Source organism: Phyllostomus discolor, chromosome 7 (genome assembly GCF_004126475.2).
Source record: "Phyllostomus discolor isolate MPI-MPIP mPhyDis1 chromosome 7, mPhyDis1.pri.v3, whole genome shotgun sequence".
In the NCBI taxonomy this organism is placed as follows: domain Eukaryota; kingdom Metazoa; phylum Chordata; class Mammalia; order Chiroptera; family Phyllostomidae; genus Phyllostomus; species Phyllostomus discolor.
Window position 1 is genome coordinate 27817218 of NC_040909.2, and position 265025 is coordinate 28082242.

Consider the following 265025-nt stretch of genomic DNA (forward strand, 5'->3'; position numbering starts at 1 on the left):
CTGAAAGTCCAGCGTTGGGTAGTTTGGGATATATTCGGGCTGCTAAGTCGAACAGGGGTGAGGGCTCCTCTGTTTCACCATGCTAGAGGTTTTCGGAGAGCTGGAGTTTTAGAAACGGTGTCCTAGGTAAGCGGGACTGGAGAAGTAATAGAGTCAGAGCCGCGAAGAGGGCGGCCCCGGCGGGCGAGGGCGGAGCGGGTGCCGCTGCGCTGACGGCCGCGGCAGACAGGGGGCGGCCGCGCCCACTTCCTCCGCTCCGCCTGGGCCGGAGAGAACCGCATCGGCGAACGGTGCCTCTCCAGTGTAGGCTGCGGCGGCTCCCGGACCGTGCTGGGCTGTGGCGAGACAGCTCCGGGCGAGCCTTCGGCGGTGGCAGCCGACGCCCCGAAGTGCGCAGCGCGGTTCGCGTTCCGGTTGCCTGCATGGACACCGCGTTGAAGCGGAGCCTCTCCGAGGAGCCGGCTGAGCTCCTGCCGTCGGCCCGGGACTTGGAGGAGGAGGAGGAGGAAGAAGAGGGGATGGAGCAAGAGCTGGAGGAGGAAGAAGAGGTGGACCCCCGGATCCAGGTAGGGCGCACGGGGGGCGCCCCGATCCCGGCTCCGCGAGGGCCGCCGCGGAGGTCGGCATCTACACTTAGACCCGCCTCACAGCCCCCAGTGCCTGCGGTCTGGAGGCAACAAGAGAGGGCTTGAATCCTCGGTTTCACCTGGTTCATGGGGAGACTGCAGTGCCCGCGTGGATGCGGCCTGACTGTATTGCGGGGGTGCCCCCGCAGACTTCGGGCAGGATCCTGGGGTCGCCGCAGCGTGCCCAGCGGTTCAGTGGATGTGCAACAAAGGGAAAAAGGGGGCGGGGGCGCCATGCGGGTATCGGGGGTACCCCGGTTAGGCTCCCGGGGCCGCGGGCATTGCACCGTCTCCTGGCCCTGGGAGGAGGGATCGGCCACCGGGTGGGCGTTGTCCGTCCTACAGCGTGGGCTGGCACCGGTGCCCTGGGTTCCGAGTATTCACCTGGCGCAGGTGCCCGGCCTGAGCCATCTTCCTCCTCTGATTCATTGTTATCAAACTGAAGGGTTTATTGTCACCACTGGCTCAACCCTGCACTTGGCCTCAGATGGTTTAAAACTCAGTATTTTCTTGTTATGAGGTTGGGTATGGACAGAAATCGGGAATAACTGACGCTCGAAGCTGACGCGGGGAGAAGGCGAGGGGATTGGCCTGGCTGTCCGTGCCTCCATTTCTAAGGGAGATGATTAAAAACCAATTTCCAAGCTGAGATCGAGTAGTGACAGCTTAACCTCTTCACCCTCCAAGCAAAAAGCACAGCAAATCCCTTTTCTAAGACCCATTTTTCTACCCTTTCCATAAATCGTTTTTTTAAAAATTACATATATATATATAGCTTTTAAGTATGTTTTGCCATTCCTGGAGCCCAAACTGGTTTTTTGGTGAGCAGATCAATTAAAAGCTCATTTAACTTAGCTGTTTCGAGTTAAATGAATTGTTTTGGCAGATTAGCAAGATAAAGATCAGGTGGGAAGTGTTTGCATCGGAAATTTTATTAAAATCATCAGTTTCAACTACTATTCTCTTGTTTTCTTGGTACAGGAATTCTGTTAACAAGATCCTTTGTTTGCAGAGTGAAATGAGTTAACTTCATGTTGGGTACTTTTCACAGCATTTCATTTTGTAAATGTTTATTTAAAGGTGGGTTTTTTAAAAAGCTGTTTTAAAAAATATCTACAGAGAATGAATAATTGGCAGTTGGAAAATAAAAGATTTTCATCTTTATAGAAAAATAACTCAACTACCAGTAAGTTAATACCAGAATTCTGCCCTTGAATTAAAACATTTCACTGGGTTTATACTTTTGGCTTGGCCTCTTTATTCTCTTTCATTGTCTTTTCTGCAAAGTTCTTGCTGTAAGGCAGAAGCTGTTGTTCTGATTCAGTCTCTAAACCATTTGTAACAGGTGCCTCTACCTGAAGGCACAAACCTGGAATAACTATTTGACCTTCTCAGAAAAGACAAATTCCTAGGACCTTTTGACATTTCAAATCAAAAAGCTTTGATTTGAGTTTTCAGAAATCTGGACATTCCTTTGCTCTTCCAGCCAAGGCTCTGCTGTTTTCCAGGAGAATTAATACCGGCTTGTCCCTCTGCCCTCAAATTGCTCTGGAGTGATTTTGCAGGTAATGGGGCTGAGTCATATGGAAACAAAAGACAATCCCTTAAATCTTTCTCTCCCCCTTTTTCTTCATTAGGGAGAATTGGAGAAGTTAAACCAATCCACAGATGACATCAACAGACGGGAGACTGAACTTGAGGTACAGAAAGCTGGGTCCCTGTCCCTGTGGAAGTGGTGTCAGCCCCACTGGCCCCAGAATGGTTAATTTTGCATTAGTAGCTGAAGGGTGATTGCTGGCGTCCGCTCCTCGAAGTTGAGCAACAGCCTGCTGACTGACAGAGTAGAGTGCACCGCCGAGCTCAGCTTGTGGGTGGAACACATGTGGATCCAATTTCACATGCTGGGTTTCATCATGGAGCTCCGAGGGGCCAGAACCGAGAGCTTCACACAAGTTAGTGGGCCTGTGGAAGAGCTGAAGAGCCGAGGGGAAAATGAGCTGAACTCTCTCTTGGAGGAGAATCAAGGCGCTCATAAAATCTGTTCAATGTTTTGGGGGCGCTTCCTTATATTGTACTTGGAAATGTATGTTTTCTCAGATCGAAACCTTTTTTTTTATTTCCCTGCTCTAATAATTCACCCCCTTCTACTTCCCTGCTCAGTTCTTTAATGTCTGCTTGTGTGTAGAATATAATTATCTTAATGGTAAGGAAAAGCTGTTTGGACTGGGGAAGGGCTTTCCTGCTGGGAGAGAGGAGAACTTGATTTGAATTTCATGAACATCTTCCAACCTGAGCGTAAACAGATTAGCGTTCTTTACAGCTACCAATTAGTCCCCATCCCTTTTCGGTGGTGGTTGGTTTTACCATCCATCAGCAGGTTTGAACAACCCCCTCGTGTATCTGAGAGGCTGTGAATGACTGGCTGACTGGCTGAGCCGAAGGAATGCAGGGAGCTGTTGGGAGGACCTGTTTGTGTGGCAGGGAAGGTCAGCGGGAAGGGCAGGAAACATCTGGTCCCCGAGAGTGAGGGTGCGGGAGACAGGAGTGTCATCTACCAGCCTTCCACGGGCAGCCCTGATTTCTGACTGCCTGCCATGCCGCGGCCCCAGAGGGACCGGATCTGGACGTGGGAGTGGGGCTGGCGAGCTTGTTTTCTGAGCTGTGTGTGAGGCCGGTAACCCCTCTGTTGCAATTCTAGTTATCTGTGAGCACTGGTTGCCCTTCTCCCCCAAGGGGAGTAAAACCTGAATGTTTATTTAAATTCCTTTTTCACTTGGGATGAATGGAGTCTTATTGTTGGGTAACTGAAATCTCTCAGCACCTTAGATTTGTAATACCTTAAACAACAACAGTAGCCCTGACATTTCTATAGGGGCTTACAAGGTGTTTTCCAAGATTTATCTCCTTCCATCCTGTCACAGCAACCTCAAGTCGGGCTGTCCTGCCCCCCCCCCCCCCCCCCCCCCGCCCACTGTGGCCACAGGTGGCTATTTGAATTTAATTAACTTAATTATAATTAAATAATATAAGAAAATTCAGTTCCTCAGTCACAGTAGCCACATTTTAAGAGCTCAATAGCTACTGTGTTGGACAGAGCAGAGAACACTTCCAGCATCATAGAAAGTTCTAGTGGATGGCACCAGCCTGGAGAGCAGGGAAGGTGAGGGCTGTCTCTTCAGGTGAGGACACCAGAGGCACAGAGTCCTCTCAGGTTAGTGACACTGCAGAGCCAGGTCATTTTCTGCGTCCCCTCCAGCTCTCCTATTCTACCATCCCAGGTATGAATGACAAGTTGGAAAATAGTGGTTTTTTATGCCCCCCTAAAGGGCCCATTGATTTACTCATTCAATGAATATTTGTATGCCAGCCACTGCTCTCTGGTAGTGCTTATTTAAGTAACCTTCTGAGGGTAAAGTTATTTTACCTGTTTTGTAGCCCTGATTTCCAAATCTTTTTTCTGAGCGCACTTCGATGTGTGCGTGTCACAGGAAGCACGGGCAGGTGTTTCCTCCCCTGCGCTGGGGTGCACTTGGCAGCAGCCAGGAGAGTTGGCCGGGCTGGCCTGTGTCGCTGGCTGACCTTTCCATGCTATTATTATTGTAAGTAAGATGGACTCAAATAGAGTGCAAGCTTGGTAGGCAATCAAAGCTTCCCTAGTATAGCCACAGTAAAAGGTAAAACGAAACAAGTGGAAATCATTTGAGTCTACTTCATTTCACCCCGAATGTTCGAGATAGTATAATTTCAACATGGAACAGATATCAAAAGTCCTTGAGATATTTTACGGATACTTTTATGTGAACTCTCCAAAATCTTGCACGTGGTTTACACAGCAATGACCAAGAGGCCTCTGGTGTGGGTGTGGGTGTGTGTCTGTGGCGGGCTGCTCTCTGTGAGCCAAGCCCTGGGCACCAACCTTGTGTCAGGGATCTTTGAGGTGAGGGGTGCTACTGCAGACACGCAGGTGAACGAGGTGAGTTTGCACTTTGGTTGGGGGTGCACAGAGGGGGCTGATAATTGCTGCTTGCAATAACTGCAGTGAGAGAGTGACCAGCATCTGAGCAGACACCTGCAGAGCGAGAGTCCATGTGCGGAGGAGCAGATGGCACGAGCGGCGGGCTTGTCCAGCGGGCAGGGTGCCAAAGCGTGTGGGAGAGGAAGCAGAGCGTTCGATACACGGTGGATCCTTGTTCATTATGGGAGGTGTTTTCTCTAAAGTGGCGGTCAGCGTGGAATTAGTGAGTCCTGAACCACGGCTCCCAGAGGGGAAATGTTGTGACCCGAGACCCTAACCTCGAGTTAGGGTCCTGTGAGCCACTGGTCACATTTTTGTCAACGGGTCAATACCTGACCTTGTTTCATGTGCGTTGCTGTGTAAAGACACCTTACTTAGTGTATGTTATTGATTCACTAATGTGGAACTCACGGGCAACAGCACAGAGACTCGTGCCTGAACAGAGCCTGTGTAACACACGTGTGAGTTCTCTGTAAGACCATCACGGCCTTCCTGGGCTCAGGCCCACCGGGCAGCGCTTCAGCACTGGGCTTGGAGGCCGTTTGAAACAGCAGAATCACCAAGGAAAGCACAAATGTGCAAAAGCCGATGGCACTTAATGGGCCATGTAAAGGGCACCTGTTTCCAGTACGAGCGCTGACACCAGAAGGCTGGGGACACGTACACTGGGCGGCTCCATTTTTCTGCCACTCCGCGTATGTCCACAGATGACTGTAGAAGCACCACAGGTATTGATTTGGGGTTATGAGTAAATTTTAGTACAGACTCGACAAATAATGAGGATTGACTGAAATCATGTCAAAGCCTCCAGAGGAGGGTCTCATGCGGGCCACATGCCTTTTTCCTTGACTTTTTTATTGAGATCTGGAAGGCCCAGCACCCCCTCCTGACTCTGTCTGACTCTGGTACAGCACACTGGTGTCCGGCTTTGTGATGGCTGCTATTTCGCTCACGGAATGTGGCTTGGTCATCTCTGGGCACCTGTAAGCCGAGGTGCAGGCCTGGGTTCACCTTGAGCTCCCCATCCTGCGTCTCGGTTCTTTAGACTGGCGATTACCAGGAGGCCTCTGGATGTCAGCCGCCTGCACCCAGTCAGCTGGACATTTGCCTCTTTCTGCAACCTCGCTTTGCCTCTGACCTTGTTTGAACAGCACCGTGCCCGCTTTGCGCTCTGATTGCTATCGAGAGGGCCAGCCTTTACAAGCTGTTGATAGGAGTAACCTTTTAACCAGAGAGGCCCAGAAATGACCAGAAATGTATTTCCTGGTTTAAAAATGTATTTTTTTAAACCAGGAAATACATTTTCTTTTAAATTAAGAAAGCAAAGGTGTTTTCTCACAGACACATCCTTGAGTGTTAAGGAGCACCTACTGTGCACTAGGGACAGCTTTAGGTGATGGGGAGAGAGCAGTGAAGAGCATGGGCAGGACGCGCCCCTTATGGAGAGGGAGGGAACGCAATGAACAGTGTGCCTGGCAGTCGAGACACGGTGAGATCTGCTAATGAGAACAAGTTGGGAGAACAAGTCAGGGAGTGGCCTTGGCAGGGTGGTATTTGGGGGAGAGGGGAGGGAGGAGGGTAGGAAAGACTTCCCTGAAAGAAGGTCTGCAGAGAGTGAGCCTCTGGGCCATGGGTGGGGGGAAGAGCATTCCAGTCAGAGGGAAGGGCCAGCGCTAAGCTGAAGATGTGGCCTGGCTGAGGACCACAGGAGGAGGAACCAGTGCAGGGTGGGGGACAGGGGTGAGTGATGGAGAGAAGAGGGGGAGAGATTCAGAGAGAGAAATGGGTCATTCTGATGAGGCCACCATGCAAGGCAGTATACTGATGTAGTTTTGCAATGCACATTTTATTGTGCTCTCTTTTTTTCACATGTTTGTTAAAACAAGATGCAGTACAGAGAATTTCAGAGTTTTGTTGTAATCCAGATTTGCAAAATTCCATGCCAATTATTTTAACCACAATGTATAGCGTTTTTGTTATTTCCCTTGCTTGCTCTGAAGGCGGGCTATTCTAGGGATACAAAATGGTCAGAGAGGAGGAGGAAGAGGAAGGACACAGCGTGGCTGGCCTAGTTACCCACATACAGCTTTTCTGGCTCCCAGCGATCAGAAGCCACCTTGTGCAGCCTGCCCTTCCCCAAGGAGGGAAAGCAGTTGTGAAGGTCCGTGCTCTGGCCCCACTGCTTGGGTGGGGCGGTTTCTGGGCAGACTTGTAGCGCAGTTGGAAGAAGCATTTGATTCTGCACATCTGTGTTCTTCAAACTTGCATAAAGCCCACACTCAGAATCTGCTCCCCCCCCCTTCAGAAACCAGCAAACATTATCTCTGAAAAGTAAATTTGAACTTGGAAACTCAGGAGTGGGAGAGGGGAGGTAGGGGCGAACTGGAAGCAGCCTGGCCTCTAAGGAATCATTAACACAAGTTAGGGGAAGAGAGAATTTCTTCCCTGAAAGGCTAGTGTTGTCACATCTTAGCACTTTGTCCTTGAAGACCGGTGAGTGTGGTGTGTGTGGTGTGAGTGAGTGGGTGTGCCCTGGGGGAAGGCCCTGTAGGACTTCAGTTGTGTTTTGAAAAAAGGACTAGAAAACATTTGACGTGATAAATGCATAAAAGAGACATGAGGAGTAACTGTTCCTGGAAATTGGCACCAAGTTCCTGGCCTGGTGGCAGGCCGCCCAGCCTGTGCCGGGAGGGGCCCTGCCCTCTTTGTCCTCAGGTGAGATCATCAAGTAAACACTGGCCTAGAAGCATTCATGTCACAAACACAGCGCGTCCTATGGGCTGAGCGGTCCCACAGCTAAACCTCAGACACAGCCCCTGCCCTGGAGGAGCGTGCCCACCCCTGGGTGCGAGCCTGTAGTTATGGACTGAGAGGGACATGCAGGGCCTTTCGGGGAGCCCGGGGTGGGCAGGGGAATAGAGGGCATCAGAGTTGAGGCTTGAGGACCCAAGCCATTTGAGGGGGTCTCAGCATACTGGTTGAGTAGCCCTGAAGCGGAGGAGGGAGAGAGCTGACAGTGGATGCCTGCAGCTCGGTCAGTGTGGGGGTGGCAGGGGAGCGGTGTTGCTAGGACTTCGGCCATGACTGGTGGTGAAGACCAGCACACTTGAGGTCTTTACCGGGTGCCTCTGGTGACCCAAGCTGGGCCTGCTGCTGAGGTCCCCACATCTCTGACTTGAAGTTCAGAGTCAGAAAGATAGGACTTCGGGCTTCCTGCTTCCACGCAGTGCCCTTCGCAGCACTGCTGGGATGTCGGGGGACAGCAACTTTTGACCCAGCAATTGTACTTGGAAGAATTTATCCTAAGGGCATACCTGGGCAAGGATAAAGGCCTGATTATGTTCACTGCAGCATTGTTTAAAAGTGTGGGGGATTATAAATCCGAATGACTTACCAGTAGGGGATTGGTTACATACATGAATACAATGTACATGCAGTGGTCGATAGAACCTGGGCCTTAAAATGACGACACAGCCTGTTGTGACTGTAGAAAGACATCGAAATGGGAAAAAGCAGATTCCAGAAGAGCGAGTCCTGTGGTGCTCTTCTTTAAACTATGTCCCTGTGCATAAAAACACCCGGGGAAGATTATACCCGGGAGGTGAGATGAGTGATACTGATTGTCTGTTTTTCTATATGTTTGGAATTATTTGCATAGAATTTGTACTACTCTGTAGTTAGGGGCGGGGAGACAAAACCCAAAGCCGTGGGGAAGGGGCGGGTGGAGGGTCTTGGCGTCGGGTGACGTAAGTTAGAATCTGAGGTCTGCTGACTTAGGGGGTGCTTGGCCCCCTGGAGCCTGAGTCTTGTCCTACATGAAAGGGGAGGTCGTGATTCTTGCCCAGTCCCTGGGTGGCCTGGAGGACAAGGGGAGATGCGGTGTGAAGGGGCGGGCTCCTGTGTGGGGGGCTGGCAGGGTGCGCCATAGGCTGGATGGGTGCCAGAGGCAGGAAAGGCACCGACGAGATGTCCACTGCCATCCGGCCACCACGACGTCTGGCGATGGCTCTGCTGTCCTTCAGGCCCAACCATGACTTTTTTTTTTTGGTCGGTGACAGGCACTGGGCAAGGGGCCAGAGCGAGGGCTCGTGCAGCCAGCGTCACGGGGGCACAGACTTGACGGTCACCGGAGCAACAGGGCCTTGGTCTGTGGCTGGTCTGCTGGGATGTAGAAATCGGTTTGTTTCCAGGGAGCCCTGCTTTCTTAGGTCTGTCTTCTCCGGGGACTTGCCTGGCACATAATAGGTGCTCAACAGAGATTTGCGTGGATGAATAATAATAACACCTTTCCCCTTCCTGGCTGTGTGACTGTGGGTCAATTACTCCATGTCTCCAGGCCTTGGGTTCTTCATCCCAATGGCAGTGCCTAATAAACTGTCAACCGTTATGGCCGTCACTGGGGCAGGGCGGTGAGGGCTGCAGTGCAGTGGGCGCTTGAGGAAGGGCTTTGTGTCCCCCCTGGAATGTCGTTCCTGCCTGTTTTTGTCTCCTGGCTGCTCTCCAGCAGTAGTGACCGCTGGTGGTGGTCATGAGTGCCTGCTGGGTACCAGGCCATCTTCCAAGCACTTTGCGTACAGAAACCCATCGAGTCTTTAGAACACCTTTATGAAATAAAGATTTATGATCCCCATTATGCTGATAACAACACTGGGGTGTAGAGTTCAAGTGTCTTGTTCTAGAGCCAGTTGCTCAACTTTAGCTCTTGGACATTGAGGGCTGGGTAATTCTTTGTTTTTTTTTTTGGGGGGGGGGGGGGTCCTGTCCCATGTAGCACAGGAGGTTTAGCAGCATCTGCTCATTAGATGCCAATGACAGCACCGCCCCTCCCTGGTCCTCATAGTCCAGCACGTCTTCAGATGTGTAGGTGTCCCTGGGATGCAACACTGCCCCTGGTTGTGAACCACCACTCTAGAGCAGCGCCAGCAAAGTGTGGTCCTTGCACCAGCAGCCTCAGCGTGACAGGACCTTGTTCAGGCCCCACCCAGACCTGCTGAATCAGAATCTCTGGGGCTGGGGGCCCAGAGGCTATCTTGCCTGCACCCCCTGTCCCCTGCACTTCCTAGCACCCTTACCCCTCTACTGTGTGTTCATCAGACTGTAGTCTGGTCCTTTGTTTACTTGTCTGATGCCCCCACAACGTGTGGCCCCTGGAGGGAGGGGCTGGGCCTCCCCATCTTTTTGCTCCCGGCATCTCATGCAGCATCTACACACAGGGGTACGATGGATGTCGGAATGAGTGGATGTTCATTTTTGCTTATTAGCATCAAGGGCCCTTGTGGACTCTTGGCACCGGCATGCAGAGTGTCCTGAAAAACAGACCCCTTTCCTTTGGTGTCAGTTCTGAAAGCGCCTTTGTCCCCAGGCTGTTGTTAGGCAGGGCCACCCTGGGCACCGTGGTGACATTCAGAAAGTACCACCTGTGTCCTTCCCCTCCCCAGAGCCCCCCACTTACAGAGGTCTTAGCTCGTGAAGGTCCAAGATTCTGCCCTGCTTGGAGAAGTTGGCATTTTAAGAGTGGCCTTTCACTTTAAAAAGGATGGCGTGTGAACGTGGACAAATCACTGTGACCTGTTCAGTGGAAGAAAGGTTGGGTAATAAAAGCACATGTAAGACTGTATGTGGAGTGTATATAAAACCAAAGAACGCATGCAGACAAGAGAAAAGTCTGAAACAGAGCGGGTCATAGTGGGAATACATGAATACACACTACGGACCGCTTGTCACCAAGGCAGGTGACGTAAATACAGAAACTGAAAGTAAGACTCTAGGAATTTACAAGAAAAATGACATTTCCAGGTGATCCAAGTGGCATTTCACTCTTCTAGTTTATTTTTTTTGTATTCCACAGACGCGTTGATTCTCAGTGGGCTGGGGTGGGGACAGGCCCCCGATGTCCATGTAGACTGAGAAGCGAGGCTCTAGAAAAATGCACCCTTGGATGTGACCAGTGGGTGCTGCCAGCTGCTAAGAATGCTAATGGTTCTTATTTTTCATTTCTTGACATTTTCTGAATTATTTACAGTGACCATATTTTATTATTTTTTCACAGGGAATGGGGGTGGAGAGAATGGAGCATTATTATAAAGAGATGTCTTTATGAGTCAAAAGCATGAATTTCTATGAAAGGAATTTTAGGAACTATGAAGGCTGATGGGAAAAAATGTTCAGATCGGTAGTCCCTGCCGTAACTGTAGATGAATCCTGGTGTTGGTGGGCTCCCTGCGTGAATAACCGATTGTTAAACTCTCGTTGTGGGGATTCACGGAGGGATGGGAAGTGCCTTCAAGGCCTTTTAGGATTGTCTGCCACCAAGAAACCCTCATTTATGAAATACAAAACATCACCAAGATGTAATAGTGCAAAGCATTTCAAGTATTAAGAGTATTTAGATACTCAAACTGAGCCACTGTGTGAGTTTGAGTATTTGCATCTTTTCTAAGTGGATAGACTTGTGGGCACATACCCGCAGGCCCTCTTGCCCAATCTCATTCACTCGTAGCCACATTAGCAAAATGTTGTTAGTATGGGCTGTTGACTAGAACATGGAAATTGCTCTCTAATATCTAATATCGACTCTGTTGCCTTAAAAAATCAGTGTGTCTCCCTTTAAGCTGTAAAGGCCAGTGAGAGAGCACACTGACTCTCCTGGCCTCTCAGCTGGGACCTGTCACGGGAACATGGGCGCTCGCTGTGGGGGCAGAGCAGCCTTTGGTGCAGTGACATGACTGTGCCCCTGGGTTTATCCCAGACGCCTTGCCTCCTACCGAGGTGTCCTCCGGCGTCCTCACATCAGACCGTGGTTGGCTGTGGGGCTGGTGGGTTTGCCGCTGACCTGGGGACGATCACATCTTCAAATTCCCCGGGCAGCAGAGAGCTGTGGGCCCTGTGGAATGGAGCCTTTTCCTGTTGAGCTGTTCTTCTTTTTCTTTTCTTTCTGAAAAATTTTATTGAGTTCATTGGGGTGACATTGGTTAATAAAATTATACAGCTTTCAGGTGTACACTTCTGTAATACGTCATCTGTACACCGTACTGTGTGTTCACTGCCCAAAGTCAAGTCTCCTTCCGTCACCGTTTATCCCCCTTTACCCTCTTCTACCTCCCCCCTCCCCCTTTGCCCCTGGTAATCACCATCCTATTGTCTGTGTCTGTGAGTTTTTTCTTTTCTCTTTTGCTTAATCCCTTCACCTTTTTCACCCAGCTCCCAGCCCCTGTCCCTTCTAAGAGCTGCCAGCCTGTCCTCTCTCTGAATCTGTTTCTATTTTGTTTGTTTATTTTGTTCATTGGGTTCCACATATCAGTGAAATCATATGGTACTTGTCTTTCTCTGACTGGCTTATTTCACTTAGCATAACACTGTCTAGGTCCATTCATTCTCCATGCTCTTGCAAAAGATAAGATTTCTTTCTTTCTTTTTTAACAGGCAAGTAGTATTCCATTGTGTAAATGTACCATAGCTTTTTTATCTACTCATCTACCAGTGGGCACTTAGTGCTGCTTGAGCTGTTATTTTTTTTCCTTCTGAGCATTTATTGTAGGGACCTTTAGTGTAGGGGTGTGTGTGTGTGTGTGTGTGTATATGTGTGTGTGTTGGTTGGCTGAATTAAACATCGGTGGAACCTCAGCCTTCAGCAGGCCTCCTGGTTATTTTTGCCCAGCTCCCCTCCTTGGGAGTTACTTAATCTGCCTATGGCCACATGGGTGTTTCAACAGTAAAGACTGTTGATTTTATGCAAAGCATCTTAACCAGGGGTCTCAGGATCCTTTGCAAAGCAGCTCTGAGAGAGCTCAGAGAAGCAGCCTCTTTCGTTTCCTTAAAGGAAGGTAGAAAAAAAATTCTGTTCTATTCTTGCCTGATTTTTCCTCTGCAGTGTTTTGCTGGATTATGTGAGAGGTATTATTTATGTTTGCTGGGACAGAAAGAAACTGCTGGCGGGGAGACAATGGGAGGAACATCCGCTGTTTATTGCAGCCACAGCCAAGCCCCCTCAGGACCAGCGCTGTCATTGTTTGTCATCAGACTCAGCCGGAGCGTGATGTGATGTGTGGGGTTTGCTTGTCTTCATCCACCCACCCTTCTGTTGCCAGCGTTGCAGAAGGGTTCAGCTTCATCCCAGTAGATCTGCAGTCTGCAGATCTGATGTTTTCTTTCTTCCCTGGGTTTTGATTTTTAGTGGAAGAAGAGATGGCATGGATGTTTTCCTTCCTCATTGTTCTAGTTACTATTTCTACTTAACAGATTGCACCAAGACTTTATAGCTTAAAACCACTGCTTCATTTTGTCTGTGATTTGTGGGGCAGGAATTTGGAGAGGGCTCAGCTGGGCGGTTCTTGCTCGAGGGGTCTCTGACAGGGTCAGGTGTTAGCCGGGGCTGCGGGCATCTGAAGCCTTGACTGGACGGGACGTCCGGGGAGACCCACATCTGCATCTGGCAGTGGGCGCTGGCTCTTGGCTGTGAGCTCAGCTGGAGTTGTCAACCCAAGGTCTTACCTCTGACCTTTCCAGCACGGCAGTCTCAGACACTCTGACCTCCTTACGGTGTCCAGCTTCCCCCGCAGTGAGCGTCTGAGATGACCAGGAAACATCTCAGCCTTTTCAGTCAGAGCCCTGAAAATCACATGGGAGCACCTCTGTCGTAGGCACTTGGTGTGAGCATCGAGCTCACCCAGATTCACGAGGAGGGGACACCGACTCCATCTCTCAATGGCAGTAATGCCAAAGAATTTTGAGCCACCTTGGAGAACTGCCACACTCACGGTGGTGATGTGGGCACAGTGACTCATTCTGAGGCCTGCAGGACATCCGTTTTCATTCACTTCATAAACCACCGCATTGCACAGTCCCTGCTCGGGTTGCTTTAATGGTTAACCAGCCTGCAAAGCAAGGACTTTGGTTAGTGCCTCCAGTGACCCTTAGACAAACCAACAACAGTAAAAGGATCATGTGATAGAAAATTCTTGCTGCTTTGCCCACTTCTTAAAAATGTTGTCTGAGAGAAAATGATGATACGGCTTCAACATGTTAGAAGTTAGTGAAACCTAGAGCTGAAAATATGGTACCCAGGCAGAGACTTTCTGGGTTCAGGGGGGAGGTTCTAAAGCTCTTTGGGCAGCTGCTTTCCCTGCCTGCCACTGGGTTTGCTGGCCTCTCCTCTGGGGAAATAGCACCTTGGTATTGCATGCATTTTCTGGAAACTGGATCTACTCTCCAGGTTGGAAATTGTTAAAGCAAACCAGACTTTAATGCTATGAAATGTGGGATAAAAAAAATAGGAAAGTGTGTTTTGGAGCGGATAGAGGCTTACACGACAAAGCATGTGATGGTAGAAAGCGTGGGCTTTGGAGTTCAGGAGAGCTGGAGTTGAATTCTCCCCTGAGTCAGCTGTGCAGTCTTAGCAAGGAGCTTAGCTTCTCTGGGTTTTAATTTCTTTCTCTGTGAAATGGGAAGGGCAATTAATACGTATCTTGCAGGGCCATTAAGGCTTAAATAAGGAGATGTTTGCAAATAAGGCAGAGTACCTAGCATTGACTGTTCAACAAATGTTGGTTCTTTTCCTGACTGCCCTTTATTGAATATGGCTTCTACATAAAATCACCACTATGTATTGGAAGTTTCTTACATGCTAAGCATTTTGCTAAGTTCTCCCAACAGCTGTTGAGGACAATGACAAGAAATGGAGGCACTGAAAGACTGAGTCACTTCTCTCAGGTCACATGACTGATGGGTGGGGAGCCAAAATTTGAATTCAGGATTCTGTGTCTGGAGCCCATGCCCTTAGGTAGTTTTGGGATGTGTGCCCCTTCTGAGGTCCCCTCTGAGGCTGGTGAGCTGGAAGAATGCTGGTCTAGGACTTGGGGGACCAGGTTTTCGATCTTTGGCCTGACACTCCCCAGGTATACATCCTTGGGAGAGGAGCCTCACCTCCTGAGGTTTCAGTTACCTGCTCTGTGGAATGGGAACATCTGCGCTAAGTGAGGGGTGAAGTCGTTTCCAGCCCTGATGCTGTGCGACTGAGATTTTGATTTTAATTTGGCCACATGCTGAATGAACTATGAATCACCCTCAGTCTTGATGACATGGAAAATGCAAAAGGTCTTTGGTCAATCTGTGCTGCAGTTGCTTAAAATTTTATTTTTAGTGAAGCAATGCTCGCACATAGGTTTTTGGGGGGAAACTTCGGAGCAGTTGTAATGAAAAAGGAAAGTTATCTGCCTAATTTCTTCCCATCCACAGTTTTACTCTGGGAAGCAGCCACTTTTAACATTTTTAGTTGTTCCTTCTGATCGTTTTCTTTCTTATCTCTAAACTGTTAGCAGTAGATTTTGACTTGGGCTCTTTTGCATCCTGTGTCCTCCTTTCTTTCCATTCTGCTTAGCTGCAGTCAGGAAGAAGGTTATCCCAAAGCCAGTGGAAACCAGACAGCTGGCTTGCCCGGAATGCTGTGGGCGGATGCATGCTTCCAACAGAGGCTGCACGAAATGATCTCCAGAGCTTTCCAAGGCTGGGTGGAACTCACCCCAGTGCCTTGGATTCGGAACCTTGTATTGAGTATAAAGTGGACTGTGGATTGCGTAACAGCCAGGGTGGGAGTTGAAACACTACCCCAGTAAATGTGCGAATCAATTGTAGAATCCATTGAAAATCTAGTGTTTAGGGATTTGGGGGAAAAAGAGGGTCTTGGAGTTGAGGAAGTATGTTATGCTTCTTGGTGTAAACATGGAAATTGTTTGCTGGTGGTTGAACTCAGTAAAAAGCCCTGGTTTCAGCAGTTTTCTTTACTCTTTCACAAAGAATCCCGTGGGTTTAAAACCATGTTTGGGCACGAATGAGAAAGCATTGGGTCCCCTCAGTCTTTCTAGCTGTGTGCGTGTGAGGGACTACGTAACTGTGCTCCTTCCTCAGGGCCTCTTAGGGCGGACCCTTGTGCCTGAAGGTTTGGCAGGGCTCATGGGCCTTTTCTTTGTGGTGCTTTGGACCTTTGTCTACTTAAAAAAAAATATTACATATAGCTATACATTGGTTAAATTCCATGCTGGTGGCTCATTTTTATGTAACATCAACGACAACCAAAAGAATTGAAAATGAGGCTTTTCCAATTTGACAGGCATTGTACAAAATAACTGGCTCATGTTACTCAAAAGCGTCAAGGCCACAAGAGACAAGCGGGACTGAAGACCTGCCCGCTCCAGGGATGATGAGAGAGGGACGGCGGCTGAATGGGAGGCGCAGATCCTGGGTTGGACGCCTGGGCAATTTTTCCCCCTTTATTGAAAAAGACATTAGTGGGAGAGTTGATCCTTCAAATAAAGTCATAGCTCAGATGGATAGCCTTGCATCCGTGTTAATGTTCCGGTTTTGATTCTTGTGCTCTGGTCGTGTAGGAGGAGGTCATCTTCGGGAAATGTGTGCCGAAGTGTTTCAGGGTAAGGGGGCATCATGCCTGCATCTTAACCCTCATTTTTCCCCCAAGTCTGAAATTATTTTTTTTAAGATTTTATTTATTTATTTTTAGATAGGGGAGGGAGAAAAAGAGAGAGAGAAACATCAATGTGCAGTTGCTGGGGGCCATGGCCTGCAACCCAGGCATGTGCCCTGACTGGGAATCGAACCTGCGATGCTTTGGTTTGCAGCCCGAGCTCAATCCACTGAGCTACGCCAGCCAGGGCAGTCTGAAATTATTTTAAATTAAAAAATTTGAAGTCTTTTTTCCATCCCCAGATCTGCCCACTGCCTTAACTTAGCCTCCAAATGGCAGTGCCTGCCCTTGGTTATGGAATCTTGACCTTGGCCATCGTGTCAGAGGAGGCGGTGCAGTCCAGCCTGGCTGGACAGCTGGGGTGAGCTGTGATGTTCTGGGGGCTGGGGCCGGGCACACACATGGATGTTTGGGCACAGTCTACAGTCGAATCAGCGTTCTAAACCAGAGAGCCCTTCTGCCTAGGAGGAACTCAGTTCTACTTAGGCCTACAAAAAAAAAAGTTCCAAGACCTTTGTTAACCTCAGAAGAGGGAGATTTACAGCAGGAAACACTGTCGACTGCCATCTTTTCCTGCTTTCCTTTTCCCTCTTGGAAGGAACCCCTTCTCAGGTCACAACAGAGACAGCAGGGTGGTGCTGTGAACAGAGAAAACAGGGTCTGGCCTGGGCACCAAGGCTGTCGAGCTGCGCAGGGCCGGCTCCTGGGTCGGCAGCTGGGATTGGAACCCCACCCCCACTGAAGCAGTTTAACTAAAAGGGGGTATTTTCTGAGAGGTTAAAGGAGGCTTTCATGGAACCCAAGGGAGGGAAGCATTGCTGGGCCTCAAGCATAGGGGGACCACACTTCCCAGGTACTGTGACAGTCTTGGTTTAAGCCTGTTGTCCCAGCATAAGTATTAATGGGGTCCATCTTTACTCTTGAAAGTGCTTTGGTTTGATCAATAAATTATACATGGCTGTGTAATTTCAGGATCAGAGTCAGAAACCCAGATAATCTCCCCTCCTCTGCCGCTTCCTGGTGTTCTCTCATTTGCTGGCTTCTCGCTCTCTGTCATCTCTGTCTCTGTCACTCGCTCCTCGGGGTTCCTCAGTTCTGTTAGGGTTCTGACAGAGTGTCTTGTATCAGAAACATGGCTGTGAGGTTCTGCCTGACATGTGGAGGACAGTCCCCACAGAAGGAAGGGGAGGAAGTGGTGTCTTTGGTGAACACCCCAAGGGGCCTCTGTTACTGGACTTGGGGCTTGTGGAAGAAAAACAGGAGTCGGAACGGAGGGGACGTGGGCACCTGGTCTCCAGCCATGATTCTGACTTCTCCTGACTTGAAGGGCCTGGTATTTTCTTCCCCCTTTTTTCTTTTCCATAAATATTTCCAGACCTTTGGGGTGGGTTGAACCAGGGTCTTCTGGCTGGGGGAAAGTTGCTGATGTGGCATCGGGCTTGCAGCGATCGGGCTTGGCGGGGTGCTCTGGGGGCTGGCTCCAGCTCCCCGGGGTCTGCTGTCCTGACCTCCCCCGCCTCTGCTTCCGCCTGGCGCTGCGCAGCTCTGGCTCGGCTCACGGGCCCTGGCTCCAACCTGGAACATTCTTTCCTGTTCTGCCTCCGCTGCAAAATTCCTGAAGGTGAAAATGCATCGGCCTGGCTCCCCTTTGCACAGGCAGGGAACGCCACGCAGTGGGAGTGGGGGCTGAGGGAGGGAAACCAGGCAGAGGCAAGGAGAGAAGGCAGCTGGAGGCCTCTTGGAGCAGTGAGCACCCTCAGTGTGGAGAAGCAAAGTGAAGTCCGGGGCCCGGGAGCGAGAACTGTGCGGTCTAACATGGCAACGACTAGCCACATGGGGCTATTTCAGTTTAATTTAAACAATTAAAGTTCAGTAGAAAATTTTGTTACTTGCCTTAGCCACATTTCAAGTTTTCATGTAACCACCGTGGCTGGCGGCCTCTGTATTGGACGACACAGGTAGAGAGCACCTGCATTCCTGCAGAGAGTTCTCGCACACCACGCCGAGGCACGCACTCCCGTTGCACCCAGCGCTATTGAGAGCGGTTTCTTTATCCGTTCTAGTAGCTACTGCGAGTGCTTCTAAAGAATAAATTGGATGGGTGAGAAGAAAACGTGATTTGTAGTAAACTTCAAAACATTTCAGGTTCTATAACAGGCCAGTAAGAATGTTTCCCCCAGCGGTGCCTTTCATCATATAATTCTAGAATGTTCCTCCATTAGGCTTTATGGTTCTAACTGGTTATTGTCCTGCTGCTGTCGTAATTTTTGCCTTATCCTAGTTTTCTGTGTGTCCTAGGTATTCTGCATTTTCCTTTAAATGGACTAACATTTTTACTTCAGTTTGAAAAGAATTCGTAACAGTAAGTGGAAAACCGTTAAAGGGAAATGCATTTTTAAGGCGAGAGTTTTATTGAGGGTATATGTGAATGGACGTGCCCAGCACATCATGGCACAGTTTAGTGCCCACCAGAGCAATGCTGTTGGTTTCCTGTGGATGTCTCTTTTTGCTCATCAAATTGTAGCCGTTCTCTCCTCTGTGGAAGGCTCTGAGACTGGACTGGCCAGCCACCCCCTTCATAAAAGGCAGATGAGCAAAGCAGGTGCCAAGAAGTGTGGGAAGTGCTATGAAGACGAGGTAGCACCACTGTGGGCTTCAAAGAAAGACCCGAGAAGGAACAGCTGCTTCCCTGCTGTTGTAAATATGTAGGTGTTCCTTGTCCGAGAAGGGGCGTTGCAGGGCAGGCCCTTGGGGTGGGTGGGGGGGCCCCGGTACAGCAGAGACGATGCTTTTTGGCCTTGGGTCCCCATTTCCACCCCCATCCTCACTGAGTATCTCCGAGAGCTTTTGCTTTTGTGGGTGATACCTATAATGTTTGCCACGTTAGAAATTAAAATGAAGAAGTTTTAAAGACTTATATTCATTAAAAAACACCTAAACCTATGACATGTTAACATAAATAATTTATCAAAATAACCATTTCCTCAAATGCAAAAAAAATCCATGACAAGAACGTCATTGTGATTTTTGCACGTTCTTCTCTCTGGCCGGATAGAAGAGCTGACTTTTCACGTTTGCCTCTGTGTTCCATCCCTTATAGATGTCCCGTATCGAGTGGTCTCTGGGAAACTCCACTGAACACTCACAGGAGAGGGAAGGTGGAAAAAAAGGCAAATAAGTCTAACTCAATTATGAAAACAGACTCCCAGAAAAGGTCTCAGGGACCACCCCCACTCCATGGTGCCCTGGACCACACTTTGAGAACCAGTGGGGAGGCGAAAGGCACATTGCACTAGGAGACTAAAGGTCCATGCTCTCACCCAAAGGCGAAGGCTGACATTTGCGTGTGGCTTCAGGCCAAGCAGCTCTCCTTCCCCAGGGCTCCAGCTCTCCGTGCAGACGGGAAGGGTCAGTCCTGCTGAGCCAGTCCTGCAGGTCGTTGCGAGGCTCAGGTTACGCCCATGAGATCTAGCCCCACCCACTGAAAGCGGTGTGTTTATAAATGGCATTACTCAGGATCTTTTGAAGTATGGTGTCATCTTTAATATGTAGGACAGTTATTTTTAAAAACTGGCATCCCGTCTTAATCTCACTTGGTTCTTGAGGACACTTGTGTGAAGTGGAAAGGCTGCCATTTTCTGCTTATGGGTGAGATAATTGAGGCTTCCGTGAGTGGGTTGGCCAGAAAGCAGGGACTCTGTCCTGTGTGTGGTGACACTTGGCACCCTGTATCCAAGGCGCACTAGTGTTGGCTAGCTCGGATTAGCTGGAGTTCTTATCTGACACGGGGCTATATTTGGTGACACACTGACACATTCATACAGGGAGGCTGTGCCGCCCTCAGCAGCTCTTGGCTTGGATACATCGCCCTCAGTCTGAGTCACCTAATAGATGTGACGAGGTTTTTAGATTTGAAGATCTGAGACCTCATTCAGACTGAGGGAACCCTTTGAGAGCTCTTCAAATGCTGATCTAAAACAAACAAACAAACAAACAAACCCCCCTCCCCCCACCAGTCAACAGCCCTGGAGAGTAAATGGCTTGTTTTTCTTAACTGGTGAGGTCTGCTGGTTCCCTGAGACGAGCAGACCTTCCGACTGCTCCCCGGAGCAGACCCTTCACCGGAGGGAAAACAGGTGGCTTCCTCCCATCCCTGGATGTTCCTAGGGGCAGCCTCCCCTCTGGGCTTGGGAGATGCGCTTGCCCATGATTGTGGGAGACACAGGGCCACGATCAAGCCTTTTCTCAGACTGGGGAATAAGGCAAAAAGCACAAGTTCAGTGGAGGCAAACTGACATTGAGACAGATTTAAAGAAAAGTTTTGTACAAGTTAGACTGAATTCAATCTCCCAGGCTCTGCTCCTTATAAACATGGCTTTATCGGCAGGGCAGAAGTTAACCGTGTTTAAGTACAGCGCTTTGCTCAGACCGTAGGCTGAGGCTCCCCTCCCTGTCTGTATGAATATGACTACCCTAAGGCCCATTTTTAAGTCTTTTCTTTTAAGGCTTAATTCGATTGCATGTGACAGAAACACAGTTTCAGCTAGCTCAAACATAACATGAAGCAGTGGTGACAGTCGCGCATGTGCGTGCTAGTTTGGCTCTGGGGAAGGTGGCGTGCAGGGTTACACTGTAAAGCATTATTAGGTCCAGAAGCTCAAAGTGTCTTTAGGACTTCCTGCCTCCTGCCCTCAGGCTCTCCCCTCATGGTGCCAGAGTGGTTGCCATCTGCTGCAGGCTTTTGTTCCAATCCACTCAGCCTTCTAAAGGTGGTGGGGGAAGTTTCTCTTTCTGACCATTACAGGAAAGTCCCAGAATGAAGTCTCCTTGGCACTGATGGATAATTGGTTCTAATGTCCTTTTTCAACAATCACCAAGGCTAGGAATATCCACCACTGATTGGCCAGGCCTGGGTCACATGACCACTCCTGGGACTAGGGAGAGGCCCGAGGAAATCAGGGCTGTTGTATTGGATAGGCAGGAAAGGCTTTGGTTTGTGGGTTCCCAAACTCCAGTATTTGTGGAGAATTGTTACTCAAGTAGCTCTGAGCCTGTATGGAATGGTAAAAGATCTGGGTCCGCTCTACCTCATCAGGGAGAAGCTGGCTTTGTGTTCAGCTTTTAACACATCTTGGATGAATAGTCTTGTTGGCGATTGGACATCAGCCAGTCATGCATCATCATCCCGGGCGACACAGCCTGTTCACAGAGGGAAACACTGGTCTCCAGTCAAGTCTCTTGGGTTCAATACCCTCTGATGGCAACACACTTGACCAGGCTGGTGGTCCCTGAATCTGCCCACGAGAATCATCTGAGGAGCCTAGTTCATACTTTGGTAAAACCCAGATCTGATCAGATCGTGCCTCTGCTGAAAAATCCACTGTAGGCCCTGGCTGGCATAGCTCAGTGGATTGAGTGCGGGCTGCGAACCAAAGCATCGCAGGTTCGATTCCCAGTCAGGGCACATGCCTGGGTTGCAGGCCATGGCCCCCAGCAACCTCACATTGATGTTTCTCTCTCTCTCTCTCTTTCTCCTTCCCTTCCCTCTCTAAAAATAAATAAATAAAATCTTAAAAAAATCCATTGTGGTATTTTGCCACAATAACAGACAACAACAACAACAAAAAAGGCAGACAAAGAACCCCACTAGTATTCCATCCTCCTACCCCAGCCCCATTTTCTTCTCCTTTAGAGGCAGTTCCAGAGATTAATATACTTTAGCTGATTATTTAGGTATTTACTTCTATGACTGTAAATAGTAGGCTTTGTGTGGCAACTTCTTGATTTTTCAGTTTCAGTTATTATCTGCCCACATGCCGCTGTGGAAGATGAGATTTCAGACTCTCTCCTCCCTCTGCCCCCTCCCACACACACTCCCCTTCCCATCCCCTTCCTCCCAGTGGAATTATCGTGTAGCCAGTACCCGGTGTTCACATGATTGCAGCTCTGTGTGCGCTGCTGGCAACGGGGCCACCTAGTGAAGTACGGCCACTTTTTGTGGTAGAATGGACTCTTCCGTCATTTCTGCCAAGGGTACATGGAAAATAAATGGAGACTTGCTTTAAAAAGCCTCCTCTGTTTCCCTGAGGTGCATGGGGTAGAGTTCAGGTGCTTTAATGGCACGCATGCCCTTCTTGCTTCAAACACCACCAAACCTCCCACCTGCCGTTCTTTGTTCACGTGTGTCCCTCCGCCGCTGTGGCCCCTGCTTCCCCACCTGGTAAAATCCCCCTTTCTTCAAGGTCTGACTTAGGTGACACTTTTGTGGGCAGTCTGCCCAGTTGTGTGTCTGTTGCATGTGGTGTATACTGAGGTCTTCGTGCTTATTTATTACTGCTCGAGTTTAAATCTTGGCTCTGCCATTTCTCAGCTGTGTGACTTTGGGCAAGTAACCCGCTTTCTCTGTGCCTCAGTTTCCCTCTTTGTAAAATGTGGGCAACAACAGTAGCACCTGCCTGACACGGTTGTGAGTGATTACACAAATCTATGAATTAGGCGTTTATAATCATGTCTGTCACTTAGTAAATTGTCCATCTGTGCTGTGTATCTCTCCATCTCACGAAGGCAGAATTGGTGGGTCATGTTCATTGGTGACCAGAATAGCTCTTGGCAAATCAGAAGTCTCCAGGAGCTGGCAGGGAACCTGAATGAGTGAAGTGGCCCTGGTGTGACTCAGGCCCAGGTGGGGACTGGAAAGGGCAGTCTCTCCTCAAGGGGGTGTCTTCTCCTCCACTTTCAGCCGGTGCTTGCCAGGTAGGAAGTGGGGCCCAGTGTTGCCAGATGACTTGATTTTGTTAATGAGAAATTTAAGAATCCACATTTTAAAGAAATATGGATTTTCCTGATGTTTGGTACCCAGCACACAGGCCAAAGGCCTGTAAGCCCAGAGTGATGGCGTGACCTGCGCTGGGTCCCACGCTGACTGCTCGGACTCTCAGTTTTCTCACTTGTGGTCTGGACGTGGGTAGCACTGCTGCTGATTCCCAGCAGGGCGGTGACAGCTAGGACTCAGTTAAGCATGTGAGTGCATTTGCAAAGCAGCTGCCTACACAGTGTAACCGGTCACTGGGTCTCTATGTCGGCCACCCCTGCCCCAGCAAGGCCCCCTTGGCGTTCTTTGTTAGGATCGTGGGTCTCTTTCACGCCGGGTAGAAATCATGTACATTTATGGAACACCTATTGCATGCCCAGGAACTGTTAGGTGTTTTACATCTATCTTCTCTTTTATTCCTTCTAACAGCTCTGTCTATGACATGGAAAGTAACTATTTTATTGGCAGTAAAAATGGTATGTAAAGAACTTAACTGATTAGGGCTGCACGGAAAGAGGTGGAGCCAGGATTGGATGCGTCTGATAAATATCCCAGGCATTAGGCAGCGTGCTGCCTCCCATGTACTGGACTGGTGTCAAGTATACCAGAGCCTCGGGCAGGGGGTGGCTTTGCTGACCCCTGGGCTGCCCTTGTGCATCGCCAGCACTTCCTCGGGGGCACAAGCCTCATCTTGTTCCCTGTCTTCAGAAAAGCTGTGGTGGGTGACTGCAGGCTTGGCCAGATGGGAGAAAGGCAGAGAAAATCATGATGATGACCCAGGATGGAGGGAAGGGACCAGGGCCTGTGTCTATGAGTGTCTGGTATGATAGGACTGAGGGGACTGAAATGGGAAGGGATCAGAGCTTCCTTTTTTTTTTTTTTTTTTAATTTTAATCATTGTGATCAGAGCTTCTTTACCTCCGTGAGCCACCCACTGGCCCAAGAGGCCCTACTCCTTGATGTTTAGAAATAATCCTCAGATGGTTACTTGCAGGGCAGGCACTTTGCTGCCAATGGAACCTCATGTAAAATTTTACCAGCAGAGTGGCTGTGTGGTTTTGGGACAGCCCCCTGGCTGGTGATCACGTGTCGTTCCTTCTCTGACTATCCATTTCCCCTTTCTCACACATGCACAGCCCCCCTCCCCCTTAAGGTGTGGCTGCCTCAGGCAGACTCCCAAGGGAAGAGGAGTAGAGAGGGTCTGTGAGATGCAGACCTGCCTGACCCTCCAGTATGCCCTGGACATGGTACTAAATTTCTTTACATTTTGTTTTCCTTTTTGTGATGTCCACAGGTCTGGTTTCTTGACTTTCACAATGTAATTAAGACTGGCATGGCCCACCAGCCTGTTCCTCCTTTTTAAACTCTCTTTCTCTTTTTTATATTCTCAACTGAGGGTAAGTTTATTGTTTTTAGAGACAGAGATGGGGGCGCTGTGGAGAGAGAGAGAAACATTGATCAGATGCTTCCCATGTGTGCCCTGACTGGGGATCACACCCTAAACCTAGGTACATGCCCTGACTGGGAATCGAACCCTCAACTTGTTGGTGTTTGGGGCAGTGCTCCAACCAGCTGGGCCACCTGGCAGACTGCTCCCTTCCAAACTCTTGTCTAGGCTCAGATTGATAGTGGCTACCCTTATCTCTTGCCATTCTCCACATTCTAGACTTTAGCTTCCTTTCCTCTCCTTGAAAATGCCATGTTCTCCCTCTCACCTCTGGCTGCTGGCTGTGCTGCCTGCTTGGGACTCAGTAGTTTTTCTCCCCCCTCCATCAGTGCCCATTCATACTTCAGGCTTCTGTGTAGATGTTCCCGCTCTGGAAGTTTTCCATGAATCTCCCAATTGACCACCATCTCACCTGGCCTAGGGAGGCTCTCGCCACTGGCACCTGCACCGTGACCATGCCTGCACGGACCTTTCTGGAATGGGCTGTGAATGCCTGACCTGCCCCCAGACTGGAAGTGCCCTGAAGGCAGGGGCCAAGCCCACAACCCGGCACAGGGTCTGGCATGTGGGAAATTTGCACCTAGTGTTTCGTGGTGACCATGCCCATGGTTGAGGACTTAATGCGGGTGTGGGGGTAGGGAATGGTGCCACTGTTATCGACTGGAGCTGCTGGGGCAGCCCAGTTGGACATCTTCCCTTGAGGGTCTGGGCAGAGCCTTTTACTCTAACCTGCACTGTCCAATAGAGTAGGCACGAGCCACTCATGACTTCAGCCTCACCAGCCAGTTTCAAGGGCTCAGTACCCACGTGTGGCTAGTGGCCGCCGTACGGGACAGGGCCAGTGCTAGAGCGCTTCCAGCGATGCAGGAGGAACCTCCACGTGGTTGGTACTGCTGCAGACACCGCCTGGTGCAGGTATTGACTGAGGCGCGTGTAGGTCGCGTGAAGTCCACCTTTGGTGTTTCTGGTTGGGTCAGACAGATTTCTGCAGACTCCTTCCTGAGCCTGAACTGTGTCTCCTCGCTGTCCCCTGGCTGCAGGATGCGCGTCAGAAGTTCCGCTCTGTTCTGGTGGAAGCCACGGTGAAACTGGACGAACTGGTGAAAAAGATCGGCAAAGCCGTGGAAGACTCGAAGCCCTACTGGGAGGCGCGGAGGGTGGCGAGGCAGGTAAGACGGAGCCCTGCAGGTGTCTCCCCACCTCTGCCCCCAGCCCTGCAGGTGTTTGGGTGCACCTTCTGACTTCTCTGTCTCCCCCAAGGTTAGAGTGCGAGGCCATGACTTTGTAAACCCCTGTGTTTGAAGCCGGCCTCTTATTACCCCTCCCCCACAGCCTGCCTTCATTCCAGCTCTTGGTACTATCACCGAGGGGGGGTGCTGGCATTTGGATGGCCCTGTGAGTGGGCGCCGTTTGCCGCTGGAGTTGGCGCCTGAATCCACTCTCCAGGCAGCTGGCACAGCTCAGGCGGATGAGAGGATGTATGCTGAACACCAGGCTCATTTCTCTGCCCCTCCTAATGATTGCCTGTCAGGCAGCAGGAGCACTCCGTCCCTTTCATTCTCCTCCCTAGTGTGGGAGGAATTAGCCCTTTGCTTCTCAAAACATTGGCTTTGTCTCCTAAGAGCCCAAATAGGCAACTTGAGGTCCCAAGACCAGAAAAAGGGCAGCAGAGCGGGGCTGCGGTCAGGCGAGTGCTGGGGTCGCGTGGAAGCCAGTTCTCATTTCGGAGTGGGTCTTCCTTGATGGCTGCTGCTGTGTGCCTGTGTCACCTCTCAGCGTCCATGGCCAGGCACGTGAAAGGGGAAGGAACGGGGCCCTGGCACTTACTGGTCCGAGCCTGCTGCTCCTTCCTCTCATCCCTTGTCTCTGTCAGTGAGCACAGTGATTATGACAATTACTGAATCCCTGGGCAAGCCACTGAGTCATCAGGTCTAATCAGATGACGCCCAGACCCTTGGGGGCCTGCGGCTGACTCACTGTCAACTGGCAGAGCTCAAGATGAACGTTGAGGGACTCCTGCCTGGCTTTGTGCCTGCAAACCCTCTTCTTAAACTCCTGCCTTTTTGCAGGTGGGGCAGGAAGAAGGGCAGAGAAGGCTCAGAGTGATCCCTGCCCCTCAGCCCCAAGGGACCTTGTTGGCCCATAGCCGAGGAACTGGGAAGATGCTCAAAGGTTGTGAGGTTGGGCTGGATGTCACCTTTCATTTCTGTGGATGGGAGCTGTCTGGGCTCGAGCCAGTTGGCCGAGTGTGTCTCTGCACCAGCGTCCTCTGACCTTCCTGCTAGTGAAGGGGTGGGGCCCACCGCCAGCTGCTGCCAAGTGGGGCTTCCTGTTTTTTTCCTCTGGCCTTACCCCACCCCCTTCCTTTCTGTATTTACAAACCCCTCTGACTGTGTAGACAGAACAGGGGTGGTCTCTGAGAGATGCCTTCAAAGCATCTCCTTCAAGTGTGTATCGTGAGAGCCTCCCGCATGCTTGTCCATGAAATGTGTACGGTCTCAGACCAGCCATGGCGCTCTCGTGGGGTCTTCCTTAGGACTTAATGGAGATTGTGTTTCACCTCAGAGTCCCTGCATGAGCTTAGGTTTTGGCTTCATTTAAAAAAAATTGTTGTAGGAAATACCAAAAATAGACAATAAGAAGAAAAGTCTCATACTTTCTGATTATGCTGTAGTGGTTTATTATGTCTGGAATGGCCATGTCCATCCTTCCAGAGGTTCAGTGGAACAGTGGAGATGTAACCAAGAGAAAACCTTCTTCTATAGCTTGGTTTTCCGTAGAGTTTACAAAGGTTTGTAGTTGTCTGGCCTGTGGAAATTCTGTCTGCCCCTCAAAATTTGCATTAACTTTATTGTTCCTGATGTCAACTCATTTTCCTACTAATGAGTTAAACCCGGGATTTTGAAAATCCGGTCCAGATTCTGTCCAGAGCGGGTGGAAGATGCCTGCCTTTTCTTTTCTGGGTGGAGGTGGGGGCAGGGAACTGGCTTTGATTTATTGGAGGGTTTTTTTCCTTGAGCCAGAGCTTGTTTTTAAGGTGGCTTTGACATATCTGCCAGCCCATCTGGCCTTCAGTGCTGGCGGGACCTTCCGATGAGGGGGTGGAGCCATGTGACTCCGGAAAGGGGAATGGTGGAGTGTTTGTTGTTTATTTTGCTGCCTGAGTTCTGTCTGGCCTAACAGTGGCCCTGGGCCTGTCATTTTGCCACTCCCAGTCCCTACCCTTGTAATGTTTTCTTTTTTAAGAAAATTGTGGTAAACTATGTGTAAAGTTTACCCTTTTTAAGTGTACAACTCAGCGGTATTAAGTGCATTCATACTGTTGTGTAACCCTCACCACCATCCATCTCCAGCATCTTTTCACCTTCCCAGATTGAAACTCCGTCCTCATTAAATGGTAACTTCCTCTTTCTCCTTCCCCTCAGCCCTTGGCCACCACCGTTCTACCCTGTCTCCGAGGTTGATGGCTCTGGGCTCCCCGTGCACGTGGGCTCATGCACCACTTGTCTTTTTGTGACTGGCTTATTGTACTTAGCATCACGTCTTCAAGGTTTAGCCATGTCATAGCATATGTTAGAATTTCACTCCTTTTTCAGGCTGAATAATATCCCACTGGATATATAGGCCACGTTTTATTCATTCATTCATCTTTAAATGGACTTTGGGGTAGCTCTGGTTATTTGTAAATGGTTGGATGTGCGAGAAGAGAGCAGAGAGCTTTGCAAACCTGGAGGGCAGCATGAATGCAAAATAATGAGGGTTATTCAGTGCTGAAAGCCACCTGTTCGGTGTGTGTGGGCCATGTGAGTTCATGTCCTCTACTTAACCTCCCTTGGGGAAGTGAGTGCTGGGGAAACATTGGAAACTTGTGGATGACAAATGGGGCAACCAGCAAAGCTTCACCTCTGGAGGCAGACTGCCTGTCTGTGAATTCTGATTCACCGCTTCATAGCTGTGGACCTCAGCAGGTCGCTTAATCTCTCTGCCTCAATTTCTTCACCTATAAAGGGGAGCTGTGTGTCAGTTCTAGCTTCTGCTGTGAAACAAACCACTCCAAACTTAGGGTCTTAGAGCACTTAGTTAGCTGATTCTTTTGCTGGGCAGTTTTCTTGATTTCAGGCATGGCTGAGCTCACGGACATATAGTCAGTTGGTGGGTTGGCTGGAGGCTGGCTGATCTTGGATGGTTTTACCCATCCAGCCTTGGCCGGTTGTCAGTGGAGGCGTTGGGGTTGTTAGCTGGACCACATGTGTGTCACCCCGCAGGCCAGCGTGGCTTCTTCACATGGTGTTGGGATTCCAGGAACCAAAAGGCAAGCTCTTTCCAGGACTCTGCTTGCATCACATTTGTCCTGTTGGTAGAGTAGGTCACACGGCCAGTCCAAACTCAAGAGGTGGGGAATAATAAGTTCCGCCCACAAAGTATTGTCGCCATTTTTACAACTTACCATGGAATTAAAGTAGTACATGTAAAGCATTTGGATCAAAGAAAAAGGATGTACGTTATGATTCCAGACGTGTTCCCTGTCAAATACTGTGTCTCCATGGTGAATCTGCTGTGTTAAGAGAAACAGCACAATAAAAACCTGAGAGTGGAAGAAACAGGCCTCTGCTGGCTGGGAGGGGAGTGGGAAGATGTAGAGCCTGTGAGGACAGAAAGGTGACCCCAGGCAGGTTGAGAGCAGATGGAGTTGCTTGTGAGTGTAAAATGTGCCAGAGGGTCAAAAAGGAGGAGGAGGAGGTCACTGACCACCCTTCTGACTGATCGAAGCATCCTAAGCCTGAACAGGTCATGCGGTGAGGGCCTCCAGTGGATGGGGAGGGCCATGCTTCCCATGACATGAAACAGGTCAAGTGCATCAGATGACCCCCCGAATTCTTATGTTAATCGTAGAGGAAGAGAGTGTTGCAACCTTCCTTCGCTGGGAAATTCTAGACGTTGGTTTTGTTTGCAGACGACCCTCCGTAAGCGGAGACATGACAGGGCCGGGTTCTGCGAAGGTGAGTTTTACTCTCTCGTTTAGGGTTTTTTCCCCCCTTTTGATTTATTTTCTTTTATTCAGCAAGTATTTACTGGGTTCCTACTAACAGTCAGTCACAGTTCTAGTCACTTGTCAAGAACCAGGACCAAGACCCTGATTCTGCGGAGGTGACGTTCCCCTCTTGCCAGTCTTACAAAAGTGCGTGGGGTGGGGTGTGTGGGCAAATGTAGAAGCTTTGTTACTGATCTGGATCGAAGGGTGGGTTTTTTTCTGCCTCACTGAGAAATGGAGCGAGACTGTGGGAGGGTTACAGTGCACTAGGGATGGGCAAACGCAAGTGCCTGTCGGCGCACTTCCTGAGCATCCCCCTCATTGTGGACGAAAGTGTGGTTTGTATCCTCCTGAGCGACATCTACAGCCGTAAGCAAGGCGGCTTTAGGGTCAATACAGTCCGTGGTCATTATTTGCGTCCACGGACTGTATTATTATAGTCTCTGAGGTCGTTGCAGCACGGAGCGAGAGAGGCGTGCCTCCGAGGCATTGCTCTGGAACAGAGAGGGTCAGGGTCCCGCGAGCCTCTGGTCGCATTTTCATCAACCCAGCCACACGTAACCTAGTTTTAGGTAGGTTTCTCTTTAAAGAACACCTTATTTAATATATATTATTTTTAAATAATTAATGATAAATCAGGAGCCAAGAAGGGTCAAACATTTTCCTGACCCTGGGTGATGTGCCCGTAAATTTCTTTGGCTTTTAGCCTCACACAATGATGTCCACTGCACTTGTGTAATTGGTCATGACCTCTCGGGCGTCGATGCCAAACGGAGTCCGCAGATTTAGCCACTTTTCCAGCATTTCATCATGCGCTGTAGACTTTATTTTAGCCTTTCCTGGAGCAGCCTCCAGTACGGATTTGTAAATTTCCTCTTGCTTTTCCTGGATGTACCGTGTTGTTGACTCATTAACATTGAATTCTCGGCCAACAGCACTGTGACTCACGCCTGAATGAAGTTTATCTAAAACTCGTGTTTTCTCTTTAAGGTACACCACTGCCTTCTGGGGCTTAGGAACACTAGCCAGCACTTCAGCACTCGGCTTGGGGGCCAATTTAAGTATCTGCTCACCAACAAAAAGCACACAGCTGTGGGCAGTGTGTGATAGGCGGAGGAAGGAGGCAGTGTCACCCGTGAGACCTCCGCTGGGAGCCTGCATGTTGAGTGCCTCAAAGATTTTGCGCTACTCTGTGTGGGCCCAGAAATGACCCTGAATGCACCATAAATACTGAGTTTGGGGTTACGAATAAATTTTAGCAAGTAGGCAAATTCGCAAATATGGAATCCAATCTGTGAGTAATGAGGACCGATGGTCCTCATCAAGTAAAGAGCCCAGCAGGGAGGCTCGTCTGTCTGAGAACTGGACCGTGTGGCGCAAGTGTAGACAGGCACAGGTGTGGACAGTGGAGGAAAAAGCCAGTGGAGTGAGGTCACTATGTCTGTATGTGTGTTGGGTGAGGGTGGTGGTGTAAAGCCTAGGGATGAGCAGCACGCCTGAGCCCCAAAGCACAGGCGAGCGCCTGGGTACGGAGGACAGGAGCGTGGAGATCTGAGGGAGAAGTTGCTGTGAGTGCAGCCCAGGGTGAAGAAGTCAGTTTCAGGCTGTGGAAGGGGAGCCTTGGGGGCCTGAGGGACTACACGGGAAGGCGCCATGTGGTGCAACACCACAGCAACTGACAGCCCCGGCCTGGCCTCGGGCCAGGTAGAGAAGCTGTGAGGCAGCCACAGTGGGCTCTGGCTTGGGGGCTCCTGTCATGTTTGCGAAGCTGGTGGGGCACTGATGACCAGTGTCATGTCCTTACATTAACAGTGGCACTGTCTTTTCAGATCTGTGCGTTAGGCACCGTGGGCATGGCTCTGGGTAGGGGATGTCATTTATCTTCCCCTTTTGTCCCCATACCGATGAGGAAACCAGTTGAGGAGTCCAGGGACCATTATATGGGCCTGTATGCAAACCCTTCCGGGGTGTGGGCTCATCTGAGAGAACAGGCAGACTTTGGCAGACTTAGTGGTTAGCCAGCTACCAAGAAGGACTCGTGGGGAACTCCAGGGTTTGTTTTATTTTTCATCTTCACCTGAAGATATACTTGTTGATTTTAGAGAGAGAGGAAGGGAGAGAGAAACATCTTTTGGGTGCCTCCCATATGTGCCCTGATGGGGGATTGAACCCTCAACCCAGGTGTGTGCCCTGGCTAGAGACTGAACCCACGGCCTTTTTGGATCAGGGGGGATGTTCCATTGAACTGAGACCCCAGCCAGGGGCCTCCCCAGGGTTTTCACCTGAGGAGCCTGAGCAGCCGGCAGGAAACTGAAAGAGGGCGGGGTCTAACTTTGGGAGGAGGTGGTGAGTTTGCTCTCTGAAAGTTAGAACAGTGATCGGGTGCCTGGGTGGGAAGTTCAGGGCAAGCTGGAGGTGAGGAGCTGGGAGTTGACAGTGCAGAGGTGACTGGTTGCTGGAAGAGAGTGTGTGGGGAGAGTGCATCGGAGATTAAGGATGGGGTGGGTAAGAGGAAAAGGAGAGTCATTTCAACGCTCTTTGTGTACCAGGCACTTGTCCAAGTGCTTTGCCTGCATGGGGCAAGTGCTTTTTCCCCCACCACCCAGCAGACGGGGAAACTGCAACTTAGAGAAGATGAGATGCTCAAGGGGCTCCCCACATCCTCATTTATTGAGGATCTACTCGGTGCATGGGCCTGTAGTAGTAGGTCCCTTACATATATTGTCTTATCTTGTCCTCACAACAGCGGGGCAAGGTGGCATTACTGTCATACAGAGGGGCTAATACCCGAGGCTCAGGGAGGTGAAGTAATGTGTCTGCATCACAGACCTTGTGAGGAGAGGGACAAAGGTTTGAACCTGCATCTGCCTGATTCTGGCTGCTGCCTGGTGCGTGGCACGTAGGAGGCATTTAGTGACTGTTGCAGAGCCTGAACTACACGCTGACACCTCTTAGGGGAAAAGGAGGAGAAATAGTTGACTTCTTGGCTAAAGGGGAATTTTGAGCTTGTTGGTGCAGTTAGCGCCCTGCCTTTTCTGCCCTGGGGTAACTGGGAGGCTCTTGTTCCAAGTACTTTGGGGCCCTTTGAAACCTCTTCCCGTCAGGAACCTCTGCCTTAGTTCTTCTGGATCAGCACGACGTCGTCATGCCTCCTTCCTTCCTGGTCACTTTGGTTTCTGCTGAGCCACTTTCCTGGCTGGGTGGCAGCTCTCACTGTGGGACTTGGGTCAGGAGGTTGGGTCAGTGACGTCCATCCCAGTGGCCCTGGTCATGTTCCCACTGGGTGGCCACAGGCCAGTTCTTGGGAACTGCGTCATCCTAGCTGCCCGTGGTAAGGGCAGACAGCTGAGTGACAGGGTACCTATCCCAAAGCAGAGTGCCTGGTGATTTACGGCAAGAAGGGAGAATGGACTGTTAACTCTCCCTTGCCCTCTGACCCAGGCTGTAGGCTCCTGGTGTAGGGTGGATATCGAGGATTCGGTCAGAAGGGCCATATCCCTTTGGGAATCACTGCACTTCCTCCCTGGCTGGCTCTGCCTGAGTCTTCTGACCGGGAGCCGGGAGCCTTGCTGCCCTTGAGGTTCCCTCCCACCCCGTGGTGGACCACTTGTCCCCTTCCTGGCTGGCAGGTGGCAGAAAGCCAGACACGGGGGACTGGCCACACACAGCTCAACACAGCCAGGCCGTATTGAGCTGGAGGTGCTACCCAGCATCACCTTGTCAGGTGGGAGCTTTATCAGGGACAACTCCCTGTTCTTTGTCTGCTTCACCTTTCCCTGAGGCTGGAGTGCTGCTTGGTGGGCGACACTCGAGATTCCTTGGTTATTGTTTTTAATCTCCCCTTCCTCCCACCTGTCCTCAGTAAATTTACTGCGTTGACCAAGATCACCCTTTTTTTCCTCCTGCCTTTGTAAACCATGGGCATTCCCAGGAAAGGTGTGGCAGGGTGACTGATTTCTCAGTTAAGAAAATCGGAGAGAGGATGTATTTTTGCTACCAGTTTTGTCAACACGGGTAGGTTTTTTATGTTGCTAGGCAGCACGTTTTGGTCCCTGGCCAAATGGTGGTGTTTCTCTTGAGCACTTATGGCTAATCTTTCCGTTCCCTTTCCTCACCTTGGGAATCCCCTCTGCCCACCCCACTTTCCTTCTCAACTCTCCCTTCCCCAGCCCTCCCCACGTAACTTTGTATCTTCCCTCTTCCCGTCTATGAAAATCAACCCTTAAGAACCTGATGGACTCGTTCATACTTGAGAGGTAGCTGACTGCTCAGAGATTTACGATCTCTCTGGATGTCCAAGTACTTATGCTTTAAAACCCTTCCCGTAGCTTGGGGTACTCTGTTTCCATCCTGGTGGGACCACTCATTTCCAGCTCCCGGTTTGTCCCATGATTGGAGCCCTGGTGCGTGTGAAGGAACCACGCCCACTGCACCGATGGGGCGATTCCTCAAGGTCCCGGCCATCGACAGTTTTCATTTCTGTGTGGCAGAACGTTCCTGTGGAGCTGCAGCCAGAGGTGGGGCCTGCACACAGAGTACAGACCACCCAGTCAAATCTGAATCTCAGTTTTATTTTTAGTATGGTGCTCTTTCATGCAATATTTGGGACATACTTAACTAAGAGAAAACATTGTTGTTTACCTGAAATTCAGAGTTAACTGGGAGTCCTCTGTATCTGCTAAATCTGGTAGCCCGACAAAGGCAGGAAGCTGTGGCGCTGAGCCATCAGCCAGATGGAGAAAGTAGGTTTGGAGTCAGCAGGCCCTTCTCGGGGGTCTCGAATTCATAGCCAGTGGAGCTGTGGATTCCGGCCCCCAGGTTGCCATTCTTGAGCCTGTAGCCTTGGGCAGGTCCAGGGGAATGCACATGTGGGGGTGTCCAGTAAGCAGAAGAGTACTTATTGTGCTCACACAGCTGTTCCAGGTACGCCTGCGCCTGGCTTTTGTGGGGAGCAATAGGGTTTCTCAGGCAAGTGGCTGAGTCAGAGTTCTTTCTGTTCCTCCTTCACCCTTCCTAGCTTGATTGCCGAGAGCTGGTCAGCTCCAGGGAGAGTTCAGGAGGGCTCCCTGGGAGGCCACGTCAATGGGGCCTCTTCTCAAGAACCTTCCAGAATGTGTGTTTCTCAACTGTTTTACCACTGACTTCTCCAGACGTTGCCTGGCATCTCCCTCCTTTCAGCCTTCTCCTCTGACCCCATTCTTGGGTGCCTTTCTCTGTTAATGAGATCGTTTGTTTGTTTGTTTGTTTATTCCTCTTTCCCTTTAAAACTTTCCCAGGCACCCGGGAACTTAACATTGAGGCCTCTTGGCTTCTGCATAGGCAACAGTGGGCTTTGTTTAGGAAACCATGCTTCGTACATTGCTCTTTGAAGAAGTGATTTAAATGGAAGGAGGAAAATGATACTACGGGCACATCAGTTTGTGCCCGGCCTCCAGAGCATCCCCCATCCCTTCGGCAGAGCCCTGCACCGCAGAGAAGGTGCTGGGCCTTTCATTATTTCTAACCACCATGGTGTATTGAAATCTTCTGAGATGGTCTGATACTTTGAATTTAAGGTTCTTAATCTCAGGCTCAGGCCAACTGAATGACGCTTCTCTTTGCATAGAGAATACTGGGAGGCCTGTTTTCACACTGACCTGGGCACTCGGGCTGGTGGTCGGAGGCATCTGTAGCGGGCGCTTTGAGAGCCGTCATTGGAAGGGAATATTGAGGTAGAAAGCATGGTGCTAGCTTATGTATGTTCCTTTTCTGTTTGCCCTGTCCCAACATCCAAGGCCCTAAGAAAATATACAAATGAAGTTTTACAGCCTGAAGTTCTGAAATTCATGTTGTCGGGTGCACAAAATAACGTCCTCATCTTGTATCAGCCAGGAATTGCATTTGATTACAAGTAACAGAGGACTGTACAACAGTGGTCTAAATACACCAAGGATTCCTTCTCTTATCTTTGGGGGGCAGGGTGGGGAAGACCCGAGTTAAGCAGTCTAGGTTGGCGCCGGGACTCCGTGGTCATCTAGGACCCAGAGGCCTGTTACTGCTCCATCCTGGTATTTGAGTCCCATCCTCAATGTTGTTGCAGGGTCCAGGGTAGCTCCAGGGGCTCCAGCCCTCATGTCTGTGTTTCAGGGAAAGAGGAAGGGGAAGGGACGGATACTCCTTCTATTTTAATGGGTCTATGTGGCATCTGTGTGGAAGTCCCTGCTTCTGTTTCATTGCCAGAGTCTGGTCACACAGTCATGGAGAACTTCGAGGGAGGCTTGGCTTGGCTTGTTTCCTTTTTCCTTCCCTTTCTCCTTCCCTCCCTTCCTTTTCTTTCCTTTTTTTTTCTTTCCTTTTTTTTTTTTGGTAGCCAGTGGGATTGTTTCTAAGGATAAAGGGGAGAGTGGATGTTGAGACTTAGCCACACCTGTAGTGGGGTTTGTCTGTCTTCTAGAGAGGCTCTGGGTTGGAAAGACGGGTGGGCATTGGTGCCCCACAGAGCAGGCATAGGGCTTCTTGGGGTAGAGAAACAGTAACCCCCAAATCTCTCTGCTGCATCACTTCCCTTTTTTCTGTGGGCCGTGGAAACTTCCTTTCCCACATACTGGGCTGGAGAACTATGAGCAAATGCTGGCTTCCCATGGTGTAAAGGTGTAAGTATGTGTGTGTTTCATCACAGAAGCCACTCCTACTTTCTCTTAACAAATGCTAATTAAATACTTATTTCCCACTGCCACTTTGGTGCAAACCTTCACGTCTTACCAGGATTATTGAAATAGCCTTTCAATTGGTACTCCTGTCTTCTAGGGCCCCCTCCATATCTCTCCCTGCTGCCTCCCAGCTGAGGCCTGTGAAAGTCATTCTTACTGGTAGTCTTGCTCAGAAACTGTAGTGCATGTTTTTATGGTCAACTTGGCTGGGCCACACTGCCCAGGTATGTGGTCAAACATTATTCCGAATGTTTCTGTGAGAGCGTTTACTGGGTGAGATTCACCTTTGGTGGATTCGTGTAAAGCAGATTGCCCCCCACAGTGTGGGTGGGCCTCATCCAGTCAGTTGAAGGCCAGAATAGACTGAAAGACTGACCTCCCCTGTGTAAGAGGGGATTCTGCCCTACACAGCCTTTGGACTTGAACTGTAGCATTAACCTTCTCTAGGTCTCCAGTCTGCTGACCTCCGTCCACCTCCTGCAGATTTTAGACTTGTCAACCTCAATAGTCACATGAGCTGATTTCTTAAGATAAATCTATTGGTTCTGTTTCTCTGGAGAACCCTAACCGACACAGCACTTGTTCTGTCTCCGGTGTCAAGTGCAGTCTAACTAACCAGCCCCTCTCATTCTTTGGCATCCGCACTTCTCCGTGTGGCGCCCTGGTACGCGCCCTCCCCCCTGTCCCCACCACGCTCAGCATTGCTGGGTACATCTTGCTCCTGCACTCTCTTCTGAGTACACCATGGGATGTTCTGCATCACTGAATATTCTGTTCTCTTCGTGAGGTTTCCCTCCCCAGACTGACTAGCTCTGTGATGTTCAGAACTGTAGCCGTCAGTCACGTGTGGCTGCTGGAATATAAATGGACACAGTCAAATAAAACTAAAAGTTCCGTTCTTCAGTATCACCAGCCACATTTCAAAGGCTCGGTAGTCATGTGTGGCTGATTTTGGGACAGCACACACGGAGAACATTTTTCTCATTGCCCAAAGTTTTGTTGGACCACACTCCTTAGCCACTACCCTTGGCCTGATTAAAATGAAGACGGAGGTTAGCGTAACTTCTACTACAGACTCTCTCTGCCGTCCCCCTCCCTCGCTAAGCTTTGCTTCGGTTTTGCTTTGAAAATTTGATGGAAATTATGGACATCATCCTCTGAAAACACACACATATGCATAGGGGTGCATAAATTATAATCACGATTTCAAGTTATTCATCAACTCCCCTTAAAGGTCACCCAGGTCCTGTGGGTTAATAGCCACAAGCTAACACTACATAATGCTCGCTTCTGTAACAGCTGGCACTTCTGTTCTGCTTACTGCAGGCCTGTTTTAAGCACTTGACCTGTGCTTACTCCTCAAAGCAACCCCATGAGATAGCGCCTATTATTCTCTTCATTTTGAAGTAAAATAAAGTGCTTAGGTCACCCGGTTACTGAGTGACCTGGCCAGCATTTGACCCAGACAGCCCAAGTCCATGTTCTGTCCTCTGCATCTGGGGCTGAGGAGCCCTGCGTGGAATCTGAGCTCCTCGATGGCAGAAATCACATCTTCTCCTTTGCCAGCCTTCACATGCATGGTGTGCGGTACAAGTGCAACAAATGCTTGAGGAAAGGAGGAAGGCTTGGAATTGAGAGAGTTATGGATAGGTTTACAGTGTAATTGTCTCAGCCCTGGGATGTTTGGATTCTTCCACGTGGCTCTCTTATCCTTCTCCTTTCTTAGTTCTACTGGCTGCCATTTGTTCCTGACGCCTTAGAGCGGGGAGAGGCCTGAGTTCTCAGCCCTCCTTTGCTTGGCAGTGCCAGGTGGGAAGAAGGGGATTCGCTGAGAGCCCTGGCTCCCATGGACAGCCCTCGCCAGGACCACTAGAGCCAACTTTGCCTCTCCAGGCTGGGGACCCAGCTGCTGCCCGGGCCTTGTCACGTGACCATCCCTGTCTTTTCCAGAGATGCCTTGGTGGCTTGAAGTGGCACCGGCCCCCGTGGTTAGAGGGGCCCTGGATGTGTGTGTTCTTGGCCCTGTTGCTCTTAGGCCAGAGTCTGCTGGCTTCAGCCTTGTCGACATGTTTGCACTTGCCTTGTCCTGGGGCCCTGAGCTTGTTTGTATACAGTGCCAGGCCGGGAGGCATACTGTGCTGACTCTATTTCTATGGAGTCTTCATTTTCCTCTGTGTCCCCCTGACTTTGAATTTTTTTTAGAGATCTTGCAGGTGATAGTTAAAATTAAGCCAAGCCATGTTCACCTTGAAGCTAAAGATGGTTCACAGGGAGGGTGGTTGGCATCTCAGTGAATCAGTTGTTCCTTCGGCTGTGTGTAAGTGTGCCACGTGATGAATTATGGGAATGGGGCGGCCAGGACCCTGGCTGAGGACGGGCTTGGGGTAACGTGTTTCCAGATGCAGATTCCTCACTATCCTAGTGGTGGAGGCATGCAGGTGTACAAAATGTGGTCAGTACCTTCAAGGAGTTTGCAATCTTGTGGAGAAGACCAAGTGGACAAAAAATAATTCAAGAGACATGTCATCAGTATGTCTCTATGTTGGGCAATTTTCAAAGTGTTTTCCACATGCACTATCTCACAATATGGCAGATTGCCGAAATAAGCACCTGGTCCTGTGAGTTCAGAAAGGATACGTTTTTACCCGGGAGTGAATTTCCCAAAGGCCCCCCGGGACCTAGGTTATGTATTGCTCAGCTTGGAGGAGGTGAGGGAGTGTGGAAGGGGGATTATCCAGATCTGGAAAGAATGGCGTTCACACCCCACGATCTAGTGTAATAAAATTGGATCATTATTCAGGTGAGTTTTCACATCATATAAATAGGCATTTCCAAGGACAAATGCACCCAGAGAGACATTTATCTGACTCTGTGAGCCACAGAAAAAAATTAATGAGGTACATTAAAATAATTGACCATGGGGAGTTGTTTGTGGCTTATCATTTGTACTCTAGCTGTATCTTAATTAAACACCCATTTCTTTGGCACCTGCAGCATACCTACTGGCCACTAGGAGAGGTTTTGGGAATTAAAATCTCAGTAGCACGGTCCCTGCTCTTATAAGGCTCCCAAGGTCTCTAGGAGTGATGCTGCTTTGAAAAGATCATAGAGGCCTGGCCAGGTGCTCAGTTGGTTGCAGCATCATCCTGTACGCCAAAAAGTTTGCAGGTTCAATCCCCGGTCAGGGCGCATACCTAGGTTGTGTGTTCAATCCCACGTCAGGGTTCGTACAGAAGGCAACCAACCAATGTTTTTTTCTCTCTCTCTCTCTCCCTTCCCCACCCCCTCCTCCTCCCCTTTCCTCTCTCCCTCCTTCGCTCCCTCCCTCTCCCTTCTTCTTTGTCTAACATCAATAAACATATCCTCACGTAAGGATTAAAAAGGAAGAGATTATGGAAACTCCCTGCACTACACAGAAAGGAGAGGCTATGGGTACTGGACCTTTCTTGCTGTAGCACTGACTCGGAGGGTCCTGGGCCTGGGGGACTGACCCCTGTGTCTTTTGTCATCTGGCACCTGTGGGTGGCCCTGTTGGCCCTACTGTTCCTTCTCCTCCTTGGTCTCTCTTCACGCCCCTTTGTGGGTCTCTCCCGGGCTCCCAGGCCACAGGTAGAAAGCCTTGAGAACTCTTTCCCCAGCCACCCCGTCCATGTAGCAGAACGAGGTAGCGTAACTGCATTCTGTCTGTGTCGGCTGTGTCCTGTGCTGCTGGTAACGGTAGCCTCTCTGGAGTGCCGCCGAGCAGCTGTGCGAGGTGCTGGCTGGTAGAGACGGGTCCCAGCCACTCTGAGGAAGCTCTCCGATGGAGAAGCTCCTTCTGTGGACCCCAGCCTGGCAGGGCCATTGACAGATACTCCCTGCCATCATTTCTCCTGACTATTTCTTGTCACAGAGGCATGAGGAATGTTAATGACTTTGAACCTACTTGTTTTAATCACGGACACCAGCAGAGCCCAGGATTAGCTCGTGCAAGTTTGGCACGAGGCACGTCCCACTGAGCAGGCGGGTGGTGAGGACAAATGGGTGCTCTGGCTGCCCCCTTTGACACTGGGTGTCCTCTTCACCCTAGACGAGCTTCTTAGTGCTCTGAGTGGGATTTGGAGTTGCGGTCATCACTGTTTGGGCGGTGCTGGCTGGCTTGTGGCCCAACTACCTGTAGGCTATCCATTAGTCCCCGTTTGTCAGCAGAGCATGATCAGGGCCTTTCTTAGCAAAATGGTGTATAGGAGCCAGGGATAGAGAAGGCAACCAAGTGCCTGGGAGAGCGGCTTTGCGGGGTGATGCGTATTTATCTGTGTGTCAGTCCTCATGGGTGAGAAGGTATGAACGGCAGCTCCTGCCTTCAAGGAGCTTTCATTCTGCAAACTCTCTGGTGCTCGACTGCAGTTGGGCAGTGGAAACACTGGGAAATGTGTCGGTGCAAGTTCAGAAAGGGGGAAGTCTGTAAGTCCTAGAAGAACAGGAGTGTTCATGCCAAAGGAGAGTCTGAGGGGTGATGAGTACTTATTTCTTGGCCTATGAGGTGTCATAAGAAAGAAGGTGTGATTGTTCAACCAACGAATCCAGCATGCTGTGTAGAAAAAGGAATTCATAGAATTCGGGGTATTTGAGATGGGCTTACAAGGCTGAGGAGGAGTTCGCCGGGGGAGAGGAGGGAGAAGCATGTGAGTTGCTGGCAGAGGGAATGGTGTGTGCAAGGGTGAGGAATGTTGAAGGGGTGGTAAGTGGTTGGGCCTCACCGGGTGGGTGGGAAGTGCGAGCCTGGGCTGCAGCTGTTTTGTTGGGGGCAGGGGAAGTGTTAGGTAGAGGAGTGACATCAGAACTGTGCCTTAGATTACCAGGTATCCCAAATGCAATCGTGTGAAGCTGAATTATGCCACGTGGAGTTTAAATTGGCCACATGAGTTTGGAAGCTGAGAGACCAGTTAGAAAGCTTTTCAAATAGTCCAGGTCAGAACCGATGCTGGAAAATCTGCTGAGGTTTCCATACAGGTGGGTGGTGTGGACAGGCTGGGCCGGGCCTGTCAAGCCATTGAACGCTGTGCAGGGAGAACGTCTTGGCCAGAGGTCTTGGCATAGTGGGTGTGTGGATGGTGCTGTGGAGAGCACTGATAGGGCTGAGGGTGCCCAGGGAGGGGGGGTGCAGGCGTGTTCCGTGGCTCTCACCAGGGGCTAGAGACTTAGTCCTTAAGTGTCGCCTTTGGAGAAGTGGTAGATCATAATACAGGGCCCTGTGCTGCTGCGTTTCCTCTCCAGATCACTGGAGCCGAGGGGTCTGGGTTTGAGTTGCAGTCCCCTTTCCTTCGAGCCTTGTGCCCTTGTACTGCCTTCTCAACCTCAGTGTCTTTGGGTGTCCAGTGGGTACAGCTGGACTTGCCAGCAGGGCTGTAGGCCGGATTCCATAGATGAATGTTGGTGCCCAGTAGGAATCCAACAAACGCCCCTGCCCCAGTTCCCTTGCACCCCCTCCCTTCCTCAGGGCAGGAGCAGTGGGGTCCAGGAGGGGCAGGGCGCACCCTGGTGCCTGCAGTTCGGTTTGCTCCCTCCTGGAAAGTGCTCTGTGGTGATAACAATGTGCTTTGTCATTGTACGCAGGTGTATGTTTTCTCTTTGTCTCCGTTAGAGACCAGGAACGATCTGAGGGCTTTGAATCACCATGGAGGAGACAGAGGTCACAGAGAACTTGTGGACAGCTGCAGGGGCCTGGCCACAAACAGGGTGTTGGGGCCAGTGTTGGACCCCCACATTTTGGATGCGTCTCGTTTAAAGATGGCATGTGGACAAGGTGGGCTTTGGGGGCAGGGGGCCCGGGCAGGCTTGTGAGCGTGTCTCTTGCCCAGCTGACCTTTGACTGTTTATTTCCCCTTTACTTCCTCTCAAGGGCAAGACCACAGGTTTCAGTTTTGTTTTGATTTATTTATTTAGTTAGTTAAAATTTTGCCTTTATAGAGGGCCACCTATGACAACTATCTCTGGTCTCCATCTTGTCGTGAGTCGCATTTTCTTGAGAGTTTGGGGGTTCTGTGGCAGGTAACTAGCAAGAGCGATAACATAAACAAAAGGTGTTTGTTTACCACTTTTTATGGGGAATGTTTCTAGGACACACAAAGGCACAGAGAGTAATCAGCGAGCCCATCACCAGCGTCAGCCATTGTTAACAACCTGCCAATCATGTTTTATCTAAACTATCCCAGCCCTCCCTCCCTGCCCTGGCCCTATTTTTTGTTAAAGCTATTCCCTAATGTCATATCACTTCACCCATAAATACTTAAGTATTTATCTCTAACTGATAAGAACCTTTAAAAGGTCACATTTTCACAAATAACAAAATTACTAGTTCTTTTAATATCCTCTAGTAACCAGCCTTTTCCCCAATTTCTCCAGCTGTGTAAGAAAAATGTATTTTCTTAGGATTGGTTTAAAGCATTTGATCGGAAACAGCTGTTCTGTTTTGAGTTGCTAAGTAGTGCAGCCCTCCCCTCCTCCCTCCTATTGTGCAGTTGCTCGGCCCAGTGACACAGTTTAAGGAAACAGCTATGGGGTGGACAAATAGGGAAGGGACAGCTGATTAAGAAGTGCATCAAGAAGGAATTTTGTCAGCTTTCATTATGGGAGATCTGCAGACATATCCAACAATAAAGATGATAGTGAAAGCAATCATCTTTGTGGATGGGCCGTTTGCACACGCTGAAGCCGGACCCTGCCTTGCAGGATGGGGCCTTGTAAGACCTGCTGTAATGTCTGCCTTCCAGCTGGAGCCGAGGCTCCCTGGGGGTTGACAGAGGCCTTGGCATTCCAATCTGAGGGGTCCAGTGACTGAGTCAAGGGTGCAGATCTGAGTCAGTGGTCATTGTTGGTGCCAGGAATACACCCGGTTCCTCAGGTGCAGTGCACTGCCTCCCAGTGGCCAGTTGTCCCAGTCAGTTGATGCCCGCTCTGTGCAGGGCACCGGACGGCCTTTTCTGTTGGCTCCGTGGTGTGTGAAGAGCTGGGGTCCCTGAAGGGGGCCTGTTTGTCCATGTGGTCCTGCTGGGGCCATCTCTCTGGAAATGTTGGCAGCTCTGCTCACAATCCCCAGGTGGCCACAGAGCCAGGACCAGGGTGAGGGCCCACCCAGGCACCTGGCTCCAACCCTGGAGAGGAGAAAGAGAAGTGGGCAGTGAGAGCAGGGGGTCCCAGCTTTGCCGGGGGCATCGCATGCCTTCAGGTCCTTGACTGCCCGGCTGAGGCTGGGAGGAGGGAGACGCTATTTCCAGCTCTGGCATCCCAGTTTTTTTGTACGCCCACCTCTCTGCTCCCATGTTCCATCCTTCCTGTGGGAAACCAGCAGCTACTCATTAGCTGCGAGGCTGTCAGGAGGCGGAATCACAGAGCACATGGATTCTTCCCACTCTCTTCCCTGCCCTTGCATAAAGTGCCCTTCTCTGTTCCCTAAACTGTCAGGTTATGATGGGGCCACCTCTCGTGACCGAGGTCTGCGTTGTGTACCTCAGGGAAGGACTAAATGGCTTCCCCGATTGGGGGGTGTGTGTGTTTCTGACCTTGAGACCGGGAGACGCTGACTTCCTGCATCCTGGGAGTGACAGTGTGGGGCGGTGGAGGAGAGGGGGATCAATGTGAATGGGCTTGCAGAGGGGAAGGTGCAGCTCTGCTGAGTTGAGATGGAGTACCTACGTGGCGGGTGTCGGGGGGACAGAGAGATGAGGGGTCCGCCGCTGAGGGGGATGTGTGGCCGGCAGGGCATAAGGGAAAGTGGCTTGGGTTGAGGTTGGTGGATACCCAGGCTTGTCCCTTTAGTGGGCTGTTTGGCTTGTTAGGATCTAGAATTTTCATCTACAAAATAAGATGCCTGATTTACATTGCTTGCATCTCCTTGAGCCCAAATACTCTGTGATTTGATTCTGTGGGACTTGACCTTGGCTGCCGCTGTCCCTGCCTCAGGCGTCTGCCTTAAGCCTGGCGCCAGGCGCTTACCAGTGTGTCTTCGCAGCCCGTGGATTGCCGCTCGGAGCCCAGCCAGCCTGAGTGTGAGAGCGGGAGGGAGCCCACGGAGGAATGTGGATGCTGCCCTTCCGGCCTGGGCAGGCGGGAGAAGGCTGGGCGTCTGCTGTGTCCCTGCAGCAACAGAAAGGATTAGGCTTGGGTGGCCCATGGGATGTGCTGCTCCCAGAAACACCCCGGTGTGTGCCTGTCAGGCTGCATAAGCCTCCAGTAATTGTGAAGGGTGTAGCAGTGTGGGAAGGGGTCAGGGGCGGTAGCTGGTTTACTAACCTTGCTGAGCAGCCCTCTGTGCCCTGGGGAAGTGCTAGGCCCAGGACCACCTCTCACCAGCACCTTTTGGCTGAATGAGGAGATTCTGTAGGGAGACAAATGGTACCAACCATGGCAGAGGGACAAGTGCCATGGCGTAGAATGGGAAGCCCTTTGGTGTGGTGGGAAGTGCATGCTTGTGTCCAAAGGTGAGTTGTAGGCGGGCGGCTGGCACAGAGGAGCAGCAGAGGTGGGCTTGATCCTGGAGGAACTGCCCCCTGCAGTGCCCAGTTGAAGCCCTTGAGTCACTCACCCCTGGTTAGGCTGAAGCCCTGGATGACTAGGGGGACTGGGGATCATCCTGCCAGAAACCAGGTCACACACCCTGTTGGGTAGCCACACCCAAGGCCTCACTACACGGTACTTTCCAGGTTCCTTTACTGTGGGCTCTTAAATGTAGGGCTATGTATTACTACAAGGCAGGAACGGTGATGCTATTCTGATGCACACAGAGATTGCGGATAACAGCAGAGACCTTTCAGCAGCCTTCACTTTAGTGCCGGTGCAATACCTAGGTCAGTCGTGTCCCATAGAGCTTTCCATGGTTTTGGGTGTTTTATATCTGCCTGGTATGGGAGCCACCAGCCACGTGTGGCTGTGGAGCACTTGAAATGTTGAACACGTTCTGGTGTGACTGAGAAACTGAATGTTAACTTATTTAATTCTAATTAATTTAAATGTGAGTCTCACTGGATAGCTAGTGGCCACTGTATACAATGGTGCAGTCCTAGAGAATCATAAGAAGGTAATGGCAAATGATCATAGTTTTTTCTCTTTTTTACTTTTTAGTAGAAAACGTTTAAAATGTATATAAAACAGAGAGGATGTATAATGGAGCCCCACACCCCCCTTGTCCAGCCTCCGCACTCACCAACCCTGAGCAAGTCTTAGCAAGCCCCGCCCCCCACCTCCGCTCTATCTGTATTCTTTGGAAGCAGATAATAGCTTTTTAATTTTTGTTTTTAAACAGCTCATCATCAACCCCAGGACAGAGCAAAACTGTTTGACCTTGACCTTGTTTTTTTTCTTTCCCTAATCCCTGGAGGCTCTTTTGACATTATAATGCATTAAGGAACTTGGTGGCCTGTCAACTAAAACAACCCGAGTCCCTGGTTTGTATCTGTTAGAACTGCTCCGAGTTTTCTCATATTTCTCTAAGGAGGATGACACGCCATGGATCTTCTATTTAATATTTTATATCATTTAGTATGTCTTATGTTATACAGTTTAATATTAACTGGTGATGGCTCGAACTGTGCACGGGCACATTTGGGACTGACTAAAAATTGATGTCCCATCTGCTCAACAGTTTTCAGATCTGCGAAAAATCGATCCAGGAAAATTGAGTTTAATAGAAATGATTTAAAAAAAAAAAAACAACGCCATGGCACAAGCTCTAATTAGTAAAGTTTGATGTGGACAAAACTGTTTAATGGCCCAAACTGATTTGGGATAGAAAAGAACTGATCCTCATGAAAGCAATTTTGACTAATTAAAACGGAAGAACAATGAGGAACCCTGGACATGAAGCATGACCAAGGAGCCGAATGGGCTTGGTGGAACCCTCTCTAGGAAATGCTTCTGATTGAAATACTTGTATCGCAAACATCCTCAGGGCAAACAGCCAGCCAATACGTCTCTGCGGCCCCCCTTCCGTTAACCTCACTTCGCCATCTGAAGGGGGCGTGGAAGAAGCAGTCTGCAGTATGGAATGTCTCGGGCTACGTGGCAACTGCTGATCCCGAAGGTTGCTCTGAACACAGGCAGAAAATGGAGCTGGACTAAAACTGGGAACAGCTGCCCTGGGTGGTGTTCACTTTGATGTTCACCCTGGACATCCCTCCCTCGCCGAGGCCAGCAGGGGTTTTTGATCCTGCTTTCAAAGGTTTTTGATCCTCGGGTGGCTTGGGAAGGAATCTGGGACTTTGCTCCCTGAGCTGCTAGCTGGGGGATGGATTCTGCACAGCAGCACATGCAACATTCGCCGTAAAGAGGCAAGGACAGAATTGCATTTTTTTTTTTTTGATAAATCAAGAATGGGGACTTCCCATGCATGGCTGCCCCATGCGGCAGGGTCCATGGGGACCCTGTCTCCTTGGGGACGGGGCCATCCCAGCACGAGCTCTTAACCTGCTGGAGGAGCCAGGCCTTCCTGTGTTTCCTGGGTTCTCCCTTTTCCTTGGTGCTGTGCTGCCCCACGTGGATGTGGGTGTGGGCAGAAGGGCCACTGCTGACCACCCTCGGGGGCAACCCCCACCTGCCCCCAGGCTGGTGACTTCCAGTCCCCTTTACAAGGGAGTGGGGTATTCTGTCTTCCATTTCATGATTGAGTGTCCAGGGGGTTCTGGAAGCCACTTCTGGCTCCATATTGTTCCCATCACACACTGGGAGGTGCATGCAACTTGAGCCCACTCATTCCTAAGTCAGCCAGAGCATGCCCATGGGCTTCAGGTGCTGATGGCAGTTAGAAGGGAGTGGGGAAAGCCATCCGTCGGGGCTGTGCCCTGACTGGGTGTGTGGTTTTGACAGATGGGGGAACTTTGCAACTTGCTTCCCTATGTCTTATCCAGCCTCTTCCCCCGCTGTGAGGAGGGCCCACTGACCCCAAGAGCAGGTAGGAAACAGCATTGGGGTGCAGGAGAGGCTATGCTTGGAGCATTCAGGATCAGCTTCTGGGCCCCTCTCTGTGGTCTTCTGGCTCCTCCTGACCCAGTGGCCCCGGCTGTGACAGCAGCCCCCGCCCCTGTGCTCTGTGGGGGAGCCCCCTGCTGTCCTTGGTGGCTGGCATCCTTTCTCCCTCCAAACCCTCCTACCCATCTGATGTATTTAGCAGTGGCCAGTGTGGCTTCTGTTAGGCCAAGAAGTGAGACCTGACATAGCTTGACCAGTACCTCTTTGTCAGGAGTTTGTCGCCCCAGCAGGTGGTAATTAATGGAAGTTTAGCATCAAAGCTCTGGGTCAGGGTTTGACTCTTGGCCCCACCCTTGGTAGCTGTGTGATCTTGGGCGAGGTATTTAACCTTCTGGAGCCTTGGTCTCCATTGTAAAGTAGGGATGATAATTGGACTGACCTCATAGGGTAATTTTGAGATTTAAATGAGGTACTGTGCTCAGAACACCTTATACACATTATCTGACTCAACATAAATACATGCTCAAGCAGTAGCTCTTGGGATTGTCTTCACAGAATCACCTGTAGCCACAGGTACCGGTTGGTGGGCAGTCAGGCACTAAATCTGGCTCATCTTGTGGGCTCTCTCTAGAACTTGGGGCCACCCCAGCTAGAGCAGGGCTTTGGGCAGCCGAATGACAGGACCCCTCCTCAGTTTCTGCAGCTAACTGGCTGCTGTGTGACTGACCCTGTGTGAAGCTGCAGTGACACCTCCACAAGTCGCAGGTGGCAAGCCGCAGTCATGCACAGAGTTTGAGTCCCCATCTTGTCTGTGGCCCAGAGCTGCTCCTGCGCTGTGCATGAGTGATGGGTAGACTGTCCACTCATCCTCCGATTATGTCATTGCCAGAGTTACCCAGCTGGGCTGACACTGCGTGGTAGAGCAGACACAGCCCCACCAGGGGTTGGGCTCCAGTTTCCTGGCCCTGGTTAGCTGTGTGTCATCCAGCAAGTTGCCTTGCTTCATTGGGTCCTCCTTTAAAAAACGAAGGGGTTGAACTAGATGGCCTGTAGACTTCCTTCTACGTCGAACCTTTGTTGCAGCCAACACAAATGTCCAGGTGCTCTTGTCCCTTCCTGAGACCGATTGTGGGGAGGAATGGAAGTTGAGTCACAGCTGTGACTGTGTCCAATCCCATCTGGCAGCCTGGACAAAGGCAGACCTCTCTGCCCACCCCCGCACCCCTGTTGACGACACTGTTGAACACCTACGTGTTTCCGAGTGTTTCACAGTCACAGCTGGCCCGGCCCAGTGTCTGGTAAAGGTCACTTACCAAATTCATTCATAAGCAGCTTCTTAAAATTCTCTCCACGGAGCTGTTTCCATGAAAGCCATTTTCGTCCATGAGTCAGGAAGATATTTGACATTTTTCCTCGGTTGCATCTTATAGCTCAGAGCTCTGTGGGACACTTCTGAGCAGAGCCTCCACTTGCTAATGGGGCTTCTCTGCTGTGAGCCAATTAATTGCCAGGACGCCTGTGAGTGTAGGGCCCTTATTCAGATAATGTGTTCCTACCAGGGTCCGGGTCCTTTGTTCAAGTTTGAAGGTACAATCTCATTGGTTGAGCCACAGGTTTCTAGGCGTCATCTTTCACATGACGGAGAGAACCCAAGCACCAGCTCTTTTGCAGACGGTGGAATTGGCTTCTGATTCCAAGGTTGTATGTCCTATTACAACCCTGGGAGGCGATCTGGGGGTTGAGCCCTCTCAGTTGGATGTGTATGTAAACTCTTGGATGCCGCCTGAGTTTCTGTGGCTGAGCCTGATGGCATCACTGGGCAGCCTCTGACTATCCGACACCTTCCCTTCGAGGAACCTCTCCTAGGGAAGCTTTGACGTCACTCTGTCTCCCTTACATTCCCACAGTGCTTTCCACCTGTCGCTTGGCACCATGGGTCTTGTGTAGGAGTTTGTGATGAACGTGTCTGCTTTGCCAAGTAGATTGGTCCCCTGATTTTGGAGTGGGCCTGTCCCCGCTGGAGCTCAGCCTCCAGAAGGTACATCACCGGTGCGGAACCGACTACGCCTGGCGAGCGAGGGTGTGATAAATGCTTCCTCCTTCTGTGCACCTGCCTGGTTCCTCCTCTTGCACATAGTTTTAGAAAATGTTTTACAAAATGCCTTACAACAAGGCCATGAGCTTTGGGGTTCTTAGGAAACCCCCAAAGTTTTATTCCTTGGGCTTAATGATAGTAAACTAGGCTGTGAACAGCCAGAATGAACACTCATTAATCAAGGGGGGTTTGGCCAGTCTACGCTGGCTGCTATTATCACTCCTCTCAGGTTTGCAGAATAGCCCAGCTGTCTGGAGGGGAGGATGTATTATCATTTAGGGTTAAATTTGGCTTCATATGACAGAAACCCCCCAAAACTACACTGGCTCAAGCATGAAACTATTTTTTAAAGATTTTATTTACTTATTTTTAGAGAGGGAAGGAGGGGGGAGAGAGAGAGAGAAACATCATTGTGCGGTTTCTGGGGGCCATGGCCTGCAACCCAGGCATGTGCCCTGACTGGGAATCAAATATGCAATGCTTTGGTTCGCAGCCCATGCTCAATCCACTGAGCTACGCCAGCCAGGGTAGCATGAAACTATTTTTTCTGTCATGTAGAAAGTCAGGAGGTAGACAGTCCAGGGCAGAGACCTGTTTTTCATCCTTAAGAGAGTTGCCTCGTGATCCAAAATAGCTGTTGAAGCACCAGCCATTGTATTCATATCCCAGATGGAAAGACAGAGGAGCCCTCCTGGAACTCCCACTCAATGCCCATTCATATCTCACTAGCTGAAAGTAACTGGGGCACTACCTATAGTGACAGCTGGCAATAGGGTCTTTATGTCTCAGCCTGAGATGTAAAGGCTCCATTACCAAGTATGATGGAGAGAATAGATGGTGGTACAGGAACAGATGCCTAACACTTACTTGAACGAATAAATATAGAAGGATGGCGATGCCATCTGGTTTCTGTGGGTTAAGTGTAGAACAAACCCTCATGTTAGTAGTATTCAGGATATGACAAGGCCAAGCACATTTCTTTCTTTCTTTTTATTGTCACCCAAGGACATTCTTATCGATCTTAGAGGGAGCAGGAGCGAGAAAAACATCAATGTGAGAAACATCAATGGTTGCCTCTCATATGTGCCCTGACAGGGGACTGAACCTGCAACCCAGGCATATGCCCCGATGGGAATGAAACCCATGATCTTTCGGTTTGTGGGATGACACCCAACCAGCTGAGCCGTACTGGCTGGGGCCAAGCACATTCTGATACCACCATGTAGGAGGGGAGGAACCTTCAGAAACTCAGCAGGAACTTGACAGAGTACTTGTTCTGCAAGGCCCCTTAGCTGGGCCTCCTCCTTGTAGAGACCTGGCTGAGGGTGAGGAGGCACTGGCCTGGGTATGGCAGCCACCGTTTTGTTTGTTTGTTTGTTTGTTTGTTTGAGGAAAGAAGAGCTTCATGATTCAAGCAGGGAGACCCGGGGAAGAGAGTTTACTCTTAAACGTTGCTGAACTGAAATACTAAAATTTCCTTAAAAACACATGCAAATAAATCCCTTCTTAGAAAACGTTGGAATCCTTTGGGATTCATGATTGTGGGCTGGGGTTGGTTGAGGCCTGTACGAGGCCTGTGGTGTAGGCTGGGGGCAGCTTTTAAGTGACCCAGCCGGAGCTTCCTCCCTCCCCTGCATCTCATCTAGGTGGGTGGAGAGTGCCAGGTGGGCTGCCCTCCTGTGGGAGAGTCTGGGACAGCGAGTTGTGTGGCTGAGAGCCTGTTGTGCTATCTCGTCACCTCTCAGAGGGTTGGCCAGTTCTGTGGGGGCAGGCCTCCCCCACTCCCTGCCCCTTGTAGCTGAGACAGGCCTGCGCGGGCACACAGTTGTCCACGGCAGCCAGGTCCCTGCACCGCTGGTTGAAGCTTTATCTTGGGATTCTTTCAAGGCTGTCACTCTAGATTTTGTTTTGAGGTGGGTCTTTTTCAAGTCTCCTGCAGATACTGTATTTCAAAACACTGTTCCCCGCTGCCTCCTCCCTACCCTGTTTTCAGATCATCTTCATCTTTAGTTCTCCGTTCAGGACCCTCCTCCTGTAAGAAGCTGCCCTCCAGTCCCTCTGCTGGAGGTGATTTCTCCTTCACACGCCCTACTGCGCATGCTCCCTCCGTCCGGTGCCGCAGAGGTCCCGGCTTGGTATTCCGGACCTCAGATGTCCCTTCCAGACCCGTGTCAGCTTCCTAACCAGGCAGTCATTGCTCGGGGGGCGGGGTGGGGGCATGCGTGGTGTCCAGTCCGCGCTCACTGAAGGATAGAGAGCGACACAGAGCTGTCCTTGGGCTGATGGGCTCCAAGTCCGATTTCGTTCCCATCTTTGAAAAGTGTCCTCCGCTCGTGGTTTTCGAGGACTTCCTCCAAGTCCTGTGAGACTCGCTCTGGGGATGTGGGGTGGGCAGGTCGTTCCCCTCCCCAGTCCCAGGGGCTGCCCCGTATGTGTCCCCGAGTTTGTGTGACTGACGTGAGGATCTGGTTCACCGAGGGGCAGCAAGTGGCAGTGGCTTGCCTGTGCTCGGCGGGGGTTTGCCTGGGCCCGCAAGTGTGGTGACCGGGGGCCTTATTGCCGGTTTCTGATGCAATCACGTGGTCTGCCCTGGAAAGAGGTGTGTCTACAGAAGAAGCAGAATGCGCCTCAGCCCTGTCATTTTATACTTTCTAGTGCCCCCAGGAAAACAGTAAAAAGAGACAAGTAAAATTCATCTTTATTTTATTTAACGCAGTATATTCAAAACATGGCCATTTCATCATGTAATCTGTGTGGACATTATTAAGACGATAGTTATTCTTTTTTATTTTTTTACTAAGTCTTGAAAATTTGGTGTGTTGTATGCTCAGTTTGGATTCATGACTTTTCAAATGCTCGAAAGCCACACGTGGCTGGTGGTAGTTGCATGTGGTCAGCATCACGTTTGTTGGTTCTCCCACTTGACGTTCCCTGAGGGTGAGGGGGAGTTGAGTGGGTGGCCTGGGGTGGGACTCGTAGGGCCTGGAGACTGGGCACCGCTCTGTTGCTCACCAGCTATGTGAGCTCCAGGCCTCTTGCACCACAGTTCCTGCCTGCAAGCCATTGGAGTGTGTTACCCGGGCCTTTGTGCTCCTGACATGCTGTGGATTGAGCCATGGCTCTAGGCAAGGCTGGCATTGGGGACCACTGTGCCTACCCTGGGCATCATTAGTGAATGAGAACTACTCCGTGAACAGCCACGGTTGGCTGTACCTGTCTTGCAAGGAGCTGATTTGCCATCTCTGACTTTTTAGATTTTATTTATTTATTTTCAGAGAGGGAAGGGAGAGAGAAAGAGAGAGACAAACATCAGTGTACAGTTGCTGGGGGTCATGGCCTGCAACCCAGGCATGTACCCTGACTGGGAATCGAACCTGTAACACTTGGGTTTGCAGCCCGTGCTCAATCCACTGAGCTACACCAGCCAGGGCCATCTCTGACTCTTGATTGAAAGGTGATGAGTTTATCTGCTCCGCTGGGTTCTGGGCTGTGAAAATTGTCCCTTCACTACTCACCCAGCCTTTACAAGGGCCTGCGGGTGCCAGGCCTGTTCCCAGAGTGAACAGGGCATGTCCTGGCCCTTGGGACACTCTTCTTCTGTAGGGTGTGGTGGGTCAGCAGGAGCCCCTGTCACTTCCGGAGGCCTCATGCGTGTCTTTCTCATACAGGCTCAGCTGGAAGCTCAGAAAGCCACGCAGGACTTCCAGAGGGCCACGGAGGTGCTCCGTGCCGCCAAGGAAACCATCTCCCTGGCTGAGCAGCGGCTGCTGGAGGACGACAAGCGGCAGTTCGACTCTGCCTGGCAGGAGATGCTGAATCACGCCACCCAGAGGGTATGAGTCATCGTTGTGTGCATCTGTGGGAGGGTGTACAGGGGTGTGTGCACATGCATCGCGTCTGCCAGTGTCTGTGTGCTTGTGGATGTCCACATCGGGGGGGCCTGCACGCCCATGGGTGGGGTGGGAGCGGCCTTCACATGAGCTCTTGTCTGTCTGATCCAGACCGCCCCTGGTTCTGCTGAGCTCTGAGTGCGCCGTTTTCCCGGAGCAGAGGACACAGACTCCCAGGCATGTGGCCTAAAACTGCTCTCTGAAAGTCACAGGGCAGGAATAGAAAAGTCAGGGGTTAATGCCAGCAGCCTCTCCCTTTTTAATGTCACTTGTCACAGCAGTTCAAGTCCCGGGGGACCGGATAATTAATGATGGCCTTGTGCTTCCTTAAATAGAAAGCCTGACACACGAATGATTTGACTTAGGAGTCACATCGGCCGGGCTGTTGACTCTGAACAACCTCCTGCTGCCCCTGGCTGGGTGTGTGTGGCCTCGGGCCTCCTGCCCCCTAGTGGACACGATGCCCAGAGGCAAACTCAGGCTGGAACAGCTTTCCTGGGTCAGCTGATGAAAACGCAAGGCAGCGGTTAGAAATCTTGGGAATTTACCAGCCGCACAGGCTGAGAGACATGAAAAGGACACACACATGCGTGCACATTAGAGTAGCTCCTTCCAAGAAACTAGCTGAAGGTCGCCTTTCCTTTTTGTCCTCCCTGCACCCCAATCAAAGGTCCAAACTAGCCAGCAAGAAACCATTTCAGAAATCATTTGATGTGCTGTTTGAAAAAGAACAAAACATTTTTCTGTTTCTGCCTTTCTTATTTTTTTATCCTCACCTGAGGACATGCTTATTGATTTTAGAGAGAGGGGATTTCCAGGGTAATCAGTAATCAAATGCACCTCCACTGGGACGCAATTCATCTTCACTTCTAGGACTCAGATCTTTTGTATTCCTCTCAGTTTTCTACAACTTACAGGTTGTGAAATAGCTCCGGGACAACAAAAGCCAGAGGTGACCTGGGAGGACATGCTAGACAGGATGCCCAGTAATTGTTCATGCTCGTTTCAGTTTTCCATAATTTTCCCTGACACTTAAAAAAAATGTTCTTATTATACGTAAGTGAGTGAACTGCCCGTCCTGGGCTGACAGTGGCTGCCGACTGGAGGAATGCCAGAACGCGGCGGGCCTCTCTTTCAGCCTTGAGTTAAAGGCGTGGTGGGGCCTTCCTCTAGCTGTCCTGCTGGGTTTGAGAGGGTGGGCCGGTGACCCGAGGGCCCCTGGGGATCCTCTCTGTTGCTCTTCGGGGGAAAACAGGCAGCAGCCCACTAGCCTCACTTCTGTCTGTCCACTTCCTTCTGTAACACTTGTGTAAGTTGTAAGAAGAAGACAGGAACGACATTGCAAGCTGCTTCTGTGGCTGGAACTGCTTTATAATCCCTTGTCGTCTCTCCCTCCCCAGGGCAAGGCCGGCTTTGTTCTAAAGCTTTTCTTTAGGTGAGGGGAAAGGACCCACATTGTCCATGTGCCAGGGGATGTGCCCTTGAGCTGCCATGCTTTTGGCCATCGAGGGCTTGTAACTGTTGGTTTTCTTTTTTTTTTTTGTAAGAGTTTTTTCTTTAAAGATTTTATGTATTTTATTTTTAGGGAGGGGAGGAGAAAGAGAAAGAGAGGGAGAGAAACATTTGTGGTTGCCTCTCATGCATCCCTTGCACTAGGGACCCAGCCTGCAACCCAGCCATGTGCCCTGATTGGGAATCGAACTGGTGACCCCTTTGGTTTGCAGCTCCAGCTCAGTCCAGTGAGCTACACCAGCTAGGGTGGTTTTCTTTTTTAAAATTCATTTTAATCAACAGGCTTAACAGAATGTTCCCACCAGAATTTCCCATCAGCATGCTGACTAGCCTCCTGGTCATACATTTTTGTGGACCTCAAAATCTGATATGAATGATTTGATACTGTTCAAATGTAAAGTTAGTCCTTTCTAGATCTTGGATTCTTGTGTGTCCACTGGGTAATTCAGGATATTTGGGAAAGAAAAGGAGGGGCCAAACTGCAGAGATCGATTGCCTTGTAGTTCTGATGCTGGCATGGTTTTGCTTGGTGTCCCCGATCCTTGATGTCTGAGTTCCCGTGGTGGGAACCATTCACCCATCGCCTGCCCATCAGTCCCTGCTCCAAGGTGGAATTGGGAGGAGCCCAAGGTGGCTATGTGGAGCCAGGAGGCCCAAGCTGAAGGAAGTGGACTGCCTCAGAGAATGCTTCATGTTTTTTGTTTTTCCTTGTTTTGTTTTTCCTGGTCATTGCCACAGCCAATTTGGCTGTTTAGTCCTATCTGATAAAATTTTTCCAGAACAGAAAAGTAGGAAGAAGTAATCCCAGTCTACATGGAAGTTAGTTTCATCTTCGTCAGCTTGCTGATTTACTCAAAGGATATTTAAAAAGAAAATACAAGTTCTGGGCTTGGCTGGGTTGACCTCTGCTGTCCTTTGAAGGTCATGGAGGCAGAGCAGACCAAGACAAGGAGCGAGCTGGTGCACAAGGAGACGGCGGCCAGGTACAATGCGGCCATGGGCCGCATGCGGCAGCTGGAGAAGAAACTCAAGAGAGCCATCAACAAATCCAAGTGAGTCTGGGCGTGAGGACCCTTGTAGTCATTCTCTTCCGAATTTTCTCAGTCTTTTATGTGCCTTGTGCTCAGGGACCTGCCTCTCCAGAGCCCCCTGCCCAGGTTTCCCCCCTCCCTCAATATTCTGTGCCCTGGAGGGACAAGATGCTGAGTGGTAGGGTTACTCCTGGGAAGGAGAATGTGGAATTTCAAAAGCAAACCATTCCGTGGCCCATTGGCTGGGCCTGTTTACCTGTCAGTAATGAAGATGAGCTCTGTGCACAGTACACGTTGTCTGTGGACCAAGAGCTGATAAAACAGTGCAAGACTGGTTTTAATGGAGGTTTTCCCCAAGCTCTTCTCACTACCACCCCTGTGTCTTTTTATACAATAATGACTTGGAGAAAGTGCTTACTCTTGCGTTATTTCTTCTGTCGTTCACAGGCCTTATTTTGAACTCAAGGCAAAGTACTATGTGCAGCTTGAGGTAGGTGTGGCCTTTGGCTCTGTTGCTGATAGGGTTTTTCTGCAAAGCCCCACTTTTTGTGATAGACTTTCACAGAGCACATTTGCTACAAGAGGAGAGCAGAGAGACATTCTTTATTGAGTTTTCAGGCCTCAAGATGGTCTTGGCTCAGTGTTGAGTGGTCCCTGAAGTTCTCTGTATCAGTCACCTTCTGTATTGTACCGGGCTGTGGTTCTCAGTGTGTTCCTAGGCTCAGCAGCATCAGCACCAGCACCACTTGGGAACTGGTTAGAAGTGCAGATTCCTGGGCCCCCAACCCTAGAGCCACTGAATCAGAAACTAAGTGGAGTCTAGCCATTTGAGCTTTAACAAGAGCTCCAGGTGATTCTGATGCAAGCTCAAATGTGAGAACCACAGTGCTGGGGACCAGATGGCTAGAATGTGGGACTTCCATGTGTTTGACACCCATTGTTGCATCCCTGATGGGGTTTATTCTACCGGTAGTAGCTTCTGGATGATACGGCTTTAGTTTGTCACACGGATGGGAGTTGGGGGTGGTGGTGGCTGCTTTTGTATCTGGTACAGCTTTGATAGAAGTCATCGGGTCCTCAGTCATGATTGAGAGTCTTTGGAATAGAGTGATGGGCAGAAAACATGCTTGAGCCTGTCAATCAAAAGCATCACATGGCCAGTAAGGGCAGCCTTTACTTATTGGGCCTCCTGTTCTCCTGACCAGCAACTGAAGAAGACTGTAGATGACCTACAGGCCAAACTGGCCCTGGCGAAGGGCGAGTACAAGACAGCCCTGAAGAACCTAGAGATGATCTCGGATGAGATCCATGAGCGGCGGCGCTCCAGCGCCATGGGGCCTCGGGGCTGCGGTGTCGGGGCCGAGGGCAGCAGCACGTCTGCAGAGGACCTGTCGGGGAGCAAACCGGAGCCCGACGCCGTTTCCGGTGAGTCAGGGGCTTGTGTGCCAGCGAGGAGCCAACACAGCTTGTGTGGCCACCGCCCAGGCTGTGTCACCGTCACGGAAGGGCCTCAGAGTTGGGTGGGACTGAGGGCTACTTCTGGTGGCTTCCCACATTTTGTGGGACACTGATGTGTAACATCAAGATGTTATAAGTGTTCCTCAAAATTGGGATTATGTTGTTAACTAAGTTTGGAAAATGAAATACGTTTGCTCCTCTGAGGTTCCAAGTATGCATTAGAACGTATGAGAGTCTGAGAAGTACTGCAGGAAAGAAGGGTGGTCTAGTAGTAGGGGCTTTGGAATTAGACTTGATTCGAATCCTGGCCTTCCCATCATTACTCGTACATCACGCAGGCAGGAGCTTAGCTTCACGTCTTCGTTGCTTCACCTGCACAATGGGGAGTGTGATAGCACCTACTGTCTACTGTAGCGTGGTGGTTAGGATGAAATGAAGTAACACTGGCACCCAGTAAGTGCTCCATAAAGGTGGTCTCACTGGTGTCTGGCCACGGGGAGCCTTTTTCCAGGGCCACCTCCTGGGAAACCGGTGACAGAGGTTTGGTGCGGCTCCCTGTGTGTTAACTAAGAAAACCCCACCAGCACGGTCCTAGCACACCTCCTCTTCCGTGGGATAGTCCCTGTTGGCTGTTCCCCAAGCTCCTCTCTCAGGTGTTCTTTCATTCAGTCAGCAAACACTTCAGTGCCAGGCCCAAGGTCAAGGAAGAGGAGACCGTATTTTGATGCAGTCAAAACAGCAATGCGAAGACTTTAATACACATCGTCTCATAAACCCTGTGTGTAGAGGAACGTGAAGCTCGGAGAGGTTAAGTACCTTGTAGTGGAAGTAGGACTGGAGTTCAGCTGTGAGCCCCTGTCCTGTTCCCAACATTTCAGTATTTCTCATTTATGGTGATTCTCTAGGGGGTGCTATATGGCTGTTTTTAAGGATAAGCAGGGAGGAAAGGGGAGTGGAAGAGGAAACATCTGATAAGAAGCAGGATTATGTCCAGGCAGAGGGGGAAACAGAAAGTCAGGAGTGGCTTTCAGACCACGAGAATGACCTGTCTCTGGGCCTTGGTTACTCTGGTCTACAAGCAAGCGAGGCCCCAGTGACAGAGCACTGGGAAGGAATTTTCTTTTGCAGCAGATCGTGACTTAGGTAGGTTCTGAGCATGTCTTTGAGGTCAGAAGTTGCCTGGAAGATAACAAAGGTGCCAGCAGGCAGCTCCTGCTTTCATTTGCAGTGGAAGAGAGGCCTGATGTCGGACCAGCTCTGATGGGGATCTGTTATGGAGAGCCAGCCCTCTTCCTGCGCACCTGCGACTCTTTGGAGAACGGGGTAGAGAAACGCCCCCGGTCTGTGGCTGAGTTCACCTTCTGCCTCTAGGCAGCGTCTACTGACACTAACTCCTAGGGCGCACACTGGCTAGGAAGCCACTGTAAGGACGCTGACTATCCCTGGGATCCAGCTGCCACCTGCTCCCCTTTGAGCTGCACTGCGGTCTGGGCATCCATGCACAGGACGCTCACATTCCCTTTCTAATAGGCGCCCACGGTGGCAGGGATTCTGCAGCCCCCATGCCGTGTCTAGCAGTCTGCCGGCAACGAACACTGCTGCAGGCATCTAAGGACCTAGGCTGCTGTCTGCCAGCCCCTGTGTGACCGCTGTTCTCTCTCATCCTAGTGGCTTCCGAGGCCTTCGAAGATGACAACTGCAGCAACTTTGTATCTGAAGACGACTCAGAAACCCAGTCCGTGTCCAGCTTTAGCTCAGGACCGATGAGCCCGTCTGAGCCGGCTGACCAGTTCTCTGCAGTTGTGAGGCCCGGCAGCCTGGATCTGCCCAGCCCTGTGTCCCTGTCCGAGTTTGGGATGATGTTCCCAGTGTTAGGCCCTCGCAGTGAATGCAGTGGGGCCTCTTCCCCGGAGTGTGAGGTGGAACGAGGTGAGTGGCCGCCCTGTCACTGGTAGTGCTGTCCCGGATGCCTCACTGCCTTTGCAGCCAGACCTCTGCACCAGGCTGGGCTAGACCTTCGCCAGGTCCTGGAGCCCCGGCACTGTGGCTGGCGGTCTGTGTGAGTGTGCCATTGGGGCTGAGCACCGTGTCTCCAGGTCCTGGCTCCACAGCTTTGGTTCTGTGTCTCACAACCGTAGTTCTCTGGATAAGCACATGCTAGGGAGGTTTGTGTCTCTCAGCTGTTATAAATAAGTATGACAGCTTTCACCTCTGCAGATAAGCTGAGTGTGTAAAACGACTTGAGGAATGAAAGCAGTAAGCAGTTATGTGGAGAGCCCTGTGACATGCATGGCTGGGCTGCACCGGGGGATTCCAGAGGGCCGGGTTGGCTGGTTGGCTGGGGCCTAAGTGACTCTTGGAATGGCCATTGACTCACTTTACCTTTACCATTTCTATAGGAGACAGAGCAGAAGGGGCGGAGAACAAAACAAGCGACAAAGCCAACAACAATCGGGGTCTTCGCAACAGCAGCAGTGATGGCGGCAAGAGCCAGAGCAGCACCTCCCCCGAGGGCCAGGCCCTGGCGAACCGCATGAAGCAGCTCTCCCTGCACTGCGCGAAGGGGCGAGAGGGGCTTATTGCTGACATAAAGGTGGTGCAGATTGGCTGAGCCGTCCGGGGCCCCGGCCCCAGTGTGCATCACTGTTTGTACGTGAAAACTGTACGGAGAACGTTGTGCCAACACTCATTTAACACATGCCAAATCGTAAGCGTTTACTCTAAACTGCACTAACGGAGTTTCGGTGATCTTGAGGGCCGAAGATCTTTCTTCTGGGTAAGAGCTCCGGAGCTGGTGCATTTCCCAGAGCGGAGCTGTTGCGGGTGCGCCGTGAGCGGTGCGCGGTCTTGGTGGGACATTAGCTGTGACGGTGTTACGGAAGCAATAAGTAGTTCCTACACGAGAACCCGAGCCAGGAAAGGGGCTGGCAAGCTGAGCCCTGCCGTGGCCAACAGCTTGCTTCTCTTTCCCTTCTCTCATCCTCAGTTTGGGAAAACAGAGATGTTCTCCTTTATATCTTAGGGGATCTACATGGACACAAAGAATGCAAGACAAAACTCAAATGTTCAGAATGTACCCTTTTTGACCCAGTGAAAGCTTAAACAATCCAGGAACATAATTCATTTTGGTCGCCTCTGGTGTTCAGAAGGGGCTTCAAAGAAAGTGTATGTTGGGGCACCCATTAAAACCATTTTCTATAAAGGTTACTACGAGCTGCACTTTTTGGGGTGGGAGAGGGGAATGCCAGTGTGGGCAGGGGTGGCGGGGTGGGGAGAACGAGGGTGGCACGGACAGGTCATAGGATGGGATTCGCGGCGGTGGGGGAGAAGGCGCTGTAGCGTAGTGTACCACCTTTCCCACCAGCCAAGGGGACTTACTCTAAGGGAAGTGCATGTGAAGAATGGTTGCCATTGTTATTCTAGACTGACAAGGTGTTCATTTCTCTGTAGGCTGTAACTTAAAAAAAAAAAAATTAAGGGTTATGCTACTAGTATTCCTTAGGGGGAATTGTTTCTTAAAGCTAGGAAAGGGAGCAGGCATGTGTTGGCAGTGGCTGTTACATAGATGCAATGGGATCTGTCATAATACTAATAGTAGTGTGTGTTACGACTGCTTTTCTCATGTTTTCATGGTTACACATATTTAAGAGCACTGTATTTTATTTGTTAAGAAAACTTGGTATTTCTAAAAGCAACCCCATTTCAAGTTGTTTGTTAATTGTCAAAACTTGTATATTTTAGTCATTTGTAAATCTCTTCATACTGCAGTGTTTTCTCCTTTTTTAATGACTGATCTGGTATCTTCATTATAAGGTTATTTTGTACTTGTCTTAATACCTTGAGTGTAATAAAAACCATTAAAAATGTCTACCTTTCTATTAGTTCCAATGAGAAATCCTGATGTTGCCTAAACCTTCTACTCGAGCAACTCTCTTGCCACAGGCAGAGCATGGGATGCAGTGAAAGTCGTGGGTCCTAATAATTCAGGCCCTGATGACCAAGCTTTGAATAGGAATTCCACACCTGCTGCTACAAAGCTAAGCAGTAAGGAGATGGCGGCAGGAGAGTGAAGACAAAGCGGTGACACTGGAAGAGTGGTTCTCAACATCTGCTTTGCAGCGGGGTCTCCTAGGAAGCTTAACAAGTGCTGCTCTGGGCCCGGAGTCCTGGAGACTGATTTAAATTGATTTGGGGGTGCTTGCGCATTGGCCTTTTAAAAGCTCTGCAGCCAACTTTATTCTCTGTCCATATTGGTCTAGCCAGAATTCGTGATTCCCCTTCCTTGTACGTCTGCAGCACTGTGGACCGCTACTGTAGAACCCAACCTCACAGTATATGAACTCGCTCATGCACAGGTGTCCTCCATTAAATTTTTGAGGGCAGGGATTAGATCTTAATTCAGTCTGTACCCTGTAAGGAGGTCTTTAACACAGGAGATTCAATCGTATGTGTTTGTGATAAATATAGCTCTAATGGCTTTAGATTTTCCTTTAAAGGGCCAAAGAAAGTTAATCTACCTAAAATTAGTTTCTAAAATTGAAAGCACTAAATATTTACCAAAGTGAAATCTCACCAGTATAATAATCGACCACTATCCTAAATATTAAAGAATAAATTTTTCTGAAGTGTGAATTTTCAAGCAAATAATGAGTTCTCTTTTAGATAGAACATACAAGATGATTCCTTTAAGAATGAATTTTCTAGGTTAAACGATGCAGTTTCCATAAGTATAAACATTTTATTTCAATTCAAGGTAGCATAAATACAAAAGTTTTGATTATAAATTATAAAGTAGAGATGATGAAAAATACCACCTGTTTTCAGATCTTTAAAATCTCGAGCATTATTCTGCTTTGATAGATTCTTATGTAAACAACTGGGAATTTACACACGACAGTAGTACCTTTGCAAGTTTTCCCAGTGCAGCTTCAGTTACAGTATATTCTCAACTGTATTTTCTTCGGAGTGCTGTTACCGGAAGAGCAGTGAACTACACAGTAATTGAAAACAATATACCAACCAGACGGTGATGTCCTCCATGTCGCAGACGACCTGCGTCACCCGGGTAACAAATGACTGCAGTAGTGAGTGCACGTCTCAGTCCTCTTCACGCGATTCCGTGGGAGATAGGGCCTAACGTCAGCAGCCTTCATTCTTAAGCATGAGCACCTTCATGCTAAGTCACTAGTATTTCCTAAAACTTGATTCTTTCAGAACATCTGGGCAACAAACATTTAAAGTCACGAATGATGCAGACTTAAAATCTGTTATGTGACATAATTCATTTGGTAACTGGCTACCCCAGATGTAAAGTCGTAACATGGCAGGTTCACTACAACATGCTCTGCCAGAAAGACAAACAATGTAAATTTTTCAGAATACTCTCTCAGCCTACCACTCCATTCAGTGAGTCTGTGTCCCTCATCTGGTCTCAGTTCCCTCTCGGCAAAGGCGTATCACAGTGCTGAGGATAAACTCTAGTCATCTGTACTTTTTTTGCAAGCCAACAATGCAAGCCAATTCCACATACACACACAACCATATAAATGGCACCTCTAAAGAAATTTAGGGTAATTTTGACTATGTACAATTCTCACTAAACATCCTGACTTGAGCACCAGATTCCACTGCAACTTTTTTTTTTTTTGAGAATTCTGTTCTGATCATTATGTTTACTGTCCTGGAGATTTGTGTCCTCATTTGAAGAGTTGACTGTTAAGTTTAAAATCCAGTAATTGCTGAGATTTCCCATCACTGAAGTTGTGTGGTTTTGATGGGGATGATGCTATTGAAGTCCAAGAAAAAAGGTCCTTCTTGTTTAGGCAAAAAAGTACTAGGAATGATATTGTAAATCCCAGCAGGTATGTTTTCTAGTTCCAGGTAGCAAAACCCACACCTATATTCAGGGAAAATAAAGACAAAGGTTTAGAGAAGATGGCTCCACGAAAAGCAAAATGTACATCAGATATAATCAAAATGCCAGCCTTACCTGTAGTCACCACTGGATTTCCTCTGAAAGCCATGGGGACCAGGGTCCCCCACCATAGACACTGCTACAACCTCAAAGCCAACACTGTACTGCCTAGCAGTAAAGAGGAACAGAATTACTGCTAAGTAGTCTCAAATACGTACCTACAAATACATACACTTAGAGTGCAGGTGTACTATTAAAATCAACTTTGTGCTTTCTACAAAGCTTCAGTAGGAAGAAACAACTCTCTGAAACACGTGCATACTATTTCTACTCTTAATCATAAAAAACACCACACCATTTATAGGTTCAAATTGAAGACATAAAGTTAATATTAAACTTATTTTAGAAGAGACGATGTTTTTACTATAGGCTCCCAGATAATGTTAGATTTAAATGACAAAATACTGTCATTGTATTAGGTAGAGAACATGGGACAGAAGATAAAACCCTGAAAAAGAAAGTAGTAACGTGTGGCACTCCAAATCAGTAGGGAAAGGAAGGATTATTTAAGGGGTGGTAAGGTAACAAAAACTTAGAAAAAACTGTTACACTATCTCACGACAAATACAAAAATACATTCCATATGGAGTAAAACGTAGAATGTGAAAAAATAAAAACATAAAAGAACTAGAAGAAATATGGTGAAAAATTTATTTACTATTGGGGCGATAGTTCCCGCCCACAGCAAAATCAAGCAGAAAGGACTGACTACTTTAAATGGTGATGGGGACAATTTTTTAGAAATATGTGAAGGAGTCATATTCTTACAGACATACCCTTATTCATGCGTATAATTATGAAAAACATGACAATGCCAACAGAAAAATGGGCAAAAGACATGAATTAGGCAATACAGGAAAAAATACACATTGTCAAGTACTTGCACGTGTTCAATCTATCCAGAAATTAAACACAAAAGCGCAACGAGATTCCTTGTGTTGCCTAGCAGACTGGTGAAGCTTCTGAAAATGACTGTGAAACAGTAGCTTAGTCATATCTGGATGAGGATTATTCGTTTCTTTTGAATTAGATCGTAAGGCAGGCACAATTAAGCCTAGTTTTACTTAGAAGTACTAGTTTTTATTTGTATTCTCTAGTTTTTTTAAAAATTTTTTTTCTTTTTTTTAGATTTTATTTATTTATTTTTAGAGAGGGAGGGGAGGGAGACAGAGAGAGAGAAACATCAATGTGTGGTTGCTGGGGGCCGTGGCCTGCAACCCAGGCATGTACCCTGACTGGGAATCAAACCTGTGACACTTTGGTTCGCAGCCCGTGCTCAATCCACTGAGCTACGCCAGCCAGGGCTTGTATTCTCTAGTTTTTAAACTCTTTAAAATTGTAAAATGTAACACAACGTACACAAAATGAATACCTAACTCAACCAATAATTTGTAAGGTGAGGAAACACCTGGGCATCACGGCCTCTGTGAAGAGAGCCCTCCCCGCACACGGAAGCCCGTGCAGCCTCCCCTCTGGCCACCACCCCTGTGCCCACGACACTAACTTTTAACCACCCTCCTACTCTGTGGATAGTGGGACTTAAACGGCAGTGTAGTTTTGCTTGTCCTTGACTCCATGTAAGTGAAACCATATATATTCTGTCATGTGTGGCTCCTATTGTTTAGTGTTATTTTTAAGACTTGTCCATAATGTTTCGGGGAGCTGTAATTTATTTTCATTGTTATGTAAGACTCTGTTTTGACTATTTTATAATCTTAAAATGCCACTGATGCACATCTGGACTGTTTCAAATTTCTGGCTCTTAACAATGGTTACTGGCCATTTGGATTATCTTTCTTAGGACATGCCTGATCAAGTTATTTTTATTTTTTTAAACATTCTTTTTAAAAAAAAATTTATTTATTTATTTTTAGAGAGGGAAGGGAGGGAGAAAGAGAGAGACAGAGAAACATCAATGTGCAGTTGCTGGGGGCCGTGGCCTGCAACCCAGGCATGTGCCCTGACTGGGAATCAAACCTGTGACACTTTGGTTTGCAGCCCGCACTCAATCCACTGAGCTACGCCAGCCAGGGCAAGTTTTTATTTTTAAAAAACTGAAGACTTTTTCTTACTAACAGCACATGTAAAAATCTTTTTATTAAGATATCTCCTACACAGTAACCCACCGGGAATTGGTTTTGAGATTTGATATGCGACAGGGGTCTTAGTCACCTTTTGGTGCAGGGATACTCAGTTATCCCAGCACTACTTACTGCACAGATACCCTTTCCTTGCTCCTACACAATGCCATCTTTTTCCTAAATCAAGCATCCGTATATGCATAGGTGTGTCTCAACACCCTATTCTGTTCCACTAAGCTCATTTTTAATACAACATTATTAATTTAAGAAAGTTACTCATCACAAACCTTGGTCCTCTTAGCTCAATCAGCAATGGCCCAGTCTTTTCTACATGGAATTGGTAAATGGGATTATTTTTATGAGTCTCTTGGAAATTTCCGCATCCTCCAGCACTCTGACCACTCCACTTTCCATTAATCTATTTAAAACAAAGCGTTTGCATTAACAAAACTTCACGTCCTCCAATTCTATGTTAAAAACAAAACCCAAAAGCATTAACAAAACTTCACGTCCTCCAATTCTATGTTAAAAACAAAACCTTATAATCCCAGCCCCCAAAGGCAGCAACTCCCTACTCTGGCTCCACCCTCTCTCCAGTTTCATTTGCCGGGGACAGCCAATCAAACCCTTCACTGCAGCCAGGTCCCTTTACTATATACTGAGCCTATCTCCATCTCTCAGCCTTCTATCAGGTCGTTTTCCCTGCCAGCAATTCTCCCGAAAATCCTCTACACACCTGGCCCACCCTGCAAGTCAACCTCTAATTCCACTCAAGAGGTTCATCCACACGGCCTTCCCTGATGACCAAGGTTTCCATGAATCTTTCTCTGAATTTCTTATTTCTGCCCAGAGTCACTTAGTGTAACAGTCTTGTTACAGTTCTCTTTTTCCACTCCAGAATATTTTGTTTTATAAAAAATTGTAGAGTGAAAAGAGAAAAGGAGAAAAAGGAAACGGAATTCTAGGATTTCTCTGAGACTGTGACCCAGAGACAGAATTTTCTCACCTGTTTTGATACGGTGTACGGTGAAGGAATCTTTGAAAAGGTAAAGCTGCATGCTGAATATACCTAGATTAAAGAAAATACTGTACTGATAAAGCCCATACTTATAAAAATACCAAAGTGATAAAAGAATATATTGGAAGACTAAAACATTAGTTGGCATATATAAAAGCCACTCTGCTACAGGCAGCCTGGTATCAAGTCAGGTTTAAGGAAACCAGGGAACTGGCTTTCGCCTTCTCTGCGTGCGACTCAGGACAACTCCCAGTCTCCCCAGGCCGTGGCTTCTGCGTCTGAAGACTGGAGGTGTGAGGGCAGCTCCCCAGTGTCCCATTCATCACTAAAAATCTATTCAAACTGAACTTCTTTACTGATCCGTGGAAAACAGATCTACGCAGAACAAAATCACGATGGCCCTCCCAACTCAGGACAGCGATGTTTATAGGCAATCGGTACCCTTTCACCAAGTTCAGAGCCTTCTTTTTCAAGTTAACAAAGAAAGCATTATGTAGGCTAAAGAAGTTTTTATTGCTTGCTCAGTGAATTTATTAGTCCAACATACCACATTACCTCAGGACTAAACTATTACTCTAAAAACAAAAACGTTCACTAAGAATGTTATTCAAGCAGAAGCAGAAGTCAAGAAAAAAATCCGATTTGAAATAGCAAAAAGAAAAATAAAATATCTAGGAATAAACCTAAGCAAAGAGGCAAAAGACCTGTATTCAGAAAACTACATAACACTGAGGAAAGAAATCAAGGAAGACACAAACAAATGGAAACATATACCGTGTTCATGGATTGGAAGAATTAATATCATCAAAATGTCCATACTACCCAAAGCAATTTACACATTCAATGCAATATCTGTTAAAGTACCAATGGCTTATTTCACATAGAACACTTCAAAAACTTACATGGAACCATAAACAACCCCGAATAGCTGCTGCAATTCTGAGAAAGAAGAGTAAAGTAGGAGGAATCACAATACCTGACACTAAACTATACTACAGGGCCACTGTAATCAAAACAGCCTGGTACTGGCATAAAAACAGGCACATGGACCAATGGAACAGAACAGAAATAAACCCAAGTCTCTACAGTCAATATTTGACAAAGGAGGCAGCAACATAAAATGGAGTAAAAATAGCCTCTTCAACAAATGGTGTTGGGAGAACTGGACAGCTACGTGCAAAAAATGAAAATCGAGTACCAACTTACACCTTATACAAAAATAAATTCAAGGTGGATAAAAGACTTAAATATAAACCATGACACCATTCAAGTCCTAGAGGAGAACATAGGTAGGAAAATCTCAGATATTTCACACAGAAACTTTTTTACTGACATGTCCCCTAGAGCAAGGGACATAAAGGAAAGAATAAACAAATGGGACCTCATCAAAATAAAAAGCTTCTGCACAGCTAAAGAAAACAGTATCAAAATTAAAAGAGAACCAACTGTATGGGAAAACATATTTGCCAATGATACCTCAGACAAGGGTTTAATCTCCAAAATATATAAAGAACTTACACGACTCCACTCTAAGAAGACAAGCAACCCAATTAAAAAATGGGCAAAGGACTTGAACAGACACTTCTCCAAGGAGGACATACAGAAAATCCAAAGACACATGAAACGATGTTCAATATCGCTAGCTATCAGAGAGATGCAAATTAAAACCACAATGAGATACCACTTCACACCAATCAGAATGGCCATCATAAACAAAGCAACAAACAACAAGTGTTGGAGAGGTTGTGGAGAAAAGGGGACCTTAGTGCACTGTTGGTGGGACTGCAGACTGGTACAACCACTATGGAAAGCAGTATGGAACTTCCTCAGAAAACTAAAAATGGATCTGCCTTTTGACCCTGCAATTCCACTGCTGGGACTATATCCTAAGAACACTAAAACACCAATCCAAAAGAACCTATGCATCCCAATGTTCATAGCAGCACAATTTACAATAGCTAGATGCTGGAAGCAACCTAGATGCCCATCTGTAAATGAATGGATCAAAAAACCATGGTACATTTACACAATGGAATTCTATGCAGCAGAAAGAAAGAAGGAGCTCCTACCCTTTGCAACAGCTTGGATGGAACTGGAAAGCATTATGCTAAGCGAAACAAGCCAGGCAGTGAAAGACAAATACCATGATCTCACCTTTAACAGGAACCAAAACAACAAAACAAAGAAACAAGCAAAATATAACCAAAGACACTGAAATAGAGGACAGACTGACAGTGACCAGAGAGAGAAGAGGGAATTTCAGGGGAGAATGGGTAGGGTTTACAGGAACAAATTTAAAGGACACATGGACAAAAACTAGGGGGAGGGTGGTGGGGAGGGCTGGGTGGGTGGGCTGGAATGGGGGTAAAAGGGAGAAAACTGTACTTGAACAATGATTAAAATAAAAAAGAATGTTATTCAAAATAAAAAGATTACTTTTCAAAGGCACTATTTTTTTAATACTTTTTAAAAAAATATTTTATTTATTTATTTTTAGAGAGGGAAGGGAGGGAGGGAGGGAGGGAGAGAGAGAGAGAGAAAGAGAGAGAGAGAAACATCAATGTGCGGTTGCTGGGGGTTATGGCCTGCAACCCAGGAATGTACCCTGGCTGGGAATCGAACCTGGGACACTTTGGCTCCCAGCCCATGCTCAATCCACTGAGCCACGCCAGCCAGGGCAAAAGGCACTATTTTTTTGCAGGAAGCACCCTAATAATTTAATATTGAATTGATATAGAAATAAACACATACACATAAAAATACATAATTTTCAGAAATAAACTTTTTCTGTAGATAATCCCACTTACAAAGCAGAGAACATGGCATACCTTCTTCTGTCGCTGCACGTTGGTCTACTTACCCGGACTGTGTAATGGATTGTATTCTGTTTCTCATACTGAGAAACCACTAATGTAAAAGTATGGGTCCCAGGTGTGGTCAGCTTTATCTTAGTCAAATAATGAGGGCTGTTAATTCGAATCCCATCGATGTATGGGGGCGGGTCAGCTGCAAATAAACCAGGAGGTTTACAGAAAAGATTTTAGTTTTTGAATTTAAGTTTTATGATCGATGGTAGGAAAAATACTTAAATGGACATCCCCTTAATTTATTCTATTTTTAAATATAATGTTACTAAAGAATTACAACTTAAACTATAAACTTTACAATTAAAATTTTTTAAACTTTAAAATTAAACAGTTTCTAATAAGCAAAAGCTTTTATACTCCTTCAGAACGCATTCAGTGAGGGACAGGACAATCCCTGCTATTTGCCCTATGTTGCCTTTTTCCCCAGAAGATTTTAAAGTCAGGATTAGATTCTTTTTTTTCTTTTGACAAAGCTTTTAAAGAGATACAGAGTAATGAAAAATATAGCTAGGTCCCCCACCCCTCAAATTTTCTTTTTTGGCTTTATTAGGTTCTTTACAAAACAAAGTCCCTTCAAGCCGCCACCCTCAGCCTCACTGCATTCCACTCTGACAGACGCTATGGGCATCTGGTCAGACTTCAGCACGCGCACCCCTAAGAAGAACGAAGGGGTAATGTTACTTCTGTGAACATTTATCTATAAAAGGATCATATATGTTTTATTTAATATCGTTCATTTTTCACTCAACATGTTTGTGAAATCCACGTTAATCTGCGTAGATATGGTTTATTCTTTTTAAAACTGCCTATATGATACTCTATTTATGACTATAACACATTTTGTCTATACCGCCATCTAGCTATCCAATATAAACATTCAGATTATTTCCAATATTTTGCCATTACAAACAATGCTGCCCGATATACGCTGTTAGGTCTCGTCGATCAAAGCTGACGTCATAAAGTCATTTCCTGCACACGAACCACCACGCCATGTCAGATCAGTGCTCTGTCACCTGGTTCACTGAGGAACACTGATTATTTATAATGTAATCTATTAAAAAACTAAACATTTAAGAATTCAAACAGGTAATCGATCTCTAATGCCTCTAAGCACACCTCTAGGTGTGTGATCTAGAGTTAGGAGAGAAAGAATGGGCACATCTGTGGTAGGTTTTTAATCTTTCTATTAGGTTGGCCAAAGTGCGTTCAGATTTTTCCATAAAAGCCTCGTTTTTCATTTTTACCAATAACTTTATTGATTTGAACATTATGAGTAGGTCAGCTATCTCCCACTATCGGCTTCTAGCGGGTAGAGGCCAGAGGTGCTACTAAATATCTTCCAATGCATAAGACAGCCCCACAGCAAAGGATTTTATTTGGCCAAAACATCAATAGTACCAAGAAAGTTTACAAGCCACTTTTGACACGTTCAACCAGTCACGGAAGACTCTCCATACTCTGCACAAATCTTTTTTTGTGTTTCAGATGAGTGTTTACTTTTCTTGAAATAATAAAGCATAATACACAAAAATGTTGCATATTTTCTTCCTTCAACATTAAAATGGCTGCAAAAAATTACTGATTTTAAAAAAGTTACACTGATATGACAACTGTCGCAATACAATCCAACAAAATTGTTTTGAATAAAGTTAAAGGCAACTAAGCATACCAGAGCTACTGTGTGGAACAAACAAAATGAACTTTTTGGCCAACCCAATAAATATATCTCAGTTTACTCTTCTGTCAAATGGGGAATAAGCCCTGTTCTGTTTATCTCAGGGTGCTATGATGAAAGTAACACTACAAACCAGAAAGTACCTCACACAGACAAAAATCACTATGTGTTAAAGAGGGAGCACTGTTAAGAAAAGATCCTAGCAAAAAAGGGTAACACATATTTGAATTGAAAAGCTGTGTAACACCTTAATGCTAGGAATACATGAGTATTCACAACACCTGTGCCTTTTTGGTTGCGTAATGGCCAACAAGTGAAAACGGAAAATGTGGCTGGTTTAACCAGACATGTCCTGCTGGGCCCGCTGTTTCCATGTGCACTGCAGAATCTCTAGGGATACCAACTGTTAATATGAGTGCTGGCCCTTGGCACCGTGTAATGGGGAAAATGCCATGTTTTCCTATGATTAAGCAAAACAAAACTCAGCAAGACCACTTTTGATCCCATCTCCCCTTACAGTGCCTATTTCTTTGAGCAGCCTTCTTGAAGTAACTGCTTCACAGTCTCCTCTCAAACCACTCCAGCTGGGCTTCAAGCCCACTTCTCCTCTGCTGTGTTCCTGCCAGAATCAACAGGGACTGCCTGGATGCTAAGCCCAGTGGCCTCCTCTCTAACCCAATTTCACTTCACCTCTAAAATAGTAACTGATGTAGTTGTCCACTCTGTCCCTCATGAAATATTTTCTTCTCTTGGGTTATATGAAATATTACTACTCCATCAGGTTCTCTACTCAGAATTCTTTTCTGGTAACTTTTCCTCTGCTTAACCTTCGGAGGTCAGAGTTCAACGGTCAGATCCTGGGTGTTCATCTAACTACAGCCCCACAGGTGGTTTCTACAGTGTGATCTTCCAATGCCATCTGTACCTACAGTCCTGACCTCATCCCAGAACTCCACTCAACACTCCAACTGCCTGCTCCAAAGCTGCTCCCTCCCACTCACCAACACCTAAGCACCTCAGTGAATGTGACATCGTTGTACTGCTCAGATCAACAAAAATAAGAATCATCCTTGATAACTTTTTGTACAGCACGTCAAGCTCTGACACTCCTCCGGAAACACGAACCTGTCCACTCCTCCTACCACCCAAAGTTCAAACCATCATTTCTCACTAAATTGCCTAACTGGTTTTTCTACTTGTATTTTTTGTCTCCACCAATATATTCTAGAAAGAATGCTTTTTTAAAAAAGTCACACTTGGAACCGTATCTAAACCATTTGCTGTGGCTTACAGACCTCATGTGATCTGAGCCTGTATACCTTTCTGACCACCTCTGGTACCACACCTCCCCAGGCCGACTGGCCTTTCCTCCGTTCCAGAGAAATACCGATCCTTTTCTCATTTTACAGCCCTAGAACTTGCTGTTCCCTCTGCTTGTAATGCTTTTTCTCTCTGATTCTTTCCATAATTGATTCATTTTTGTCATTGAGAGTTCCTCTTATCCCTTCTCAAAGACCACTTCCATGGTCTACCTGAAGCAAGTAACTAGTCACTAATGCATCACTCTATTTGTTTCTTTACACGCCTGTCTCATTAATTTTCTTTTTCTGCTTATCTGTCTCCCTGAGTACAACATAAACTAATAGCTTCCATAACTTAGTGATAAAGGTTTTTTGACTGCAAAACCAAAATGGTTTCAATACAGCATGTTAACTGCCTTGGAAGCCCTGCAGAGGGGAAGGTTCTCTGGGCTGGGCAGATGGCTATCAGAGAGGGAACAACGTATCAGCTGGGTCTCGACTGTGCTCATTGTGCACAAGTGGGGCAAGGATGTCTGGGGGCAGAGGGCAGGGAGGGGAGACATTACTGGAGGGAGGAACTGTGAGAAAAGACGGGCACAGGGCACGACATGTTCGGGCGTAGTTAGTGCCTCGCTGAGCCTGCTGTGAGAAGAGGGCATGTCAGGAAGAGGGGACAGGAAGGCTATGGCCAGAATTACATGCCATGGTGAAGAGCCTGGATTCTCTCCAAGAGTTCATGGAAAAGCACAGAATTTTGGATGAGGGAAAAAGAGGTGACTTAAGTTTTAGAAATAAAACACAATGTGAACTCCTAAATTCCTGAGGATTTTATTAAGAACAAATCAAAACACAAGCAGCATAAATAGCCATCTTCTTTGTGTGGTTTCTATTAGTCTATAAGCATAATTATTAATTTCTGCATATTATCTACATAAACACCTATCATTTTCTACTTAATTATATAAATAAAATTTTAATGTTTGGTTTGAATGTTTTCCTACTAAACATACCTGGGTAATACACTTTTTTCCCATCGGTCTTGTATACAACCATTGTGATAAATTCTCGATTATTTGCAAAATCATCCTAAAAGCACAAAGAATCCAATGTAGTTAAGAAAATGGGCTCAAAATGCTCTTAAGTGGGATAAAAAGAACAATTCTAATTTTAAGAGCATTTATTTCAGCTCCTTAGTGCTATTAATAACATTGTTTTTCTGGATTAAACTGTCATTTCAATAGATTGACCATATTGTATAAAAATGTATTAAAAAAGGACTCTGAAGCTATTAAAATTACAGTTCTTTATGATTCTTTACAGAAGCAAGCGTATTGATTCAAAATTTCCAACATCCCCTTTAACATATTTTAATGTTAATATTCTTAAGATCTAAATTAGCTTATATAATAAACACAAAAACCTGCCCTAAAAGTATAAAGTCCCTTGTGTTTTTCTTCAGAGATGACTTTTGAATAAAACTTACAAGAGTATGATTACAAATTATAAATTTCCTTAAAGGAAATATTCATTTATTTAAGAAAATACCATTTTCAAGCCACCAATATAAATAAAACAGGCTGACAATCAAATTATGTATCTTGTCCACAACAGTCTAATTATATTTAAAAAATTTTCTGTAAGAAGGGTGTCAGTACCTTGTCTGTTATGTGTCTACTAAGCAAAACCCAAACTGCAGCGCCCCCTTGTGGACACTGCACCTCCAACTTGTACTGGGGATTGTTGGCCAGGCTATAGGCATCTTTCACAGGTCCTTGCTTAGCATCCCAAGTACTAAAACATGAAGTCAACAAGGAAGGAAGGAATTAAAATTCTCATATAGCTAAAAATTATTAATATTTTTAAAACTGCCGTGTTTCAGATATAATTAAGTTACCAGGTTTTCTTGTTTTTACAATTTTTGGCATGATCAAGAGCCTATAAAGAAAATACTTATTACGTGGTACTGGTATAAGAACAGACACATGGACCAATGGAACAGAACAGAGAGCCCAGAAATAAACCCAAGCTTCTATGGTCAATTAATATTCAACAAAATGGAGTAAAACTAGTCTCTTCAACAAATGGTGTTGGGAGAGCTGCACAGCTACATGCAAAAAAATGAAACTCGACCACCAACTTACACCATACACAAAAATAAATTCAAGGTGGATAAAAGACTTAAATATAAGTTGTGACACCATAAAAGTCGCAGTGGAGAATGTAAGCAGGAAAATCTCAGATACTCCACACAGCACTATTTTCACTGGTATGTCCCCTTAGAGCAAGGGACATAAAAGAAAGAATAAACAAATGGGATCTTATCAAAATAAAAAGCTTCTGCATGGCTAAAGAAAACATCAGCAAAATGAAAAGGGAACCAATGATATGGGAAAATGTATTTGCCAATAATACCTCAGACAAGGGTTTGATCTCCAAAATACATAAAGAACTCACATGACTTCACTCCAGGAAGACAAACAACCCAATTAAAAAACGAGCAAAGGACCTGAACAGACACTTCTCCAAAGTGGACATACAGAGGGCCCAGAGATATATGAAAAGATGCTCAGCATCCCTAGCTATCAGAGAGATGCAAAGTAAAACCACAATGAGATACTACTTCATACCAGTGAGAATGGCCATCATAAACAAATCAACACACAACAAGTGTTGGAGAGGATGCGGAGAAAAGAGAACCCTAGTGCACCGTTGGTGGGATTGCAGACTGGTGCAGCCACTGTGGAAAAACAGTATGGCATTTACTCAGACAACTAAAAATGGAACTGCCTTTTGACCTGGCAATTCCACTACTGGGATTATGCCTTAAGAATCCTCAAACACCAATTCAAAAGAACCTATGCACCCCAATGTTCATAGCAGCATTATTTACAGTAGCCAAGTGCTAGAAACAGCCTAAGTGCCCATCAGTAAATAAGTGGATCAAAAAAACTGTGGTACATTTACACAGTGCAATAATACTACACAGCAGAAAGAAAGAACTCCTACCCTTCACGACAGCATGGATGGAACTGGAGAGTATTATGCTAAGTGAAATAAGCCAGGCAGTGAAAGACAAATACTATATGATCTCACCTTTAACTGGAACCTAATCAACAAAACAAACAACCAGTCAAAATAATACCAGAGACATGGAAATAAAGAACAAATGGACAGTGACCAGAGGAGATGGAAAAGAGGATAACAGGGAATAGAAGGGGAAGGGTCAAGTCAAGGAACATGTATAAAGGACCCCTGGACAGAGACAACAGGGGAGGGGGACTGAATGTGGGAGGTGGGGGTGGGTAGGGCAGGGGAGAGTAAAGGGGGAAAAATGGGGACAGTGGTAATTGAAAAACAATTTAAAAAATAAAAAAAAGAAAATAACTATTACATGAATCATCTGTAGCAATGACAAAAAGAGAAAATACTAGTGTTCCTAAATTAATCGTTTCATTTTAAACAAAGAAAGTGGAGACTACTATAAAGCATATTCTGAAATATGCAAAGAAGTTACCTGTGAATACATGTTGACTCTTTAAAAAGACCTGGATTCCAACTCAAATAAATCACATCATAATACTGGCAGAGATCATCCCATGAAATCCAAAATATTCCTAAAAATTAGACATCTTTATCAATCTAAAAAATGTCTTAATGATAAGCGACTTAGGTCAGTTACACACATTTCATGTTGCTAAAGCATGCTATTTATTTAAAGATCAAATAGTATTAAAATTACAAAAAGGTATATTTACCATTGTCTATTTTTTGAGCTGTTCGAGGATCAAAGTTTAAGTATTTTTGCAACTCTGGGGTCCAGTTTTTTACATCATTTTCACTATACCTTCCTTTCCAACGTAAATGACTCCAAGGATTTTTCAACTGAATAAATCGCAGCCCCTATTGAAAATAAACAGGAGATAACAAAGTTGCAAAACAGTTTTTAGCAATATTTTTATTAGCTATATCATTCTTTAAGGCAGGATGCACTTTGAATACTTAACTTTCTTCTCTCCAAATCAATTTGCAATTATTATTCTTTAATTAACACTTTCACCATATCACACATCTGATCAAAAACTGTAAATGGCTAATGATCACTAGGTCTATGCTGTTCGTACGGCTGTCATGAACCACATGTGGTTAATTAAAATAAAATTAAATAGAATTTAACCATCAGTTCTTTAGTAACAGCAGGCACATTTCAAGCACTCAAGGAGCACGTGCGGCTGGTAGCTAGTGTGCTGTAGAGCACAAAGGGCGTTTGCATAACCGCAGGAAGTCCTGCTGGGCAGTGCTGCCTCGGAGCACCAGGGACTTCCTGTTCTTTCAGAGCCTGTCCTACACTGGCCCCACTGTGTTCGCAGCCCACACGACTTCGGCTCTAGCGCAGACTTTCCTCTCACAAGCCCATCAATAATTCCTATTCGATTCCACCTCTGAGGCATTTGTTCATATTGTTTGCCTTTCCTGGGAGGCCCTCTCCGATCCCTTTAAGCTGCCTTCCTTTTAGATCGTCTTCAACTTCTTCATCCCTGATCTGTCTCTGTGAAGACTGAAATAGTGAAGAAAAGAGAGGACGTGAACTTGGGCGTCAGAATGAAGCGGGACCAAATCCCAGCTTTACTACCCATCGGCTCTAGGGGCCTTGCTTTGGTCATTTATCCTCTTTGACACTTGTTTCCTCGTATGTCACAAAATGAGGATGAAAATATCTCCTAGAAGACTGTTGTGAAGATTAGATGAAGGAATACATGCAAAATATCCAGCATTTAATTTCCTTCTTTTAATAACTACCTCTCCTCTATACACTTTATAGTGCTAACAACCTGTATCACATTAATTTAAAACAAATAATATCCTATCTTAGTATTACTTCCTACTGGTGAAAATGTAGCAGTCTTGTCTCTCCAATGAGATGGTAAACTCCTTGAAACAATAACATGATTATCTTTTTCCTAAGTCTCCCCTGAACATGAGTGTTAAGTTTATTGTGAGTGCTTAATAAATACTGGGTGTGTCTACGGAACTGATAATACTGATTCAGAAAAACAAGAGCTTATAAATCTAAGAGTATCTTATTTCAAGCAGTCAACTTAAGAAATTATACTCTTTTTCTTAATGATATCATAAATATAACTGTTTGGGGAACTTAAAAAAAACACACATTCTTTGCTATTTTAAATGTGGCAAACTGTGGCCTGGGAGAGATGTGAGTTCTGGACATATGCAAGACTCATGTGTCTTGCACTGTATTCCCTAGAATCTTCATTAATCCAATTTCTTTTCTCCGTTGATTCTACACCACTTGTGCCTCACCCCTACATCTGCCACACATCAGCTAACAGACACTGTACTCTAATTCTTTTCATAAGACCTAGTTCTACATGAGCAGGGAATCTGCCCTATTTTGGGACTCTGTTGCTTCTTTAAAAAGGAGATGAAATTGCTGCTAAGCTTTTCAGAGGCAGGTCCCAGGCATCATGGACATTCAAGAACACTAAGATTTGGCTGTAGATTTTGTTTGGATGGAGAACCAGCAATTCAGACAGACCTGAATAGGAAAACATGTGCTAGAAAACTAAAAGAATCTGTTCTATTATGAAACATCCCATTCCCAAAGTTATTTCCAAGTGTTAGTAAAGGAAAAGTCTAGGGGAGGTTCAGAAATACATTGGGAAGCCATGACTGACTGGTCTTGAAACTGAGATATACCTTCACCACAGACTGTGGAACATCACCTCAAACAGGAGACAAAAAAGACGAGATCCTCAAAGGAGGGTCATGAAGACTAAAATATGCAAAAGATTAGAAGCAAATGGGAGACTTCTGGCCAAGATGGAGGTGTAAGTGGATACACTTTGCCTCTTCCCTCAACCAAGAGGACAAGAACAAATTAAAAACAACAACAACAACAACAACAACAACAACCAGAACTGCCAGATAATAGAACTTTATGGAAGTCTGACAACCAAGGAATTAAAGAAGTAACATTCATTCAGACTTGTAGGAGGGGTGGAGATGGGCAGTCGGGGCAGAGAAGACTCATGGCAAGGCGGCTGGAACACACAGCAGGCGAGGTGGCAGTGGGTGGTCCCACATCTGTATGCAGATAAACTGGGAGGAACAACCAGGAGCAGGACAGACTGCGCAATCCAGGGTTCCAGTGTTAGGAAATAAAACCTCAAAAACCTCTGACTGAAAAAATCTGTGGGGGATAAGGCAGCAGGAGAAACTCCTAGCCTCACAGGAGAGTTTGTTGGAGGGGCCCATGGGCTACTAGAACGTACACAAACCCACCCACCAGGAATCAGCACCAGAAGGGCCCAATTTGCATGTGGGGAGCAGGGAAAGTGACTGAAAACCAGCTGAGGGCTGAGCAAGTGGCATTGTTCCCTCTCGGACCCTTCTACCACAGACAGCATCACAATGCAGCGATGCGAGTTGCCCTGCCCTGGAGAATAACTAAGGCTCTGACCCTTACAATGTACAGGTGCCCCGAGACAAAGAAATATGACCCAAATGAAATAACAGATCAAAACTCTAGAAAAAACAAGTAAGTAATGAGGAGACAGCCAACCTATCAGATACAGAGTTCAAAACACTGGTAATTAAGATGCTCACAGAAATGACTGAGTATGGTCACAAAATAGAGGAAAAAGTAAAGAGTACACAAATAAAGGGAAATGTGAAATAATAAAAAAAAAATCTACAGGGAACCAACAGTGAAGGGAAGGACTCAAATCAACAGTGTGGACCAGAAGGAAGAAATAAACATTCAACTAGAACAGAATGAAGAAACAAGAATTCAGAAAAATGAGGAGAGGCTTAGGAACCTCTGGGACACCTTTAAATGTTCCGACATCTGAATCATAGGGGTGCCAGAAGGAGAAGAGAAAGAGCAAGGAATTGCAAACTTATTGAAAAAATAACGGAGACTTCCCCAATCTGGCAAAGAAAACAGACTTCCAGGAAGTCCAGGAAGCTCGGATAATCCCAAAGAAATAGGACCCAAGGAAACACACACCAAGGCATATCATAATTACATTACTCAAGATTAAAGATAAAGAGAGAATCCTAGAAGCAGCAAGAGAAAAGGAGACAGTTACCTACAAAGGAGTTCCTATAAGACTATTAGCTGATTTCTCAAAAACCTTGCAGGCAAAAAGGGCTGGAAAAAAGTATTCAAAGTCATGAAAGACAAGGACCTACATCCAAGATTACTTTATCCAGCAAAGCCATAATTTAGAATGGAAGGGCAGATAAAGTGCTTCCCAGAGAAGGTCAAGTTAAAGGAGTTCATCATCACCAAGCCCTTATTATATGAAATATTAAAGGGACTTATTTAAGAAAAGGAAATTCAAAACTATGAACAGTAAAATGACAACAAACTCACAACTATCAACAACTGAACCTAAAACAAAAACAAACTAAGCAAACAACTAGAACAGGAACAGAATCACAGAAATGGAGATCATGTGGAGGATTATCAGCAGGGAAAGGGGGAAAGGAACAAGGAATAAGCAGCATAAATGGTAGGTACAAAATACACAGGGGGAGGTTAAGCACAGTATAGGAAAAGGAAAAGCCAAAGAAGTTACATGTACGACCTATGGACATGAACTGGGGGAAGGGAGTCAGAATGTTGGTGGGAGGGGGGTTGCAGGGCAGAGAGAAATAAAGGGGAGAAAAAATGAGATAACTGCAACAGCATAATCAATAAAATATACTTAAAAGAAGCAACGGGAAAATATTTTCACCCAAGTATCAGTAAAATCTCGTAGGTGAGGAAAGTGATGGATGACAGAAGACTGGGAGCAGCTTTAGTCGAAGATGAGTTCTAGCTGCACAAAAGAGGTTCTAGAGATAAATGCTCCGAATGACATCAATGTGGAAATATTTTTAAATAGAAGTCAGAACTAAGGAAGTATCTCAGACAAGAACAACAACATAAAACTAATGAATATAAATACCTAATCAAACATATTGGAGAAACTCACATAAAGGTTAAAACATATGAAGCAGCCTTTTGGTAAAGATCAACTATGGCTACAAAGAGTTCACGTAAACAAAGGGAAACTATGGTCAACTTGGCTCTGTGAGCTGTCTGCTCAGGCTGGGTAACTTTCACAGAATTACATGTGAACTTGACAGTGTTATCACAGTGAGGAAAGCAGTCACCGGCCACAGCCTACTTCATCCATGCATGGTCTAAAATGCTTATTCTTTACAGAATAATGTCCATGTGTAAAAGAGACCACTGACTTTAACTAATAAGCCTGTTATTTCAAATTCTTACTTTTTGGCAATCAGCAATTTTTAAATTTTTAAATCAGCATTTAAAAATTGCTATTTTCAAGTCAAACCACGGGTGTCTATTTTTCTCATAAACATGTTATTTGCCTAGTTTCTTTTGGTCATTCAGAGCAAACAGTCCTATTATTCAAAGTAAATGACATGTCACAGAAATTTCCTCAAACTCAAGTTTACTTTCATACAGTCTTTTCATCATTGAAATTTAAATCTTTTGCCATTACTTCAATATTGGTCACTGATTACACCTACGTCAAAGAATGTTCTAACAATAATATATTCACAGTACTAAGTAATAGTGACTTTTATTCCCAATATTTTGAGTGTTTATTACATTCTAAAATAAACCTCTGTTTAATTCACATAAATTTTTATATTTTTGCTTTAAGTAAATTTTTACGCCAATTTTAAAGGAAGACACCATTCTACACAGTATGGTTGAAGGTGCCACAATGACTGGCTGATTTAGAAAGCCTTGAGACTATAAACTTTTAAATGTTGCAGTAGGCCCCTCCTGTCTTCAAAATTCATCTAATTACACGTGTTACATAAGAAAATTAGTCCAATTAATATACAGTGGTACACTGTTATTACTGATGGAGCACTAATTCTTTCTATAAATATAAGCAGTGGCAATTGAAAGATATTGAAATTGAAAGTTAAGCTTCCCAGTGACTGGACAGCTTAGGTACCACGTCATTAGGGGAAGAGTCCTTCCTTAATAATCTTTGTACTTTCTCATCCTGAGAAGGAAGTCAATCACCCCAACACCTCAGCACAGAGAAAGGGTCCGGAAGGCCTGACAGCACATAAGGGCTACAAGGAAGAAGAACACGTGCAAACCCACGGGCATGTTTCCTGGTCACGGGTATCTAATTTCCTGTGTCCTCTCACAGGTGTGTACCGAGGATCTCCTATGCTCCAGAGTCTAACACAGACTGACTCCCCCACCAACACGCTGCCCGGAACCTCCAAAGTGTCTATGCACCTCGACTCTGCTGCTTTTATGGAAAAGAGAGAGGGGCACTATATAGATTTCTGTTCTGTCATCAGTATCTGTGCCTTCACTGTCATTACGTTTCCCGTCTTTTCATTTCATGATTCCCAGTAACAGGCCAAGCTGTTTAATGTAACAGGTGGAATGATTTTAAAACTTCACCTAAACCTTGACTTGTCAGTGTTTGAAAGTCTAACGTACTTCGGGTTCCTTGTAATGTCTTATTAACACAGAAGAAAAACAAGAGAAAAGGAACTGCAGGTAAAACCTTGAATTCTCTGATATCCAAGACAGCGTATGCATGGGTGGGAACCAGCCCCCACTTGTCTCCTTCGGCTTCAGTCATCATTCCGGTCGACGCAGTGATGAGGACGTCCCCCTTGTGGAATCTGCAATCACCCCGGCAGACAACGAATTAAACCATCTTTCCCTTAGTCTAAGGGCTCACAAGAAAATTTCCACAAATTTGAAATCTTTTAAAAAATACTCTATTCCTAATACCCTCTGAAAGGCTTTACCAAGAATTATATTTCTGTATTATAGCATATCAGATAAACTGTCACATCCCCCACACTATCAGTTTTAGACAACTTAATTCTTAGGTGGAAATGTATCAATAAAGGAAGGAAGCAAATGCTACATTTTCAAATGATTTACAAATAAAGATGACATGAAATGCCAAATGTACTTCCTTCAAAGTGATATTATTTGAGTTTCCCAGTTTTACTAATTAATATTATTATATAGACAATTTTCCAGTCTCGATATATTAAAAATGCTTTTTTGAAGTAAAGGCAGCTGTACCACCGGCTGCCCTGGAATCTGTGAAATGCACTAGGAGTGACACTCATCCCCGACCTGTATGCGAACCAGCCATGAGCTACCTTCCTCTTTGTTTTCAGGCTTCTCTTCCCATCATCCCTCACATTGGTAAGTACTAAGGAAGTACAAAATAATTCTCCCACATTAGATATTCCAGATTCAAATGTTTTACATTGTCAATAATTTGGATTAACTGTACTTCTTGTGTATCTGTCAGTGAGGATAACTGAGGGCTGGCTGTAGCAAGTACATAAAGTGAAGTCTCTTAAAAACACAATTTCCCTAATAACTGAAAATGACAGCCTGTGTAATATCTATTCTAAATAAGGCATGAAGTTTCAACACAGCCTCTTTTACTCTGAAAAAAAAGAGAGAGAAAAATGTCTACCTTTGATAAAGCATTCGGAAACAGCTGTCCTTGCTGAAAGCCTGGCTGTCTGAGTGCATAGCGATCCTCTCTGGTATCCATCCTGTCAGCGCGTGGAGGTCGATGTTCTGCAACGTAAGCACATTTCAGGGCCGTCAGTGGTGCTTTCAAGCTCTAAGTATATCCCCGGGGTGGCTGTTACATGTCACTGATTTGAGGTAATGATTTTGATAGGAATACACAAGAACGCAGCAAGTTGTTTTCTGTAAGTAGTAAGTTTCTTATTGAACTCCAATTCCTACCTGGATTTAAGCACAAGCTTATCTTTTTCCTATAATCTTTGCTGCTTTTCCTGAATACATAATATGAAAACTCAAAAAATATAACAAAAAATACTTTAATAATAATGATGATAATCACTATTTAGTAAGTTCTTACACTAGTATAGTTACTTTTCTAATGTTTTACGTAACTTTCATTCTCTCTCTAAGCTGCACTAGGTAAATTAACAGGCAATGGATTAGAAAGCTAAACTAAGGATATCTGAAGGATAGAGCAACTGACTATGTAGGTGGGGAGGAAATTTTAATATCCTGCTGCATTTACTTATGACTTGTGCATTCTTTGACTAGCATTATAAGAACCAGGAGAATGGAGGAGGCTGGGTACTAGGCAAGGAAATCATCCAGGTATGGATGACGGGTGCTGTGCATGTATTTCATCATTTAATCTTTGTAACTGACAGGGGGGCATTATTCTCACATTACAGACAAGAAAAGGTTAGGAAAGATTAAATGCATTTTCTAAGGCTACAGGCTGGTTAGTGTTATAATTCAACGTCATGCTAATCTAGTTTTTGGCATAAGCCCAGCAGTTTCCCTTGCACAGCTAAAGAATGCCTGCACAAACCTCAATTTTATAGGCTGTGTTAAGGTTGGGAAAAACTAACAAACAAAACACTCCTTGAACCTGAATTTACTAATCAAAAAGATATCAGTAAGGATGACACTCTGGCACATCCCTCTGGTCTGAAGCGGCTATGTTGAAAACACACTGTATTTAATGGGCCCTGTATCCCAACGTGACAGCAGACACTTGCATTCAGGCTTTCCTGAATACCGAATCTACACAGCAGCTCCCTGCAGAATGCCATTCTGGCACAATGTTCATGAGGTGGCGCAGGAACTCGACTCTTGTTTCTATCTGTCTATGATAAAACTGGTTTCATTACACATCATTCTGCTTAAAGCTGCAGAACCTAGGGATGACATTAACTGAGCACTTACTGTACAATGTGCTAACCTTACAAAAGAAACTATGTACTCCCATAATAAGGTGACTGATCAACACGTTTCACAGGTTGATAATCTGTTTTGTTTCCTTTTAACAAAATAGCAGCTACGCTCTCTCAAATTTAAGATAGTTATATAACAGAAGTCAGTCTGGACCATCCCATCACTTACGGAGTTGGATCCTGGGAAATCGTATCCCCCCATGACTTTCATATACGCCTTCTCAATGAGAGACACCCACAATTCACTTTTGTTGTTAGAGTAAGAACAGAGCAATTCTCCCTTATGATCGACAGGTAACTGGTCATCGATTATCACCTGGGGAAAGATAACAATTTCCTTAGTTGGTAAAAATATCTTAAAATCTTCTTTATGAAAAAAAATATCTTTCATACTGATAAGTCAAAAGGCATGATGATATGCCTACTATTAAGGTAATGGTAGTTTCCTACTTCTACAATCTGATCAATTAAAAAATATTATATAATGTCTTTATTCAAGTTCACAAGCTAACATCCCTGTCAGGTAATAACTTTTAGCCAATTAGATGTTAAATGTTATGAATCCACCAACAAACTTACTAGGGATTCTAAAAATGAACATATCTAAAATAATTATTTTGAAATTTTCTATAAAATTTTCCAAAATCATAAAAAAACCTTATACTTGCCATGATTTTAAATTTTTATTAATAACTTTTAAATTTATTTTTATTTTTAGAGAGAGAGGAAGGGAGGGAGAAGGCGAGGGAGAGAAATACTGATGTGAGAAATATCAATTGGCTGCCTCTTGTATTGATATGTGACCTGATTGGGGCCGAACCTGCAACACAGGCATGTGCCCTGACTGGGAATTGAACTGGCGACCTTTCCCTTTGAGGGATGATTCTCAACCAACTGAGCCACACCAGTCATGGCATGATTTTTAGTTTTAATTATTAAGATATGTTACTGATAGCCATATGTATAATATCGCAGATTTGAGATTAATGACATGTTCAAATGTCTACACGTTTTTAAAATGTTTACATAAGTAACATTTCTTAATGATTATACTCAATATTCAAAGGTGGGGAAGGGAGAGACAGAGGGGTTGAGTTGGAGAGACATTATTCACCTTTCTTGGGACACCATTGAGGTGAAGTTTTACCATATACTTTCCGCATGGGTTGTACTCTGGCTCACCATCCTTATTCTGAGGGTAAATTATGCTTTTGTAAGGAAAATAAATATTGAAATAGCAACATTAATATTCAATATAACTGTTATGCCAAACATTATATTTACATATGCTATTATCTTAGCAATTTAATAAAAATAAGGATGAGAATATAGAAGTAGAAAAAAATTTCACTGTAATCAAAGTGCTTTAATGTAAATAAATGAATAAAGTATCTTATGAGATCATACAGCATGGCATAAATTTCACAATATTATGAAAAATGCTCAGAGTTAAATTAAATGGATATGTTTTAAGCCAATTAAAACAACTTAGTATTGGCCCTGAGAAGTAAAGACCATTTCAATTAACCACAACTAAGGCAAGAGAGATAAAATTAAAACAACTCTGATAAAAACTACATAAAATTATCCAATAAGATACTTGTAAAAACAACCGGTATCAATTTTCTTTCACACACTGCATATTATGTACTTATGTGATTTTTATCCAAGATAGAGAATAGCTTGAAACTAAGGCCTGTGTGTAATTCACCTTTGCACTTTCAGGACTTAACACACAAAAACTACCCGGGGAAAGCTGTATGAAAACATTACGAAGCTTAACTTTTATAATGAATGATTTTAAGCTAATAAAACTTTTAAAAACTCACAGAAAAACAATTTCAGTAACATTTATGTACCTTCTAAAGCAGTTCTGGCCAGAAGGAATGTTATTTCATATTACATATATTTTACATTTTTATATTAAGAGTTAAAGGTAAGATTAACATGAATATACTTTATTTAACCCAACATCTCCAAATTATGATTTTGCAATATAAAAATTTGAGGTATTTTGCCAATTTCACATTTTTGTGTGTGCAAAGTGTTCAAAATCGGATACATTCTACACTCACAACCCGTCTCAATTCAGACCCACCTCCAGGTGTTCAACACCCACACATGGCTGGTGGCCACCATGCAGTGCAGTGCAATGATAAAACTGACATGATTTTACTTAGACTAACTTCATTCATTCCAAGGAATATTTATTCTATATTTATTATATTAACTGCATATAAATGTTCTTACACTGTATTAGCAAATCTGTTCACATTCACAAATCATCTGCTGAACATACGAGGGCCACACCATTCCGAGTGGCACGCTCTTCATTTTCTGCGCCAGTAAGATCTAACTTCTAAAATTCTAATTAAGAGACAATGATATGAAAAGGGCTAACAGAACAAAGATAAAATTTTACCTGGTAATCAACTTCTTATTAAATCGTCTTTCATAAGCTGCACTAATAGCCAGCGATGCAACAAAGGAACAATCTGACACTATCGTCTGTTAATAAAATGTATTAACATATTTCATTCATTCATGTAATTTCAACATTTCCACAATATTTAAGCATTGCACTTAGCACCTGACTTTTTATACTAAATATCTTGACTACTGCTTGAGTACGAAATAAATAGAAATGCCATACTGCTAACTTACACATATTTTGTTCAAATAAATCCTTGAAAAACCAAAGTATTTCACTAAAGTTAATTTAGAATAGCTAAATATGAATGATATATTCCTTACACAAATAAAAGCATACTTAATGAATCATACTGTTTTTAATGACAAAAAAATTAAAGGCATTTTTAAAGTTGCCTTATGACCAATTAAAATGAATGTGCATATCAAAAGATTCTTGAATCCCAGTATTTCAGGACCATTACTTTACACTGATGTGGAAGACACCTGTGACTTCAATGCGAAACTTAACTGAAGTTTGCAATAAAGCCGTAATGTTGTTTCAACACTGACGTGTTTTAAATAAGCCCAATTTCCTTCTACCTTTTATGTCTATTCATATCAAAGGTGAAATTCAACTTTCTCATCTGCAAGCATGTATCCATAATTAGGGTCTACATAGAAATCTGTGATTGCTCAAAACAGTTATTCATGCTTTTATTACTTCAGTGTGTCTAAGTCCAAGGGTCATGCATCTGAATCTATAGTAGAAACCTAAGGAAAAAAGTCAAACCTATATTCAAATTATTTTAAAATGTTAGCTTTCAGATAAAATTACAGAAAATAAATGTTCACCTGCTTGATGCTGAAACTGGACACAGTGTAGATCATTGTGGGATTGTTGGTGAGCTCTTCAGGGCGCACCCATTTGGAAAACATAGCTTTTTGTTTAGGTGATAACGGTAGCTTGCCCAATCTATCGCTGAGGTAATAATAATAAAATTAATCTTAAATGATGCAAAGCCAAAATTAAATTTCTTTTTTTTTTTGGTATAGTGATCGTAGCTGTATTTATGTCACTTGAAAACAATCATCTGGTCAAATCTGGCTCTTTAAACCATGAATCCACTCAATCTGATCATCTTCCTCAATTAAAAAAAACAAAACAAAACACAAACCAGGTAACTGGAAACAGAAGAGCAACTTAAATTAATTAATAGTTATTTTAAAATATTTTTTAAAAAGATTTTATTTATTTATTTTTAGAAAGAGGGGAGGGGAAGGAGAGAAGGAAAGAAACATCAGTGTGTGGTTTCCTTCCATGTGCCCCTCATTGGGGACCTGACCCACAATCCAGGCCTGTGCCCTGACTGGGAATCGAACCAGCGACCCTTTGCTTTGGTGCTCAATCCACTGAGCCACACCAGCCAGGGCTAAAAATATAATTTTAAAGTTTAATATAACATGGTTATATTGAAGCAATTCAGTTTTGATAAAATGGAGTCATTAACAACAATATAAGCTGATTCATTCAAATGACCTAGGAAGCTACAGATCTTTATGTTGGTTCTCGATAAACTCTTCTCTGCAAGGCTAATAATGGGGTACCTATTTAAGGAGTTAATAACCATATACCAGGCATTATGCTAAAGTATTTTATATACATTATTCATGGAATCCTCAAAACAATTCTATTAAAGCATATTTTTGAAAAAGGCTTAGTGTGATTAAATAACTTGCCAAGGTCAAACAGCTAAGAAATAGCAGAACTGGTGTTTGAACCCAGGTCTCTGGTACCAAATCCACCACTCTCATCTGTGGAGGACATGAAGGCTGGTGTCAAAGCACAGGTTAAGTGTTTGGCAAAGCCACACTTGACTGCTGGCATCCGCAAAGCGGAGCAAGCCAGCAGGTGACGACAGACAGAACCCGCAGGAATACAGGAGGACATAGGTAACCGCAAGCTTCAGCTGAATGCGACTGTAACCTTTGCAGAAGACATTTATCGTTTAGATAGCCTGGGAACAGAACAATCTTCGCCCGCAGCATCTCCCTAAGTCTGCAAAAATTCCTTGAGCTTTATGTAACCAACCTCTACAAAATAAACGCGGAGACCATGTTCAGGGTCACTGTCTCTCCATCTGAGGACAATGCTCTACCTGGCCCCCCTTTTCCTTAATCTGTGTGGTGCTGTGTTTTTCTTAACCTCCTGTCACCCCCACTCAGGGGCCTCCACCCCGTGGCTGGTTGAGGCACTCATCCATTACCCTCTACTCACCATGTGTGCTGGCAAAATATACTGTGTATTGTTTCTCTAAAATTGATGCATAGGACAAAATAAAAAACACCTGCCTTTCCCTCAATCCTCTTCTAGAGCGAGGGCAATGAATCTTTGGGTTTCAAAAGATTTATAGGATAGTACAAAGTATATGACGTGCAAATTAAAACAACTGTAACTTTCTTCTTTTAAAAGAACGTTTACAGGTATTAGGAGAAAGGACGTTTTGTGGTCTGAGGGGATCTGCAAACTGCTGCTAAAGTGTTGCCTTTTGTACTTGGAGGACACCCCTAAACTTTTAAGAAGACAATGTTTATTGTAAATCTCTTACTAAGTACAACAGAATATGGTATATAACATTTCTCAAACTTTTCTGATAATCATGTCATATATCTTACAGAACCGTTAGTGTTCTGGGTAACATTTTGGTACCTGTGTAGTATCGAAAGGTGATTGTAAACAGAAAGTGAGCTGAGTGAATTTAGAAGAATTTGAAGACAGCCACAACAAAATTCTGCGGGAAAAGAATAAGGCTAATTCAAATGTATAATCTAGTTACTTGATATTATTACCCTGCCATGTGAACCATAGTACAGAGTAAATACAATGCTCCTTAATATCTCTCTTCAAAATTCACCATTAAATACCAAATTAAATGTTTTTCCTTATAAATTTAAAGATATTAAAAATATTTTATAGATATAATTTTTTGTAATACATGATCAGAATTGAAAAGAATTTTAAAAAGATCAATGGTTCCACCAAAGATTCATAAATTGTGAAGACTTTTCTCCTCACTCTGTTATCTTTGAATTTAAATGTTTTATGTTGCTTTTCTTCTGCTTATTCTCTTCATAAAATAATCTAGAAAATGAGAAAGGAAAACATCTTGCCAGTCGGGGGAGTCAATTTTAGTATTTATTCTTGATTTCCCTTCAAGTTTGATTAATTCAGTAAGAATTTACTGAGAACCTACAATACTGTATGCCAGACCTTGTACTAGGCATGAGAGTGCAACGTAATTAAAATAGGCATGTTTTCTGTCCTTAATGTAGCTAATTACAATCTAGTGTGAACTATAGGCACTGAGAAAGTACTCACACACAAAAATGTATAGTTTCAACTGTAACAAGGGCTATGACTAAATTAGAGGAGTTTGCACGGTACTATATTGTACTATTCCAATTACACGGTAAGCACCTTCCCATGCTATTTGATTCTTGAAAATGTGTGTGTTTGTGGCTGTATAATATTCTTCTTATGGCTACTCTTTCTGTATGAGCACTACAAATACAATGATTACCTTCGCTTACTGCCCAAAGACTGGCACTACAAGTTTACACGTCTGCTGGAGTGTAACTATGTAAGAACACAGTGTCTTCCGCCCATTCTCCACCTGCCACACGCTTCAAGAATTCCAGCTGGCCTGACAGTGAGAGAGGCTCCTTTGAGTGCTGGGTTCACCCTGATTAAATTTAATTAAACTTCAGGATATGAAAAAGTACTGAAAAATTAAAATCTTAGAAGAAAAACTATAAGAGTGCTTACTCACCAGAAAGGCATTGGATAGGCAAAACGTTCCCTCAGGTCAATATTCATGAAAGGAACATATTCTATACCATTTATTTTTGATGTTGTCCTATAAAACACAAGGGAAAAAATCTAAAGTAAGTGCTCAAACCAAACTTATCAAAACATATTAAGTTACCAAAACTTAACTTATAAATTACCAAACTGATTAGGTCCTTAAAAATCTAAATAATAATGTATGGTACTATTATAAAATTAAACCAACAATCTCATGTTGATATCTTTATTTGGACAAAATGTTCACAAAACAGTTAAATTCCAGAAAATAACTGAGTCAATTCAGTTCAGGAGAGTTACTTTCTAAGACTAACATCCTTCATGACAAAGCGACAGTCTCAGGCCGGGCCAGGCGAGAGGCATGGAAGTGCCCTGGCCACCAGGGCACAACGCGTGTTCTGTCCGAAACCACAGGGAGAAAGCAACTGCCTACTTGTTCTGAGATTTGAAAACCATGACATTTATAATTCTCAAAATACGCTCTTCTCTTCATATTTTCCGGTATCAGAATACGGAATGGAGAGTGGTAAAAGGAAGTGTCATAAATAACATCTAAAGCCTCTAGATAAGTTAAAGAAATGTGGTTTGTAGTAGATTTGCATATTTTCTTCTTGTTTTATGTATTATTTGCATATATTAACTATTTTCTTCTTCTGTTTCCTTCCCTCATTTTATTTAGAAGTAACTGCAGGGTAACCTCATACCTTAGTCTCCAGATACCAATATTTGCGGAGACCGACTGAATTTAAGAAACAATCAAATTCAGTGGATACAATGACTGTGGGTATACTTATTTTGAAGGGACGGGAGCTTTTTACCTGTATGAAGGTTAGTTGCATTTTGTTAGGTAGGAATATAGAGCTGTTTTATTGTAGTATAGAATGTCACGTGTGTACAGAAGAGAGCTTTTGGATGCTGAGTAGCCTGAGTGTTGGACTGTTATTAATTAATTTATTGTCTCTCAATTTCAGAACCACACTTTTTTTATCCTGTTCTGTGTTGTGTTGGTTCATATGCAATTTGCTAGGCGAAGAGAGCAAGACTAGTAGGAGTAGAATTAAAATTTACAGCAGAAAAGAAAGAAAAATGCCCTCAGGAAGCTGATGGATATAAAGGAGCCCTTTCAGCTCAGTTGTAGGAAGTTAACAATGAGCTTCACTTGCACAACTCTATGTAGGTTGGGTCCTACAGCCACACTAGCTCAGAGATTTATCCCATTTATGCCAGCTCAGAATGCAATCGAGAATTTCCACATCACTGTTGTATTGCATTTTTAATACCCTGCAGAGGTGTCCAACCTTTTGGTGTCTCTGAGCCACATGGGAAGAAGAGTTGTCTTGGGCCACACATTACATACACAAACACCAATGAAAACGAAAACATCTCCTAATGTTTTAAGTAAATTTATGATTTTTTGTTGGGCCGCATTCAGAGCCATCCTGGGCCACAGCTTGGACACCCCTGCCCTAAAAGGCTCTTACAGACACTGAGCTGGCTTCCTAGATCAGGGGTTGGCAAACATTTTCTGTAAAGGACCAAACAGAATATAGTTTTGGCTTTGTGATGAGGCCTCTGTCACCGTTTTCTGGGTTTTTTCCCCCCCTTCATTTTTTTGCAGCTCTTTAAAGAAATACAAAAACCATTAACAACTTAAGGCTGCTGAATCCCTAGCCTAGATTGCTATTTCAAGGTAACAATTTGTTTCTCCCACTAGGGCTCTAGCTACAAAGTTGCAAAGATGATTTATTGGTCTGCCATAGCTTTACTTTGCTCCCTAACCTTTAGTGCTCAATTTTGAAGAATGCTAGGATTTTCAGGAAAACATGTCTAGTAGAAATGTTAATACTAAAATATATTATAACAGATTTTAAGTATTTCAGGTTGTGACTATATGACAACGTAATTTATAATTACATAATAACAGCATTATACACTATATTAAAGATGTGAATATGACTCAACAAACCTAATGAGAATAAAATTACCTGTGATGATTATGTTAACAAAATTGTCCATTACAACAAATCATAAACTAATTTACCTGAGAACTTCTATTTCTTCTGCTGTATATCTCTGTCCTTGTGCATCACATGACTGTGGACTTATAAATGGCTGAGGTCTTTCAAGGAAGGGGTTAGTTCCTAGTGGAAAATGTGTTCTTGATGGAGGTGGCTTTGGTTTACTATTGGTTGACTTGACTTTGCATAACGGCTTTGTTAAAGGCTCACTCAATGCTTCTGCTCTATAATAGAAAGGTACAGAAAAATTGTTCTAGTTTTTCTTCTCATACTGCTTTCCAGAAAACAAAATTTACTTCAAGAACCACTCATGCATCCCTGATGTAAAATTAGTACATAAAATTCTTACATACTAATCAATTGTTCACTACTTAAGCTACTTCTAAAGGTATCATTGCAAATAATATTCTATTAACATTAAGTACTTATTGCATGTCAGATACTATACAAGAAGGACACAAGAATGTATCAAATAGCCCTGGCTGGTGTGGCTCAGTGGATTGAGTACTGGTCTGAGAACCAAAAGGTCACCAGTTCGGTTCCCAGTCAGGGCACATGCCTGGGTTACAGGGCGGGTCCCCAGTGAGGGGCATGCAAGAGGCAACCACATACTGATGTTTCTCTCTTCTTTCTCCCTCCCTTCCCCTCTGCCTAAAATTAATTAAACAAATAATTTTTTTTAAAAATGTATCAAATATAACCCCTACTCTTAAGGTGCTCATAGTTTTGTGGGGAAAGAAAGAAACTATATCAAAAGTGACAGATGCTAAGAGAAAGGATTATAGGCAAGTGAATGCACAGCAGAAGATATTAATGAACTGAGAGGGGAAATCAGGGAATGTTCTTTCTGAATCGATGTTTGAGCTGCAGAGAGGTCCACATGGGGAGTGAGGAAGCATTGTAAGTAGAGAGAATAGCATATGCAAATGTGGAGAAGGATGAAACAGCATAGTGAGTTAAAATAACTTCAAAAGAATGGATGCAATCTCTGTGAATAGTTCAAATGAGAGGCAGCAAGAGATGAGACCAGGGGCAGTGGCTGGACTACAGGCCTCACACGATATTCAAGGAAATTTTGACTTTGTTGTGTTAAAGAACTAACAAGTTAAAAAATAAAAGCTCTTAACTTGAGGTTCATAGATGAGCCTCAGGAGTCCTGTGAATATTCCGAAATTATATGCCAAAAAAATTTTATGTACACTGTTCTTAGAGAATGGATCCATAATTCTGAACAGACCCTCAAAGGCACCCATGACTGGCCCCCCCCCCCGCCCCCGCCACACACACAGGAAGCACTCAGAGAATACTAGACGGGTTATCTGTAAGGGTAATAAAAGTCATCTATGGCTCTGACTGATGACATGGGTCAAACTGGAGAAGATAAGGACAGGTCATGTGGCCGTATCTTCAAGAACTGGTAGAAATGAACTAAGGTTAGATGATAGTTAATGAAAAGATGACTGTTTTGCATCAATAACAAAAGAAGGGCTGGGAGTGCTACCTAGGCAGAGCCTCAAAAGGAGGTAATTTTATGCACTATAGCTAAAGAGCAATTTCTACCCTTTCCCTTTGTCACAAGGTCTAATTCTATCATGCAAATCCATTCACTCTTGTAACAAATGCCTACTGAGCACATACTGTATGTCCAGCACTCTGCTATGTGCTTGGTTATAACAATGAACAAAACATACAAAATTTTCTGTACTCACAGAGCTTGCGTTGAGGTGATGAGGGTTGGAAGGGACACACACATTGATAACAAACACGATAAATGGTAAATTTCGTATGTCTTAAAAAGTGGTAAGAGTTATGGAAAAGAATATTAGAATTGAGTAAGCAGAATAAAAGTACTGAAGGAGGTTCAACTTTATATTTTTAGGGCAGGCTTTATTAAGAGGTGACATCAGAGCAAAGAGTAGAAGGAGCTGCATACACTTGGGGTATGTGTATGGCTGTAAACTGGGTCATTCTCAATTTCTCATTTTCAGTATGAGCTCTGGAAGGCTCTCTGGAAGTTCTCCTCTTTGGAATTCTTGTATTACAAAACAGAAGGGAAGTCTTCCATTTACAAATATCACAATCATTTTGTTCCACACGCAGAAAAGGCTGAAGAAAACGTTTCTTGATGTTATTTTCTGAATGTAAAGCAGGGAACTAGAGAGAAATATATTCACTCAGAGAAAGAAGGGAGACTTGCTCTAGATCTCCGGGAAGAGACGGAGGTGTGTTACAAGCCCTAACACATGTAGACAAATCTGTCACATCTAAGTGACACAACACACTGCCATCCGTGGGTAAGAACTCGAGTGACCAAACCTCGAGCGACCAGAACTCACCTATCTAGTGCCTGCCGAGCCAACTGTTTCAGTTTATTTTGCAGAGTTTTATCAGCAGTTTCAGAGGACTTAAGAGAAAGAGAGACAGACATTCTGAAGTGTAATTATTTTTTAATTCCCTTAACCCATATTTCTAAGCAAAAAAAAAATTAACCATGCACATTACACTTCTTGAAATTATAAGAGAATAAACCAAGGCATTTCGTCCTTAAAGGTATCACTTAAAACAGTGTCGAGAACTTGTCATTGAGGTAAGCTGAGGCCACTTAATGTGGACGGGTGCTTGAGTGGAACACGGCTGTATGACCACGGTGCCACGGAAGGCTGAGTGCAGTGGCCTCAGAAGACCAGCACTTACATCCTGTCTCAGGCACCCAGAGAAGTCAGGCTAGATGGTTCTCCTGAGTAAAACACCCTGGACAAAAAGCCAGAGCTTTAAACAATATTGTGACCACACCCTACCACTTTAGCGCACCCTCCTGTCGAATACCCTGCTCTTATGTGCTAGATGCCCCTTAAAGCTAACAGTCCCACCCAGGGCTCCTCAGAGAGCAGTACAAATCACTCAGCACAGATTTTAACATTGCAAGTTCATAAAGCTCTCCCAAACCATTACCTTAGTTTTTAGTGTATGAAATTGAAAAAAAAAAAAAAGAGGGAGGGGAAGTTTATTCTATATTCATGATGGTCGATTCTTCCTGTTAATATGTTAATTTTAGCTATATGTAACAAGGTTAAAAAAGACTACAAGTAATTTAGAAAACAACTGCCTCACAAATGCAATCCTAATGCTAAAATTTTAGCAAGATGTTAGAACTCATTATTAATTTTCTGCTCTTCATAATCTTTTAATGAACAACTTACATTTATAATGACAGCAATTTTTTCTTCAAGAAATTAAGTAAAATTCAGTAGTAAAGAGGGAAATTTCTTAGCACAGTTCCATCCAACTTAACTTGTAGCTATACATACGGTTTTTAGACAGAGATCTACAGCTTCTGTATACAATTCTATAGCATCTTCGACGTTCCCCTTCTCGTCTTCATCGAAAGCTTGTGTGACAAGGAAGTGGGCACGCTCCAAGTCTAACTGATGTTTCGATTTCAAAGGACCAGCATTCTTTGACTGAACTAGGATAGAAAAAGGCCATGGAAGAAACATTACCTATATATCTACCAGGAGACAACATACCAGTTTAGTACATTTAAGATATTCTTTACCAAAACTCTATAATCCTTCATTTAAAAAAAGTTTTGTAAGGTAGAGTTGTGCTAAAACTACTGAACTACACACTATAAAAAAGTGAATTTCATAGTATGTGAATTTATTGGTATAGGATCAATATACATGTTATTTTTTTAAAAAAAGCTTTACATTCTGTTTGTCTCTTAAAGGTACATGATGAATTCTAAAACTTTAACTCTCAGTAATACCTCTCTGAAGTATGTATTAATCTCATTTATAAAATGAAGATACCAAAACCAAAAATGTAAAATATCTAGCTTAGGGTTTCTCTGCCTTGGCACCACTGACCTTTTCCACTGGGTGACATTTTGCTGTGGACTGTCCTGCACATTGCAGGATTTTTCACAACATCCCTGGCCTCTACCAAACTGGATGACAGACGCATATTCCCCACCTCCTCCTACTGTAAAACCCCCAAATCTCTCTAGACATTGCCAAGTGCCTCCTGAGGGGCAAAACTCCTCCTGCCTGAGAATGGCTGATCTAGACGTAGGTTTCATACCTCAAGTGAAGGGCAGAGACTGAACTTAGATTATTTAATTATTTATTAAGGTCTAATGATGCCTGAACTTTTTATTGGCCTCCTGCCTGCCAAGGGGTGCCCCACTTTTGCTGCCTTCACACCTCAGAACTTTGGTGTCACTGACATCAGACACCACTTTGCTGTCCAAAATCCTGTACGTGGTGGTCTTTGGGAAGACTGCATGGCCTTGCTATTGTTCAGGACATCACAAAGATCTAAGTCCTCCCCTTCTTTCAGTGAGTAGCAATCTCAGCCTCTAGCTTGACCCTGATGTTCAGCAGGGCCTTGTATACTCTTGGATCTGGCACAGCCCCTCGGCCCAGGTCTGAGCCAGCTCTGACTGCAGGTGTAGCAGAATCCTGTTGGGCTGTTCCATCTGCCTGGTACAGTGAGTCTCCTCCTTCCTCAGGCTGCTCTCCAAATGGGCCTTCTGATTTCTCATCGAATCCAGATCGATCTCCAAGGCCTGGACTGTATGCCTCAGCTCCATGACCGTCATCTCAGAGGTGCCTATCTCAGTGGTCTGAGAGGAGACCACTGTGGTGCTCTGTTTAATTTGTTGGGACCAGTACCTGTCTAGCTCCTCTCCGTTCTTCCGAGCCAGCTCGTCATACTGGGCCTAGATGCCTACCTGCCATGATCTTGCCTGAGATTTGGGGGCAACCAACTCCATAGTCAACCCAGAGTTGGAGATATGGTTTTGTAGACCATTTACTACCTCCCCTCCTTGTAGTTCTTCTTCAAGAAGAGCAGTTCCTCCTTGAGAGCCTTGATCCTTGTCTCCAGCTACAGCTGAGTATTATCATTGTCATCAATGACCTTTTGGAGCTCACTGACGCCACTCTCCACAGACTGGTGCATGGCCAGCTCTGTTTCATACTTGACTCTGACGTCACCAGCAGCAAGACAGTCATTATCAATCTGCAGGACAATGCGGGCTCTGTCCACAGAGCTTGCAAAGTCCTTGATGGTCTTGAAGGAATGCCCCATGTCTGAACTGAGGTACCTTTCTCCAGGTCTTCCTGGATTTTGCTCTCTAGTCTCTGATTATCAGCCTCCAGGCTCTTCGCCCTCTTCAGGTAGGAGGCCAGGCAGTCATTCAGGCACTGCATAGACTCCTCCTTGCCCTGGACACCCCCTGTGCCAGCCAGACTCCTGGACATCCCTGCAGCCAGGCCTCTGGACCACCAGCACCCCAATCCCCCACTGTCTGAACAGATGATGGCCATGCTGCTGGCTGGCTGGACCTGGCGGCTGGGTGATTGCACACAGCCCAGGGTCTGGTAGTTGGTCAAGCTGGGGTGAGTGCTGAAGCTCACGTTGTTCAGGAAGGAAGCTGAGAGGCCAAGAACCAGGTTCAAGCTGCCTCAACTTAGATCTTTTAATTCCAAGTCTGGAGCTCTTTATTCTACACTGGTGAATTTCCCACCCAAAAAGCAACTCATCTCTCAAAAGTCTCTTCACTACCAGCAGATTTTATGTGTTTTAAAAATTGGGTTTCTGAATAAGATTTTTATTTGATAAATAACTCTTCTGTTTAAAATACTTAAGGAAGCCATTTATTCTCTATAGATTATATTTCCTTTGTTGAATAAAATGGGTCAAAAAACTGGCAAAAGAATTAAGGTACGTTATGTTTTAAAAACCCTTTTGAACTTTACTTGTTTCCCTGGCAAGTCTTTATTCTTTCAAGAGATAAGGGCTGTCTCATTCTGTGCCTCATGATCACATTTATAAACTTAAGAACTTCATTTACTTGGTTGGGAAAATAAAGTTCCTTTGATTCATGCCAATGTACCTTTTTATCAAGTGGGGCCCTGATGCACAGGCGGTCCATATTTTAATAGATACAATTTCTGGGACCTGTCTTAAAGTAAACCACCCGTCTTTAAGGGGACTGTTGTAACAAGAAATCCAATTATCAAAACTACTTTATCCTAACTCTGTGCTTATAACTACTGTTCCTATCTATTCAGAATGCATGGTTTTAGAATGCGGCACCAAGTCTATCAGGGAATGCCGAGTAAGTAAAGGTTCCTCTAAGCCAGCGCCTTTCAACTGGTGTGCTGCAAGAATTTTCATAACAGGAAATACCTCCTGAGTTAAGGGCACTGACCTCTTTTCCCTTAGACTGTCAAATAAAAAAAATAACAATAGCCAACACAAAAATAGTCCTCTGGTGTGAATGAATCAAAAGTACACCTATTTTTTTGTCAGATTGGCAAAAAATTTATTTTCTGGTGTGCCACAGACTTTTAGTAATTAGCTAACGTGTGCCATGAGAGGAAAAAGGTTGAATACCACTGCTCTAAGTTGCTTGTGGCTTTATTATATGGCTACAGTAAAAAAGGGTTAAAAAGACGAATGAATTTCTGAAACAAAATGTCAACAGATGCTTATTTTCTTTCCTACCCATGTGAACAGATTTTGATAGCAACCCCTCACCTCCAATAAAACTGTGGTCTTTGGCCTATGATGTGTACTTGTTTCACAGCGTCTGCCATGCTGTTTATGAACAAAAACACAAGCTGTGCCAGGTCTCTGCTTACATGTCACTTTTCCAAGGTATGGTTTAAAAAAAGAGTGTAGCTAAGGTCTTGGGGTTGATGATACTGATAGATAATAGAAGAGACTGTGAACCTCCTGCTGAAGTCTTTAAACCCTGAGGAGGAGCAGTCATTTAATTTCAATATCGGGAGAAGGAATGTGGCAGATTTTAACAGGGTCCTAATCCTGGCTCTGGCAACGACACAGTCAGAATGTAAATAATTCACCACCTCAATACTTCTGGAAAATTAGGAGACTGGACTGTATTATCTCTGAGATGCTTCTTCACAGATCCATCACTTATTCACACATTATGACTTTTAAAGTTGTGATTCCCAAAAGAGGAATGAGCAGCAAGAGACTGAGGATCAAGAGCCAAACACAAAAAGGAAAGAGAAACATAGGGGGCAAGTCAGATGTGCTGGAAGATAAGAAAAAATATGGTGACAAGTTTAGTCATCTTTTACTAACCTGCTGAATGTAGGGCCTGAACTCTTTCCAGATACTCATTTATTTTTTCTTGAATGCGTTCTAGGCTTGATCCTGCCATCTCAGCATAAATTAATGCTTGTGCAGCCTCCTAAAAATAAGAATTCAAAGGAATTTAATAGATAAGTTGTAATTTAAATTTTCTTTACCACTTTATAACTATTGGTTTCTATGAATGACAAAACAAGAATGTCCTTAGGATATTAGTGACTTTTTCATAAAGTAAATGAGTCATGTAATTCTCCAGTATTTTTTTCCTTAGTTCTCAATGCTCCAAACTTTCTCATACTGTTGAAAATTTACAAACTCAAACAGGGGAGACTGATCATAAACATTTTCTTAGAGCAGCTGTGCTTTGTTTTTTATTTTCCATTTTCTTTATGCAATAGATCAGGCTTAAAATATTGTCAAAGGGTGACACATTTAAAAGTAGATTTCAGTTATATGAAATCAACTTATTTTAATTTAGAAAGCCTGGATTCATCTTCCAGTTACTCATTCTATAACTTGCACAGCTAGTTACGCTGTGGCTAGTGAGAAAGAGCCTCCCTTCTCATCACCATTTCGGGAAGGTTACCCATCGATGCTACTACCACTGTGAAGGACCAGCGTGTGGTTTCTCCAAATAGCAACACCTTCTCTGCAGTAACCTAAGCAGGTACACTTCATGAAGCCTCATGGCTAACTGTCTGGATCCAAAGAACATCACTTTTTTAATCAAGTTCTTGGAGCAGGAGTTGTTTCACTGTACCTAACAAAATCAATAACAAGAGTATAGTTTTGATTCAAATGGAAATTCAGTCTAAAGGGTATGTGGGTAGAGGAGCTGTGATTTCCTCACATTCTGTAAATCAGATATTTCAGGGGAGGAAAAATAGTATAACTTTACATGTAAACATTAAACATTGTATCTTACACACCATCATTATCTAAGTACATTATAGCTACACTTAACTTCAATAAACTAATGTAATATATATGTGTATAAATGTATATTTTACCCCTTCAATTATCTTGCATGTTAATATTAATATTCAAACTATTTTGCTTAAAAGAAATGAAGCCAATTTTTTAAATTGCTGGTATCGATTTTGTTTTACTCGTTTCTATTTGAAAGTGACTAGTAACTAAGGAATGCCTAATAGAACAGTATTAAGACAGTAAATATGAAATATTTCATAAAGATTATATAAATAGTTCTTAGAAGCAAAGCACTTCTGATTTTCTCAAGGATAAAAAGGCACTGCACAGTATTTTTTTGCTTTAGAAAAGCTACTTTATATGGCTATTTTAACCTATGAATATTTACTAGTTACTTCATAAAACTAAAAGACACAGAACTGTACTTTTAAAGAAATACCACCTTCATGAAATTCTCCAAAACAAGTCCAAAAGAAATGGTTCTGAAACAAACTATACATGTCTCTAAATATGGATTATAAAGTGAAGGCAATAAAATATTAATCTGATAAAAGCAAACCACACATTACTGACAGCACATCTTCTTGAAAAAAATCACTACCACTTATATTATTAAAGGCTGACATTCTTTCTAAAAGAAAAGTGACGATATGATAAAGATACAGCTACCTCCACAAGGAGGAAGAGGGCACGGTTACAGCTGGAGGGGTGTGTTTGCACATCCTCAGGATTGGAGAGCAGAGGGTGGATAATGGAAGCTCAAACTTTGATTTGATAATTCTGCCCTGAGTAATTTATACAAAAGAAATATCAAAGATAGGTGTAAAGCATTAGTCACACGGATATTAATCGAACCATTACTTGGGATGCTAAAAAGCCAGAATGAACCTAAATGCCCAACAGTTTGTATGTAAATTTCAGTACATTCACATAATGGAATGCTATGCATCTATTATTAAGATACTGCAGAAGTAAATTTAATGATTTGAAAAAGTTCAAGTGAAAAGAACAGGTTATAAATAGTATAAACAGTACGATCCAAGTTTGTTCTAAAAAATGGTGTGCACACACATCCGTAAAAACACAAGCACAAAGATATACATCAAATGCTAGAAGTTTTCTCCGTTTTAAAATTTACTTTTTATTTTCTTCAACGAACATGCATTATTTTAGTGAGGAATAGAGACCACTTCCCAGTAGCTAGCTAATTCTGTCACCCAAAACCATTAGCTAGCTACTAACTACCCATACCTAACTACTGCCGCCATAAGCAGTTCAGCGCTGGGCATTGCCAATAAAGACAGCAACCACATAAGTGGTCATTCCAGAGCTACCACCAGACCCTCCCACTAGCGGCAGAAGCCCGGGTGGGCGTGGGGGTGCCTAGACTGGCCTCTATACCTGGGTCGCCTCTCCCCTGAAAAGGAAAGCAGGGAGAAGGATAAAAGCAAAGTCCAGTGGGCCTGGACGCCTCGGAAGCTGGACCCCTCCCTTGGACGGAATTCACACTTCCGGCTTACCTTGTAGTAAAACACCGCCTCGGAATAGCGACCTTCGTGGTCCCGCTGCACCGCCAATCGGGCGAACTGCACGGCGTCCCGCTCCAGCGCCGACGAGTCCATGGTGCTGTGGCCCCCGCACCGAGCGAGCGAAGCCCTAACACACAGGTACTCACCCACCCGCTGCGCACCAGCAAGCCGAGGCAAGGACTTTTGATCGCCTTGGAAGGACACTCGAAGTTTACTTTCGGTAGCCGAGGAAGAAGAGTGAGCCTTCCCAGCAAGGGCCGCCGCTACGCCGGGCCACCACAGCGTGACTCCGACACCAGCCAGTGGGGCGGACCCACTTCGGGGTCTCCACGTCTGCCCCGCCCACCAGCCTCACTGCGCAAGCGCAGTCTCACCTTTGGGCGGTTCTCTGGGACTGGGGCAGTGGAGCCCGGACTCCTCGCGGGATTTTGGAGGAGGTGCGCAATGCCGGGCCAGTTCGGGTTTGTGCGCATGTGACCGTCACAGCGGCCGGGGATTGGGTGGGCGAAAGCAGGACTACGTGGGAGTCTCGGTCACCTACGCTGTGCTCTCCGTTTGGTGGTGGCGGAGTCCACGGAGGCTTTTGCTGGTGATAAGGTGGCAGAGGGATGCACTCTTCTTACAAACCCTTATTTTATCTACTAGAGGGAAGATTCAAAGAGCCAACAAGAAGCACTTCCCAACACATCTGGACTGAGATTTTAAAAATCAGGAAAGTAAAAAAGGACATTCTGGACTCTTAGCGTACCCTTAATAACGTTTATTTTCCACAAACTCAATCATGACCAAATACACAGCACCCCTCAGTGTATACCCTAAGTATTGACTGAATTGTCTGCAATATCTTCACTTGTACTTATACTTAGATTAACTTAAAGTTGTTGTAGTACAATAATTAGGTAATTATTTGATTGTCTTCTCTCCCTTAAAAGTCTGGATTTAGCGATGATAAAAATGAACCAGAGGTAGGCGCCACAATATGGATGAAACCCAAAATTCACGCTGAGTCAAAGAAGCAAGATGCAGAAGTAGGTACTGCATGGTTCCATTGATAAGATAAGGGTAATCAATAAAGCTAGAAATCAGATCGATTAGGAGGGGAATGTTTGGGGGGATGGAACTATCTTGATAGTGGGGTGCCAAAATGTATACATTTGTCAAAACCCACCACACTCTGCATTTTAATGTGTGCTTTTAATTTTTCTTAATTATACCTCAGTAAATTTTATTGTCTGTGTAAAAAGAGAATTAATTTCTTAACATTTTCACTCTTCATACTCAGAGAAGTTAATAATAATGACTATTTGATCATCCTATTGTAAACAAGACAGGTGAAGAGAATTTGCCTGTGCCTGGCACAAAGCTGGTTCTCAACCAGCAGTGTTACAAGTAGCTGAAGCAGGGATGGTTTCTGGCCTGCCCTGCTTTGTCCCAGTGTTGAGCATAAACCTTGGTCCGGAGAAGATGCTCAATGAATATTTTAAAATGTTGAATCAGTGAACTCCCTACTAAATATATTCAATGTACCCTCCCCTATCTTGATTCTGAAGAATAAAATAGAAATTCCTTGTCCTGGGCAGGTGGCTCAGTTGGTAAGTGTATTGGCTTGTGCACCAAAAATCTGTAGGTTTGATCCCGGTCGGGGCACATACCTAGGTTGCTGGTTCGATCCTCCATCGGGAAGATAGGAGAGGCAACTGATCGATGTTTCTTTCTCTGTAAAATCAATAAACATATCCTCAGGTGAGGATTAAAAAAACAAAGTAAAATATAAATTCCTTAGCACAGAGTAGAAGTTCTAACTTTAGAGCGTGTTCAGATCACATTCTCAAGGTGTTTTTAGTCAGTCTTGAGCAGATTGACCCCCAAATTACAGCAGATGAATGCAGTTTCACTTGCTCAAAACTGGATGGACTTCTATGTCTAATGCTCCTTCTCTAGTCACAGGTTATAGAATTGCTAGTACTCCCAGATAACTGTAACTCCTTCCTTGAACTTAGTTATTACTTATACATTTAGTCTTTATTCGTTCATGTATTGAGTGAACCCTGAATGCCTACATTGTACTGGGCACACAGCTGTACAACTGAAGACACAAAGACGTAAAAGAGTGACATAAAACAAGTTAAAAGTAACTTGAAGCTTCAAAACATCTGTCTTAAAACTGAGTCTTTTACTCCATGAACACTGTAAACCTCTTCATTTATTCGACTTCTTTAACTTCTCAGCAATGTTTTACAGTGCACAAGTCTTACACATCTGACAATTTTTATCTCTAAACATTTCATATTTTTAATGCTATTTTTAAATGGTATTGTGTATTTAGTTTCAATCTCTAATTGTTTTTGTTGGTATACAGAAATAGAATTGATTATGTATATATTAACATTGTATTCCGCAGTCATGAATTATCCAGAAAACCCCGAGGCTTTGCTGGTGCCACCACTGGCCACCTCTGCGGAATGTCTGCCAGGATGTCCAGCAGCACTTCCACCTTAGCTAGGTCTGTGACATCGACCACAGCGGACAGAATTTGTCCAGTGTTAAGGACTCAGTGGTGCTTGGTCACAGTGCCCTCATCCTGCAGTAGGGAGCCCATCCACAGGGAGAGCTGGGAGAGACCCGAGAGAGAGGTGAGCTTGGGAAGACATTGGTCAGTACACACACCTGGCTCGGGAACCCCATGCTGTTGACTGCTGATTCCTTGGTTCCTTTCTACACACAGCTTCAGAGCCAGAAGCAGCAAAACCAAGTTTTGAAATTCAGACTCCTAAGGGGCTTATGGAAGTGGCATTGTTTGGGACTCTGTAGTAGCAGTATTACTTTTTTTAAAGCTGCCAGCCTAGTATGGCCACTTATTACATCCGTCTTCATATTAAGAATTCTGAAGACTTGGAAAGAATTAAGAAAGGCAAAAGTAGGCGCAAAGCAGAGAAGGAGAGAGGGATATCTCAGGCTCTGCTACAGGCAGAGGTACTGGGCCCAGTGTATTGGCAGGACTAGGGTTCATTGGGCCTGGCTGTGGGAAAGTGATGGAATGAGACTTTAGAAGGGTGCTTCTCACAGTTTCCAGGGTGCTTCTCACATGTTGGCTGAACCAGGACCAGGTGGGCTTCTTCATAGTTTGCCTGCTGGGCTCCACCCCCAGGGTTTCTGATTCAGTAGGTCTGGGTGGGGCCCTGGCATTTGCATTCTGACAGGTTTCCATGTGATGCTGATGGTGCTGGTGCAGACCCTCCCCCTGCTTTTTCTTTTACATTGCTAACTTTGAAATTTATTTTCATCTAACATAGCTTTAATAGCTATATAAAGTATGATATGCATAAAGAAGAAAATACTGCGCCCTGGCTGGCATAGCTCAGTGGATTGAGCTCGGGCTGCAAACCAAAGTGTCGCAGGTTCGATTCCCAGTCAGGGTTCATGCCTGCGTTGTAGGCCATGACCCCCAGCAACCACACATTGATGTTTCTCTCTCTCTTTCTCTCTCCATTCTCTTTTTAAAAATAAATAAATAAAATCTTTAAAAAGATCACAAGTGCAAGTATGGCACTTAAAAAAAAAAGAAAATACTGAAGATAATTGAATTGTCACAAAGCGAAAAACAAAAACACACAAACACTTTCCAGATGAAAAACTAGAACATTACCCACTCTCCTGAGGCCCCCTCACACCCATTCCACTTAACTATTTCCGCTTTCCTTCCTAAAGGTAATTTCCACTCAGATGTCTAAAAGCAAAGTTTTTTTTTTACCTGATTTGCAACTTCACACACATCGAATCACGCAGTATGTAATCTTTCTATTTAACTTGCTTAGGAGGACCCTTTCTAAAGGAGCCACACCCCGTCATTCCATTACTGAGTAAATTTGAAGAACCAATTGGCTTTATTAAGTGATTCATGAATCAGCTTAGCAGTTTGAAGGGGGATCTGGAACTGAAGGGATGACCCACCCTGATTCCAAGAGACCAGAACAGTTCACCTTTGTGGAGGACTGCCTTGTGCTCCAGGGTGAGATGCACACCACCCAGGACACAGATAAAGACCATCACCTAGGACACAGATAAAGAATCTCTGGTCAACGGAGGAAAGAATGCTGCAGCTTTCTATCTGATTAACCTTTTCATCTGATTAACCTTTTCCCTGAATTCTATACCTCTTAGCCACTCTTTTCTTCTCTTTATAAAAAAGGTTGGTTTGAAATGGAATGCAAGATGGTTTATTAGGGTACATAACCCACCATTTTCTCAGATTTCTCACATAACCCACCATTTTAATCTTTAGTGCCCCTAAAGATGATAAAAACAAAAACCCACTTGTTTATGAGATTTATCTAGGATAGTAATCTATATTATTAATATACTACATACAATTTATTGATCTATTTTACTACTGAGGAATATTTGGGAATTTCTATTTGGCTTTATTATTAATGCAGAGACCACACTTTGAGAACCACTGTTCTAGAGAAAAACAGAGGCCTGGGAAGCTCAAGGCCTGTTCCTAGCTGACTCTTGATTGGCTCTGTGGCCTTGAAATTCCAGCTCTCAGGGAGAGAGTACATCGTGCTAAAGGTGCCAACAGAGACCTAGTGTTCCCATGTTCTGGGACTGTCCTGTCCTTCCCTCCCTACCCCCCTCTTCTGCTCCCTCCCTCCCTCCCTTCCTTCCTTCCTAATTGTTTCTTCTATGACCCTTCAGGACACTGCTTTTCATCCTGCACTGCTTTCCTAGGTTCCACCATCTCACATGTCTTATAAGGAGACAAAGTTTGTGAGTTTTCTGCGTGCAGGTGGATGACCCTGAGGTGCATGCAGATAACCCATAAATGAACCAGTTATCTGTGTGTACCTACCCCCTACAGACTCCGTCCCTGATGCTTCAGTCCCTGGCTTCTTACACAAACAGCCAACTTCCAGTGACCCCCTTTCCACCCCTCATTATGGGAAAATGGAATAATTTCCCTCCCTGCAAACACCACCCTGTGACTTCCCTCACAGGACGAGCAAAAATAACTGTTGGTCCTTGGTTTCTTGGTTATCTTGGGTCACTCACTCTGATAAGAGACCAATTTTTCAAGTCATGGAAAAATGGAAGATGGATTATCCACGTAGGAATAATGTCATCTGTAATTCTGCTGGGTGACAGAGGTAGAAATGGGGAGGACACCAATGTGTCAAGTTCCCATCTCTTCATGAATTTGAGGACACAAACTAAAGTTTGGAATAGATGGTGATGAAAGGGAGGGTGTTATATCTTTTTTCAAATTTATGTATTTATTTATTAGTTTTTAGAGAGGTAGAGAGAGAGAAAGAGAGGGAGAAAAACATCGATGTGAGTGAGAAACATCTGGTGAGTGAGAATCATGAGTGAGAAACATCGATCGGGTGCCTCTTGTATTCACCAAGTACACAACTCAGGCATGTGCCCCTGCTGGGAATCGAACTGGCAACCTTTTGCTTTGCAGGACAATGGCCAACCAACTGAGCCACACCTGTCAGGGCAGGAGGGTATTACATGTTAATAAAAAAGCCAAAAAGAGAAGGGCTGGTTTGGTGCAGCTACCTCATCAGTACCTCACAAGGAGACAGCCAATTTATTAATTGTATTAATTCATGCTGTATATTGGAATGCAACTCCTATCCTTTGTCTTTGTCCACAACACTCCTTAATTTCTCTATTTTTAGCAGACCTCCCTCTCCTCTTTGGAAGCCCTTGAAATGTGGCTGGCCCATACTGTATATGTATAAAATTTATACCAGATCCCAAAGACTTAGTACAAGAGAGAATGTAAAGTATATAATTATTTTTATATTGATTGTATGTCAAAATAATACTACTTTAAATTTATTGTATTAAGTAAAATATATTTTAAAATAAGTTTCACCTGTTTTGTTTCCACGTATTTACTGGAAAGTTCAGAATTACACATCTGGCTAACATTCCATTTCTTTTGTCTGCATTTTTCTTAGACATTCCATCAGGGCAGTCCAGACTGTAACATGTTTTTCAGGCAACATCTTCATGGTATTCTAGTCATGTGGCACATGTTGGTGAATCAGAGGCTGAACTGGATAAAGAAGAGTCTCGTTGGGAACATCTGTGAAAGAAAGTGGGAGGCAAAAAGACCGGCAAGGGGAACTGTCAGCCTGCCACACAGACCTGACGGAGTCTCTTCCCGTGGAATGGGGAGCTCCAGAGCAAATACTGTTCTTTTTGAGGTGCCCCCTTTCTGTACAGATGTGCAGGCCCTTGCACGGCTGCTTTGCTCAGTCATTGGTCGGGGGCTGTTCCGAGAAGAGCGCGTACCTTCCACTGAAAGCTGAAGCTGGCGTGACTGTCAGCTAAGCAAACTCTTCTCAGCCGGGCAGGGAGTTCTTTCTGGAAGGAGGTCCTAAGTAGAACAGAGCCCGTAGATGTGCAAAGTTGGCTCATGATATTTAGAAATAATGATTAGAATTGTCATTGAAAAAGCAGATTTTCATACCCACACTTGAACTTTTGGTTCCTCTTGGAGAAAAAATACTAGGCCCACACAACTTTCTCAGAGCAACTGTCTACAGCTGAGCAGTGGCTGCGGACTGTGCGGGACTGAGCTCTCCAGCTCACTTCCTCCACCCAGCCTGCTTCACACACTGACAGTGTTTGCCAGGGGGAGGGCTCTCACATGCCCAGAGATGTCCCAGAGAATCTTTGGACTGGAAGCCACTGAGCTCTGAATCTCTCCCAGCACAAAGTTTACAGCAGGTGTGAAATAAATGAGTGACGGAAATCCCTTCCAAGGCAACACGATATTCACATGTAGTTCTCCAGGAAGACACAAGGTGGGGGTGTGTGCTCAGAAATCCACCTATGTTCACAGGCACGGAAGACAAATATTCTAATTTTCTTGCCATTGGAATGTAAAATACAGCGTGAGGAATATAGTCAATAATATTGTAATAACTCTACATGATGCCAGATGGGTACTAGATTTATCAGGGCAATCACTTCATTAATTATGTTAATGTCTAATCATTGTATCAGGTGTTTTGTTTGCACACCTGAAATGAGTATAATGTTGTATGTCAGCTGTGATTGAAAAATGAAACATCCTGATTTTATTTACAGGTGTGACTTTGAATTCAGTTGGATGTAAATGTAAGTAATTTCTAATAATGTATTTTATACATATCCTAATGAGTATATCTATCTATACACACACACACATATAATAAAATGCTTAAAATTAGAAGAAATATAATTAGGACATATATGTATATAACACATGTAATTAGGATATATATGATATGGATAAATGGAGTTACAATATATAAGAATATATGTATATATAGTTATATATATTTAAATTTAGATATATAATTAATGTGTAACAAAAATATATACAATTAGGATATATATGAAATTAGGGTAAGTAATCAAATATAACATATAAACAATTAGGATGTATATGATTATATTGAACCATATAAAATGACCACTGTTACCTTCAAAAACAGCCAATTTTATATGGTTGAAACTAATGTTTCAAATGGGCCAAAGTTATTATACCTGTTCAAAAATAAAGTCTATCTTGTGTTCTTTTTCACTAGAATCTTCTGTTCTCAGAGTTTAATGCCAATGTCCCCAATCTGTCAATGACATGAAAAATTGGTCCCTTAGGGTAAGTGAGCCAGTGTAACTGAGAAAGCAAGGACCAACAGTTATTTTTGCTCGTCCTGTGAGGGAAGTCACAGGGTGGTGTTTGCAGGGAGGGAAATTATTCCATTTTCCCATAATGAGGGGTAGAAAGGGGGTCACTGGAAGTTGGCTGTTTGTGTAAGAAGCCAGGGACTGAAACATCAGGGATGGAGTCTGGAGTCTGAAACATCAGGGATGGAGATAACCCATAAATGAATGGGTTATCTGTGTGCACCTCCGGGTCATCCACCTGCACCCAGATAACCCACAAAACTTTGTCTCTTTATAAGACGTGTGAGATGGTGGAGCATATGAAAGCAGTGCAGGATGAAAAGCAAAGTGTCCTAAAGGGTCGTAGAAAAAACAATTGGAAGGAAGGAAGGAAGGAAGGAGGGAAGGAGGGAAGGAAGGAAGGAAGGAAGGAAGGAAGGAAGGAAGGAAGGAAGGAAGGAGGGAGGGAAGGAAGGAAGGAGGGAAGGAAGGAAGGAGGGAAGGAAGGAAGGAAGGAAGGAAGGAGGGAAGGAAGGAAGGAAGGAAGGAAGGAAGGAAGGAAGGAAGGAAGGAAGGAAGGAAGATTTGAGACCTTCCATGATTTGAGAACATAGACCCACATAGCAGTGATAGGGCCACAGGGAAGGAACTCACCCACCCTGTGTTGGTGTCTTTACCATGATGCTCTCTCCCTGAGCACTGGAATTTAAAGGCCAGGAATCCATGGTCAAGAGTCTTGGCTGGAAACAGGCCTGGAGGTTCCCAGAGCTCTTTTCATTTAGAACAATGGTTCTCAAAATGTGGTCTCTGCACCAGCAGCATCAGCATCACCTGGAAACCTGTCAGAATGCAAATGCCAGGGTCCCACCCAGACCTACTGAATCAGAAACCCTGGGGGTGGAGCCCAGCAGGCAAGGTGTAAACCAGCCCATGTGATCCTGGTTCAGCCAACATGTGAGAAGCTCCCCTCTAAAGTCTCATTCCATCACTTTCCCACAGCCAGGCCCAGTGAATCCCAATCCTGCCAATATAGTGGGCCCAGTACCTCTGCCTGTAGCAGAGCCTGAGACATGCCTGTCTCCCTCTCTGCTTTGTTCTTATTCTGCCTTTGGGACTCAACTCAAGCATCCCTTCCTCTGGGACAAGGTGTGAGATCTTCCAGGATGACTCAGATGCTGCATCTCTGGCCTTCCAGCCCCTGACTTACCCCTCGCTTAGCAAATATCAAATGGTGTTTGAACTATGGGCATGAGTCTTTCCCTTCCACAAGGTGAACTTCGTTAATTTTGTTTTAACCCCCAGTGCCTGGTCCATGCAGTTTAAAACATTTGTTGAATGAAATAATAAATGAGACTATTGCTTGGCTGGCAGCTTTACAAAGAGGAATAATAATCAGTCTTGGTCTGTGTGGCTCAGTTAGTTGGAGACTTGTCTTGTACATCAGAAGGTTGGGGGTTCAATTCCTGTTCAGGGCACACACCTAGGTTTTGGGATTGATCCACCCTTGGGGAGCCTATTGGAGGCAACCGATCAATGTTTCTCTCTCACACTGATGTTTCTTTCTCTTTCCCTCTCCCTTCCTCTCTCTTTAACATCAATAAGCATATTAAAAATAATAAAAAGCAATAATAATCACAATAATATGAATAAGAAGTAGTATTTACTCAGTTCTTTTTTTTACAAATTAAAAACAGCCTTATCTAGGCACAAGGTACAAATAACAAAATGCACATTTTCAGTGTACAGTTTCATGGCGTTCTGACAAGCTCACACACCCCATGTAAACTCTCTCACTCCAAATCTTTCTCCGTGCCCCTTTTCAACCAGCCTCCAGACCACCACTGGCCTGCTTGCTGTCATTAGGTCTTAGTTTTGTCTCTCCTAGAGTTCTAGAGGCACAGAGTCCGTCTGTGTTCCTCTGGGCCTGACTTCCTTTGTTCGGGATGCTGTGTTCGAGATCCATCCGTGTTGTCGTGTCCATCGGTGATAGATTCTGTTTTTACTGCCGAGTGGCATCCCGTTGTGTGGATCCAGCACAATGTGTTTATCCCTTCACTTGTTTTTCGGCGTCATTTCCGGGTTTGGCCTTTGAGAATGAAGCTGCTGAAACTAATGTAATACTGTATGTCCACTGTATTTGAAAAAAAGTTATTAAAAAAAAAAGAGTAAAGCTGCTATGAACATTTGTGACCAGGGTTTGGGTAGAAATCCTCTGAGCCTTTTAGGTCATTTCACTCATGTATTCTCTGAGCTTCACAAAACGTGGGAGATCTGTCAGGTGAGAGTCTGGCACATGTGAACCTCCACTGTTCAAAGGATGGATAAATATCCAAATGTATCATGACCCATTTGAAAGATGAGAACGTGTCACCAATCAGTGCTCGCCAATTCAGCGGCTTGTTCAAACCACATGGTGAGTGTGTGGTGGGTCTTGTAAGACTAGGGACTCAGGGGAGGGTGTGGTGAAATGGAATGAAAGCTCTGGGCCAGTGCTTTGGAGAGATGGGCTGGGGACTGTCGGCAGGGGCAGGGTGGGCATGCCAGGGCACACCAGGGCACCCCTAGTTGGCGCAGGCAAGGTGGGAGGCCCAGTACCGGTACCTTCCAGGGCTGCTCACCACAGCCCCTCAGGCTGTGCACTGCCCAACTCCAGGGCGTGCCGTGCACATGCGTTATGACCTTGCTACCCCTGGTGCGGTTCCTGGACCAGCAGCACCTCAGAGCTTGTTGGAAATGCAAACTCGCTGGCCCCACCCAGGCCAACTGAATCATAGCCAGCATTTAACGAGAACTCCAGGTGATTCTTGTACATGCAGTATGACAGGAAACGTGCTCCCCGGATTCATGCAAGGTGTGGTCCTGGTCCCTAAGTGCGGGGAGGATGGGGATGGGACCGGGCTTCCTGGTCCTGTCACGTCACTCCCCAGAATGAATGATGCCTGTGTGTGTGTGTTGTGTATGCACTCATGTGTGTGTGATCTGTGTACACAGTGTGAACTTCCCTACATTTCACAAATGTGCAGGAAAAGCATGGCCTGGGATCCCTATGCTCTGGTGGAGGCTGAGAGGCTGAAATACTAGGGGTTGAGGAGGGGAGAAGCCTGAAGCTCTCCCTCCTGTCCACCAGGGAGGTTTCCCCAAGTAGTGGTATTTCCATAAGCCCCTTGCAAGCCTGGATTTCAAAACTTGGTTTTGCTGCTTCTAATTGTGAAGCCATGTGTAGGAAGAGAACCAGGGAATCAACAGTCAACAGCATGGGGTTCCAGAGCCCAGTGTGTGTGCTGACCAGTGTCCTCTCAAGCTCACCTCCCTCTCAGGTCTCTCCCAGCTCTCCCTGTGGGTGGGCTCCCTACTGCAGGATGAGGGCACCGTGACCAAGCAGCCCTGAGTCCTTAACACTGGGCAAATTCTGTCCACTGTGGTCAATGTCACAGACCTGGCTAAGGTGGGGGTGCTGTTGGCACACATCCTGGCAACATTCCACAGAGGTGGCCCACCATGGGGCTGCACCAGCAGGGCCTCAGGGTTTTATGGAGAATTCATGAATTACTGAATCCGTGTTTTTTTTGTGCCTGGTCAGAATGCCCACCCTGGCTCTGCTGCTAGTTGCCAGCTACCAGCTAAAATATCCACCTGCAAATGTGTGAATAAAATCCATCACAAGTTCTGGAGTCTCCCCATACTTTATAGATTGTGTCTCTGCTTTTGTTTCTTTACCCATTTTACCAACTGACTTGCTAATCCATGAATAAAAAGGATTTACATGTGAAACAATGAAATAGCATGCAGAATCACCGTATGTATATTTTTTGATGTATTTAAATGCCCTTGGAAGATATCCAAGATATATTGCTAAGTAAAAATAAAACAAAACACTCAGAATAACACTAATAGTATAATTTAATATATAAATTAAAAAATAGATATTTATGTATACATAAACATTTATTTGTGTAAATGTATAAGCACAAGCATGCATGTATATGCATGGATGCACACGGAGGAGACTGGGAGGACGCATACAAACTATCAGGAATGGTTAATCCTGGAGAGGGTGCGGGGGAAGGGCAGGGAGTGTTTATGAAGGAGGACTTTCCAGTGGTGCTCAGTACCCCCGAATGCTGTCCAAACATTAAGTGTCTTAGTCTCGGTGGCGGGAGGCAGGCTCAGACGCTGTGAGGAAGGGCCAGCCCAGGGAGCAGGAGGTGAGGGATGGTGGCTGTGAGGCAGGGAGGGAGGGGGTCCTGTACCAAGATGCTATTGAATTGGCTGTTTTGTTTAATTTCCTGAGACCCCTCTGGCAGAAACTGTCCAAACTGCTCAGTCTCAGGACTGTCTGAAGTGGTGGAGAAAACCAGGCAAGAACTCCTTCTTCCTCCCACTGGTTTATGGGGAGTTAGTTCTTCCGGAACTTCAGGCTGCATGCGTGAGGGTGCTGAGTAGGTTTCCGGGGCAGAGTCACGGGAAGCCAGGGCAGCAGGGAGGAGGTGTGTTGCCCGGGCTTGAGGAGAGGCACTGTGGGTGATGCCGGTGTGTGTGGGGTCCACATCCACAGAGGCCTGGGCAGCAGCTGCACCGAGAGACTGGCAAGGCCACCAGTGCCTGGAACAGCACCTAGGAGTTGTCTGATACGTTGTACAATGAGGGGGTATTTGTGTCTTTCATGTATATGTAAAAACACTAAAAAGTTAATTTGCAAAGGATAAAAATGTTGAAATGTGCTCTGTGGAAGGTACTTAAATTTCCTGCTTCTCGGGTAAACACACAAACGTACCATCTGCCACTACTCTGCCTCACCTTGGACACACTGCACCGGGTAGAGCGTCTTCATTGCAAAGTGGCATTAGCAGTGCTCCCCGCCTCATGAGATTACAGCAAAGATTAAGTTGGAATGACGAAGCATAGGGAGCAGTGCCAGCGTATAGTGCAGTTTAAGTCTGTGTAAGCTGTTGCTCTCTTGACTGTGCTACATAACAGACTGCCCCTTTGTTCTGCTCCTGGAGTCTGTGGGTGGGGAACTCGGAAAGGGCACGGCAGGAGCAGCTTGTCTGTGCTGCACCCCGTGTGGGGCCTCAGCTGAGGAGACTCAAAGGCTGCGGGGCCGGACAGCGGGGGGCAGACTCATCTGAAGCTTGCTTTCCCACATGGATGGTGCCAGGGCTGGGGGCCTCCAAGAGCAAGGTCACCTACAGGAGTGCCCACATGTGGTTTGTCCCAGTGATTCGGCCTCCTCACAGCATGGTGATTGGGGCAGGCTTGGCACCTGGTGGCCTAGGGCTCCAGGTGCCAGTGCCTAGAGCAAAGGCAGAAGCCATGTAGCCTGCTCTGATCCAGCCTTGGAAGTCCCACAGCGTTGCTTCCCCACATTCTACTGGTTGTCAGTTAAAGGGGAGGGACGTGGACACCACCTCTTAACGGGGGCGGCAGCGTAGAAGAGCATGTGGGGAAGAGACATGGCTGCAGCCGTCTCTGCAAAACCGAACCTACCCACGCTGTCGTTCTCGTTCATTCCTACAGGGGAGTGAGGCTCGTAAATTTCCGGAAGACCAATCTACTTAGGTGTTTTCTCTTTTTCCTTTTTTTGGTGACTAGAATCTTCCAGGAAACTAGCTTCTAATAAACCATTTCAGACACTTCATTCCAGGAAAGGATGACATATTTCACCTTGCAGAGAATTGATTTTGTGTTCGCTTTGTACTAAAGAGTCACTTTATGAAAAGAAAAAAGTATATATATTGGCATCAGGGGATCCCGGGAGAGCTCGAGTTCCTTGTATTTTTCAGCTTCTCTTTTTCTGTTTACTGAATGGCATATATATCTTTTCACTTTCTTTTCATCTTGTCCTGTTTATCTATAGAAGAAAAAGGTAGAGGGAAAGATTCAGGAGAGTGTTTTTTAAAAATTTATTCCTTTGAGCAAGTGATTCCTACATGGGTGGAAAAGGTTAAAAATTACAGAGGTTTTCGTTAGTGTAGAAACGCTGAAACATTTAATGACCAAACAGTCATGCTGACTTAGACATCGTTTGTTAGTGAGTTAACTCAGTCTATTATTTAACATGCATCTATTGAGTGTTTACTGCAAGTCGTGCACTGGATCAAACATGGTGGACTCGAAGGGGAGACACCTTTTTTGCATGGAAGGCGCCTTCACTTTGGTGGCCAGCGGCACCCGGGTTTGCCGTGGAGATTATCCCGAGTGGTTCATTCTCGGAGATGCTGGGTGGGTTAGTTTCAGCAGCACTGCTTTCCTTAACATATAACAAGGTTGGACCTTATGAGCCAGGATATTCATCTAGGAGGCAGCAGTGACTGAGGGTCTGGCTTTTTTGGCTTGGGGTGTGGGGAGGACGACGGTTGTTAAAAAGCATTAGGCAGATGCAGGATTTGCACACATGCCTGCCCTTGTATGAGGCTGGCTCCAACATGCATGACCAAAAGACAATGTAGGAAGTGGCAGTACAGTGCATATTAACACCCCACAAACCTCACACACTCTCTTTAAATGCTTGGTGGAAAAATCTGCCAGTGAACGAGATGCTAATAAAACATTTCTCCCTTTGTGACGCATTGATATGTTTTGGGCTAGCCTTGTTCCGAGGCTATCTTCTCAGGAAAGAAAAGGTTTTCAGGGACCACCATTTACGTAGAAAAACTGAGTCCCAAACCCGTAATGCGGCATTCACTTCCCCTGTGATCTGATCCCAGCTGGTTTGTCTTACTCCGCAGCGCCCCCTAGCCCCTTGCACACTGGATTACAGCTGTGGCCAGTCCTCTGAAGCCTTGTACTCGGTCACTTCTAGGACTTGACCCATGCTGTCCCTGCTGCTGCAATGCTTGTTATAGCCTCTTCCCCATTACACGTGGCTAGCTGCTCTTTCTTCGGGCTACCTCCTTCAGGAAGTCTTCCTTGAGTGCTCCCTACCTCTGAATGAATCAGGCTCTCCTCACCTTCTCTAGTTATGGAACTGATCACCTTTCCTTGTAATTTCCTCTCAGCCTCTCAGTCTCCCTGTCTCCCCTACTATGCAGGAAGTTTTTTTGAGAGAAAGGCCTGCAATCTTATTTGCCATTATTTCCCCAGTGCCTGGTAGATGCTTGCCACATAGGAGTACTAAAGTACCTTTTGGATGAAAGTAGAAACTTATTTGTAAGGTCTTTATAGTTTACTCATTGTTTTTATAGTTTATTACTCACATAATCGGGGTAAAACCCAGTTTGTCTCAAGGGAATGAGAAGACAAGCCACAGACTGGGATAAAATATTTGCAAGAGGCTTATCTGATAAGGGACTGTTACCTAAACTATACAAAGAACTCTTAAAATTCAACAATAAGAAAGTGAACAACCCAGTTAAAAAATGGACAAAAAACCTGAACAGATGCCCCATAAAGAAGACATACGAATGGCACATAAGCTTGTGAAAAGACACTCTACATCATATGTCATTAGTGAATGCAAATTGAACAATGAGATTCCACTATGTTTATGAGAATGGTGAAATTCTGCTATGGCGTTTGTTTAATTTTCACAGTATCCTTGTGAGGCTGTGGCAGATTGCAGTGATCTCTCAGTGCAGCCGAGAAAACGAAGGCCCACAGAGAAGAAATGAATTGCCCAAGGCTGTACTTTGTCTCAGCCTGAATTCCAGGAGAAGACAGCGTGAGACAGGGGCTTGTGTGAAGGTAGCTTATTCTAGCACTAGTGTTTTCAGGGGCTATAAAAGAAAGGAGGGAAAACTAACACAAGGTAGATTTTCTTGAACTGGTCATCACTTTGGGCAGTGGGGACTTCCTAGAACTTTCTCGTGGAGTCTCCTGAGGAATGAGGTAGAATGTTCCTCTGAACTGTCTGCCTGGAGAGAAAAGTGAAAAATTTGTTATGGGCTCTGGACCCCTGTGGGGAAGGTTACCACAGGGGTGTGTACACCTGTGTGGAGAATGTAGATTCTCACAGTTGTCCCAAGCTTCCTCTGCCTTAGAGAAGCCTCGGGGGACAGAAAAGAGGTACTCAGTGGAGCCAAGGCAAGCTGCCATCACTTTACAGCGGAAGCTGGTGAGCTGAGAAGATGTGAAGCCAGGCCCAAAGTGTAGGCTTGGCTTTTAGGTGATAGAGCAGAGACGTAAATCAAGTCTGCCAAAGTCCAAAACCCATGTTCTTTCTGCCCTTTAAAGAAGCCAAGGAAGGACACAGAAAATTCTCCAGTTCTATTCGACTGAAAAATCAAATTCAAACCATTAGCTGTTCCCAAAGTTCAATTTCTTATTGGCTGCGTTGCTAGACTTCTCACATTCTGACCTCCCCAAGACACTGGTAGTACACCAGTGTCTTGCTTTGCACTTAGCCAGTGCTCACAGTGGCCACGAGGTGGCGCTCCACACCCTCAGTTGTTTTGAGGTGGCAAAGGTGTGTGGGCTGTTAAACAAGCCAGGGTGGAGGATGCAATTTGGCAACCATCAAGTTCTATATTAATAGAGCAAGTAACATTTATGAACCCTCAATAAATAGAATCCTAAAATAACCTTTAGAACATCATGTTAAAATAAATAGCAGATTTTCATTTCCCACTGTTGCCTTTCTATAAAGATGTTCTCTGATGTTCCCTCCATTAAAATAACCTGCTGTCATCAGCTTTTGCAAACACGGTAGATTTGGGGAGTTTGCAAGTTGAGTTGCAGGCTTCTAGAGAAGTCTTTCTTGATGTGTGGACTAAGGCAAGAGAATCTCGTTGGGTGTTTGTTGAAACACAGATTCCTGCAATTTCCCCCAGATCTGCTGTGCCAAGGTCACTGGGTAATCTGCATTTTTACCCACACACCAGGGGATTTTATGCAGTCTAACTTCTGACTCTAGATTACATCTCCTCTTGCTCTGAAGGGCCAGCTCATCAGGAATCTACCTGAGTCATCTCGTTTGTCTAATTGGCACTACCACCCTCTGAAATGAATCACATGTGCTAAATGTACACGGTTGCAGTTGGGAGTCTGCTCCTCACGAGGCTGATTGGCAGCTCATCCACCTGATTCTTGTGCTTAGACCCTCTCTGAGCTGGAGCAGGGCAGCTCACCCTCAGGCGAAGCTGACTTCCAGCCACACGGCTACTGAGTGTTAGCTGCCTTGGTGTCCTGGTGGATTTGTAGTTCTGACTCTTCTAAGTTAAAACTACTTTCCAGAGATTCCTCCTGCACATAGTTTTCATCTATCACTGGGCCCATGAGACCTTCTGTGTGAAACGTGGAGGGTAGGAGTGCATTAGCTGCTATTTTGTCTCTAAGTCTGGGAAGGTCGGCGGGTGCACTGGTCGCTGTGGCAGCTCACCGCTGGTTCCTCTGGTTGATGTCAGGGGAGCAAAGGGCCCACAGCTCTTCTGCTTCTGCCTAGTCTCCTCGATGGCCTCTTCAGGTCCTGGGCCAGGGCTGTGTTAACTTCCATGACAAAGGGCACCTTCACCTTCAGGCACAGGTCTGCTGCATCACTGAAGATGGAGCCTGGAAAGCCGTGAGAGACTGACATGGTCCCGTCGCACCCTGTGTTTCCTCACACATCCCAGCTAGTCCTGCTCTCTCACTTCACACCTCTCTGGACTTCTGCCGGCCAGCACTGCTGCCTCAGCCCCCAACACCAGATGTGGAAACAACCGCCCGACATGAACAGCCTAACCAGCTCTCACAATTGCATCAGTTCAAATCCCTTTAATAAAGCCTTTATCATTTAGATTTCCCTAGTGGTTCTGCTTTTTCTGACCAAACCCTGACTGATACCAGGTATGGGGGGAAGAAACACCATCACACATATTTGATACTCACTGATTTCTTTTTTTTTTTTTTAAGATTTTATTCATTCATTTTTAGGGAGGGAAGGGGGGGGGAGAGAGAGAGAGAGAGAGAGAGAGAGAGAGAGAGAGAGAGAGGGAGAGAAACATCAATGTGCGGTTGCTGGGGGTTATGGCCTGCAACCCAGGAATGTACCCTGGCTGGGAATAGAACCTGGGACACTTTAGTTCCCAGCCCACGTGATACTCACTGATTTCTAAATGTTTCCTGAATTTACCATGGCCATCATATGTTGCACCAGCCTCATAACAGATAAAAAAGACCTTTCAATACTTATCTTTTTAATGACTTGATTAAACAAATCGGCATTTCTTGAGCACTTATCCTGTCCCAGGTGCTGTGTAAGAGATGCTGAATGAATGAATGAATGAGTTTATTTATCCTCACCTGAGGACATTCTTTCATTGCTTTTAGAGAGGAAGGAAAGAGAGAAACACTGATGGGAGAGAGAAGCATGGATTGGTTGCCTCCTGTATGCGTCCAGAGTCCGTATTGAAAACCCAACCTAGGTATGTGTCCGACTGCAAATTGAACCTGCAGCCTGTTGGCTGTAGGTTGATGTTCCAGCCAGCTGAGCCACAAGAGCCAGGGCTGTGATGCTGAATTTAAAGAGGAGTGAGGCCTTGGTCTGGAACTGGCAGGGCAACAGTGGGGCGAGGGTTTCCGAGGACATGTGTAATAGACTTCCCGGATTTGCTCTGTCAGCTCCCTCCACTCTCTGTTTCCTGGTTCCCAGGAAGTCCAAGAAAAAGTCCAGGCCTGAGACTGTAGCTGCCAAAACCAGTGTGTTGGCCAGGCACTGGCTCTGTGGAACAGAGGACGGGGGTCTGTAGTTCCCTGCATGCTAAAAGCCAAGGGGGGAGGCTCGGGGGCTGAGCAGGCTGGATGCCAGCCCCTCTGCATCCCCATCCATTTCCCCTGGTGGGACTGGGCTCCCCGGGAGCTACTCTCCCTGCCACCATCCCCCCACCCACCCACAGTCCAGCATTTCATGAACTTGGGCATTCTTTTCAGATACCCTTGCCAACAAAGGCAATCAGAACTTGTTTTGTAGTTATAAATCATTCCCTAAGGTTCTTAAGATTCAACATTTTAAATAATTTTTGATTGGTTTCTTTTTGTTCTATTGAAGAGCCAAGATAATACAACTTGGGATAAACTATAGGCTATTTTGCTTTTTGTCACAGTTGGAATTTACTTTATTGGAATTTACAATTAAGTAAAAAGAATATTTGTGCAGATTAACCAGTTAGAAAACAGTTATTTTGGACTGAACTTTGAATCAGTCACAGGTGTTTAACTTGGAGAGGGGTCTTATAAACCACTCTCTGTGGGTTGCAGGGGTGTCCAACCTTTTGGCATCTCTGGGCCACACTGAAAGAAGAGGAGTTGTCTTGGGCCACACATTAAATACATTGTGACACGTAATCACAGAAAATCCCATAATGTTTTAAGTAAATTTATGATTTTGTATTGGGCCATATTCACAGCGATTCTGGGCAGCAGGTGGCCCCACAGGGACACAGGCTGGACACCCTGGTGCGGCATTCTTGGGACATGTTATTCCCAATTGTCCCTTCCAGGTAAAGACTTAAATAAGTGAATGAGTAAAAATTCGTGTAGCCTCCTTTCAGGCCTGGGGAGGGGCTGAAGCATCCTTGCCCATAAGCCTTTCTGATGTAGGTAATCCCCAGGAAGTTTTGTCTTTTTTATTTTTTCCTGCCAGACATCATCCCTACCATGTATTGAATTCTTACTATGCACCAGGGACTATGCTAAGCATTTAAAGTACCTCATCTCAGTTCTTTACAAGAGTCCTTTGAAGTAATATTATTGCAGATGAAGAACCTGAGGCACAGAGAAGTCAAGTAACTTGTCCAGGCCCCAAAGAGCTGGCAGGCACCACGCTCTTTCCTCCACACCAGCCGCCCTCACTCTGTGGTCCCCAGACGGCAGCAGCTTCCCCTGCGGACTTGTCAGAAATGCAAATTCTTGGGCCTCATCCCAGGCCTGCTGAATGTGAAACCCTGGGAACGAAGCCCAGCAATCTGTTCAAAACCTTCCTGGTGATTTTTATGCACACCACCGTCTGTGGACCACTGAACTGGATCACAGTTCAGAAAATCACAGAAAACCAACTGTTAAGTTGGATCCTGAAGGTCCTGAATGACACAGGCCACTGTGAAAGGGAGAGGCGTAATGGGCTGGGTTCTACAGCAAGGTTCTTGGAGGAGATGGGTGTAGATGTAGGTCCAGAAAGAAAGGTGGAGGAGAGTAGAGAGAACCTCGGTGGAGAGGAATAGCACACAGAAATCATGGGAAAGAGTTAGGGTTAGATTGGGTTACATACATGCAGAAGTGTACAGGACTGGAGTCGGTGAAAAAGAAGGAAGGAAAGTATAAATTTTCTTTACAGGTACTTTTTAATTTTTTCATGGAAGGAATTTGGATTTTCTGAAATGAGCAATATAGACCAATTGGAAATGTGTGCACAGGGGAATGATTCATTTAGCCTAAGAAACTAGGAAAAGAGTTTGTGAAGATCGAGAATTTTCTGTGTGTTTATATTTCAGTGAAAAAGCAGGGGTAAACTTCAGTGCAAAGACTGTGTGTGTGTGTGTGTGTGCACACGCGTGTGGGGTGGGGAGGGAGAGAGAAGTGCTGGGACCCACCAGCCCCTTCTGTGGATGGCTTCAACCTTGTGAGGAATCAGAAAGCGGCGAGGATGCTGGCTAATTTAGTAAGGCAAAACGTTTGCTTATTATCTATGCCTAGTCCTTGTTTTGGGCAGTAAAAGACCATTATGGATCCATCCTGACCTCTGATCTTCTCAAATCATTCAGCTGCTCTTGCACAATGCAGGCAGGGTCAAGAGAAGATGGGAAACTGCTGAGGTTCCGTTTCTAGGACATTCATAACAAAATGTGAAACCGACACTAGTTCTAGTTACACACTAAGAATGATTTCCATCTCTAAGGAAATGTTCAGTACAAACTTCAATCTCCTAGTCTTTTTCTTCAAAGAATCACGTGGAATCATTGTTATGTGCTACTTCCAACAGGAAACAACTTGTACTGAAATGTTCTCTTATGTCGTGTGGTGGTTTGGAGATGCAGAGAGGCTACAGGTTCTCAAGTAAAAGCATGCAACCCTAAGGACTGACTCATACTTCTGTGAGCTGGAGAGTAGAATGCAGGGTCTTGTAGAGTTGGATTGGAATTTGTAGGTGTCCCTACTTAACCAGGACAGCTTTGGGCAAGTCATCTCTTTCCAATCCCCCAGAGACATAGAAGGAATTAACCTTAGAGACTTGTAAGAAGTTTAGAAATAATGGATAGAAAGCAGGTAGCGTGCTGGGAGCATAGGAAGCCAGGTAATGTAATATATTTAACAATTTTGTGATGTCCATACATGAAAATTCCCCCAATTTTTTTTTAGTGAAAATTCTGGTCCTGCCTCTTTAACACTCCTAAAACATTGAAGATGACTTGTAGTGATTGGAGTTTGCACATTTGTAAGATAAACTCACAGAAGTGGGATTGCTTGGCTTAAGACTACATGCATTTATAATTTTGATAAATGTTTTCAAACAAGTTTCTATCGGGCTTGTGCCAATTTATCTTCCTCCAGCAAAGTCCATGAGGTAGGCAGATGTTTTTTGCACACTGCCAGATGACATCTTGGTGGAAGTTTGACAACACATTGTACATTCTCTGACGCCCCTTCATTGAGAGGTGGGGGTCTGCATCTCCTCCCTCTGATGCTGGGTGGGCTGCGGCTGCCTTGACAAGCAGTTGTGGCAGAAGCGATGGCACATGACTTCTGAGGCTGTGTCACACCAGGCCCGGCAGCTTCCGCCTGGTTGGTTTGCTCAGGCAATGGGAAGCAACCACTGAAGGAGTACTGACCACCCTGAGACCACCGAGGTGGAGGGGCCACGTGTAGGCACTCTGATGGACAGCCCGGCCGAACTCCCAGCCGAGGGAAGGACTAACTGTTGGCTGGGGGAGGGCGGGAGGCAGGCATCTTGGACGTTCAGCAGAGTAGAGCCTTTAAATGACCACAGCCCCAGATGGTATCTAACCGCCACTGACCCCAAGAGAGAAGCCTGCCAGCCAAGCCCTTCCTGAACTCCTGTCCCACAGAACTGTAAGCAAAGTAAAATAGTTGCTTTAAGCATTTGAGGGTTGGGGTAGGAGGTTATGCAGGGCTGGTAATGCGGACGCTCTGTACAGCGGTTCTTGAACTTTATTTTCAGCCTCCCCAGAAAACCATCCAGATGAGGGTCCTACAGGTTTCCCAGGATAGATGCAGTGTCCAGCTCACTGGGTCAACTCCAGGTCTCTCCAGCCCAGGAAAGCATGAGAGAAAGTGAGTAAGAATGGCATTGTTATAGGGCCAACCTTGAATTGGCACTGACTTAAACTTTAAAAAGTTATTCGTTAGTGAACAGCAACACTTTAGCTATTATCGAGGAGGCAATGCAAGGCTGCATGAGCCCTTCTTTGGGGTCTCAGAGAGCTTGGTGTGAGAATCTGGGAAAGATATTTCATACCGTCTGAGTCTCAGTTCCTTTATCTGTATTGACAGCACTTAGCTCATGGAGTTCTTGATAAATTAAATAACATAATATAGGAAAAGTGCATAATAGTCCTTGTCTCAATACACAGTCGTTAGCCGAGGTAGGATGAAGTAGACTTTCTTACAACTGCTGCCCAGTAAGCCTACATGTCCCTCAGGGCTGGGTACCACTAGGCTTATTACTGGAAGCCACTCCCTGCAGTGATACTTCTATAAAACTAATACTCACGGCCTCCATGATAGTTGCCCTGCTTCCACCTCTGCCCTCCATTAGCATATTTTCCACCTTGTAGGTAGAGTGAGTCTAAGTTGTCTCATGTTGCTTCTCTGCCCAGAGCTCTTGAATAGTTCCACCCAGGGTAAAAGCTAGAGTCTTTACTACAGCTTAGGAGACATTCCACATTTACCTCGTGACCTTCACCTCACGCACTGGGCTCCAGCCACTTAGACCTTCTTGCTGTTCCTTGAGCCCTCCCAGGGCCACCACAGTCTGTTGGGTGGCTTGTGCTCTGTAGGAAGTGCCCAGCCGAGGGGGCAAAAGGATCTGAAATCCAGCTGAGGCTGCACTTACCATGCTGTGCTCCTGGCATGATGGACACTAAGGTGTCTTCTGGCCTGGCCCAGCCCTGACATCCGAGGGTGTGCTCCCACCCCAGGGCCTTTGCACTTGCTGTTCTTTGCCTTGGACTCTCTCCCTTCAGAATACCTGACTTGCTCATGGACTTCCTTCAGGCCTTTCCTCAAATGCTACCTTGTTAGAGAAATCTTCTCTGATGCCCATGGAAATAGTAACCCTCACCCTCCCTTGCCCTCTCTGTTTTTCTGCATATCACTAATTGCCATGTGATATATATATAATCTGTACTTAATCTCTGTTCGCCCCACTGTAGCCAATGACTCTGGAAGAGTAGTCCTTGGACCCAAAGCATTAGCCTCACCTGGGAACTTGTTAGGAATGTGAATTACCTGGCCCCACCCTACACCTTCTGAATCAGAAGCCCTAGCAGGAGTGTTGAACTCATTTTCACCAGGGGCCATATCAGCCTCGAGATTGCCTTCAAAGGGCCGAGTATAATTTTAGGACTGTATAGATGTAACTACTTCTTAACAGTTAAGCGAGAGCTCAGCCTGCTGCTGGGTAGAAACAAGGCGCCAGGCTGAATAAAACAAGGCGGAGGGCTGGATTTGGCCTGCAGGCCTTGTGTTTGCCACCTCTGCTAGAGGTAGGGCCCATAAACCTGTGTTTTAATAAGGTAATTCATCAGAGGCCACTCAAGTTTGAGAATCCTTGGTCTGGGAAATGAGAGAGGATTCTTTGTTCATTTGCTGCTGTATTCTCAGAGCTTAGAACAGCATCAAAGATAAAGTAGATGCTCCATAAGTATTTGTTGAATGAGTGCTGAATGAATTTGAGTGCTTTCCAAGAACAGGGTTGCCTTTTAAGTGCTTTACAAGTATTAATTTATTTAATCCTTGATCGGTGCTGTGATTCAGGTACTATAATTATCACATTTCACAGCTGAGGCACCTGAGCCACAGAAAGACTAGGTCACTAGCTCAAGGTCAAACAGCTAGGAAGTGGGGAAGCCAGGAACTTAGAGCTCAAGTGTTTAATCGCAGATACATATACTGGCTCTCAACAGCCCCAGGGAGGGTGTGCTGCAGAAGTGTCAGGCTGCCGGGTAGGGGGAAGCTTTTTATAAGAAAGGAACAGAAAGAAGATCCCAGTGTAGTCCTGTCTAGAGGGTACTGGGGGCTGAAGGAGCACCGGTCAGGAGCAGGAGACACAGGTTTAGTCCTTGTCTCCCACTTTCCATTCAAACACTCTGAGCCTCAGTTGTCCATCTGTGAAATGGGCCTGAAGCTGAGGGTCTGGAAATTTGGAACAGGTTTGAGGCTGCAGGTCTAAACTGCCCACTCATACTGACATGAAGCAGGCCCTGCTGGCACCCCAAGTCACACCCCCGAGTCCATCTCTGCCTTCAGAGGCAGCTGTGGTGGAGAGTTGTGGGAGCCCAGGACACCCTCATCCTGACGACTGGCCCCTCAAGTGTGTGTCCCTGTGTCTTCCCTCTTCCTAACCCAGGGCTTTCTGTAATGCGAAGGGGGTCCACTGGGCCTTCCAGGAAGCTTGGCCTGAAGTCGATGCCCTTGGAGCAACCCTCAGCTAATGGGGAACAGGAACCAGCAGATGCTTGTGCCAGTCTCCCGTCTTTGGGGTGGACAATTCTCAGGGGCATTTGGTATATTTCTGGGGGGTGGCAGCAGGATGAGTCCTCCCCCACCCCTTGCTTCCAGCAGCAGCAATCTCAGTAACACAGCCTCCCATCCTCCTTTCCTCCCTCCTTGTCTCACTCGCTGCCTCTTCCCTGCTCCTGCTCCCTGGGCTCTCCTTCCAAATAAATCACCTGCCTGCAAGTGTGGGGTCTCAGGCTCTGTTTTAATGAAGAGACCTGCTTTTCTCCAGATTAGGATAAAAGAAACTGCTCAGGGAGAGCGAGGCCCAGCAGGGCACCTCTTGGCCAGGAGCATGGCTGGATCAGTGTCCTTGGGCTTTAAATGTGCCCAATAGCCTGGGTTCTGGCCCAAGCTGTGATCAGATAGATGGAGAAACAGAATCTTTCCTCGTTTCCTCCGGCAGTCAGCGCATTCATTCCATTTTTTGAATGGGCTTTGCACAGGGATAGGTATCTCTAGCGTTTGTGTTCAGAAACCGGGGCCAGAGGCTAAAATTTGTTGAAAATTCAGCTTTTATTCTTTGGATTCAAAAAAGACCTGCTAAGAAAACCCTGCCCGTGGCCTGCCCCGTGCAGATCACGGAGATGAGTTCAGCGCCGGTGGTCACGTGGTCCATCCATGGCTTCATCTCTGCTCACTGAGTGGGAGTCCTTTTCTTTCTCTCCGAGGCACCTGGATCATCTCGCACCACTTCCAAACACAGTGGGAGGGGAAATAGCCTTCAAACAACAAAGCAAGGTACACTTTCCTTCTTCAAAGGGACCCTTGAGGTTATTCCTGGGTGGCGACTTGTGGTTATAAGTGATTCTTTTTCCTTCAGGTTTAGTTGTATTTTTAAAATTCTATATTCATACCCTGGAATATTTTATATATGTGTGTGTATATATATGTGTGTGTGTGTGTGTGTGTGTGTGTGTATATATATATAATCTCAACATGGAAAGTTAAAAAATAAATTCAGTTGCAGAAATAATTTGTGAAATACTTGAATCATCGTAACAGCTGGATACAGACAGGAATTTTACATATCTTTGTATTCTTAATTCACTCCTTGGTTAAGTAAAATTCCTGCACACTTGGTCCAAATTTCTCTACCAACACCAACCCCCAGCACTGGCTCCACAGCATCTTTGTAGAAACAAGCTTTAGTTTTAGGAACTCAACTTTCTGCTGAAGAGCAAAGAAACAGTGAGAAGGGCAGTCCTTTGCCATAGGTAACAATGTTCTTCAGTACGCAGTCATCAGTGTGCCTGCAAATGGATCAGGGGTGACTTTTAGTCCACAGCATTTGAGTTTTAGAATAATGCTAATAGAAAACACCTATGTAGCACTTAGTGTGTGCCAAGCCCATGGCTAATGCTTTGCCTGTGTTGACTTATTCAGACTTCTCAATGACCTTATGAGGTTGGAACTATTAAATTATTTTCATTGTGGAGATGAGGAAACTGGGGTACACACAGATTAAGGGACTGGCCCAAAGTTACACAGCTCATAAGAGGCAGGGCCAGAATTTAAACCCGGAACCGTCTGGCCCCAGAGTCCCTTCTCTCAATGACTACACTAAATTTCCTCTCTGCACTTTTTTCTCTCAATGGGACAGCCTCTTCCAAAGATCTTTGGTAGGTAGGTAGGAAATTCAACTTCAGACTCTATTAGCGTTCTCTTCTCATCTGTACAAGGTCAGATAAGAATCCTCAGCTTGGAGAAAGGGGGGGTTAGGGATCCAATGTGCACCCACATTGGTTCCTGGTTCCGTATTAATGGTCGCACTCATGGCTGGTTCTCCCATCTGGCTCTTGGCAAACCTGAGAAGTGTAGGGCTGTATTGTGCTGAAGGTTTGCTCTCATTAGGAACCCCACTCTCCCATGGACCCCCATCTACTGGGGCTCAGTGGACACTCAGAGCCCAGGCTGTGTCCTGTGGGGAGACCCCAAACCCCACTCAAGGGTATAGTCTCAGGACCTTTCTGCCTCCCTTCTCAGCCCAAGTAATGGCCTCTGTCGCCTCCTCCTGCAAACACCCAGCTGAATCCTCAGTTGTGATGAAACAAAGGATTTTTACTTAGTTCCTGAGATTGATTGGAGGATGGGGCAAAGGTGTCTTAATGCTGATTCCTCCTACCAGGGTGGGAGTTGGGGCAGGACAGACTAATGGCACTTACATGTTGGTAAATCATTTATCGTACTGCAGATTCCCATGAGCCAGCATGTGAACTAAGAGACTCAGGAGTGCGGGGAAGCAGAGGTTGTAGAACTTATGGACTCAGAGGGTGGGATGCAAGAATCACTTGAGGATGATTGTTCAAAACACCCGAACCCCATGCCAAGTTTATGGAATCTGAATTCCCCAGAGGATTTCTTAGCAGTGATATCTTATCATATAGTTGATTTTGGGTTAAGTGAGTTTTCTAGAAACCCAGGGTTTCCTGTAATAGTCAAAAGTTTACATAATGAAAGATCATCGAAAGGAAATTTGAGGCTATTACTTTGGGGTATAAGGAACTATGTTTGTTAGAATGTTTATTGTAGAGAGCAGTGTTTGTCACTTGAAGTCGTAAACTGTATTTGATACTGGAGGTTAAATTTATGACCAGCCTGGAGATCATTGACCCCTAGCTATGACCTCTTGATCTTATTGTAATTAACTAGTCATTGTATGAAAATCAAGCATTTTTTATTTTGGGGGAGGGCATAAGGTCATTCCTCTTTGCAGAAGTTCTATCTAAGTAAACATTAAACATGTGACTTTAGCCCTGGCTGGCATAGCTCAGTGGATTGAGCACGGGCTGCGAACCAAAGTGTCACAGGTTCGATTCCCAGTCAGGGCACATGCCTGGGTTGCAGGCCATGACCCCAACAACCGCACATTGATGTTTCTCTCTCTCTCTATCTCCCTCCCCTCCCTCTCTCAAAATAAATAAAAAAATAAAATCTTAAAAAACACAACAAAACATGTGACTTTAGCAGATAAAGACTCAAGGCAAATTCTCTTTCATCCACAATGGGTTCAAACCAGTTTCTCCGTAGCCTGTGGAAGTGATGTGGCAGAATTACTGAACATTCTGGATACAGTCTGAAAATGATGCTCTCATGCAAATGACCAAAATGCCCAGGTCATTTAACTGTACAAAGGTTAGTATGTTTTTGTTTATGTTTGGTTTCTCAATCCCTTCTTGTCTGCTTTTCATCATGGGTGCAGATACCTTGTCTCTCCAAAGAACATAGCTTTGGGGATTAGTCCTGGATTCCAAGAGACCAGTGGGGTGCCGCTCTCACTGTGAGTGCTCAGCGAGCACATGTTGGTGATAACAGGGGCTCCTCAGCTCCTCAAGGATCCAGCTTGTGTGTGAGAACAGAGGGGGGATCATTTAAACTCTTTGATGCCTTCCTCCCTAAGCCAAAACGAGGTCTTTCATGTTTCTGTGTTTATAGGAGATGGGGATGGCAAACTAGACTACAGTCCTAGGCATCTCTTCCAGCTTCCAGATCAAGAAAAATTTGAGACTGAGAGGTGACGTTGTTACCAAAGGAGAGCTCGTTTGTCCACTAACTAGCAGGTGTTCTTTTGATGGAGCCTCCTATCAGCTCATGGAGTTGGCAATTGTCCTTCGTGGCTGCCAGCATCTGATCTCCCAGAGACCCCACAAAGACATTCTGAGTCACGGATTACATTTATTGCATCATTTCCCTTCTCAACTATTTCTCACCCATCAAGGGCATATGGGGGTGGCTTATATCTGAGGTTCATCCATAGTCTGGCTTTATGCATATCTGATTGAACACACTGAGGTACAGATTTGTAGCTAGCATCACTTAACTCATTCTATTAGGTATGAGTAAGTGTCTTTAAGTTTTTAAGGCACTATAACTGTAACCATGATTTAGGAATTTCTGAGTTTAGCACCAAGTCTTCTCACACCAGCCTTAAAAATCCCCATCCCTGGCTCCTCGATAATCCTTTGCTTTTCTGAAGTCACTGTAAGCTCCATCTTTTGTGTAAACTTTAGAGCTTTTGCTAGATCTGAATAGTGTTAATTCCTTGGTTAGGTCCCATTGTCTTTGCCCCTGTTCCTCCCTGCTTTCCTGGGATTATCCGTTCATTTCTGCCATCCACCCTCCCATCTGTGAAGATGAAAATGGAGACACTCTTATTTGAGGCAGTTTTCAAATAAAAGAACAGAAAATATAAGAAAGTAGAATGAGTAGATACTGTCAGTTGCCCAAGAAAATGGCTATCAATTGCTTACATGTCCTACTTGGACCTCAAGTTTTCTTGGCAAAAGGAGGTTTGACTGGATGATTCATATGATCTTTCTAGGGCTAATTTTTCTGAATGTACAAACATTTGCTGCAGCTGGATGTTGTGTTTGGCTCTAGGATTCCTGGTAGCAAAAGCAAATAGGAAAAGATGTTGAATTATATGGTGTTCATCGTCTGACAAAAAGTAGTGCAGACTTGGACCTGTAGAGACGGAATAACACTCAGTTACAAAAGTGTGCTATGGCAATGACTCTAAGTTACAAGTGACCAAAATTCAAACTGAGATCATGTGAACACACTCACACACACACTCACACACACACTATGGATGGGCAGGTACTTGAATGTCCTCAGGATTTCGTCTCTGCTTTCCTCTGTGTTTTGCGATCAGGAGCTGGTTTTACCAAGCTGAAACCATGGCAACAGGCAAATTCAGCTTTATAATTTCATAACTAGAAACATTGGGAAAAAAAATCCGAGGAAAGATTTTGACCGGCCAGGCTTGAGTCACATGCTGGCTCCTGGATCTGTCAGGATGTGGGGACTGCCTCTCCCTCCCTCACCAGCTGAGGGTGAAATGGAATTTTCCCATAAGGAGGGTGGTTTTCATTCCAGGTAGGCAAAGAAGAAATGACGGTTTCATTTTTGCCTATCCCTTCTACTCTCGGTTCAGGTCTACCACACTACTTCGCCCTCTTCGAACATCTACTGTGCTCTCAAAACCCCTAGGTCTTTTAAAAAGTTGTAACTTGGCTCCTGACTGAAGTTTACCCTGCCCAGTCTTCTCAGGGTCTATCTCTAAGTGCTTTTCATGGCAGTGACTAGCAACCTTGATAAATTAATCTGTGCTGCAAACAAGTGAGCTAGAGGTGATTAAGGACCACCAAGGTTACACTTGCCATCCAATACAGTTGGGTTAACTTACTGAGCAAAGGGACCACATACCAGAGGGATGATGGGTCACCTCACCAGACCAAGGAAGGCACAGACGTGCTGCAGTATTGGAAAAAAAAGGTAGGGTTTTGGTAAAATTTCAACAGAGCAGTGCTGTGCTTGCTCAAAGCAAGGCAAGGACATGTAGGAAGGAGGAAGCATCAGGCCTGGGCTGAGTGAGATGAGAAAATTCAGGATCTTGTTTTCTGGGGAGCTAGAAAGTTAAGATAAATGTGGAATGTTGTGTGCAAGATCCTTATCTGAAGATCTGCACCAAGATTGGAAATGGAAACTCTTTTCATGTTAAAATGACTTAGATCCTTCAGGCAAGAATGAGGTATTCCATTCTCACTAAATGTGGTTTCGAACAGCCATGTTTCTGACAGTCGATGGTTTTAGAGAACAAATTTTCTCATGTTCTTTTGTTAATTAACCAAAGCATTTCCCCCCACAGTTTCACAGAAGAAATTCTTCCCCCTGAACTCATCTTACAGGGAGGGGCAAACATAGATGTACAGTTGTGAGTACATGGAACAAAAGAGTTTATTCCTGTATTATTATTTATTAATTATTATATTATTTTCCATATGAATGACTGTAAACCCACTTCTGCCCCACCCTGCAGATACACTTGATCAGGGTCTCTGTTGAAATAACAGCATGACTGCTTTTGTAGTCAAACATCAAGGAGTGAGGTAAAGTGGGAATGTTACATCAACTGAAGTCGGAGAAGGTCTTTTGGAGTTTAGGTATGTTATTGAGGTGATTATTTCTTGAGTTCCTACTCCGTGCCTATCCTTGTACAGGAGATAGAGTTTCTACCCTTGAGCACCCCACAATGTAGTGAGGGAAAGATGGTGGAAGGAAACAAACCCAGAATTCCACGGTAAGAGCAATAGTGGATTTTGGCATAAATATTTGTGAGAGTGAAGAGGAAGGAATTGTGAGCTTCGATCTGAGGCATTTGGTCCCCTGAAGGTAAGAATAATCAGTGGGAGGGAGAACCTGAGGTTGTAAGTGAGAAGATTCCATTTTGAAGATGTTGGAAAGGGTAGCAGACAGTGCTGATCCCGTGCCCCGGATGTGCTCAGCGCAGCTCTGAGCTCACCTACAGCAGGCGGGAAGTCCCTGAGCTTGCGCACGGCCTCCCGCTGTGGAGTCTCCCAACTTCTCCCGCGGGCTTACTTCATTGCTAAGTCAGTTCACTTAGTCTGCTCACAGGGCAGCTGTGAAGTGTCAAGGATTTAGTCCTTCCTCTCCTCTAGGGGCGATCTTCAATCACTGAGGAATGGCATTCATTGACTAAATCCCAGCTGTCTTTCACTGGAAGATTTCTGAGGGTCATTTGTAGTTTCTCAGAGGTTTCCCAGCAGGACTGAACTCCAGCTGTCTACAGAGCTAATATGCTCATTAAGGCACACTTTTTGGCTCTTATTCCTTCAGGTCTTACTTTCTGTGTTTCATCTTTTGCTTCCCTGAATTGCTTTCCAAATAATTGCCTACACCCAAGTCTTTGTCTCAGGTTCTGCTTTGTGGGGAACCCAAACTAAGATAGCAAGCTTCTCCCCTGTAGGAGAGTAGCACACAAAGAGGAGGGGCAGGTGGCCTGAAGGTCAAGGAGAGGGTGCAGAGTAGAGAAAAGCAGTGAATGCATTGCGGTTACAAAAGCAGTAAGGACCTTACTACTTGTCTATGGTCAGTATTAGAATTCAACACCATGAGCCTAAAGTCATCTCGGTGTCTAAGTTACCGCCTTGGGGAATGGAAGGAGACAAGAGGAGGGAGATGCCGTTGAGCAGGTGAGTCAGAGGGAGAACATGGCTTTCTGAGCAGAAGGAGGGAACAGAAGACTGAAAATACTGGTTGGCATTCAGTATCTGAGCTTAACTGTTTTTGCTGAAGAGTTTTACATGTGGTAGCTTGATTATTTCCCCAGGAGAATCAGAACATTTGATCAGCACTTACTGCCTCAGCTATATGTGAAGTGACTCTGTTTCTGAGTAAGACAAAACTTTGCCCTGTTATACCCACATCATGAATAATGAAGGGACAAATTTAGTGATAGAGTGAAGTGGTCTAATTATTTCAAAAGTTATCCTCCATGTAGAGAGCTCTCTAAGTTTTATGCCCAATTTAACAACCTTGGAAAAACACGGAGAAGTTTGAATTTAACTTTGTTCCTGGTATACTGTCCTCCTCATGGCAGTTTATTTCAGGAAACTTCATGTGACTGCCTTTCCTTGAACACTCAGGCCAGAAACATAACAACATTTCATTCCAGGAATGGCTCTTCAGACTTTGAAACATTGTATACAAAATGTGATGGAAATGGTAGCTGACCATCCTGGCCAGGGTGGCTCAGCTGGTTGAGCGCAGGTCTGCAAAGCTGAAGGTTGCCTGTTCCATTCCTGGTCAGGGCGCATGCCTGAGTTGTGAGCCTGGTCCCCACGTTGGGGCGCATACAAGAGACAACCAATCCATGTTTCTCTCTCTCTCTCCTTCTTCCTTCCTTCCCTTCTCTCTAAAATAAATTAACAAACATGTATGGCTGTGTGACTAAGCTCAGATCAATGGAGTGTGGTGGAAGGAACGTGAGCAACTTCTGTTTCGCTGATTTAGGAGGAACTCTCTAAGTTTAGCTTCCTCCTTCCCGCTGGCTACCCCAGTGGTACTCACAGAAACTTCAGATGGCAGGTGTTGAGTCTCACCTTGGGTCCCTGAATGAGTGGAGGAAAGCTTCTCGCTGACCTGGAATACCCAACTTGGACTGATTAAGGGAGAGGGAAATGACTTTCATTGTTCTGTAAGCCATATTATTGTCAGGTCTCTAGTTATAGCACCTTAACTCTTACCTTAACTTGTGTATACACCTGTGTAAATACTTATACTGTATATTTCCTTTGACTCCATCCTGATCTGGTTGTTGTGAGCTAGTTTAGAACATCCAAGGAGAATGCGGACACTTGAGCTTTACCTGCCTGGGGCAGGTTATCATGCAGGGTATGTTTGTCATTGTTCAGTTCATTAGTTTATCCATCCATCCATCCATCCATCCATTCTTCCCCCTGCCATGTACACATCCATCCAAACATTCATTATACACACTGTTTTGAGACCTAATATGTCCAAGGCTTTTTGCTAGGGGACATCTAGGGGATATCAGTGACACAAAGATGAATGATACCCAGTGCCTGCTCTCAATGAGTTTATTGTCTAGAGACTTTAAGTGGAGACTAAATCTTTAAAATAGGGTCAATTTTTATTCTAGGAGCTCTTAATTAAATTTGAAAAATGCTAGTTAATTTATATATTGCTGTTATTGCTTGTGGTGGTGTTATTATTTTGAGAATGCTCTCCTTGGTAGGTTTTTGTCTTCACCTTGAAGACCAGTGTTTACAGAGTGAAGGACCGTTTTTATTTAATGGCAATACAGCTGTGTGAGCACAAGCAGTGTCACTACAGACACAGTATTTGCTCCTCCTCTTGCCCCTCCTTTCTTCCCTCAGGACAAAAGCTGATGTATATCCCTGAGCCTTCCAGTCCTCTAGGCTCGAACAGCTTCTTAAGGGATGAAGATAAGAAGGAGAAATTGAAAGGACCTGCCCAAAAAACTTTGCCAGGTAGGAGGAAATTTTTTTTTCTTAGGCATAATTTTCTTATTGGGAACTCTAGTTTTGTTTCCCTTTATTTTTGCAAATGCACTGCTACTTTTTCACTTCTAAGCAGAGAGAGACAAAATGATACAGACAAAGGAGAAAGAGACAGAGGCTGAAAGAGAGATGTTGAACGGCAAAGAGATGGAGAACTAGTGAGATAGGGAGAAAGATGCAGAGGAAACCCCTACGCCCCGAAGAATATGTTAGATGTACAGAGAAAGAGGAACCTCTAAATGAAAACCATGACAGAAGGGATCTGCACCTCTCTGAACTGTCACTGAGCAGGGATATGGGAAATATTTTGCAAATGCATCCAGAATATATCGTCGGTGTGGAAAAGGGAAACTGACTCAGGGGACTCACACAGGTTGCATGAATTATTTCATTGATGCACATCTTCGGGAGCTTTTGAAAATGGAGATTAATGTTTGAATGTAAGACCAAAGGAAGAAGAAAACACTAGAGATTTAGTGAATAAACAGACTTAGTAGAGACATAAAACTGAGGTCAAAATGACTTCCCCTCTTAGAGCATTCTCCAGCCAAGGGGGCAATTTTGAGTAAGAAATGAAAGTTTTTGTCCATCTGGTTTATCAGGATTCATACAATTTGACTACGATTTTCCTTTCCATTTGACTACCATACACAGTTTTAACCAGTAAGTTAAATGATTATCACTTTTTTTTATGAAAAAACTCAAACATACAACAAAATTTAAAAATTCAAAGAATACATGTATACTCAACACTTACGTTCACTATTAACATTTTAATATAGTTGTTTTCTTTTTTTTAAAGATTTTATTTATTATTTTTAGAGAGGGAAGGGAGGGAGAAAGAGAGAGAGAGAGAGAGAGAAACATCAATGTGCAGTTGCTGGGGGCCATGGCCTGCAACCCAGGAATGTGCCCTGACTGGGAATCGAACCTGCGACACATTTGCAGCCCACACTCAATCCACTGAGCTACGCCAGCCAGGGCTTAATATGGTTGTTTTCCACATATCACTCCCTTTATTCATCCCTTAATCCATCTTATTATTTTATGAATTTTTAAGTAAATTATAGACATCAGTATACTTCTCCCTAAATATGTCAGCATGCACATAATTTACTAGAGCTCAAGGAACTGATTACTTTGTAAAGAACTGCAAAAAAAGGTTAGGTGAAATTGATCCATTTTAGATTTTTTAATGTAATTTTTAGATAACTGTGGTTGATATTCCTACATTTACATTTAGAGAACAAACATAAGGATGGTTATGACTAGTGAGGATGACTTTTGTGGGATGAAAGTATCAAAAATACTGGCTGAAAATTATTCCACAGGATCTACAGGAGAAAAATCTATTGCCTTTTTGTTTCTTTTGTATTTATCTTCAACAACTAAGAAATAGGTCCTGGGACTACCCAATGCAGAGGGGTCCTTTTCAGTTTCAGCCCCTGAGTGTGTAACCCACAGGCTTGTGAAAGTTGTCTGCAATCACATAGTTCTGTCTGATAGTTTCTGACTCATAGGAATAGGCTTTGAAAGGTCTGAGGATGTGTTTATCTTGGCATTGACTAAGAGTTATCAACCCCTGTTTATATTTTTGCACAAACAGAAAATATGGTGAGTTATAGAGTCACTAGGAAGTAAAATGATAGCTGTTATCTCCCTGAAGTTTTGGCCTGGAATATTCTGAACCTAAAAACATGATGACTCCTTTTTAGAAAGATCATACAGATGACTGTTTTGCTCAAACATTCCAATCTTGTGTCTTATGTTTGGGCAACTTACTAGCTAAATGGATTTTTTAAAAAGATTTTATTTATTTATTTTAGAGAGGGAAGGGAGGGAGAAAGAGAGAGAGAGAGAAACATCAATGTGCAGTTGCTGGGGGTCATGGCCTGCAACCCAGGCATGTACCCTGACTGGGAATTGAACCTGCAATACTTTAGTTCGCAGCCCGCACTTGCTAAGTGAATTTTTGTGGCTGTGAGTTTTAGAGGATTCACCCTTCCAGCTGCATCACTCCCATGCCCCTTTGGATATGGGCTGCAGTCACAGACCAGCTTAATTTTGGATTTCTCAAGGATCTTGGGCCAAGTCCCTTCCGACACTATGCCCATGATATGGTTTTACCCACTCAACAATCTTGCCAAATGTTTAGATTTATACTGTTTGTTCTGATTATACATTTAATACAAATGAATTAAAATATAGCTGTAATTAAAATGTAAAAGTAAACCCAGTTGTCACTGAGTCCTTCATCTACCAAAATATAATGGCCTAGGGGCCATTGGTCTTCCCGAGTGCCTCTAAATCTTCATATAGATCATTCTGTCTTAAGAACAAGAAGTCATTTATTTTTTCCAAGAAAATGAATTTATGCAACAAAAATTTGTGGAACACCTAGAATGTGCCAGGCCCTGGGGACATATCATGGAGAATAAAAGATTCCTCACGGTGCTTATATTCTGTCTAAAGGTGAGGATATAACAACAGATAATTAATAAAAATCATGGTGAGTATCATATAGCATGTTAGGAGGTGATAAGAACTATGGGAAAAGAGGAAAAGCAGAGCAGGGTTGGCGTGGGTGGGTGTGCTGGGAGAACAAGGGTGGGCAGCAATTTTAAGTAGAATGGCTAGGGTGGGCCTACGTATGAAGGTGACATCAGAGCAAAGACTTGATGAGCCATATAGATTTGGGGGTGTATGGGGAAGAGTGTTAGAGGCAGAGGAAAGAGCATACGCAAAGATCCTACCAGGGGATGTAGCTGGCTATTTGAAGAACATTCAGTAGTCCAAGGTGATCGGAGTATAATGAGTGAGAGATGAGTCAGAGAGAAAACTGGCCGGGAGCACACAGGGCCTTGTAACCTACTTTGTCTTTTTTTTTACTGTGAGCAAAACAGGCATTCATTAAAAGGCTATGAGCAGAGGTGACTTAGGTTTTAAAGGGATTTTCCTGGATATGTGCTGAGGCTACACTTCAGGGAGAAAGGTTAGAAGCAGAGAGACCCAAGGAGGTTACTGTAGTCACCAAGCAAGAGAGGGGATGGTGGCTCAAGACAGGCTGTTTGCAGCAGAAGTGGTGGAAGAGAATCAATTTCTGGATATACAGCCTTAGTGGAGAGCCAACAGGATTTCCTGGCAGGTTAAATGTAGGGTGTGTGTAAGACGAGCCAGACGAGTTCATGATATTGGGTTTGTGCCATGAGAAGGTTGCAGTTGACAGGAATTGAGGGTAATGAAGGAAGGAGAAAAAAATAAAAGAGCAAAGAAGGGAACTGTTCTAGGTGCTGAGCATACATAAATGATGGAGACACAGTCTTAAAAAGCTTGGTTATTCACTGAAATAAGTGCACAAGGTTCAGAGGAAGAACAGAACAGGAGGGAGGTGACATTTGAGATGGGTGTTGGAGGGAGCCTGCCAGGTGTGAGTATATGTGTGGGTGTGTGCGCACATATGCACATGTTTTGGGATCAAGGAATTGAGTGCACCATTTTAGGCAGGGGGAAGAAATAAGTGACATATTGCAAATCTGTGAAGTCTGAATGAACTTTGCAAAGCACACATCTTACAATTATGTAACCTTCAGAAAGTTAGCCATTTTACAACCTATGAAGACATATCTTCATTTTTCTCAGGGCCAGAGAGGTTTCTGTTGATGCATTTAATGGGTATTTTTTGTATTTGTCTTAAAAAATTTATCATACACTATTTGAGATATTTTAAAAATGATATGAAGAATAGTTTAATGGCACTTTTTTATTTCAAGCTGAAGTCATGGAGACAAAAGTGCAAGATTCAGCTCAAAGAACATAGGCAGCTAGTTTCAAAGAACTGTCACCCAGGTGACAAGATGGCCACCAGATTGGTGTCATGCTAGGTACCCTACACCTTTGATTTAGGAAGTCTTCTCTCGCTGCTGTGAAAAGGCTGTTACAACCCCACATCTCATTTTCATCATACTGTGGTTATTACCTAGACTCCAGGAAGCAAAAATGCCATCTTGGCTCTTTGATTCAAACAAAGCATTTCTCTTGGAATAAAAAATGCTGAAGCTTGGTTGTGTCAATGAGGAAGGACTAACATTTTGGGACTTTGTTTCATAGATTATTGCTTGGCAAAGGTAATAGTAACCTGTCAAGTTTTATATATTTTCCAAAGTCTTTTCTCCCCAATTAGCTCATGCCATTCTGCCAAGTGGTGATGGCAAGGTGTCATTGCCTCTACTTGATGCTGACAGGGCGGAGGCTTAGAGGGTTCAAGAGACTCCAAGAAGTCACATAACAAGGATATTGCAGGGGTGACACGTGAACCAGAAAATTCAAAGTCGGATTATGTGTCTATTTTACTGCTACACACTATACTTCCTCTCCAGCATCTGGAGCCACCATCTTCTTAAAGGACATAAAAGAAACAAAGGACCATGTATGTGACACCAGACTAGATAATTGCAAAGTGCCATCTTGTCCTTATTCACTATCATGACCTGCTCTTCTTGTGTTTACTGGTGACAGGAAGTACAGACTGGCAGGGTGCCCTGACCCACCCAGGGCTTTTGCAGAGAGGCCTGATCTGCATAGTGGATTGTAGGCATCCTTCCTGAATGAAATGCCTTAGAAAGATAAGGTAGTTATTACCATTTATCCGGTGAGATAGATAGAGCTCAAGAAATGCTGGGGCTATTGAGTTTCTAAGCCACACAGAAGCTAAAAGAGTTTGAGTAAACACTTTTTTCATTGGATGAAAACATTGAGTAACCATTTATATAAGATCATAAAGGGAAAGAACAATTAGTTAGCATCAATGTAGCCTGTCCTACCATGATTTCTTAGACCAAGTCTCCACCCTCTATGTGTTCACAGCCCTGTGAGGGAGGTAAGCAACTGAGCAGGCAATGACAATGCAATATGGCAAATGATGTACTTGATGTATGAACCAGGAGTTATGGGAAACCAGGTGAATCAGGATATGAAGAGTGCCTAAGATGCTTTAAAAATGCCCAGCTGCTGAGATTTTGTTCAGCTCCAAAATTTTAAACACCCTACAAATGAATGGTGTTCTGTTCTTGTGATGACCACAGCTGATGGGAGTCTCACGGTCACAGCACCCATTTATTGCTCTGCTGAGCTCTGGCATTGTCAACTTTATCCCTACCTGGAGGCATGCTCCAAGACCCTGCATCTTGCTGTATTTTTCTTTTGGAGCCTAATGACACATTAATTGTCATTGAAATGTTTGACATGACCTCCCTCAAATATTTTGCAGCAAAGTTGTATATATAGAGAAGCAGTCAAAAGACTTGTGAATGGGCACAGAGCAAATGTTAATGTTTATTCAGTTGATTAAGGCTAACCTTTAGTTTCTTTTAACTTTCAGACATGCCATGTGGTTTTTAAAGTGCTGTATACAGAAAAATCTGTTTATGTCCCTCAACTGTTTGCCTCCTGGAGCTTCCTGTTGCCCAGATGTGGTGTGCTGCACATCTCAGAAAGCCATATCTAAGTGGCCAGACAGAGAGAGAGAGAGAGAGAGAGAGAGACTGAGAGAGAGAGACAGAGAGAGAGAGAGAGACTGAGAGAGAGAGAGAATGAACATAGCTCTGGATTTCAGAGTAAAGTATAATTAGAAAGAAAAATTTTAAATGTGTTAATTTTGCACATTTGCATTGGGCCTTTCATCCAAATATACTGCAGTTTCTGCTTACCTTTCGGTCATACAGAAGACACTTTTAAATTGATCGTCTCTTCCCTTTCGCCATTTAGTTAATTATAGACACTTGCTTTTCTCCATGTGGAGCTAGAGATGCTGTCAAAGACATCTGTCTGGGAAGGAGCCATTGCATGTTAAATGCATGGAAGAATGGTTTTCAAAGTGTGGTCCCTTGGACCAGCTCAGCATGCAAATTCTCACACCCCACTGCAGACCTCCTGAATCAGAAACTCTTGAGTTAGGGCCCAGGAGGCTGGGTTTTAACTGGTCCTCTGGGTGATTCTGATACATCACTCATGTTTGAGAGCCACCATCACAGAACATTAGAGATGGCTGATTTACTTTTATGGCTGAGGGTGACATCCACAGAGAGAGAACAGAAACCCTGAAGGAGACTGGTGTGCAAAACACTGCTAATGTAATTCAATGGAGTTTAGTTGGTTTATTGTTGAAAATTGAGAAATTCTGCCCAGTTCCTCTTTTCTATCCCACCTTCTCATTTCATGTATTTCAGAAAACTGAAGGTCTCCATCAAACTTATGTCTTAAGAGCTTGTATAGTACGGGCACTCCAATGAGGTTTACCCAAGTTCCCACCACTCCAAACCTTGGTTCCCGAGGCCTCGGATGAGCTCCATTTGGGGTATCTAGAACCTCTCCTGTGTCTTTGCACATGCTGTCCTGCTGCCTGGAAGGACCCTTGTCCACTTGCAACTTTCTACTCATCCTTCAAGTTTCAACTCTGGTGACAATGGCTCTGAGTCCTTCATCCAAGTGAGGGGACGTGGTCACCCACTGTGCTCCTTGGCACCTTGTATGGATTTCTATAGTATTTTCCTCACCCCATGGAACTGCAATTTAACCATCTCTCTTTAGTAGAGTTCCAAGTTCTCTCAGAGAAAGAACTATTTTTTAAATCTGTTACTTCTAGAGCCAGTGTCTGGAGCAAACTTCTTAAAGGACATAAAAGAAATAGAATCTATGTATGTGATACCAGACTAGATAATTGCAGAGGACCATCTTGGCCTTATTCACTATCATGAACCTGCTCTTTCTGTGTTCCTTGGTGACAGGAAGTACAGAGTGGCAGGGTGCCCTGACCTTCCCAGGGCCTTCGGAGAGAGGCCTGGTCTGCTTAGTGGATTGTAGGCATCCTCCCTGAATGAAATGCCTCAGGAAAAATAGGCTAGTTATTCCTATTTCCCTGGCAAGGTGAAGTTCATGAAATGCTGAGATGATGAAGTTTATAAGCCTCAAGAAAAAAGTTACAAGAGCATTGGCATGCTTCTCTCCCTCCTTCCTTCCCTCCCTCCGTCCCTCTCTCTCTCTCTCCCCCTTCTTCACTCCCCCTACCTGTTTGTCTCTTTCTGAATTGTAATATGCTGAACATTTGAGGGTAAATAGCTGATCTTAAGACCCCTTGCTCCATAACATATTGTGTGTAGTTCTTAATAATAAGGATGCTCTCTTAGATAACTACAACACAAGGGTCAAAATTAGGAAATTTAACATTGAAACATAATCATTATATAATATTCAGTCCACATTAAAATTTTATCTATTGTCCTACTTAATGTCCTTTATAGCACTATTTTTTTTCGCAATCCAAGATCATATGTTGCCTTTAGCTGTCTTTAAAAACAGTCTTTTTGGACTGTTTTAATCTCAGTTAGTTCTTCAGTTTTTCTTTGTCTCTCATGACATTACTATTTTGGAGGAGCACAGGCCAGTTGCTTTTCAGCTTGCCCCAAGTTTTGGTTTATATGATTGTTTCCTCATTATTGGATTTAGGTCATGAATTTTTGAGGAGGGTTACCATATAAGTGATGTTGAATGTTCTCATGCATAATATCAGGAGGTTCTTGATGTTGGTTTATCCTATATTTGTTGATATTAATATTGATCACTTGTTTAAATTTTGTTCACCATGTTTACCCATTGTAGATACTTTTTTACCCTTGGTATTTATAAGTGATTTGTGAGGGGATACTTTGAGACTGTGTTAAAATCCTGTTTTTCAACACAATTTCACCCAATAGGTTTAGTATCTCTTAATGATTTTTCCATGAATCAGTTATTACTATCGTGGGTACAAGGTAATTGTTTTAACTGAACAAATTAATCTTAAAAAAATAAATTGCCCTAATGAGCTAGCTAATTAAGCAGCATACTTTGAGAGAAGTCTCTCTCTACCCCAAACCCATTAGAATTGTTTCCAGAAAGAATTGATTTCCTATGCTATCCCCCCTAATCACACTTCATTTAGTGGCCTCATTTTTTTTTGCCTCCATGATGGGTCTTACACGCTTAAATGCAAAACCCCTTTAGCAGCTTAAATTCAATATAAATACCTTCATGAAATAGTACATATAATGTAGATGGTAAGTCCTTGATATATAGACATTTTCCTCTTTGTTGATATAGCACACACATGTGAACAGATGTACAATGTTTATAAACTTTTGACTTTCCCACTAGATTTCCATAAACAGCTCTGGAGCTTTATTTACAACTAACTAAAAATACTCATTTCTTATGAGTTATTACATTATACTGATAATTAGGATGTAATGAAATGTAAAAATGTGAATACTCTACTTTTATATTTCATTTAATTTTATTAACCCAAGAGTTTAAAATGTTGAAGTATGGTATTTTATTATAATAATCATAATCATAATGTATGAATTTATTTTGGATTATTTTTTCTGGCACTATCAAACTCTCAACCTCTTTCCTTTCATACTCTCCTTAGTCCATTAGAATGTTCTATTCTTTAAGGTTTGTTCATTCAGTTACTCGCATTTAGATGAAAGTTTGTTGGGGAATAAGATATTTATAATTTTAAATGATCTTTCCTTAAATTATTTATATGCCTCCTTGAGGTGGCATTAAGGGGAAGTTGATATAGAAATTGAGGAACAGAGAAATCCAATTATATCACACTATGTTGTGGCATATCACTGGACTGATACCTTGGGAATGTTTGTAATATAGTGGACAATGGAGTAGGCATCTCAAATCAGCATCAAGCCCTCTGGAGTTGTCATATAAACCTTGAAAGGTGAACTGACTTGCTCAAATCCCCAAGGAGCAAATGGTCAAGCTGAAACCAGAATCAAGGTCTATGGGCTTTCTTTGAAGTCATGACATCTCTAAGTATTTTCTGTGGTCAGAAAATAAAAATAGATGTGTATCCTTAAGTCGCTCTTACGGAGTAAATTAAGCATACACTGTAGACATGGGTCCGCAGGGAAGCAGGGTGACTACACTGACACATTCTGGAAAGAGGATCTCAGTTGTTGGGTGAATGCTACTTCTGTGCATCACGATGTCATTTCCACAGAACATCCAGCTTAAAAGGCCCAAGACTGAAAAGTGACTTGGACACTTGCTTCAACTGTTTGATAAGTGTAAAGAATAATTCTTAAAGTTTCCTTAATTTCTTATTGTTCCTGGTATGTAAAATTTCTCTCCCAAAAGAGAGTGTTTAGTTCTCTAAACACAAAAGTAAAGTTTGTAATTCCATTCCCTGGAGCACCAAATACAGTGTTTTAGACATAAAACTGCTCTTTGAAGACCCACTTGGTGGATAAAGGACCTTAGGTCTTGAGCTCACATTTTTACCCCAGGGGATAAATTGCTCACAGGCCTTTATTTCACAGGAAGTGGACTCTGGGGAGTTGAACAACAGCCTGGACTTAAAATCTTTCATTGAAGGGTTTGAAGCAGATGTTTGAGGTGCAAAGCCTCAGAACTGGAGTCAGGTTACCTGGGACACACCCTGACAGCGCAGGCTCTGTAGCTCTGGTATGCTGCTTCACTTTGGGGCCCGATTTCTTCATTTCCGTCAATGAAATGAGCAGAGTAAGGTTTGCTCTGCTGGTCTTTCCCAGGTTTGAGGTGAGAAACATGGAGATATGAGTATAGTAACTTACAAAGCAGCAACCAGTTAGAAGTGAAAATTAAATGGATTAAATAAAGAATATGACTCAAAATACACAGAACAAACTGCCTCATTAATACACAATGCAAAGTACTAGTGTTCCTCTACTTCTGAAGATTCTAAGTTTCAAACTAGAGGACATACTTTTTTACTTTTACATAGTGGGTTTTAAAGAAGACGTTTTCTATTTAACAAACACTTACAGAGTGCTTTCTGTGTGCTAGGCATGGGTACAGTGCTTTACAATAAGGAACTCAATCCTGATGACCAGATTCTGAGGTACAAGCTATAATTGACCCATTTTAAAAATGAAGAATCGGAGATGTGGAGAAGTGAAGCAACTTGCTCAAGATTAGCTCTTATGCAGTGGGTCATAGACTCAAATCCGGTTGTCTCTCTCCAAGAATACTTCCTCTTACGCCTGCACTTCTCTGAGGATGGCTGTGAGGTTGCCTGGCTGTGAAGATAAAGAGGAGGTTCCCCATCCCAGTTGAAACACCTCATTCAATGTGATGGCCATGTTGTTCTCACTGTCAAACACATAGACTTTCTTAGAATCAAAAAAAATGGAAATGGAATTGGGAGTGGATATTTTCCTTGGGGGCCGTTGGAAAGGGACCCACGTGTAGGAGAGGGAAGTCTGAGGCTCTGCTTCTTCTGGGAACGTGTAAAATAGTTTCAGGCCAGCTAGACTTTATCAGGCAGATGTGCTCCCGAGAGATTTGAATATTTCTTCATGCCACAGATGTTTATCAGGCCATCTGATGCTTGTATAAAAATACCAGCAAAATCCTCCAGAAATGTTTATGTTCTGGCAAATAAATTCACTGTGGGAAACAGAAGTTCTGCCAGGCTCTATAGGCTTTCTCGTTTGATTGCCGTATCTGGACAACTTTAAACAGGGAAGTCTGAGGTATCCACTCTGGGTGTTTACAAAATTCTTTGTGAGTTGGGTCAGCAAAACCATTTTCCATGAAATAATATGGCAACATGTCCTTCTTTACTTTTTATAAAGCTTCCATCTGGGGAAAGACATAGTTGGGCTTTTTAAAAAACTCAACTTTATTGATATATAATTAATATACAATATGATGTACTCATTTTAAGTGTTTGAAGACATAATTTTGAATTTCAATTTTTATTTTTTATGCTGTTACAGTTGTTCCCACTTTCCTCTCCCTTTCTGTACCTCCACCTAGCCCCAAGCCAATCCCCATATTGGTGTCTGGGTCCATGGCTTGTGCATAAATATTCTTTGGTTAAACCCTTCACAATCTTTCATCCCATCCTGTCCTTTCCTACTCTGACTTTCCAGCAGCTGTCTATCTGTTTTATGTATTTAAGCTTCTGTTATTATTTTGTTGGTTGGTTCATTGTGTTCATTAGATTCCACATATAAGTGAGATCATATAAGTGAGAATTGTCTTTCACTGACTGGCTTAATTCACTGAACATAATTAAGGTCCTTCCATGCTGTTGCAAAATGTAAGAGTTTTTCTTTTTTATCACTGCATAGTATTTTGTTGTGTAAATGTACCACAGCTTTTTTATCCATTCATCTACTGATGGGCACTTAGGCTGTTTCCAAATCTTGGCTATTGTAAATAGTGCTGCTATAAACATAGGGGTGCATACATTTTTTTTGTATTCGTGTTTCAGAATCCTTGGGGTATATTCTCAGAAGTGAAATTGCTAGGTTAAAAGGGAGTTACATTTTTAATTTTTTAAGGCTACTCCATACTGTTTTCCACAGTGGCTGCACCAGTCTGCATTCCCACCAATAGTGCACTAGGGAACCCTTTTCTCCACATCCTTGCCAATACTTGTTTATTGATTTATTGATGGTAGCCATTCTGACAGGTGTAAAGTGATATCTCATTGAGGTTATAATTTGCCTTTCTCTGGTGATTAGTGATGTTGAGCATTTTTTTCATATGTCTATGGGCCCTCTGTATATCCTTTTTGGAGAAGTGTCTATTCAGGTCTTTTGCCCATTTCTTAATTGGCTTGTTTGTTTTCCTGGCATTGATAATTTTAATTATGAGGTTTCTTTTTCTCTCCAGGCACACATCTAGAATGGAGACTTGGAAGGCATTTTGGGAGATCATCTTCCTTGTAGCCAGCTTTGGCTTCATCAACTCACAGAGAACTGGTAATGCATCAGGTTCCTAACCCAAAAGTGGTGACCTTGCCAGGAACCTAGTGGCAGTGACCATCTTAAAGGGGCTTCATAATTAACAAAAGGGAAATGGTTCTTTAAAAATAACTTAGAATCTGGAACCTTATAATCAACAGTGGGCCCCTTTTTTTTCTTCAGAGCTTAACCTCAAGTGACAAAAAAAGATATTAAAAAACATTGTATTTCTGCATGTATTACCAGGCTTTCAAATGCTTTGGTAAACATGGGCCTGGTGTACCGATTCTGCATTCTGCTTTGTTTCCTTTGGCAGAACAACTCCCAGGGGTAATGGTCATCACAAGATGAATAACTTCCCCAAATGCTGGTGACACCTCTGAAATTTTTTGCAGTCATTTTAACAGATTGTTGGAACTTTTCAAGATGAAAGTCTCATCAAGAGAAGAATAGTCAAGTAGCCTGAAGCCCCACAGAGACAGTATCGAGATTTAAATATTCATATGTAATTATACAGATTGTTATTTGTTGGGAAAAAGACATGACACTCTCCAAATTTCCCCTTTGGCTCTGACTCCCCTCTCCTGTGAACAGAAACTGTGACTGTCAGCCTTTTCACGCTTCAAACACTTTCTCAAATGACAAAAAGCTAGTGGTGGGGTTAAGAAAGTAGCGCTGCATGAAAATGTAATACAAGACTCCAGGCGCACATGGTGGAAGCAATACTCATTTGACCGAAAAATATTCTGCAGCTGTGAGCTTTCTCCTGATTGGGAAGATTAGAAAAACACTTCATGTCTGTGTCTGATCTCTTCTGAAAGGGATGTTAAGGGGACAAACCAGTTAGCCATCCTTGGAGCACTCAGTGAATTCTCTCCTCTTAACAGGGTTGCATTTGAAAGGGGTAAAGGGAAAGAAAGCTTAAAGGGCTTTAGGCTCATATATCATCTGCCTTTTCAGTAGTTATGATTCTACTTGGCTTTCTGACCAACATTAGGCAAAATTCCAAGAGGTGGTGGCATTCAGGACTCTGGAAGTGACAAATGAATTCAGTGTCTGGGGAGCATAGCAACCTCCTCAGCTCTTCTCTCTCTCTCTCTCTCATCATTCAAGTACAGTTGTCTCCATTTTTCCTCCACCACTCCTCTCTACCCCTTCTCTATCTTAACTTTCATGTGGTCTCTGCCTTTCTGTAATGTGGACTTTTAATTTAATCTTCCCTATCCAGTCCAGGTTAATAAATTGGACTGGTTTCCAATATTGGCTCTTTGAATGGATTTATGAGTTCCTTTGCCTTTCTAGATCTTATTTTCCTTATCTGTAAGGTAGATGAGTTGAATTCATTGTTCTATACTTGAACAGTTTAATTCAGTGACTGCTAGACACATGTGACTACTTAAGTTAAAATTCAATAATAAAATTTTAAATTTAATTTCTCAGCTGTACCAGCTACATTTCAAGTGCTCAGTAGGCACATGCACCCAGTGGCCACAGTATGGCATGGCTTAGTCTCATAGAGTCATTTCTATCTCTAAAATTTTCTGATTCCCTTAGTTGGTTTCATTAATGTTCAATATGTCTTCTCCTTTCTATCTTTGGGTGACTACTCCATGCTAGACACACAAGTGGTGGACCAACAAAAAACATGGTGTCTATTTCCATGGAGCTCATAATCTAGCTGGTGAAATTGCCATTAACTGAATAAGCATACTAATGAATTAGTTATATTACAAACTGAGATAAAAGAATGTAATTCTGTGGGGGTTTACCAGATGAGAAAAGAGAAAGGATGAAAGGAAGAAGAAAAAGTCAGCAGGGGCAAGTGGGAGCATGGAAAGGCTCTGAATCTGGACTAAGAAGCCTGGAACGCAGGGACAAAAGTGGAGTGGTCAGAGAAATAAAGCTACAGAGATAACGCAGGGCCAGCTCAGGCCAGTATTTTAACCCTCCTGGCACAAAACCAAATGCAAGATGTGTTTAACCAGTCTGAGATCATTATCCCTTGGCTTTTCAGCCACTTTAAACCATCTTTAACTGGTTTCTGCTTTTGTTTCTCCGGCCATCACTAATTTCTGTGTTCTTTCATCATCACAGATAATGAACTTGTGAGGTATTGGGGGGAGGGGAGAAATTGTGTGATTACTGAGAAGTAGGTAGATCATAGTCATCTCTCCTTTGGATCTACACAAGCACTGCGCTTTATCCACATTTTACTTCTTATCAGAGGAAAGCAGATTTGGAATTGGAAGAGACCAGGTCATCTGGTCAATCTTTTATTCTAGAGAAACACAATCTGAGAAAGAGAGAGGGTAGCTATTTGCTCAAGTCCTGCAGCCACCTGGTTGGTGTCAGACCCCTTCCACGCTGCAGACCAGGATGGGCCCAACTGGAGCACCACTTGGTCTGATCACTGTTGGGGGCGTGGTTCCCAGAATTAGAGCTGGGTTTGGGAGAAACGAGGGTACAATTTGTCCTTGAGTTCAGGGAGCCAAAGGACAAATGTGACTCATTTATGGTAGTGCCACCAGTCAAACTAAAAGGGGCTAGTGGTAGCTAGGGAATGCTAGAGATCATAGCTGGAAAACTGATGTCTTACATCAAGTTCTCTAGAAACAGAGCCTTGAGCAGGGATTTGGTGAACGTGTTACTTGGAAGGAGTACTCTTTAGGACAAATCTGTAAGGCAGTGAGAGAGGTTGAGACAGGCTCGTGGGAAAAGAAATGAAGCAAGGACACAGCCTCAGGCAAAACCCAGCCGAGTCCTGAGTAAATAGCACCATGAATTGTTTCAATTAGGACAAGGGCATCAGGGATTTGTATCCCCAGGTATTCAAGCACTGGCCACCCAGGGTGGTGGAGTTGATGTATCTTTCTAGTTGTTTCCGTATGAGGCTGTTCCATTCAGCCAGGGGCAGGTGTCTGGACAAAGTGCCATACAGGAGCAGTTAACTGTTGTACTTTAAGCAGCTGGGGCATAAGTGTGGTTGCTGGCAAAGGAGGTTTCAGTGGGGTATCAATGGCATTTTCTACTGGTAGAAAGCTGATTTCTTTTTCTTTTAAAAATATTACTGTCATCCCCAGTTGTTGTGGCTCAGTGGATTGAGTGTCAGCCTGAGAACTGAAAGGTTGCTGGTTCGATTCCTGGTCAGGGCACATCCCTGGGTTGCCATCCAGGTCCCCTGTTGGAAGTGTGTGAGAGGCAACCAGTCAATGAATCTCTCACACATCTTTCTCTCTCCCTTTTCCTCCCTCTAAAACTAAATTAAAATCTTTTAAAAAATTTATCATCATAGTTGACATAAAATATTAGTTTCTGGTGTACAACATAGTAATTAGACATTTATATAACTTATAAAGTGATCACCCTGATATGTCTAGTATCTATCTAAAACCATACCTAGTTATTATAATATTGTTGACTAGATTTTCTATGCTGTGACTTACATCCCCATGATTGTTTTTATAATTGGCAATTTGTACATCTTAAGCCCTTCCCTCTTTTCGCCCATCCCCCTAACCCCCTCTCATCTGGCAACCATCAATTTGTTTTTTGTATCTAAGAGTTTGTTTCTGTTTTTGTTTATTTTTTTAAAGAGTCCATATTTAAGTGAAATTACGTGGTATTTGTTTTTCTGTGTCTGACATTTCCCTTAGCATAATATCCTCTAGCTCCTTTGATATTATTGCAAATGGTAAGATTTCATTTTTTATTTTATGTCTGAGTAATATTCTATTAAATGTATGTACCACATCTTCTTTATTCCTTTGTCTATCAATAGATAGGTTATTTCCACAGTTTGGCTATTTTAAATAATGCTATAGTGAACATAGTTGTGAATGTGATTTTTTGAATTAATATTTTGGATTTTTCCAGATAAATAGCCAGAAGTGGAATTGCTTGGTCATGTGGTAGTTCTGTTTTTAATTTTTTGAGGAACCCACATGCTGAGACTGTACCAATTTACAATCCTTCCAACAGTGCATGAGAAGTCCCTTTTATCCGCATCTCACCAACACTAGTTGCCTACTGGTTTATTGACAACAGCCATTTTGACAGGTGTGAAGTGATATGTCATTGTGGTGGATACTGGCCAGCAGTATCCATGGCCGCTGCAGATGCTTGAGATATGAGAGAAATACACATGGACTGCCTAGTCCTGTGGAGAAATAGGAACAGAATGGCCAATCTCCCAAGGGTGGAGGGTTGTGCCTTCCCACCCAAGCAGGCTTTTATTATGAATACAGATACAGTTTGTTGATTACAGTTTGGCAGGGAAGATCAAACAAGTAGATAACTTTCAAAGAGCTAAACGGGCTCACGCTGAGTTGGGGTCTTATCACCTAAAAACTACAGAACCTAAAGGGCTAGTTTCATTTCCTGACCATGCCTTCATACTCTAATTAAAAGTACCCTCCAGCAAAGTAAGTTTCACAGGATTTTGCATATTCCCTGCTTTAGGTCGAATTACCCCAGGAGGTCCACAGTCTCTAGTCTGGGTGTCACCGCTCCTTATCAATTGCCACAGGCCTGAGTCGGGGAGAGGAAACAAAGGCAGCCAGAGGATTTGGATTTCTCACAGGCAGAATAAGGACTCAGGCTTTGTCAAACTGAGGGGGCAGGGGTCGATCACCCCCTCATTTCCACAGCCCCCTGAGTCTTTCCCTGGGGGCCTTCTCACATGATCGTACCTGCCTTAGATCCATCCTCCTCTGAGGAATGTTACCCATCGTTGGCTAACTGACCAAGCAATGGGGGCCAGGCAAGGAGCAGGCAGCACTCATGCCAGGGAAACAGGCTTGTTTCCTTATTGTCCCTCACTCAGCCTTGGTTATGGGGGTTGCAGCTCCTGAAACCAGGCAGGGTGGACCCCAACATATCACTGTGGTTTTAATTTGCATTTCCTCATTAGTGACACTGAGCAGTTTTTTATAGGTCTATTGGCCATCGCTGTCCTCTTTGGAGAAATGTCTATTCAGATCCTCTACCCATTTTTAAATCAGATTGTTTGTCTTTTTGGTGTTACGCTGTAGGAGTTCCTTATGTATTTTTGGATACTAACCCCTTATTGGATGCCTCATGGGTGAATATCTTCTCCCATTCAGTAGGTTGCCTTTTTTGTTTTGTTGACAGTTTGTTTCCTTTGCTGTGCAAAAACTGTTTAGTTTGATATTGCCTCAATTATTTACTTTTTTTGTTTCCCTGGTTTCTTTTATTAAGAGATGAATGGAAGGCCATGGCTGGGGTTCTAACTGAAGGGTCAAATGTGTGTTACAGTAGAACAGAGGGTGGCAGGTGAACCAGGGTAGATGGTGGTGATGAGGGAGCGAAGGTGATCATGTGTGTAGACTACATGCACATTAGCTATCCTCAAAGAGCGGTGTGGGCAGACCTGTGGGTTGTAAACGCAGTGATGTGGGAGGGATGTATTTACAACCAGTAGCTGTCAATTTTATAATGTTTTCTCTGAAATTGACTTTCTTCCCTAGGCTGCAGAGAGGCCTACATGGGAGATGTCGTATTTCTAGTGGACACCAGCAATGACCCCCAATTTATCAGCAATATTCGGCGCTTGTTGTATAACATAGTGAATAACCTCAATGTCAGCAGAGAGACGATCCGCGTGGGGCTGGCCCAGTACAGAGATGTGCCCCATTCTGAGTTCCTACTTTCCACCTACCGCCACAAAAGCGATGTGTTGAATCACATTCGGAGGTTGCCATTGAAATCTGAGGGCCCTGGGGGCAAAAAGATGGGCCTGGCCCTGCAGTTCCTTCTAGATCACCACTTCCAGGAAAGAGCTGGGAGTCGAGCAAGCCAGAGAGTGCCTCAGGTCGCCATAGTGATCAGCAGCAGCCCAGCTGAGGACTCGGTGCAGGAACCTGCTGAGGCACTTAAGACTGCGGGCATCCTGCTTTATGCTGTTGGCCTCAGAGGTACATCTAAGGCAGAGCTCAGGAAGATTGCCAGCAGTCCTGAGAAGAAGTTTCTCTTTTTTGTCCCCAGCTACTCTACTTTGGGCAGCCTCACCCAGAGGCTACAGAAGGAGCTCTGCGATACTTTCACAAAGGCAGCCCAACCACTTGACCATGTCTCTCCAGGTACAAAGGCTTTTCCCTTTTTATTTGTGATCTAGAAGTCACAGAACTCAAGGCTTTATCTCTTATCTACCCCATCCACTGTTCTTATTTTTCCCACGTGTGCATGTTTGATTTTGATATTAAAATTTCACTAAACCAACTATACTATATACTGTTTTCTAATCATTGACCCAAACTTAACTCCTTTCTAAAAAAAGAAAAAAATCCTGTGGGTTTTATGTCAGTTCTATATAGGATATAGGATAAATCCATTTTTGATGAAAGAAATATCTGTTCCTATGGTATTAGTATTCCTAGATTAATTTACCCATATTGTGTGGATGGGGGGCCCATGGGGGTGAGGGGAGGGAGCTTAGGTCCCCCAGGAGGCTGGCTTATTTCACTACCAGGAAGCTGGCTTATTTTACAAAGAGGATGAATTTAGAGAAAAGAGAGGTCTGAGTTCAAATCCTGATTCTCCACTTTCTGACTGTGAGATCTTGAACATGTTACTTACTTTATCTCTCTGGATCTATAAATTTTCTTTCTAGGATATTACCTGCCTTAGAGACTTGTTGAAAGCATTAAATAAAATTATGCAAGTAAAGAGCTTATCACAGTGCTTAGTATGTGCAAGAGACACATTGATCAGTTGCCTCTTGCACATGCCCTGAACCAGGGACCAAACTCACCACCAAGGCATGTGCCCTGACTGGAAATTGAACCCATGACCTTTTGGTCTATGGGAGGATGCTCCAACCAACTGAGCCACACTAGCCAAGGATGAAAATTCTTTATAAATTAATCACTAAACTCTAAAAAAGCTCCAAATTTTGAAAAGAGAAAGAGAAGATTTCTTGTGGGTTCCATCAAAATCCACAAGAGGATAGACATTTCATTACTTAGTTTTTGTTTTGGTATTTCTACATGGGTTAGGTGAATTGGAAGAAGTGCTAAAACTTTTGCACCATGGGTGTGTGGTGGTAATATTGCATTTGTACAGCTGAATTTTATATCTTTCTTTTGTATAGTGCTTCCAGGTGTACAAATAGGTTTTACATACATAGTAATATCTAGTTTGCTTGGTGCTATGTAGTTTTCAAAACCTGTTTGCATTGCCTGTCTTACTGATAGATACACAATGCTTTATTTTTGTTAAATACATAAGTACATAGGACAATTAGTATTTGTTGTCACATGGATGCATAAGACAATTAGTATTATTTGTATTTTTCATGTGAGGAAACTGAGGCCAAAAGTAACATAACTGGGTGGCAGAGCTAGGACTTGATCCTAAGTCTTTGATAGCAGGTCCATTTCAATAGAAAAGTGTCTTAGATTGTATTCCCCAGGAACAGAGCCTGAGGTAAGGATGGAGATGCACATCATTTGTTATGGAAGATCTCCCAAAGGAGGTTGGTAAGGATGTAGGGGATGTAGGACAGAAAGAAGAGGAAAGAAAGGAAGGGTGTGACCTCAGGCAAAGGTTCCACAGAGGGTAGTTTTAGCTTGATTCTACAGGAGAACTCAGGATTGTCTTGACCCAAGGCAAGGAACTAAGCTTTCATATATTGTAGGCAAAGCAGCTCCAGTACCTGAGGAGAAGTCCTCTGAAGAGAATTCCTCCAAAGAGCAGTGCATAGAAACAGTAAAAAGGGATCCAGAAGGACCTGGGCAGAGCCCTGATATTGTCTGCTACAATAGATTATCTTATTTTATCCTCAAGACAATCCCATGAGATTGTGAGGGCTGGTATAAAAATTTCAGTGCTGCAGAGAGAGGATTGGGTCCTACAGAGATGAGTGATAAATAGCTCAAAGGCCTACTAAGTGGTAGAGCTATAATGAGATGTATCATAAAACCTGGGATACTTTCCAGCTTTCTAACCTGCTGGTGCCAGCACACTTCTAAAGATGAAGTTTATTTCCACTGGAGAGAGTACAGCCCCTTTCTCAGCATGCTTGCTGCATTTATAGAAGTGTTTTTCTCTTAATGAAAGTTAAGGAATTGTCCAAGTGGATTGCAAGTTTGGAGGTATCAGCAGAGCATGACAGAATTCTCAGAAGGCGATGGAGGGAAGAAAAGGCACAAGGGATGCTGTTATTTTTATGAGCACAGCATCATTTGGGGTGTCTGAGGACCACTGAGCATAGTTTGCCTGGTATTCCTGTGCCTTCCTGTACACCATTTGGCTCCATCGGTTCTAAGCCTTTTGAGTGAAGGTCCACAGACTCTATCCCTTTTGTCCTCTCTCTTGTAGCTTGCAGAGAAGCATTCCTGGCAGATATTGTCTTCCTGGTAGACAGCTCAACCAGCATCGGACCCCAGAACTTCCGGAAAGTGAAGAACTTCCTTCACTCTGTCATCCTGGGGCTTGACATTGGCAAGGACCAGGTCCGAGTGGGACTCGCTCAGTATAGTGACAACATCTACCCAGCCTTTCAGTTGAACCAATACTCTCAGAAGAGTGTGCTCCTGGAGCGTATCCAGAATCTGCCCTACCGTACAGGAGGCACAAACACAGGGGCTGCCCTGGAGTTTATCAGGACCAATTACTTGACCGAGGCAGCTGGCAGCCGGGCCAAGGAGCGGGTTCCTCAGATGGTTATCCTGGTGACAGATGGGGAGTCAAGTGATGAAGTCCAGGAGGCAGCTGACAGGTTGAAAGAAGATGGAGTTGTTGTGTACGTGGTAGGCATCAATGTCCAGGATGTCCAGGAGCTGCAAAAAATAGCCAGTGAGCCCTCTGAGAAATTTCTCTTTAACACTGAAAACTTCAATATCCTGCAGGATGTTGCAGGAGGCATTCTTCAGACACTGTGTTTACCAGTGGAGGGTAAAATGAAAGGTAAGATTCTGTGTCAAGTCCAGCATTTCAACCAGGGTGCCTAATTGCAATGTGAGTCAGCATACGCTGAGTGCAATGGATGGTAGGAGAAGGAGCTCTCCACTATCGCTAGGGAGAATCTGGGGAGGCTTCCTAGATGAAGGAACATCTGAGCTGGGGGCGGAAGGATGGATGACGTTCTCATGGTTAGAAAAGAACACCCTGCCATGTTGGTAAGATGAAATAGCATGGGTTTTGAAGTCCGGAAGACATGTTTAATTTTTAAATCCTGCCTTTGCTACTTTCTAGTTCTGTGAGCATGGATAGGCAGTTAAACTTCACTTCAGTTTTCCTATCTGCACAATGAAGATAATAATACTTGCTTACCAGGATAGTTTATGAGAATTAAGTCAGATAAAGTATATGAAAATCTCTAGCATGATGTAACTGCTCAGTATATGTTAACTTCCCTTATCTCCTCCATCAGTGGAAGAGGAATAATCAAAAGATACTTTAGTCTAATGAAGTAGACAATACAGGCAGTGGGGTATAAGAGGAGGAAAGCCTTGTAACTGTCTTATGTCCCCAACACTAAATTACCCTTGTATTCAATTTCCATGAGATCTTGATTTGATTTACTTTCTCCTCTGTGTCTTTTCCTCCCCATTTCTCTCTTCAGGTCCAGAATTCACCCAGGCCTATGGAGACATGGTCTTTCTTGCTGACACCTCACAGAACACATCACAGGCCAGTTTCCATTTGATGCAGAATTTCATCTCCAGAGTGATTGGTACACTAGACATTGGCAGGAACAAGTACCAGGTTGGGCTGGCTCAGTATGGTGGTCAAGGCCACACTGAATTTTTGTTCAATACCTACCAGAGCCAGGAGGAGATGATTGCTCATGTCCGTGAACGCTTTGTGCTCCGGGGTGGCTCCAGGAGGACGGGCAAAGCTCTACAATACCTCTACCAGACCTTCTTCCAGGAGGCAGCGGGAAGCCGGTTTCTCCAGGGTATCCCCCAGTATGTAGTGGTCATTACTTCTGGCCAATCTGAGGATGAGGTCCTGGAAACCGCACAGATGTTGAAGAGGAAAGGCGTGAAAGTCATATCTGTGGGTGTACAGGACTTTGACAGAAGAGAACTGGAGGAGATGGGGACCCCATCCCTTATATATGAGATACAAGGACAAGATGGAGTCAGACAGGAGACACAAAATGTGTATGAGGTGATCCATAGGATGGGGCGGTCTGAGTTCAGGACAGTGCCCGTGGAAGAGACTACGGCAGGTAAGGTTTGGTTTCTAGGTGTGTGAGCCACTGAGAAACCTCAGCATAACAGGAAAGTCTGGGGAAAGAGCAGAGAATGGGAGCATTCTGGATTCCTCAGTACTAGGACACTGGCACTGGTGGGTGGGGAAGAGACGGGTATGGAGTTTTTCAGGTACAGACGTTGTGTTAATTAACTACAGTCACAACGATGCTGCATAAAAAGTCATCCAAAAAAGCAGTGACTGAAAAGAATTATTTATTTTCACAGGTCTGCTGTGGGGTCAGCTGATTCTCTTTTGGTTCAATTGAATGGCTTTGCCAATCTTGTCTGGGCTCATTCACAGATTTGGGATTTGTCTGAGGGTTGCCTGATTTCCATTGGCTATGTTCCGTAGCTTTCTCTCATCTTCTGAGATCATTAGGCTAGTCTAGGCATATTCTTCCTATGGCAATTGCAGAGGTTCAGGAGAGAAATCCCAGCTGCATAAGCACTTTTCCGACCTCTGCTTCATCATCTGCTAACATTCCATTGACCAAAATAATTCATGTGGCCATGTCATCATCAATGGGGCAAGAAAGTATATTTCTACCATGGAAGTGAGGTATAGGGAGTAAATATTTCTGAACAATAATCTATGTTACCATAGACTTTTTGAGAAGGAGCATTCAGGCTTCTTCCCAGAGATTAAATAAACGCCTTTCATAGGCTATCATTCAAAACTTTCAAGGGAGATGCTTTAGCATGTTGGGTGAAACAATTCATAGTATAGGATTGTCCTTTGCACTACTAGAGGTTTAACAGCCCTCATCCCTCCTAGTAGCATCCCGGAATCTTATGACAATCCAAAACACCACTATATATTTCTAAATGTGCCCTGGGGTTGGGTACCACTGTTGGTTGAGAACCACTGAGCATTATCTCCTGCTAAGTTCTTTTATACATTTTAACTGCTAGCCAGGTTGAACTACCCACCATTTGCTGTATATGTGTCATGCTTTCCCACCTTTGTCTCTGCCCTGAATACACTATACCATCAGCCTGGAATGTCCACAGTCAAAACTTCATCCTTCAGCTCTTAAGTTACCTTCCTGATAGAGCAGCCCGATGACTCAAAGCTTGGTGTAGCTTCTAGTTGATCCTCAAAACTAGAAACAATTAATCCGTACTTTCTGTGAACTAACATAGTTCTGCTCAGACCTCTCAACATCTAGAGCTTGAGGGTCCTTGTAATTTTATAGGCAGAAAAGGTAAACGTATGTGAGACAGAAGAGGAAACCCAAGTAGCGATAATAAGGAACTAAGAAGCACCTTGTGGACACTATATTAAGTAGAAATAGAACTAAAGGAGGGCGTAGCAAAGAACCCTGGAGGAATTGTGTTGGTCCCTTAACAATGGGTGTGATTTTTGGAGGAGGGTCCTCATATTAAGGAGAAGATGTAAGTAAGGGTGTGGAAGTGGGAATGGGCTGGATGAATATGGAAGAAGGTGGGGAAAAAGGGAGCCAACCGGGATTGGGGGAGGATTTAGAAGTAGTGAGGGATGAGATTTGATTAGGTAGGATGAACCCTGATTATGGGGTGACAAAGACACTGGGAAGTAACAGTAGGCTTTTAAGCAGGAAAAGTGATATGATCGAAATGGTCTTTAAGGAAACCTTCAGTGTGCAGGCTAGATTCCACATGACACCGCTGACTCAGAAGGACTTTAAAGCTGAGCTGTCATTGGTCTGTATAGGGAGGATGCTTATGTCTAGCCAATGGTGGCTCTGATAATGAGGGAAGGGCATTAATCCTGATGGCAACTTGAAGGGAGAGTAATAGCACTTGGCACCAGCAGGTGAAGGAAGGGGAAGCCACAGATGCTTGGGGTTTCTACAGAAGGTATTTTAGACTTGGCAAAATTAGGGCAATACCCTTTTTTTAAAATCTAGGATTGATTTTTGGTTCTTCATAAAAAAGGAACAAGGGGGAAATTTTAGGATACTAAAAAAAACCCTCACAAAACCAAACCAAAGATAAGTCAAAAGATTATTCTGATGCCCCTGTAGTGTCTTCTCCAAACTTTGTTTCACGGTATTTTGTTGTTCACACACTGCTGCACACTGATTTCAGCCCGCCCCCCTCCCCCGGTCTACGTGGTTTTGGCTCTCTGCTGGGAGAGTTTTATTTTTTTCTACATTAAAGCAGATTTGTATCTTTTTTTGGTATGTGGACAGAGTTTTTTTTTTCACAGTGAGGACTGCTTTAAATTGTGAGAGTGGTGTTTAGACTCGCCTTAGGAGGGAATTTAATGCAGTTATAACTCCAATAGCCCATTTAAGGCAAGTTAAAGGGAAGATTCTTTCATAGCAAAATAAAACAGGCAGTAAGCCCAACATCTGGACAAAGATTTTTGATGGGAATTTGTAGTATTTCACGTTGCCTCTGTTGAAATAATATGAAACTTATAGAAAAAGGCACACAAGTTAATACTTACAATTTATTATTTGCGTCTTTTATCAGGGCAGAAGGAAAGTTATTAAATCCAGGTTTCAGGCCTATAAAGAGAGAATTTGACACAGGGTTTCCTGAAACTAGAAAAATAAAGAAAAAACTAGTTAAGCAAGGCCCAGATGTTTCTAATAGACTGATAAATTGAAAAATTACCTTAAAGCACTTCCTTGTGGATATACATGTATTTACATGTTTTATAAGTGATGTGAATACCCTTCATGTAAAAAGTTTTGGGATAGGTATGAACCCTGTGATGATCTTTGACCATCATGCTAAATGATGGTCATAAAGACTTCTACTAAGTTCTAAAATATATAAATATACATTAGTATAACATTATTGTAATAATTATAATAATGTTATACTAATGTATATTTGTTATACAAAATGAGTGTTGTCTTTATTATTCTGTTCTCATGCTAAAATAAAGCTCTTTCTTTTGTTTTTGTTTATAGCATGTCCAACTGCAATCCCTACTGACTTAGTATTCCTCATTGAGGAGTTTAGCAGGGCCAGGGAACTGAATTTCCATCAAGTTATCAATTTCTTAAAGACCACCGTTAGCTCTCTAAGCATTCATCCCGATCTTGTGAGAATCGGCTTGGTTTTTTACCATGAGGAACCACGACTTGAGTTTGCACTGGATGCATTTCAGACTCCAGCCAAAATCTTGGAGCATTTGAACAAATTAACCTACCAGGAAAAAACAGGAAGGGCCAAGACTGGTGCTGCTTTGGATTTCCTAAGGAATGAGGTTTTCGTGCAGGAGAAGGGCGGCCGGGCCAAGACAGGTGTGCAGCAGATAGCTGTGGTCATCACGGAAGGCTTCTCTCAAGACAGTGTGTCCAGACCAGCTTCCCTCCTCCGTAGGACAGGGGTTACCATCTATGCAGTGGGCACCGAGCTTGCCTCAGAGAGTGGGAACCTGGAGAAGATAGCATCGTATCCTCCTGGGAAGCATGCCATTTCTCTGGAATCCTTTTTGCAACTCCCCACTGTGGGAAGCATGATTAAGAACCAGCTCTGCCCTGAGACTAGGGGCGAAACAGTTTCCATTACTGAGATGGACAATGTTCTACAGACAGGTAGGAGGATCTTTCCCAAATTTGATCTGTTTTTTTTTTTTTTAATCTTTACTCTGCTTTCTCCTTACATCCATTCACCTTGTCTGCCTTTCCCTTGCCCCATCCAAGAAAAGATTTTGGAGTCAATTTATTAAGAAACTGAAACACAAAATTTATACAATTAAAATTATTTTGTCTTGATTCTAAACAGAGAGGAAGAATGTGAAATAGTGAACATTACTCCCTCTTTCTATCTTACCCCTCATTCATTTTAACAATTCGATGAAAATATATGTATATTTACAGTAGAAGCCCTAGGGATCTGAATATAGCTTGACCAAATCTTAGTCATATGAAGCAGGAAATCATTTTTAGAAAGATATAAACATTCTTGAAATTAAAACTTTTTGACTTAATAAATGAACATCAGTTTTTTAATCTTTCATGTAGGGCCAATACTTCTTTGAATATGAGCTCTCCTGATTGGAATTTTGTGTATTTTATCAATCACGCAGTAGTGTATGTTCTATAGTTTCCAGTTTCTTTGAAATGGGAAGATAACTTAACCACTTTTGAAATAATCTGAGTACAGAAATCCTTATTGATTTTTATGATCTCAAAAATTCAATCTTTTACAGTGCTATCTAGTACACCAGTAATTTCTCTGATAACAACTTGCCTTTACTGGCCTCTCTAAGCAGTTAACCTGGTTTTCATAGATGTCAGAAACCTCTTTTATTCATACCCGTATCCTGCTGATTTTGCACCATGTTTGATTTGTTGTGTAATTATAATAACAAATCTGCCATGAACAGGCTGAGGATAAACGCGCATCTCTCCTGGTAAGCTTATTCTTTCGCTAAGCAAAGTAGAACTATGCAGAGTTCACCTGGGAAGCCTCCGGCGGAAGGCACGCACTGCATTATGCAAATATTGCTCAGTGTTACAGAGGGAAGGGAGAACGTCAGTTAGTCAAGGAGCCACTTATCTGCGGAGCCACTCACAGGAGATTGGCCCCCCAGACAATCTCCCCAGGAGATTAACTACTCTGTATGTGTAGTTAAAAAAACAAAACAAAACAAAACATAGCAGTAAAGTATGTGCACATTGGGCTCAAATTACCTGAATTTTAAATCCAAAGTTTGCCACTGACTGGCTATTATAATTATCTTTGTGTCTGTCAGTCTGCTTGTCTATTTTTGTCCACCCATGCTAGTATTTCTTAGATTCAAATCAGAATTGTAGAAAGAAGATAACTTGAAATATTGATAATGAACTTAAAACTTCAAGGCTTGTGATTACTGTATTTTTCAGACCATAAGACACACCTAGGTTTTAGAGGAGGAGAATAGGAAAAAAATTTTGAAGCAAAAAATGGTACAATATTTAATAACATAAATAACATAATATTTCACTAATGTAAATGTAAACAGAACTCAACAGCAGCATTAACAACCATTATTCCTCCCAAATTTGTGGGTGGAAAGGTGTGTCTTATAGTTCAAAAAATACAGTATATATTCAGGGCAAAATGACTACGCTTTTATTTTTTTTTAAACAATCACTACATGTCCTGGTGATTTTTTGTTTACTTTGTGCTGAGGTCTAGGGATTTAAAATAAATAAATTCCCATCTTCTTCTTTGGTCCCTTTCTCTGTCCTAGAAATGAGGAACAAAATCATTAAATACGAATTTCATTTCCCTGTGTACTCCTCGCTTCTGATCTGCAGGAAAGAAGAGAAGGCTCCTTTTGTCTCCTAATTCACAAATAGCATCAAAACTTGAGAGTTGTTTTCTTTCTCAGATGGCATAGCAGCTAACACAAAACCTGAAGTCAGGAAAATCAGTCCAAAGTATGGAGGAATTGGGGTTGGGGGTAGCTTAGTGGTAAATAATCTGTCCTGGCTGATCCTAATGTTTATAATATCTACTGTTTATTGGTCACCTGCTATGCTGTCAGCCACTCTGCTAGGCACTCTGTGTATGTAACAGATGTGGATGCTTAGCAGCAGCCAGAGTATAAGAAATATCTTTCTGCTTTCATTCCCCAACCACGGCCTCCAAACCTTCACCTGCCAAGATGTGCAGGAATGTGTAGTACCAGGCAGTATTTAGGTCTCTGGGCTCCTCTGGACTGTGCAAAGGCCCTGGGCGACCATGGCCCTTTTCCCAGACTTGGGCTAGCTATCTACCTGTCACCAGCGTAGTTTGCTGGGTTCCAGCAAAGTCCAAGTTTCTGCCTCTTTTTATCATAATTTTCCCTTCAGTCTCTAAGCATTCAGCAAACACCGCAGTGGCAGATGACTACTCCCTACACCCCTCTAAGGCACACCCCTTGCAATGCCTGCTCCTCTAGGGTAAGGATGCCCACTGAAATCTGTAATCCATTCAGATAAACAGGACATACTTTTTTTTGGTACATGTGTCTCACATATTGGCTGGACCAAGGTCCTCCCAAATGAAGGCAACTCCCTTCCCAGACAACTTCCCTTTCACCCAGGAAACATTAAGAAGCTCTTGGTTCTTCCCTGGGTCAAGGGAACCCAGGCAGGAATAACCCCAGGCTTGGCTGCCCTTCCTGAAAGGTGTGAGGAGGAAGTTATGTTTCATTCTTTCTTAGGAATCTGCTGGGTGACACACACAAAACACTGGGTGACCTTCACCATGAATTTTTAATACTCGCCTCTTCTATGTGTCCATAATCTTATTTAGTCCTTATAATAAACTCATGGAACAGATGTTAAGATTCTTGTTTGACAGATTAGGAAACTGAGATGCAAAGGGGCAAGCCTGCTACTGAGTGGTGGAGACAGAGTCTGAAACAAAAAGTTTAAAATTCATTTAAATCAATTAAATTAAATTCTAGAAAGTGCCCATATGTTTAAAAAAGTATGACTTTCATGGGAAGCAGGAATATTGGACATTGAGACAATTCACCTGTTCGAATATGCTCCAATATTTTATTTTTAGCTTTTCTCAACTTCCCCATTTGACGACTGGCAAGTAATGTGTACTTCATACTTCATTTCTTGAGCGGGGTTCACCAGAAACAGACTCTGAGACAAGGATCTAGTTGCAAGTGGTTTGTCTGGGAGTGGTTTATCTGACTCCAGCGCACACTGGTAGGGGAGTTGAGATGGAAGAGAGGAAGAGGAGGCAGCCAGTCCAGGCTGAGTTGCTGAGCAGCTGAGTGGGCAGCTGGGGCTCAGATCTGTTGGGACTACATGCCACCTCGCCTCTCTTCTAATGAGTTGCTCCTTCTTCCCGTTGCCTAGGCTGTGTGCACATCGAGGAGGCTGATATTTACTTCCTTATTGATGGGTCTAGCAGCATCAGACAAGATGATTTTCTTCAAATGAAGGCGTTCATGAAGGCGGTGATAAAGATGTTCCATATCGGGCCTGACAGAGTACAGTTTGGAGTCGTTCAGTACTCAGACCGAATTAACAGTGAATTCATCCTCAGCCAGTATCCCAGTGTGGCACAGCTGAATGTGGCCATTGACGGTATCCAGCAGAGCGGAGGTGGCACCTTGACAGGTCAGGCCTTGAGAAACATGGCTCAGGTCTTTGCAGACACTGCTCGCAGCAACACACCTCGGTATCTCATAGTCATCACCGATGGTCAGTCTCAGGACCAGGTGGCTGTGCCTGCAAAGGCATTGAGGAACAACAGAGTCAACATTTATGCCATTGGGGTCAGAGACGCTGACACTAGTGAGCTTAAGGAGATAGCTGAAGACAAGATGTTTTTCGTATATGAATTTGATTCTTTGAAGGCCATCCAACAGGAAGTGGTAAAAGACATCTGCTCCTCAGAGAGTAAGATTTTTTCTTCTCTCTCTCTCTCTCTTTCTCTCTCTCCCTTCCCCCTACCACAATATTTGTGTCTAATCTATGCAAATAGGCTTCATTCTCGAAATGTGGATTCCCTAGTCCAGAAGTGAGTATTAGACACAGAATGACCATGATCTAGAATGCACAAAATTGGCCAAATTTTATGTCTTTATTATACAGCTGTGTCTGTTTTGAGACTGGTTTGTGCTGGGTCATAGAAAATTTATTTCATTGACTTCCTCTTCCCCCACCCCTTTAAAAATATTTTCATGTTGTGTATATACCATCTCAGACTGTCTCTGAGGGCTCATAATTAATTTCAGGCTCTAAGTGAATGTTCTGTTCTGCTCCTCCCCACCCCCACCAGTCTGTAAGAAGAGGAAAGCTGACATTATCTTTCTGATAGATGGTTCAGAATCCATCTCCCCAAAAGACTTTGAAAAAATGAAGGGATTCATGAAGAGGATGGTGAATCAATCTAATATCGGTGCTGATGAAGTTCGGATTGGCCTTTTGCAGTTCAGCTCATACCCCCAGGAAGAATTCAGGCTCGACCACTTCTTCCTCAAGGAGGAAATTCGTGAAGCCATCTCAAAAGTTCAGCAGATGAACGATGGCACCCGAACTGGGAAAGCCCTGAATTTCACTCTGCCTTTTTTTGACAGTTCAAGAGGAGGGAGACCCAGTCTTCCTCAGCATTTAATTGTGATCACTGATGGGGTGGCCCAGGATGATGTAGACATGCCAGCCAAGGCCCTCAGGGACAAAAACATAATTATTTTTGCCATTGGTGTAGGAGGGGCTGAAAAGTCCCAGCTTTTGCAGATTACTAATGACCCTGACAAAGTGTACTATCAAGACAATTTTGAGTCCCTGCAGATCCTGGAGAAGGAAATTCTTTACAAGGTCTGCATTCCACAAGGTGAGTGCCAGAGGCTTTGCCATTTGATCCATAAGCCCATCATAAGTGTTAGGGACTCTGTTGGCTCCCTTAATAAAACTGATCCTTCTAGCTGAGGGAGGGAGGGAGGGAAGATCACCCTGTGGGAAGGGCAACTGGACTGCACTCCCACCGCTGTTATTTGCCTTTCTGTGGGGATTCTTTAAATCATTCCCTCGCTGTCACTGCTCTGGCCTCCAGAGGCCTGAGCTTTCTCGGAACTCTATCTCTGGAAAGTCCTCACAACTCTTCCCTTTATCCCTTGTAGACGGATGAAACCAGATTGGAATGTGTAAACACAACTCACTGAAGGTTGGGGCATATCGAAAGAGAAATAGGAGCAGAGAATAATACCATATTTTCAGACTATAAGACGCACCCCCCCCCCCCCAATTTGGGAGGAATAATGGCTGGTAATGCTGCTGTTGAGTTCTGTTTACATTTACATTGGTGAAATATTATGTTATTTATGTTATTAAATATTTTACCACATTTTTTGCTCCAACATTTTTTTTCTTATTTTCCTCTAAAACCTAGGTGCGTCTTACGGTCCAAAACATATGGTAATACCAATTAGATAGTGGTTCATATGAAATAGAACACATTCTTTTCTAGAGTCTCTGGATGGGGGTCTCTCTGCTTTGTTGCTAATCTGCTTCCACATGGCCAAGGTCATCCTCCATTCCATTTTATCTCCTCAAGCTTTTATCCAAAACAGCAGGGTCTAGAGACTAAGGTTCCTCTTCCCAACAGTCTGGGTCTGTTCTTGTGATATTTTCTCAAGACTTGCCTTTCAGTGGGTGATTGACCCAGAGAATGTCTTTATGGATGACTCTACCTCCTTCCCACAGGAAGTGAGATTCTACAGCACAACCACATCATCATTAGGAGAGCTAAGCTTCAGATGGTACTTTATGTTTGTGCCAGGGGCTCTTCCAAAGGCTTCCCTATATTAAACTATTAAATCTTCACATAAACCTATTGAATAGATACTGTTTTACCAATCAGAAACCAAGACACAGAAAAATCAGGTTATTTGGCCCCAATAAACAGCAAAGCTGAGATTTGAACTTGAGTAAGTATAGTTTTAGAGTTTGTGTACTAAATACTGTTTTTATTGCTTTTTGGTATATGTAGCAGAGCAGAGGCCTCTCAAACTTCAACATACATTTAAATCAAGTTCTGGATAGGATTCTGTTACTAACAAGCTCCCAGGTGATGCTGATTCTGCTGTTTCTCAAATCACATTTTAAGTACAAGGCTAGTACAGCATGGCATAATGAAACATAGTATAACGTAGAAGAGTATTACATAGTATGATAGACAGTCATATGTCACTTAACTATGAGGATACACTCTTTTTAAAAAAAATCTTTTTTTAATTTTTCAATTACAGTTGACATACATTATATTAGTTTCAGGTGTATACCCTGGTGACTAGACATTATATAACTTATTATGTGATTATCCTGGTAAGTCTCATACCCATCTGACACCATACATAGTTATTAGAATATCATTCCCTGTGCTGTACTTTACATCCCCGGGACTATTCTGTAACAACCAATTTGTACCATGAGGATACCTTTTGAGAAAGGCGTCCTTAGGTGATTTCATTGTTCTGTGGGCATCACAGAGTGCACTTACATAGACCCAGATGGCACATCCTGCTACGGTAATTGTAGGTGCTGTACTTTCACAGGACTGTTGGCACTGTAGGGTTGTTTACACCAGTGTTACCACAAACACGTGAGTGATTGTAGTGTAAGCCCTGAGTGTGGGCTTCTCTTTTTGTAAATGAAGTGCCTGATTTGAGCTTTCATTGCCACAACATCCATCTCAAAGGGACATCTGCTTCAGAGAAGTCTGTAATAAACATAGTGCCTGCCTCGATAGATAAAGAGTCCAGCCACCTCCCCGACTGAGGCTCCTTTGTTTGAGAAATCTTGATTGATTTTGATAACTGACCACTTGGATCACTTGTTTTTATTGTGCTTTAAATTAACCCTTATATGTTTTAAATTAACCAATAACAAGTGAACTGTGAAACAGCCCCTCCTCCCTGATGTTTGACTCCAATAAAAGCAGAACCCTAGGTCTCTGTATTCTCTCTCTCCACCTGTAATCTTGTTGTGTTCCCCCTGGAGTGCCTGTATACCCCAGGGCCTGTAAGTAATCAACTTTTTGTTTCAAAGTTTTCTAATGGTTATTGCTGAAGGGTGTCTTGCATGTAATAAGAACCAAAGCTTTGGTCCTGTTGCAACATAGGTTTCGAAAGAGATGTCTGTGGAAAGCTCACTGTAGCCCAGGAAAATGCCCCTGGCATTTCTAGCAATCACGTTACTATCCACAAACTGAGGCAGCCACAAACAATAATACATTGCACTATGACCTACATGGCTACAGCATCACTAGGCAACAGGAATTTTTGGCTCCATCATAATTTGGGACCATAGATGTATATATGTCTGTCATTGACTAAAATGCCATTATTAGGCTCATGATAGTAGTGTAGTATAGAATAGCACAGAATGTTGGTGAATGGTATGATGTGGCATAGTGATGTATAGGATGGTATAGTGAAGTACAGTGTAGTGTGGAATCATAGAGAAGAGTATATGATGGAACCCATAAGTCCAATATTCTAACATCAACCCCATGTGAAGCAGATGCTGTTATTATGATACCACTTTCCAGTATCAACATGAGAAAAACAAGACAGGTTAAGAAGCGCAAATGGGAAAATAATGGAGTCAGGGTTGGACTTCCCAGCAGCTGGTGTCAAAAGCTGAAGCCAGTTTTCCAGAATATTAAGTTAATATTTTTGTTTACAGTGTCTAAAGAATATCACTACTTTGCAGTGTCCTTTGCAAACTCAGAAATCAACTGAAAAGAGTGCATATGTAAATGTGTTCCAGTAAGCATGGACTATGGGCGGTCCTGCATTAAGCAGTTCAGATTCTTCAGAAATTAAAGTCCTATTTTTTAAATATATTTTATTGATTATGCCATTACAGTTGTCCCATTTCCCCCCTTCTCTCCTCTCCACGCTGTACCCCCTCTCCCACCCCCGTTTCCCCCCTTTAGTTCATGTCCATGTGTCATACTTATGAGTTCTTTAGCTTCTACATTTCCCATACTATTCTTGCCCTCCCCCTATCTATTTTCAACCTACATTCTATGCTACTTATTCTCTATACCTTTTCCCCCTCTCTCCTCCTCCCACCCCCCCTGCTGCTAACCCTCCATGTGCCCTCCATTTCTGTGGTTCTGTTCCTGTTCTAATTGTTTACTTAGTTTCTTTTGGTTTTGCTTTAGGTGTGGTTGTTAATAATTGTGAGTTTGCTGTCCTTTTACTATACATGTATTTTCTTTATCTTCTTTTCTTAGATAAGTCCCTTTAGCATTTCATAAAATAAGGGCTTGGTGATGATGAACTCCTTTAACTTGACCTTATCTGAAAAGCACTTTATCTTCTCTTCCATTCTAAATGAGAGCTTTGCTGGATAGAGCAATCTGGGATGTAGGTCCTTGTCTTTCATGACTTGGAATATTTCTTTCCAGCCCCTTCTTGCCTGTAAGATCTCTTTGGAGAAATTAGCTGACAGTCTGATGGGAACTCCTTTGTAGGTTACTGTCCCCTTATCTCTTGCTGCTTCTAGGATTCTCTCCTTCGTTTTTACCTTGGCTAATGTAATTATGATGTGCCTTGGTGTGTTTCTTCTTGGGTCCAACTTCTTTGGGGCTCTCTGAGCTTCTTGGATTTCTTGGAAGACTATTCCCTTTGCCAGATTGGGGAAGTTCTCCTTTATTATTTGTTCAAATACGTGCTCGATTTGTTGCTTTTCCCCTTCCCGTTCTGGTACCCCTATAATTCGGATGTTGGAACATTTAAAGGTGTCCTGGATGCTCTTAAGCTTTTCCTCGATTTTTTGAATTCTTATTTCATCATGCTTTCCTGCTTGGTTGATTCTATTTTCCTTCTGGTCCACTGTATTGTTTTGATACTCAGATTCCTTCCTTTCACTATTGGCTGTCCTCCGCGTATCTTCCTGCATCTCTTTTATGGTAACCTGCATCCTTTCATCTAAATTGCGCCTAAAATCAACCAATTCCGTGAGCTTTCTGATCACCAGTGTTTTGAACTGTGCATCTGATAGATTGGCTATTTCTTGGTTGCTCAAAAGGATGAGTCCTGGGGGACTGATCTGTTCTGTTGGAAACATATCTTTCCCTGCCTCTCCTTTTTTTTTTTTTCCCGGTCTGGTCACTCTTGTTCCAGTGGGGGGCGGAGCCTTAGGTGTTCACCGGGGCTGGGCACCCCAGTCACTAGATTGTGACGTTATATGTGGGGGCGGGGGTGGGAGCGGGGATGGGAGGGAACAACGGCGGTAGTTCCGTTCTCCTGGGCTCAGACCCTTCTCTGGGATCCTGGGCTGTGAGCTCTGCCCTGGTCCACAATCGCTGCCTCACTGGGTCCGCCAGCCGCAGCTTGCGTACTCAGGGATCACCGCTGCGTTCTTGCGCCCCGGATGGCTGTCACCCTGATTTTGAGCCAAATATTCCCCGACCTCCGTGCGCTGCCAACCTGCGCCAGCCCCACGCCCACCTGGCTCGTCTTCTCCTACCAGTCTGGGTGTACGGGTCTACTTCAACTTCTTGGCTGTCCGACTTCCATTCAGATAAATCCTCTATCGGTTCTGGGTGTTATTCTGTCTGTAAATTATTCTTGTAAATTATTGTTGTTCTAATCTTGGTTGTGCGAGGAGGTACAGTGCGTCCACCTATCCCTCCATCTTGCTGGAAGTCTCCACTTCTCTTAAAGTCCTATTTTTGTGTTCATAAGCACCTGGGTATTATCCAGGAGAGGAAAAGAAATATAGGATTCTGGTTTCTCTTTTCAGTTCATTTTGCACCATGCAGTAAATTAGGATTTATATTTATCTTCAGCTTTGTCTTTCAACTTTTTGGATACAATTAGCTGGATACTTTAATAATAGCTGGATTCTAATTAATTCTAGACTTCTAGGGTCATAAAGCTAAATCATAAAGACCCTGGAGGTTATCTGATGAGGTTCAAACCCTCTCTATTAACAGTGAAAGGAAATGCTCCTTGTGTTACAGAATAAAGCCAGCAGAAATGTCCCTGGGGAAAATGTAAATTAGAAATGTTGAAATAATATACCATACTGCAAAAGGGAAATTTCTTTTTTTTTCTGAAAACAGATACTATATAAAAATGGGATTTACATCTGTGGAACTCCTTTTGGTGAATTTCAATGAGAGATTTAAAAATTAAAACAAAGCCAAGATGTTTTATGTGAGTGTCGCAGTTCCTTATATAGGAAATGAAGGGGGGGAGTCATTTCCTATCTTGGCAACTCCAGAAACGTGCTAGGCCAGGTAGCCTGGAGTATAATATTTAGGGGATGGAGAACTCAGGGCTCACCCCTTGATCTCAGGCCCCTGAGAAACTTTAAGCCACTGTTTGTAACCATTTTCACTGCTGAAGGGTCTGGTATTTATTTATTTTTCTCAAAATTGCCCCTGCAACTGTGTTCAGTTTGTTTTTATTGATTCTGAGCAGAGTTCTCCAATGTGTGCTGGTCAAGGAGGAGATGTCCATATGTCTTGCCTTGCCCCAGGTAGTGCCAAGTTTTGTCCCTTGTCTGGAAGTAATTAACGATAGTGACCCTTTTATGGCCAGTAAGTTACATATCGACATTCATTCAGATTCTAATCAAGGTGTGTCTGTGGCCATCAACTCTTACCTCTTCAGCAGAATTTTGCGGATGATTTCATTTACCTATGAGTGGGGAGGGGGTGTGCTTAGACCGAAAGTGAAACTGGAAAAGTTGGCATTCATGCTGCCTCTCACTACCAGAACCAATAAGCACAGACAGGGATTGAATCGTTAGGGGCGCTTTATTCAGATGGCTGGTGATCTGAGAAGATGGTGGGTTATATACACTAACAGACGGTCTTACATTGCCTTTCAAGCCAGCCTCTTTTATAAGGAGGAAAAGGTACAGGTAAGGGATTTGGATTTCAGGAAAGAGGTTAATCAGATAAAAGCTGCAGTCTGGTAATTTCCCTATCATCTTTTCATCTGTTGACTGGTGATTTTCTATCTGAGTCCTGTGTCCTGGGTGATTTTCTTTATCTCTGTCCTGGGTGGTGGGGTGTCTCTCCCTGGAACATGAGGGCTCAGATACCAACTTGATTGTTATTCTTCTGGGGCACAAAGGTTGACTTGCTTGTGGTCTCCTGGAGTCAGGGTGGGCCATGCCTTCAGTTCTGAAACAATAGCTTTTTTGCATACATTAACTATTAAACTTATTAACTATTACCTAAATCTAAAAATTTCCAACTCTTGAGGTCCCCCCTCAAAAGATCAATGGACCTTCAAATTCTAGTTATACTCTTCTGGAAGGGCTTAAAAATTTTCAGGTAGAGGTAACAGAAAATTGGGAATGATTGTCAGGCCTGATCTTTTGTAACATGCTCCCCTGAAATAAGGTATATGCATGGGTGGTGAATGAGGAAGAAAGCTTCCAGGGGAAAATGAAGTAGCATAGCTTGTGCTGGAAGAAACTCAAGGCTCATTTATATTCCTGTCTTCATTTGTCAAACATTTAATGAGCACCTGTCTGTACTGGGCACTGGGAAATTAAGATGACACAGTCCTGCTCGCAAGGAATCCTTGTTGAGTGGTAGAGAAAGTCTGGTAAAGTAAATTGAGGGAATCTGATAATTCAACATGAAGAGCTGGGGACAGGAGTCAAAAAGAACTTTAGGGAGGTGGCTGTTTAAACTGCTATTTGAGAGGTTACTTAAACTGCTACTTGAAAGATGTGAATGAGTTAACAAGACCTAGACTGAGGGGATAGGAAAGGATACCAGGTAAAGGGAGTAGAAGGTGTAGAGGTATAAAACAGTATACTGTATTTTGCCATGTAAAGTGTGTATGTTTTTTGCCCAAATTTTTGAGGGAAAAATAAGGATGTGTGTTATACATGGGCATAATGATTATATACCATGGATGTAATAATCCCCTGTATAATGCACACAAAAATGTGGGTGTGCATTATGCACAGCAAAATAAGGTATATCGGTGAGCTTTTGCTGTGTAACAAACTATCCCCTAAATTAAACAACAACCTTATACTTCTATGGGTGGTCTGGGATTTTTTTTCAAGGGCAGTCTTGGCTGATATCTTCTTGGACTTGGTTATGCATCTAATTTGATTTTTTTCTCCTCTACCTTCAAAGAATGCAACATAGATTTGTCTGTAGGAATTGACCTCTCCACTTCCACAAGGCAAAATTGGGAGAAGCTTCAAGAGTTACTGCCAGAGCTGATGCAACAGTTGGCTGTGCTTTCTAACATCAGCTGTAGCACTTCTGGTCAGATCAACACAAACTTTCGCTACTTGGTTCCTGACTCAGAAGGCCCGCTTGCCTTTGACTCAGGCTTTGACAAATACAGTAATGAAATCATTCAGAAGTTCTTGGTTCATCAGGCTACCAAGGTCAACCATATGGATGCGGACTTTTTGCTATCCTTGGGAGATAATGCTATCCTCTCCTCTTCTGCTAAAGTGAAGGTAATAAGTGCTGAGGACGCATGTTAAGGAGCCCTCAGGCAGGGCCTGGGGTGGGAGGAAGTTGGGCTAAGGTTTTGTAACTGAGACCAACAAACCTGTTGCTCCCTGGAGATCCTGCATAAAGGAAAACCATAGTGTTACCCAGTAAAAACCAACAGGAGATGCACTTTGACCAGTCAACAATTTACTAAGCCCTGGAGGCTCTAGTTGAATAATCACAATGGGGATGAAAGGATAAAGTCTCTTCCCTCAAGTTGTCCACACTTTAGTGATCTAGATTCTCCCATGCAATAATCTATTCCAAAGGTCACTGGGAGATATTTTGAGACTCCCTCGTTCCTGAAGGTCACTGGTTGCCAGGTAGAATAGGGCCCACCACTTCTGCAGTGCTCACGCTGCGCTGTCTTCAGTGACAGCTAGTGGCTCTCCAGTGCAGCCTGCCTCTCCCTTCTCAGTGCCCTGAAACTTTATGCCCACAGAAGTCCCCAGGGACTGCAAGACCTCATGTGACATTTATTAAGAATAAATAAATTTGACATCTCCAAGCTTTAAAAGTTACATTTATTTTTCCCTTCAGTCATGCATCCAATGAATTTATTTCTTGACTGGTATAATTCATTTTTTAAAATTAAAAATTTCTATGAGTAAAGGTAACATGTTTTAATTGTAGAAAATGCAATATTTTTTTGTATCTTTTACATTGATAAATAATGATAAATATTGTAAGATGATTTTTTGGAAGGTATTTTTAAGTGAACATATTAAGCTGGTCCAAAATTTTTTTTGGTAGGGGAAGCTTGGGAGAAATTGAAGTAAAAATGAATGTGTGATAAAATGAATAATAAGTGGGTAAAAAGGAGTGGGGTGAAAGTCTGGACACAACCAGAAAAGCTAACCTTATTCTTGCATTTTAAAGTAATGTGCAATTTATAGCATCCATCTTCTCCATTCCCTTTCCCTTCTCTTCTCCCCCTCCTTCCCCTTCTCTTTCACTCTCTCTTCTTCTCTCCCTCCCCACTTCTTCCAACCCCCCCATCCCGCACCAAACAACAGGTCCTTTTAGTGTTTACAGACGGACTGGATGGTGACTTACAGAGACTGAAGGAAACATCCACGCTTCTCCGTGGCAAAGGCAAGTGCGCAGAGTTGCCCCGCCTGGGCCTCACTCCTCTCACAGGGCCGGAGATGCACTGGCCCCTGTGAAGCCTCCTGTATGCTGACCCAGGCAATAGGAGCTCAGTACCCACGAGGCTGTTACCATCTCCCTCTTTGTAAGAAGCAGGGGGCTGTTCAGGGCTGAGAGACCCTGTGGTGCCTCCATCCCTGACCCTGACCAAGGGCCTCTCTGAGACAAGACTCACCAATTACCAGCCTGGCATCTGCTTTTGAGGGCGGGGGCGGGGGTGAAGGAGCAACTCCTCCTCCACGCTGAGTGGGAACCGATTGCTCTGTTAGGCTACCTCGGGGCACATAGGTCTCTTTTTCCTAAACCCTGGAATCAGCCTGAATCTGGGCTTTACTCTTTCCACTGCCCTTTCTCCCTTGTGTGCCCCCTACTTCTCCCTCCTTCTCCATTTCCAAGGGCTACTGCTAGTGTATATGGCATCTTTGTGAAATTGGAAAAAGATGCCCAGTGCCCTGGTGGGTACCATCCTGTGCCTGGCCACCTGGCTTGGTGAGTGGTGTCCTGGCTGCATTTCAGCACCCACCAGCCCCCTAGCTGGGTGTCCCTGGGCAGTACCTTCTGTACAACTGTGCCTGGTTACTCTGGCTATTCCCTGTTTGTGCCACATAAAGGCACAAGGCAACTCGGAGTGAACAACCAGCAACATGATTTGTTCAAGCTCCCTTCATCCCTCTCCCTCCTAGTGGGGTGTGTCCAACATGTTCTGGGAATGATGTTTTCCCTTGGTTAACAATGTGTTGGAATATTTTTTATGACAGTTTGTTCCCAACTACATTTACCAAATACATTGCTACTGGATGTTTAAATTGTTGCAACTTTTCTGGAAGAAATTTGGGAGTCTATGACAGAAGGCTGCAATCTTTGCCTACGTGCTAGACCCAGAAATTTATTTTCAAGAACAATGAAGAATATGTGTAACAACCTTTAACCAGAAGATTGTTAAGCAGCTTTTTTCTTTTTAATAGCAGGAAGCCCATGTGTGTGTGACTTTAGTGTTCAACATATCAACACTAATGGTTGTTCTGAAATTCTAGAAACAGCAATTCCTTGCCAACTATGAGGTGTCCTTGTTCATGTTTGTTCTCTGTGTGGACAAATCCAGGTGATCCGATAGTTCCAAATTCAGTAGAATTGTCTAGGTTAGACTGCAGTCACAAACAATCTCCAAATCTCAGTGGCTTACAGAAGCAAGACTGTATTATTCATTTTATGCCCCATGTCCACATGTATATGTTGCCTGCTCATCACTCAAGGACCCAGGCTGAAAGAGGGGTCTATGCCTTGGCAGGGGAAAAGAAATTAGGCAGATTGTTCTCTATTCTTAAAATTTCTCTCAGGGGGAGACACATATCATGCTGTACACATTTTGTTGGTCAAAATGTGTACAGCAAACCAGATGGACAGTTCTAACTTCCATGAGATAGGTCATATTTTCATAGGGAAGGCACTCAGGCTTAAGGAGAGTTTATAACTTTTCCAAAGAAGCAAAATCTTATCATGTGCCCTTATGGGGAGCAACCAGAGTATTTGTGAGCAGTTCCAATGATGCCGCAGTTTCTAAGAGCAAAACCAGAAATCTCCATCACGAATTGGTTTAAAAGGATGTAATGACACAACAATGGGTGAAAACCGTTTATGAACTAAAAAAAAGTAGGGACTGCAAAAGAATTATGAGAGTCCTTTTTGGTTCCGCCTAACTGCTTAACTTCCAGCTGGTGGCATTGAAGTTCCCACTTCTTCAAGAAGGAATGCCATGAGCTAGTTTGGCTTTGAACAAGAATAGGAAGGGTGGGGTGGTGGTCCAATATCTGGCGCCAAAACAAAGACCAAACAAAAGACATACAAGTAAGTTGCCCACCTGCTGGTGTCTTGAAGGATTCTCTGCGCTCCTCATTGTTGGCCTGGAAAGTGTACATAAACTGGAAGAGCTTCAGGAGCTGGAATTTGGCAGAGGATTTGCATACAATCAGCCTCTGAGCATCACACTGCAGTCCCTCCCAAGCATCTTACTGAAGCAACTTGTAAGTATATTTTTAAATACCATCCACAGGGTTTGAAAAACCTGAGGGAATGAATTTTGTCTCCTTAGTGTGTAATGGGATATAGGTTAACTGATGAAAAAAGTCGTTACGTGACATGGGTTCTGTCTTTCAGGACACAATCATGGAAAGGACATGCTGCAATACGTATGCAAAGTGTTTTGGAGAAAAGGGGCACAGAGGTGATTCTGGGAACCCGGGGAGGAAGGTGAGAATTTCCTGGGTGTGGACAGGAGAGGGAAAGAGATGACATTTTAAGTAGGTGCGTGTTGGTGACTACATACCAGACTCTGTGTTATATCTTTAATGCAGGTTTTCTAATTCTACCCTCTTAATAAACCTTGGAAGTAACTGCTACTTAATGGGTCTGAAACTGATGCTCACAGATGGAACATCACTTTCCAAAAGCTACACCATTACGGAGAGGCATTTTAGAATTTAAACCCCGGCTACCTGACTCCCATTCTTTCCACTCTATGATGCTGCCTACTGACATTTATTTGACAAATACTTTCACGGATTCCCTCACTACACAGAAGTTTTTACTTGTCTCCAAAATTTTCACTTATCCACTATCAGCTTTCTTTACTAAGTAGTCAACACCCCTCTCCCTCCTGCTAACCTCTCATTCGACAGCATGAATCGCTGAAGAAAGAAGCAATCACGGTTCACACCTGCTAACCCTGAGTTACGTGATAGGGAATTACTGCTGCACACTTTTAAGGGAGAAAAGCCCCTTAGAAATAGCCCTCAGGCACCCAGGGAAACAAGGCTCCATGATCATAGGGACTAAGCTTCATGATGGGGGAAGAGTCACAAATCCATGTGTGAGGGTGAGTCAGACCCCTTGGCTTTGTCCATCTTTTTACCTACTCTCTTTGTGAGGTTTCCCATGGGTGGCTGCAATGAGCTCTTGCTGACTCTGGGGATCCATTTTAGTTTAGAATAGTATAAAGTGTGTACTTATTTTTTGAAAAATAAATTGTAGTTACAACTTAGTGCTATAGTATCCCTGCCCCCATCATATTCTTAAACATCAGATGGGAAAATCGGAAAATCAAGCTTGGGAACCTCTTGACATGTTTTGTTTTGTTTTCAACTGCCACAGAGGTCACAGATGAGAGTGTTTTGAACTTTCGACTTCTGTGCTCCTTCTGTTTGTTAAAATCCAATGGTTGGTTGAATTGACTTTCTTTATCTTTGTTGATCACCAATATACTATGGCTCCCATGTTTTATCAACCAGGTTTTAGACTAAATGAGCACATCTGGCTATAAAATGGAAAACCAAACTCTCTTGAGAAGAAATAGTTTGTGTTTTTAGGTATCTAAGAAGAAGTTAAAAAAAAAAAAAAAGGAAGGCTAAATAGCTGAGTCACACAGAAATAAGTAATATGGTGGTAACATTTTTGCTTATTGAGTTTTGTCAAACAAGGTCAAAGGCCTCTTTAAAAATAACAGTTTTCCATAAACATTTAACTAGAACTAGTTTTGGTTTGGATTTTCACAACACAATGGCTTAAAAAGTTATTTTAGAAGAATAAAAATAGGTTGCTGTACCAATTATATTAAACCAAACAGGTATTGACGTTTGCACTGTGAGATCAATCGGGAGTGTGTTTCTACAGGTCTCTACACATTGTGCTCAATGTTTAGTAGATTTCCAATACAATGTCAACTCAACGATACATCACTCAGTAACAACTTTTATTTCCTATAGATTTGAGAAATGAAGACTTTAGAGTCCAAGTGATTTATTTTTATTTCTTTTCCTCTCAGGGAGAGAAGGGGCCTGACGGATTACCTGGCTATCCCGGTGACGAAGGTGAACATGTTAGTACTGAGTCTTATTTTTCTCTTTGATGGGATATTGTAAAATGAGTCAAATATTAGCAATACTTAATTGCACTTACGTCATGAAAGGTTTTCTCATTTGTGCTATTTAAAATGGGTTTAGAAAATAAAATAGGTTTAAAATACTTACGTAAAAATAACCATTTAGTATAACAAATGTGAGGTGGACACACTGTGTGAAGATAGGCTCTGGAAGGTGTTTAGTGAGGAAGTATGGTCATTTTGGATTTTGTTAATGAGAGAATTTGCGATAACTGAAAATGTGACCTCTACTTAATGTGCATGCGTGTAATAGGAGTTGTTAATCAAGAACTAATTTGCAGGTTGTCTGTTGCTATGAATGACGTAGCCACGTTTGTAAGTGTTTTAACTAAATAAATTCGAGAGAATCAAAGTTGTTTTTATAACATGATCACTCAGATACCTTCCTGAGTGGCTGGGAATATGATGGGGTCTTAGTTACCCACTGATGGTTTGCAGAGAACCCTGGGTATGTTCCTGGGCAAGGGAAAATTATCTATCATGTGATTGGCTGACAAGGAAAATATATATCATACAGAGAATAGTTAGCTGAATTGTTAGGACCGAAATGTGGTAGGAATCATCTTTGTTACATCATAGAAATACCAAAAGGACTTTAAAGCTTCACTGTTTTCAGTGAATTTTAAATTATGGAAACCCACTTTGCCACAGGTGTCTGTTTTAAAGTTAATTTGTATATGCCACTGGTTCTTAAGCTTTTTGGTCTCAGGATAAACCTCTATAATCCTAAAGGTTACCAAGGACCTCGAAGAGCTTTTGTTGATGTAGTTTCTATCATTATTTACTACATTAGAAATGAAAACTGAATTTTAAATGATCAATTTTATTCCAAAATAACAAACTTAAAACCATTAACATACATGACTTATTTCATTATGATAAACGATATTGTCCAAAACAAAATATATTGGTGAGGAGAGTGGGATTTTTAAAATATATTTTCAAATATCATTAAGGTCTAGCTTATTCAGCTAGATTCATGTATTTGCTTCTTTATTCAGTCTGTTATTATATCACTTGCTATGTGGCTCCTTAAAACCTCTACTGTATGCTTGAGAGACCATAGGAATAAAAAAAGAAAATAACATTTTAGTGTAATTGGTAAAATAATTTGAACTCTCTGAGCATCCCCTCCCAAAGGGTCTTAGGGACCTGAGGGGTCCTTGGACTGAACTTTTCAAACTGCTGGTGTATATAAGCATCAGAATCCCCATTGCCCCACTTAGTAGCACATCTTTTTATTATTCTGAACAGTTCAGTGGCCTGAATTTGGAAAATAAGCAGAAGCTAGAGAAAAATGCAGCTGCTGAGACCTATGTAGTGGATCCATTTCTTTGATTGCCTTTATGGGAGAATCGCTCAACTTCTATTTTGCCTCAATGTGCATAGTCTTAGATGTTAGAATTACATTCAGAAATGTGAATTGTGGATTTTTTTCTATTTTGTTTAGGAGTTGTAAAAATATCCTTAAGTGTTATTTTAGTTTTTTCTGCTTGGCCTGTGGTTCAGTGAACCTTGCCCAAGTTCAGAGAGTGTGCTAAGTTCTAACCAGTCCATTAAGATCGCTGACGCCAATTTCAGGCAAATGGGGTGAACAAGCCCTGTCTTTCGAGGTTTGGGGATGATTTTTGTCCCCCTCTCTTCTGTCTTAGCATCCTAAAGCCAGGATATTTTATAAAAACCCGTTAGTACACAGCAAAGTATATGATGTGAATGACATACAGTGACACCCTTTTATCAGCCACCATGTCCCTTTCTGAGATTTCAGTTACATAGAGTCAATCACTGTTCCAAATATTACATGGAAGATTCCAGAAATAAACAACCAGTATATTTTAAACACAGCACTGTTCTTAGCAATGTGTTGAAATCTCATGCTGTCCCTTGCGAGAAGGGAATTGTCCTGCTGTCCAGCATCTCCATGTTGTGAGTGCTCTCTGCTGGTTAGTCCTTTAGTAGCCACCTGGGTTATCAGATTTTCTCAGTAATGTAGGGCTTGTGTTCCGATGACCCTTATTTTAGTTAGTCATGGCCCCCAGAGTTAAGAGTTGTGATGCTGGTGATTCAGATATGCCAAAAACAAGCCATGAAGTGCTTCCTTTAAGTGAAAAAGCAGAAGTTCTTGACTTACTAAGGAAAGAAAAATATCACATGCTGAAGTTGTTTAGATCTATGGTGAGAATGAGTCTTCTGTCTGTGAAATTGTGAAGAAGAAAATAGAAATTTGTGCTAGGTTTGCTGTCACACGTCAAACTGCAAGTGTGTCTCATCTGGTAGGCCCTTCGTCATCTCATGTTATTGTAAGAAGATGGGTGAGTACAGTGCAAAGACATATTTTGAGAGAGACCACCAGCACTCATAGCTTTTATTATAGTGTACTGTTATCCTTGTTCTAGTTTATTGTTAGTCATTATTAATCTCTTATTGTGCCTAATTTATAAATTGAACTTCATCGTAGGTATGAATGTATAGGCAATAACAGGATGTATATGGTTCAGTGCTCTGTGGTTTCAGGCATCCACTGGGGGCTTGGAACATACCTCCTGGGGGATGAGGGCTACTGTATATGATTTTATATAATTTAAAATTTTATTGTAGAACTCCAAAGAACGTAAAAAGAAACAGGTGAAGTTGGTTCTAATAATATACTTTATTTAACCCAATATATCCAAAATATAATTATTTAAACATGTAATTAATAATTAATACAAAAACTGATAAGATATCTTACTTTTTAAATATATTATCTTTGCAATCCAGTGTGTATTTCATAATTATAGCGCATTTCAATGTGGACAAGCCACTTGTGGCCACTATATCCGACAGTGCAGCTCTAGTAGGTCTTGTTTGCTTTTGCTGCATTTCTCACAAGAGAAGAGAACTTCAAAATGTGTTGTTTTCTGAGGTGCTTTTAATGTCATTTCCCCACAGAGCAGGTCAGATTGGGTTGTCCACAGTGGAGACATTGCTGCAGATGGACACATTTCATAATGGGGCCCTTAATTTGTATTGGGCTGGCCAAAAAGTTTGTTTAGTTTTTCCCCAAAAATAAAAGACACATTTTTCACTTCCACCAATAACTTTGTTGATATGGCTATTTTGAGTATGCCAGCTATCTCCTGCGTGGTAAGACGTTGGTTGTTCTCCATGTCTCGATTTGATCGCTATCAAGTTCAACTGGTCTACCCGACCTTGGGGCATTGTCCATTAAGAAATCTCCAGCACAAAATTTGCAAACCACGTTTGACATGTTTGATCAGTCACAACATTTTTTCCATGCACTGCCCAAATCTTTTTTTTGCATTTTAATAGCGTTTTTACCTTTCTCGAAATAATAAAATGTAATATGCTGAAAGTTGCATATTTTCTTCTATCTTCAATATTAAAATAGCTACACAAAAATTCACCAATTTTGATAAGTTTTTTTAAATGCATGCTGATATAAGTGTCACAACACAATCTAACAAAATTGTTTTGAATAAAGTTAAAGACAACTAGGTGCTACTAGAGCCACATTACAGAAAAAATTACAAACATTTTGGCTAACTCAGTAGGTTCAAATTGAAAGTTTATAAGGACAAATAACTACTGCCCCCCACCCCTCCCAAAAATCCTTAGTGGTGACAAATGACCATCACTTTGTTAAGTTCTTGGACTCTGTGGGTGAGAGTGAAAAGAGAATAGCAGGGGCATTGTCAATGGGTGTCTGAGGCTGGGCTGACTAGGCTGTCTGGGGCTAGAGAGCCCACTGTGAGAGTGGCTTCCTGTCTCATCTGTGGTCCTCTGCTGGGATGGCTGGCCTGGCTGACATCACAAAACGCTGAGGTGGAAGTATGTGGCATATAGCAGCCGGGTCTAAGAGGCAACATCCAATAGGGTGCGCCTGTCCTGCAAGTGAGCATTCCAGGAGACTGAGGCTGCAGCTGTGAAGCTTCTGAGCAGACCTCAGAAATTAGATAGTAACTTGTCTGTCACATTCTATTTAGTGACTGTTTAGTTCCTAATCCAGACCAGAATCAAGAATTGGGTGGGGGCATTAGACTCCTCCTCTTGATGGGGGTGTGGCAGGGTCACAGAGTAGAAGAGTGTGGATATTTATTGTGGGCATCTTTAGAAATATAATCTGCCAGACTCATGAATTCTATGTATTTTCAATATTTACCTATTATGAGATGGTGGTTTAAATATGCATTGATTACATAGTTATACATTAAATTAATCAGATTATCTAAGGCCACAAAAATAGTTATAGAACTTCAGTAGTAGCAAAAATAGTTAATATTTGTTCATAACTTACTCTGTGACAGATATACAACTAAACATTTTGTATGCATTTCATTTCATCTATAAAATAAGATATCACTATTGCTATTCTCATTTCTCATAAATGAACTTGAACCAAGCTTGAGAAGCTGGTTCAAGTTGAGAAGCTGGATTTGGTAACTTGAGAAGCTGTTGGTGAGGTTCTTCTTTCCATTAAATCATGGCTGTAATGGATAGCTTTAAGCAATTTGTGAGCAAAGAGGAGACCAGTTTTTGAACATGAGAGAGCTTGATATTTGAATGAGAATCACAGTAGGCCCAAATTTTGTTCTCAAAATTATCTAACATATGTGTTCATTCTAAGGCAATTCCCCTTTTCTCATGACAACATCCAAAAATGCTTTTGCCCTCTTAGAATACATGGGCTCTTAGGAATACAGGTGGACTAGACAAATGTCCACTTATAATATTTAACTTATTTAGTTACACATAAACATTTAAATATCTTTTATGTAAAATGACATTTTAAGTTAGAAATTCTGCTTTTTTTCTCTCTAATATTGGAACAACCATTTAATTACAAATGATTCCCACATAGTTTCTATATCAGTGTCTTCAGCATTATTGGAACCACTTTTTGGAAACATCTCAACCAGTTTTCTAGAGCATATTGTGTCCACTTCTGTCTAAGTTGTTTAAATGGTACCACTTTTAGTCTGTTTATGAAACTGTCATTACAAATTTTATTTCCAGCTTCCAAACTCATTGCTTCATTTTTCTTATAAGAATATTTTTATGGTCTCCACAATATAATCACAAATTCTAGTGTTAATAAAAATTATTTTTGAAACTATTATTTACATACCATCTAACATTTGAAATTGTGAGGTCTCACCCTCAAATATAATAAATAATTTATTTATTTACTATCTTTTTTTTTTAATGGATTGGGTAGCTGACCTCCATAAACATACCCAAAATATCTCAAATAAACAATGACTGTGTGTCAGGGTTATGTTGCTCAAAATTACATAAAGAGAGCAGTTAAGTAGAGAGAGAGAGTACTCTGATATATGAGAAACTTTGTGAGAACTCAGATTAAGAATACTTTTTTTCCCCATGGACTAATTTGAGGAAAACACATACCCAATTATGGATATATGTTATAGCAACTGAAACTTTAAAAACTGGGAATAGCAGTCATAAGAGTGGGATATTTTTTCTTCACAAATTTCTTTTTAATTAATACTTTAAATTGTGGTAGAATACACGTAACATAAAACTTACTGTCTTAACCATTTGTAAGTGTATAATTCAGTGATTTTAAGGGCATTCACGCTGTTGCACCACTATCACCATCATCCATCTCCAGAGTCCCTTTCATGTTGCAAACCTGGAACTGTCCCCATTAAACACCATTCCCCACCCTTCTCCCCCCAACCAGCAGACACCACTCTACTTTCTGTCTCTGTGAATTTGATTCTCTAGGTGCCAGCATTAAGTAGAATCAAGCAGTACATATCTTTTGGGTTATTTCACTTAGCATGATGTTCTCAAGGTTTATCCCTGTGGTGGTATGTCAGAATCTCCTTCCTTTTGAAGGCTGAATAAACCCATTGTGCATTTGTTTACCCGTCCATCTGTCCACTGGCACTCAGGTAGCTTCTACCTTTTGGTTGTTGCAAACACTGCTGCTGTGCTTGTGACTGTAAACATCTCTGTGAGCCCGAGCTTCCAATTCTTTGGGGTCCACATCCAGAGTAGCTTGTTGGGTCATATGGTAATTCCATTTTCACTTTTTTGGGAAACTACCATACTGTTTTCAAGAGCAACTGCACTGTTGAACAGTCTCACTAAAAGTGTGTGAGGGTTTCAGTGTCTTCACATCCTCACCAACACTTTTTTTATGATAGCCCTTCTAAGAGTGGGTTTACCTTTAATGTTTGTTAAACATAAAACTTTAAGAATTTTTCTTCATGTCTCTGCTTCATCAGGGACACTTGTTTTATATATAACACTGTTTTCTAATTGAGACAATGACCAATTATTCATGACCAATAGCACTGCACACATAGTGCAATGTAGTACAGGTAACTATGTTAGTGTTGAATTTTCCAGGTTGAAGCTTAAACACCACACATTGAACCAACCTGAAAGTACATACAGACTAGGAAGAAGGGGGTGGGGGGAAAGACATTTATTTGACATCTACTGTATGTTAGGCCCTACATTAGGCATTTGAATGCATGATGACATTTAATCTTCAACCTACTGATATGGGTTGATACTTTCATTTTATCGATGCAAGAAGTAGAAACCCAGGAGAAAGTCAGTGGTTTATGAAGGTCAGACAGAGAGGGTTGGAGATGTGCTCAAACCCACATCTGTCTGATTGCCCAGAACCTGTGCTTTTTCTCATGATCTCTTGCTGTCTGCTATGTATAAAATCCCTCATTTGTTCAAGTCACGTGATTTATGAAGTACTTTCAACACAGTATTGCATGTATTCAGTACAACGATCTTTGAATGGTCAGGATCATATTATCCAGATCCACAGTTATAAATGGAGGACATTGTAATTCAGAGTCATGTGCTTGTCCAAGCTTACAAAACAGGTTGGAAACTGAACTTGGGCTCAACCCTGGCCCTGTCATTCTAGATCCAGAGTGCTTCTCGCTTCACCATGTTCCCTTCGCTGTCCAGGCCGGCTTATCTAGGGAAGTTGCCCAACATCATGAAGTAGAAGACAGATGCTACCTTGGCAGACCCTGTTTTGCTGAAAGCTCATATTGTATATGGTGTTTTCTAATTTATATCTGATCAGTTTGTGCACAAGGCATGATACTAGATCAAAAGCTTCTACTCAGTAATAATTTAGGAAGTAATTCTTAAATCCCAATTGGATATCTGTTGTGCGCCAACATTGCGCTTAGGGCTGGAAACCCACAGATAAATGAAACATCCTTGTCGCCAAGAAGCTCACAACATGCAGAAAACAGTTGTAACACAAAAACAATAACACACAATGTATCTTCTCAGAGGAGGAGGCAAAAAAAATGATCTATACCTCAGGAATGGTCAGGATTTCACCTAGAAGAGAAAAAGTTAAATAGTGGTTTATTCTTTGTGGGACTACAAGGAAACCACCTAGTGTTAGCTGCCTGAAGAAATGTTCAGGACACAACCTCTCTCTTGTTTCAGACGCTGATGTTTTGCCCATGGGGCTTGAGTGAATTGATAAAAAATAATAGATAATTTGGATTTCTAAGATTTGGGGGCTGTCAGCATTGGTAGCTGATGGGTGAACATTCTGATAGCCTTGCAGGTGATCCAATCAGGTCTCTGAGGATGTAGAAGGAATTGTAAGGACCGTGCCATAGTTTGGTCATTCTTGCTGGTTTGAGTCAGTTGGGTGCTGATAGAGATAGTTGCTTGATTGTCTCCATGTGCATCTTTATTTCACAGGGAGAAAGAGGTCCCCAAGGTCTTCCTGGACGCCGAGGTGAAGAAGGATGCCCAGGTGTGAGAGGACCCAAGGTGAGTGTGACCTCAAACTGTGGCATTCTTCCCATATCTTTGTTTAATCCCTTGAGCCTGTGGAAAACCTAATTCTTCAACATAGGTATGGTATCTTGGTTCTCCTGAGAAGGAGGGTTTCCCAGAAGTTGAGCCTGAGAAAAGGATTAAATGCAAAATAGTTTACTGGGAGCAGATTTCAGTACACACATGCAGGAGTAGAGAAGTTAGACAGGGATGGAAGGTGGCCTAAAAAGGGTGCATTATCAATTAGATTACTACCACGCTGTGCTCAGCTTAATCCTGCTGAGGAACTCTGGAGGCCAATGTTGAACATGCACCTTAATGTTATCCCACTCAAGGGGTGAGGGAGCTGGGGTATTCATGCACCAGGTCCTATCAGGCATCAGGCGAGGGCTGCTCCTAGAAGGCAGTGATTCCCCAGCATTTCTGGACTGTTCCAGTACCAGGAAAAACCCTTAGGAGGAAAAGAGTCACAGTGCTGGCAGCTGGAAGGTGGGCTTGAGAACACTGAAATTTTCAAAACTAAAGGGGATAATTGGTGGGGCACCCTTTTGAGTAGTTGCATTCAATGTCTTTTAATCTTCCAGGTTTAGAGAATTCCTTTAGTAAGACCAGGGGGAAAAAAGTTCTACAACCTCAGAGTTCTATACATAGTTTTTCTGACCACAATGACCATATTCTGAGTATTTTAACAAGTTACTCTTTCAATTATTTTGTGCTGTTGTTCCTAGAAGCCCTTTCCTGCTTGCTAAGTCAGTGTATTGTCATTTTGTTTGAAAAATGATTGTTATAATAATGAGTGGTGGGTCGCTGCCATTCCCTGCTCACCCTACTATGTGAGGAGTTGCAAGGTTAAATTTCCCCCAAGTCCCAAGCACGGGGAAGTGGTAGCAGGCAGAGTGCTGTGATGTCCATGACAGTCGCTGGGGAAGAAATCTTTGTTTTGGTCTATTCATTGCATTTTCTTGAAACCAGAGACGTATGGTTTCCTAAATGAAATGATATTTAAAAAATCGAATTCAAGCTCAACTATTTTTATTTTTCTGAACTCTAGGGAGTACGAGGATTTTCAGGAGAGAAGGTAGGTGACTTTCTTTACTCTCTTATAGTGAAGAGTAGCTTCTTCGGAAAAAAAAAATACTGAGTCCAGTTGCTTTTCCTTTGCTTGAGTGAGGTGAGGCTTAAAACTTCTGGGTGAAGGGATGTGTCAGATGGTATTAAGAGCAAAACTGAAAGAAAACATTAGTATGGAATTAACTTCAAAGCAATAATCATGTACCCCGTGATCCTGTTGTCTCTAAACGCATTGTTTGCTCCACAGGGCGACCCTGGTGAGGATGGCGTTGATGGCTTGGATGGAGAAACAGGTTTGGAAAGTTTCTCATTCTGTGTCTCCCCCTCTACTACTCCGGCATTTTATACTCTCTAGTTATACATTTCACAATTAGTCTAGACACTTTCACATATGTGCTCAACAATGTCTAAAGTTAATTTAGGTATTTGCCCTTGTCTTTGAAATAGAAGGACCCTAGAAAACTTAGCTCTAACCAGCTGCCTCCTGTATTACATATTGTTGTCCAATATTTTATTTCCATTTTTGGTTAACTTCTACCAATTAGACACTGTTATTTTTCTGGTTACGTAGTCAGTGCTTATCTAGCTTTACCCTTATGTTTATTACTATTACTGGGCCTTCAAAAGAGCATGAAAAGGTCATGCTTCTTTGCCTATGGTAGGACCTTTAGAAGTTTCCTTGGATGAAGTCATAAATTCCCTTGGCTTTTGTTTTTCTGAAATTCTCTTTATTGTATCCATTTTCTTGAAAGATCGTTCTTGGGTAACATTTGTTTTCAGCACTTTAAATGTAATTTCATAGTTTTCTGGCTTCTGTTATCTCTTTCATTATTGCCATTAAGAAGTTATCCATCAAACTAATTGTTATTCTTTGGTCGTCAATCTTAAAAAGATAATATATCAGGCTGCCTTAAGATTCCCCTTTGTTTCTAGTTTTCTGCAGTTTCAATATGATATGTCCAGGTATAGATTTGTTTTTCTTTATCCTGCTTGAGACTTATTAGGACTTTTGAATCTGAGCATTTGTGCCTTCTATAAGTTTTAGAAAATCCTTAGCAAATTATCATTTTGACATTTTTATCTTTTCCATTTTCTCTATTGTCTCCTTCTAGGAGTCTAATTAAAAATTTGTGAGAACTTTTCATTTCATTCTCAATGATTTTTAACCTCTTTACTATTTCCTTGTCTTTCTGTGCTGGATTCTGAATAATTTATTCACCTTCTAATTCACTAATCCTTACATCACTTTGTTTAATATGCCTTTTCACCTGTCAGTTAGATTTTAAATTTTGATTAGCCTAATTTTCACTTCAAAAATTCTATTTGATTCTTTCTCAAATCTGCTTAGTCTTTTAAAAATAGTAGACTGTTATTTTATTTTTTAAAAAAGATTTATTTATTTATTTTTAGAGAGGAAAGGGAGGGAGAAAGAGAGAGAGAGAGAAACATGAATGTGCTGTTGCTGGGGGCCGTGGCCTGCAACTCTGGCATGTGCCCTGCCTGGGAATCGAACCTGCGATACTTTGGTTAGCAGCCTGCGCTCAATCCACTGAGCTACGCCAGCCAGGGTTGACTGTTATTTTAAACAAATTCTTTTTTAAATAAATTTACTAAATATACTTACTTATATTCAATATACGATAATTCCAATATCTATAGTCATTGCAAGTCTGATTTTGTTGTCTGTCATTTCTGCTGGTTCCCCTCTCCTGGTGTCCCTCATGTATGTTGTGACTTTTGATTTAAACACATTTTTTAAATTTAAATTTATCTGTGGTAAATCATTAAGGCCTGAGCTGAAGGTTGTTTGCTTCTCCCACATACTTGGTGGCACTACCTCCTAGGACCACTTAAAATAAATGTTCAGGCTATATTCCCAGAAGTGGGATCAGTGGGTCAAATGGCAGTTCCATTTGGACCTGGAAATTATTATGCTGAGTGAAATAAGCCAGTGAGAACGACAAGTACCATATGATCTCTCTCATATGTGGAATCTAGTAAATGAAATAAACTGATGAACCAAATAAAACCTGAGGCATGGATACATGGAACAGACTTATAGATTCAGAGGGGAGAGGGTGGAGGGGACTGGAAGAGAATATGTGCATAGCTGTGGACATAGACAACAATGTGGTGAAGGGCAGGGGTGAGAGGGCGAGGTCTGGATGGAGGGAGAAAATGGGGGGCATCTCTAATAGTGTCAACAATAAAAATCAGAAAGAAAAAAGTTAACAAAAATAAAATAAATGATCAGCTTGTGGGTTTTCACACTACAGTCACACTGAGTGATCAGAGTTCTTTGGGCAGCCAGCATCTATTACTTCTGTTGATTTTTGCTTTCTCTTTATTTTGAACTCTAAAGATTTCTCTTTTTCTTTATCAGCTCATTAATGTATGTAAAATGTTTTTAAGTTTTCAAAGGATGATTGTTCAGGACATCTAGTTCTGTCACATGCTCAGAAAACAATGGTAAAGAAACTTTCTACTGTCAGCTAGAATGTGAAACTATGTGAAAAAAATTTCTGGTGTGACTATTATAACAAAGATTCTTTGTATAATTTTTTCAGGGTAATCATGGCATCCCAGGATCATTTGGAGAAAAAGGAGACAGGGGAAATCGGGTAAAATAAAAGGATATTTTTCTTTCATATTTCTACTGGTTACACAGACCTTGGCAGTTTATTTTAGTTTGAGAAAGAATCATTCAGTGGCTTAACAACTAGATTGGGAGTTAAAGGCAATAAATATTAAAAATGACTATCTGGAACCTGTAACTTAAGGCCCAACTCTATTGATAGTGAATGAATAATGTAAATCTAGTTTTACATTTTATTTCATTTTTGTGCTTTAGAACTGTAATTGTCATTCCCTACTTCACAGACTTTTATGTGTCCCTGTTGCCAATGATTTAGTCTTATATCCAAGGCCTTTTAACCACATTCTTCATTAATCTTGGTCAAGAAATGTCCTTCTCAGGATTAAGACATACAAATGGGCAGTTATAAAATAGTCACAGAGAGGTAAAGTATAGTAAAAGGAATATAGTCAATAATATTGTAGTAACTCTATATAGTATCAGGTGGATACTTGATTTATCAGGGTGATCATTTTATAAGTTATGTAAATGTCCTAATTTCTGTGTTGTACACCTGAAACCGATATAATATTGTATGTCAACTATAGTTGAAAAATAATAAAAAGAGAAGTATTCTTCCCAGTCAAATTATACTACTTAATGTCCCCTGAAGATTCCTTATGCATGTCTACCTCTGCATCTTGGTTCATGCTAGGTAACCCATCCCTGGAATGCTTTTCCCTGCCTCTGTCTTCAGTGCTTATTGAATATCACTTTTTTCTTCAATTTCCAGCTCCTGTCTTTCTTCCTCATGATGCTCTGGACCTCCTTGACCATGTTCGTCTGCCAAACTTTCCCCCTTCCCTATATCTTTCCAATGTACTTTGTACTATATGCTTGACAGTGACTATGTATTGCCTCATGCTGGGACTTATATTTCTATGTAAGGGAGTCAAATATACTCAGTTCTCCCTTCCTGTGCCATGACAGACATTACTAATCAATTATACAGGCCAAAGTATCTGTCTCAACACCGTGCTAATAATAGCTTTTATTGATTGAATTAGATAAGGGGATGAAATTTATTTATCTGTGTGTTTTGTACCCCCATGTAGAAGTAGAGCAATGCTTTACCACAAGGTGTGGATGGTTTCCTGATAAGTGAAACAGGAAATCACAAGAAATGGCTCTGTTACTGAGGTTTAATTTCCAACCTGGCATTTGTGGGTCCAGATTTTGGAGAACTACACTTTCTTCAAGACTGGAAAGACTTCAGTTTTCATTGAACTTAGTGAAATTTGATAAAACTTGTCAAGTGTTTTCTACCTATAGGGCATTTGCTAGACACAAAAAAGTTCAAAGATAAATAAGTCTCAGTTATGACCAAGAAAGAGCTTATTAACTGTGCAGGAAATAAGATTTATATAGGAGGTACAATATATACAAGATAGGGTAAGATAAAGGGTGTAACAATGGTGCAAATAATGAATGGGAACACAGTAACTTGAAAGGAATCTAAAATAGAGTGGTGTTTCTTCATCTGATCAATCATCAGGATTTATTGAGGCATCTGTTGTAATTCAGGCATGACTGTAGAATAGGAGCAAAACAGTCATGGGTTCTGTATCTCAGAACGGCCTCTGTAGGAAAGAGATAGCTGTTAATGACATAATCATGGAAAGAGATGTAAGAATACTGGTGAGATAAGGGCATGGAGAGGTAAATGACAAGGGATCTGATCCAAGCCGTGTTGTGTGAGGAAGGCTCACTGAGGGAGTAAAGATGGAATGAAATTTGAAGGATGACTAACAACCAGATGATGAGGCAGGAAAGAAGTGGGCAAGAGACAAACCTTCCACACTAAGGTCTGTGGCATTTGAGAATGCTGCTGCAGGGTGAGAAGAAAATTGTGGCATTCCAGAGCACACAGGAAATCAAGACATCTTTTGCCCAGACCTTCATGAGGAGAGACATCTGTATTCCAGATGAAGAAAAAAGGAAAGGCTTAGAGTTAGAAGAACTCAAAGTGGGTTCAGACCAACAAGGATTCAAATCAACAGGAGCAGAAGGTGAGATAAAAAGTATAAAGAAGTGGGAGGAAAGTCTGGAGTCAATTTAATGCCATATTCAGGGTTTTTTCTGCTGCATAATCAGGTTCTATCAAAAATTCTAGCAAGGACGACATGTGCAAAGTCACAGGTTTGCAAGATTATTCTGGAAGCCAGTGTCTGGGTCAGAAAAAGAAGGGACTAAAAGTTGGACGAATCCTAATAGGAATTGTATACCAGGCTCTGTACTTGCCATTTTAGTTTATCATTCCATTTAACCCTGTAACAACTCTATAAAATAGGTATATCTGTTCACACAAATGAGAAAATTGTCTTGAGAAGTCAAAGAAATTTGCCTAGCTAGTAAATTAAGCAGCAGAAAAATAATTTAGAATGAACTAACTTCCTTTTACTATTATATTGGGCCAGGAAAGTAGTAAGGAGGAGTCTGAAGTCATTATGACTAGCTCTTTTGGAACCTAGAAAACATTTTATTCTTGTGTTGAGAGTCAGAATCTCAGAGAGAATTCCACTTCACTATTTTCGGAGTGTGGCAAGTGAGGTGTACTCTCCAGAGCCACACACATATCATCTGAGGAAGGTTTCTGTGGCTCTGTAGAACCTGCTACACAGATATCGGTACCCACTAGGGCAGGTTTTAAGAGCAAGCAATCATTTTCCTTATCATGTCATAGTCTTTTGGCAAGTTGTCTTTGGCCTCTCTGGTTCCCTGTCTACAATAGTCAGGAGCCCTGGCAGTGCTTTTCTCTCTCTTTTTCTATTTTTATGAGACTCTTGCTCTACTAATGCTTTCCACGTTCATGATGGCGAGAGCCTTTCTGTTTTTCTTACATGTGTTTCTGTGTGGGAGCAGCATGGAAGAAGTGGAAAGATCAAGGGATTCGGTAGTTGGGACACCTGGGTTCCACTTCCTGAGTCTCAGCTCCTGAGTTGTGAAGGTTAAATGAGGCAATGCACACCTTAGGGTCAGGTCAAACATATCGAAGATTTCCAATAAAAGTATGTTTCTTTTCTGTGTCTCAACCTCACCATCTTTGGCAGTAATGTTTAAAATTCAAGTACTAAATTGCTCTTCTAATTTGACTCTCATTTTTTCCTGCTTAATGCTTTTCTTCCTTTAGGTAATAGATAATTTTTAAACAGTGACATTTTTTTTCATTTGTCTTCAAGAGGGCTTGGCAGGACTGCCTGGACAACCGGAGAGCATGGAGAGACCTGGGTTAAGGGGCGATCCTGTGAGTGGTAGTTGAGGAGTTTCCACTGTGGTAATCCAGGACTTGTAAACTGATCACAAAGGCACAGAACAATGAATTATTCATTAATGAGTCTCATCAGCCTATCTTGGTATTGTAACAAATAAGAGATTTGTAAGGAAACCCATCTTATAGAACTTTTGAGTTCTTGAACAGTTTGGAATTTTAATTGCATTGCCTATTTGGGATTATTGAGTAGATCTAGCCAATGAAAATGAGTCTCCTTTGGTGTGTTTCTTTTTTAAGAAAAGATCATGCTACCTACAATTTTTCCCTGTTTTTCCTATCCATTTGAGCTAAATAACTTTTTATTCCCCCAGGGGGATCCTGGAATTCATAGTTACATCCAAGGCCCTAAGGGAGAAACAGGAAGGCGTGGACTGCAGGTAAGATTGTCTGTGTGCTCAGGGATACAGGTACACATGGAAAGGTTACTAGCTGGTGCAGGAGACTTGGCGTTCTGGTTGGATCAGCACAGAAAACCAGGGAGCAAACCTGTAAGACTCTATTGTCCATGGAGACAGAGCTCTGAATGTTAATCCCTGCTTATCCTTATCCTTGCACCATTGTCTCATAAGTGTGTATGTGTGTATTTTTGGTAGAAATCTTATCACCCACCACACTAGTAATATATGCTTCTTTACTTCTCTATTCTTGGTTTCTTCATATCCAAAATGGAAGCATCAGACTCAGTAATCTGTAAGATCTTTCCAGTTTTAAAATTTCCAATTTTATAATGATATGTTGATTTAAGCAAACGTAGAACAGGAACAGAATCAGAGAAATGGAGATCACATGGAGGGTTATCAGTGGGGAGGTGGAGGGGAAGAATGGGGGGAGAAGGTACAAGGAATAAGAAGCATAATAGATAGACACAAAATAGACAGGGGAAGTTACGAATAGTATAAGAAACAGAGAAACCAAAGAACTTATATGCACAACCCATGGACATGAACTAAGGGGATGGGAATGCTGGAGGTTGGGGCAATGCAGGGTGGAGGGGGTAAAGGGGTGAAAAAATTGGGATGACTGGAATAGCATAATCAATAATATACTTAAAAAAAAGATGCTCAGGCTCACTACACTGCTGGCTTGCTTTCCGCCACTGCCAATGTTGATTGATGTGAATTGAGTACATACTAGCTGTTTTTAAAGATAGCACCCTGTTTAGTTCTGAAGACTAACAGCTTTGTGACAGAAGACATCACAGAAGGAAAAAGACTTGTTAACTTGACAGACGCTTACTTGTTGGAAGCCATTTTTAGATTTTTATGTCCTAGATGTTAAAATGCATGACTCTGAAAAATGACCAAAATAACCGAAGTGTCTAGTCCTCAGATCACATTATCCCTGATTTCCAGGAATGGGGTCTGCATACCAACATGTTTACAACTGTAGAGCAGCTTCTATTCGCTTTAAATTCCAGCTTGTATCCTTTGACAAAACCTTAGGACACCAGCTCTCTCTTCCCTCGGTTGTGGCTAGTTCCCACCCATTGTATATATGCCCAGGTCCCGAATAAAATCCAGTAGTTAACAAGATCATTATAATGTAGCTTTGTGAGAAAACTGTTACAACTCACTGCAAGATTTTCTCATTCTGTTGTTATTTGGATAAACTCCACTGAGAGGGTTCTCTTGGGTGAATTGAGATTAGAGAGCCCTGTCCACTCATAATAATAACCCATTTAGCTATGGGACTGAGCTAAGAGAATAGCAAAACAGCAATCCTTAAATCATCTGGGCCTCAGTTTTGTCATCTGCAAGGTGGGCAAATTGGAAACCATTTCAGCATTTCCATCTGTTAGTGGTTATCATGGGAAGAAAGGTCAGGATTTGTGCATAAATTGAGCTTTGGTTCCATGACTTGCTCATCGTTTTACAGCTGGGGAGGAACTCTGTCTAGACTGTCATGGGAAGAGCCTCATGCACACAGTTTTCTGAGGTCTCCATCACTGACTTTAGCTAAGGGTTAACCTTGAACTTCAGATCCCTGAACTGTGCATGCAAATGAAAATTGTCACCCTCTGAGGTGGTGCCATGTCATTTTGCATTTGCATTCCTCACAGTTTCTACTACCTGGATGAGCTTAAGGAAGGGTGCTCTAAGAATTTAAAGATAGCCCTCTAGGGGGCACTCTTTCATTAGTATTAGTTTTGAGTCCAACCAAAAATCCAATTAGAAGTCACAGTTCCTTTGGAGAATATGTCCCAAGGAAGCAGTCTTTCAAACCAAACTGAGAAACCTACTATTGGGAAAAGAGTGAAAACCCAGTCATGCTTTAGCACTTCTGGGGAGGAAGAAAACCAATTCAACCTTTTTGGAAGGTGGTCAGGCAACATACATCAGTTAGGACTGCTGATTTTTGTTTGTTTTTCAATACACAAGTGACAGAAAACTGGGCTGGCAGTGTTTACCTAACACTCACGTTTGATAATCCAGGGATAGGAGATTCCAGGTTTGGTGCACTAGCTCAGTGATGCCATCAAAACCCAGGGTTGTCATCAGGGCCTCTGGCCCTTTCTTTCCACAGTGTCATCCTCACTGTGTCCTTGGGCGTGGCAAACCAAGAATTTTACCTTCACCTTTACATAAAATGCAGGAAGGAAAAAAGACTTTTCTTTCAATCATTTCCATGATTGGCTTAGCCTTGTCATAATTTATCCCTTGGAGCTGGTCAAGTCGTTGCTCTAAACAAAACTGAGATTTTCTTAGCAAGGAAGAAAGGCGAGGGGGTGTTGAGTAGCCACTAACTGTGTCTTCCATGGTTTAACATGTGTGTCCTTTGATCCAGTCTTCCAGTTATAGAAGCTTATCCAGAAGTTAAACATGACTCAGTCTAAAGATTCAGGTCTGGTGATGATCAGCATAATGAATTTTAATCACTACAATGCCTAAACATCCAATGATAAGGGATCTTTTATAAAACAATGGCAAATCCACATAATAGTATATTGTAAGCCATGAAAAATAATTTAGAAGACTATTTCATAATAAGTAAAACATTCACAATGTAGTATTAAAAGAAAAAAAAACCAGATCATAAAACTCTGTAGTCAACAAGAGTCCTAACTGGTTGAATATATCTGTATCTATATTTCCTGGGGATAAACACCCAGAAATTATGCATTTCAATTTCTTAACATTATTATCCAAATTGTTGAAAGATTCTATGTTGAGCCTGTATAACTTTGACCCTGGTTTTTATTTTGAAAAATGTAAATCTATAGAAAATTTTGCAGTTGCAAGTATAATAGCACAATGAAAACTAATTGCTACTGTTTAGCCACATTTGCTTTGTCTCTCTATGCAAATACATAGTTAATATGTATATAATTTGCTGAGCCATTTGAGGATTAATTGAACGTATCATGACATTTTGCTTTTAAATATTCGATAAATATCTTTCAAAAACAAGAACCTTTTCCTATATAAGCACAATACAATCATCACACTCAAGAAATTTAATAATGATGCAAAATTATTTCTATTATACAGTCCATACTTAGATTTCCACCACAGTTGCACCAATAGTGCCCATTATGGTTATTTTTATCATTGTCATTGTTCTGGGTTCCAATCAAGGACTATGTAATGCATTTGTTTGTTTTGTCTCTGCTGTGTCTTCTAATCACAACCGTGTCCCTTTGTTCCTTTGTTTACATGACATTGATATTCTAGGACAGTTTATTTTGTTAAACATCTCTCAATTAGGATTTGTTTGATTGTTTCTTCCTGACTAGATTCAAGTTAATCAATTCTAGTAGGAGATTAAGAAATGCACCCTTCTTAGTCACCAGGAGGGACTCTAGGTTAGTCTCTGTCTCATTATTGATACATTAATTTGGTCACTTGATTAATCTATTGTGAACATACTTTGGCCCACTTTCTAATGATTAAGTACTTTGGACAATAATAGTCTGAGATGGTAAATTTTTGTTTCCAAACATTTTTTTTACCCAGTGATACCTGTATTGGCTCAAATAATTCCTCTATTATGTTGGCTGCAAAAATAAAAAAAAAAAGAAATAAAAAAGAAACCTCTTTACTATTAAAATAAGAAAATAATAAACATTTTAAGAAAGAATCTGTATTATATCTAGACCAATTATGAGAATGCTATATCTAAAGCCTTCTCCCTGATATGAACTACTTCAGTTAAACAATTCCCATTATGAAAGTAACATTTACAATAGGTATTTGGGGATACAGAAAAATAAAATGTAGAGAAAAAATCAATACTCCAGTAGCTAAGAAAACCATCCCTTTACTAACTTTCCTAATTTTTCAGTGGCAAAGTTACTCTCCCTGAGAAAGTCAGATGAGGATCTCAAGGACTTATTAAAAATGTTCCAGTCTAACATAAGAAAATGAGGAATCATCATTTTGTCTTTCTTTGTATTTGGGTTAAATTATTCTTTCACAGAATTTAGCATACTTGGAAAGAACAACATTATAGCACAATTTTTCAACTTAATGAACTTTTGATACATATTTTTAATTATATTATTTCAATAAGCATTTCTATAATGATTTAATTAACACTTTCTTCATATTGTGGAATATATAATTATTTCAGAATTTAGTCTGTTATAAATAACAAAGAACACATGGCACAGAAGTGTTTCATTCCGCATTTTACATTCATTCCTAATTTATACATTCTCATTGACTTAGCCTTTGACTTCACTGAATAATATTCTAAGACATCCCCGTTTGCAATCAGGTGGTTTCCATTTCGCCTGAAAGATGAAACTCATTCTTTCTCTGGATACTGCACATTTTCCCACTTCTGATCTTAAAAACTTGGGAGCACGAGACAGTGCCCCATTTATTGCAACTGCATATGACCTCTTCCCTCCCTCATCGTCTGTATCGGTTGACCTCTTCCATATGTGCAGAGACACTCTCTTCTACCTTCTGTTCTTGTTGCCATTCTCTATAGATGCAGGTAAAAGGAAGTGCTAGTGTTTTCAAATACTGAAGCATGGCTTGTTGGAGAATATCTATGACTACTGTTGAACCCCAACGTGTTAACCCTAAGGGTTGTCAAATGAACAATTTGGGGGGAAGATGCCCACAACATGCATGTTTAAAATACCAGAAATTAAATCAGCACTCTGAAGGAGTACTGGACCAATAGAATGTTCTGAGATCAAGGGAACATTCTCCATCTGTGATGTACAGTGTGGTAGCCGCTAGCCACATGGGGTTTACTGAACACTTGAAATGTGCCTTGTATAACTGAGGAACCAAATTTTCAATTAAATTTACTTTAATTTAAACTTAATAGTCACATGTGGCTACAGCCTTCTGTATTAGATGGTCCATGCCTAGAGGAGGAATGCAAACGTATGTATGTAGATATCTAAACTGGTCTTCGCTGTACCTTTACTTTTCAGGGAAGTTCTGGTTACAATGGACCTCAGGGGTACCTGGAATGCTGGCCCTCAGGTAGGTATAACTGCTTATGGGGTTGTACATTTCACCTGCTTTGTGGAAGAGAGAAGTTGGGTGGGGTGAAAATTGCCTGTTTTTTTTTCTCTGAGGTCTACATTTCCCTTCTATTTTTAGGGGTCAAGAGGAAGACAAGGTCTGCCAGGATTGGCAGGTCAGTGTTTTCTGGAAGAGATGCTCCTTGTTGCACATGTATGGCACTTTAGATAGTTCCATCTGAGGTCAAGGGCAGTGCTGGTTCGCGTGTCTGAGGTTGCCTGAGGATCACTGGGAAATTTCCCTGGGGATGTTTTTTTCATGGAGGAGAGAAGGTTTATATGGTTCCTCTCTGTACCCTGTCCAGCTGGCTATATATTACATTTAATTTAGATGGAAAAAAGGTTAATACCTTACAGAATAGCTTTACCCTCCAAAATAATGATTTTTCTACTTAAAGAAGACTTCCTAAGGGTGCATAAAGGATGTTGTAGTCACTAACTGAAGGGAAAATTTGACTTTTACTATTTCCAAAGGGGGAATGACATGATTCGAGGGCGGGATGGGGTGATATCTGTGGTGAAAATGGTATTTTACTGAGCATTTATCCAGCACCAGTCACTGTGTTAGACTTTTCTTACATCTCATGTAACCCTTTCGACAGCCCTAGTAGTTATGAGGCCCCTGGGTTACTTTTTATGGATGGGAGAGGAAATAGAGGTGTAGCAAAATGAAGTTTCTTGTCAGAGGTCACACAGCTAATAATTGGTAGAGATAGGATTCAGATCCAAAGATCAGAATGCTCTTGGAAATAAGAGTTAAATTTATTGAGAAGACTTATCTCTAACATAGTCTGCTCACACTCTGCTGGTGTTATTTTGTCTAGTATTCTCATGATTTTAGGATGGAAGAGTCAGAGATCAACTTATGTCCTCTCTGAGCTTGGGGATGAGTGAATGGGAGTGTGTGTGTGTGTGTGTGTGTGTGTGTGTGTGTTTTGGCCCAGGAGCTATATACAAGAAGAAAATGGGACTTATATGTCTTCAAACCAACAATATTGAAAAAGCATAGATATTGAGAAATCCCAAGTCTCAAAAATCCAGACAAGTTTTGTGGTATCAAGGTAAAATATTATTCTTAAAACCAAAAATGTTGGAAAACTATGGCTATGGAGAAATCCCAAGTTTCAAAAAATCCAAAACAAGCTTTGCTGGTACCAAGTAAAATATCATTTCTTAAACAATGTTAGGGTTTGAATAAATTCTAGATAATTTTTTGTGCTATTAATTCTTCACCACCAGTAAAATAATAATGGTCTTGAAATATTTTACCTGCCTTTACTTGTGTGGCTCAGTGGGTTGGGGGTTGTCCCACTGACTGATCCCTGTCAGGGCAGAAGCCAGAGCTGGGGGCCAGGTCCCCAGTTGGGGGCACGAGAGAGGCAAACGATCGATGTTCCTCTCATGTCGAGGTTTCTTTCCCTCTCTTCTCCCTCTGTTCCCTCTCTCTCTCTAAAAAAAATAACTACAATCTTTAAAAAGAAATATCATTTTATCCCACTGTTTGTATCCCCTGAAAGGTAGAAAAGAATAAATTACAATTGACCAAACCAAGTTTTAGAGAATTTAGTGGCTTAGGCAGTGGAGTAAATTTTCTACTCTTGAATTATTTAATTCTTTTGTAATACTATGTGCAGTTTATCTGCATGCCCATGAACAGTGGCCCTCTGCTCAGTTGTTCTCGGTTATTCCCTGTGTTACTACTCCATCTCCTACATCATTCTTTTTTCTTTAATTTACATCAGAGCCAAGCCTGTGCATAAGTTTTAAAGGCCCACTTGCACTCTCAAGCTAATAATGAAAAGTACTTCCTTGCCCATTTCTTGCTCTTGGTGTCCCTGAATCCCAGAACTTCAGGAAAACCTGCTTTCATGTCTGTGGGCTTTTCTTATGGTATTACTGTCTTTTCCCTAAATGATGTGCTTACTTTGGTTTTTCTTGGTTTTCAGTTTTGGATGTTTTTCTATTCTTTCTTTCTATTCTTTCTTTCTTCTTTCTTTCTTTTTCTTTCTTTCTTTCTTTCTTTCTTTCTTCTTTCTTTTTCTTTCTTCTTCTTTCTTCTTTCTTTCTTTCTTTTCTTTCTTTCTTCTCTGTTGATCGAGTTTAGACCTGGATTCACCCACTGTGTTCTTGAATCAGAACATGTTCCCCTCCAGGCTCTTACTGTGTGCTCATTTGTGGTGTATAGTCTATCTTATTCTCACAGCTAGACCCTGGCCAAGAATTCTGTAAGCCTTTAAAGTTTTATAGTCAAGAGTAAAGAAAATTTTGTTTTTCTAACCTGCTTTCTCTAGTTCTCTATATTTTAACTTAACGAATGTACTGTTATGAAACATTTATTATAGAATAAGCACATTGGGTTTGCAAGCGTATGGCCGTGGGCCAGTTCCTAGCCCAGATTCCTGTGCAGGCTGTGCTTTAGGTTTATAATGTATTGTGAACCCGTACTTTCTTGTTGATGGAGCCTTCTGAATGTTTTTTTCCCTCCACTTTTATATGATAAAGCTTGCTTGGAACAAGATTAGTTCTAAAATGCTTTTCTTTTTCTCTTCTTTCATTCTTTTTAAAATATTTGCATCACCTTTTTTCCACCCATCTCCATACCCCCCACACCTCAGGCAACTGTCAGTTTGTTCTCATTATCTAAAGGTCTGTTTCTGTTTTGTTTTGTTTGATTTCCTACTGTGGGGGATAAAGATTTTTCTTGACCTATGCATCTCTTCTCCATGCACTGTCCCCAAACTCCTGCTTGCAGTGAGCTTACTTCCTCTACTTTTGGCTGGTTCCGTTCATTGTTCCTAGCATGACTAGGTAAGCGTTATTTTACAGCGGTAAAACTGTTGTTGGTCCTGAGGCGCCCTTTCTCCCTAGGTCACCCTTGCTTTGTGTTCTATGAGCGTATTATTAGTTAATCATGAAACTCTTTCCAAGACTGCTAACCTCCCAATATATTCAAACAGATCAGGTCTATTTTTCTTGAATGGCTTCTTCTTCCTGGGCCCTCCCTGTGTCCTCCCACTCCAGTCCAGATGGCTTTCTCTCTGGACCCCTCTCCTGTTGTCTCACTGGGACCGCTTGTAGACCAGCAACCTCTCATTTTGGAAGCAGAGAAAAATTGTGTGCAAACTGCTGTTTCTGATAGGAAGCCTCTCCTTAATACATTGTAATCTCGTTGAATCCCTGTAGTTGTTTGCTCTTTCCTATTAAAGCTTTGACTTTTTTTTAACAAGAAGGAGTTGTAGACTTCAGGGTGAACTGGGTTTATTCACATGTCAGTAGTTTTTCTAGATAACCATGTGTTGGAGCATTGGTCAAGTAGACTTGTTTTATGTTTTTGAGACTACAACCTGCTTAAGGTGAGCTGATACTAGTGGGAAGAATGTAGCTTACAGAGATGCTGAACTCTAAATTACATTTCTCAGGCCTTGGAACATGTGGCTCATTACTGTCTATAAAATTAGATATTCTGGCTTTCGCAAGATGTCTAATAAAATGGAATCTAAATGAGATTTTATTTATGGGAAAGATTGTATTATGGCAAAAAAATCAATGCATGGATTATTTTGGCAATAATCTGTGTTTCCTTTACTTATATACTTAATTATCATAATGTATATACTATTTTATATTCTGCTTTTCTCTGTTTCCAAATCTTCCTGTTACCACTTTAATACATTGTGCCTTATTCTGTTAAAGAACAATGATTTACTAAACAATTTGGTAATTTCTGTTTTGTTACATATCATGTCAGTGATGTAAAGAGAAACTGTATTTAGGTTTTTTGTTTTGTTTTTGTTGTTGCTTTGCTTAAATGATTTCCTAATGTAAATGTATAGGCATGGAATTATAATGAAAGAGATTGAGCTTTGCTGTATAAAGCCACGTGGTTTCGGAAATGTTGCATTATAAATGTCACCAATGTAATGTGCAAGTTAGGCAACATTCCACAACCTGATTCAAAATTTCTAGCTCCATGTCTTTTAAAACATGGTTTATATTTATAAATCTAGAAATCAACTCTTGGAGAATAGAATAATAGAATAGTATGATTAGTAGACGTGCTTCCCATTTATCGAATAGTTTAAAAAACTTAAGAAGCACATGTAATTGATTCACATATTGATTCATTCTGAGTTTAAGATTTTTTTTTCCTTTCTGTAACTCTGAGTGATCAATTAGTAAGCCTGGTCAACATGAGAAAAGAAGATAGAATAATTCACAAAGTGGGCATTAGCCTAAATCTTGGGAAAAGGTACCTTCTCGGGAGAACTGAAAATATTAATTTGAGGGAGAAATCAAATCAGTTATTAGGTGAATCATTTTAAGAACTCACCCTTGCCTAGGGAACTAAGTTAATGCTCTAAATACCTATAGGGTTTTAAAGCCAGTTTTCTGCTATAGTTATATGTGTTTTTTTGGGCCTTTTGTTCTAGAATGTCACAGTTGTCGCTGTGCTCAACCTCTGAGTTTCTTCACATGGATAAGGGTCCCTAACAGCAGTAAGAATTGGGCCCACATTCCTTCAAAGGCATGGATGGGCTTTTAGTAACCAGTCACTATGTAAATGGGAGTGTGAGTAATTTAACCGAATTGTTTTGCTTCCATCACGAGCTGAGACATTGGAATGAGATGCTCAAAGACTAGGAAAGACAGTAGAATCTGGTCTTACACTCCCCCACATGAATGTAACTCCCACCCCTGCTCCTCTACAGCTCCATGTCTTAAGAGGACTGAGCACAGACAGTGAAATGTTTTTTTTTTGTCTTTCTCTCTTGTGGCTTTAGGCTACATCTTATAGGGAAAGGTGCCTTCAGTAGGAACACCAAATATGCTCGGAGAACTTACTAAATCTTACTCATTTTGACAGGGTGTGCGTGGAGAATCTGGTGAACTCGTAAACCAAGGAGAACCCGGGTATCCAGGCTCACAGGTTGTATCAGTGAACTTGCTTCTAAGCTAAAGATATTTGTTCAAAATTTCAACTTAAATTCTGTGATAGGGATTGTAACATATATCAGAATGACCTGGGCTACCTCCCTTCCAGGGCCTCCCAAAGCAAGTTATATAACTCTCTTCTGGGCAGGTTAAATCTCAATAGCAATATTTATTACACGCTTCTATGTCCTAGATATGGCCCCAAGCACTTGTAATAACTCATTAAATTCTTGGGGGGGGTGTTATCCCCATTTTACAGGGGAGCAATGGGGTGATAGATAAGTTATGTAAATTGGCCAAGCTCATTCAGCTAGTAAGTAAGTGACAAAGATGGGATTCCGACTCAGGCAGCGTAGTTACAAATCTATGCTGTTAATTACTTGCCCATTCAAGTTACTCAAATCATATTTACCTCATCAAAGTTGTATTCAGTTTGGCAGGAAAAATCAGCAGCCTCTTATGCAGTACCTATCATACACAGGGCATTTTGCCAACTGGCCATTCAGACCATCAAGGCAGGATCTTGCCCCGCAAGGAGTTCAGTCCAGTAGAGCATTGTAAGCTATTCTGTGATAACTGGACATTTAAACTTCCGGTTGGTTCTTTTGGAACCTTCTAAGTGTAACCCAAACCTGTCATTCTGGAATACATCCTACATCTTTCTTCTAAAAGCCAAATTGTTTCAGTGTCCTCAAATGGAAGAACTTTAAAACAACTAATTTTATTAAAACATTGAATCACGCTCCTTAACTTTGAAGATCCTATGAGTGGTCAGAAGATAAGTCGAGAAGATTTCTGCTATTTTCCCCACTTGACAAAGATCCTAAAGAAGACATGGGTAATCAATGTGTATAACAGATTTTATTTGCTTGTGATAAAAAAGAGTACCTGAACATAGGGGAAAAACTGAGAGATGCGGTTTTGGCCTTTCTTTCAACCACTGGCTTAATTCAGATTCAGATGTCCCGCTGCTGTGGGGTCCTGGCCTTCTCCTTTATGTTTGCCTTGCTATACTGCTGAGTGCAAGGGGGGCAGGCTGTGTGGTGAGCCACGAGCAAAACAATCAATAAAACCTCTCCTTAATTTTCACTCCCCACTGGCATGTGGGTGTGATTCATACCCACATAGATGATTCAATATGTCTCATGGGAGTCTAGAAGCTATAATCATGCTTCTAATAGGAAGCATTTCTCAGAAAAGCTAGAAAAAATTAAAGTGTCAGAAATCAGTAAGTAAAATAGATTGGGGAGAAGACAAACAACTCTGAAGCAAAGTGCCCAGTGAGATGAGGCCCTTAAGTGTACCTTGGTTTCTTGATGAATTCAGAACACAATTTCTTGTTTAGCCCTTGTATGTATAAGGAAAAGGTTGATTTTTTTTTTCAGAAAAGATCACTCACTATCTTTGCAGCTTCTCTATTCCCCTTTTAATATCTAAACTGCATTGGGTGAATTGAAATATAAAAGCAATGTTCTCAAACTTTAGTGCTCATCAGATTCAGCTGAAGAGATGATTAAAAATATAGATGCTGAGGACTCACATCTTGTGCTTCAGATGGAAAGAGTTTGCAGTGAGTGTGCTGGAGGGAGCTCAGTGTGCAGATGCTGCTTGATTGATGTGTAATAACTGAGACAGTGTTTGGGCCAGACACCTTAATTATACTTCCATCAGCATCTAAGATGATTTGTGGTTATGTGGGAAAATACTATAATTATGTATCTCTATAAAAATTGGCTGGATTGTAATTTTATTTTTGGATCAGGGACCCAAGAGGAAGGCAAGGACCACCAGGAACTCTTGGACCGAAGGCTTACTGGGTGCTCAGGTAGGTATGGAAAACTAAAAGTTGCAACACAGCTGCTCATAAACAATGGCCAGTTTATGTACCTGGGTGTTTCCAGACAAATAACATAAAGCTTCCCTGTTTTTTTCTGGGATCTGTGGGTGTCAGGAATTTCTAGAAATAGCTGATTTGACGCAGTAGATAACAATCATCAAGTACATGCCATCCTTCTACTCTATATTACGGGACTAGAGTGATCAATGAGATTGGGGTGAGCCTCAGGGCTGTGTAACACAAGCTCATACTTACTTGTGGAGCAGGAAAAATAGTGTAAAAGGGGACTAAGTAGTTAATTTACCTCCTCACAAACACATAAAGAAGGATTACTATCCCAATTTTATAGATGAGGAAACTGAGGCTCAAAGGGATTAAATCATTTGTCATCTACAAAGTCAAGGCTGAACTGCCTTCTAAGTTGGGTCTTTCTGGTGCTTGTTCTACAACTCATCCAATATCCTGGTGTGCAGAGAAGGTTCAGACCAGATTGAGGCAAATGACTGGATGGACTTCTTAAGGAAAGGGGCATTTGCAATACCTTAAACCTGAGCAGCGTGATTTAAGTTGGGGATGAGAAGATCTGGAGATTTAAGATAGCAGCCCCAGGATGGCCTAAGCCCTTGTTCTGTCCTCCATTCTCTCACGGTCAGGAGATTTCTGGCCCCCAAGCTGATGGTATTATTTTTATTCTCATTTGATAATATTTTCTGTTTGGGAAGGGTGAAAATCCAGTTGTTTGACTCCCTTACCTCTTACTCAAATCAAACTTCCTCTCTAATAGCCAGATGATTCCCTTAATTATTGGTGTGTGGGAGACATGCCTCTTGCACAGAATACCTTACTCCCCCACCCATTCCCCAGCCCAGATGTTAAATGTGTTTATTATGCATTTCCTATGTTGCAAGATAAAATTAATTGTATTAAAGGTGATTCATGAGCATTTCAATAATAACAAGAGTCAGATGGTTAACTTTGTGGCCCTTTAGGTGATTTTGGGCATGGTCTTTTTGTAGGGGAATCCTGGGGCCTCCAGGGCTAGGTGGTTCAAAAGGAAAAGCTGGACCAAGAGGAATGAAGGTAAATATCAGAGGATACACTCCTCCTTCATGCAACTTGGGTTTTCCTATATGAACCTCTCCTTATGTGATCATTTCCAGCATGAGTTTCTGATATGGTTGTTGATGATGTTGACTATCCATTAACTTATAGCTGGATAGCTGGATACAGAGAAGGAAAGACATATAGACAGACATATAGAAAGATGAATGGATGGCACATGTATCAATATACAAAGATATATCCATAGATAGATAAACATATGCATTCACCATAAATGAGGATTCACACACTCACACCTAGAAAAAGTCATAGCAATATAAAATTCTGTAACTGGTGCTGCATACCTGGTTTTGATAATTTACAATACCAAAATTAAACATATATTTTTAGTTTTTTTTATATTTAACAAAAGTCTAGAGGAAGATATTTATCTTAGATTGTAGGGATGATGCCAATGGGACTTGAAAAGAGTGACTGTAAAATTTCTAAGAAAAATGACATAAAATTGTATGAACTTGTAGGAGAAAATTAATTTCATCTTTATCCTTCATTATAAAAGGGAGAGCATGGTGTTGCAGGACAGAGAGGCCCAACGGGGTCAACAAGGACCCAAGAGGGCAAACCTGTAAGTCTAGTTTCTCTGTTTTGGACTCCTGGATTGAATTTCTTGTTTATTACTTGTTTTTATTTCACATAAAATTCTAATATTCATGATGAATATTTGGAGTAACAAAAATGACCTAATCACTAGAGCTGTTTGTGACTTTCAAGAGTCAAAGATCCTTACACTTCTCATATCAATAAGAATCCAGAGATGTCTCAGGGTTTATTTTGCCTTTTCACATATTATTGAAGAGGGAAGTGCCAGTTAGCCTCTGTGTTTGATGAAGCTGTTTTACAAGCATGTGAGTCTTTTAGGAATACAGAGATGCTCAATGAACTTTTTTTTTTTAAGGAAAACAAATAAGATGACCAATCAGGTGCACATTTTTAAAAAAGATTTTATTTATGTATTTTTAGAGAGAAAGGAAGGGAGGGAGAAAGGAAAGGGAAAGAAACATCAATGTGGGGTTGCCTTCATGAACCCTCAATCAGGACCCTGGCTGAAACCCAGGCATGTGCCCAGACTGGGAATCAAACAGATGACCCTTTGGTTTGCAAGCCAATGCTCAATCCACTGAGCCACACCAGCCAGGGTCCAGGTGCAAATTCTTAAGGGTATGGATTTGATTTATCCAGAGCAAAGATATAATCTTTGAAGACCAAGGATCACAAAAGGCTTACTTCAACAGATAACACTTTCAAAGACAGGGTTATGCATTTTTACCTTGGTCATTGCTTTGAACGCAAGAGCACGTCTGTTTTCCTGTGACTATTTTCAATTCAGCACCTTATTGGGAATGAGCTTTATGATACAGAGTAATGACTTTCCTTCCATTCATATTTCTGAGATTTTCTCTCATCAGTAGTAGGAAGGACCTGCATCTGTTTTACACTCAGCACTGGAATTGCAGTTGTTCTCTGGGAGAGAAAATAAAAGCAGTCCTAAGAAGCTTAAATGTAAATGCAGCAAGGGAAAAACAGAACAAGATTACTGTCAAATGAAATGTAGGGCAAATAATGTTTTGCATGTATACTCAATTCAGATGATGAAGTTAACACTGTTTGACTTTATTAAAATATCCTGATTTAAAATAAGGCAAAGCTTGTTCCTATTGACCTCTTTTTGGGAAAGACAGAGCTGGGGAGCAATGCCTTTCTTGAATGTGCTGTTATAGGAATGTTGGAGGGTGTAGGACATCTCCAAATTATACAGTGTGAGTCTCTGGGACTCCAGATGCTGAAGGCTCTGCATGTCCTTCAGTGGAGAGAAGCTGGAGTGACAGCAAACTAACCTCACGTGCATCCTTTCCCCCCCAAATAACTATTTTTTGGCAATCTTTTATTTTCTAATATTTTAACTTTACTGCTTAGCCATAAAAATGATCTTTTTGGCTTAAAATTTAAAATTTTCTTTACAGATGGTGTACTGGATTTAGGTGTAGTCTTTGTCTTCAAAGTACCTAAAAGGCTCTGATTCATTCTTTATATGGAAGCTCATTGTCTGTATGTATACATGCTGAGATCCCTGTAGTATCATCAACATTTCATAGTTATTATCATCAGCACCACCTCCATTTCCACTACCACCACCTCCACCATCACCAACACCATTACCACGACAGTAACACCACCACTATCATCACCATCACAACCACTCTCTTGACAACATCATCAGCATTACTGCCACTGTCAGCAGCAGAATAATGACCCCTTACCAAGTGCTTTCTCTGTGCCTGGCATTGTGCTAAGGACTTCCTATGCACAATCTCATTTACTCTCCCAACCATACTAGATAAATGATATTATTATCCTCATTTAACAGATGAGGAAACTGAAACTTAGAGAAGTTGAGTAACTTCCTAAGGTCACTCATATGACCAATGTTAAAGTGGAATAAAATTCAGCTCTGTCTGATTACAGCCTATAAACTTATTTACTAAACTACATTGCCTCTATCCTATTCTTTCCCCCCAAAGTCTGTCTAGAGATTTACCAATTCTGGAATTTCTTCCATTGTTCCTTTATCCTACAAGGAAAGCAAGTTTGCCCAAGGAAAACTTTGTACAGTGAGTGAGCTTCCTATACCCATGGTATCTTGCTGAGGTACAGAATCTTGCTGAAGAGGAGGCTAAAATTAAGGAGAATACCAAAAACTTATTTGTATTATGGTCTTTAAAAAACATTAAACCCTATTCCCTCCTTATCCTTTGAAGGTAGTCTAATGTTTATCCTATGAGGCTGGGATAAACCTCTATCGATCCCCCTTCTGCCTTCCCTCCTCCTTCCACTGTTGATTTTTCCAAGGGTTCAGATAATATTATCAACCAAGTGATGATCTGGGTGACTCTACAATTCATCCTGTGTCATTTTTTTAGGGTTTTTTTGGTCCCGATGGATATGGACATCCAGGAAGAAAAGGAAGAAAGGTGAGGTTTACTTTACAGAGTATTCTGAACTCAAGACTATAGCTTTTATTTATTTTACTAGAATGAGAGTTGCTGCCAAGGGGGCATGCCAGGAATGGTTTCTACATGCTGTTTATGACATGTTGTAGCTGTCAGAGTTCCGTCCTTAAAAAAAAAAGCTGATTTTGTCACTCTGTTATTGAAAAATTGAACTCCTTACCTCACCTTCTTCCTACCCAGCTACTCCTACCCCAGCCCTGGGCATCCAGGCTGTTTCCAACTCCTTGACTTTGCAAATGCTCTTGCCTCTATTTGGGATGTCCTTCCCCATCTCCCTCCTTCAGACAATTTTTACTCATTTTCTACTAACTCAGATATCAACTTCTCCTTGTGGAAGGCAGAATTTGTTTTGTCCTGTATTCTGTATTCCCAAAGCACATTGTTCATATTTCTACAGTAGTCCCTTTCCATTGATGTTATATTTAATTACTTCCTGTGTATTTGTCTACCTCCGGTTTGTGAAGTTGATAGCAGGATTGCATCTTACTCCTTTGGTATTGCTGGAACACAACCTGGCACAGAGTAGGTTCTTAATAAGTATATTTAAGTATTTCCACTCCCATAGGTAGGTAGTATTTTAACATGCAGTTAATGGTTACTGACAGAGGATTTGAAGTATAGAAGTCACATGAACCTTGTTGAGCTAATCAAATGTCAGTAGCTGCAGTTACTCTTGGTGCTTTAGCTTGCAAGTTACAGTTTTGTTTCACAAAAGAAGAAATTACTGGGATGTTTGGTGATGCTCAGCTACTTAACTATGTCAGAACTCTGGGCTGGCTTCTCTGCAGTTCTCTTGTTTCCCTTTGTGGCTCTAGACAACACTACTGTCATTTTATTGAGCAGGAAAGTGCCCAAAACACAGTGATCCCTTAGTAGATACCTGTGGAATGATGAACAGTGTGGACCCACGGTGATCATCTAGCTTAGCCTTGTTGATTTACAGATAAGAAAATGGAGACTCAGAGACATGCTGTAACTTGCCTGTGGTCACAGAGCTAATTAGAGACAGAGCTGAGTGTGGGAACTAGTTCATGGGAGTCTCATCTGGCAAATTAAGTCTTTCTCCTCTAGAGGAGAGTTTGCATGGCAGAAAATTCTGGGTAGAATTCAAATGTGCATATTTTGAACTATATTACCCAACTCCTCTGCCCCCCCCCCCCCCCGCCCAATAAACACAAGGGTAGTCTCTGCTTATTGTGATATACTTAGCACTGTGGAACATACAGATTCACTCCACATTTGCATGAGTTTTTCCTAGCAAGTGATAATGGTCTCACTTTAAATGGCCCTTATTGCTGCTTGCCCAGCAGACTACATTTTCCTAGTCTGTTCACTCTCCTCTTCTCTGAGTGCTCTGTTTCATGCTGTCCCCTCTCCGTAGATCATCCCCAGTGTAAAAGAGGTAGGACTATCTCTCATCTAAAAAAAAAAACAAACCAACAACAAAACCCTGACTTAACTACACACTTTCATTGCCCCATTTCTCTTTGGCAACTCTTGGAAGAAGTAGGTGCATACACATGGTTCTTATTCAGGGGTGATTTTACCCTCTAGGAGACATTTGGCAATGCCTGGAGGTGTTTTTGTTGTCACAGCTGGGGCGGGGGGGATGATGCAGTGTTTTTTTGTTTTGTTTTGTTTTGTTTTTTAACATGTTCTCTCTGTGCCTGGAATGTTCTCCTCCCAGATATCTGCTTGCCCTGCTTCCTCAATTCATGCTGGACTTTGCCCAAATGCTACCTTTACCAAAAGGCTTTTTCCTCACCACGTTCTGTAAAATATATCCCCACATCTACCCGTGTCATTATACCTTAATCCCCTCTCTGGAACAGCATTTATCTCTTCCTGACATATTACACATCTCTCCCTTGCTAGCAGGTAAGTCCCATGATAGCATCGGTCTTTGTTCTGTTCACTGCTTAATTCCCAGTGCTTAGAAAAGCACCTAACATATAGTAAGTGCTAATACATGTTGAGTGAATCATTGCTTTGTAGCGTGCCTTTGATCTGACCTTGACGACCTGCTTCCCAACAGTCAATTTGGTGCTTCTTCCCTTGGTTTCCATCGGATCAGACCTCTGGTTATTTAAACTGATAGGTAAAAATGCTTAAGAAGGCAGTTTCATTACACAATATATTAAGGAGGGGTAGGAATTTGTAAGATCATTTGCAAGTTGTTTCACAATGAATTGTAGAAATAAAAATGGACATTTGGGAGTAGCTCAAGATAACTTGATATAGTTGTTTTTTTCTGGCACCTGTTTTTAATCTTTTTTCTCAAGTTACTGTTTCTTTTTTTTTTCTGGGGAATGCCAAAAAAAGAAAAGACTTAATCACATGGTGTTAAACAAGTTCTTCTCTCATTTCTGACACTAGGGTGAACCTGGATTTCCTGGCTATCCTGGCACAAAAGTAAGAAGATATCTTTCTGGGTCTGGCAACTGGTATGCACCCTGTGTCATTTGTTTGTACTTATTTTTCTTTACATTCAAGATTTTGCTTTTGATTCTCTTAAGGGAGAAGCTGGTGACCCAGGCCACCGAGGAGAGAAGGGGGCGAAGGGAATCAGAGGGAAGAGGGTAAGAATGAAAGGGATTTCCCAAGACCTATGAAGGCTTACATCATAACACTACTCATGGGGGCCTATTTGCATGGGGTTGATGGACTTCTTAGCAGGAAGCCCATGTCCTCCTCAGGCAGGCACTTACACATCCTCCTAAGGCTACCTCATTTCCCACTAATTCCATTCTCATTCATCTTCTGAATGGAACACAGCTCCCCAAACCATAACAACAAAAAATCCAAGTTAGAGTTTGAGCTGAGCAATATCAACCTTTAAAAAAAATAAGTTTGGAGGGACCGCTGTGTTTGGTAAGCCTAGATATAATTTGGAAGGGTATTGTTTTAGCTGCAGAGAAAATATTGCTGTTTCTCCGAGCTTTTCCTGAGTCTTACCTTTCTTTTAGCTTTTACTACACACTCAAGAATGTGGCTGTCAACTCGGTAGACTTTGAGTCCTATTTTCTGTGCTTTATGGAGTCTACCATTAAAAACTGATTTTTTCAGGTTCTGAAGATTCAATCTTGAAGGGCCACAATCACCAGAAGCTCTTTTTGGAAAGAATAACCCCATGTATATCTAAAACATTGGTAGAGTTTAGTTGGTAGGGAGCAAGGCCTTCTGGGAAAAAGACATGAACCAGAGTTCAGTGAAAAAAAGAGGAAAGGAAAGTGAATGTATATTTTCTAGGAACTCGATAATTGGTATTTCCATACACTGGCAAGGACATAAAGAAAATTTTGATCTGTGCCTCACTTGGCTTCCTGCTGGCTGATATTGTCCTGCTCAGCTAAACTTGTCTCTCTGGTTTCAAATTTAAAGAAAAGATAAAACATCAGTTACATGCAGATGATGGTGAGCAGTGAATCCATGATAGCATATACCTTTTCTCACACGCTGAAGACCAGACGAGGGCGGAGGAGCTTTACTTTTCTCTTGATGCCAGGTGCTCAATGCGCACTTTATGCATTCATTTAACCACGTGACTTGGAGGGTCAACTGAATATGACATCCTTTAAGGCTGTTTGGAAGTGTGTGTGTGTGCGTGTATACATGTTGGCTGGAATTAGGTTTATGGTGGGGGGAGGATTTAGATGCTTCCCATAGAGAGAACCCTTGTTTTTCTAGTCTCTGTGTGTCACTCCACTGATCACAGTTCACAAACTAACCACTCTATGGAAGACTCACTCTACCTTAGATATAATGACAATTTGGTATGTCAGAGTGATGGCTTTAACCGAGTTGTATTCAAGGGGGGAAGCTTATTCCTTTGGTCTGGTGATTTTTAGGGTAATGCTGGCCTTCCAGGATTTGTTGGAACTCCAGGTGAGCAAGGCCCACCAGGACCACAGGTAATATGGACTCTTCCTTTTTCTTATTTTCAACCTTCGTGTAAAAATGCATAAAGATCTGATAATAGGCATCTCTAAGAAGACATGAACATTTGGGACACACAAGAGGATCTATATACAAAATAGGTCAAATTTGCTTCGCATTCGCTTCACATCCTTACAGAGTGTATTTCTTCAACATACATGTTTTACTTGAAGCTTCAGAGTGGATGAAGATGTATAATACATCTTCATATAGATGTATAAATACATCTGTCTAAATACATAAAATAATACATAATACTCCCTGGAGATTGAGTTTATCAACATAAACAAGGTAAGCAGCAACATTTATGCCAAAATTAGAAAGAAATCCTGACAAAATAGGACATTTATATCATCTTAACTGAATTAACAATGTTGCAAGCCCACATACATTTTTAAGTTCTCTGGAAGGTTATTTGGTGTGAAAGGAAACATGTGGGGTTATTGTCACTTTGTCCCATGGCTCATGCTAGGAGGCTAGCTGTCATTTCACGGGGGATGGCACAGTGGGTCAGCCGGGGGTTGAACCTGGTGGTTTCACTGCAGTGTTGGGCTTACTGGAGAAGTACAACAAAGTCAGAGAATCAAAAGCCCTAGAAGGACCACCCATGCTCATTTTGCAGGTTTAGAAGATTGAGAAGATTATAGTGACCTGCCAAAGGTCATAAATTACTGCCTTGTGGCGTCTAAATAAGGCATCTCTATTCTGAAGGATCCAGGGAAGATTTCTTCAGGTCTAGGGCAAATATAAGTAGGTCAGACATAGGTAGGGCAGATATAGGTCTAGGTGGTAGGTAGACAGAAGATAAAGGAATGTGGAGGACTGGGTTCTCCTTTAGAACTGCCTACAAATGGCCCTGAGATTCTTGAATGGCCTTTCCTGAATTTTATCTTAAACTATGGCTTTTTCTCAAAATGACTTGGTCTTCTAAAAGTTAGATACCATCTACCTAGGTATCCTGGACTCCAAGGTCTGGCACACACCTCCTAGACACTCTGACCTCCTTCCATAAGGAGTCAGACAGAACTCCAGAGTCAGGAAGTAGTCCATGAGCTGTGGTGAACTTTATCAGAACTCCATGCCAACTTGGTATAATAATGTATTGGACCTCAGAATTTTGCATTTTAAACCTGTTTATGCTCTTTGCAGGGCATCAAGGGCCCCAAAGGCTTGGCAGATATAATGGTAGGTGAAGGTTTGAATTCTAAACTTTATTCTTTTCAGAACACAGAGCTTTCCACTTGGACAAAACAGAAATCTATAAAGATTCTTTAGTTTTACCTCTTACAAATTTTGTTAGTACTTTAAGCTTATAGAATAAGTTTACTTTGAAAGGTTATAACCAAATCAAATAAAAAGAGTAGAATAATATTTTAGGTTGTGGAGGGCATCTGAATGATTCTGAGCAGTACTAGTTGACATGAAAGGAAAGATTGAGACTATTCCCCTATGCATATGCCTTTTTCATAAAGTTCAAAAATATGCTTATAAAGTATTTATAAGCCAACACACAGGACACAGTCCAGGCCTTTGTGTCTCAGGGCACACCTGAAAACAATCTCAAAAGTTATGATGGTTTTTCATCTTCCAAGTATAAAAATACTATTGTGGGTTGGGGGAAGGAAGTAGGGACAACTGAGGAGCAAGAAGTGGTGGGTGGAGGGAAAAACAGAACAGAGAAAGGGACAAAGCAGGATTCTAGAGGAGGTGTTAGGAGCACTGTCTTGGCAGCCATTCTAAAGAAGTGTACTAGGAATTGCTGGCACAGAGATCCAAAAAATGAAGGCACTTCTCTGCCTTCTGTGCCAAGATTCCTGGATTTAAACTTCTTCAAAATGATATTTGATTCCTTTGCTTTGTGAGGCAGATAAAAAAGATAAAGGAATTCCCTTCATTTATCTAGCTCTAACAATATGGGCACTATATTGTATGTAAAATATATTAAATGTTTTAAAATAGCCACTGGATCCATAAATATAATTGCTGGATAGTTTTATTTACCATAACAATATTCATGTTTTCTGTTATAGCTTCAAAATATCCATATAGTATACTGATAATATCCATATGGTATTTCTAAGTCACCAGAGTGAGGAGGAATATACTTCAAATTAAATATTTTTCTCTTTTTTCTATCTTTCTCCATCTTCCTAACAGCCTTGTGAAATCGTCAATTTCACACGAAAAAACTGCCGTAAGTTGTTTGAAAAGGGCTCAGAAGGAGCCAGTGGTGTGAAAAGGGGATGCATCATGGATTGGGGACATAAGTCACCATGGATTTGACTGATGTTTGGGAGGGGCCATTGTCCATCATAAAAGGATCCTGTAAATGAATATATTTAGTTCAGTCTCCCCTTGGGTAAGTAACCTTCCTCAAAGTGGTCTTAGAAATGAAATGGCCTCAGCATCTAAATGGTGGAGGAAAACTCCACTGTGCAATATGGTACGCCATGAAATGCAATGGTTAATTGCACTCCTACATGTCTGCATCTTGTTCTTACCACAAAATAGGCAAAAAGAAGCTTTGTTTTTTTTTAATCTCATCCATTTAAGCAGGAGGGATCAACAGTGAGCTTTCAATAAGAAACATGCCCTATTTTATATACATTTAGGTTTTAAAAATGAAATTTTGAATCATCAAATTTTAAGTTATTACATTATCAGATTTTAATTTATTTACTGTCTTCAGTGTATTCCAGGATATTTGCATCCTATAATAAACACATTTCTCCACTTACTGGCAACAGGGAGAGAACATTGATTTGGCAAATTACTTTATTTGGGACCATGGTTTTCTTCACAATCATCCCACCCCTCTCACTCTGTCTAACTCTTCCATATTCTGTTCATTCCCATCTAGTGGTTGCTCAGGGAGCGTGTAGAATCCTGCTTCTTAGAAATCATAAAGAATAATACCATCATCTTGACCACAAAAGCAAAGCATGTCAGAGTTGGCTTTATAAAAAGTAAAAATCCCTTTACATTAAAAAGCAAACCGAAAAATGAAAAAAAAAATACATGCAATAAAAGGAATGGATCCAAGCAAAGGTTCTTACTCTATCATGTCCAAATATATAAAATTGCTGCTACTCAATCATTTTCACCAAATTATTTATATAAATACAGATATTTTATATTTGCTAAACATAAATGTAAAAACCTCTTTTAGACTGAAAACAGGTGAAAGACATGAATGGAGGATTCAGAGAAGAAAACCTGCAAATGAACAACAAACCTGTGAAAATGTTTGACTTCACAAGAAGTCAAAGAATACAAATCTAAAAGAGATACTCTTTTTGTTTCTCGAATTGGAAATATATTTTTTTAAGTGGCAAAAAAATACCACACTCCAAATTGGGGAAATGTGCAAAAATACTCATTGCTGGGAGGATTGCTAATTGGTACAACCTGTCTGAAGTGCAATTAGACAATGAGTATCAAAAGCTTTAATGACAGAGATTGAGGTAGGATTACCACTGGACAAATATGCGCAGAGACACATGTACAAATATGCTCATAATGGAATGCTGGAGGTGGAAGTCATGAGATGTCTGTGTAGTAGAATGGATGATATTGCTCTAAACAAATAGATGTCCATTATATACTAAGTGAGAAAACGATTCTGAACAGAACATATCCTACATTCTAATTTATGGACTTAAGATGCATTAAGGGTAATTTAAATTTTTGGTGTTCTAATTTTTTCCATAAAAATATATTACTTGCATACACACTTACATATAATATATCCATAGTTTATTATATATATGACTCCAGAATAGCTTGGTATTAATTTGATTTAAGTTTAATACATGTGACCTCAGTGCTCAATAGCAGTGACACAAACGTGTTTCTCAAATCAAAACCTGGAAGATGCCAGTCTCGGGTTAAAGTGGTGCTCCAAAGCATTCAGAGATGCTCTTTATATTTTCTTGCTCTGCCATTGGAAAGAGAGTGCTCTGTTTCCCAAATTATTTCATAGTCTGAGATGTACATGATGCTTCAGTTGGCAAGCAGAAGCAAGGAAAGGAAAAGTATACTTCTTTGAAGTTGTACCTGCCATTTTTCTTATTCTATTATCTAGAACTTACTAATAGGGCTACTCCACTGGATAAGACAGTCTGTTCCAGGAAGCCATGTGCCCAGCCAGAGACTGGAGCTCTCTTACTGTAGAAAACAGGAAGCATGAATAGAGGGGAGCAATTAGAGGTATCTGCCATAGGCAGGCAAGTGTTGGAGAAAGCCACTGATTAAATTTTCCAGACAAGATGGTTTTTCATCCTGAAGCACTTGCATGGAAAACACACCACTGCTTATGTAAACTAACAAATGTCTCCTTTTCTCTCCAAAATAATTTTCCTTCCAGCTTGTTCAACAGGTAAATAATATTTCTTCTTATTCAAATCTTCACTTGTTAGAGGCATTGCAGAAAATCTTAAAGCTGTATATCCACATTCCCAGGTGTTTCCAAATGCCCAGTGTTCCCCACTGAAGCGGTCTTTGCCTTGGACATGTCCAGTGACATCTCTGAGTTGGAGTTTGAGAGGATGAGAGACATTTTATTGTCTCTGTTGATGAAGATGGAAATAAGTGAGAGTAACTGCCCAAAGGGTGCCCGAGTGGCCATCATTGCATACAACAACAAAATAGATTACCTGATTCGCTTCTCGGACTACAAAAGGAAGCCTGCACTCCTTCAGGCAGTCCGGAAAATTCCCCTGAAGAGGTCATCTGGCAGCAGGAACCTTGGGGACGCCATGAGGTTTGTGGCCAGACACGTATTCAAACGTGTGCGCTCAGGCCTTCTCACGAGAAAAGTGGCTGTGTTCTTCCAGGCAGGCTGGGCCAATGATGCCGATTCCATCAACACTGCCACCCTGGAGCTCAGTGCACTGGACATCATGCCTGCAGTCATCGCCTTCACAGAGGACCACAACCTCCCAGGCGCCCTGGTGGTATGTGGGGGAGCTCCTGGGGGACAGGGGCACTGGGGCGGTTAGTGCATGGTCCTTACCCCTCCATCGAGGACCACATGAGGTATGAAAGCTGTTCAGGGAAAGAATTTCCTAGGAATTAATGTGTGTGCATGAGAAGGGGGGTGTCTCCTTATGGACTCTACTACTAGTGCTGACTGGCCTTCTTGATCACTTATTCTGTGCTATGTGCCTCATCAACATTGCCTTATTTACTTATCCCCAAAACCCTGTAAGGTAGGTTTATTGTATATCTCCATTTCAGAAATAAGAAAACAGGCTTAGAGCGGTTAAGTCTATCATTGAAAGTCAAGTGGCAGCCTCATATTATCTGCCTTCAGAGCCTGTGCTTAATCACTATTCTAAATTGTATCATGGGGGTTCATAGAAGGTAATTTTCTTTTTTCACTTGGGGTGAAAATATATATCCATAGAGGAAAGCAGGTGATGTGCCCCAACTTTAAATGTAGAGCTGGTTGGCCTTTTATATATGATTAAAAACCTCAAAACATGTTTCAAGGTACTGAACATTTTCAGCATCCTGTAAGTTTTTCTTACATCCCATCCCATACCATATACTGTCAGAGTCACTGCTCTTCTGGCTTCTATTACAGTCAACTAGTCTGACCTGTTCTGGACTTTCATATAAATTGAATCCTATAGTATTACTCTTTTGTTACTGGGTTTTTTCACTCATTCATGTTGTATTATATAGGTAACTCTTTTTTACTTAAGCACCCTTATAACCATTTTTCTGAACATTATATCTAATAAATTGCTTGCCTCCATTTTATTAGCTCTTTTTCTGGAGATTTCTCCTGGTCTTTCATTTGAGGCATGCTTCTTTGCCTCCTCATTTTGACTGCCTCTTTGTGTTTGTTTCTATGTATTAGGTAGATCTGCTATGGCTCCCAGTCTTGGTAGGATGGGTTTATGTAGTAGGTGTCCTGGTGGGACCCAGTGGCACAGTCTCTTTCATCACCTGAGCCTGCTGCTCCAGGAATTTTCCTTGTGTGAGTTATATGAACCCTCTTGTTTTAATTGAGTATTGATTACTATTGGTCTGTTTGTGTGTGGGATTGACTCTCAGGTTGGCTGACTGTAAGGATCAACCTGGACTACCAGCTTCTGTGGTGGTGCTGGCTACATGAAGCAAGGTTTACCTCTACAGAGTCTGGTGCCCGCCAAGATTTCCCTTTGGATAGGCTGCTTGTGAGGCTAGTTGGATCCTGCTCTGATGTTGTCTGAAGTTGGCCTCTGGGTGTGTTGGTTCTGGGGCCTTTTGGGAGGGACTCTGCTACAGACCAATATTAGATGCTACCTGTGACTGGCCCTTGGCAATTTGTTTGGAGCTATAAAGCTATCCACAGTATATGGCTTCCTCTGCTGGGTTTGGGAGTGCATGGGAAAGACCAAGCTGTATACCAAGGCCAGCTTTTACCACTTACTGGGCCCACAGGCAGGTCAGCAAAAGTCCCAAGGCATCCAAAAGTTCAGTTCTACCTGCTTCTACTTGCTAAGCTCAGTCACTGAAAGAGCCTCTGGTAGTACTCAAGATATATGAGGTAGGTTCTCAGTGAGACACCAGGTGAGGGTGAGTGCTATTCATCAGATGGATAGAGGTTCAAACTTGGTGCCAGTGCTGGGTCTGAGGCCACTCAGCAATTGTCCCATGGTATACTAAGTCTAGCTGCCACATGCTGGGTGCTTGCATACCTTTGTGGTGAGGCCAGGACTCAGGGAGTCATCAGGGTGAGGCCAGTAGAGTTTATCAGGCCCAAACAGACCAGGATTTGAACCTATGAAGAGAGCTCTGCACCAGTTGGGCATGCAAGGGAAAAATAGCCCTGTTCTAGAGCCGTAAAACTCAGTCTGTCCCAGATTCAGACAGGAGCCTGACCTCAGTGAGGCGGAGCCACAGAGAGTCAGGAGGGTGGGGTTAAGGGATCTTCTGTGATGAGGAGGCGCTGGTCAGGCTTGGGGGATGGTAGGGGAAGTGGCCTCTTCTCCAGTGCCATAGAACTAAGTCTGCCTGGGATTCTTCCCAGACCACAGCAGGGCAGAGCCACCGGAAGTTGGGAGGGTGAGGCCTGCTGATTTCCCCTGAGGCAAAGGGCACTATTCAGGTTTGTAGGAAAGGGGGGGAATCATACCCACCTCAAAGCTACACAACTCAGTCACTGACACCCCCTGGGTTTGCCCAGATCTCTTACACCCTGTCCCAGGCAGCTGACTCCTCAGCAGGGCACAGCCTCCACAGGGTGGGGCTATTGCATTCCCCCAGGCAGATGCCATATGGAGGGAAGTGTTTCATTGAATAAAGATGGTGTTTATGGTGTGAGAAAGCAACTCAACACAGGGATCTTGGCCACTGTCCCGTTAGCGCTCTCACCAGAACCACAAACCGTAGTCTCTCCTTACGTGACTCTAGTCCGCCCTGCCCTCCCTCCCTCCAGAGCCCAGGGTGAGTGCCTGTAAACAAGATTTTGTGTGTTGGCTTTAACAGGGTGCCCATTTCTGTAGCTGACTCCTGTATCTCCCTGGCAGGCAGAGTCCCTGCTGATTTTCATAGCCAGATGTTAGTGTGGGCACCTCTGGTGCTCTGGGATGGGTAGCCCTGCTTGGAGTTCAGACCCCACACTTCTCAGAGGGAACATTTGCAGCTAATATAGCCCTCTGAAATCTCAGCCACAGACCATGGGAATGAGGTCAGCCATTGTTGCATTTCTGCCCTTCCTACCAGTCTCAATGTGGCTTCTTCTATAAATTCTTGGTTATAAGACTTCTCTTCAGCTAATCCTCAGTTGGTTATTCAGGTTGATTGCTCTGTATTTGAGATGTAATTCCAATTTGGTCGTGGGAGGACATGAGTGTATCATCTACCTACTCATTGCCCACCCCAGCCCCCACCATTTTGGATTTAGATTGCTATTCTCTGTGTAAAATATTCCAGGATGCCTATGAGTGTCAGGTTGAACCATGTGACATTGCCAATATTCAACTCCTTTTTGACCAGCAAAAGTGGAATTGTCATATTGTTCACCCTAATATCTTATGATTTTAGCTGGGCTAGGCCACTTAATTTTCTTTGGATGTTGATGGTACAACAGAAGTGCTAGGTGAGAGATTTTGTTGACAACTGTGAATGTGCTTCTAAGAATCAATAGATAAAACTGTGAGAGCTTGCAAACTGCTGGGAAGGATGGACACAATATTTTGGGCTTTGAGAAACAAGATTAAAATGCAGAGGGTGAATTCCTTGTTCAGGTTACATCTGTCTTGGTTAGCAGGATGTCTGGATAAGGATGGGTTAGTGGGTGTGGGGCAGCTCTCAATAACCTCCTGAATGGATTCATGAAGGCACAGTATAAAAAACAATGGTTTAAATTAGAGATGTAGCTTTTGTCTTTGGCTCTTCCATCAATAATGAGTTGCCTTTTGAAAAGCCTCTGTATCTTCCTGAGTCTCATTTTTCTCAGCTCTAAAATGGAGAGGGTCACAACTAGACATTATCTAGACTTCTTGCCAGGTGTAATTATCTAACAATTGGAGAGAGTGATACCCAGGGTAAAGTTCCATTCCTCCAATGCTCATCTGTGCTGCTGTCTGGAGGGCGTCCTGAGCAGACCGTGTTTGAATCTGATGTGGAGGTGATCCTTTGCCAAGATGTTCTTGCCCTCTTTGTTGCTTTAGGTTCCTAGTAAAAGGATATAAGGGTATGCGGGAAAAAAAAAAAAAAACCTTTCTAGCTTATCTCTACCTAAACCTCAGCTGTGTCATTTCTATCTGCTTTCCTCTCCATTTTTCAGATATATTCTTGCTCCAGGACTCTGGGAGATGACCCTGTTTCTTAAATTGAACAATTTAGAAAGGATGTTAAATGGTGCTTTCTGGCTAAAATGTAATAAATGACCTAATTTCTAGTGACATTAGCAAGGGGGGAAAACTGTAAAAATGACAACCCCTTTCAGGGCCTTTCAGAAAAATCTTCATTTCTTCACAATTGAGCATATTGCAGCCTTTAACCTCCCCTACTCTATGCTCTATCTTTAGGGGAATCCAGTTAGGAGAGTGTGAGTATCCTGTGATTTTTCTTCTAAATTATCTCCCTGAGGGCTTTCTTCCACTGTCTGTAGAGATTTTTGTCCTTTACCTCTATGTTGGTTTAATTTTTAGAACAACACCTGGATGCTTCTGGCAAAATGATGGTTATTCAATTTGAAACAATTATATAAACAAATACCCTGACTTCTCTGTCCATTTAAACATGCTTGGAGGCTGTGGGCATATTGAAAAGATTTTAAAGTCATCCATTAAGTCCTCTCAGCCCTAAATAAAATAGTATTATAGCATTTGGACTACTTATGCCTAATCCCATTGTCAAGAACTGTCCGATTACCTGTGTCTCAAAACATGACTTCATTGACCCAATATTTTAAAAGTTAAAAACCACAGGATTACAGGAAAAATGCAATTTGTGTGCCAGATTTCACATTTAATTTTTCTTTATCAAAAGTCTAGTATGTGTTCCCTTGAGACAGTACCTAAGAAAATAGCTCACGTTTATTGAGCCAGGCCCTATTCTAAGGTCTTCCCATTTATTGATTCACAATCTTTACAACAACCCAATGAGATAACTCTTAATATGCCTTCATTTTTCAGGTGGTGAAACTGAGACAGAGAAGTTGAACAACTTGCTTAGGGTTTGGAATTCCCCTTAGCAGTGGGATTTTAATTCAGAAGTCAAAAACAGGAAGAGAGTTTAGAAGTTCAAAATTCTTCTCATGAATTAATTTGTATTATCTTTTCAATATTGCTATGAGATAAATCTATGAACTGGCCCTATTTTTATTTTTGTGTATTGCTCTTTAAAAAGAAATCCAAAGAATGGATTTGGACATCTGACTATTATGAAGACAAAAAGTAAAATCAGCTTTAGAAGATGAAAATACAGGGGTGGGCAAAATTAAGTTTACAGTTGCGAGAGCATGAAACATTTATTCTTGTATTATTATGCATTAATTATTATATTATTTATTTGTATTACAACTATAAACCTGCTTTTGCTCACTCAGTATGAATTAAGAAGAAGGCCAAAGAAATTTTTTAAAAGTTTTGATATAATTTCAGAATTCAGAAAAATTCAAGGAGGACATTGGGTTTTTTTGTTATTGTTGTTTGCTTGCTTGTTTTGTCTTTTTAAAGAAAATATTGGGTTGCCCAGATAGGCCCTTGCAGAGGCCATGGATAGCACTGGGCTGAGACCTTGGGGTAGCTGTTTTCTGTTAGACTGTTATTCCCTTAAAGCCAGGATCAGCAACTGAAGATGGAATTAGGCAATGAGGCTTCAAACCCTGGCTTTGTCCTTTATGTCATCTGTATATGTTATTTGGCACTGGAATCTCAATTTATTCACCCAGTTCATAAAACAATTTCCCTCAGTTTGTAAAACAGGGATATACTCCCAGGTTTGTTGTGGGAATTATGAGAGATAGTGCCTGCAGGGACATTTGATACTTCGTATGTGCATGTTCATCTTCTAAGATTGCACTTTTGCCCAGTAACTGTTTTAAAATGTATAGTTTCCATATGGTACACACGTATGAAGTTCTAAGCACCATGCTACATGCTTGTCATGCCTTGTCACCCTAACTCCTCACCACTCAAAATGTGGTCCTGGGACTAGCCACATCATCAGCACCCAGGTTTGTCAGAAATGCCACATCTCACCCTGACTGGTATAGCTCAGTGGATTGAGTGTGGGCAGCACACCAAAGAGTGGTTGGTTTGATTCCCAGTCAGAGCACATGTCTGGGTTGCAGGCCAGATCCCCCAGTAGGGGGCATGCAAGAGGCAACCACATTTTGATATTTCTCTCCCTCTTTCTCCTTCCCTTCCCCTTCTCCTAAAAGTAAATGAATAAAATCTTTTTTAGAAAAAGCAATGCCACATCTCAAGCTCCACCTTCAATCTCATCAGTCGGGTTCTGCATTTTTAATAAGATCCCTGATGGTTTGCACGAATGTTAAAGTTTGAGGAGTGCTGGTATGATCTCAACTATCCCACAAGTTAGCAACAATAACCTGCCTTTCCAAAGGAGGTAAGGGAAGGTCAGAGGTGAAATGACTTGTTCTAAACCACATAGTCCTGGCATTGGCTTTCTCACATATCTGGTTCCCTAGTCCCACTGTGCCATCCAACACCCTCAATCCAATGTCAACTCTTAATATTTGCAGGGGAGTCCAGGAAGAGTCCACTGCTTCACGGCAGTCTTGGTGGGATCATGCCAAATGGCAGGAGCCAAAACTGAACTCAAGCTCCTGGGGTCAGTCACCGGTTATGTGACTCTTCCCTATTTTCCCTCCTTGTTCCCTGAGCTCTTAGCTCAACTGGATGCCAGATTGTTTATAATTCTCCCTCTTTAGGGTCCAGTTAGCTCTTCCTCTGTCCAAGGCAAATCCTCCTCCACAGCACTTGCTTCCTATCTCTCTCCTCCCATCTGTCTAAGCCAAGAGCCTCCTCCAGCTCAGTTCCAGGAACGAACATTGTCTGGTGGCCCCTGGCAGCTTAATGCAGGAGCTGAGACCCTATGGGTCTCTCTAGCTCAGGGCCCATGAAGAGATTTTTAATAGTGAGGGCAGAGGTATGAGGATTGTCTATATCCTTTCAGGAAATGTCTTTCTGTTTATTGATACAGATCCCTGTACTGTACCCCCCGCCCCCATATACTCCTGTCTTCAGTATACAACTTGTCCCTAAGACTACAATTGGACATTTAGGAGTGAAATTGGTTGAGAGAATGACCATAGGTGCTAATTCGAAGTGTAGTACAGCTTTAAACCTCAAGTAGATCACTTGGTTTGTGTTTAAGGTACTCTGTTTTTTTTGAGATTTCCCTCTCTGGGGCTGATGGGAGTTTGCAGAAGGAATTGTAGAGCCCTTTTTCTCTTCTCACACTGGGATCCCTCCCAACACTGTATCTCTGCTTGAGGTTTCTCAGGAATTATCTTGTGTACTTTATCAGTGACAAGGATCATGCTGGCAACGCCAAAGTCCAAGTTACTAAATGTTAGTTAATAACAACCATGTACAGATGAATCTATATTGAATTATAGTTCCCTGTGGACTTCCATTGTGGGTTTTGTATACTTGTTCCCACAATTCTATTTTTGCAGGAGCAGGAAAAATGTTAAGCATGATCAGAAAATTAAGAGAAGTTTTTGCATATCCTCTCAGTTGCTCAGAGGTGAAAAGGTCACAGAGTGTCCTGAACAAGAGGCAAATACAGAAAACAATAAGTGAGAACCAGACTGTGTTGAAACAGGGAGAAAGCTGAGCCATACTGATTCCGACCTACAGCTCTATTGCTGGAGCAACTGAGGCCAGAGCTTGTCCCAGATCACATAGCCAATAATGGTAGATCATGGGCTAGGACCTGAGTTCATGACACCTAATCCATTTGTACTGCATACACTTTTTCCACGAGCCATTTCTTTCTATAAACTTGAGGAAATATCTGGATTTATTTGAAGTCTTTCATACAACCTTAAAAATTCATACAAATTCTGCATTTTATAGCATCCTTTACCCCATTTCCTGTCACTTGAAAATAATGTGTCCTAACATTTCCTCATGACTCTTGGGGTAAAAATTGATGCTCCAAGGGTTAGCCTAGCCTCCTCATATCTCCTGAAACCCTGCCAGGGGTCCTGATTTCAGAAGCCTTCCAACTTGCCTCATGTGATTTCCAGTAAAGCTTTTAATTTGTCAAATGCGTGGCTATGCTCTGTTTTCTGTAATCTTTGATATTAATTAGGTCCATTTGGTTTGGTCAGTACACAGAACTGATAATCATGTGGAATAGATATGAATGAATGTTGAAAGTCGGCAAGTCTGCACTCATCTTTCATGTCAGCCTCCTCCCTCTGGCAAGGAATTTCAGGCTTTCAGATGTGCTGTGTAGCTACTCATTGGAGGTGGGTGTTCTCTAATCTCTGGGGAGTGGGAGCATTGAGAAGAATTCTAAAGATAACCAGCCTCCCTCTGGGCCTTTGAACATGCCATTCCTCCACATTGTAATGCTTTTCCCTGTTTCTTTGCCAGGCAAACATCCTACTCATTCTTTCAAAAGGGCCAGATGCTATTATCTTTATCAGATTCTCTCTATCCCTTTCCCTTTAAATTTGTGTCCCCTTTTCTGTGTTCTTAAAACATAGATCACTTTCTTGAAAATAGGCTGTCTTTCCACTTAAACTCTTTGAAGGTGTGGCTATGTCATTTTTGTATCTCCACATGGCTTGTTAACACTTTTATGTCATAGCTGTTTAATCAGTCTTGGTTGATTTGAATTTCTAAGTCAGGAAAAAGCATAATTTAGGTTGCTTTTGCCATATAAAGAGCAAGAGAGGATGTATTTCACCTTTCTTCTCAGGAGACTTAGGAAAGTTCTCATGTTTGGGTGTCACATTAGCATAAACAAAAGTCTAACTCTTTATATTTCTTTCCCAACAAAGGCTTTTCCTTTAAGTAAGCTCACTCTGGGAGTATTTGGGATATGCTACAGTCCTAAACAGAAAAAGTAAAAAGCTCTTTATAGAGTATATGTTACAGAAAGTTCTTTTTCAAAGTAATCCCTGCCTGTCTACGTCTCTGAGGGCTAGCATGACATCTTTATATGCCTGGCACCTTGCTGCCAGAGGGGGGTCCAGAGCTTGCTTGGTCCAGGCCTCAGGTTGAAGGAGGAGGACCTGACCTTCAGTGGAGCTCCATTCTATATGATTTGACAGAGAGTGGACAAAAACATTGGACACGACTGAGCTTAGATATTCACCTCTTTGCAAACCACGCCTCAATTCCTGACAGACATAATCTGAAAGCATTCCTAATTTCATCATGAGGTGCAAATAGTCTGTATTAGTCAGGGCAGGTTAACTGTGAAATCATTCATGCCCAAGTCTCAGTGGCTTAATACAATCAAGTATTATTTCTGCCATCTATCACAAATGCATGTGGGACTTGGGTACGTGTATGGAGGGGAAAAGCGAGTTTACTGCATGTAGCCATTTCAGGACCTGGGCTCCTCCTGTCAGTGGCCCTCATTATACCCTTTGACCTCAAAGCCTTTTTCTGGATCCTCTACATATGGCTGTATGAGGGCCAAGGGATCAATGGAGTATACTGTATACACTAGAAATGGCATATATCACTCCCACCCTCATGCCATTGGTGAGACCCCAATCATATTGTCCCAATTAACTGCAGAGGAGGGTGGGAAATGTAGTGTCCTTGTGGCCCTAGGAAGAAGAGGGAATGGGTTTGTTGATTAACCACTTGGCACATGGACCTTGTTGGATTTATTATTGTTATTATTAATATTTTGCTTTTCAACCTTGATATTGGTTATTAAATAATACTAATTGGAAAGGTTAAGTGAAGGAGATAGACAGATTTACCATCTCTACAGAGCCTTCCCTGATTTCTCCTCACTTCTGCCTTCTGGTTTTGATATGTTTCAACTCTGAATACCAGGAATACTCTGGAATGTCCTCCCTTAGGCCTCTGCCTCTTTCCAATCTAATGGTATATGACTCATATGACCACCTCCCTAAGGGAGGCACTGTTCATGTCCATAACTCCCACCACAATGTGCCCTGCATACTGTGGGCAATCACTAAAGATTCATGGAATTTACAAATGATCAAACCCTGAACTCCCTTACCCTCATTCCAACATGACATGGCATTGGCCGAGTTTTACACACTTGGGAGTCTGAGGACCCACAGCTCATGTACCCACAGCAATGACAGTCCAACCTCCAGATTAGAACCAGAGAACTTAATGAATCTAAATGACTGTAATGGATAATGCCAAATTACATATACACAGAAGTTCATATAATTATATGTTCTTTTCAAAAAGTATCATATTAATGTTTTTCTCATCTGAATTGGAAAAAATCATGGCCTGAAATTTAATTCAGTAAGTGGCAAATTTTGTGTATGTGTTTGGATTAGATGGATGCAACCAACAGATTCCATCTGTTCACCTGGGAGACGAAGAGCCAGCAGGATGTGGAGCACGTGGCCCGCTGCATTCTCTGCCACGGTACATCTGGACTGCATTCCTGATCAGACCAATGGTTTTAGAATAGATGAATTATTTGGTGGCTACAGGTCAGATCTGTTCTGCAGATGTGTATTTTCTTGGTATTTGTAGAGTTTTAGAATCTGGGAATTTCCTACTAATTCTGGATGACCAGTTTTTCTTAGGAAGTCAGACTAATCTAGAGACTCGCAGGTGCTGGGTTCCCATGTGGCCATAGTCAGCCAGAGCTGAGTTTTGCCTATTCCCCTTTTGTGGGGCAAGTGTCTGTTAGTGACCCACATTTCCTTCCCCTCCCTATTGCCTTACCTCTGGCCTGCTCTGCTTACTTACCTGTCCTGTCAGGTTCCTGTAGATGGCTGGGCTCATGTTCCATCCTTAGTGGCACCTTAGTGTGGAGGGCAGACCACTGAACCAAGAATCAAGAGTCCTATTTAGGCCTGGGTTTATCGCTGACCACCTGTGGGATATTAGCAAGTCATTAATGTCTCTGTGTCTTCAGCCTTGACTGCTCTATCCCACACCTCATACTAGCCTGTGCCTGGGAGAACTTTGTGCTGAAACCCATGCCTGCCCATGTGTGTAGGGCTCTCATCCATCCCCACATCACACAGGGCTAGAGTGAGTCCTATTGGTGAAATCACAAGGGGATTTAATTGTTCCCCTTCTTAATCCACACAAAGACCTAACACTACCCTGAGAGATTTGGTCCTGAGAACTCAGCCAAGTCACATGCAGTAATTGCCATTTGCAGAGTATATTATAATTGATGAACTGCTTTCACATCCATCATTTCACTTGACACATTGTCTCTCTGGGCTTCATAGACTGAGCTGGTATTTACTGAGCTTGAGCTTTTCTTGAACTGGGCATTATTCTGACCAGTTAAATATATTCATTTTTTAAATTTAAACCTCACAAGGTAGGTGCTGTTATTATCATCATTATCTCTGTTTGACAGATGAGGAAACTGAGGCAGTGGAAAGGCTGAGTAATTTTCCCAAGGTTAAATACCCAGTAAGAGGTAGGATGTGGACTGAACCAGGCAGATGTCTGCGAACCTAAAGATTAAGAATGTTAAAAACATTAAGTGTAATGCCCTGGCTGGTCTGGCTCAGTGGATTGAGTGCAGGCCTGCAAACCAAAGGGTCACCAGTTCAATTCCCAGTCAGGGCACATGCCTGGGTTGCTGGCCAGGTCCCCAGCAGGGGGCATGAGAGAGGCAACCACACATTGATGTTTCTCTTTCTCTCGTTCTCTCTCCCATTCTGTCTGTCTAAAAATAAATAAAATTAAATGAAATTTAAAAACTAAATCTTAAAAAAACCCCAAACATTAAGTGTGAAATCAGATCACCTCAGTTCTTTCTTCTGAAAAATGGGCATTTACTTACAGCACACATCTGCTGGCTTTGTCAATACAATGCAAGTAGTGCTCAGCAGAGGCTATCCTTATTGAGAGTCTGGAAATGTGTTTGCATGGAAAGTTATGCCTGGTAACTCTGACCTCTCCCCACCCTTCCTTCCCAGACAAGTGCCAACCAGCCCTGGAGTGCAGGTCGGGCATTCCCAGCCCCCTGGCGATGGACATGGACGTGGCATTTGTGGTGGATAGTTCCCACAGCGTTGGAGTCGATGTGTACCATGCTGCATTGAGTCTAGTGGATGTCATGCTCAACAACCTGGAGGTGGCTGCTCAGCCGAATGCATCCCTCTATGGGGTGCGTGTGGCTCTGGTGATGCACACAACTCCAGGCTTCTGGCCGGGAACGGGACGCCCACCTGTACTTGAGGGTTTTTTTCTGACCTCCTATGGCCACCGGGCACAGATGCAGAGGCACATCCATGAGGTTGCGGGCCACCCTCTACAGGGAGCCCCAGCTCTGGGTCATGCCCTTGAATGGACACTGCAGAAGGTGCTCTTGGCAGCCCCCCTGCCCAGGAGGGCACAGGTTCTCTTCGCCATCGTGGCCAGTGAGACCAGCACCTGGGACCGGGAGAAGCTTAGAACTTTGTCCTTGGAGGCCAAGTGCAAGGGGATCACCCTATTTGTGCTTGCCTTGGGCCCTGGCGTGGGAACCCATGAGCTGGCTGAGCTGGCTCAAGTGGCCAGCACCCCCTCTGAGCAGCACCTGTTACGTCTGGAAGGGATCTCAAACCCAGAGATGAACTACGCCCAGGGCTTCACACGGGCCTTCCTGAACCTCCTAAAAAGTGAGCAGCAGTCCCTGAGCACTGGGGATGCCTGGTGTGGGCTGGGGTGGGGAGAAATACTTACATAGCCTGGCATTTGGGCAAATAGGTGCCCACTGAACGTTCATCCTTGCTGAGGTACGTGCAGCCCCATGGCCTCTGGGGCGCCTCCAGGGAGCACCCTGTTTCCAGAAAACACTGAGCTATCATTGCTCTCACACTGTGCCAAGGCTGGTGCTGCTTTCTCATCAGTTGGTGGTAGGGAGGCCTCAGGTTTCCACCTAACCTCTCAATTTTCTCATTTACCAAAATGAGAATTACAGTCTCTTATTTGTGAAGCCTACATTCAAATATGTGGATGGAGGGCCTTTGAAAGCACCAATGATATGAAAATATGAGGCGTAGTTATTGCTATTACTATTTCCTGTAATCCAGACTTGAGAATCCAATAGTATATAACAATGCTTCTCAAACATGCACATGCATCTCCTGGGGAATCTTGTTAAAATGTGGATTCTGTTTCAGTAGGTCTCAGCTGGGGCCTGAGATTCTGCATTTTTAACAAGCACCCAAGTGATGCTGATGCTGCTAGTTCATGGACCACACCTTGAGTAGTAAGAGTTTATGACATTTATTTTTCAGGGACTTGCCAGGAAGTGAGATAGGGTCTCCCACGTCAGGCTGATGGATGAAGCCAGCAGTGGAGATTAAGGGGCACACTGACGGTCCAGTCTTGTCCTAGTGCCCTCACCTCCAATCAGAATTCCTGGGGAACCAGTACGAGAGCTGAATCCTCTCATGATCATGGAGATTGTTGGGATTCAGGAGTGGGTATTGTCCTAGTTATATTTCCAGGAGTTTGTCTTGGGCTTTGTCCAAAACAAGTCATGTACGGGGTGCCTTGTTTTGACCTGTGAGGTCTTCTTGCCCTCCTTGCTGGGAGACATGAGTTTCTCTGTTTGTAAGTGGGTGTGACATCCTGTCTGGAGCCTTGAGGGACATCTGACCCTTAATACTGAAGGAATAAAAGGGAGTCTGATGGACATCTTGGACGTCCTGACACAGCATTTGTGCTTTTCCATTTCCAGAGGCACAAAGATCAATGATTTGGTTCTCATCCTTGTTTGACTACTCCTGAACTATGTGATCCTAGAACTTTAGATTCCTTATTGTTGTAGCAGATGGAGGAGAGATTTGGAATGTAAGGCTGATTGATGGCTTAGCGATTCTTTGAGGGAGAAGTCTGAATGAGTCACTTTTCTAGTCTGTTTTAATTTCATTTTACTTTATTTTTTGTTTATTATGTTAGGTTGAGTTTTATGTTTTCTTATATTCTTTTATGTTGTGATTTTACTTATATAATAGAAGGCATTTTATGCTTCTTATTTTCTATTTGCTTTTATTTTTGTATTTATGTTATGCTTTGCTTGAATTTATTTTACATCTTTTTGATCAATGGGTATTTTGTTTTATGTTTTGTTTTGTTTTTATTTTGTTTTGTTTGTTTTTGCTTTCTTGTATATTTAATTTTATGCTTTATTTGATTTTATGTCTTAAAGTTTTTGTTTTAGTGGATAGTATTTTGTTTTTATGCCTTATTTTATTTTATGCTTACTCACATTTGTTTGACATTATTCTATTAGATTTGGTTTGATTTTTATATTTTATTTTTAGGTGGAACCAATCAGTACCCACCCCCAGAGCTCAGTGAAGAATGTGGGGGCCCCAGCCGAGGGGACACTCGGCAGCAACCACACAGGCTTATCGAGAGGTAGGCTGAGGGCAGAGCTGAGGTGGCTGCATAGCTCTGTCCCCTGTAGGAGACTGTACTATCTCCCCAAAGAAAGGTCACAGGCAATGCCAGTCCTTGACCTTATCCAAACTATTGGGACTTGGATGCTCCTGTGTTTGACAACTTTGATATGGTTTGGTTTTTCTTTCCTTAAAGACCAATACAGGACCAATAGAAAACACTCAAAGCATACATGGGTATATAAAAGCAAAATTAAAAAAATTTCCATTCCACCCCATCCCTCATTTTCTAATCCCGTGTCCAAAGAAGTAAAATCAATAATGGTAAACATGTTATTGTTACCTTTGTCCAAACACCTCTGCAAACCTAAGAAGGTAGCCAATGTGATCACAAAGTCATTGGGAAATACCCAAACCTAAAGCTTACTGAGCCCAGAAATATCAGTTGGAAATTGAACCTCCCAGTTCTCATTGTTTGGTTGTGCGGTTTGATGTGGATTGTTTCTATACAGGCGGCGCAAGCGCTGGAGCGGCATGTCTGGCCCTGCTGATGATTTGGCAGCACCTGAAGCAACAGACTTTGGTCTAGAGAACAGAACAACCATGATGACATCTATAACTCCGAAAGAAGCACTTGAAAATTATGAAAAGAACGGATATGCCACTGAGGAAAATGAACAAGAAATGTCTGCAAAACCAAAGAAAAATGGTTGAATTCACTTTTTAAAGTCTTTATCTTAATAAAATTCCTGTGTACTGTGTTAACAGGCAAATTTTAGCTCTATAAACTTTCATTCCAAGTGCACAAATTCTTGTATGCCACTCAAGAAATTAAGAACACATGTAAAGGCTAGCTTTCACTTGCATGTAGAACTGGAGCTGAACAGAGGCTCTTTTAAGGAGTATGATGGGGGCACACCCTGTGAATTGCCTGTATTAAATTGTGGAGCTGCAATGATCTACTGCAGAAGTGGCAACATCCTCCCGACCTTGAGGGAAAACACACTGGCTTGTAGAAGGTTCCTTCATCTATGGGTGGCCACATAGGTTCTGACCAAGTTTCAGGAAGGTTTGGCTCCACCTAAAACAACTGTAGCATTGATTTAGGATTGTAGCATGTTGTAATACAAATGTGACATGACTTCTTACATGGGTTCAACAAATTGAGCAAAACATTGACCACTTCAGAAACAGATTTGGAGGGATTGGACTCTGAAATTTTTAAAATGCAGGGAAAAGTTAGCCAGAAGAGTTTCTAGTGAGTGATGTGGTCAGTCCTGCTTAGGTTAAATGAGAGATAATTGCCCATAGGTATTTTATTTTATTTTTATTTTTAAAATTGATTTGAGAGAGAGAAAGAAAGAGATCGATTTTTGTTGTTTCACTTATTTATTCATTCATTGGTTGATTCTTGCATATGCCCTGACCAGGGATCAAGCCCATAATCAGGAGGCTTGGTGTATCAGGAGGACACTCGAAGCAACTGAGTTACCTGGCCAGGGGCTTGCCCAGAGATTTCAATGTGCCCAGATGGTTCTCTATCTGGGGCTGCTAGTGAAGTTGCCATGGGAAAGTTATTTAACCCTGTGTGGCTCAGTTTTATGATCTGTAAAGTGGGGATTATGTGAATACCTCTCGCATAGGGTTGTTTTGAGAATGAAGTTTATTAATCTATGTTTTTGTCACAGAGTAAGCACACAATCCAAGCTAGCTATTATGATGCCAATGTGTTCTACCTCTTCGATTCCAAAGCAAACAAATAATAAAACCAGGTAGAGGAATGGCACTCTCAGTAGGGACAGTAACATTTTACTCTTTAGCTAAAAATTAAGCATCAAAAAACTTATCTTGTTGATTGTCCTATTTTCAGTATAAAAGATTCTCAGATAATCTTACTAAGGCAGTGATTTTTAGTCTTGGCTGTAGATTAGAAACCCCTAGGAATATTTAAAAGTTCTCAGTGCCTTGAGCTCATCCCAGACCAATTCAATCAGCATCACTGGGTGGGGGACTTTCCCAGTAATTCCACTGAGCAACCAAGAGTGAGGACCACTGCTTTGAGGCATTCCTTCCCACACACTCAAGGTGAAAGAGGTGGAGGAGAGCTTACTGGTCATCCAATCCAGTTCTATTCACAGACAAAAGCCGAGACCTGGAGGTTCCCAAAATCTCTCACCCGCTCTGTAGCTTGGCCCTGACCAGTCCCTCTCCCATTGCACTCCAAGGCTATTCTAAATCTTCACCACCTCCTCCAGCTCCGTCCTGCTTGTCTCTTTTCTCTAGGTGGTGTCCTTACTTTTTTGCTTTTAAAAGAAAGAAAGTGGCCAGGTACAATGTCCTGTGTTGGTATATACCCTGTCTACCTGCCCTCCAGTCAGAGAAGAGAGCGGTCCCTTGTCTTCAACCATTCCCAACTATCAAAAACCCCAAGGGGCTCTTTCAGAACTCAGGGACTGGAGCTCCTTGGGATGCAGCCACTGTTGGCTGCTACATTCTTCTTCAGTCCCTCCCCTCTTTTGGCTTCGGAGGTATTCTTATCTTGTTCTACTGCTGATCACCCCATCTTTGTGGGCTCCTCTTTCCAGGTCCATCCCCACAGAGAGATCCAGGTTTTATGGAACCTGAGATTTATATTATTTAGGGGCCCTCCTTAAGAAAAGAATAGAAAATTATTAAAATTAAATTCAAAAGGGAATATTTATTTAGAAGGGATTTATGCAAACAAGGGGCCCTCAATCTGCAATGCCTTCTCCAAGGTTCTGTCTTCCATCCTCTAAGGCTGCTACGTGGACCATGGGGGCAGGCCTTCCTACTGTGACTACAACTGGCCCCTCTGTACTGATGACTCCAAATTCTTAGCTTCCATCCTTAATTCTCCTGAGCTGCAGACCAGTATATTCAGTCAACTACCTTCCAGATGGCACCAATGAACATACCTGAAGTCATCTCAGGCAAACTCAGCTGAACAACTGGACTCATCCTTCCCATTCAAACCTTCTCCAACTTTATTCTTTTACTGGAATGAACCCCCACTGACCCAGTATTGGAAGCCAAAACCCAAACATCACTAGTTGTCTCCTCTCCTCACCTCCTGCCTCCAGCTGGTGACCACATCTTGGTGTGACTTCCTCCTCAGCATCTCTCGGATCCATCCCCTTTCCCACAATCTTCCCTCTTAATACCTTGGCTTTCACCTCAAATGTACTTGCAGTGCTATCTGAAAGGTTTCATTTCTTCCAGTTTGTCCTCCTTCCAATTCCATTCTAAACACCAAATTAATTCTTCTACAATGGAAACCTGGTTATGTCATTTCTTTTCTTCTTTATTTTCCAGTGGTTTATAAGATAATGTTCAGATACCTGGATGAGGCACACAGGTCTCTGAGGTTAGTCCCTGCCGTGTTCCCTGTGGCCTACTGGCTTCCACTTCCCTGCATCTACCTTTTGTGCTATTTGCAATTGCCCCTTATGCCTTGTTCTTTATTCCAAGTCTTATGTCATTGCTCACACTCATCTGTCCATTCACATCCTCTGCACAGGTGTGCACCTGGATTACATCTACTCACCTTTTAATACTCAGGTCAAGTTTCACTTCTACTTAAGAATCCTTTCTGGCCCCCACATAATCTTAAATTTTCATGGTCTCCTTTGTGCCCCTGTATCTTAAATCAAATTCTGCCATAGTGCCTGCAACCTTTCATTGCACCTACTCGTGAAGAATTAAATGTCATTTCTTGTCATAGAAGCCAGGCTGATCCTGGTATACTTTTCATTTTCAGTGTTATTGCCAAAGCACACAGATTGATTTTTTTTTTTTTGCTTTTTAATCCAAGTAGAGCTACATCGTGAGACATATATGTCAGGAGAGAGAACCAGCCCAGGCACATTGCGGTTTCATTGTGGCTGTTCTCCCTGCCTATCCAGCTCCCTTTTTTCTCCTCCCCTTCTCTTCATTCCTGGATTCCATGGGCTTGTTTGAGTAAAACTGATTACTGCTGCAGAATTCTTCCAGGAAGGCAAAAGTTAACACTCATGGCAAAAATAATGCAAATGTACAACTGGGGGCTAACAGTAATTACTTGGGTGAAAACTTGCTTATCCCCCAATGCCATATTATGCTGGTAAAAGAAAACTTAAGACTCTGAAGCTTCCTTAGGTTGCAAAGAATGCCTTAGAGATAAGTAGTTTAAAGCATTTAGTATTTACTTACCTCTAGCTCTGCTAACCAACTACTAGCCACATCAGCTATTTAAGTATAAAATAATTTGAAATTAAACAAAACTGCAAATTCAGTTCCTTTGTTGCAATAGCCATATTTCAGATACCTGATAGGCACATAGGCATTGGCTACTGTATTGGACAGTGCAGATACGGGACATTTCCTTCACTGCAGAAGGTTCTGCTGGACAATGCTGCTCTAGAAAAATAATCCAGGAGAGGCAGACCCGGTTTGATCATCTCCCTGATTAAAGGCAAGGGTAGAGCTTCTAAAGGCAAAAGCAACAAAGTGTCACTGGGAAAAATAATGGTCTATTTAAACAAGTCCTTGGCTTGTCAGTTTAGAATCAGTTTGTAACAGTACAGGTGGGTGCCAGCTAATTGATGAGCCCCAAACTGCCTTGTTGAGGCTACAGAGTACGGTCAAAAGTTCACCAAGGGAGTGTTTTTCTGTTGGCTCACAAATTTTGGGAGCAGCATTTGCTCTGGCTCCTTCTCCTGGGCCCTCACTGCTTGCTCTCTTACCCCTGCCCCCCACCCCAGCATCAGAGTCACGCAGAAGACCAATTCGAATGGGCCTGTTCAAGGTGCAGGACAATCCTTTACCTCACTGAGTGTATCTCATCCTCTTGGACCCAGTGCATCTGGTTCTTCCTTCAAGAAAACTAGTCTGTGCTGATTATACTAATGGGAAGTGAGCAGGCAGCTTTCCAGGAACAGACCACAAGTGTCAACTCTTGCTTTCTGAAGGCAATGTCTTCCTTATTTGGAAGGGATTGAAAGCCCAGGGGGAAGCTGTTTGGAGGCTACCACTATTCTCTGCTGCAGGGAGGGCCTGAAACAAGAACACTTGGAAAAATTAACGCCTCATTTAAAATTCCATGTGCCAGATTTTGTGCTGTTGTGACTTGTCGATTCTCAGTGCTTTTTTCATTTTCCAGGACCACAATGTTTTTCTTATAACAGTTATATTAACTTCTTGGGCAAGTGTCAAGGTACAATAAATAATAAATAAACTGGATTTGCTCAGGCTATTAGAAGGCTTTGAGATTAGGCAAGGGACTGAGATGGTTTTAAAATAGAGGGAAATAGCATAATAGGCAAGTAAGGAGTTCTCAGTCTCAGAAAGATTTATTCATTCACTCGCTTACTCATTAATACATTGTTTGGTGTATCTGCCATGTGTTAAGTACTCTGCAAAATAATAGCTGTGGCTGTATTACACCTTTCACATCTGTTCTGTGACACCTTACAACAAATTTGTGATGAAGGTGTTTTTTAAATGTTGCTTTGATGGTTTAGGAAACTGAGGCTCAGGAAGGTGAAGTTATTTGCTCAAGGTCACACAGCCAGTGAGGAGTGAGGCTTGGATTCATTTCCAAGTCTGTGACACTGAACCATTGCTCCTTTCCTGTCGTTCTCACACAGAAAATTCAACTCTCTGCGTTTGTGTCATGGCAGGTCCTTGTTTTATGGATCCAATGGAAGGTGAGTGCCAGGACTACATCCTGAAATGGTACTATAACAAGAAGGAGCGGGCTTGCCAACCATTCTGGTATGGCAGCTGTGGGGGCAATGCCAACCGGTTTGAAACCAAGGAAGAATGCGAGGTTCAGTGTGCCACAACACCTCTGTAGAGCCAAGTAGAGCCTCGGGACTGTTGCCTCTGTGGTAATAGCTGATGAAGCCGACATTGCCTTTCCTGAGACAGTGCCACACAGCTCATGAGTAACGAAGCCCACTCTTTACTCTCAGAGGTCAATTCCTAACCCCCTGAATTTTTTCCTGCCAGTGGGGGCTTGACCCGTGATTTGAGAAGGATGGTGTTCTAGTACTTCAAAAAGTGACCAAAACTTTCCTGAAAGTTATTTAAATGATTTAGAACTGAATGGAAAAGAAACCTGAACTTGACATAACATTATTTTTTTGTCTATGTAACAAAAGAAAAATCAATGTAAGCAGTGCGTCCAAACTAATTTAAAAGTGAGTTGAAACTTTTTTTTAACCGCTAGAAGGCCTGGAAGTATTCATCAAAGCAGGGGTTTGGAAAAATGGACATTTATTGTGAAGTTTCACCCTGACTATGTAGTGTGAAAATAAAGGCATTCTCGATAAATCATCTGATGTGACACTCTGTGTGATACCTGCTCACTGCAATCTGCTATACTTGTGACATAGTACTTGATGGAGAGGAAGCAGAAGTGACTTTGTCATGGGACCATTGCTTTGTAATCAACTGCAGTGACTCTTGCCCTTTAAAACTTGGTAACTCAATAATCAAGGCTGACATTGTCAATGCAAATGAAAGGGTCTAGGTTCACCCTGCAGGAAACATTGTGCAGTATGGATACTGAGGATAATCATGGTTATGTGAGATCTTCTTCTGGCTCACAGCTCGATATTCAGGCCTCTGATCATGGGTCCAGGTTCAGGGCAGAACTAGGCACTGTCTGGAATTCTAGAGCTACTGGGTACTGAGGGTGCCTGGCACAGGGCCTCTGGATATTCCTATATGAAGTAGTCTGTTTGGGTTGCCATAATGAAATACAACAGGCTGGGTGGCTTAAATGACAGAAATTTACTTCTCACAGTTCTGGAGACTGGGAGTCTAAGAGCAAGGTGCCCACTGATTTGGTTTCTGGTGAGAGTTCTCTTCCGGGCCAGAGCTCTCTTCCTGTCTTTCAGACAGCTGTCTTCTTGTTATGTCCTCATGTAGCCTGTTCTCTGTGGAGAGAGAAGAAAGAGGAAGGGAGAGTGAGGGTGAGAGTGAGCGTGAGAGAGAAAGAGGAGGGAGGGAGAGACAGAGGAGAGAGTGTTCCCTGGTTTCTCTCCTTAATAAGGACACTAACCTTTAGGATTAGGGCCCCATCCTTATGACCTTATTTAAACTTAGTTATCTCCAAAAGGTCATATCTCCAAATTCAGTCACATTAGGGGTTAGGGCTTCAACTTATGAATTTGGGGGCAGGTGACACACAAGCATTCAGTCTCTAACAGATTATAAGCAGCTGGTGGTTGCGCTCAGGGACCCAGAGTGGAGTTTGCTCTCTGGCAAGTTTCTGTTCAATAATGAAAGTTGTGATTTCTAGAATTCTTTTTATTCTTCCAGTCAAGCCCCATAACACTGCAGATGGGATAGGAAGTCAGCTTTATGTAAAACCATAGAAACATTAAAATTTTCATTCTATTTTATGACTATTTTTATGTGATCATAAAAGGATAACTTTTCATCGTAGCAACTTTGAAGTTTAAATTTATGAATTTGTAGAAATGCACATAGAAGAAATAAAGCTCACTTATCATCTTTTCTCCCAAAGATAACCATTTTGGTATAATCCAGGTGTTTTCCTAATGCCTGGAATACTGTGTTTTTCTCTCTTAAAACACTACATTGTAACCAATTTTGGCTAAAAAAGGGCATGAAGTGACAGATGCTCCACCCTGTGTGTCAGAGCTGCTCATCACACAGGTGTGTGTCTGCACATCCTTTTGAGGCATCACCTCAGCTGCCTGGGCATTTGGGGCCCAGCTTGTCTACACTGAGGATGGTATATGATTTGAGCTCTGATCCATTTTCCACTTCTTTTTTCCAATGCTGACCTTCCCACACCTACAAGTGGGGAACACAAAGGCAAAGACAAGGTGGCAGTATAAACTTTCCATGGAGCAGCTCTGACCCTGGCAGAAAGTTTACTTCAAAAACCCCGAAGTACAGAGACAATCTGATCAAGGGGCAGAAACAGTATTATTGTTTTAGATAGCATCCATCCCCACTCTGTGTATGCAGTTTGTAAAGCACTTTCCCATGTTATCTCAGTATTTGCCCACTTCCTCTACCAAACCTCAAATGATGGCATTGTTCTTTCCAATTTTTCCCATTGCTCTTCCCATTCCCAGAGAAGTGAAGTGGCTTGACCCAGACACATAACAGAAACCGGCCTTGAACTCCTTTTGATTGCAACTCTAGGGCTCCTTTTGGTCTACTCTGTTGGTTCCAAAACATGAGCTGTCACCAGCAAGGAATGAGGATGTGCAAAAATGGAAGAAAGGAATTTCCTGACTGATGTAAACAAGCTTAACCTTGATGTCTGCTTCAGATGCTTCCCTCTCCTTGCCAATTTCCCCAACCTCTTGCCTGGGTGGTGGTTCTGGTCTGGCCATAGGTCTGGGAAGAAACAGGAATGTAATTGAACTGTGATGTAGCACAATCCTAAAGACAGCCTTGGCCAACCCCACAGGGAGCTTTGGAACTAAAAGGGTTTGTCAAAGTTGCCCCAGCGTGGGCCAAAATGGCTGGGCTTGTATCCCCTGCCTTGGATGGGGTCTGCTCTGGGAAAGGCTGGCTCTTGGGTGAGGTATCTCTACAGCTGTGGCAGACCCTGAAGGAGCCCAGCTGAAGGATGTCTATCAACAGTGGTTCTAGCAGCTGGCTCAGTAAGTCCTTCACTGAGGTAGGGGATTGGATCTGGGGAGCACATCTCCCTGTCCATCATAGTGCCTGTACCTGGAATACCCTTTTGCATTGTTTCCAAACATCCATAGTTTCCCAAATCAAACAGGACACACACAAAAGCATTAGTATGGCAATCTGGACTTTGCATCCATCTCTAGCCTCACTAATTGTGGTAATTGTGCTGTCCCTCCAAATTTTCACTGGAGTAATACTAAATATATCACGTATTGTTTTCTGGAAATTCCATATTCAATTCACTTATGCTGTTGTCCTTGGTGATACTTTTGTGGGTAATACCTTTTTAATTCATTTGTTTGAAAAATATTTAATAGGTATCTGCTATCTACCAGATCCATAATCTGTGTAAAATCCAGCTCAGCTCTCATTGTCTCTGTGAAAACTTCTCTGATCATCCCCTTTCAAGAAAGAATTGGTTCTAATCTCCTATAGGCCACCTTATGCACATTTTGCCTTTTGCCCTTTTCCCATCATACAGGGTGGGGCAAAAGTAGGTTTACAGTTGTGAGTATGCAAAACACTGATTTTATTCTTGTATTATCATTTTTAATTATTGTATTATTTTCCATATGAACAATGGTAAACCTACTTTTGCCCACTCCCGTATTTACAACAATTGCCCCTTATTCATGTCAGACTGTGAATCTTTAACCTTCAGAATTGCCTGCCTTCCACAGGGCATGACACATTTCCTTTTGGTTCTGATTTTTTGTTATTCTCTGCCTGTTTTCAAAGACTTAGAAATGTCCCCCCAAAATGGCTGATGCTTTTTCTCCTACCATATGCATCTCTTGCTCTAGGAAAACTTTGTTTTGTAGATACTCTGCACTGGTTTCAGACACCAGGGTGTCAGCCGAGTGGAAAAAAGTTTGTGTGATTTTAATTCCTCCCTTAGACCTGTTATCTCATTAATTATCACTATGTACTGCTCTGGGGAATATTAATTTTTCTGATGAAGGAATTAAGATGCAGAAAGGTCAAGTGACATAAAATCTCATACAACAAATCAATGGGTAGCCTAAAATTAGAATTAAAATGTATTTGGAACTAGTTTGACATCTGCTTGGTTCACTGCAAAGTTTGTGTTTTAATCATTGTGTGAATTGACTGCTTTGCACTTTTAAACATATAGTGGATTTCACTGATTCTAGAAAATTGGTGCATTTGGGAATGCTAGGCTAAGAATTTGGCTCCTAGCCATCTATCAAAACGTGTCAATAAATCAATCCAAGGATTTGTCCTAGCTCTCCTGAGTGGAGCTCATGCTGACTGGGCACTTTCCTAGGGTTGCTCTTTTGTTTAATGCAGCTGGGGATTCACTGTTGGAATATGGTATTATGGGAAATACCAAGCCTGGGGCACCTGAATTCAGCAATTCAGCATCTGGTTCCTTCCTTGACTTCCATGGTGACCTTACTCAAGTTACCTCATTTCTCCGGGTTCTCTCTCTCTCTCTGTGTTTTTTTTTTTTGGTTGTTGTTTCTTTTCTTGTTTTGTTTTTTTTCCAGCTGAGAAGACTGGACATGACATAAACATCTCTTGCCTATCTATATTCTCCCCAAAGTCCGCATGCAAACTAAATTGTTCTTTTTTTTTTTTTTTTTAGTTTATTTCCTATCTTGGGCAGCTAAAAGGAGCAAGCCAGCCAGGACAACAGAACCACCAAACTGAGTCCAACACAAACTGCTGACCCAGAGAATAATGAACCAAACAAACGGCTGTTTTGAACACTAAGTTTGGGGGTGATTATTATGTGACACAAGCTGTGGCTGGGCTGTCTCATGTGTCCACAGTCAGCTATCAGTCTGTTGGTCAGTTGGCTGGCCTAGAGTCACTTCGTATTGGTTTAAAAAAGTATATACTTGTATGCGACTAACAATGTAGCCTCAAAATATATAAAATGCCAATGCAGTTGGGTTAGAGAACACATTTAGAAGCAGGAGAATTGGAAAGGAGGAAGTAATATAATCTCTATTTGTAGATGGCATTTATATGTATATATGAAAGTGAAAAGTTCTAAGAGAACAGGAAGGTTTCAGACAGAGCCTGCTCCATCAGCCTGGATCCTGCAGTTATCAAGAAACAGCTTACTGGGGTGAACATGAAATTGAGAGATGCCCTTTGTTGCAAGCCACTGAGATTTGGAGGTCTTCACTGTAGTGTTACCAAGCCTATTCCCAGTGATACAAACAGAGCAATGGAGGACTCTCAAATGTGGCTCTTGGGAAAGAAAATTAGAAAGCATCTTGGTATTTTTTTTTACTAAATTGAAAATACAAATTCCCTGACCCAGGAATTTACTTCTAAGTGCATGCCCTGGAAACCTGTGCGCATGATCACCAGGGTACATACACATTCATGAGCAGTGCTCACAGTGGCATTTTTAAAACCCCGAAGTCATCAGCAACCCTCATGCCCATTAGTAGTGAAATGGGTGAGTATGCTTTGGTATATTAAACCAATGTGTACCACAGTGGAAATGAATGAATTAAGCTGGATTAAGATTCAGTGACGTGGCTGAATCTTAAAAATATTTTTGAGAGAAAGGCAGAAAGATGCAGACAGTAGGATTCCATTCATGTAAGCTTCAAAAACAGACAATAATAAATTATATTGTTATCCTTATGCGGTAAAACTAGAAAAAAAAGCAAAGATGCAATTACCATTGAAGCCAAGATGGCAATGTGGTGTAAACGGGGATAAGTTGCCCACACTCCCTTCAGGAGTGAAAAACTTGTTCCTCCAGCTGCTGTGAGTGAAGCTGGAAGATGACCTTTCGAGGTCAGCCTTCATCAAAGATTTCCTCAATTGAAGAAAAACACATTCTTCCATTGGCAGATGTAATGTGGATCCTGGCCGGTAGGATCCGTGTGTGTTGTGGCTGCTATGAAAAAATTCACACGGCCAACAAAAATCCTGTGGAGAAAAGTGGACAGCATGGCCACTCCCTGAGAGAAAGTGCGCAAGAGGGCAAGAGGCCCTGGCCCCTGCCTGGACAGGCTTTTATTGCTTCTCTGGGTACATTACAGGGAGTGTAGTTCTCATTTACTGTGCATAGGTTCACTGCAGGGGACTACCTTTTACAGATAACAAAGGAAAGAATGCTGCTAATTACTTCAAAGAGAAGGATGTTGCAGACCAAGGGGAAAAATGGTTGAACTAGTCACACTTCATACTTGGTAGGTTTAGCACAGACTTTAGGAAGTTATAGTAAGCAGTTGCTGCCTCAATTCAGGGTGAGGGAGTTTTAGCAAAAGCAAGTCCCATAGCAGTCTAGGTACAATGCAGGCCTGATTCCCCATGGGAAAACCTCTTCACGGGCATGGTCCTGTGTGCTGACTTGCTCCCCACTGGTTTTCCATGTGGGTGCTGAGCTACATTTCTATGCCATGCGAAACAGTTCCCTATACAGATGTATCCAGTGACTGACCGATATTGAGTTATAAAGGTCCAGTCCCTGAGTTTGGGCCAACTCTTAAAGGATCCCAGATCCATTAGCTGAGACCTTTGTTGGAACCTCTCTCTTTGCTTAATTCAATTTTCTTCTCTTCCCTTCCACTGGGGTTAAGGCCATTCTCTTATAAATACCCTACATGAGAATCTCTTGTTTCAGAGACTGCATTTGTGGTCCCCAGCCTGTAGTCCTTTTGCATAGGGAGGTGCTTGGAACTGGGAAGCAGAACACGGATGCCAATAACATTTTCTTCTTCTATCAGCATTGTATTTCCACAGGCACTTACTTTATACACATCGTTAAAGTGTACATTTATGTTTCACACAGTTGGTTTATGTTTTATGCGTCATAGTAATCCAGAAATTCCTTAGAAACATAAATCCAGGACATGTGCGCTGATGTTATCTTCATAGGACCCTTGATCCAGGAAAGTAAAACATATTCTATGTTGGCCTGAATTAACCTCCTTCTTTGGAAGTGGCTGCAGATTCTTCATTATGAGTTTATGAATAGACATATTTTAAAAGCATGATTTTTCTTCATCAAAACACAGCAATTTAATCAGAATTTCTTCTGTTAGGAAAAGAAAAAACTCAGACTGAGTGCTGGTCTTGATTTCTTAATTACCTTCCTCAGGGTTCCCCCTAAAGGGTGAAGTGAGAATGTTTAGCCTTATTTGAATCTCCTGGTCCTTTAGAGATATCTTAGTTTTGACTCTTAGAGCTAGATAGAAGTTTAGAGAGGAACTTACAAAGATAGATGTAAGAAGTAATAGCTATCCATTCAAAAATATTTACTGAGCACTTATTGAGCTCTTATATGCTAAGAGCTCTTCTATTAGTTTGGGATATGTCAGTGAAGAATAAAGAAAAAAATCCTTGCTTTCATCTGCTCACATAGTTTCTATTTTTTCAGTGTGTGGTAGAAGGACCCGAAATCTGCCCTCATAGCAAATTTACAGGATATAGTACAGTATTATTATTAATGAGAGTCATCATGCTGTACCTTATTCTCCATATTTATTCATCCTACAGAACTGTTACTTTGTACCCTTTTCCCAGCATCTCCCCATTTTCCCCACCTCCCGCCCTTGGTAACCACCATTCTATTCTCTTTTACTAAGTGTTTGGCTTTTTTAGATCCACATATAAGTGATATCATGCAAAATTTTTCTTTCCACATCAGGCTTATTTTACTAGTGTGGTGTTTCTCCAGTTTCATCCATGGTGTTGAAAATGGCAGGATATTCATCTTTTTTTAAGGCTGAATAATATTTCGTGTATGTGTGTGTGTGTGTGCACTATAATTTCTTTTTTCACTTAGCTACTGATGGACTTAGGTCATTTACACATCTTGACTATTGTGGATAATGTTCAGTGAACATGGGAACACAGATATTTTTTTAATATACTAAGTTTAATTGTTTGGGATATATACCCAGAAGTAGGATGGCTGGATCATACAGGAGTCATATTTTAATTTTTGAGGAGCTTTCATACTATTTTCCATAATGAGTGTGCACAAGGGTTCCATTTTTCTCTACATCCTCACCAACTAGTTGTTATCTCTTGCCTTTTTGATAAGAATCATCCTAACAGGCATGAGGTGATACCTCATTGTGGTTTTGATTTCCCTGGTGATTAGTGATGTTCAGCAACTTTTCATGCACTTTTTGTCCATTTGTGTGTCTTCTTTGATAAAATGCCTATTCAGGTCTTTAGCTTGTTTTTCAGTCTTTATTTATTTATTAATTTTTTTGCTATTGAGTTGTATGAATTCCTTATACATTTTAGATATTAACTCCTTATTGGCTATAAGATTTCAAAATATTTTCTCCCCTTTAATTTTGCTAATTATTTACTTTGCTGTGCAGAAGTCTTTTAGTTTGATGTAGTTCCTCTTGCTTATTTTTATTTATTTATTTATTTATTTATTTATTTATTTGCCTGGGTTTTTGGTGTCATATTCAAAAAAAGCATTGTCAGTCAGCAGGATGGCAGAGTAAGAGATACCAGCCTTCATCTCCCCACCAAAAAACAACTGGACAGTTATTTACGAATGGAAGTAATCCCAGGAGGTCTTAAGAATGTTGGAGGAGGTAACTGAGAAGATGTGGCTACTGTTTGACCCTTTAAGAACTGGATCCTTCCCCTTTTCCCTTTACTTGGAATATAGGCTCCCCCCACAGTTCCCACAGTGGAAGCCATTTTCAAGGACATAGCCTTGGGAGAGCAATGTGCTGTTGAGACCATCTGGACACTAGGCATGACTGCACCCAGTTGAGGCCTCTCTATATACTTTTAAGATTGGGCAGGCTGGTGCAGAGTTCTACGCATCTTGTGGGCACTTAAGGTAACAAGCCTTGTAAGTTCCCTGGCTTATTAAAACCATCACCTACCAACCTGGAGTGGTGTGCCTCATTCTTGAGTCTCTCCTGCCCTCTGTGTACAGGGGACAGTTTGGGAACCAACAAAGATTCTAATTTAGAACCGCCAGTAACAGAGTGGAGTAAAAAGTGGAGAACAACTACACAGAAAAGATCGTGGGTGATCGCCTTAGCTGAGATGTCAGGAGACTAGGAACAAACAAGAAGGGCAGGGACTATCAGAATCAGTTATGCCACAGGTGCCATCTGCTACTATCTCCCTAGTGGCCTTTTCCACTGAGGACCTCACAGTTTTCACAGCAAAAGACCTCATCATGTTTGTGGGCATGGACTCCAGCAGCTGGCTCCACAGAGGGTACCAATAGCTTTTGCCACAGAGGTACCAGCAGCCACAGCCACTAGGGATCCCCAGAAGGGAGACCCTCCAGAAGGAGCTGCTGTCATGCTGCCCTGGGACTAGGACTTCCAACCCACCTAACCCCATGCATGCCCCAGATCCCAGAGCTGTGGCTTCTCCACATGTGCCTGCACTTCAGATCCTGGCACTGTGTGCACCTGCATTCCAGATGCTGGCCCCATGGTTGCTCTGAATCATGAAGAAATAGAAAATCTTAACAGATCAATAAGGGATAAGAAGATTGAACTAGTAATCAAAAATCTAACAAAGAAAAGTCCACGTCTTGTGTTGGTCTCAGCTTATCAACAGATACCTAGAAATGCCTGGGGGCACCCTCCTGGGCCAGGACTACTGTACCAAGCACCCACCCCTCCCCCTGCCTCCCCCACCACAGGCATTTATCTGAGTGGAGCCAATGTTGTGGCTGGACTGGACCTTGTGATTCTTATTATGAAGGACCTCCTTATTATGCAAGGCAGACCTCAGCAATGGCTATCAGAGAATTTGGAAAAATAAACAAATGTTTTACTCCCAAGTCCTGGAGGCACACAGTGTGCCTGGGGTTACACAGTGAGGTTGGGGGGTGGGGAGGAGTGGAGGGAGCCTGTGGTTCAGCCTTTATTGGGGTTGAAGGTGGGGTGACTAAGGTTTCACAGGTTAACTCTCTACAGGTGAATTTAAAAACATAAGAATGGGATTTAAATCACAAGGTGGAAAATGCAGGGTCACTCAAATGGTCAGTTATCTAGGTCACCCAGGGTTTTGCAAAAAGGACACTTCATGAGTGAGGCAGCCTCACTTTTATCTAGTTATACCACTGGCAGAGAGATGGGTGTAGATGGATGTCTTTGATGTGAATGCCTCAGAAATCAAAAGCTTCAAGTCAGGCCCTTATATTACAATAGAAAAGCTAATTGTCAGCACCACACTATAGAGATGTCTTCAATGATGAATTCATTTGAAGAATTCATTTAAACATTTAAAGAATTAACACAATCCATCTTAACCTCTTCCAAAAACTTGATGAGGAGGGAACAATTCCAAACGCAATTAAATCATTTTCTGAGGCCAGCATTACCCTGTTACCAAAGGATACTAAAGAAAAGAAAACTACAGACCATATCCCTGATAAATATAGAGGTAAAAATCTTCAACACAATGCTAGCAAACCAAATTTAGTGTCACATGAAATGGATCATATACCATGATCAGGTGGAATGTATCCCCGGGATGCAAGGATGATTCAACATAAGCAAATCAATCAACATGATACACCACATTAATAGAATGAAGGATAAAAAAATCATATGATCATCTCAATGGACACAGAAAAGCATTTGATAAAAATTTAACATCCTTCCATGACAAAGACTTTCAACAAATTGGGTATAGAAGGAACGTACATCGAGGTACTAAGGCCCTATATGACAAGCCCACGGTTAACATAATACTCAATGGTGAAAGGCTGAGAGCTTTTCTGCTAAGGTTAAGAAAAAGACATGAATACACAATCTCTCCACTCCTTTTCAACACAGTACTGGAAATTCTGGCCAGAGCAATTAGATCAATCAATCAATCAATGGTATCCAAATCAGGAAAGAAGAAGTAAAAATGTCACTGTTTGCAGATGACATGATCTCATATACAGAAAACCCTGAAAACTGTTAGAACTAATAAACAAGCTCAGTAAAAAGCTGTAGGATGCAGAGTCAACATGCAGAAATCGATTGCATTCTATTCACCAACAACAAGTTATTTGAAAGAGAAATTTAGGCAGCAATCCCATTTACAGTAGCATCAAAAAGAATAAAATACGTAGGAATAAATTAAGCCAAGGAGGGGCAAGACCTGTGCACTGGAAATTGTTAAGACACTGATGAAAGAAATCAAGGATGACACAAATAAACAGAAACATATCACATATTCTTGGATTGGAAGACCTTAATCTACTTAACTGGTCTTCTGTGGACAGATGAATTGGTAATTTCCAGTTTTTCATCAGCACATACAATTTTAAGACATATTAAAGGTGCTATTAAATGGGCACTTACCAAAGAGATGGATGCCAGCAGAGGGCCATACCAGTATACAGTGGTTGAATATCAGCTTTGATTGCATTGTGTCTTGTCCAATGTTGATAAATAAGTTTACTGCTATCAGTGAGATTACTGCAGCATTTTAAAATTTGATGGCTCTTGCCAAATAATAGCCCTTCAAATGATGTCACTAATTTAAACTCCCACCTGTAGTATGAGAGGGTCCTCTTGCTCATACATGTATCAGCACTGGTTTTGTCAAATTTCAAAATATTTGACAAATCTGATATATTAAAAACAGTAACTTGTTTTTGGTAGTTCTTTAATTATAAATAGGAGGATCACCTTTTTGGGAGGTCTATTTTGGTTTCTTTTAAAAATATATATACACTGTCTGTTTATACCCTTTAAGTCAGTTTTCTACTGAATTGACTATCTTTTTCTTAATAATTCTAGGATCTCACTGCAAAGAAAGAAATTTTGTTTGTCATGTGTGTAGTTTCCATCAGTTTTCCATTAGATTTTAGACAGAGAGGGGGAGGAGGGAGGGAGAAAGAGAGAGGTTTCAAATTTTACATAGTCAATTTACCAACCATGTCCTTTGTGGATTCTCTCTTTTTCTGTGTACTTTTTGTGTCTTTTCTCCTGTATTTAAAAAATTACAAAACCCCAAACTTGGATGATATTTGCAACTATTATTCCCCTTAACAGCAAGGGATCCATCCCAATCTGTACCTCCCCAGGAGTGTTTGGCAGTGGGAAGAGAACCTCCCAGCTGAGGACATGACTAACAAGCACACCAAACTCTATCCCTTGCATTTTTTTCTCTTGTTATTTTTATTTTTTATTGTTGTTCAAGTACAGTTTTCTGCCTTTTCCTCCTCCCCCTCCCCACCACTCCAGCACTCCCCACCTCCCTCCCCTGTTTCCACCCCCCTTGTTATTGTCCATATATCCTTGATAATTGTTCCTGTAAACCCTTCACTCTTTTTCCCCCATTATCTCCTCCCCTCTCCCCTTTGGCCACTATCAGCCTGTTCTCAATTTCAATGTCTTTGGCTATACTTCGCTTGCTTGTTAGTTTTGTTGATTAGGTTCCTGTTAATGGTGAGATCATATGGTATTTGTCTTTTACCGCCTGGCTTATTTCACTTAGCATAATGTTATCCAGTTCCATCCATGCTGTTGCAAAGGGAAGGAGCTCCTTCTTTCTTTCTGCTGCATAGAATTCCATTGTGTAAATGTACCATAGTTTTTTGATCCATTCATTTACTGATGGGTACTTAGGTTGCTTCCAGCATTTGGCTATGAACATTGGGGTGCATAGGACATAAAAAAAATAAACAAATGGGATCTCATCAAAATAAAAATATTCTGCACAGCTAAACAAAACAGCATTAAAATGAAAAGAGAACCAACTGTATGGGAAAACATATTTGCCAATGATACCTCAGACAAGGGTTTGATTTCCAAACTATATAGAAAACTCACATGACTCCACTCTAAGAAGATAAGCAACCCAATTTAAAAATGGGCAAAAGACTTGAACAGACAACTTCTCCAAGGGGGACATACAGAGGGTCCAGAGACATATGAAAAGATGCTCAGTATTGCTAGCCATCAGAGAGATGCAAATTAAAACCACAATGAGATACCACTTCACACCAGTCTGAATGGCCATCATAAACAAAGCAACAATCAACAAATGTTGGAGAGGTTGTGGAGAAAAGGGAACCCTAGTGCACTGTTGGTGGGAATGCATACTGGTGTAGCCACTGTGGAAAATGGAATGGAATTTCCTCAGAAAACTAAAAATGGATCTGCCTTTTGACCTAGCAATTCCACTGCTAGGATTATATCCTAAGAACCCTGAAACACCAATCCAAAAGAACCTATGTCCCTTGAGTTTTGACTTCCCTTCTGCCTGCCTCTTTTCCTCATTGCCACTACCACATTGTCTCTTTGGGTTTCCACTTTGTCAACCCTACTCTACTATGCAGCCTGAGAAGCTGAAAGCTCATTTTCTCAGACTTGCATGTAGCCAGGGAGACCACACACCTCAGTTATGGCTGATGAAAAGTGTGGGACCCTGCTGGTGCTGCCTCTTCAGCTTCCTTACTTTTTTTCACCTAGAATGTGAATGTGATGCAGAAGCCTTGGCTAAGGATAAAAAAGTTGCAAAATTGGGAAAAGTCTGGATTCTTCATGGTATAGTCCTTAGTCCTAACTGCCCTGGACTGCCTATCCTGGACTTCTTGTCATGTGAGACAAATTCCTTGTTTGTTTGAGCTATTGTTTATCAGACTTTCTGGAACCAAAAACCAAACAAGACTAAATGATACATAGGCATTCAAAACTCTTCCTTTAAATCTCAGGCTCAAGTGCAAACAAGTCCCTCATCTCTTATACTTTAGTCAAGACTCTTGGATATAAGTGTCAGAAGTAAAACTCAAAACAATTAGTAAAGACAATAAAAATAATTAATTGGCTCATGTATCCCTTTGAAGGAGTGGATATAGCTGTGTTTCTAGAACCAGAGATTCAAACACAATTAAGCTCCACATTTCTAACTTTATATTTCCTTTTGTGGATCAGTTCCAATTTTTTAGGCCAGTTCTTCCTAAGAACCTTGAACCATATCCCAACAATTCCTTGGTCACATCTTGCCTGCCGAGCTACCAGAAAATAAAGATCATCTTTCTGTTTTGTGATATTATTGGCCCACTTGCCACAGAGTTCTGGAGACTTTCTCACTCTCAGGTCTCCTCCATTTGGTGAGTGCCATCCATGGTCTACTACTAGGAAACCTGTAAGCTTATATTTTAATAAAATATAAGCATCCCTATAACTATAACTGCATATATAACAAATAGGAGGAAAGGAGAAAAGCATGTTGTTTTTCCATAGCCCCTTGCCACCAGGCTCCTGCTCCACATTATGTGAGAACATATTTTTATAAGAAGAGCACAAAAGAAATCTCAAACCATTTGCCATAAATTAACTAAGGCTCAAGGGGACTGACTGGCAAGAGTTATATGAGTCACAATTTGGTTTTTGGATTGAAGCTGGATTCAGGATAACAAAATAGTTGGATTTTAAGGATTTCTTCACCATTGATATATACAGAATGAAGCCCAAGTAGAAAGATAGAAAGGAATGCTTCACTACAAATTAGTCATAATTTATGAAATAAGTAGATTTATGCAAAAGGAGTTGGTAGGAGACTTCCAGTTAAGATTAGCAGAATTGAGATAAACCAACCACACATTTTTATCTAGAGCAAAAGAAAGCCAGAAAAGAGATTAAAAGAAAAACAAAAATCCCAAACCACAATCAATAAAGAGTAGTTGTTAAATGCAGTGAAATGTAGACAATTCTATTTTTAATTGCCACCTGTTGATTCCATACCACTCCTGGGAGGTCACCATATTGATGCTGAACTTAGTGTGGACACATGATCAACATAGCACACTGCAGCCCAGAACTCCTGGGCCCAAGCAGTCAATCCTCTTGCCTCAGCCTCCCAAGTAGCTAGGACTACAGGTGTGTGCTACTGCACCTGACTTAAAAGTTTAACTAAGGACAAGCATTTCCATGTTTGGTCATATTCCATTGGCCAATATATATCACAAGGCTAAGCCCAAAATAAATTGAGTGGGAAAAATATACTTTTTTTACACTGAGCTTGGAAGGTGTGGAAGAAAAGAAGGAAAAATCATGAACAAGTATTGCATTCCACCATTGCAAAGAAGGTCTCCCAAAAGAGATGTTATCTGAATTCTACATTAAAGAAAAAATGCTCATAGAGTAGCAGAGTGGAGGGACTAAGCCTTTCAGGCAGGGAAAACAATGTAAATGAAGGTACAGTTATTGAATTTTTCATAGCACATTCAGAAAATAATTAGGAGACAAGGTTAGCTGAACCAGAATATTCACATTGATAAAAAGTAGAAGCCTGAAAGTAGTATTGCATAGCTAGTTACGCAAAGCACTAGTAAACACTGAGTGATGTTAAATTACGTAGGCAATGAGAATCCATGGGAGATTTTTGAGAAAGAGAATAGCATATGCAAAGCTGTATTTCTGAGGGTTAATCTTGAGTTGGACCACAGGACATAATGACCAGGAAAGATACTGGAGGCAGTGAACCCCAAAAGAACCAACTGTTCTAGAGATTTAGGGGATGAGAACCTGGAGCAGATGTTTAGAAAATGGAAATAAAATTCCCAATATTTCAAAGAAGAGATTGATATGATCTTTTATAAAGTATGTCTTTTGAGTCACAGTAACTGAAACCTTTTTTAGACTAATTTATGAGAAAAGGGATTTCCTTGTAAGGATTTGGAGATATCTTACAGACGCCAGGTGAGGACAGGAGCTAGGTCTTAGAAACAACTGTGACCAAGTTCTGAACTCCATCACTTATTTCCCCCATTTCTTATTTCTTCTCCTCTGTCAGTGTTTGTTAATTGCCATTTTTCCTTTATCTTTTCAGTCAGGATTATACAATTTCTACCACCCATACAATAGAAACCCTGGTCAGTGAGAGCTTCTGAGTTTCAGTCTAGGCACCTAGAAAAAGAGTGTTCCAAGTTCCTATTTCCCATGGCTGAATCATTACTGAGACCATAGCTTGGGTCAGGTTTCCACCGCTGGGCCAACAAAAAGGGGACAGGAGACAGATATTCTTGAATAAATATTGCAACTCCAATAACAGCCATGTGAGTGGAGGCAGGAGGGCAGTCAAAAATGGATGACAGACAGACAATGTGAGTGGGCTCTGTGCTTGGTGACAACCTATCTTTTTAGGAAATGGAGGACAACTCAATGAAAAATGAGAGGGATACAGAGTCTTGTATTTCTGGGCTTTGGAGGAAGATTCTAAGCTTGCTTGTGGAAATGTCAATATTGAGATGGTCATGGAATATCTAGACAGAGCTGTCCAGCAGACAGTGAGAGTGGTCTGGGCAGAAGAGTCCTGGGTTGCGGTTTTGAGGTTTTCATGGTCACATGTGGGAGATCAAGCAATGAGAATGAATGAGCACACAGCAGACACAGAGCAGAAGGTCAAGGAGTAAACTTTGATGCAGGTACAGGTAGGAGGCTGGAGGAGGATATAGAATCAAAGAAGAAATGCAATTAACTGTTCCAGGTGTAGGAAGAACACTTGGAGTGTCTGGTCTCCCCAAAAACAAAGGAGGAAACTTTCAATGTTGAGGTCATCAGAACCTAAGACAACAGGGACTTCCAGCCAAGATGGAGGCGTAGGTAGACACACTGTGCCTCCTTGCACAACCAAGATAGGGACAACAACAATTTAGAAACAGAATAACAACCAGAACTGACAGGAAATTGAACTGTATGGAAGTTGGACAACCAAGAAGTTAAAATAGACACGTTCATCCAGATCGGTAGGAGGGGTGGGACCCAACAGCTGGGTTCAGGTCACGGCGTTGAGAGCCGACGCCATTGGGACCGGGCGTGTAAGGCATCCAGGGCACACAAAACTGCAGCGGGTGGACCCTGAGTGCACAAGTGGCAGCTGGCCGACCCCGGCCAAGGGGTAACAACTGGCAGACCCAGCGAGGTGGCAATTGTGAAGCAAGGCACTGCGAGCAACCCAGGATCCCAGCACTGGGAAATAGAGCCTTGGGGCACTGATTGAAAACACCTGTGGGGGTTGAGGCACAGGGAGAGACTCCCAGCCTCACAGGAGATGTCGTTGGAAAGTCCCACAGGGTGCACAAGCCCATCCACATGGGAATTGGCACCAGAGCAGCCCAGTTTGCTTGGGGGAAGTGGCAGAAGGGACTGAAGTCCTAGAGAGAGCGGAGCAAGCGCCATTGTTCCCTCTTGGACCCCGCCCCCACATACAATGTCACAACCCAGAGTTGGGCGGGGGTGCCCAGCCCTGGTGAACAACTAAGGCTCTGCCCCTCATACGTAACAGGCACGACCAGACCAAAGGAAAAAAAAAAGATGGCTCAAACAGAATTACAAGCTCCAGTATCAGTACTATTAAGTGACCAAGAGATAGCCAACCTATCAGATGAACAGTTCAAAGCACTGGTGATCAGGATGCTCACAGAATTGGTTGATTTTGGGCACAAATTAGATAAAAAAAATGAGGCTACAATAAGTGAAATGAAGAAAAATGCACACGAAACCAATAGTGATGGAATGAAAACTGGGTCTCACATCATTGGAGTGGACCAGAAGGAAGAAAAAATCATACAATCAAAAAAGAATGAAGAAATAAGAATTCAAAAAAATGAGGAGAGGCTTAGGAACCTCCAGGACATCTTTAAACGTTCCAACGTCTGAATTATAGGGGTACCAGAAAGAGAAGAGGAAGAGCAACAAGTGGAAAACTTATTTGAACAAATAAAGGAGAACTTCTCCAATCTGGCAAAGGAAATAGACTTCCAGGAAGTGCAGGAAGCTCAGAGAGTCTCAAAGAAGTTGGACCCAAGGATGAACACGTCAAGACACGTCATAATTACATTAGCCAAGGTAAAAATGAAGGAGAGAATCCTAGAAGTAGCAAGAGATAAGGAGACAGTAACCTACAAAGGAGTTCCCATCAGACTGTCAGCTGATTTCTCAAAAGAGACCTTACAGGCAAGAAGGGGCTGGAAAGAAATATTCCAAGTCATGAAAGGCAACATCCATTAAACATCCAAGATTGCTCTATCCAGCAAAGCTTTCATTTAGAATGGAAGAGCAGATAAAGTGCTTCTCAGATAAGGTCAAGTTAAAGGAGTTCATCATCACCAAGCCCTTATTTTATGAAATGTTAAAGGGACTTATCTAAGAAAAAGAAGACAAAAAACATGTATAGTAAAAGGACAGCAAACTCATAATTATTAACAACCACACCTAAAACAAAAACAAAAAGAAACTAAGCAAACAACTAGAACAGGAACAGAACCACAGAAATGGAGATCACATGGAGGGTTAGCAACAGGAGAGTGGGAGGAGGAGAAGAGGGGGAAAAGGTATGGAGAATAAGTTGCATAGATGGTAAGTAGAAAATAGATGGGGGGCAAGAATAGTATGGGAAATGTGGAAGCTAAAGAACTTATGACACATGGACATGAACTAAAGTGGGGGAATGTGGGTGGGAGAGGGTGTGCAGGGTGGAGGGGAATGAAGGAGGGGTAATGGGACAAGTGTAATAGCGTAATCAATAAAATATATTTAAAAAAAGTACCTAAGACAACATAAACATTCACAAGAATGAGGTCTGAGATTTAGCAGTTTAAGTAAAGTAAGTAAAGTAGCAAAGTCATTGTTTTAGTTAGGATGTCCTCAGCAGGAAGATATAGAAAACTCTGACCCAGCTGGATGATTCAATAATATTTATTTTCTCAGATAACAGAAAGTTCTGGAAAGGGCAGCTACAGCTGCTCAATGACATCATCAAAGTCCCAGGTTCTTTCCATTACTCTGCTGTGTCATCCTCAAGCTAATCACAAGATGGCTGCTGTAGCACCAGGCATCTTTTTTGAGTATGATAATGTCCAAAGAAGGAAGGAGAGAGAACATTCAGACTTCCCTGTGTGTGATTGGCAAGAAGGTCACATGACTGCTGGCAAGAAGAATAGGACATGATTGAATTCAACTAAACTGGGAATAGGGTAAATTTCCCTAATGTCACACAGAGAGAATAGACACCTGAACAAAACTTGGACACTGTTAATGAAGAAGAATGGTATAATGGATTTCAAGTAGGAAACTATATCATCTATTATCCACTACAATGTTCAGTGGAAATTGACAGCCAAAGAGCATTGTGGGGGTTAAGAGACTGGTATGAAATATATTTATGCTGAATTAAGTAGAATCAAAATGGAATAAATACAATGCTTGTTGCATGACAGTGAAGGCCTATGGGAGTTAAGCAGCATTGCTCAGAAGACCGGATCAGCAACATTTTAAGATATGGAATGGTAGTCAAGCCATTTGTACACACAGGAATCATGGTCATTGAGGTTTCTGAAACTAGTGCAGGGAAAATTCCGGGGCAATGGAGTTTTCCCTACTGTCCATAAAATTATATCTTGTTTGTTTGGTAAGGAGGGCTTAGATAACAACTCTATTTGTCTTGATTCATGATTTAACTTAGTCTGTTATCTTACTGATTAGAAACCAGAAGATTCCTGAAAACTGCAAGCACCATGTGGCAAGAAAGCAAATAATTTACCTGATTATTGAACATCACATAATCATGATGAGTGAGCATTTTCTAACATGTAGCTTTCCTCTGCAGAGATGTTTTTGGCACAGCTAAAATGACCTTGAGTTTCTCACTGCATGGCCACTGTGTAAGTAGAATCAAGTGTCCCATTCTTTAAGGAAATCTTCTTATTTTGTGGGAGTGGTAGTAAAGATGTACCTGCCCTGCAGAGAATTCTGTTCTCTAGTCAGTGGTATAGAACAGTATTCCAGAATTGTCTTCCTGGGCTGTTGAAAATTAAATTAAATTCAAGAGGACTTCACCTGTTTGGAAATGTAAAATCTGAACCTTGACTTTGAAGAAGATACATTTTCTTCCTATGTATAAATTCTCTCCCACATTTCTTGTGTAGGCATATGGGTAACACTCTTAGGAATTTCAGATGGTAAGGCTATAAATTTCATTTGTGTTATATTTATTACACAAAACTTTGGGAAGCATTTGGAATCCTTCTGTAAAATCCCTTTTAATCGCAACAGCAACAACAAAAAGGCCTTAATCATTGGACTGAAAACATCTTGCAGACTTACGTGAATGCCAGAACACCAAGATTTATTTCCTTGTATACACATCCCCTTTTAATTGTTCCTCCCTTCAATCAGTTCCATTATTTTCTTTTTAGAGAACTTATGGAGCAAAGGGCATAAATTCCAAGTGTATGTAGCTGGAATAATCACAGTGAGCACCAACTCAGGATACCCTGCCAATGTATGACTTGGTACTCGAATATTTACTAACATTGAGGATTTGAAACATTCTTCAGAGACATGTTTATAGAATTATCAAGCTAATGCTTGCCAGATGTTTGGTGGTTCAGTAATGAAAATTAATAATTCAAATATGTAAACACAAATTTGAGTTAGTGAATCAGACATGAAGTTTATCAAGAGAATAAAGTAAAATGAACAGAAAAGAACCGAGAACATTTGCTATGTCTTTTAAGTGTTATCCTTGATTTCCCTTAGGTCTGGTTTGGTTTCCTGAGATCCTTGCCATCCAGACCAGTGTTTATTTCAGAGGTGGCAATAATAATAAAAACTTGGCACATTTTCAAGGGTAGAAGTGTCAGTTATGGGATTCACTAATGGAAGCCATTTCAAGATGGCAGAATGAGCTTGTGCTGCAATATCTTTTACATAAAAGCCCTTATATAATGATAGAATACTAAATAAATAAATCAATAGATAAATGCATACGTATGCAAATAGAAATGGAAACTATTGAAGGACCAGAGGCTGTGAAAGTTTTAGTATCTTTATTTTTTAAATTTTATTTTAATCATTGTTGCAGTACAATTTTCTATCTTTTACTCCCATCCCAGCCCACCCACCCTGCCCTCCCCTTCTCCCTCCCATTTCCACCCATCCCTAGTTTTTTATCCGTTGAAAGTTTTCCTAAAGACAGAAATGAAATATTCCTAAGTTAAGGAAGAAAGCCACAGCCCAGCTGATTTGTGGGAAATTTTACAATATATTGTGAAAGATTGATCCATGCTTAGGGATTCAGTGAGTAGAAGCTATAAGCAGAAAAAGGCTCAGGAATAAATGACAGGGTGATGAGGTGGGTGATAGGGGTAAACACAGGGAGAAATATACCTGTGATTCTTCTGTCTTGGGCCAGGCAACAACAAAGGGGAATCTCACTGCTCTAGGTAGAATTGGAGTATGGAAGCTTATATTTCAGAAACGGCGTCCTGAGTCATGGGTGATTACTCTACAAAAGCTCTTAGAAGATCAGCCCCTGAAGCATGACACAGAGGAATGCTCCAGTGTGGTGGACCAATAAAGGCAGCGGCTCCTGCTTATTCTTCCCCTGTAAGTGGACCACAAAGCAGGGCATCTCAACTGCAAAGTGACCATACAACCAAAAGTAACCAAACATTTAAATAAATCCAATATATTTTAGGAGAAATCAAACTCAACAAAAGGAAGAATTTACTCTGATGGAAATGAAGTCATTAGAGAAATAAGGAGTCATGTAGGCTTTGTTCAGACTCTGATTCTGTGCAATTCCCCCAGCAATCCCTTTTTTGTCTTCAGACTAACTTTTGTCATAGAAGCAAAATGACAGCAGAAATTTCAGGCCTCATATCTATAGGCCACACCATATAGAGCAAGAGAATATCTGTACCCCAAAATTTCCAGCAAACACCACAGAGAGGCAAACTGCCTGGACCACTTGTGAACCAATTCATGTGTTTCAGAGGAATATCAGACACTGACTGAATTAATTCAGGATTACCTGAATCAATATGGTGACAAAGGAGAGATCATACTCTAAACCAATCAAGGCTTCTTCCTGAACTTAGAGGCGAAGTCAGTTTCACCCAAATCTTCTAACTGCTACACAGTGAGGAGGAATAGATGTTGGGGAGACAACAAAAATGTCACTACGATGACAAAAGCAATCTTGATGAATTTTAAAATGCTCATATCAAACAGGACAAGCTGAACAATTCCATTTTATAAAACTATGAAATATACACAAAAAAGGGGAAAACATTTCTGTGTAATGCAGGGTACAAAGGAAATTTAAATGGAAGTTAAAAAGTATTTAGAAGGAGGGGATGAAGCGGGGAAGGGGGAAGTGATTTCAGGAACAGCTATAAAGGACACATGGACATAATCAAGGAGGGGTGGAATCAGGGGAGGGAGAGGGAGATGGCTGCGGTGGGGGGAAAATGTAGATAACTGTACTCGAACAACAATAAAAGTTTTAAAAAATGCATGAAAACAAGAAGACTGCACAAAAAGCTTTGTGGTTGCAACTGAAGCAGCAGCCAGAGGAAATGTTAGTAGCCTGGGATAGATTCATTTTTAAAAGATGGGAACAATATGTGTTAACAAACTGAAAACAGTGAAATAAAAACGATAAAGCTAAGGCAGACATTGTGAACAAATAAAAATGACATTTAGCCCTGGCTGGCATAGCTCAGTGGATTGAGTGCGGGCTGCAAACCAAAGTGTCGCAGGTTCGATTCCCAGCAAGGGTACATGCCTGGGTTGTAGGCCATAACCCCCAGCAACCGCACATTGATGTTTCTCTCTCTCTCTCTCTCCCTCCCTTTCCTCTCTAAAAATAAATAAATAATTAATTAATTTAAAAAATAAATAAAAATGACATTTGATCAGTATATCATATCTACTTTAAAAACACTAGTAAATAGATAATATTTTGAAAAGTTTATAGGAAAAAGCATGAGAAGGCACAAATACATGAGCAATATGTGCAAAATTGCTTCGAACATGAGCATATAAATATTAGCTACTATTATTGCTGTGTAGATATAGAGGGCATTAATGAGAATGTTTTTAAAACCTTATATAAGTTATTCTAAAAATTAGATTAAAGTTAAAAGTTTCTAGAAAAATATAAAATATCAAAAATTACCTGAAAAGTGAGAAAACTTAAATAGAAGTCAAAGATCTAATCACCACTTCTCCTAAATAAAGTCTCCCCTTGTCTGAATAGTTTTACAAGAATGTTCTACCAAATTTTTAGGGAGTCAGTTATTACCACTTGATATTTCAGAATATAGAAAAAGATTATAAACTATCTAATATATTTTATTCAGCCAAGATAACACTGATACCAAATATAAGAGTAGAACAAAAAAAGCATATAAAAATATAAAAGAATAATGTAATCTGACCAAATAATGTTTACCCAGGAATGCAAGGATAGTTCAACATTAGAAAATAAGGATACTTTATTGACTAAAGGAATAAAATAGTATTGTTAGTCATCTTTAACTTAACTTTAGTGGGTTCAGAGGAAAAACTTTGGATGACTTGAACCACTTGAAATGTATTGAGATTTGTTTAACGGCCCACAATATGATCTATCTTGGTAAATGTTCTGAATGCACTTAACCAAAGGAAAATGTGAAATTGGCTTTTGTTTTATGAATACAGGAAGTTACTGAACTATCTACTTATGTATCAGATTTTCCACCAGACTACAGGCAGTTCATGACATATAGCTCTTACATTTAAAAAGTAATCTGCAGTTTAGTCATCTGTAGAGAAATGGTGGATTTGGACTATTGTTCTTTTTTCTCTCTTTGCATCCATGACCTTTGCCATGAGACTCACTAAGCCCTTTCACTAGAGTGGGAAGGATATATTTCTCCACTTCATTAATAGGTTGGTCCATGTGACTAGATGACAATTGGTCCAGAGAGAATATGGAGACATGTAAAAGAGACCTAAAGCCTACCCAAAGCCTGGAGTCAAGTCCACCTTATTCAAGAGATACTTTGGACAATCCAGGGAGCCACACACAAGAAAATTAAAGGCTTAGTGTTATAAGCCTCTGGGTTTTAGAACGGTTTGTTATACATAATTATTGCAGTGATAGGTGAATAAATGATGAGCCATAGAAGTAGAAATGAACCTGTAAACTAGATAGAAGTTTCAAATCAAACTCCCAAAGAGGAATAACCTGGATGTGAAAGATTGGTAGATGAAGTAAAATTGGTAGATGAATGGCTAATTATATAGCAGCTTTTGTAAACAGAGGGAATCTTTAAATTTCTCTAAATTATTTCATTACAATTTTACTTTAAAAAGGGTTTATTGAGTACTACCCGACCTGGGCAACTCTCTGTTCCTGGGAACACAGCAATGAACAAGATAAACAGAGCCCTTAACCTGAGCACTTGTCCACCTGAGCAGTGGCTGTTAAACTTGACACACGGCTCCACCACCTGTGTTAATCCCATCGAGTGGGATTTGAGATATTCTGAAGTTTCTGGGGGTTAGCTCTTTATTTCAAATGGAGATAGAAAACATAACTATTTATTTATCCTACTGTGGTGCTTTATAACATTTTTAAGTTACTTTAGGACATTTCTGAGATACCAAAATGAATAACAGATGACGTCAGTAATCAAAGCAATCAAGATTTAAGTTGATGAAATAGTCATTATATTAGCCAGGCTTCTTTTATTAAGTGAAATACAACTAATTAGTTTAGGCCAAGAAAGTTTATTTCTTGGCCAATGTGCAAAGCTTGTGGGAGGACAGTCTTAAAGATGACTGGGACCTGGAACTCAAACACTCCCAGAAAGCTCTCCATCTCTTTTCTCTGTAGGTCAACTTTAACCTTTCAACAGTCTTTCATGATGAATGTAATATGGCTTCCATCAGCCTTAGCTTCTCACATCTATCTTCTGAGGAATGAAAACCCAGCCTCTCTGAATACAAGAAGATCCTGGGGTTGAGTGGCCAAATTTGGGAGGTGGGACCCTGAAGAAATGGCAGATCTTTTCGGAATCATTTAAGTAGGATCATTATTTCCCAGAAGAAGGGAGGGTTCATCTAAGAATTTGAAATAATAGATGTCCAGTAGAGACATGAAAGTTAATTGTTATAATTATTATGTTGTGATTTATCTATATCTATACTTATATCAATTCTATCTATCTGTACATACTGCAACAGAGACTGGAACAACTAACACTGAGTGGAGGTGATGATGAGGCAGAGGCTTTATAGAAGAAGTAACATCTGAGTAAGTCTTTAAGGATCACTAGAATTTACTTGGTAGGCAGATGGGAACAGCATTTGCAAATATATAAAGGTATGGTATGTGTGGGCACCAGCAAGACAGCTTAGATTTTGGTGTAAGTTACAAAAGTAGACTGCATTTAGATCACGAAAGAACTTTTACACCTTGCTCTAAGTTTAATTTCATCCTGTAGGTTTTAAGTACTTTTATGGGTTCCTGGGTCCAATTTCAACCTGGGTGTTGGGGGTGCTTTCCACACAACACCAAGCAATTCTCAGTCACCAGCAGGGTATCTGAGAATTCAACTCAATTCTGACACTGTCCAGAGATGGAGCATCAATTCCACAAATTGAGAACTCAGTCCTACAAGATACTTCCCCCTACACAACTTCAGGCACCCGTTGCAAGCCCAGGTGGTTACAAATTGGAGGTTCCAATGATTCTCTCCAACTCAGGATTCCAATCCCAAATCCATGCTGTTACCTGTACTTCTGACTGGACTGACTGGCTATAAATCTGAGGTTCCCACAACCCTCTGCTCACGTTTGATTAATTTGCTAAAGTGATTCACAGAACTCAAGAGAAGCATTTTACTTACTAGATTAAGGGATTATTATAAAAGGATACACCCTGACTGGTGTGGCTCAGTTGATTGAGTGCCGCTTGCGAACCAAAGGGTTGATGGTTCGACTCCAGTCAAGGTACATGTCTAGGTTGCAGGCCAGGTCCCCAGTAGGAGGTGCATGAGAAGCAACCACACATTGATGCTTCTCTCTCTCTCTTTCTCCCTCCTTTCCCCTCTAGCTAAAAAATAAATAAAATTTTTAACATAAAAAAAATTATAGAAAGATACAAAAGGGACAGCCAAATTGAAGATATGCATAGGGCAAGTTATGGGAAAAGGGACCCAGAGCTTCCACACCCTCTCCAGGCACACTATTGTCCTCAGATTTCTAGGTGTTCACCAACCTGCAAGCTCATTGAACTCTGTCCTTTTAAGTTTTTTTGGAGGCTTCATCGCATGTGCATGACTGATGAAATCATTCATTGGTGATTGATTTAGCCTTCAGCCCCTCCACTTGGGGAGGTTGGTGTGAGGGATACCAAAAGTTTCCACCCTCTAATCTCCTGGTTGATGCCCCAGCAAGCCAGGCTTCAGGCCTAGGTTACCTAAGGACTCGCCAAAAGTCATCTTATTCACATAAGAAGATACCCATATCATTCTTATCACAGGAAATTCCAAGGGTTTTGGAACTTCTGAGCCTGGAATAAAGGGACATAGACCCAATAAGTATTTCTTATTATAAATCACACTATCACGGGTTAGCCACAGAATTCTTCCTGTAGGTGAATTTATAATCAGATTTCTATTACAGGAAGATTGGTAAGCAGCCCTGAAGTTCAGACTTCACTCTATAAATGTGAAGTTGGCCTGCTGCTCTAATCATCCTCCTTGATCCCAGGGACACTTCTAAAGGTGCATAGTTTGTAATCAAGGAGAGGGACACTTTATCTTCCTGAAGATTCCTCTGTTTGACTCCACCAGCGATCAACAGTTTTGACCTTCTATAGCACTAGGGTGAATATTGGGGATGGGGTATTAAGGCAGGTCTGGGATACAAAATGCTGGTTATGGAACACCTAAGACAAAATTGCAACCACATCAGTAGATTGTCTGGATTTGCCTTAGTACTTTCCTTGACTTTTGTACCAAGTACCAGGGCTTGTATTTTTTTCATTGGCCTTTGAAAACCTGACAGACTGTGAAACTGTTGGGGCAAAAACTCTCCTTCTTGCCCATGTTGAATCAGGCACAGAAATTCAGAAGCATAAGGCTGTATTTTCTATGTTTCAACCCTCCCCCTTACTTCCACTATTATTCCATTGTAGACAAAGAATACTACATGTAAAACAACATATGTATAATAAACACTGCTTTATCCCCTGCAGTAGCTGTAGCTGAAGATGCAGGGTCACAGGCTCCAGTGAGTGACAGAGCTCACCGGCCTCCCAGTGTTTGCATTACAACTGATGAGAAGGTATCTACTGTGGTGTGTCCTTCCTATCTGGGCTCATCTGCAGTCACTTCCTGCAGGACACTGTCCTCAATCCTTGCGGTTTCTCTGCCAATAACTTCTTGTCCTGAATACTCTTGGCAAAGGCAAAGAACATTGCAGCCTAGAATTTTGCCATGTCTAAAGAGTCATGTTCTCTCCCTTACAGAAATGCTTTGCTAAAAAGATCTTATGTATGGTTTGGTGTGAAATAATTAACTATTGCTTTCCATGTCTTTTGTGAAATATGCCATTTCCACCGAGTAGGAAACAAAATAGTGTACTGAATGATTTCTAGGACAAGATTTCAGATGAGCAAAAGGGAAGAAAGCA

At 42.9% G+C, this 265025-nt stretch overlaps 3 protein-coding genes across 4 annotated transcripts; 2 read left to right on the top strand and 1 right to left on the bottom strand.

The window, feature by feature from the left end:
* The first annotated feature begins 228 nt into the window (after nt 1-228).
* SH3BP5 (SH3 domain binding protein 5) lies at nt 229-60891 on the top strand. Its single transcript, XM_028518940.2, has 9 exons — nt 229-566; nt 2264-2326; nt 25416-25544; nt 52801-52965; nt 55456-55586; nt 56013-56055; nt 56771-56990; nt 58692-58952; nt 59423-60891. The coding sequence occupies exons 1-9, from the start codon at nt 423-425 to the stop codon at nt 59632-59634; spliced, it is 1368 nt and encodes a 455-aa protein (XP_028374741.1). The 5' UTR covers nt 229-422; the 3' UTR covers nt 59635-60891.
* An 845-nt stretch (nt 60892-61736) lies between these two features.
* On the bottom strand, nt 61737-102014 carry CAPN7 (calpain 7). Of its 2 annotated transcripts, XM_028518470.2 has the most exons (21): nt 101609-102008; nt 99150-99258; nt 95336-95493; nt 94364-94431; nt 92051-92251; nt 89975-90061; nt 87000-87126; nt 86158-86243; nt 84850-84943; nt 83905-84051; nt 82463-82569; nt 81521-81641; nt 75698-75842; nt 75457-75556; nt 73598-73733; nt 72953-73028; nt 68957-69102; nt 66085-66147; nt 65366-65496; nt 63013-63105; nt 61737-62919 (listed from the first exon to the last, which is right to left on the bottom strand). In XM_028518470.2, the coding sequence occupies exons 1-21, from the start codon at nt 101708-101710 to the stop codon at nt 62775-62777; spliced, it is 2442 nt and encodes an 813-aa protein (XP_028374271.1). In that variant the 5' UTR covers nt 101711-102008; the 3' UTR covers nt 61737-62774. The 2 variants fall into 2 exon arrangements, with proteins under 2 accessions (XP_028374271.1, XP_035886526.1); XM_036030633.1 differs by lacking the exons at nt 68957-69102; nt 73598-73733 and having other exon boundaries at nt 101609-102014.
* Nucleotides 102015-128899: 26885 nt separating this feature from the next.
* Nucleotides 128900-238263, top strand: LOC114501309 (collagen alpha-4(VI) chain-like). Its single transcript, XM_036030634.1, is given in 42 exon segments — nt 128900-129067; nt 134635-134748; nt 146497-146585; nt 152054-152665; nt 154905-155492; nt 156151-156767; nt 157984-158025; nt 159669-160323; nt 163579-164124; nt 164507-165061; nt 172352-172686; nt 173740-173818; nt 175748-175893; nt 176027-176119; nt 177690-177743; nt 185535-185606; nt 186664-186690; nt 186931-186972; nt 189248-189304; nt 192500-192562; nt 192901-192966; nt 197982-198010; nt 198012-198033; nt 198154-198186; nt 202936-203001; nt 203488-203490; nt 204773-204831; nt 205860-205923; nt 206465-206530; nt 208884-208934; nt 211350-211385; nt 211490-211552; nt 212822-212884; nt 214059-214094; nt 215067-215103; nt 217276-217287; nt 217371-217864; nt 227896-227986; nt 229513-230196; nt 231850-231946; nt 232440-232636; nt 237606-238263. Coding segments are annotated over 40 exon segments (7104 nt in total). The 5' UTR covers nt 128900-129067; nt 134635-134748; nt 146497-146509; the 3' UTR covers nt 237782-238263.
* The last annotated feature ends 26762 nt before the right edge of the window (nt 238264-265025 follow it).

Coding starts and splice junctions, on each gene's coding strand:
- SH3BP5 (XM_028518940.2), top strand. CDS start 423: ATGGACACCGCGTTGAAGCGGAGCCTCTCCGAGGAGCCGGCTGAGCTC. Junction 56,056..56,770: donor AGTACTATGTGCAGCTTGAG/GTAGGTGTGGCC, acceptor TCTCCTGACCAG/CAACTGAAGAAGACTGTAGA. Junction 56,991..58,691: donor GGAGCCCGACGCCGTTTCCG/GTGAGTCAGGGG, acceptor CTCTCATCCTAG/TGGCTTCCGAGGCCTTCGAA.
- CAPN7 (XM_028518470.2), bottom strand. CDS start 101,710: ATGGACTCGTCGGCGCTGGAGCGGGACGCCGTGCAGTTCGCCCGATTG. Junction 90,062..92,050: donor GAAGAAATAGAAGTTCTCAG/GTAAATTAGTTT, acceptor TGTGTTTTATAG/GACAACATCAAAAATAAATG. Junction 62,920..63,012: donor AAATCCAGTGGTGACTACAG/GTAAGGCTGGCA, acceptor CCCTGAATATAG/GTGTGGGTTTTGCTACCTGG.